Source organism: Mustela erminea, chromosome X (assembly GCF_009829155.1).
Source record: "Mustela erminea isolate mMusErm1 chromosome X, mMusErm1.Pri, whole genome shotgun sequence".
Lineage (NCBI taxonomy): Eukaryota > Metazoa > Chordata > Mammalia > Carnivora > Mustelidae > Mustela > Mustela erminea.
In genome coordinates this window covers 64,608,852-64,851,031 of record NC_045635.1, presented here as the reverse complement: position 1 = coordinate 64,851,031, position 242,180 = coordinate 64,608,852, and the positions used below count along the sequence as shown (strand labels likewise).

Sequence of the window (242,180 nt, the reverse complement as noted above, 5' to 3'; positions counted from 1 at the left end):
AACAGACTTTAAAACAAACACTGTAACAAGAGACCAAAAGGGCCATATATAATCAAATAGGGAACAATTCAACAAGAACATATAACAACTGTAAATATTTATGCACACAACATGGGAGCACCAAAACAAGTAAAGCAGCTAATAACAGGGGCGCCTGGGTGGCTCAGTGGTTTAGGCCTCTGCCTTCAGCTCAGGTCATGATCTCAGGGTCCTGGGATAGAACCCCACGTCGGGCTCTCTGCTTGGCGGGGAGCCTGCTTCTCCCTCTCTCTCTGCCTGCCTTCTGCCTACTTGTGATCCCTCTCTGTCTATCAAATAAATAAATAAATAAAAATCTTTTTTTAAAAAGCAGCTAATAACAAACATGAAGAAATTAATCAATAGTAATACATTAATAGTAGGGGAATTTAACACCCGACTTACCTCAGTGGATAGACCATCCAAATGGAAAAAACAACAATTAACAGTGGCTTTGAAGAACACATTGGACCAGATGGATCTAACATTTCATCCTATACAGAACAGTTCATCCTAAAACAGCAGAATACCTATTAATTTCAAGTGCACATAAGACGTTCTCCAAAATAGATCACATGTTAGGTCACAAAATGAGCCTCAACAAATTCAGAAAGATTGAAATCATTACCATACATCTTTTCCAAACTTGACAGTATGAAACTAGAAATCAACCACACAAAAAAATCTGGAAAGAACACAAATACATGGAGAGTAAATAATATGTTACTAAACGGTTAATGCAACAATCAAGAAATCAAAGAGAAAATTGAAAACTACATGTAAACAAATGAAAAGGAAAATTGATTGGTACAAAGTATTTGCGATGCAGCAAAATCAGTTCTAAGTGGGAAGTTTATAGCATTACAGGCCTACCCAAAGAAGCAAGAAAAATCTTAAATAATCAATCTAAACTTACACCTAAGAGAACCAGGAAAAGAAGAAAAAACAAAACTCTAAGTCAGTGGAAGGAAGGAAATAATAATGTTAGGGCAGAAATAAATGAAATAGAAACTAAAAAAAATAATAATAAAACAGGTCAATGAAACCAGGAGCTGCTTCCCTGAAAAGATCAAAAATATTGATAAACCTATAGCCAGACTCATCAAAAAAGATAGAGAGACAAAATCAGAAACAAAAGAGGGGAATTAACAAGCAAGACCACAAAAATACAAAGGATTATAAGAAAACATTATGAAAAATTGTATCCTAATAAAATGGACATCAAAAAGAAAGGGATAAATTCCTAGAAACATAAAACCTCCCAAAATTGAATCAGGAAGAAATAGGAAATTAGAACAGATTCATTCCCAGTAATGAAATTGAACTAATACTCAAAGAAATCCCAACAAATAAAAGTCCAGGACCAGACATCTTCATGGATAAATTATATCAAACATTTGAAGAAGCATTAGTATCTATTTTTCTCAAACTATTCAAAAATAAAAATAAAAAAGGAAGAAAAGCTTCCAAACTTATATGAGGTCAGCATTTACCTGATGCTCAAAACCACTATAAGACACTATAAAAAAAAAGAGTTTTACTGGCCAGTATTTTTAATGAACATAGATGTACAAATCCTCAATGAAGTATTAGCAAGCCAAATTCAAAAACACATTTAAAAAGTCATTCACGGGATACCTGGGTGGCTCATTCAGTTAAGTATCTATATTCCACTCAGGTCACGATCTGGGGTCCTGGGATTGAGTCTCACATCAGGCTCTTTGCTCAGCGGGGCGCCTGCTTCTCCCTCTGCCTGTAGCTACCCCTGTTTGTGCGTGCGCTCTCTCTGTCAAAAAAAAAGTGAATAAAATCTAAATAAATAAACAAATAAATAAATAAAATCATGCATTACAACCAAGAGTGCAAGGGTGCTTCAATATTTGCAAATCAAACATGATATAGCACATCAAAAAGAGAAGGGATAAAAACCATATGATTATTTCAATAGATGCAGAAAATGCATCTGACAGGGTGCCTGGGTGGCTCAGTCATTAAGCATCTGCCTTCAGCTCAAGTCATGATCCCAGGGTCCTGGGATCGAGCCCTGCATCAGGCTCCTTGCTCAGCAGGGAGCCTGTTTCTCCCTCTCTCTCTGCCTGCCTCTCTGCCTGCTTGTGATCTCTGTCTGTCAAATAAAAAAAATAAAATCTTTAAAAAAAATATATATATATATATATTCTAAACAGATGGAAAATGTAGATGTGTGACCTAAAACCATGAAAACCTAGAAGGGAGTAATTCTCTAACATCTTCCGTAGCAACATTTTTCTAGATATTTCTCCTGAAGCAAGGAAAGTAAAAGCAAAAATAAATGATTGGGACTATATCCAAATAAAAAACCTCTGCACTGCAAAGAAAACAATCAACAATACCAAAAGATAACCTACTGAATAGGAGATTGATATATCTGATAAAGGGTTAGTATCCAAAATATATAAAGAACTTATACAACTCAACAACAACAAAAACCATAATCCAATTAAAAAATGAACAGAAGACAGGAACAGACATTTCTCCAAAAAAGACATACAGGTGGCCAAGAGACACATGTAAAGATGCTCAACATTACCCAATTATCAGGGTAAGGCAAATCAAAACTACAATGAGGTATCACTTCATACCTGTCAGAATGGTTAAATTCAAAAACACAAAAAACAGTGAGTATTGGAGAGGATATGGAGAAAAAAGACCCGTCATCCCCTTTTGGTGGGAAGGCAAGCCACTATGGAAAAGACTATGGAGATTCCTCAAAAATTAAAACTAGGGCTACCATATGATCCAGTAAATGCACTACTGAGTATTTACCCAAAGAATATAGAAACACTGATTCAAAAAGATATATGGGGGCACCTGGGTGGCTCAGTGGGTTAAAGCCTCTGCCTTCGGCTCGGGTCATGATCTCAGGGTCCTGGGATCAGGCCCCACATCGGGCTTTCTGCTCAGCAGGGAGCCTGCTTCCTCTTCTGTCTCTCTGCCTGCCTCTCTGCCTACTTGTGATCTCTGTCTGTCAAATAAATAAATAAATAATCTTAAAAAAAAAAAAAGATACATGTACCCCTGTGTTTACTGAAGCATGATTTACTATAGCCAGAACATGGAAGGAGCCCAAGTGTCCCCTGACAGATGAATGGATGAGAAGATTCAGTACATATGTGAACAATGGAATGTTACTCAACCATAAAAAGAATGAAATCCTGCCATTTACAACAAATGGATGGGTTATGAGAACACAATGCTAACTGAAGTCAGTTAGAGAAAGACAAATGCCATACTATTTTGCCCTATCTGGAAATTAAGGATGGAGGATCTAAGATGGCAGAGTTTTAGGAGCACAACCCTAGGCTTGCGTTGTCCCTCGAACACAGGTAGATAAATATCAAATCACTCTGAATACCCAATAAACCAGTCTGGGGACTGACAGAAAAAACTGCACGACTAGAGGGACGGAAGAGGCCTTATCATGGAAGGTAGGAGGTGTGAAGATGTAGTGTTGGGGAGAAATGGATTCTGGGTGCTCCAGAGATGAGGGAGTCCTGGTCATGGAGAGAGGCAGGAAAGAATGACACAGAGGAGCACACAGGGTATCACACAAAGAAACACTTCCCCAAAGCCACTGAATGGGAAAACGAGAGGGGCTGATTCTCATGACTTTTTACGACCAACTGGACTCAAAGGTTGGAGTTTTAGAGGTCCACAGCATGACTGGTGTGGAGCCCTGAGGACACTGCAGAGTTCCTGTAGATAACCCTGCAGATAACAGATAGCCCTGGGGCAGACAGGCCAATCTGAGGATTCCCTGGAACACACTGGGAGATACAATTTCCCCTTCTTGGAATACATCTAGGAGAGGTGGCGTTGCTTCCCTGGGACAAAAAAGACTGGGGGCACCATTATTCTCCCCTACCCCACAGCATAGACACAGAGACACTTGCTGAGGGCAACTAACCTGGACACTGACTCTTTGCTGTACTTTACTCTAAACTCCACACCTCTGTGCTTTGGTGCAACTGCCCTTCTGAGACAAACCTGTATCAGTCCCACCACAGAAAGACCCTACCCCAGAAGACCAGCTCGGGTCCCCACCACACCAAGTCCCTAAAGTCTGGAGTTTAAAAACTCAGCCAACCTGCCTGAGATAGACCCCAAGGTGCACTGCTCTGTCCAGTGGGCAGGCAGGCTGGACACAGGGTGAAGGCAGTGATCTGAGGGACACCTAGGACACACAAAGGGAGATTGTTCACTCTTCTGAGAGGGCTTCTGGATAGCAGCAGTCAAGAACTCCCCTCTCTGGGGACTACGGAGCTGGCTGGCCCCATTTCCGTCCCCACCCCTCAGCATAAAACCCAAGTCAGTAAACAGCACTGCACCAAAACTGGCGGACAGGACCGCATTCACCAAGCCCTACCCTGCTGCACTCTGACAGTACTGCAGGTCCCACAGGTGGGACTTAATCCTGAGCTTCAGGATTCAGGAGATATTGCTCGCTCAATATTTGCAAATCACTCAATGTGATACATCACATCAATAGGAGAAAGAATAAAGACCGTGTGATCATTTCAATACATGCAGAAACAACATTTGAGAAAGACAATATCCATTCATGATTAAAAAAAAAAAAAAACCCTGCAATGAAGTAGATTTAGACAGAACATACCTCAACAACATAAGGGCCAAATATAAAAACTCCACAGCTAACAGCATGCTTAATGGGGAAATACTGAAAGACTTTCCCCTGTAGTCAGCAATAAGACAAGGATGCCCACTCTTACTACTGTTATTTAACAGTGCTGGAAGTCCTAGCCTCAGCAGTCAATTAAAAAAAAAATAAAAGGCATCCACATCAGCAAGGAAGAAATTCAACTTTCACTATTTGCAGAGGACATGATATTCTATGTAGAAAACCTGAAAGTCTCCACAAAAAAATTGCTAAAACTGATGCATGAATTCAGCAAAGTCACAGGATTCAAAATCAATGTACAGACATCTGTTGCTTTTCTATACATCAATAATGAAGCAGCAGAGGAAAAAATCAAGGACTCAATCTTATTTACAACTGCACCAAAAACTGTAAGATACCTAGGGATAAACCTAACCAAAGAAGTAAAAGATCTGTACTCAAAAACTATAGAGCACTTATGAAAGAAATTGAAGATGACAGAAAGAAACAGAAAAGCATTCCACGCTCATGGATTGGAAGAAAATTTTTGATAAAATGTCTCTACTACCCAAAGCAACCTATACATTTAGTTCAGTCCCTATCAAAATGCCGCCAGCATTCAGGGCACCTGAGTGGTTCAGTCAGCTAAGCGTCGGACTCTTCATTTTGACTCAGGTCATGAGATGGAGCCCCACATCAGATTCCATACTCAGTGCAGAGTCTGGGATTCTCTCTCTCCCTCTTCTCCTGCCCCTCTCCCCCATTTGCTCGCTCATTCTCTCTCTTTCTCTCTCTCTCTCCCTCTCCCCTTCTCTTTCTCTCTCTCAAAGAAAGAAAGAAAGAAAGAAATCTTTTTTAAAAATACTACCAGCATTTTTCACAGAGGTACAACAAACAATCCTAAAATTTGTATGGAACCAGAAAAGGCCCCGAATACCCAAAGTAACCTTGAAAAAGAAAAGCAAAGCTGGAGGTATCACACTTCCAGACTTTCAAACTACATTACAAAACTGTAGTCATCAATGTGATATGGTACTGGCACAAAAACAGACACAAAGATCAACAGAGTAGAAAAGTCAGAAATGGACCACAACTATATGGTTAACTAATCTTTGACACCCAGTAGAAAAAAAAAATCAGTCTCTTCAACAATAAGTGTTGGGAAAATTCCACAGCCACATGCAGGAGAATAAAACTGGCCCACTTTCTTATACCATACACACACCAAAAAATTCAAAATGGATGAAAGACCTCAATGTGAGATAGGAATCCATCAAAATCCTAGAGGAGAACACAGGCAACAACCTCTTTGACCTCAGCCACAAAAAAGTCTTACTAGGCACATCTCCAGAGGCAAGGGAAACAAAAGCAAAAATGAACTATTTAGATTTCGTCAAGATAAAAATCTTCTGTAGAGTGAAGGAAATAATCAATAAAACTAAAAGCAACCTTTGGAATGGGAGAAGATATTTGCAAATGACATATCTGATGAAGTGTTAGTATCCAAAATCTATAAAGAAGGTATCAAACTCAATGCTCAAAAACAACAACAACAAAAACAACAACAAATAATTCAGTTAAGAAATGGGCAGAAGGCATAAAAAATATGTTTCCAAAGAGGTCATCAAGATGGCTAACAGACACATGAAAAGATGTTCCACATCACTCACAATCAGGGAAATACAAATCAAAACTACAATGAGGTATCACGTCACACCAGTCAGAATGTCTAAAATAAACAAGTCAGGAAAAAACAGATATTGGCGAGGATACAGAGAAACAGAACCCTCTTACATAGTTGGTGGGAATGCAATTTGGTGCAGCCACTCTGGAAAATAGTATGGAGGTTCCTTGAAAAGTTAAAAATGGAACTACCCTATGATCCAGCAATTGCACTACTAGGTATTTACCCAAAGAATACAAAAATGCTGATTTGAAGGGATACATGTGCCTGATGTTTATAATAGCATTATAAACAATAACCAAATTATGGAAACAGCCCTAATGTCCCTTGACTGATGAATGTACAAAGAAGTTGTGGTTTGTGTGTGTGTGTGTACACATATATATGTGTGTATATAATGGAATATTACTCAGCCATAAAAAGTGAAATCTTGCCAGTGGCATCTGCATGGATGGAGCTAGAGTATATTATGGTAAGTGAAATACATCAGTCAGGGAAAAACAAATACCATATGATTTCACTCATGTGGGTAATTAAGAAACAAAAGAGATAAACATAGGAGAAGGGTGGGGGGAAGAGAAGAAGACAAACCATAAAAATCTCTTAACTAGAGAGAAGAAACTGAGAGTTGCTGACGGGAAGGTACATGGGGGAATGGGCTAAATGTGTGATGGGTATTAAGGAGGGCAGTTGCTATGATAAGTACTGGGTGTTATACGCAAGTGACAATTCGTTAAATACTACTCCTGGAACTAATATTATTCTATATTTTAACTAGAATTTAAATAAAAACTTGAAGAAAATAAAGTTGTAGCTCTATTACTTTTTAAAAAATAAATAAAATTGTAGTTATAGTACTTTAAAAAATAAAGAAAATCTAAAAAAGAAAAATTAAGATAGGATATAAAAAAGTAAGTCACTGAAAGAAAAGCTCAAATGGCTACCAAATATATGAAAAGATTCTCAACATCACAAATATTCAGAACCATGTCAATAAAAGGCAATGAAAGTTCACTTTAATACCACTGCACTTGCAAAAATTATGAAAGTGGATAATAGCAAGGTTACTAATGTTGTAAGCAGATGGGTCCTCTTGTGTACCATTCTTGAGAGTCTTACTATTACAGACTTCTATAAGGCCTACTTATAAAAGGTTTTCAAAGTCCTATTTTGTGATTCTATTCATTTTAATACTTTTGTGATTGTAGAAGTACCAATTTATAAAAACTTCCCATTCCATTATACCATATATGTGTGTGTGTGTATGTGTGTATACACACATATATAAATAAATATATAAATATATATATAAATAAATATGTGTGTGTGTGTGTGTGTGTGTGTGTGTGTATAAACTGGATATATGTATACCCAGGTTTTATAATGGATTCTTGTTTTGTCATTCTTAAAATTAAAATGGATTTTTGTTTTGTCATTCTTAAAATTACAAATAGTGCTAAAAATATATCTTTTTGTGTCCATAACTCACTAATTCAACTGTACTGTTTCTCTCCTGTGGCTACAAGTGCTCATGAGACAAAAACTAGAAAACTCCTACAAAGATGGTATGTTAACAGTGACCTAGTGTTAAGACCAAAAAAAAAAAAAAAAGTGGTGGGGAATATCCTTTTATTGAGCTCCACGGTATTTTAGCCACCAGGCTGGACACTTCAAGGTGTCTTATTGAGTGCATACAATGTTATGAGGAAGTAAGTGTTATAATCCTATTGTATGAATACAAAACAGGTTCAGAAAGGTTAAGTAATTTATCAAAGGACACAGGATTGAAGCCTAGGAATGTCTGGGCTGATGCTTTTTCACTATGTTACCATGAGTGATAGTGGGAACAGGTTGAAACAGGGAAGCAAAACTGAAGAAACTTCGGGCAGCACACCTCAGGAAGTAGACTGACAGATCTGAGGGTTTTTTTTTTTTCTGTGTATCAGGAATGCCATATACTGGTAATGGATCTAAATGTCTGAGAGCTGTAAAGGCAAATTGTGGTAAAATGGGTGGCTTTAAAGCAACGACTCTGTATTCATTTTTGTTAAGGTAGAGATGACCTGTAAACCTTGTTTTTTGCCCCTTCTATGTATCTTTTAACTGGACTAAGATCAATAGAAGGCCCCCCAAATGCATTTCCAGTGATGGAATTTCAGGTATCATCCCAAACAGTGAGGGAGGTATTTTATGAGCAAGGATGAGAAGAGGGTTGGGGAGCCTGTTAATGCTTTAAATTAAATCAAAAACGCATTTGCTGCCTCTGCCTCCCCATGTCAACTTTGATTATAGGAGAAAAATCCTGTTATTTGCTAATACACGTAGAGATAGCTTTGGAAATGGCTTTGTTTTGGAAGTTAACTTTTGGACACACTTTTTTTGTTTTCTTGAGGCAGCTATGAAATATTTATTAAGAGAGAGAAATTTAAACTAAACACCTTTCTTTTTTTTCTTTGCAGCAAAGTCAAACTGGGAGGACCACTCCTTCAAAAATGCGAATCACACATGTAAAGGAATTCTTTTCCTCATAGTAACTCTGAGACCTGGGGCTAGCAACATCTGACTAGGCTTAGAAAACCTCCTGCCTTCCCAACAGCTCTGGTTCATTTTAATTGGGTGTTCTCTACTGTCCTTGGCAGAGACATACATGTTCAGTAAATGCACACTGTATGAATTGGACATTCACCATGAGTTCTGCATTTGGAAGAAGATCACCACCTGGACAGGTGCCATTCATGATACCCCTGAATACACTACTCGTCTCAGCCTGACAGAACCAAATTCAGGTTCTTCCTCCTGATTGTTTCACTAATTTGTCTGCTCTGGTGGACTTGTAGCAGAATGGAATTCCGTTTGGAAGATTGATGAGAGGGCCTTTTGGGGACTTATAAAATTAACCCTTTTGAGTTTAGAAGAAAATAAGATTTCAAGGTGTGAACAACTCGGCCTGTCCAACTTGGAAACTTTGCTCCTGAGCCGCAGTCAGATTCCATGGGGATTCACAAGAATGCCTTGTCCCTCTTGCCAAATTAAAAGATTTAAGCTTGTCTCAAAACTTTATTACCAATTTTTCCAATATTCTTAAAGCAGTCCAGTATCTTCCAGTATCTTCCACACCTGGACTACTTTGATCTTATTAACACCAGCATCATCTCCTTGGACCTTGGCCCCAGGTCATTAGTCTCCCTGACCCAGCTAAGCCTGCAGGAGGACAAGCTAAGGGTCTGCTCTGTCACTACTTCATCTGGCTGCTCTGGATGTCTCTCAGAATAGCAATATCATCCAGAATATGAATCTGGAAACTCTACTCCAACTGAGGAGCTCGAACCTGAGTGGAATATTGGTAACACTGGTGATGCTTCCAGCCAAACACCTACAGAATCTAAGGAAGATAAACCTTAATAAACAGAAGTTTAGGGGTGGTCACTTAAACACAGTGTGTCAACTTCTCAGAATCGTACCCATATTAGAGAACTGGGTTTTTTCAGAAAAATATCAGTGATTCAGGGGACATAAAGTACCTTGCCAACTACACCAGACTTTTGTAATGATCTGGTTTACCTCAATGACAGTGAGTATGATGCTATGCCCAGCCTTCAAAGCTGAATCTAAACAAGTACCAATTTTCCTTTGTCAGCAGCAGGACCTAGACTACCTTCCAGAACTTGAAATTGCTAGACATGAGCCAAAAGATTTCCAGATTTTGCATTTTCACCCTTGAGGTACCTATGTACAATGTCTTTTTCTCTAGAAAGCCCATCAGTAAGGTGGCCTTCTATGGGCTATATTCACTGAAGGAACCCAAGTCAGGTGCTGAATAGTGAAAACTGACAGACACTCCCTTGCTCAGTTTCCAAACTTAGAGAGTATTGATCTTGGAGGCAACAATATTCAGACTCTGGAGCACAGAAACTTTCAGTTTCTAAGCATTTTATTTGACAGAGAGAGAGAGAGAGAGAGAGAGAGGGAGACAGCAAGAGCAGGAACTCAAGCAGTTGGAGTGGGAGAGGGAGAAGAAAACTCCCCGCTGAGCAAGGAGCCCAATGTGGTGCTCAATCCCAGAACCCTGGATTCAGGAACCAAGCCAAATGCAGACATTTAACGACTGAGCCACCCTGGGGCCCCTGAACCTTTCTGTTCCTAAATAAACTCCAAGTTTTGATTCTCTCCCCAAACTACCTGAAAGCTATAGAGAAGAATGTATTATCTGGCCTCTCTTACCTCTATAAATTTGGTCTGGCATACGATGTCTTGTCAAGTTTTCAGGCAGCCTTTTTCTCTGGCCTGGAAAATCTAGAAGTTTTGAATATAAGCTTTAATAAAATTACATATGAAACCACAAGGACTTTGCCATTTCCTCCATTTATGAAATTCAAGTCTTTAAAACAACTCAACCTATAAGGACAAGTGCATGGGATTTGGTTGTTCCAAACAACTTTTTTCGAAGACTGGATGGCTTGCAGGAGCTACTTCGAGGAAAAAATTCTGTGGTATTTCTGGACCATCTCCAATTTATTCCCTGATTAAACTCACACAGTTGAATATCTCAGGAACAAAAGCTAGAGATCAAAATCTCTGTTTAAATAACTTTTTATTCCTAAAACTAATAAGACTATAAATGCTGTGCCTGAAAAACAACTTGGAGTCACTGATTCCTGGCATGTTCTCTGGCTTGGAAGGCTTTCAGGTCTTCTTTTTAAGATTTAACAACTTTAATATCATTAATCAATGTCATCTGGAGAATCTGAAGTTTAAGATGTAGTTTGATCTCTATAGAGAACAAATATAACCACGTGTGGTTAAAGAACCAGTCAATAATGACAGCTAATGTCCATATTCCCTACCTCTGAAGTTATTTCTATCAGCAACCAAACACCCAGAGTTTGTTGATGTATTTTGATAATGCTGTCTAATTTTGACCTGGGAAGTGTTTACTTTTCTGTTCCTTCAGTTTGGCCTCACAGCCATGGTCTTCTCTTGGTTTGGTGCCAATATAACTTCATCCCTATGGTATGGGCTCTACATGCCTCAAGCCTGGCACCCGGCCAAGTGGTATAGGCCAGAGGAGTTCTCTTTCACAGATAGTGCTGAGCACAGTAGGCATATGAAGAGCTTGTTCCAGCCCTAGGAGAAGGTGCCAGTCCAACTTTCAGCTCAGTCTTCACCACTGGGAATTTGTACTGGATAAAGATATCTTTGAGAACATCCAGAAGGCCATCAACACCAGTTGGAAAACTTTGTGTGGGGTCAATAACCACTACCTTCTCAGTGAACATGCCAAAATGAAATATAGCTGGCAAGCATCAAGATGTTTCATGAGCATGAGGATGTTATCATCTTGAGATTCCTGGAAGAGATCCCAGACTATAAATTACCCAGCTACCGCTGACTCAGGAAACTTGTGAAGAGGCAGATATTTATTACCTGGCCAGACAGTGCTCATGAAAGGCCACTCTTCTGAGCTCATATTAGAAATGCAATGGGCAACAAATCTGTGGAGAAATACAATGTACAGCTAATTGCGGCTGAGTGACAAGAAGTCTTTGTGAACACAAATCCAATGTTGCCCAAGGTGTGTCTATGCTAAGAGAGTGGCTGAAGGGAAAAAGGCATGGGGGACTCATGACCATGAGACTCAGGATCATTTGGCCAATGTCCATCAGGCAACCAGAAGAGTGAATGCAGCTGCTTGTGGAAGCTTCAGGACCAGTGTCCTCCCAAATAGGGGATTAAATATTTTAAAAGTGTATCTGTTTTATTAAGAGGAAGGTTGGAAGACAAGTAACCTGAAAGTCTGGGGACAAGGAGGGCCCTCACATGTGCCTGAGAACACTGCTCAGCTAGTTTATCCAAATCAGTTCCTGTCAAGGTAGATTGACCTGTACTTCTAATAACCTGTTTAAAAACAGAACAAAACAAAACAAAACAAAACAAAAACAGGAAAAAACACACACCAGGCTGAAGAAAAGCAAAAGAAAGGGGCACCTGGGTGGCTCAGTGGGTTAAAGCCTCTGCCATGGGCTCAGGTCATGATCCCAGGGTCCTGGGATCGAGCCCCGCATTGGGCTCTCTGCTCAGCAGGGGGTCTGCTTCCTCCTCTCTCTCTCTGCCTGCCTCTCTGCCTACTTGTGATCTCTGCCTGTCAAATAAATAAATAAAATCTTAAAAAAAAAAGAAATAAAAGTAGAGCAAGAGAAAAATGTCAAAAATCCTGTATTCTTCTTTAGGGCATAAGATTCAAAAACTCAACTTTTTCTTCTAAGTCCAAGCCCAAGAGTTAGAGAGTCCTAGTTTAGATGCATTGATTTATTTAATGGGAAGCAGCCTTTATGAACTAGCGACACAGTGGTGACTGCAAAAACTATCATCTAGCTGTGATAAAACAGACTTCACAGAGCAGTTTCCATCAGCCATCTTAAAACAGAGGTGTAGAACTCCAGGGGTTTCACACTTCAGGCACCAGACACAGCAGTGTCCTGTGGCAGGCAATGCCTATTGGAAGCAATACCCAGCATGGGGGCCATGGTTCTGGTATTAGGGAAAAGTGCTACAGAGTCCTTGAACAGAAGGAACCATGGTGACCTAGTGGAGATCAGCTTATAATGGAAGTAGTCGGGAACCAACAATGTCCTTTTTTTGATTGCCTCTCCATGAGGGTTTGGTCCTTTGTTGCTGGTTTTCTTCTCCAGTCTCCCCTTTATCCCTTATCCCTAAAACTCTAGGAAGAGTTTGCTGAGGAAAAAGTCTTGAAAGGAAGAATTTTTAACAGCTGGGGTAACCAAATATGTACTTCACCAGGCCTTAGCCAGGCATCTCTGCAACATAACTGCCCCCCGCCCCGTGTGAAGAGAGGTTGGAATGTCTTGGACAGAACTTTTGTTAAACAGCAAAAATATCCAAGGGCTTTTGTGTGGGAAGGTGTGAGTCAGCATCTAGATATTTGTGTGTTAAATATTACACTGTTGGAGGAAATAATTTGCAAGTGACACATGGAACATGCAAGAAATATCACATTACTTAATTTTCTTAATTTTTTTAGATTTTGGAGGAGGGACAAGATGGTGGAGAAGTAGGAGACCCTGTTTCAACTGGTCCTCTAAAGTGAGCTAATTATTGACCAGAACACTCTGAACACCCATGAAATCAGCCTGAGATGTAGGATTATATAGTTCTGGATCTCTACGGGGGCGGAAGACACCAGTGGAGAGGTAAAGCTGAGTGGGAATGATCGGACTGATATCGGAGGATAAACAGAAAGGGAAGCACTCAAAAAGAGCAAAAGATCGTAAGGAGTAACTGGTGGAATCAGGTGGTCATGGGCACAGGCCTACGCCCACAGTCCCAGGATGGCCGCTGCTGGCGAGCACCCGTACTAAAGAGAGTGTGGCGGAGCCCCGTCCCTGGTTGCATGGCTTGCATCACAGCTTGGCTCTGCTGGGCACACCCCTGCCCCAACATGAGGGAGTCTGGTAACAGCACCAGCCTGTGCTCCCTAGAACTTTAGCACACTGCATGACCAGGGTCTGACCCACTCCCCACCCACGCCTGAGAATGCCCCGTCCAGGTGCTAACCAGTGGTCTCTAGGAATCGCTGAGGGTCTGGACTCCCCCAGCCAAGGCCTAAAGTAACACAGTGTGATCTCCTGCGGTGGCAACCTGAGGTCTGGACCCCAGATAGCTGTCCTGGCAAAGGCAGCCACTGGAAGCGGGCTCCCTGGACCAATATCGCTCACAGTTTTAGGGGCACGGAAGGGGGGGGGTGCAGAGACAAGCGGGAGCTTCAGGCGACCCCAGAGACAGTGGCTGGGGATGTGTACTGCCTGTGGGAGGTCACACGGATTGGCTCAGAGGAGGAGTCTGTGCGCCCTGGACCACCCATAGGGAGCAGACTGAGGCTTCTCTCTGAGATGGAGGTCTGGGTGCAGTTTGCTTTCCACTAAACCTCCAAAAAGCCACAAAAAGCCACCAAAGGAAAAAAACCTCCAGAGAACAAAAGCCTGAAAAACTGGTTTCCACACAGCCCTGAGCCTTGATAGGGGGCAGGAGGACTCAACCCAAAAAAGACTGCCTGAAAAACAACACAGCAGGCCCCTCCCCTCAGAAAGCCAGTCAAAAGAATGAGAGAACCACCACCACAGGGTCCCCATAAAACTGTAAAACCCCGGGGTGCCTAGGTGGCTCAGTGGGTTGAGCCGCTGCCTTTGGCTCAGGTCATGATCTCAGGGTCCTGGGATCGAGTCCCACATCGGGCTCTCTGCTCAGCAGGGGGCCTGCTTCCCTTCCTCTCTCTGTGATCTCTTCCCTTCCTCTCTCCTACTGTGATCTCTCTCTGTCAAATAAAGAAAATAAAATCTTTTAAAAAAAAACTGTAAAACCCCAATATCAGGGGAAAACACTATAATCAACTCCCATTATTGCCCTAAAACCTGTATATTTCATAGATACAACTTTTATTTTTAATTTTTTTAAGATTTTTTTTTTATTTTTGAGAAAGAGAGAGAGAGAAAGATTGCATGAGCAGGGGGGAGGGGCAGAGGGAGAAGCAGGCTTCCCTCTGAGCAGGGAGCCCAATACAGGGCTCCATCCCTGAAAATCCTGACCTGAGCAGAAGGCAAACTCTTAACTGACTGAGCCACCCAGGTGCCCCTTAATTTTCTTTAAATCAAATGATATCTGATTTTTAGGCCCTGTTAGCTAGACTAATGGAAACCAATCTCAGTCACTAGGGGCTCCTCACCCTCACCCACTAACTCTTCTTATTCTTGCATAAAGAAAAGAAAGTTGGTGGAGGACTTTTCTAGAAAAGAAATGTTCAGGAGTGAAAAATAAAAACTGACTCTTAAAAACAAACAAACAAAAAAACCTGACTTCTTTTCTGCATCCTGAATAAAAAAGTTGGGGCAGTTTCTCCAGTCTTTGGTCTACATGGATTAGCACTTTTATGCCCATTGTTAAAGCTGGATCCCTGGTGACTGAGGGCTCTGTTGCCTCCCGGCTATGCTTGGTTTTTGCGGAAATTGGACACTGCCATTCTCTTCTGAAATCCTGTCACCTCCCTGGAGATGAAATGGGTCTTGCATCCCACCACTCAAGGAAATAGCACCCCATTGTTCTTTTTCTGGTCTTGGGTAATCTTCACCTCTCTGGCTGCTTCAGCCACCACTCCATTCCCTGTTGCCTCCCCCAGCCCTCACATACTTGGTATGACCGAAATGAACTAAAACATGAAGAGAGCTTGTATTCAAACTTCAGCAAGCATAGGAACATGTTCCCTCTGAATGGGGGAACCTATAGTTCACTTAGCATTCTTCCTGATTCTTTCACAGCAGGGAAAACAAAACAAAAACATCTCTATTAATTATCCTGCCATGAAATTAATAAGTGAAAATGACTAGGAGTGTAAGAACATTGGGCAGCAGGCCTATCTGTGGCAGTATGAAACTATAATGTGTAATGTGAGGGTCATAACACCACGAAGAGGGTAACAGCTGTAGCCTAGTAGGAATGCACACATAGGTGCACCTGTGTGTAGTCTTTCTTGGCACAAAAAGTGGTCATTATTTGATCTGGGTTTGTTTTTGAAATGATGAGGCAATCATGCTGGAACAGAGACTAAATTTTATGCACCTGTCTAGGACACCAGAGGAACAACAGGCCTCTTCTGTGTACTTGGGACCAGCAACATAAATTGCTGGACCCAATATAAAATGAAAGCGTGGGGGCACTTGTCCAAAAATTCTTCAGAGTTCTAAGCAGGGTTGGTAGAGTATTAAACCAAGCACTGTGGCCTTCTGAGTGTGGGGCCCTATGTGAATGCACTGGTCACACACCTATGAAGCTGGCCCTGTCTGTGATTGCCAGCCAAGTGAATAGGCTTTGCCCTTCACAACCCAAATCTCCAAATAGGAAAACAGTGGGTATTTTCCCATAGAACATATTAGTTCAGTAAGGGGATGATTGGTTCTTTGAACAAAATTCTCTCTGCAGCTTCTGGGGTAATCTAAGAAAAGAAATTTGGCTAAGATCAAGTGTAAAACAAATACTACCACCATCACAGATAAAACGGGTCTTCTGTCATTCTTGTCGTTTTAGTCTTTGAAGGGATCAGTGAAGTAATCCAAAGCATACTAATTAAATAAAGGTTTGCGTTGTGTCTTTACATAATACTTACTTAGCTGGGATTTAGGGAAATTCACTTCCTAGACCAAATTATGAGAACTATAGGCATTTTTAAATGAAGCCATTGGGTCTGTAATGTTTTTAAAAGATACGTAGAAATGATTATGTAGTTAATTTCTCTGTCAACAAATCTGAAGTAATAAGAGGTTTAAATTGGAACATAAAAAAACTTTAGATGAGGAAAAGAGATATTTTGCTTTGCCAGTAAAGGTAGAAATAGATTAAGCTTAATTTATTAAAAAAATCTGAATTTTTCTTCCTTACAGATGCTGAAAAAAAAGTGGGGGGATAGAAACTTCTCTGTTGGAATTATTTGTATGGGCTCACCTAGATTATTTTCTTTCTCTCTTTTTTAAAGATTTTATTTATTTGTCAGAGAGAGAGAGATTGCACAAACAGAGGGAGCAGCAGGCAGAAAGAGAAGCAGGCTCCCCTCTGAGCAAGGAGCCTGATGTGGAATGTGGGACTTGATCCCAGGACTCTGGGATCACAACCTGAGCCTAAGGCAGACACTTAACTAATTGAGCCACCCAGGTGCCCCTATCTGGATGATTTTCAAGCTCATCTTCCAAACCAGAGTTTCCGTGCCAGCTCTTAATTTGTGGGGAAGGGACAATGTCTCCACCTACTGAATACCGCTTCCTTGTAACCACACATTTGCTCGTAATAATAAGACTGATGCAGAGAAAGGCAACTATCATATGATCTCCCTGATATGAGGAAGTGGAGACGCAATGTGGGGCGTTTGAGGGGTAGGAAAAGAATAAATGAAACAAGATGGGATTGAGAGGGAGACAAACCATAAGAGACTCTTAATGTCACAAAACAAACTGAGGGTGGCCAGGGGGAGGGGAGTAGGGAGAGGCTAGTGGGGTTATGGACATTGAGGAGGTTATGTGCTATGGTGAGTTCTGTGAAGTGTATAAACCCAGCAAATTCACAGACCTCTTCTCCTGGGGCTAATGCTCCTACATAGCACTGCCACCTGGTGGTGATTTAATGAATCATACTTTCTTTTTCTTTTTCTTTTTTTTCTTTTTTTCATTTTTTTTTTTTTAAGATTATTTATTTATTTATTTGACAGAGAGAAATCACAAGTAGATGGAGAGGCAGGCAGAGAGAGAGAGAGGGAATCAGGCTCCCTGCTGAGCAAAGAGCCCGATGCGGGACTCAATCCCAGGACCCTGAGATCATGACCTGAGCCGAAGGCAGCGGCTTAACCCACTGAGCCACCCAGGCGCCCCTTCTTTTTCTTTTTTAAAATATTTTATTTATTTATTTGACAGAGAGAGATCGCAAGTAGACAGAGAGGCAGGCAGAGAGAGACGGGGAAGCAGGCTCCCTGCTGAGCAGAGAGCCCGATGCGGGGCTCAATCCCAGGACCCTGAGATCATGACCTGAGCCGAAGGCAGAGGCTTAATCGGCTGAGCCATCCAGGCACCCCTAATGAATCATACTTTCACCACCACCACCTCCCCACCCTCGCCCCCATCAAAGGTCTTGTCTTAATGGCGCAGCCTAGTGCTGAGAGAACATAGTGACACATTGTATTCATTTCCTGTGGCTGCTGTAGCAAATTATTACAAAAATGGTGGCTTAAAACAGAAATGTATTCTCCCACAGTGCAGGAGGCCAGAAGTCCAAAATCAAGGTGTGGGGGAGGACATGATCCCAAAACCATGGGGGAGAATCTATTCTTGCCTTCTCCAGATTCTGGTGGCTGATGGCCACCGTCCCTAAGCTTGTGGCCACATTGCCCCAATCTGTGCCTCCCTCTTTACATGGCCTTCTCCTCTTCTGTGTGTCTGATCTTCTTCTCTCTCTCTCTTATAGGGATACTTGTAATGGCATTTAGGGCCTGCCTGGAAAAAAATCTAAGATTTCTCTTCATTTTAAGATGCTTCACTCAGTTGGCATCTGAGAAGATTCTTTTCCAAATAGGGTTACATTCATTGATTCCAGGGATTTTGATGTGGATATCTCTTGAGGACAGTTTTTTGGCCTAGCACTCACATCTGTTTTTTATTCTCTTAAAATTCATTGTTGGTAATTAATATGTAAGACCTACTTGCTGCCTGGTGGTCAGGATATCATAGATAGGACCTTGGGCATGTAGGTATAGAAGAGAGAATATATAACAAAGGCTAAGAAAGGGCTGGTGAGCCAATACTTAATTTTTATTGTTTTTAATACACAGAATGTGAGTGGTTCTCAGCCTCCAAATCTTCTATAAGGAAATGGATACTCTTGAACATTGCTGGTGAGACTGATAGAGCTAGTAAAATCTTTTTAGGGACAACAATTATATATATAATATTTATATTATATATATAATTGTTGTCCCTAAAAAGATTTCTAGAGGTAAAATTACTGGATAGAAGTATATGAGATAGATAGATAGATTGAAAATAGATTTCTAGAGGTAAAATTACTGGATAGAAGTATATGAGATAGATAGATAGATAGAAGCTATCTAGAAGTATATGATAGATAATCTATCTATCTATCTCATATACTTCTATCCAGTAATTTTACCTCTAGAAATCTATTTTAAGGAAATAATCTGAGGGGCACCTGGGTGGTTCTGTGGGTTAAGCCTCTGCCTTTGGCTCAGGTCATGATCTCAGGATTCTGGGATTGAGCCCAGCATCGGGCTCTCTGCTCAGCAGGGAGCCTGCTTCCCCCTCTCACTCTGCCTGCCTCTCTGCCTACTTGTGATCTCTCTCTGTCAAATAAATAAATAAAATCTTTTTTAAAAAAGGAAATAATTAGAATACAGGAAGTTTTATACACAGCATTTTTTATGGTACTTTTGAGTGTTGAAAACAACTCGAATGTTTACCTTTAGAGAGTCATAGTTGAACGAATCATGGTTCATCTATGATGGAATATTTTACAGTCATGAAAAAGTATGTTTATGAAGAGTAGGAATTATTTATATATATGCACACTGTACAAATATTAATTCTAGATTGATTGAAGATTTGAAAAAATACATATATATAACATCTTTATACCCATTCATACATACTGAACTCTCAGAAATTGTGCATAAATATTTATATGGCATAACAACTTTATTAAGCATGAACATCATATCATTTCTTTTATCTTTGTACTTCCCTAGCTCAGTAAAATTTTGTCTCTTGAAGCTAAATATTTTCCCTCTATGTTTAGGTCAACTTTTGTTCCCAAGAAGTTATTCTTAAAGATTTGTAGATATACAATGAATCTGTGACACATGCTGAATTACTATAGAAACTACAGCTGTAAATGGAGTGAACGTGGGTGGATGCCCTTGTCCCTAAAAACTATAAGGGACTTGGACAGAACCCAGTAGATTGGCAGCACTGCCACTGGTCCTGGAACTCATGGTACTTGGATTTTAGATTTTAGTCATGATACAGATGAGACTTCTTCTTCTTCTTCTTCTTTTTTTTTTGAGACATCTTTTTTAAAATTTATTATTTTTTTAATTTTACTTATTTTTGTTTAAGTAATCTCTGGGTGCCTGGGTGGCTCAGTTGGATAAGCAACTGCCTTTGACTCAGGTCATATTCCCAGGGTCCTGGGATAGAGTCTCACATTGCGCTCCCTGTCCTCTGCAGGAAGCCTGCTTCTTCCTCTGACTGCCACTCCCCCTGCTTGTGCGTTCTCTCTCTCTCTCTCTCTGTCAAATAAATAAATAAAACCTTTTTAAAAAACTAATCTCTATGCCCAAAATGGGGCTCAGACTCGTGACTCTGAGATCAAGAGCCACATGCTCTACCAACTGAGCCAGCCAGGTGACCCCTGATGAGACTTTTTTTTTTAAGTTTTTTTTTTTAAGATTTTATTTATTTATCTGACAGAAATCACAAGTAGGCAGAAAGGCAGGCAGAGAGAGATGGGGAAGCAGACTCCCTGCTGAGCAGAGAGCCCCATGCCGGGCCAATCCCAGGACCCTGAGATCATGACCTGAGCTAGAGGTAGAAGCTTTAACCCACTGAACCACCCTGGCACTCCCTGATGAGACTTCTTAACAGAACATTTTGTCCATTAATCTAAAGTGCTTAAAGTGAATTCACGGCAGAAACCTCAATTAAGGTCAATATAGAAAGATGCTCTTATGTTAATATTTTATTTTATTTTATTTTATTTTTAAGATTTTTATATATTTATTTGACATAGAGAGACACAGTGAGGGGGAAAAACAAGCAGGGGAAGGGAGAGAGAGAAGCAGGCTTCCCGCAGAGTGGGGCTTGATCCCAGGACCCTGGGATCATGACCTGAGCTGAAGGCAGATGCTTAACAACTGAGCCACCCAGGTGGCCCTTATGTTGATATTTTGAAATATATGTGGGAGATACACTGAAGATGGTGGAAGAGTAGGGGACCCTAAGTTTTTCTAGTCCCTCAAAAACATATAGATAGTTATCATATCATTCTGAATACCTGTGAACCCAATCAGAGATCTGAGAAAAGAAATGCTACAATTCTACAGATAGAACTGTGACCACTTTTTGGAAGGTAGGATGAGCAGAGACTTGAATCTGAGGTATTCTATTGGAGGATATAGCAGAGGGGAGGGAGCCTGCTTAAGGAGGCTACTGCAAAGTATTAGAAGCAGTGGAGTTCAAAATCAGAACTTTTAGAAGTCTGCTAGAGAGGGGGACGTCCCTGGCTTAAAGATGCTCAGGTGGTGAAGTAGGGTGAAATCCCAGGTGGGGCAGTATTGTCTCAGGATCCCCATGGTCACAAGAAGAACAAGGGTGCCTGATTGTGGCAGAGTTCCCAGGCATAGGAGTCAGGAAGCGGACTCAAACAGTGAGTCCAGGTGCTGGCTTTCTGTTCTGTGCTGCCATAAACTGTGTACTGCTGCATGGTTGAGGGACCACTTTACCCCAGGGGCCCAGCAAAAGACAGAACCATGGTGAGATCCCCCTCCCTTACCGGGGAGGAACAGCATGGGTTCACACCACAGGAGTCTGTAGAATTTGGAGATCTGAAACTTAGTTGCCTGCCTGAGATCAAAAGGCCCGGGCAGTCAAAGGCTGGCTGAATACAGAGTTCAGATGGAAACTGTGAAGACTAGAGTGATTGACTACTTTTCTGGGAGGGATCGCTAAAGAGTGGGGGGCATGAACTTTCAGCTCTGGGGCTAGAGTGTGGGATGCTGCCATTTTCATCCTGTCCATTGGTGCTGAAGGCCTTCAGGGAGCAAAAGAGTGCCACATCGTAGAATCCAGAGCCACTTACACTGAGCGCAACCCCTTGGCAAGAGAAGCACATTTCCAGCAGGGCAAGGGCACAGGAGAATCAGCACAACAGGCCCCTCCCCTGGAAGGCCAACAGGAACAACTGGTCCACACCAAGTTTACCGACCAGAGCTGTAAAGCATCAGCTCTTGGGCAAAACAGTATAATAGCATCTGTGGGTTTTATTATTATTATTAAGTCTTTCAGTTTTATTTTTTCAATTATTTTGTTTTTTTTCAATTCTATTTGTACTTTTAAAAATTTTTTATTTTATATATATACATTCTATATATTATCTTTTGTTTCCTGTCTCTATATTTTAATTTAGTGTGTGTGTGTGTGTGTGTGTGTGTTTCTTTCTTTCTTATTTTGGATCTAGTTTCTTTTAACAAGCAGACCAAAACACACCCAGAATCTAGTATTTTGTTTTGTTTCTGGTTTGTTTTTTTCTAATTGTTTTGGGTTTTTTTTTTCTGGTTTGTTTTGTGTTTTTTTCTGTTGTCATTGTTGTTATTGTTGTCTTTTTCTTTCTTCTTTTCTGAACAAAATCATGAAATGGAAAAATTCATCCCAAGGGAAAGAATAGGAGGTAGTACTCCCAAGGATTTAATCAATATAGATATAAGTAAGATGTATGAACTAGAATTATAAAACAATGATTATAAAGATACTAGCTGAACTTTAAAAAGGCATAGGAGACACTAGAGAATTCCTTACTGTAGAAATAAAAGCACTAAAATCTAGTCAGGCCTAAATTAAAAATGCTATTACCAAGATGTGATCCCAAATGGAGACTCTAAAAAGGAGGATAAATGAGGCAGAAGAGAGTAAGCGATATAAAAGATAAAATGGTGGAAAGTAAGGAAGCTGAAAAGAAGAGAGGAAGAAAACTACTGGATCATGAAGAGAGACTTAGAGAACTCAGTGATTCCGTAAAGCAAAATAATGTCCAGATAATAGGGGTCCCAGAAGAGGAAGAGAGGGAAAGAGGAACAGAAGGCTTATTTGAACAAATCATAGCTGAGAAATTCCATAATTTGGGGAAGTAAATAGACATTCAAGTCCAGGAGGCACAGAGAACGCCCTCAAAATCAACAAAAATAGGTCAACATCTTGACAGGTAATAGTGAAGCTTGAAAATTTCAGAGATAAACAGAAAATCCTGAAAGCAGCTTGAGACAAGAATTCTTTAACCTACAAGGGTAGACACATAAGGCTGGCAACAAAACTGTCCAAAGAGACCTGGCAGACCAGAAAGGACTGGCATGATATATTTAGTGTGACAAATGGGAAAAATACGCAGCCAAGAATACTTGATCCAACAAGGCTGTCATTCAGAATAGGAGAGATAGTTTCCAGGACAAACAAAAAGTAAAGGAATTTGTGATCACTGAACCAGACCTGAAAGAAATATTAAAGGGGATCCTTTGAGCAAAGAGAGCCCAAAAGCAATAACGACCAGAAAGGATCACAGACAATGTACAGGAACAGCAACTTTACAGGTAATTAAATGGCACTAAATTCATATTTTTCAGTAATTACTCTGAATGCAAATGAATTAAATGCGCCAATCAAAAGACATAGGGTATCAGAATGGATAAATGAACAAGATCCATCAATATGCTGTTTACAAGAGATTCATTTTAGACCCAAAAATACCTCCAGATTAAAAGTGAGGAGGTAGAGAAATATTTATCATGCAAAAGAAAGCTGCAGTAGGCATCCTTATATCAGACAAACTGTATTTTAAACCAGACTGAAGAAGGACCCTGTATCATAATAACATTGTTTATCTTACAAGAAGATCTAACAATTATAAGTATTTATGCCCCTAACTTGGAAGCACCCGAATATATAAATCAATTAATAACAAATTTAAAGAGACTCATTGACAATAATACAATAATAGTAGAGAACTTTAACATCCCACTCACAGCAGTGGACAGATCATCAGATCAGATCAACAAGAAAACAAGGGCTTTGAATGACACCCTGGACCAGATGGACTTCATAGATACATTCAGAGCATTACATCATAAAGCAGCAGAATATACATTCTTCTCAAGTACACATAGAACATTCTCCAGAGGAGATGACATACAGGGTCACAAATCAGGTCTCAACCAGTACAAAAAGACTGAGGTTATTCTGTGCATATTTTCAGACCACAATGCTTTAAAACTTGAACTCAATCACTATAGAAAATGTGGAAGGAACACAAATACATGGAGGTTAAAGAGCATTCTACTAAAGAATGAATAGGTCAACCAGGAAATTAAAGAAGAATTTAAAAAAATAAATGGAAACAAATGAAAATGAAAACACAACAGTTCAGAACCTCTGAGATGCAGGAAGAATGGTCCTAGGAGGGAACTATATAGCAATACAAGCCTTTCTCAAGAAACAAGGAAAGTCTGAACTACACAACCTAACCTTATACGTAAAGGGGCTGGAAAAAGAACAGAAAAAAAAGCCTAACCCCCTCAGGAGAACAGAAATAATAAGCATTAGATCAGAAATTTAAAAAACAGTAAAACAGATCAACAAAACGAGGAGCTGGTTCTTTGAAAGAATTAATAAGATTGAGGGGTACCTGGGTGACTCAGTTAAGCATTTGCCTTTGGCTCAGGTCATGAACCTGGGGTACTAGGGTCAAGCCCCACATTGGGATCCCTCCTCAGCAGGGAGACTTCTCCCTCTCCCCCTGTTCTTGCTCTCTTTCTCTCAAATAAATAAATAAAATCTTAAAAAAAAGAATTAATAAGATTGATAAATCCCTAGCCAGACTTATGAAAGAGAAAAGAGAAAGGACCCAAATAAATAAAATCATGAATGAAAGGGGAGAGATCACAACCAACACTGAAGAAATACAATTATAAGAGAATTATAATACAATTATATTATGAGACATAATATGCCAACAAATTAGGCAATCTAGAAGAAATTGATGTATTCCTAGAAACATATAAACTTTCAAGACAGGAAGAAATAGAAAACCCGAACAGACCTCATGACCTGCAAAGAAATTGAATCAGGCATCAAAAATCTCCCAACAAACAAGAGTCCAGGGCCAGATGGCCTCCCAGGAAAATTGGACAGTCACATGCAGAAATATGAAATTGGACCACTTTCTTACACCATACACAAAAATAAACTTAAAATAGATGAAAGAATTAAATGTGAGAGAGGAATCCAACAAAATCCTGGAGGAGAACACAGGCCACAACTCCTTTGATCTCAGCCACAACAAATTCTTGCTTGACCCATCTTGAAAGACAAGAGAAACAACCACAAAAATGAACTATTGGGACTTCATTAAGATGAAAAGCTCTTGCCCAGCAAAGGAAACAGTCAACAAAGCTGAAAGGTAACCTACGGAATTGGAGAAGATATTTGCAAATGTCTTATCAGATAAGTGTCTAAAATGCAAAATCTATAAAGAATTTATCAAACTCAGGGCACCTGGGTGGCTCAGTGGGTTAAAGCCTCTGCCTTTGGCTCAGGTCATGATCCCAGGGTCCTGGGATCAAGCCCCACATCAGGCTCTCTGCTCAGCAGGAGCTTGCTTCTCCTCTCTCTCTGCCTACCTCTCTGCCTACTTGTGATCTCTGTCTGTCAAATAAATAAAATATTTTTTAAAAAAAGAATTTATCAAACTCAATACCCAAAAAGCAAAAAATCCAGTCAGGAAATGGGCAGAAGACACAGATATTTCTCCAAAGAAGACCTACACATGGCCAACAAACACAGGAAAAAATGCTCCACATCAGTCAGCATCAGGGAAATACAAATCAAAGCCACAATGAGATTTGACCTCAGACCACTCAAAAGGGCTAAAATTAACTATTCAGGAAACAACAGATGTTGGCAAAGATGCAGAGAAATGGGAATCCTCTAACACTGATGGTGGGAATGAAATCTGGTGCAGCCACTCTGGACAACAGTATGGAAGTTCCTCAAAAACTTAAAAGTAGAGCTACCTTATGACCCAGTAATTGCACTACTATATATTTACTCAAAGAATACAAAAATACTAATTTAAGGGACACGTGCACCCTGATATTTATAGCACTGGTATAAAAAATAGCCAAATTATGGAAAGAGCCAAAATACTCATCACCTGATGAATGGATAAAGAAGTTGTTATATATATTTTTATATATACATACACATATAAAACAGAATATTACTCAGCCATCAAAAAGAATTAAATTTTGCCATTTGTAATGGCATCAGTGGAGCGAGAGTATATTATGCTAAGTGAAACAAGTCATTCAGAGACAAATACCATAGGATTTCACTCATATGTGATATTTAAGAAATAAATCAGATGAACAAAGGGGAAGGGAGAATAAAAAGAGTGGAAAGAAAGCCACAAGAACCTCTTAACTATAGAGAACAAACTGAGGCTTGCTGGAAGGAAGGTTGGGTGGGGGATGGGCTAAGTGGGTCATGGGTATTAAGGAAGACACTTGTTGTGATGAGCACTGGGTATTATATGTAAGTGATGAATCACTAAATTCTACTCCTGAAACCAATATTACACTATATGTTACCTAACCAAAAAAGAAAAAAAGTAACTAGGAAAAAAAGCAAACGATGAAAATTAGGAAGTGCTTTAGCTATTATGTTTTAAATCTTTTTTTATTTTTTTAAAGATTTTATTTATTTATGTGAGAGAGAGAGAGAGAGAGAGCCAGTGAGAGCAGGAACACAAGCAGGTGGAGTAAGAGAGGGAAAGCAGGCTTCCTGCCAAGCAGGAAGCCCAGTGTGTGGCTCAATCCCAGGACCCTGGGATCATGGCCGGAGCTGAAGGCAGACTCTTAATGACTTTCATAGTGCTTTATTTCAATATCTGAGAGGAACATAATCTTAACATAATCTTTACTCCAAAACAAGAAGGAAAGGAAAGGAAAGGAAAAGAAACAACACAACAGGTTTGGTGAGGATACAGAGAAAGGGGAAACTTCTTGCCCTGTTAGTTGGAATGCAAACTGGTATTCAAATTATGGCTCTGCCTGAGACTGTGCTTCTGTTGGGAAGTCAGATCATGTCAGCTATCTCATCTGTAAAAGGCAATAATAATTTCACAAGGTTATTGTAAGGATTAAAAATAGAGATGAGAGTAAAATGTTCCTCACATAGACCCTCAGTTAATATAACCACATTTACCTGTATTCAACATACATTCCCCCAAATGTGTATGAACATTACCCTGTTTCTATATAACCCTATTATAACAGAAAGCCAAGAGAAAATGCTGTGAAATAATAGATTGACCTAACTGCAAACAGAAGTTCACATTATTTCACTACTACTCCAGTATTCAATGTTTACATGAATGAGATAGTTTTTGCTCATGAAAACCACTTTTTCAAAACAAGTATTTTTTTAAAGGTGAATTTCCATTACACCTTTCACTGTGTAACGGAAAAAATTTATTGTCTTACGCATTTTATACATTGACAAATGTAGGTAGTGTCCCTCCGTTGGTCCTTCCCTCAGCCCTGCCTGCCTTCGTACTTTGGATGACTACAGACATTAGTCCCACTTCTTTTTTTTTTTTTTTCTTTTTTTATTTTTATTATTTTTTTTAAAGATTTTATTTATTCATTTGACACAGAGAGATCACAAGTAGGCAGAGAGGCAGGCAGAGAGAGAGAGAGGAGGAAGCAGGCTCCCCGCGGAGCAGAGAACCCAATGCGGGACTCGATCCCAGGACCCTGAGATCATGACCTGAGCCGAAGGCAGCGGCTTAACCCACTGAGCCACCCAGGCGCCCTAGTCCCACTTCTAAAATGGAGAAATGAAAGGTTATAAAATATGGGTCTAGTGGAGCTGGGAATAATTGGGAGAAGATAAAAGAACTGAAGGAACTAGAGATGTCTAGTTTGAAATAGAAAGATCCAGGGTCTAGAGTCCCTGCATTTTAACAAGCACTGTCCCTATTCACTCTTTATCCAGAGCCTCTATTTCCAGACCTTTATCCAGGAAGCAGTTAATTACTTCTTCTAGACCTTTAAAGGATAAGTGAGAGGGAACTAATAGGCAGAGACACTCTAGCTTACTTAACAAAAAACACAAGCATCACTTTCTGCCTAGACCTCAGTTCCATCAGAGATAGGCCCTGAGCCTGGAACTGCCATCTAATCCCAAAAATATAATCTGTAATCCAGACAAGAGGATAGAAGGCCCATGACAAAAACTCAGCATATTCCTGAGTAACTTGTCCATAAGGAGAGAATGCATTTGTGGTTCTCAATCCTTCTTAAGCAACAGAATCGCCTGTGGATTAAAGAGATTTCCTGGAACCCTCTAAAGATTCTGTTTTATGCCTATCAGAATGGCTAAAATTAACACAGGAAAAAAACAGATATTGGTGAGGAAGTGGAGAAAGGGGAACAATTTTACACTGTTGGCGAGAATGCAAGCTGGTGCAGCCACTCTGGAAAACAGTGTGGAGATTTCTCAAAAAGCTAAAAATAGAACTAACCCATGAACCAGCAATCACTTTACTGGGTATTTACCCAAAGGATACAAAAGTACTGATTTGAATGGGCACATGCACCTCAATGTTTATAGCAGCATTATCAACAATAGCCAAACTATGGAAATAATAGAATATTACTCAGCCATCAGAAAGAATGAAATCTTTTCATTTGCAATGATGTGGATGGGGCTAGAGAGTATTATGTTAAGAGAAATAGCCAGAGAAAGACAAACACCATACAATTCCACTTGTATGCGGAATTTAGGAAACAAAACAGATGAATGCATGGGAAGGGGAAAAAAAAGGAGAGAGGGAGAGGTAAACCATAAGAGACTCTTAAAAACAAACTGAGGGGTAATGGGGGGAGGTGTTAAATGTGCAATGGGTATTAAGGAGGGCACACATTGTGATGAGCACTGGGTGTTATATGTAAGTGATGAATCCCAAAATTCTACTCCCGAAACCAATATGACACTATATGCCAACTAACTAGAATTTTTTTTTCATTGGCAATATATATATATATATATTTTAATTTTTTATTTTTTATAAACATATGTTTTTATCCCCAGGGGTACAGGTCTGTGAATCACCAGGTTTACACACTTCACAGCACTCACCAAAGCACATACCCTCCCCAGTGTCCATAATCTGGAAAACAGCATGGAGGTTCCTCAAAATGTTGAAAATAGAACTGCCCTATGACCCAGCAATTACTAGAATTTAAATAAAAACTTGGAAGAAAAAAATTAAAATTCTTTGTTTTAAACAAATGCCTTAGGTGTGTAGTCAAGGATGAGTTATTAATGCAGTAGTTTTCAAGTGTAAGCATGAATCAGACTCACCTGGGAAGCTTTTAAAAACAGATTGCTGGGCCCCAGCCCGAGTTTTCAATTCATTCTGTCTGGAGAAGGGCCCAAGAATTTGAATTTCCTCCAATTTCCCAGGTAATGTCGATGTTACTGGTCCAAGGACCACACTTGGAACAACTGGCAAAGCCTGTGTGAGTTTGGCCTTGATATCAAACAATTCCCACAGCCTCTTCCTCATTCTGCCCCTCCACCAAATAAGTGTAGAGGGAATTAGAACTAAGTAAACTCTCAGTTAGCAAGACAATCTTTACCCTGTGTACCACTACAGAAAACAATCAGTCACAACCCTCTCAAGGTTGTCAAATATGACAGACATAAACACACCTCAGGCCACCTGCTGCATAATATCAAATTTCTCAACAACTGCTGTCCCCTGAAGGGCACAGCTGGCCCAACAGGGAACAGCTGACCGTGACCTCACTGTTTTGCTGGGGCCTACCTAATTCAGAGTGCAACCAGGGGACCTCAGTCTCCAGGCAGATGTGTCTGCAACCAAATAAAACAATTTTCCAGCAGGACATAACTCTGAGAACAGAAGCCTAATCCTACCACAATTACGAGGTTTATCACTGCCTCAAGAGAACTTTCAAGCTTCTTTTCCAAGGCTGATGACCCTTTGCTTTTACTCCCACTCCTCCACTCCCAACTGTACCCCCCTTATCCTTCAAAGGCATTCCCGAGCTTGTACAAAAGTGCAGAGACTAAAGGACTTTACCCCTAAGATGTGGGGAAAAGTCCTGGGGAGGATTTTTAGAAAACAGGGTTTCATGAATCACATGAAACCAAAGAGTGTGACACCCCTTCAAATAACACTCCATGGGGCACCTGGGTGGCTCAGTCAGTTAAGCATCTGCCCGGCAGGAAGTCTGCTTCTCCCTCTGCCGCTCCCCCTACTCATGCTCTTTTGCTCTCTGTCACTTTTTCAAATAAATGAGTAAAATCTTTTTTTTTAAATCCCAAATAACAAATAACACCCCACATCCCAAAAAGGCACTCTAATGAATAAACTCAGTTGAAAGTTTGCTGCAAATCAAACTGTACAGACCTTGTTGTTGCTGTTGTTTTTCTGAGCTTTCTTTGAAAATTGGGAAGAATGTTTGTTTCCACTTCTACTTTTGGAAGTTTCTTTACAGTGCTAGTATTTGAAAATTCAGCTGGGGATGGGGAAGATGAATGAGAAGGTGATACACAGTGTGTGCTCTAGTCTGAGGGGGGTCAACAGGACTTGAGGCCCAGAGGAGATGTCTCAAAATTGCTTAGCACATTATCATAAAAATCCTATACCATAACTTGCAGTGAAGTTTTGCAGAATAGGAAACTTTTACAGGAAAGGAAAGTTTTACAGAAGAGAAGTAGCCTGACTTAGCACTCAGCTGGTAAGTGGTATATATAACTGAGATTCAAACTCAAGCCTCTTTATCTCAAATCTAGTGCTTTTGGCCCTTCAACACAGGTGGTGCAAACATGGAACTTGATGCCTGTTCCCCAAAGGCTACTGCGTGGCCTATGGGTGAGGGGAGCCAAAATGCTATCTATAGTTCTACCTCCTTCCAACTACTTACTCCAGGCACTTATGAGGTGTGGTGAAACGTAATCAAGAACAATTATGTCAGTCAAAATGAAAATTCACTCTAAACTCGCATATGTTATTTTAGAGAGATTACTAGGCTGAGAGTGGAAGTACGTTTTTAAGGCACTGTGACGAGGGGCACAGTGTAGTACAACTCACCTAGCTTAGGATACACATGGGAAGCCCATATTCTTATTTTCCCAGTTTTATTAACATATAATCAACAGGGGCACCTGGGTGAATCAGTCGTTAAGCGTCTGCCTTCGGCTCATGTCATGATCCCTGGTCCTGGGATCGAGCCCCACATCAGGGTCCCTGCTCAACGGGAGTCTGCTTCTCCCTCTCCCTCTGCCTGTCCTCCTCACTTGTTCTCTCTCTCTCCCTTTCAAACAAATAAATGGAACCTTAAAAAAATATATGATTGACGTATAATGTTATGTAAGTTTAAGGTGTACAACATGATAATTTGTTAATGTATATATTGTGAAATGATTACCACAATAAGTTTAGTTAACATCTATCACTTCACATACTTACAAAGTTTTTTCTCCTTGTCATGAGATCTTTTAAGGTCTACTCTCTTAGAACACAAACAATAGCATGGAGGACCATGGGGGAAGGGAGGGAAATCCAAAGGAGGAGAAATCAGAGAAGAAGACGAACCATGAAAGACCATTGACCGTGAGAAACAATCTGGGGGCTCAGAGGGGAAGAGGAGGGGGTAACAAGGTGATAAGTATTGAGGAGGGCACGTGCTATGATGAGCACTAGGTGTTATACTTAACTAAGGAACTGTTGAGCACTACATCAAGGACTAACTATGTATTACACAGCAGTTAACTAAATATAAGTACATAAATAAATAAATAAAAGATGTACTCTCTTAGCAACTTACTGATATACAAAGAATTGTTAGCTACAGTCATCATGTAGTATCTTGCACCCCCAGAACTTATTTATCTTACAACTGGAGGTTTGGTCCTTTTGACCCCCTTCACCCAGTTCCCCCACTGCAACCGATCTGTGGCAACAACAAATCTAATCTGTTACTGTGAGTTTGATCTTTTTAGATTCCACATATAAGTGAGATCATGCATACAGTATTTGTCTCTTGGTCTGACTTACTTCACTTAGAATAATGCCCTCGAAGTCCATCTGTGTTGTTGCAAATGGCAGACAGGATTTCTTTATTTTTTATGGCTGAGTAATAATACATTATATACATATATATCTATACACACACACACCACATGTGTGTATATATATGTGTGTGTGTGTATATATGTATATATACATATATAAATGTGATATATATTTTATATATATATTTTTTATTTTATATATATATATATATATATATATATATATATATATTTTATCTGTTCATCCATGGATGGATATTTAGGATGTTTCCATGTCTTAGCTATTGTACTAATTCTGAAAGGAACATAAGGATATGTAATATTTCTGATCCCAAATTCTTAACAGCTGCTTAAGTCATTGGATATGTAGGTGGAAAGGTGTAAGCAGTAGGGAACAAGGCTCGTTGGATGATATGAAGATGAATGCTTTGCTTCCTCCATGTAATACCACTGTCTGTGGTAGAATTTCTGCATAAGTTTCTTTGAAGAAAAAATTATTAATGCCTCAGTCTCTAGTAAAGCCTAGTAAAGCCATCCGTGTCTTGGTATTATTCTGAGACATTATTCCTTTCCATAATTCCTTGTCTATTGCTGGGATGCAATCAAGGGTCAAAGAAAACAACACAACTGAGAAGCCCTTGGTACATGTTCCTATTGCTCACTTTCTGCATTCAGATTTTCCTTAAAATAATCAACTTCTCTTTCAGGAAGCTTCAAAATCTCAAGATGATTGTTCTGAGCTCTTAGGACGTGACCAAAAGCTAAAAGCATTTTCTTCCTCTTCAGACCTCATCCTTTTGTATGTGTGTCAGGGAACAGATCGAGTTTCCTCAGAAGTGCCAAAATCCTGCCTGGTGTCTGTTGGGAAGCAAGCAGGTTTTTAGTTAGATTTCACCTTCTGTCCATCATAAGTTCCTCCAGATTGCTTGCTTCCTGGGAGCTCCTGGGGTCATTCAGCTGGTTCAAGCCCTATGTTGGGAACAATTCCAGCCAGTATGCCTGGAATGACACATGTGGCTTGGTAAGGTGAAGCTTCTCTTCTTTTTCCCTCCTGGAACTGCCATGTTTAATCTTCCTCTAGGTCCCAATTGTGTTTGAACCTTGTGGTTGGGCTGTCTGATCCTGCTTCCTCCCCCTCTGACTCTTTTCTACCACAAACTTGGTTGCCCACTTGAAGGGCTCTCCATGTTGTCCTGCAGTTTCTTCTTTTGAGGTGCAGAATTGGTTTCTTTCCCCTAATGATGGCCAAGAGAAGTTTGTGAAGAGTTTGAATCCTGAAGCTGCCACGCTATTAAGTACTGATTCAAAATGATTACAAGAGAGTGGGAAGAAGAAACACCACAAAAACCCATTCACCAGGCCAGCCCTTGGCCGAACTGAGGGATTTCTAGCCAGGTTTTGGTAGTTTAACCCTAGTGCTCTCTTCTTCACACATCTCTAGAGTATCAGGGGCCAAGATTGCCTTCTATTCTATGTGTCACACTCCAGAAACTTGGGGGTCCACCCTCCTTTGATAGTCCAATGCTCTTCCCTTTTATGTACTAAAGGTTACAGTAGAGCTGTAGCTCAGAAAAAGAGATAAAAGCAGAATAATATATTTTGCAATAACACCATAGTGAGGAGGGGTTGGGATACCCCTGGACAAAGTCTTTCTGTGTATGTGTGTGTGAGGACACATCCCCTAGCATGATTCCTGAGGTTTGTGGCAATGCCTTCTTGGCGGGGGTGAGGGGGTTAGGGTCGGGGGGCTGGGTAATACTCTCTTTAGACTTTTTCAATACTCTTATTCATATCATGTGCCCTAGCTTGTTTTATAATAATAACAATAGCTAATGACAAAAATTATAGCAATTACATGCCAGGCATTGTATTAAATACTGTAGATGTATTTATGCAGCTAACAACTCTATGAAGGAAATATTATTACTGCCCCAGGTTTTAGATGAGGATACTGAGACACCAAATAATTAAGTAGCCCAAGGTCACCCATCCAGTAAGGAACAGAGCTGAGATTGTATCTCTGTTCACCAGGCACCTGTGTGGCTTCCCTTGATCCAAAGTACTTTCTGCTGGTGGGTTGGGCTAGTGTCTCCTCCTCATTGAGATCTTGGATCTTTCTTACTCAAGCCACTGTCAGCGATTCTGAACACTGCATATGTTCTGAGCCTTTACCTTCATGAAAGATTATTTATTTTGACTGAGACAATTTAGAAAACAACAAAAAAAGTTTAAATGATAAGTCACACTAAGTGACACCACTCCTAAAACAGCAAGACATCCTCCCCTTCCTTGCCACTCAGAGATGGCTTCTTTACATTTTCTTTCCAGAAACCATTTGTGATTAGTTCTTCCAACTGAGCAGCAAGAAGGACAAGGTCAAAGCCATACTCTGACTCATCACATAAGCAATTTATGGGAGAAATTCATGATGCTAGTGAGTGCTGTGTTTGTGGACAAATATACTGATCTGGACACTCTGATTTACACAAGCTCCTCTAACCAAACACAGCCTACAAACCAATGAAGTGTGATTCTACAAAGAAGGAACGTTTATTTTTATGTACTTTAATAACTCCTTAAAAGTTTTTTAAAAAGAACTATATTTTTGTCAGATGCTTTTCTTAAATCAGTTCACAACTCTCTCCCACTTCTCTTGGATCTGACATGAGGCCACCCAATTTCCCAGTCAGAGATACTGGAGAAACACTGAGAGGAAGGTTGAAGGGAGGAAGGAGAAGCAGATTTAGGAGTGAGTGATTTGCTTATGTTAACTGCCATAACCCCTCCAAGGAACAGCATGGGCATGGGAGATGGCTGAGTCTCAACTCCTTGCCCACAAAATTCACACAAATTAAAGGTGTCACTGCATGTTCTTTCAAGAACAGGGTCAAGGTGTGGGGGGTTTTTTGTTTTGTTTTGTTTTTTGAGAGTTCTTTCTTGTTATGATGAACCAGAAATACAAGATCCCACTGTAAAACTTGAACAGTGACAGAATACGGATGAACTTATTTCCCTCAAGGGAAATAGAAAGAGGGTCAAACAAAGCCAATGAAAGGAGAAGCCCAAGATTGGTTGGAGATAAACATAAGGATAATAGCATTTCAGCACAGATAGTTTCTGATCCCTCCCAGCAGGTATCTGCCATCGTTCAATCCCTCTCGCTTCTGAAGCATTTGCCAAACCAAATGGCTATTTCCTCTCTATTGCAGGTATATGCCAACCCAACAGTATCTCTTCAGACATGATACAAAGCCAAGAGGAAAGTTTATACATCCCATTCCAGGGTAGAAAGTGCACATAACCAACTTAGCACATTCGTTATACGATGTCAATGTAAATGAAAGAAACTTTAATCAAATCAGAGGTACTACCTCGTGTAACCTGTCCTATGGCTCTGTTCTGTGGCTATACCAGTGATAATTTCATTCCCCCTGATGTGTGACTGATTTAGGAAACAGAAGGAGATGCAATTTTAATCGATGAGACATGGAGTGGATTCTGCCTGGGGCTTCTAGAAATGTTTCCCCACTCTCAAAAAGTGACACAAGTGAAATATCACTCCATCCCTATTCAAACCATCCCAATCCACTAGCAAAGATGTGGAGCAACTGGAACTCTACTATATTGCTGGTAGGAATGTAAACTGGCACAACCATTCTGGACAAGAGTTTGGCCATTTCTTATTAACATACATTTACCGTTTGACTCAGAAATCATATTCTTGGGCATTTACTCTAGACCAGGGTTTCTCAGCCTCAGCACTATTGACATCTCAGGCCTACTAACTCTGGGCTGTGGGGAGCTAGTCTATGCATTGTAGGATGTTTAGCAGCATCCTTGGTAGATGCCTCTCCATAGATACCAGTAGCACTCCCCCACCCCCGAGGTTGAGACAATGAAAATGCCTCCAGATATTGCCAAGCATCTCTGGGGGGGGGGTCAAAATTTCCCCTGGTTGAGAACCATGTCCCTGGAGAAATGAAACATGTTTGTCTAAAAACCTGTACCCAAATGTTTATGGAGGTTTTATTCATAATTGCCAAAAAACTAGAAACAACTCAAATGTCTTTCTTTTTGTTTTTTTAAAGATTTTATTTATTTGAAAGAGAGATAGTGAGAGAAAGAGAGAGAGAGAGGAACATGGGGAGAGAGAGAGCTCAGCAGGGATGTTGAGCAGGGAGCCAGATCTGGGGCTCGATCCCAGGACCCTGGAACCAGGGTCTTAGCCAAAGGCAAAAGCTTAACTGACTGAGACATCCCAGCACCTCTCAAATGCCTTTCAGTAGGTAAATGAACATTAAGCACTGCCAAAGATATGCAGTGGAATATTAATCTGCAGTAAAAGGGAGGGGGTCATTAATATACCCAGTAAATTCAACGGATCTCAAGGGTATTATGCTGAGTGAAAGAAGTCAGTCTCACAACATTACACACTGTATGATTCTATTTATATGGCATTCTTGAAAAGACAAAATTGTAAGTACAGAAAGCAGATCAGTGGTTACCAGAAGTTAGGAATGAAGGAAAGGTGTGACAAAGGGATAACATGAGGGAATTTGGGGTGGGGGTGGTAGAACTCGTCTGTATACTGATTATGGTGATTTTCACATGTATCAAAGTTTATAGAACTGTACATCAAAAGAACCAATTTTAGTACATGTTCATTTAAGAAGTAAATTTTTTTAAAATAAGAAGGTTAAAAAAATATGACACAAAGTTTCTGGATGCTATTAAATGAAGATGTGATTCCAGAAGCTGCTATCAACATGCTGGCCTTGCTAATGTCAGTGACAGTCAACACTGGAACTGCCCCTCTCGGGACTTCTTGTTGCGTGAGATAATGTTTCCCTTATCCTGAAAGCCACTTCCGCTTTAATTTCCTGTTACTTGTAGCTAAAAGTGTTCCTCACAAATAGATGTTAAATGTTGTTATTCGTTGACACCTTAATGTTTCATTTTTTAAAAAGATTTTATTTATCCATTTGAGAGATACAGAGTGAGAGAGAGCATGAGAGGGGAGAAGGTCAGAGGGAGAAGCAGACTCCCCGTGGAGCTGTGAGCCTGATGTGGGACTCCATCCTGGGACTCCGGGATCATGACCTGAGTTGAAAGCAGTCGCTTAACCAACTGAGCCACCCAGGAGCCTTTCATTTGGTTTTTAAAAAGTAAACATTGAACCTCTAATAAGTTATATTGAAATAATTAAATGCAATATTAATGGAGAAAAATCTAGAAGGTTTTTTTAATAAAAAAAGATGATGAATGATAGAACCTTAATAACTCCTCACATCAACCCAGCTTTTTACATCTCAAAAGCATCTTTACATCCACCACTTCACTTTCTCCTACTGATATCCTATGAGGGAGGCAGGCATCATTTATCCCATTTTAGAGGTGAACACATACTCTGTAAATGAGTGATAGGTAACATGTTTATGGTCAATACCTTAACATAAAAGAGTAACTAATGGTGCAAATTTATTGTAGGATTGTGCTAGAGTAAGTATTTTTGGATAGAGGAGGCCACTGTGAGTAGTTTTTCTGGTGTGTGTGTGTGTGTATGTGTGTGTTTCTGAGTGAGACAGAAAACCATTAGAGGCTTCTGAGCAGGGGAATGGCATGAACTGATTCCAAGGATCACTCTGGCTATTGGACTGAGAATAGACTACAGCAGACACGCAGGGAAGCAGCAATGAGTACAGACCTGAAGGAAGTATCTCCTTCTTAGAGGGTAAGGTGAAAGAGTATAAGGAAAGGGAGCGGGCGGGGAAAGGTAGAAGGAGCTGAGAGTGCAAAGACCCTGAGGCAGCACTATCTTTGGTATGTTCAAAAAAAACGGCAAGGGAGCCAGTGTGGCTGGAGTGGAAGGAGCAAGAGGGAAATTATAGGAAGTAAGATAGGAAGGTGGACGGGGCACAGGTTAAACTTGAGGCCTACTTGTGGAAGCAGGGAGACCCATTGGGGACTATTGCTGCAGGACAGGTGAAAAATGATGTTGGACTGATTGGACCCAAGTGGGAACAGTGGCAGTGGTGAGGCATAAGTGTCTGAATGTACATCAGGGAGCAGACCTGACAGGACTTGCTCTGGATGGGTACAGGATGTAACATGTAACAGGAGGACAGTAAAACTTTTTTGGACATTACAACTTTTGAGTCACCAAATCAGATCTATACATGTCTGCCTTTGTATTTTTAAAAAGGTTGACTGTACCTCTTATTGCAGCAATGAATGTTCTAGTACCTGCTGATAACTTTGAGACATGCTCTCCTTCCAAGAGGAGATGGTGAAAGAGCCCTCAAAAAATTAAAAAAAAAGGCAAAGAAACATGAAATAGGTAGTAAAAGATCCTGAAAACCTTAGAAGGAAATTAAATATAACAGGGACACAGATTATGCTCTCATACCCTTCCAGACTCTGAAAGAGAGAAGAAGATCTGTGAAGTAATAGCTGGTTACATAGATGGTATTAAACACCAGGATTTGACCTCAACATCACCAATCACTAGAGAAATATGACTCAAAATTATAATGAGATACCACCTAACACCCATTAATAGAGCTATTATAAAAAATACAAAACAGGGGCACCTGAGTGGCTCAGTGAATTAAAGCCTCTGCCTTCAGCTCAGGTCATAATCCCGGGGTGCTGGGATCAAGCCCCACATTGGGCTCTCTGCTCAGTGGGGAGCCTGCTTCCTCCTCTCTCTCTGCCTGCCTCCCTGCCTACTTGTGATCTCTGTCAAAAAAAAAAATAAAAAATCTTTAAAAAATACAAAAGATAACAACTGTTGAAGAAGATGTGGGGAAATTAGAAACCTTGTGCACTGCTGGAATGTAAAATGGTGTAGCCACTATGGGAAACAGTCTGGCAGTTCCTCAAAAAATTAAACATAGAATTAACATATGATTCAACAACTCCACTTCTTGTTATATACCCAAAAGAATTGAAAACAAGGACTTAAACATATATTTGCCCACCCAGGTCCAGAGCAGCATTATTCACCATAGCTAAAAGGTGGAAGCATGGCACCTGGGTGACTCAGTTAGTTAAGCGTCTGCCTTTGGCTCAGGTCATGATCCTGGGGTCCTGAAATTGAAACTTGCGTCCAGCTCCCTGCTCAGTGGGGAGCCTGCCTCTCCCTCTCCCTCTCCCTCTGCCTACTGCTCCCCCTGCTTGTGCTGTCTTTCTCTCAGATGAAATTAAAAAATTTTTTAAAAATAAAAATAAAAGGTAGAAGCAAGCCAAGTGTCTACTGAAGAGTGAATGGATACATGAAATGTGGTATGTGCATACAATAGATTATTTATTCAGCCTTAAAAAGGAAGGAAATTCTGACACATACTCAAATATGGATGAACCTTGAGGATAGTATGAAATGAGCCAATCGCAAAAAGACAAATACTGTAGGATTCCGTCTACATCGGTATATAATGTAGTCAAATTCATAGGGACAGAAAGTAAAATGGTGGTTTCTAGGGGCTAGGAGTGGGAAAGAACGGGGACTTATTGTTTAATGAGTACATACTTCAGTTTCACAAGATGTTCTGGATATGGTAAGTGGTAATGGTTGCACAATATGAATGCACTTAATGCTATTGAATCATACACTTAAAATGGTTAAAATAGCAATTTTTTTTGGCAAAGCAGGAAAGAATGTCCAATGGAAAAAAGACAGTCTCCTCAACAAATGGTGTTGGGAAAATTGGACAGCCACATGCAGAAAAATGAAACTGGACCACTTCCTTACACCACACACAAAAATAGACTCAAAATGGATGAAGGACCTCAATGTGAGAAAGGAATCCATCCAAATCCTTGAGGAGAACACAGGCAGCAACCTCTTCGACCTCAGCCACAGCAACTTCTTCCTAGGAACATTGCCAAAGGCAAGGGAAGCAAGGGCAAAAATGAACTATAGGAGCTTCATCAAGATCAAAAGCTTTTGCACAGCAAAGGAAACAGTCAACAAAACCAAAAGACAACTGACAGAATGGGAGAAGATATTTGCAAACAACATATCACATAAAGGGTTAGTATCCAAAATCTATAAAGAACTTACCAAACTCAACACCCAAAGAACATATAATCCAATCAAGAAATGGGCAGAGGACATGAACAGACATTTCTGCAAAGAAGACATCCAGATGGCCAACAGACACATGAAAAATGCTCCACATCACTCAGCATCAAGGAAATACAAATCAAAACCACAATGAGATACCACCTCACACCAGTCAGAATGGCTAAAATTAACAAGTCAGGGAATGACAGATGCTGGCAAGGATGCAGAGAAAGGGGAACCCTCCTACACTGTTGGTGGGAATGCAAGCTGGTGCAGCCACTCTGGAAAACAGCATGAAGGTTCCTCAAAAAGTTGAAAATAGAGCTACTCTATGACCCAGCAATTGCACTATTGGGTATTTACCCTAAAGATACAAATGTAGTGATCCAAAGGAGCATGTGCACCCAAATGTTTATAGCAGCAATGTCCACAATAGCCAAACTATGAAAAGAACCTAGATGTTAATCAACAGATGAATGGATAAAGAAGATTTGATATATATAGTCTCTATATATATATCACAAATGGCAAGATTTCATTTCTTTTGATAGCTGCATAGTATTCCATTATAGCTATATATAATGGAATATATATATATATAAAACATATATATAATGGAATACTATATATATATCAATGGCAAGATTTCATGAGTATAGTATATAGTGTGTATATATATATATATATAAATATATATATAGTATTCCATTATATGTAATGGAATACTATGCAGCCATCAAAAGAAGTGAAATCTTGCCATTTGTGATGATGTGGATGGAACTAGAGGGTATTATGCTTAGCGAAATAAGTCAATCAGAGAAAGACAATTATCATATGATCTCCCTGATATGAGGAAGTTGAGAGGCAACGTGGGGGGTTTGGCAGGTAAGAAAGGAATAAATGAAACAAGATGGGATCAGAAGGGAGACAAACCCATAAGAGAACCTTAATCTCATAAAATGGAAAATTTTATGTATTTATACTTTATCACAAGTTTTTTAAAAAGAAAAAAACATAGGATTTGATTTTCTGGATTATGACTAATAACTCAAGAATGATAAGCCCTGGGAATCTCACAAAGAACATCTTTGAGAGTAAATGTTTGTCTAAATGTTAATCTATTCTTCAAATAGATTTCTAGAAATGGAATCCTTGGATCTAAATGTTTGAACACTGGTGAATTCTCCTTTTGAGGTATATTGCCAAATTTCACCACGGTAAATATACAACAACTTAAACTATGGCAGAAAACAACAACAAAAAAAAACAGAGAAAATATTAGTAACAACCATTAAAATATGATATGGTTAATTGTCTTAATAGGAAAATAAATTGATCTTGAAAACAAATTTATCAACAAATTGTTAAGCAAAATACACTAAGACTAAAATAGGTATATTGGTAATGAAAATGAACAGACATCCTATAAACACACACACAAAATGAATTTTAAATTTATGAAGTAGTCCTACCTCACTGGCATCAAAGAAATAAAAATGAAAGGGTGCCTGGGTGGCTCAGTTCTTTAATTGTCTGCCTTCAGCTCAGGTCATGATCTCAGGGTCCTGGGATTGAGCCCTGCATTGAGGTTCCTGTTCAGCAAGGAATCTGCTTCTCCCTCTCTCTCTCTCTCTCCCTCCCTCCCTCCTTTGTTGAGGGTTCTTATCAAGAATGGATGCTGTATTTTGTCACACGCTTTTTCTGCATCTATGAGAGGATCTTAACCCTTCTTTTATTAATGTGGTGTATCACACTGATATATCTGCAGATATTGAACTACCCCTGAAGCCCATGAATAGAACCCATTTGGTCATGGTGAGTAATTTTTCTAATGTACTGTGGATTTGATTTGCCAGTATCTTGTTGAGAATTTTTGCATCCATTTTCATCAGGGATATCTGTAATTCTTCTTTATAGTGGAATCTTTGTCTGGTTTGGAAATCAAGGTAATGCTGGCCTCAGAGAAGGAATTTGAAAGTTTTCCTTCCATTTCTATTTTTTGGAACAGTGCCAGTATTAACTCTTCTGTAAATGTCTGGTAGAATTCCTCCAGGAAGCCATCTGGCCCTGGTTTTTGGTTTTTGTTTTTGTTTTCTGGGAGATTTTTGATGACTGAATCCATTTCTTTGCCGGTTATGCGTCTGCTCAAATTTTCTATTTCCTCCTGTTCCAGTTTTGGCAGTTTGTATGTTTCTAGGAATGTATCCATTTCTTCCAGATTTCTCAGTTTGTTGGCATATAATTTTTCATAATATTCTCTTATAATTGCTTTTATTTCTGTGGTGTTTTTGTAATCTCTCCTCTTTCATTCGAGATTTTATTTGGTTCCTTTCTCTTTTCTTTTCCATAAATCTGTATACGGGTTTTTCAGTTTTGGTAAGCCTCAAAGAATCAGCTCTTAGGTTCATTGATCTGTTCTACTGGTTTTTATGTGTGTTTCCATATCATTTATTTCTGTTCTACTTTTTATTGTTTCTCTTCTCCTGCTGGCTTTAGGCTTTATTTGCTTTTCCATGTCTAGTTCCTTTAAGTGTAAGGTTGGGTTGTGCATTTGAGACTTTTCTTGTTTCTTGATCCTTGCCTATGGTGCAATATACTTCCCTCCTAGGATAGATTTTGCCACATCTCAAAGGTTTTTGGAATTTTGTGTTTTCATCCTTATTTGCTTCCATATATATATATATATATATATATGTATTACTTCTTCTTTAATTCCTTGGTTAACCCACTCATTCTTTATTATGATGTTCTTTAATCTCCGTGTATTTGTGGTCTTTCCTTTTTCTTGTGGTTGACTTCAAGTTTCACATCATTATGGTCTGAATATATGTATAGTATGATCTCAATCTTTTTGTACTTAAGGGCTGATTCATGACCAAGTCTGTAATCTATTCTGGAGACTATTCCATGTGCACTGGAAAAGAATCTGTGTTCTGCTGCTTTAGGATGAAATGTTCTGAATATATCAGTTAAGTCCATCTGTCAATGGGGGGGGCAAATGAGTGGCTCAGTTAGTTAAGGTCCAGCTCTTGATTTTAGCTGTCAAGATCTCAGGGTTGTGAGACTGAGCCCCTCCTAGGGCTCAGCTGGGGGCATGGAACCTGCTTAAGATTCTTTCCCTCTCCCTCTGTCCCTCCCCACACTTGTCTCCCTCTCTAAAACAAAACAAAACAAAACAAAACAAAAAAAGGAAACTGGATCCTATTTTCCCCAGAGCCGAAGCTTTGGAGCACTCTATGATCAGCAGACTTGGTGTGTGGGAAGAGTTCATATTGGTGATCACAATATGATCACCACAGACTGCCGGGTGTGGGAGAAGTTCATTTTTGTCGCCTGGGGGGTGGGACTTGGTGGGTGCTAGTTCTCAGTCTGACTTGCCCTAGTGGAAATGCACTTGCAGGGCTTAGGGGGTCAGGGTTTGGTGTAAGCACCTTTGGCCTCCACTTAAGTTGGCCGGTGCTGATGGGCAGCTTGGGGGATGAGGGGCGGGAATGATGTTGCTTTGCCGCCTGGGTCCTGGAGGGGGATGTTTGTATCTACCCGTCTTCAGGAAGCCCTCACGGAAGAGTAATCACCCGCCTTCCGTCCTCTGCTGCCACCAGATCTCTGCCTTCACCCAGCCTGCGTCTGAGTGTCTGCCAGGCAGCACGGTATTCCTGTGTTTTATCTCCAGCATGTGGCTGGCTTTCAAAACCCCAAATTTGAGAGTCTGGCATGGCACAGGCCCGCGTTGATCCTCTGGGGGAGGGTGTCGCTTCCCGTTGCCAGGTGCCAGCATATCCCCAAAACTGGCCCGCGTAGCGGCATCTCCTCTCAGAGTTCAGGGCAAAGCACAGCAAAGAGCCAGCATCAAGGTACCCCGTCAGCCGGCATCCCCGGTCCTGTTAGTGCACGGAGCAGCTCGAAGGAGCCTGGAAGGAGCCTTTCGGGTCTTTTGTCCCCAGCAAGGCCCTGCTGCCTCCCCAAACACACTCCAATAAGGGTTGCAGTTTCTTCCGGGCGACCCAGGGGATCCTCAGACCAGGCTGTCCACACCAGGGGGCCGCCCTCCTTCCCCTCCAGAGATCCCCTAAGCCTGCCAGTCAAGGCCCTGACAATGGCGCCGACTTCTAAAACTTGAGACTTTGACTCCATGGCTTCTAAAATCTTGCAGTATTCGGGCCCCCTTCCTCTTCCTAGTCATGGTTTTGGGGAAGAGTTTTTCTTGTGCAGTCACCTGCGCGTGTTTGCACTCTCTCTCTTGCTCCTCTCTCCGTGATCAGGGCTCCCTCCCCTCTGCAGTGCCCAAGGCTCTTTTCTCCCCGCAATTAACTCTCTGCAGCTCCAACCTCTTCCCCAACGTGGGAGGGATTGTTTTTCTGTTTTTGTTTGGTTTCTGTTTGTTTTTGTTGTTGTTTTAAATCTCCCCTTGTGCAGTTTGTTCTCTCAGACCTTGGATGGATTTTTGGGTGTTTAGAAATATTTGCTGTTTATCTAGCTGTGTTGGGGGGTGGCAAGGCAAGCTTGTGGTCCACCTACTCCTTAGCCATCTCATCCTCATCCTAATTTTTAATTTTTTAAACATTCCTTAACAGCAAAACGAACAATTATGAAGGTTGTCTTAAAATGATTACAGTTTGGAAGACTCTTATGTGAGTCTTTGACAGATTTGTAGGCATTTCCAACTTATTCCAAAGCAGTTCAGTTTTCAAGGTGGTGCTTTTTATATTATAACACACATAAAAACAGATCCTGTTAACATGCAGGTTCTGGTTTATCTGGTCTGGAGCGGGAAAGCTGAGAGCTTTCCCACAAGCAGAACCAGTGGTTCAACCTAACAAGGAACAGAGTAAATTTTTTGTATTTAAATTCAATTAATTAACGTATAGGGTATTATTTGCTTCAGGGGTAAAGGTCTGTGGTTCGTCAGTCTTATATAATACCCAGTGCTCATTACATCACATACAGAGTAATTTATTTTGAACAGAGACAGCTGGTTCATTGTGACTATGTGAAAGAACTGTCTGACAGCCATGGTCCTAAATTTAAGACGCTTAGCTACTCAGCGTAGGAGTGTTATTCTAGTTGAACTGGCAAGAAGATGAAGAGTAACAATTGTGGAGGAAAAGGAAAGGCTAACATTGCCAAGTTTAAGGTCTGGAAAGAATGGGATTGGTATCGTCAACATTTGGGTCACGCAGGCTGCTATATTGATGCTCCTTCAGTAACCTCAGATGAGGCCTTCCTACAGGCAAAAGAAGCTCTCTTCAAAACGGGGCATTAGCATCTCAGGCAGCTCCAGACCAAAGACTGATCTACAGACCCAAGTGGTTGTGGCAAGTTTGTCTTTCTATCCCCACTTTCAGGCTGAGGAAACGGCAGCATTTTCCACAGTGGTTTTGGTGTTTTGGAAATATTCCCTCCATCACTAGCGAGTCTCGTAATTATGCAAGGTAGGTATTCTTATCCTCACGTTGCCCTCGTAGGAACTGAGGTTCAGTTAGATTAAGCAACTTGTCCTTGCTCACTGTGGTAGGCAGAATAATGTTACTTTACCTGGCAAGAAGAGACCTGACAGATACAATTAAGGGTGTTGCCATGAAGAAATTATTCTGGATAATCAGACTGGACCCAGTACAATGACACAGGTCTTTATAAGAGGGAGGCAGAAGGGTCAGAGGTAATATGAGAAAATGGGATGAAGGAAGCAAGAGGTTAGGAGTGATAGGAAGAAGGGGCTCTGAGCCAACAAATGGAGGTAGCCTCCAGAAACTGAAAAAGGCAAGGAACCGGACTTCTCCTAAAGCTTATAGAAGTAATACAGACTTGCTGACACTTTGCTTTTTGTTTTGAGACCCATTTCAGACTTTGACTTCCAGAACTCCAGATAATAAATTTGTATTAAGACACAAACCTTGGGGCACCTGGGTGGCTCAGTGGGTTAAAGCCTCTGCCTTTGGCTCAGGTCATGATCTCAGGGTCCTGGGATCAAGCCGCGCATCAGGCTCTCTGCTCAGCAAGGAGCCTGCTTCACTTCCTCTCTCTCTCTGCCTGCCTCTCTGCCTACTTGTGATCTCTGTCTGTCAAATAAATAAATAAAATCTTTAAAAAAGAGACACAAAGCTTGCTGTAATTTGTTACAGCATCAAGAGGAAACTAATAGTCACCCAGGTGGTAAGCGGCAGAACTGTGAGTTTACAAATAGGTCCCGTAGGCTACAAAATCAGTGCTCTTCCCATCACTATAGGAGATGTGATGCTTTTTAAAGAAATGGTGGATAGAAAAGTGGAAGGGTAGGGGTGCCTGGGTGGCTCAATTGGTTAAGCAGCTACCTTCCACTCAGGTGATGATGGTGGGGTCCTTGGATGGCACCCCAGGCTGGGCTCCCTGCTCAGTAGGGAATCTGCCTCCCCCTGCCCACCCTCCATGCTCACTCACTCTCTTTCTCAAATAAATAAATAAAATCTTTTAAAAAAAGTAAAGTGGAAGGTTAAAAAAAAAAAGCTGCAAGAAGAAAAGCTGAAGAGAGTTGATCTTGGGGTCTACTTTCCCCCAAACTACTTCTACATGGCCAGATGTTTTTCATTTCAATAAAGTTATATGGATTAAGAATAATCTTTCCAAGTACTTGCAAATACTTCTGGCCAGATTTAAAGGCCCCTGGCATTTTAGGACAGGTGAAATTTATCTCCGTTTTTGTCTTATTACTGGGTGATAAAACTGCAGTGAGGAAATGGAAGTTTTGCTTGGGTGAGGTGAAGCAAGAAATGTTAAAGTAATGGCAGCATTTCAGCTTATCGACAGGCCTGGGGGCATGGAGCTGGATGCTGACAGTGAAAAGCTGGGGGCCACTCCAGGGCCATGCGTACATTATGCAAAAGGCTACACAGCCTATTTCAAACTTTTCCAGAGAGAAGACTGCATGGAAGTCCTCAGATTTCTTAAATCGCATGAGATCCTATTTATAATAGCATCTTCACTTAAACCTTGTCCTGGAGTCTTGCCTTTCACCCCTCACTTCTAACTCATCTCCATAACCAGTGGTCATGTCTATGAAGAGGAAGCTATTACGCAAGTAGTATTGGTGGGTTCTGGTCAGCTTTGGGGAAAGATAACAGCTCTCCCTCTCTCATCTGTCTGAATTTTAGCAGGGACTTCAATGCCTTGACCTAGCAAGCATTCCCTAATAGGAAGGTTTTTCTGTTTTTTTGTTTTGTTTTGTTTGTTGTCTGGAAGGTTTTGAAACCTCTCCTGGGATGTTGCTATCCTGAACACCCTTCTTGGAGGTTAGTCAAGACCCCAATAGAAGAGGGGGAGCTGAGCAGCTAAGTGGATGGTTCAGGAATTTTACTCTTCTGTTTCCATTTCCAATCCTATCTCATCAACCTGAATATTCTCAAGACTGGGGGAGAGAAATGAAAACAAGGTTTTCCTTACAATAAGTTTAAAACCCTTTCTTTAGTCCACAAAAGTGCTTGGTGTGGGAATATATTTTGGGTGGGATCCTCAAACACTGTATAGGGACCCCCAAATGCAAGAAAACCTCTTGTCTCCATTAAACTCATTTGGGGTAGACAATCTCAAGAATGTATTAGAGAGCACAAAACCCCTTTTGAGGACAACTATATTCCTTCCTTTGTTTTTCACCCTCACTGAAACAATACAGCAGGTGGGATGGAATTGAAGGAAATCAGAGTTTTCTTTTCTCCCACTCTTAGTTAATGTGTAATGCTGCCTCCAATCCTGCCCCATCACTGATGAACAGTCAAAAAAAAAAAAAAAAAACTAAACCAGGGTAGTTTGCAACTGTCAGAAGAAGAGTTGGATGGTTTAACAAAAGAGACACTGACAAAGAAACATTTCTCTACAATACTATAATTATAAAATTGAAGGCACATCCCTGGCAGAAATATGATCAATTACATGCTTATGGAAAAACAAACTACTGAATATTTTAACTGTAGTAGATGATTATTGCACATTGTCCTATTTTGGGTACCAATCAATGTTTAACAATGATTAGTTAAGCACTTAACTAAAAAACACATGGTTGAGACGCCTGGTTTTGGCTACAAAAGGTATCTATTATCAATGCCATGATAGAAGCTCTTTTTTTTTTTTTTTTTTTTTTTTTTTTTTTTAAAGATTTTATTTATTTATTTGAGAGAGAGAGACAGTGAGAGAGAGCATGAGCGAGGAGAAGGTCAGAGGGAGAAGCAGACTCCCCATGGAGCTGGGAGCCCGATGCGGGACTCGATCCCGGGACTCCGGGATCACGACCTGAGCCGAAGGCAGTCGTCCAACCAACTGAGCCACCCAGGCGTCCCGATAGAAGCTCTTTTAATTGAAGAACAAGATTTCATGTTTTTGTGCTTTACCTGGTTATTTACACCAGATAAACTTCCAGAGGGACTACAGAAACTTAGTGTCAAAAATAGCTAATAATTCAGCATGAATCCATATTTTCTATATTTGGTAAAATAATATTTTTAAATATAGAAAAGTAAGAAATAAGCAAGCAAAAAATCCAAAGGGAGTTATTTTAGAAAATGTTTTTATTCTTGTTAAAGCAACCAATAACCAGATGCCTCACCCAAAGAAAGTAACAAAATAGAGTAAAACAAATATTAAGAAAAATAATTTTAAAGCAAGATTCACAAGAAATGGGAAAAAATTTCTCAAAGAACATACATTCTTGATTTTAAGCTGTGTACATAAAAGAGATGCACACTTAAATTTTTGGAAACATCTTGTCTACAGTGCTATTTTAAGCATTCTGAAGAAGATATCTGAAAAAAGAAAAAAATAAACTTTTAAAAAGTTAAAGCACAATATAAATTTTTTTGTTCACAAAGCATCAAATTTAACACTCTAAAATGCTGATACTAAACTAAGAACATCTCTATTTTCACAACTGACTACCATATTTCTTTAGACTAGGACACTAAATACTCTAGTTGTGTTTTAACCTTTGAAATTCAAAAGGCATCTTTGGATATTCAAGGTAAAAGGTGCCCAATAGTTGAGTCAGAACCAGCACTGGATATCAAAACATCCTTATTATCTTCAGACTGACAGCATGGTTACTGAGTGAATATAGAAGAGTGATAAAGGAAGGACAAATAAAGATCTTCAGATAGTCAAGTATCAAATTCAAATATAAATCCATTTTACTTCTATATGGTAAATATGTGTGTGTACATATGTATGAATAGACATACACGTAGACACATATACGTTTATAACATTTGTTCTCACTAGTCACTAGTTACTTAAAGCTACTTACTAACTGAAACCAATGTTTAATCCTGATTATCATCTCTCTCTCTCTCTCTCTCTCTCCTCTCTCTCTCTCTCCTGTGAATACAGCTGCTCTATGAAGCTAACTGGGAGTTCAAGATCACAAAAGAGACTTGTGGTAGAGAATTCAAAGATAGTTATAGATACTTAAAACAGGATTCTTTCTAAACATGTTTTCTGTTCTAATAGTAAGGGTTGAAATTAGATCCTTCATTATTCCCAGACTATAGGCTGCTCTTCCTACTGTCCTAGGACATGTGGGTCCCTTGGCAAGTGGGAGCCAAAAGGACAATTCACAAACACACATGGAAATCAAAGTAGTAACTGACTATGTTCAAGTGTTTCAAAGACATAGAAAGAGTAGGGGAGAAAGAAAGAGAGGTGCTTCTTTTTTCAAAAGTCTATTATACATTTGTCTTATTAGCTGTTTCTTCTAGAGGAAACAAGTTGTGGTATGATGAATCACTAGAATTAAAAATTAAAAAAATATATTAAAATTCAAAGCAGAAGCATGGAAGATGGCACAGGCATTTAAAGAGCCTAGACATACAAACACAATCATATTTCACTAGGATGGTTTTGCCTTTTTAGAGTAATAGCACCTTCATCAGTAGTTTCAGTTCTCTCTTTAAGATAGTGGAGATAAAAATAAGTTTTTTTCCAAATCTTTAAAGACAAAATGGAATAATGTGGTAAACTTTTTGTGTGTGTATGAAAGGACAAGAGAGAAAGGAAATAGGAGAGGAAGAAACCCATCCCCCACTCTCACCTGATTATACTCTCCCCTAAAAAAATTGATTATTAATATTCATTACAGACCTCAAGGGGAAAAAAGTACTAAGTATAAATCCTATGTGCTAGGCATTGTGCTAACAGCTTTACATATGATGATAGGAACAAAATGTTAGGAATTTATTTATTTTCACTTCCATGTTCTACATATGAAATCCATCTTGCAATTAACAAGGAATTTAGACAGTGATGCAAGTGCCAGATCTCTGACCAGTGTGTTAACTCTTAGGCACTCAGAAGGGGATTTCTAAATGTATATGGCACTGAGAATAGCCCCTGAATTTACAACCCATGCTAACTAGCAAGAGCAAATGTTTTATACTAGAGAAAAGTAGAAACTTGACTAAAAGGTATCACAACCTAGGGAAATTCTCATTTCTGTATTACAACTTACTGTGTTTTTTGGTAAGTGCCGCTTTGTATAATAGTATTATTTAAAAGTCATTTTGAGAAGTCATCTAAAATACTAAAATATCATTAAAATATATTAAATTATATATACCAGCTAAAGTCCTTGTATTCTCTCCAAAAAAAGGACAAATTTAGTGAGTCCAGGTAATTTCATATGACCCGTATATGTTAAAGATGGTAAGATATTAATCTTTGAAAAAGTCAATTGTGGAAGAGGCTCAAAATCTTAATTAAGTTTTGATCAGGAGGGAGACAAACCATAAGAGACCCTTAATCTCACAAAACAAACTGAGGGTTGCTGGGGGGTGGGGGTAGAGATGGGGTGGCTGAGTGATGGACATTGGGGAGGGTATGGGCTATGGTGAGTGCTATGAAATGTGTACACCTGATGATTCACAGACCTGTACCCCTGGGGCAAATAATATATGTTAATAAAAAAATCTTAATTTTCTGGACTGAGGCTGATATATTAAGAACAATTTATAGTGAAAGTCAGTAGGAGTAAATTGAAGGTTTGTACAGAGCTAGGGAGTCAATGAAAGAAGAATCCAATCCATTTTTTTACAATGGAAAGATAGGAAACAAGAAACCCTCTGGACCCTTACGGTCTTTTGGGCTACAAGAAAAAGAAAGGAAGATGATATTGGAAAAGTTATCAGTTATTTTTAGCAATCAAAAATCACCTACACTTAACTCACTGGGAAGAACAACAACAACAGTAAAGAATCATACTAAGGCATCTAAGAAAACAACTGCAAAAACAAAGATGCAGGGACAATCAGGGGAGAAGAAAGCCTATAATAAATAAGGCACGTCTATTTTTAAACCGTTTCTACTGTTTTCCATCTAAAACCAGATGCTTTATACAGTGTTTTAAAAGCCCTTGTTCCCCAACCTGACAGGGCTGAGAGCTCAAGAATGTCCTCAAGATCATGGTCTCAGACCTTCAAATTTTTTTTAAGTATCCTTTTTCTTGAGCCTTTTCTTTTTGGTCAAAGAAAAAGTCATCTGTCACTTTAGCAGCAATTCTGCAATCTTCAATTGTGGGGCTTGTTGTAAACCTCACTGGCCTACCTTATCTGTTCCTAGTGAAAACAAAAAGTATTGGCAATTCACCTTAAATAAAGCTAGGTTGAGAGCTAATGCTCTGAAAAAAAGGTATTTTTGCCACTAGACAAATGCAATTCAAAGATATTCCCTAACATAAGGGCATGAGACCAACAGAAAGTCCTTCCGCAATATTTCGAGAAGTTAAGGAGGTATCGTTAATGCTGTATCAGCACGTAACAACATCAGCTAGTAGTACTCTGTGTGGCCTGTTACAATGCGGTGTCATCATCTTCCCTACTGTCTCCCACCAGAAGTGAATGCTTATCAGGTTCACTGGTACCAATGCTGTTGAGGGAGCGTTTATCAGACAGCAGTGAATTTATGGAGGCTCTGCTGTAATTAACAAGCCGGTCCAGCAAACCCAGTTTAGGGGAGTTTCTCAAGGTGTCATCTATTCCAACATGAACGCTGATCTCTGAAGGCCTCTTCTGTCCCATCTGGCTTCGGGCATGCAGTTCGTAATTCTCATAAGTTGGTTTTCTGTAACTGAACACATGCAAAATACACTAGTGTGAAATAAGTAAATGTGAGCTAGACACTTGTTACAGTCAAAACTGGAGATCTATTTGCCTGGTATGAAATCTACAAAGGTGGTTCCTGCTAGGAAATTGACCCCCCTAAAATTATATAGAGTCACATGGTGAGAAATTGTACTTCTCAGAGCCAGTGTACTACATTTTACCCAACTCAGTGCTGTAGTGGCTAGGTAGAGACTACATAAGATGATAATCACATAGCTAACATTTATTATTAAGAAGAGTTGGGGCCTATCCTATAAGAATGAGACCTACCAAGACTGACTGTGGATGATAAAGGGAATAAAAAATACAAACATGAGTGAGCCATCATACTTACAGTTTAAGGAAGAGGGAGGAGAGTACTACTGAAACAGATGAAGCAGCCATTGCAGCAGATCCCATCCAGGGCTGCAAAACCAAACCAATGGGCATAAAAACTCCTAGGAAACAAGTGTGGATTAGTGAGAGTAAAGAGCATTAAACAGATTATTAATGTGTTTATAATACATACATACACATAATTTCCTTGTTTGATATTCATTCAGTACTTTCCATGTGGAAAAACTGGCAGCAACATAAGTCTCCACCAATAGGAGGATAGAGTGCTGTTGTGAACATTCTTGTACATGTCTCCCTGTGTGCATGTTTGAGAACTTCTCTAGGGTCATACCTAGAGATGAAACTGGATTATAACATGGGCACATCTTCAACTTTAGGTGGATATTCCTCAGTTCTCCAGAGTGTCTTGCACCATATCATAATCCCACCAAGAGTGAATGAATAGTATATGAATTTGACAGACATTTGAACATTTGGCTTATATGACAGAGATAAGATAGACTTATTGTACTTATAACGTTTTATGTGCTCATCTAGTTTTCTTTTTTTCTACAGTGATCATATACTACTTGCATAATTTTTTTCCACTCTGCCCCTACTTACATAATTATTTAAATTTCTTTTCAGTGTAACAGTATTCATTGTTTTTGCACCACACCCAGTGCTCCATGCAATCCGTGCCCTCCCCAATACCCACCACCTGGTTCCCCCAACCTCCCACCCCTGCCCCTTCAAAACCTTCAGGTTGTTTTTCAGAGCCCATAGTCTCTCATGGTTCACCTCCCCTTCCAATTTCCCTCAGCTCCCTTCTCCTCTCCATCTCCCCATGTCCTCCATGCTATTTGTTATGCTCCAGAAATAAGTGAAACCATATGATAATTGACTCTCTCTGCTTGACTTATTTCACTCAGCATAATCTCTTCCAGTCCCGTCCATGTTGCTACAAAAGTTGGGTATTCGTCCTTTCTGATGGAGGCATAATACTCCATAGTGTATATGGAACACATCCTCCTTATCCATTCGTCCGTTGAAGGGCATCTTGGTTCTTTCCACCGTTTGGCAACCGTGGCCATTGCTGCTAGAAACATTGGGGTACAGATGGCCCTTCTTTTCACGACATCTGTATCTTTGGCGTAAATACCCAGTAGTGCAATGGCAGGGTCATAGGGAAGCTCTATTTTTAATTTCTTAAGGAATCTCCACACTGTTCTCCAAAGTGGCTGCACCAACTTGTATTCCCATCAACAGTGTAAGAGGGTTCCCCTTTCTCCACATCCTCTCCAACACAAGTTGTTTCCTGTCTTGTTAATTTTGGCCATTCTAACTGGTGTAAGGTGGTATCTCAATGTGGTTTTAATTTGAATCTCCCTGATAGCTAGTGATGATGAAAGCCCAAATTAATAAAATTATGAATGAAAAGGGAGAGATCACAACAAACACCAAGGAAGTAGAAACAATCATCAGAAGTTATTACCAACAGTTATATGCCAATAAGCTAAGCAACCTAGATGAAATGGATGCATTCCTGGAAAACTATAAACTCCCAAAATTGAACCAGGAAGAAATTGACAACCTGAATAGACCGATATCTAATAACAAGATTGAAGCAGTGATCAAAAACCTCCCAAAAAACAAGAGCCCAGGACCTGACAGATTCCCTGGGGAATTCTAACAAACTTTCAAAGAAGAAATAACATCTATTCTCCTGAAGCTGTTTCAAAAAATTGAAGCAGAAGGAAAACTTCCAGACTCTTTCTATGAAGCCAGCATTACCCTGATCCCCAAACCAGGCGAAGACCCTACCAAAAAGGAGAATTTCAGACCAATATCACTGATGAATATGAATGCAAAAATTCTCAACAAGATCCTAGCAAACAGGATCCAACAGCACATTAAAAAGATTATCCACCAAGACCAAGTGGGATTCATCCCTGGGTTACAAGGATGGTTCAACATTCACAAATCAATCAATGTGATAGAACAAATCAATAAGAGAAGAGAGAAGAACCACATGGTCCTCTCAATTGATGCAGAAAAAGCATTTGACAAAATCCAGCATCCGTTCCTGATTAAAATGCTTCCAAGTATAGGGATAGAGGGAACATTCCTGAACTTCATCAAATCTATCTATGAAAGACCCACAGCAAATAACATCCTCAATGTGAAACAGCTTGCAGCCTTCCCATTGAGATCAGGAACATGACAAGGATGCCCACTCTCACCACTCTTGTTCAACATAGTATTAGAAGTCCTAACAACAGCAATCAGACAACAAAGAGAAATAAAAGGTATCCAAATTGGCAATGAAGAAGTCAAATTCTCTCTCTTCGCAGATGACACGATTCTTTATATGGAAAACCCAAAAGACTCCATCCCCAAACTACTTACATAATTTTTTTAAAAATCACTTGCTCTATGAATTAGATCTTTCTAGATTTTGATTGTTCTTTTATTTTTTGTTTCCTCAGCATTTTGTGTTCTTATTTATAAACAGGTTTGTAATTATTCTTACATCATTTCATGTTCTTCTTTTGCTCTCCAGAAATAACAAGAAAAAAGTGATAACTCTCTTCTTACTAATTCCTGGGGTGCCTGGGTAGCTCAGTTTGTTAAGCATCCAACTCTTGCTTTCGGCTCAGGTCATGATCTCAGGGTCGATCTCAGGGTTGTAAGCTCAAGTCCAGCACTGGACTCTGAGCAGGGTGTGGAGCCTGCTTAAGATTCTCTCTCTCCCTCTCCCTCTGCCCCTCCCCCTGCACTCTCTTTCTCTAAAAAAAAAATACAATTTATTACTAACTCCCACAAAGTCTCTAAGTACAAGCCATTATCAAATGTTTGTTTAAAAATTCTAAATTGCTTTTGCTTGGTCATATTCCTTTACTCAATCCATCGATCTCCCTCCTTTTCCCCTGCTTTTTTCCTCTTGCTCTCTCCCTTCCCCCACCCTTTCCCTCTTTCTCTGTCTCTCCCTGTCTCTTTTTCTCTCCTGGTACCCAAACTTAAAAAATAAACCCTGTTGGCTATTAGAATTTTAAGTGAAGAGCCAAACATTCTCTGCATGCTATAATTATAACTATGTAACAAGACAGAAAAACTGATGCAAAGTAAAAAAAGACTGGAAGTAAATACACTAAAATGTTAATAGTACTTGTGTTTGGGTAGTGAGATTAAAAGTAAATTTGTTCTTGGGGCACCTGGGTAGCTCAGTCTGCTAAACATCTGACTCTTGATTCTGGCTCAGGTCATGATCTCACTGAGATTGAGCCCTGCATTGGGCTCCCTGCTCAGCAGGAAGTCAGGTGTAGATTTTCTCTCCCTGTGCCCCTCCCCTTGCTAATGCTCACTTTCTCTCTCAAATAAATAAATAAATAAATTTTTAAAAGTAAATTTGTTCTCTCAGCAAAAAAATAAATAAAAAAAAACATAAATATAAATGTGAGAGCATATGGAAAAAGAGATAAAACAATGTGGGGAAGTACTACTCATTGGTTAACTTAAATGACAATTATACAGGTTTTCATTGTATCTTTGACCCTAGTTATGTATAGCTTTGAAATTTTTCAAAATATAAAGTTGGAGGGGAAAATAAATTAAAATAAACCTGCATATACATTTTATGCATATACATTTTATGTATATAAATTTTATGCTATAATGAACATTGCTCAAAATTACAATTATTGATTTTAATATTACCTTTCACCACACCAGTGGGCTTCATATAAAAACTGAGCTCAAAGCTAATAAGACTAAACCTTTCAATATGATACGTCTCTAATGACTTCAGAGGAGAAAGTAACACGAGCTAATAGTCACATACCAGCAGCTATGGGAATTCCAACTAGATTATAAATCAGAGCGAAAATAAAATTTATCCGAATCCTCTTGACTGTCTTCCTTGATAAGTCAATACTTGCCACTACATCCAGAAGATCATTCTGAGAACAGAAATATTTGTAATATTAGTGAGAGACTCTAAATTAATGAATACTTTATATTTGACACTGTGATTTTGAAGATCTTGTGTACCTTAGGGTGGGTAATACGAATTGACTATAAATTTCAAATATTGCTAAAAATTTCAGTCAGCTTTGGAAGATGCTTTTCCAGGAATTTTTCTCAGGGGTCTAGAAAACACTTTTGGAGTTATATGCTGCTATGTAGGTTAACACACATAAAACAATCTCAGCAAGGGTTTGTTGAAGATAGTTTTATTATAAGTATACCCCCCAATCATATTCTTTCCTTTAGAAGCTTGTCATTCTCATCTGCTTCACTTGATTGAGAAAATCTGCAAGTAATTAGTGTTCCTTCTCATACTCCCATCCTGAATTCTCCTAGTCTCAAAGGCTGGGAGGACAGGAATTAGAAGGAAAAGAATGTCCTACTTGAAATACTTTACAACACTATTCCTGACCATGTGGACCAATATCACAGACCTCAAGGTTCAGGTCACAGGACTTACCCTTATCAAAACCACATCAGCTGCTTCAATGGCTACATCTGTACCTGTGCCAATGGCAATCCCAACATTAGCCATTGCCAGAGCTGGAGAGTCATTGATTCCATCTCCTACCATTGCAACCCGTTTCCCCTCCTCCTGAAGTTGCTTCACCTTAGCAACCTTATGAGAAGGGAGAACTTCAGCGAACACCTTTGTAATGCCAACCTACAGGGAGAAAAATAAACTCAATTCATTTCAAGAAACATTACTGGTCCCTTAAATATAACACAGCAATGATGACCATCATTTTCCACTGACCAGAGGTCCAAAATTTCAAAAATTGATAATATCCAGTGATAGGAAGGATATGGAGAAATGAGCTCTCTTATATATTCTTGGTGGTTGTGTAAACTGTTATTGTCCTTTTGGAAAACATTCTGTAGGATCTATCAAAGTGCACACATCATTTGATTGCACAGTTCCACTTCCAGCCATATTCTGGACATATTTATACAAATATAAAGAGACATATGTTTGACTTCCAGGGAAGATGGCAAAGTGGGGGGATCCTGGGCTCACCTTGTCCCACAGACACAACTGGATGCACCCACATCAGTATGAATGGCTCAGAGAATGGTCTAAGGACTGGCGGAACAGACTCTCCACAGTTAGGTATAGAGAAGAGGCCATGTTGAGGAAGGTGTGGAGGGGGAGATAAGATCTGGAGCCGGGTGCACTCATGGGACAGTCTGTGAGAAGGAAGAGTGTAGTGGGCCTGGGAGGGGAGAGGAATAGACCCCTACAGTGGGTGCCCCAGGCACAGGGGCCTGCAGAGGGAAGGCAAGTCCCCGCAGAGGTTGGCTTTGAGAACCAGAGGGGCCTGGCTTTGCAAGTTCTTATAATCAGTGGGGCTTAACACCTGGAACTTCAAAAATCAGCTAGTTCAGCTCTGGGAGAGCCAGATGGCAATAAGAAACTGAGCACCCCCGCCCCCCACAGCCTCCCCATGCAGACAGCACAACAAACAGCTTCAACCGCATAGAAACAGCAGTTTGAAAAATGCCTGGGGTATACAGGACAGAGATTTGTTTACTAATCTCAGAGTGTGTGCAGTAGGGGCAGGGATCTTTGAGAGACTGCTTCAAGAACAAAAGACCTGGTAGGCACCATTTCCCTCCCCTGCCCCCAGCCAAGATACCCCAACACCTGTGGTAACTAGCCCAGAGCCAACTCTCTCTACATAGATTACCAACAGTGTGCCCTGCTGCCAGACAATCCTGCAGACCCACCCCCTCCAACAGCAGTTTTCCCCAGTGGCTGCAGGTGCCTTCCCACAGCAGGCTAGCGCAGACCCTGCTGGAACCCCATACCCTGCCCACATTCTCTCCCATAGACCTGCCCCCTCTAGCATGCCCTTGGCCGGAGCCCTTCCAGAGCAGTGCCACAGCCTGGCAGTGCAAAAGCAGCCCTGAAAGGGCTCAGAACCTTAACAACGTAGCTCTGGCCCCAGGCAGAGGGGAAGACAATCACACACCCAAGACTAACTAGGGGCCCAGCAGTGTGCTGGAGGTAAATATGGGGTCTGGTGGCAGGCTCTACCTACCAAAGCAAGCTTCTCAGGGGAGAACACCTTATAGGTTGGTGCTAGCACATCTCTGGCAAAAAACTGGTCTGACTCAACTCACGTCAAGGCAGCCCCACACTGGCCCACTAATGCCATGGGGACTAAATCTTGCTGCCAAAAAGCAAAAAGAGACATTGTAGACAACTGGACAAAAGGCAAAAGTGGCTCAGCCAAAATAGTCTGGTGCACGCAATATGGATAGGAGACACTCATGAAGTGCCAGAATCTAGTGAACAGGGGGAGGAGGGGGATACCAAACTGCAGGGTACTAAATGACCTTTTCTTCATAAGGACATCAGTTTCAAGTGCAGGAGATGTAGGTGACTTTTCTAACACATAGACTCAAACAAGAAAGTTGGAATGAGGAGACAGAGGACTATTGCCCAAATGGAAGAACAGGGCAAAATCACAGCAAGAGAGCTAGAAGAAATGAAAATAAGTAATATACCTGATACATAACCCAAAGTGATGCTCATAAGGATACTCACTGGACTTAAGAAAACAGTGGAGACTTCAGGGTGACCATCAACAAAGAGATAGAAAACACAAAAAAGAAGCAAATGGAGCTGAAGAACTCAACAGCTGAAATTAAAAATATGCTAGAGAGAATAAAGAGGAGACTAGAGGACCCACAGCAAACATCATCCTCAATGGTGAAAAATGGCGATCTTTTCCCCTAAGGTCAGGGAACAGAACAAGGATGTCCAACTCACCACTTTTAGTTAACATAGTACTGAATATCAGAGCCACAGTGATCAGATAACAGGAAGAAATAAAAGGCATCTGGGGCACATGGGTGGCTCAGTCGGTTAAGCATCTACCCTCAGCTCAGGCCATGATCCCAGGGTCCTGGGATAGAGCCCTGCACTGTGCTCCTTGCTTAGCGGGGAGTCTGCTTCTCCCTCTCCCTCTGCCTCTGCCCCTTACTTACACCCAATAAATTAAAAAATCCTTAAAAAAAGAAAGAAAAGGCATCCAAATTGGTGAGGAATAAATAAAACTTTGATTACCTGTAGATGACACACTATACATACAAAGGCCTAAGGACTTCGAGAAACTACTAGAACTGATAAGGGAATTCAGTAAAGTCATAGGATACAAAATCAATATACGGAAATTCACTGCATTTCTAAATACTAATTATGAAGTAGCAGAAAGAGAAATTAAGAAAACAATAGCATTTACAATTATACCAGAAATAATAAAATATGTAGGAATAAGTTTAACCACAGAGGTGAAAGATTAGTACTCTGAAAACTATAAAATACCAATTAAAGCCACCGAAGATTACACAAACAAATGGGAAGATACTCCATGCTCATGGATTGGAAGAACAGGTGTTAAAATGTTCATACAACCCAAAGCAATATACAGATTTAATGCAGTTACTGTCAACATACCAACAGCATTTTTCACAGAACTGGAACAAATAATCTGAACATTTGTATGGAACCACAAAACACACTGAATAGCCAAAGCAATGTTGAAAAAGAAGAAAAAAACTGGAGGTATCACAATCCCAGATTTCAAGCTACACTACCAAGCTGTGGTAATCAAAAGTATGGTACTGGCACAAAAACAGAAACACAGATCAATGGAACAGAATGGACTCCAAAAAAACCCCCAGGATTATATGGCCAATTAGTCTTTGAAAAAAAGAGGTGAGACTATGCCATAGAAAAAGTCTCTTCAACAAATGGTGTTAGAAAAACTGAACAGTTATGTATAAAAGAATGAAACTGGACCACTTTCTTACACCAAAATAAAATAAACTCAAAATGGATTAAAGAACTAAATGTGAGACAGGAAACCATAAAACTCCCAGCAGAGAACACAGGCAAGTAATTTTTCTAACTTTGGGCGTAGCAACATCTCTCTAGATAGGTCTGCTGAGGCAAGGGAAACAAAAGCAAAAATAAACTATTGGGATAATGTTAAAATACAAAAGCTTCTGCACAGCAAAGGAAACAATCAACAAAACTAAAAAACAACTTACAGAATGGGAGAAGGTATTTTCCTATAACACAGCTGATAAAGGGTTGGTATCCAAAACATATAAAGAACTTATCAAATTTAACACCCAGAAAACAAATAATCCAATTAAAAAATGGGCAGAAGACATGAAGAGACATTTCTCCAAAGAAGATATACAGATTGGCCACCAGACACGTGAAAAGATGTTCAACATTACTCATCATGAGGGAAATGCAAATCAAAACCATAATGACATATCACCTCATACCTGTCAGAATGGCTAAAATCAAAAATTCAAGAAACAGGTGCTAGCAAGGACGTGGAAAAAGGGGAACACTATTACACTGTCTGTGGGAATGCAAACTGGTGCAGCCACTCTGAAAAACAGTATGGAGGTTCTTCAAAAAGTTAGGAATAGAGTTACCATATGATCCAGTAATTCCATTACTAGGTATTCACACACACAGTATGAAAACACTAATTCAAAAAAATATATGCACTGCTGTGTTTACTGTAATGTTATTTACAATAGCCAAGATATGGAAGCAGTACAAGTGTCCATGGGTAGATGAATGGATAATGTGTGTGTGTGTGTGTGTGTGTGTGTGTGTGTGTATAATGTAGTATATATATATAATGGAATATTACTCAGCCATAAGAAGAATGAAATCTTGCCATTTAAAACAACACGGATGGATACAGAGGGTATAATGCTAAGGGAAATAAGTCAGAGTAAGACAAATACCATATGATTTCATTCATATGTGGAATTTAAGAAACAAAACAAACAAACAAAAGAAGACAGAGAGACAAGCCAAAAACCAGACTCTTGAACTATAGCTAAGAAACTGATGGTTACTAGTGGAGAGTTAGGTGGGAGGATGAATAAAATATGTGAAGGGGATTAAGAGTACACTTATCATGATGAGTGCTGAGTAATGTATAAAACTGTTGAATCACTATGTTGTAGACCTGAGTCTGATATAACACTGTATGTTAACTATACTGGAACTAAAATAAAATTTAAAAAATAAATAAATAAAAAATAAAAAATGAAAGGTCTTTGAAAACCAGCCCCCCCCAAAAAAAGATTTGTATGTCCAAAGATTTACATCACTGCCTGTTTGTAACAAAACCTTCAAAACCACCTAAATACCCATCTTTAGAAGAATGTTTAAGTAAATTATGATACATCCATACCATAGAATTCCATGTAGTAATGTTCAAAGGCTAACATAATTTTGTATGTTCAGATATGGACAAAGGCATATATGTTATTATATATAAAGAGCAAATTGCTGGGGCTCCTAGGTGGCTCAGTCAGTTAAGCATCTGCCTTTGGCACAGGTCATGATCCTAGGGGTCCTGGGATTGAGTCCTGTATTGGGGCCCCTGCTTAGCAGGGAGTCTGCTGCTCCCTCTGCCTGTGCCCTCCCCCTTGCTTGTGCTCTCTCTCTCAAATAAATAAAATCTTTATAAAACAAAATACAATAAATAAAAAATAAAAAGCAAACTACGGAATGAGCAATCTTTAGAAAAGTGATGTAATTTATGTTGAAAAATACCAGAACTCTACATTTGTATATGAACACACATGCCTATGAAAAATTGGGGATAGGACTAGACAGGGAGCTTGGGGAAAAGGTGTCTTCAACTTTTTACTTTATATCCTTCTGCATTTTTATATAAGAATTTACTCATATATCACTCATGTTATTTAACAGAAGAGGGAGGAGGCATTCTGAAGTAGAAAAGACCAATATGAGAAAAGCTTTGTAGGTAAGGCAATCATGGGGGTCGGGAGCAGAAAAATGTGTCAAAGTGGTGCATTAGGTGATAGTTCCACCAGTGATGTTCAGGATGGACTAGGGAGGGAAGTGCCTGGAGCTCTTGCTGTAATTTAGGCAGGAGAGACTGGGTGCCTGTGTGCCCGACTTAGGCTTGGCAGCACTGGTAAAGAATCAACATTTCAAAGGAAGTATCAACAAAGACTGGTATATAGTGTCACAGAAGCATTTCATGAAGTAAGTAAATGGTTTTTTGGTTGTAACAGTAACACAAAGCCCAAACGCCTTCTAACAGCATGCCAACTGTTCTTGAAAGAACCAGGTATCTATATTCAGTGATAAGGAACATAATAGGTAATATGAATCTTTAGCACTTTAAAGCAAGAAACAAAATGTATATGAGGAATTAGAAGTCTCTCTCATTCTTTCTCCCTCTCTCAAATAAATAAATAAAATCTTAAAAGAAAAAAAAATTTAAAAATGGGCACCTGGGTGGCTCAGTTGGTTAAATGAGTGCCTTCGGCTTGGTAGGATCCGGAGTCCCGGGATCAAGTCCTACATTGGGCTCCCTGCTCAGCAGGGAGTCCGCTTCTCCTGCTGACCCCTCTCCTCTCAAGCTCTCTTGCTCTCTCATTCTCTCTCTCTCTCTCAAATAAATAAATAAAATCTTTTAAAAGAAATCAGAAGTTACCACAGACCCTCCCCCCACCCCAAAAACTAAGTAAACCAATTACCTGAGAAGCAATAGATCGAGCTGTTTTACTGTTGTCTCCAGTCATCAGAACTACTTCTAAGCCCATATACTGCAAAATACGGACAGCCAATTCTGCTTCCGGCTTCACTGTATCAGCAATAGCTATCAAGCCGCACAGTTCATCTATTATAGGAGCACCAGAAAAGGAGAGAGTTTGGAATATGGTGAAAGCAGGAATAATATTCTAACTTAAAACTTGAGAAAGAAATTAATCTTGTTAATCAAAGTTTTCGGGGCTTAAGCTTAACTCAAAATGTCTCCAGGGCCACACAGGCTGTACTCTACAAAATCTGCAACAAACCTCCATATTTCGTTATGAAAATTTCAGAGTGAGGTAGGGGTTACTAATAAAAGCAGTAATTGGAAAATGAAAAGAGAGCTCTTTATTGCAGACTTAAAGACTCTTTTTTTCCTTTGAGAAGTACTGGTTAATCCTCCCAAACACTTTAGTTCATTTAAAGGCAAATGAAACTGAAAACTAATACTTTTTTTTTCTTTTTAAGGTGAACAGGGTGGATTGAGACAAAACCAGCATTTTATACTGGGAGGAAAAAATCACTGCAAGTAGTTATTTTATTTTAAAAAACAAAAGTAAATGGTATTTTTTGCTTCTTCCTGGGCCTAAAAACATCATAGTTAAGATACTGCCTTCATACTTAGCAAGGATTATAAATGTTGACTAATTAATCTCACAGCTAGAAATTTACCCAAGAAAAAATTTAACAAAAGAAAGCACCTAAAACCTCATAGATATTTATCATAGCATTATTTATAATGATGAAATATTAGGAATAGCTTAAATTTCCAATGAGGGAATTATTAAGTTAGTTAAAGTATATAATAAATCAAACAGAAGTAAAATAAAATTAGAAAATACTATGAATATAGCAAATAATGAATAAAGCAAAATATATTAGGTATACAGGGATTTTAAATTTTTACTCAAACTATTGAGGTAAAACTTATATGCAAAATACAACCACTTAAAAACAATATTATACTAATACTATAATCCTGTACATATATTGTATATAACATTTACACATATATAAATATGTTTGTATATATTTTATATAAAATTAAATATATATTTAATATATTATATATAAATATTTAATAATTTAATATATTATGTTATAAATATTTAATATATAAATATATTATATATTTAATTTTATATTAAATATATATTTATATATATAACTATACTTACACACACAAAAACAGAAATGGAATACATGCAATTAAAACTGACACTGAGTTAGGATGATGAGATTATAGATATTATTTTGCCTATTCCTTTAATGTTCTGTTATTTTTAGGTTTTAAAAAAATCCTTGATTTGCTTTTTTTATTTTGGGGGGGTGTAATCACTAAAAACAAAACCTTTATTTATTTTTATTCATTTTTTACTGTTATCTTCAATTAGCCAGCATACAGCACATCATTAGTTTTTGATGTAGTGTTCAACGATTCATTAGCTGCTTATAACACTGGGTGATAGGTATTCAGGACAGCTCATGTGGTGACTGAGCACTGGGTGTTACATACAACTACTGATTAGCTTTTTAAAAAAAAAAAACACCTTACACCAGTTAGAAATGGCCAAAATTAGCAAGACAGGGAACAACATGTGTTGGAGGGGATGTGGAGAAAGGGGAACCCTCTTCCACTGTTGGTGGGAATGCAAGTTGGTGCAGCCACTTTGGAGAACAGTGTGGAGATTCCTTAAGAAATTAAAAATAGAGCTTCCCTATGACCCCGCCATTGCACTACTGGGTATTTACCCCAAAGATACAGATATTGTGAAAAGAAGGGCCATCTGTACCCCAATGTTTATAGCAGCAATGGCCACGGTCACCAAACTGTGGAAAGAACCAAGATGCCCTTCAACGGACAAATGGATAAGGAAGATGTGGTCCATATACACTATGGAGTATTATGCCTCCATCAGAAAGGATGAATACCCAACTTTTAGTGGACAGGACTGGAAGAGATTATGCTGAGTGAAATAAGTCAAGCAGAGAGAGTCAATTATCATATGGTTTCACTTATTTGTGGAGCATAACAAATAGCATGGAGGACAAGGGGAGTTAGAGAGGAGAAGGGAGCTGAGGGAAATTGGAAGGGGGGGTGAACCATGAGAGACTATGGACTCTGAAAAACAATCTGAGGGGTTTGAAGCGGCGTGGGGTGGGAGGTTGGGGGAACCAGGTGGTGAGTATTAGAGAAGGTACGGATTACATGAAGCACTAGGTGTGGTGCAAAAACAGTGAATACTGTTACGCTGAAAATAAATTTTAAAAAACATAGGCTATGGAGGAAAATAACAAAGCCAGGCAAATGCAATAGAATTCTAAATTAATCAGTAACAATTATGTATTACTAACATTTTCTTTTTGCATTCAGGCTTCTTTTCAAAAGCCCTCAAGTTCAGAAGTCTTTCAAAAATATACATAAAATAGGGGCACCTGGGTGTCTCGGTAGTTAAGTGTCTGCCTTCAGCTCAGATCATGATCTCAGGATCCTGGAATGGAGCCCAACATCAGGCTTCCTGCTCAGTGGGAAGCCTGCTTTTCCCTCTCCCACTCCCCCTGCTTGTATTCCCTCTCTCACTGTCTCTCTCTCTGTATCAAATAAATAAATAAAATCTTAAAAATATATACATAAAATAATAACTGAGATCGCAACATTGAGTCATAGGGAATTAGGGAAAATCTTACCATCAACTGCCACCAATACGGCAGTCCGACCTTTTCTTTCATGCTCAGTCATGTAATCATCTACATCATTATTAATAACAAGACCATTTCTAATCATCCACTCCCGGTTACCAATGAGGACTTTGTACTGCTGGGCATTAAGAACACCTGAAATAAAGTACAGAAAGAACATTTAGTGAGATTGTTTAATATTTATAACAACGCTGTGAGGTACGTTCTTCCTGTCTAACCTTACACAGTCACTATGTTGTATTTTTGGTAGACCACAGCCTACAACAGTGGTTTCCAAATTTTCAAGGAAAATACTCTGCTCTTCTATGCCTTTGGGCCTTTGCACATGTTGCTGTCTCCACCTGGAATGTCCTTACCCCTACTCGCCAATTATCAAACTCCATCATATTTTTCAAGAATCAACTCAAATGATACTTTCTGGGTGAAGCTTTCTCTTTGATCTTCCACACAACTGAATTAAATTTGAAATATTTATCGTGCATCAGCAGCTTAATATGGTTGGATGAAAACATACAACTGTAGAGATGTCTCATTTTAAACATGTGACCACTAACTTTATGCAGGTCCTTGGTGTTTTCTGGCAATTCTATACTTCCCTAGTCCATTTGTTTTCCATTCCTTCTAGAGGGATATTTTATACCTTCTCTTCTCCCATCCTCACCTATGGCCAGATGATGAATCTGCTTCCTACTTCAGAAAGAATTAAAAGCAATCAGAAGAGAACTTCTGCAAGCTCTCACTGCCACATCTAACCAACTACCTGTGCCTATGTACCCACCAATCTAGCTTCTCGCCTGTTATTATAAATTGCCCCTGCTCCTATTTAAGGCCAACCTCTCCACTTAAGCAGTAAACCCTCTTCCTTTGCTTATTCTAGAACATCTCTCCTACAATTGTCTCCTCTGGGATGCCTGGGTGGCTCAGTTGGTTAAGCGGCTGCCTTCAGCTCAGGTCATAATCCCAGCATCCTGGGATAGAGCCCCACATCAGGCTCCTTGCTCAGTGGGAGCCTGCTTCTCCGTCTGCCTCTGCCTGCCACTCTGTCTGTCTGTGCTCATTCCGACAACTTAATAAATAAAATCTCTTTTAAAAAATCTCTCCTCTTCCTCCTGCATAACCACATTTTCTATCTCTGTTGCACATAGTCTTATCTTTAAAAACAAAGCAAAACATAACAAAACAAAACACCCCTCTTGAGTTCACTTACCTCTTTACTACTGCCCCAAATTTCTGCTTCTGTACACAGTAAACTTCTTGGAAGTGTTGTCTCACTTGATTATTTCCAAGTCATATCTTCCCATTCTCTTGTGAACCCACTCCAATAAAGCTTTTGTGTCTACTACTCCAAAGAATTGTTCATGAAGTATACCAGTGACCCTTATTTTCATAAACCTAAAGGCTAATTCTTTTTTTTAAGATTTTATTTATTTATTTGAGAGAGAGAGACAGTGAGAGAGAGCATGAGCAAGGAGAAAGTCAGAGGGAGAAGCAGACTCCCCGTGGAGCTGGGAGCCCGATGCGGGACTCAATTCCGGAACTCTGGGATCATGACCCGAGCTGAAGGCAGTCGTCCAACCAACTGAGCCACCCGGGCTCCCCTAATGGCTAATTCTTGTTCCTTATCTTACTTGCCCTATCAGCAGCATTTAACACAGTTGATCACTCCCTCCTTCCTGAAATAATTTCCGTCCTTGGCTTCTAGGACATTCTTGAGTTACCTCCTCACTCATCACTTCTCACTCTTCTTTGCTGATCTCCCTTATCTTTTAACCTACTGTATTGCTGGCCTCAATCCTTAAAGCCTTTCTGCCCACCTCCCCCAATCTAGTCTCACTCCTTGGTGATCTTATCCAGTCTCACAGCTTTAAAAACAATCTATACCAGCTTTGTCCAACAGAATTTGGAAATGTTCTGTATCTGTTGTTTAATACAGTAGCCATTAACAATATGTGGCTATTGAGCAGTGAAAGGTGGCTAATATGGCTGAAGGGCTGAATTTTAAATTAAATTTATTTTTTAAAGTTGATTTATGTTTTATTTTAAGTAATCTGTACATCCACCATGGGGCTCAAACTCATGACCCCAAGATCAAGAGTCGCATGCTTGGGGTGCCTGGGCGGCTCAGTGGGTTAAAGCCTCTGCCTTTGGCTCAGGTCATGATCCCAGGGTCCTGGGATGGAACCCTGCATCAGGCTCTCTGCTCAGCAGGGAGCCTGCTTCCTCATCTCTCTCTGCCTGCCTCTCTGCCTACTTGTGATCTCTGTCTGTCAAATAAATAAATAAAATGTTAAAAAAAAAAAAAAAAGAGTCGCATGCTTTTCTGACTGAGCTAGCCAGGCAGTCCTGAATTTTAAATTAAATTTAAGTAATTTAAGTTTCAATAGTCACATGTACTGAATGGCTATCATATTGGAAGGCACAGATCTATAGGTGGTTGACTCCCAAATCTACGTCTCCAACCTACTCTGCTTCCTTGAACTCCAGACTTGGCAGCTAACTGCCTACTTGTAATGTCCATTTACATGGCAACTCTACTTGAATATCTAGTAGGCACTCAAAATTTACATGTAAAAAACTGATCTCCTGGGGAGTTCTCTTCAATATTGCTCTTCCAATGGTCTTCCCCATTCTATTTAAATGGTAACTTCAGCCTTCTAAAATAAACATTTAGGCCACAAACCTTGGCATAATTCTTGACTCCTGTTTCTCTCATACCCCATACCCAATCTGTGAGAAAATTTGTCAGCCAGCTCTCCCTTCAAAACACATTCAGATTTTGACCACTTCTTATGACCTCCACTGTTACCACATTGGTCCAAACCACTCTTATCTTTCACCTGGATTATGGCAACAACCTACTAATTCATCTTCCTGCTTCTGTCCTGTCCTCCCCATTCCTTCAACAGTGCATTTTTATCAGAGCAGCCAGGGTAATACTTATAGGTTGGATTCTGTCACTACTATACACAAAACTCTTCGATGGCTTCCCATCTCAAGGGTAAAAGCCAAAATTCTTTAATGACCTTAATCTAGTCCTGTACTACTCTCTAACCTTGTCTCTTACCCCCTTGCCACTCATTTACTCTGTCTAGGCACACTGTTCTCCTTGCTGTCTCTCAAACTAGGCTTGGGCACTTAACATCCCTCCTACCTGGAATGCTCTTGTCACAGATATTCACATAGCTTTATCCCTCCCCCTTCTCAGGTTTTTGCTCCAGCACCAACTTCTCAATGAGGCCTATCCTGATTACCCTATATAAAATAGGGTAATCCCTATACCCCTCTACCCTACAGCACTATCTCCATCGGACATCTTATATTTTCTTATCTATTTGCTCACTGTTTTGTGTTCTCCCACCACAAATAGAAGCTCCAATACATAGTGACTTTATCTTTTCTGCTTACTGCTGATTCTTTAGTGTCTTGAAAGAGCTTAATAAAAGGTGTCAAATGAACAAAATTACTATGTGTCAGTATGCCTGATACTAGAAGTTTGCAAATAATAAATTGTAGTTTGGTAGAATCAGACAGGTAAATAAAATATTATCATGTACTGTACCTAGCACAAAAAACAAAGATGAAGTACAGTTATGATTTTTAAAAAAGAGCAAATATATCTGCCTATACATGTCAGTCAGCAAAGGCTTTGCTGAAGAGAGATGTGAGCTGAGTTTTGAAGATGAAAATAAGTCCATGAGGTAGATGCCACTGAAACAACAACATTACCCAGAGAAAACAGTAAATGAAATGATCTAATAAGCATGAAATGACACAATGTAAAAAGGAACTGTAGGTAGTTCTGTATGAATGAAACACAGAGTACATGGAGGTCAGTGGAAAAATATAAAATGGGTGGTATAGGCAGGCAGAATACATATCATGGGGAACGGACGTGGAACAAAGTCCAGAGAGACTGGTCTTCATCCCACAAGAGACAGTGAGCAAAGCCAGGATCCCTAACAGAATCACACCAATAGGGTTTAGGGTACAAGCAAACCTCCAAAACAAAAATTTTCTGAGGGGTAGGCATAACTTTTATCACATTCCTCCAAAGGTTCATGATTCAAAAATAAGTTATAAACCACTATAATAAAAGGTACTAGTCAGACAGTTATATACAATCATTTTTAGGTTAGCAAAATTACTCTCAAGCGCAAATAGGTAGGGAGGTGCTAGAACACTTAGGTGGGTATATTATGTTTTGGGGCAGATGGACAGACCAACCGGAAACTCAGAAAACAGGCTTTGGTTAGAGATGTGGATTTTAGAGTGGTAGTAGAAGCCTACGGAAGGCAGAACAGGCAATAGATATGAATGAGGTTGTACAGAGAGTATACAAAAGAGGAAAAAGACAAAAAACAAAACCCTGGGGATACCCAATATCTGAGAGCAGGAGAAAAGAGGAATCAGAGAAGGACCGAAAGCAACAGCCAGGTAGGTGAGAGGATAATCTAGAGAATGAATGGTCATGAAGTTAAGAGAAGAAAGAGCTTTAGGAAAGACAAAATGGTCAATATTCTCAAATCTCAAATGCCAGAGGCAGACTGAGAAGAAACCACTGGAATGAGTACTGAATAAGGTCATCAATGTGCTTAGAAAAAATAGTTTCAGTAGTATGGACGGGGCAGAAGCAAGGCTGCACAGTGAATAAGTGAATTCAGCAAACCGAGACTACTCTTTCTAGAAGGTTAGATATAAAGGAAAAAAAGAGACAGGATACAATCTAGAAGGGATTACAGTGATATTGATGGAAGAAATGTTTATATGTTTAGGAGATGGAGCCAGTATACACAGCTGGAAAATAAAGAAGTGAGGGGATGTAACAGAGTAAGGTCCCTGAAGAATCAAGAGAGGGTGGGATCTAGAACAAAGATGAGAGGATTCATTATGCAAGATGTGGGACATCTTTTCCCCTGAAAAAGGAATCATTCTGGGCAAAAAGCAGAAAGAACAAATGTCTGAGAACCTTAATTTTCTATGTGAAAAATAAACCTGATAATTTGCTTAGGGAACTAGGGAGAAGGCCACAGTAGCCTGTAAAAGATATAAAAGGTTTAGAGTAGCTGTGGTAAGAAATAAAAGAAAGATAGATGAACTAATATGGAAGATCAGCTAAGACTAGAATTCATCACCCTATGGTAGAATCACAGGAGCACAATTGGGAAATGTTTTTGAGTAACTCAAGTGAAGTGACCAGAAGGCCTATGGTAAAATTATTTGACAGAATGAAACCATGATGTCAATTTTTACTTCTGATCTAACAGTTCAGGATTATAAAGTTAGACATCTGTTAATATTTGTCCCGTAATTGGTACCATGAAGAAAATTAGCTTACTTGAGAGCTGGGCATCAATAATCATGGAAGATGAAGTTGATGACTGTTCATTACTTGCACCAATTTGAACCAGGGATGCATTTTTAATATTATTTTCCTCTATCTTCCAGTTATTCTTATGTAGCAAGCCTTCAATATTGATGACTTTACAGCTAATACCACAGCCTGGCACAACCTGGAAATCTACGCAGGTACCCAAGGTCTCAGTGTCCAGCTCCTAACAAACAGAAACAGAAGGGTTTCTTCTGCTGTTCTAATAATCCAAGGTTATCAATAGCACGATCAGAGCATACTGCTGGTTAATTCTAAATGTTTAGACACATGTTACATGCCCAGTTATTTCTAAATGTTTAGAACAAAACATCAGAATTGTTTACTTTAATCCCACTTTCTAAAATTCATACCAAGTTTAGAGAAAGAAAACACGGAAAGTTTACAAATATTCTCTGCCCTTTCCAGTAGAGAATTACAAGTTAAATATTTAATTCTATTGTCAAGTCAGATTTTCTATTCAGTACAGTGCAAAGGGTAAGGGCCTTTAGTTACCAGAGTGCCTCTCTAGTATGATTCTGTGTCCTTAGTAAGCCAAAGAATTTTGGTGGCCATCATTGTTTTCCTGACTCTTTATATCTTCATCCTCTCTGTTGTTTGGTTTGGGTGTAAAGAAGCCAGGTCAGTAATAGTAAATTGGTAAAAAGGAAAGAACACCAATGATAGGAATTACCACATCAAAACTGTAAAATTAGATAATTTACAAAGAACTTACACAAATCAATGAAATAAAGGTAAACAATCCCATTAAAAAAAAAACAGGCAAAGGATACAAGCAGAAAAGTTACACAATAAGCAATTCAAACAGCCAATGAAAAGATGTTCAACCTGATTTATAATTATGGAAATGTAAAGCAAACCATCAATGAGTAAATATTTTTTATTTATTAAACTGGAAAAAATAAAGTAAGAATGTGGGGAAATAAGCACAAATAACGTTTGGTGAAAGTATAAACTGGTACAACACTTTATGTGGATATTGGTAATATCTGCTTTGTGGGCATTGGTAAAATTCATCAAAATTTAACTGCATATATCCTTTGATCTAGCAATTGCACTGATAGGCATTTAACATAAGGGTAAACTTGCAAAAGCTGACAAGAACATTAACTGTACACTGTAAGAAACAAAAAAATCATACAGAACATAATATAGCCATTAACATAATGCAGCAGATCTATATGTCCTAATATGGGGAAAATCACTCAATTAAAAAAAAAACAAGGTATCAAAGATTGGTCACTCTGTGATCTTTCTACATAAAGTCTAAAAAGAAATAAATGCATATATGTTCAGATATGCATTTAAAATGGTTAACAAATGCAAACTTTGGGGACTATACTAAAAATTATTGAATTGTACAATCTATAATGAACTTTGGAGTATGCAAATTATATCTCACTAAAGCTGCTACAGTAGTCCTCCCTCCCCCATCCACAATTTCACATTTCCTTGGTTTTGGTTACTCGTGGTCAACTCTGGTCTGAAAGTAGCCAATACTCTTTCTGACATAGCGTCAGAAGGTCAATTGTAGCCTAGTGCCAAGTCACAATGCCTAAATCATTCACCTCATTTCATCTCATCACACAGGCATTTTACCATCTCACATCATCACAAGAAGCGTGAGTACAGAACAGCAAGTAATTTTGAGAGAGAGAGAGAGAGACCACATTCACATAACTTTTATTACAGTATGTTGTTATAATTATTCTATTTTATTATAAGTTATTGTTAATCTCTTACTGTGACTAATTTATAAATTAAACTTTATCATAGGTATGTATGTATAGAAGAAAACATGTATATATAGGATTCAGTGCTCTGCAGTTTCAAGCGTCCACTCGGGTCTTGGACCATATACCCTGCAGATAAGGGAAGACCATTATATTTTAAAAGACTGTTAACAGATTAACATTTGTTAAACTCTGGAGAGAGGAATTATGAAAGGGGGCAGGGAATGAGGTTTTCTTTTTCATTATGTAACTCTCTGAACTATCTGAATTTTCCTATGATAAATATGAACTACATTTTAATTTTTTAGTCAACAGGGGTTATCTGTGTGATAAAATTATAGTTAATTTCTGTTTTCATCTTTATACTCTTCTATATGAAGAAACTAACACATATTATAAAATAAAATGAGAAAATACAAGACTCTTTAGCCTCCTACCAATTATATATGTAAATCATAGTCAAACACCAGTTTGGATTTGGTCTGAGTAATTCCTGTAGAAGACAACTCCATTAATAAATAAAGGAAAAACAATACCTGCTTGCAGTATTTGGTTATGGCTGTTCCAAGAGGATGTTCACTGTTACTTTCAGCAGTTCCCACGATGGCCAGGATCTTACTGCGTGATATTTTGTTACTTTCCACTAAAACCTTTACTTGATTTACTACTGGGGTTCCATGGGTAATCGTTCCAGTCTTATCAAACACCACTACCTTCACCTGTAAGAAAATTAAAATACACTGCACCTATATGACTTCATAATCCTTAATACTACCTTTCTAAAAATAAGAAAAAGGTTTACTTCAACAGATGAATATTTTGTTTCTTGATAAATTAAACTGTCTTTGAGAGAACAAAAGTAAAGGAGAATAAGGGAAAAATACTCTAGTGACATCTAATAGCCCTCCCTTGCAAATGTTCAACCATACTGTAAATATATGTTAAACAATTAGAACTAATTGTTAATAGTTGACTGTTAGTAAGTACTTAAGAGATGACTCAGTGCCTCAGGGAAAGAGAAAGGCTTTCAATACTAATGAATTCCAGAACTGTAGTGGAAATCTAGGTAGTAGGCATATTATTATAAGAGAAGGGTAAGTAATTAAGTTGAAGTGAGCACCAGAAAAGACCTGCTGGTTTGCTTGGACTTTATTGGGTCTAAATGAGAAGCATGGTCTGAGAAGAGACAGCTCTGTGAACCCATAAGGGAAATTGAGCCCAGACAGGAAACAGGAAGAACCTGGAATTAGAGAACACAGTCACCCCACAGTAAACTTGGAATACAAACCTTGAAAAATGAATAGCTTGAGGAACCAAGATGAAAAGAGATATAGCAACTAAATACAAAGCATAATTTTGAACAAGAGAAAAAATAGCTATAAAGAGTATTATGGAAACAACTGAGGAAACTAGAATATAGACTAAATGTTAGGTAAGAGTATTAGAGCAATGTCAGTTTCTTGATTTTGATCTCTGTACTATGATTATGAAAAAGAATGTCCTTGTTGTTAGGAAAGGAGCCCGACATCTGCAGTAAAGGATATGCATGAGTTCTTTATGCTGTTCTTTCAATTCTTAAGTTTTAAATTTATCAAAGTAAATAAAAAATTACTATAAACACTAACAACTTGTATTCACTGGTTAAATGAGGTTCCAAATCCATTTTAAGCTATGTTCTGTGTTTACTACATACATCTGTATATAGTTTATATCCTCAATAATGAGAATATATCAGAAGGAACATGGTTTTAGGTGACGTCAAATAGCCTTGATTGAAATTGTTTTGGAAATCCTAATATGAGAGAGATGAGGGATGATTATATTTTTGGAGTCATAGCTGCAAACTGTCAGCTAGTGGCAAAGGCAAAGGAACTGCAATGTTACTATAAGCACTGTCTCACAATGAAGAACACAAACATGGAGTCACATTTTTCCTGGGCAAATACCCCTTCTGTCTTCCTGACCCGACAACATTTCTAATCTAAGCTGGAATAAGACTCCAAGTTTTCCACATCAGGGTCTGCTCTAAGAAAGTAGGCCCGGAGTAGTTTAGAGATCTTAGGTAACTTAAGACCAATCCAGAACAGAACCAAAAGAACACCTTTCCTATCTCAACCCTCACGAAGTCCCAGAAGAAGCTCAGTTTATGGACCATGTAGAAATAATTTTGGATTCTGTCTCTCAATACAGGTGCTATTGCCAGGTTAGATGGGACAATTCTTTGTTCCAGGGACTATCTTACCTTATGAGCCATCTCCAGTGGCTCGCCACCTTTGATTAGTATGCCATTTTGAGCTCCTACTCCTGTACCCACCATCACGGCAGTTGGAGTGGCTAGTCCCAGTGAACAGGGGCATGCAATGCACAGAACTGTGATAGAGGCTTGGAAAGCAAAGCGTATTATCGTTTCTGTTCGGGAGATACTTCTGTTATATCCCTTTAGAAGAAAGGCATGAATTTTGGTTATTGATCTACAGCTGTATAAAACAAAAGGAACAAAGCTTAACTCTATTTAAATAAAGCCAACTTTTTCAAGTCACACTGAATCCTATTTAGCTGCCGACATACACATTTTGGTTACTAGGAAGAAAACTTTTTTTCTTCTTGTATCAATATAAGAAATTGTAACATTACTGCTAAATAAACCATAGTCCTAAAATCAGGAATTCAATTTTGCAGATTCAAGAGTTACAAACTATGTTAATTGATCTAAAGAACATGAAAGTCAGCTTTTTACCTCTACATTGGAGAATAAGTGTTTTTCCTAAGGACTTTCAAAAAATAGCTGCGCACATGGGACCTAATTGTCAGCAAATCTGATCCTGAAGAAAATGAATTTTGAATCTCTGTATACCAAGACCATAAATCTGCCTTTCACGCTATATTTTAAAGACAAGGGAAAAATCACGCAGCATACAAAGGAAGCTTAATCTTATTTCAGGAAAATTCTTTTGAACATAACAGTTGAACTGAGTCTATAAGGTAGTGCACAGCTCTTAGTGACACTGAATATTTGCTTGTGTGAGTAAATACAATTGACAGTATTAGGGGAAATCTCCTAAGCACCCCCTGAATTCATGAGAAAAATCCCTAAGGGATACACATTCCAAAATACTTCTCAGCAATCTTCTGGTTCAATGTGTAATTAACCAAGGTGAATCGTTTTTCTAAAATTTTATATTATACTAATGACCATATATAATGAAATAGATACGTAGTTTTTATGATTCTACCTGTTCTGTTTTTTTTTTTTACACTCAGAACTTTTTATCTCAAAAACAAAGACCCACAGTTACATTATAACAGAAAAATACACTTGGAAGTATTCACAATCTGGTCACTGAGAAATGGCAAGATGTCCACACTGCATTATTTGCAACCCGCTATTTTAAGGAACCAGAAGCACAGATACAATTAGAAGAAGTCACCTGTTCCAACAAAGTCCCTCCCCAATTTCCCCAATTTCATAGCTCTGTCAGTATTTATCTCAAGGCTCAACAACCAGAGAGAACAGTGATAGCTGGTAACTAAAATACTGTTATAGGCAAGGGTCTGGCTAAAGGGCATTAAGTGTGTGAGCACAAAGGACAGAAAGGGAGATCAAGCAACATGTGAAAAGGGGAAAAAGGCGGTAAATGTCATGGGGCCCAATTTCCATTCATAAAAAGTACCAGGAAACTAGATGATTTATGGAGGTGTCTGTGACCTGTGGCAAGTGTAAATCCCTCCATCTCATCTAACTCTCACAAATGTTCCAGAGTTAGGAGTCTTCAATTTGTTTTGTTGTTGTTGTTTCTTTTTTTTTCCATTTTATTTTATTTCTTTTCAGTGTTCCAAAATTCATTGTTTATGTGCCACATCCAGTGCTCTATTTGTTTCTATCCCCTTAAAAGAAAGTCTCCCTTTCCCCCACAATTCCCCATCTATGCCCCCAAGAAGCCACATGTCCTGATTTCACATTCTTCTTAACTATTTCCATTGTCTGGGTATAGAATGAGAAAGAGTCCTCCACCCTCAGTCTCAGGGTTTAAGGAGTTCTCCCCCAAATCTCCAACAAGGAAAAGAAGCAAGAGACGGAACACTAATGTTTGGGAAAAAGTCATAGACACAAATTCTGCAAAGCAAAGGCAGTGGTATTTATACACACTGAGATGTTTAACAGATTCTATCCAAAAGGAGGCTGTAGGAACATAGAGGAAACAAGCTACAAATAAACTACTTCCAACTAGAGCAAAGTGACAGTACATATACATTCATACTCTCTGCAGGGGGCTACACTGCACATTTACTCACATTATCTCAAATGTATGACTCCTAAGAGCACTTGACCTAATACAGTGGAAACATGGTAACAAGGGTAACCTGACATAGTAACAGATGAACAATAATATGATAATGCCAAAGCAACAACATACATCAACAAGATAATAATCATTCAGGAAAAGTCCTCTCCCAGAGCTGAGGTTACCAATTCAAAGAATGTTATGAACATTCTCTGAAATGTTTAAAAGCTATGGCTTACAACAAAATAAAAATCCACGTCAATAAGAGAGAGGATAAGAATCATACCATCATTTCAATAGATGCAGAAAAAACATTTGACAAAATGCAACGTCCATTCATGATAAAAAACACTCAACAAAGTAGGTTTAGAGAGAATACACCTCAACATAATGAAAGCCATTTATGAAAAACCCCAGCTAACATCATTCTTTTTTTTTTTTATTTGACAGACAGAGATCACAAGTAGGCAGAGAGGCAGGCAGAGAGAGAGAGAGCGGAGGAAGCAGGCTCTCTGCGGAGCAGAGAGCCCGATGTGGGGCTCGATCCCAGGACCCTGGGATCATGACCTGAGCCGAAGGCAGAGGCTTTAACCCACTGAGCCACCCAGGTGCCCCTAACATCATTCTTAATAGAGAAAAATGGAGCGCTCTTCCCTAAGGTCAGGAACAGGACAAGAATGTCCACCGGAACCATGTTTATTCAACATACTACTAGAAGGCCTAGCCACAGCAATCAGAAAACAAAAAGAAATAAAAGGCATCCAAATTAATAAGGAAGAAGTAAAACTTTCACTATCTGCACTTGACAGGATACTATATATAGAAAACCTTTTGAGAGACCTCACCAAAATCTGCTAGAATGATAAACAAATTCAGTAAAGTATAATCAGTCTACAGAAATCTGTTGCATTTCTATATACCAATAATGAAGCAGCAGAAAGAGAAATTAAGAAAATAATCCCACTTATAATTTCACTAAAACAATAAAATACCTAGGAATAAACCTAACCAAAGAGATAAAAGATCTGTACTCTGAAAAATTAAAACACCAATGAAAGAAATTGAAGATAACACAAAGAAAGGGAAAAATAGTCCATACTTATGATTAGAAGAACAAATATTATTAAAATGTCTATACTACCCAGGACACCTGTATGGCTTGGCTGGGTAGCTGACTCTTGATTTCAGCTCAGGTTGTGATCTCAGGGTCCTGGGATCAAGCCCCATGTTGGGCTCTGTACTCAGCAAGGAGTCGGCTTGAGGATTCTCTCCCTCTTCCTCTGCCCCTCCCCTTGCTTGTGCTTGCTCTCTCCCTCTAAAATAAATAAATTTTTTTAAAAGTCTATACTACTCAAAGCAATCTACAAATTTAATGTACTACCTATCAAAATACCAACAACATTTTTCACAGAACTAGAACAAACAATCCTAAAATTTATATGGAACCACAGAAGACCCCGAATAGTCAAAGGAACATTGAAAAAGCAAAGCAAAGTTGCAGGCATCACAATTACAGGCTTTAAGTTACATTACAAAGCTGAAGGAATGAAAACAGTATAGTAGTGGCTCAAAAATAGATACACAGACCAATAGAACAGAACAGATAACCCAGAAATAAACCCACAATTATATGGTCAATCAATCTTGAACAAAGCAGGAAAGAATATCCAGTGGGAAAACAGACAGTCTCTTCAACAAATGGTGTTGGGAAAACTGGACAGCAATATGCTAAATGAGGAAACTGGACCACTTTCTTACACCATACAAAAATAAATCCAAAATGGATGAAAGATCTAAATGTGAGACAGAAAACCATCAAAATCCTAGAGGACAACACAAGCAGCAACCTCTTTGACCTCGACTACAGTAACTTCTTACTAGACATGTCTCCAGAGATAAGGGCAAAAATGAACAAAAATGAACTTCACCAAGATGAAAAGCTTCTGCACAGTGAAGGAAACAATCAACAAAACTAAAAGGCAACCTATGGAATGGTAGAAGATATCTGCAAACTACATATCTGGTAAAGGGTTTGTTTCCAAAATCTATAAAGAGCTTACCAAACTCAACAACCTCCCCCCCAAAAAAACCCAAAAAATCCAGTCAAGAAATGGGCAGAAAACATGAATAGACATTTCCCCAAAGAAGACATCCAGATGGCCAACACATGAGAAGATGCTCAACAGCACTCATCATCAAGGAAATGCAAACCAAAACCACAATGAGATATCACCTCATACCTGACCAAATGGCTAAAATCAACAACATAAGAAATACCAGGTGTTGGTGAGTATGTGGAGAAAAACAAACCCTCTTACATTGTTGGTAGGAACTGGTACAGTCACTCTGGAAAGCAGTATGGAGGTTCCTCAAAAAAGTAAAAACAGAACTACCCTATGATCCAGCAGTCACACTACTGGGTATTTACCCAAAGAATACAAAACCACTAATTCAAATGGATACATGCACCCCTGTGTTTATGGCAACATTATTTATAACAGCCAAGATATGGGAACAGCTCAACTGTCCATCAATTGATGAATGATTAAGAAGATGTGGCATATATTTATAATGGAATATTATTCAGTCACCAAAAAGAATAAATTCTTGCCATTTACAACCACATGGATGGAGCTAGACAGTATAATTCTAAGCAAAATAAGTCAGAGAAAGACAAATACCATATTATTTTACTCATATGTAGAATTTAAGTTACAAAACAAATGAACAAAGTGGGGGGAAAGCTAGAGAGAGAGAGAGAGGCAAGCCAATAAACAGGTTCTTAAGTATAGAAAATAGTTACCAGAGGGTAGGTAGATGGAGGGATGAGTTAAACAGGTGGTGGAGATTAAGGAGTGGACTTGTGATGAGCACTGGGTGATGTATGGAATTACTGAACCATTATATTGTATACCTGAAACTAATATAACACTGTATATTAACTAGCTGGAATTAAAATTAAAACTTTCAAAAAAATAAAAATCAGCAACTAAAATCCAAAAAACAAAACTGGGTTGCCCATTTGGAGGGCTCCCCCACCAGATGGGTAGTTAGGAGTAGTTTAAAAAAAAAAAGAGTCGGGGCGCCTGGGTAGTTCAGTGGGTTAAGCCTCTGCCTGTGCCCCAGGTCATGATGTCAGGGTCCTGGGATGGAGCCCCGCATCGGGCTCCCTGCTCGGCGGGGAGCCTGCTTACCTCTCTCTCTCTGCCTGCTTCTCTGCCTACTTGTAATCCCTGTCTGTCAAATAAATAAAATCTTTAAAAAAAAAAAAAGAGTCCACTACATGGGGAAGAACTTTTTTGGTCCAGTGAGGGGAGAAAGGATTTCTAGAATTAAACTTCCCTTCTCTGGACTCCATCCAAAATTAGAATCCATCAACCACCATTAACTACAATGCCTATTTTCATAATCATCCTAGACTTCAAGTAATACTACATATAATCTTCAAAAAAGAAAAAAGTTCCAAATGAAACCAGTAGCTTCTTAGTATAGGCACATGACTTTTCTAAGAAGTTAAACTTGAGAGTTTCCACATGAAGGACAGAAATTGTTAAGAGGCAACATGCAAATCTCACACATCACCTCATGCACACTTCAATGACATACTACATTTCTCTCTAAATGTAGAGACTCGTCTCTACAAAATGTATATGACTCTTATTGTACCTTGACTTTTCCAGTATCAAATCTTCCACCCTATAATCTCTCTTTAAGCACCTCCCTCTAATCTCAATTTCCTTATGTTCTCATTATTTGGTGAAACTGCTATACACTTAAAGAACTAAATATTTGTGTTAATAAAACCAGAAGATAAATAAAACTCGAGTTAATTTTCTCTGCAGAGCTGTACAGAAGTGAGGAAGGTGCTCTTATTTAACCCCTCTTTGCCCTCCACACTCATGTAGATCTACTTCCTGTTAAGTCTGGGGTAGAGGAAACTGTATCTTACTCTTACACTCCTGTATGTCCTTGTGAGGCAATACTCAACTCACAACCCAATGGAAAAAAAGCTGGCAAAGTTGTCATATGCCAAGTAGCCAATTCCTTTTGAAACAAAGGAAGTTTCTCTTAGTCTCTCCTAAACAGAAGAGAATGTCCAAGTAATAAAATGTTTAAGAAGCCATTGAAGATACAACTAACTCCAGCATTGGGTTCCTCTGAGTGCTCATGAAGTATGTGGGAAGAGAAAGGAATCAAGTAGCAGCATTCAGAAACAGTCCTGGGTTACCACCTGATGAAGTCTTTCTCTCTCTCTCTCTCTCTCTGTGTCATTCAGGGAGAGTTTGCTTTTTCATGTTGGTAAGGATGCACAGCTTAGACCTTGGTGGTAGGAAGGATGCTGTTTATCTCCAGAGTGGGCCCTTTGTCAGTTCTACTGGCCTCTTCCACCTGCCCTTCAAAGACTCGTGTAATTTCCGCAGAAGTTCTGCCGTGGGTTTCAGGGACTAAAGACCAAGAAGATAATAAGGAAGCCAGTGAAGACAATACAAACACAGGCAGACTCCTAAATAGAATGCAGCTGAGGGGGAAGAGCTGCCCAGCCAACAAGCTGGAAGTCCAGCTGGAACAAAGCCCTCTGCCATTGCAGCTGGGTGGGGTCCCCAGCCGAAGAGTTTGGCCACAAAAAAACAGTTTCAAAAAAGGGCATGAAGGGGCGCCTGGGTGGCTCAGTGGGTTAAAGCCTCTGCCTTCAGCTCGGGTCATGATCCCAGGGTCCTGGGATTGAGCCCCGCATCGGGCTCTCTGCTCTGCAGGGAGCCTGCTTCCTCCTCTCTCTCTCTCTCTCTGCCTGCCTCTCTGCCTACTTGTGATCTCTGTCTGTCAAATAAGTAAATAAAATCTTTAAAAAAAAAGCGGGGGGGGGGGCGTCTGGGTGGCTCAGTGGTTTGGGCTGCTGCCTTCGGCTCGGGTCATGATCTCAGGGTCCTGGGATCGAGCCCCGCATCGGGCTCTCTGCTCTGCAGGAAGCCTGCTTCCCTCTCTCTCTCTCTCTCTCTCTCTCTCTCTCTCTCTGCCTGCCTCTCTGCCTACTTGTGATCTCTGTCTGTCAAATAAATAAATAAAATCTTTAAAAAAAATAGAAAGGGGAATGAAGACCAAGACAGCTGCAATACAGACAAAGCCCATCCAGTTATACTCATCCTTTAATAGCAATGAAATGGTCATAAGGATGGAAAAAAAGCCATCCTTCCAAGACCAATCAGATGTAGAGTCTTCCTCCCTGCCCTCTCCATCAAAAGCAGAGAAACTACCATGAAGACAGTATTAGTCACACCCACACCAACAGCTCCCCAGCAGCTGCATCTTTGAAGATTCCTATTCAGTAAGAGAACACAGCACTGATTCCAGAGAGCTGCTGGAAGAGCTGGAGCATGATGGAAATGACGATACGCTGTCAGTAGCTGGGCATGCTGAAGAGCTCTAGCACAATGACTTGCTTTTCTTGGGCCATCCTAGCACTCTCATCTTTCATCTCCCTGATGTTCTGTCTGGGTCAGATTCTGGATGCCCTGCAATCACTAGAAGATCTTCTTGGCACTCTCTTCTTCCTTTCTGTTAATGACCAAAAATCTAGGACTTTCAGGGCAAAATAGAAGGGCCATACTTTGTAGCACAGCTAGAATGATGGTGAAGCCCAAGAGCAGGGGCCAAAGGTCTTCAGTCTCCAACATGACTTTCAGAACAAAAATGCGAGCCATCAGAATCCTGACAACAATGCTTAACTGATTGGGAATGCCAAAGCCCCCTCACCTGACACTATAGGGCATGTAGGAGATATTTCTCCAACGCACATGGGCACAAAACCTGTGTAGTATCTGCAGGGGAGGTAGGGTAGGGATAGGGTGGTTGGATTATGAACAGTGGGGAGGATATGTGCTATGGTGAGTGCTGTGAAATGTGTAAGCCTGATGATTCACAGACCTGTACCCCTGGGGCAAATAATACATTACATGTTAATAAAAATAATTTTAAAAAACAAGAATTTTTTTTTAAAAAGTTTATATCTCTAATAAGAGGCACAATCCAGGTCTACTTTACCACTTTACGACACCATAGTTTGGAGACTATCATAGAACTACAGAGGAAGTGGCACTAATATTTTCGTATATTTATAAAGCACTTAATAAGTTACAAAGTATTTCCAATATATTATCTTATTTAACTTTCACAACAACTGCAAGTTATGCAGGATGGGCATTATTAGAATCTCACTTTATCAATAAGAAAACTGAAGCTCAGAGAGACATTAAGTTGACCTAAGATCACCCTGATGGTATATGGCAGAGCTGGGATCCCAAGGTTTTCCTCAATATTATCTGTAGTCCTTTGAGAAAGCAGTCATATTGGGAATGAGACTAGGTATAAGATATAAAAGTTCAGTACTCACTTTGGGACAATCATAATGAAAATAATTTAAAAAGTAATGAAAATAATAAAAAAATCTTCCAGAGGGAAATTTTTAAATTTATGAAATGCATATATTATTATCACCTTCCCATTCCAGGCCCATAAAGATACTAGTAATTACTAAAGCTATTTTCCAAATAATAGTTTATGGGAAATATTCACAAACTGTTTTATGTAAAGAGTTGTTACAAGTCACTTACAGGAAAGTAGGTTTCCACAATTTCAAAATTCAGAAATCCAATTATAATCCAAACCAAGAGAGTAGCAATGGAAACAATAACAATAAAAGGAACAAAGTAGCCACTGAGTTTGTCTGCAAACTGTTGGATAGGAGCCTAGAACAACAATAATAACAATAATACATGTATCAGTCTCCTTTTTTTGATAATGAATACAGGGTATATTTGGTATTACACACAAATATTTTAATAATTTCCACATTAATGTAACTGGAGTTAAAAGAAAATATAAACACTAGATCAGGATTTATTCTTAGCAGTCTTTTTAAAAAAATACTTTGTTTTTCCCAGGAAATCAAGTTACCTTTGATGTTTGCGCCTCTTCCACAAGTTTGACAATTTGAGAAAGTGTTGTGTCAGCTCCAACATGGGTTGCACGGATAAGCAGTGACCCATTCTGGTTAATGGAACCAGCGATTACTGTGCTGCCAGATTTCTTAGCCACAGGCATTGCCTCCCCTGTAGAAGGAGCGAAGTCAGATTTAGGGAGCATAAATACATACTATCTTAAAACATGCTATTATGTATTAATTATCAAAAATATGTAGAAAGGAGATTTTTACTTCATGAAACAGAATCTGGATAAATCCCTAGGTGAAACTTGCCCTCCCTTTTCTCTTATGTCAGTTCTGGGCCAATCCCAAGGACACATACCTTAAACTAGAAAAATCTGTCAAGTCAGCTCTTATATACAGACACTTTTAAAGTTGCACCCTAGTCTTGGATCACTGGTCCTCAATATGTTCCCAAGGAGCATTTAGAAATGTTCTAGGGAGTTCTAGAGAACTCCCTATGGAGTTCTTGTTTATAATAACTATTGCTGGAGCATGGGGTTCTGCTACTCTTAATTTAGTGGGCTGGGGTCGGGGGATACTAAATGTATTATAATGCTCAAGCAGTTCCCTCAGAAGAATTGTCCCATGTGAACTGGCAATAGCACCCTGTTGAGAAACACAAGAGTCCAAAATTGTTTCCATATAGTCCATAAGCTGAGCCTCTTCTGGGACTATTTTGATGGTTCAGGCATGAAAGGTATTCTTTCAGTTCTGCTCCAGACTGCCCTTAGTTATCTAAGATCTCTAAAACTACTCCAAGGCCTAATTTCTTAGAGCAGGCTCTGATGTGGAAAATTTGGAGTCATATTCCAGCATAAACCAGCCCAGTCTTTAGGTCAGGAAAATAAACAGGTATTTGCTCAGGAAAACCTGCCAAAGTCTCTTGGGTTTTGGTTACACATTCTAGTCATTAACAATACTCAGTGAAAAAAAAAAAGCTTTCAGTAGCATAATGAAAAACACAAAGTAAATCTACAGAAATTGATTTAATACCATTTTTTCCAGTTTCTTTTAATTAATTTATTTATTTTCAGCATAACAGTATTCATTATTTTTTCACCACACCCAGTGCTCCATGCAATCCATGCCCTCTATAATACCCACCACCTGGTACCCCAATCTCCCACCCTCCCCGCCACTTCAAACGCCTCAGATTGTTTTTCAGAGTCCATAGTCTCTCATGATTTAATACCATTTTTAAAAGAATTCCTATTCTCTTCACTCATCATTTACTCATTCCATAATTTCTAAAAAAGCTCTCCACTTTTTATTCTTCTTTTTAATTAAGACTTTGGGTGCACTTTACTTTCATGTCATGATTCTCTGAAAGAACATACCTGTGATAAGGGACTCATCTACCATAGAATGGCCTTCAATAACACGACCATCCACTGGAAATTTGCCTCCTGGAACAACTTTAATGATGTCTCCACGTTGTACGAGTTCCACATCCACTTGTTCTTCACTGGATTGGAATTAAAATAAAAAGCACTCGGAAAATATGCTTCTCACCCTGATCTTTCCATGCAAGTTTATTGGTTCATGTCAAGCCTGTCGCTCCATAATTGTTACCAATGGCAACTAGAACTAACATTTAAGCTGGGAGCTACAGTATCAGTCTGGTTTACTGCTGGGGAATAGCTCAGTACCTGGCACAAAGGATATATTTGTTGAATAGTGACTGAATGAATAAATGAAAGCTTTAGAAAATAATATAAGGGGTTTTATTTAACTAAAAAATTTATAGGAAGCCTGGGTGGCTCAGTCAGTTAAGTGTCTGCCTTTGGCTCAGGTCATGATCCCGGGGTCCTGGAATTGAGTCCCACATTGGGGCTCTCTGCTCGGTGGGGAGCCACCTTCTCCCTCTGCCTGCCACTCCCCCTGCTTCTGCTCATTCTCTTTCCCTGACAAATAAATAAATAAAATCTTAAAAAACAATTTATTTGTTGTGTAAATTTGCCTACATAATTTTACGACTATATAAATAAAAAATACAAAAGAATGAAAATTTTTAAAAAAGAATGAAATCTTATCAAGTCTTTAGCTCTAACTTCCAGTTTACAGGTAACAGGAGCTATAGAACAAGTTAGATGATGCCACAAAGAAGCAAAGAGTTAAATTCAGACTGTGTGATATTCTACCGGACAATTGATGGATGGTTCTCTAACAAGTCACCAGTAAGTGGTGAGGCATGGTGGGGAGGGAGGGCAAACAGAAGGGAAGAGCTGCTCTAGATTAAAAGAAACATGTCAGTCAAATGCTTTGACACATAGACCTTGTTTGATTTCCATTCCAAACAAAGAAACAAAACTTTTGGAGACGGGGTGCCTGGATGGCTCAGACGGTTAAGCAACTAACTCTTGGTTTTTGCTCAGGTCATGATCTCAGGGTGAGATCAAAGCCCTGGAACAGGCTCTAGGCTCTGTGCTCACCATAAGATCAGCTTGAGATTCTTCTCCCCCTCCCCCGCCCCGCCCCCCAGCTGCTCTTCCCCATTTGCTCCTCCCCCAACTCATGCAGAAGCACTCTCTCTCGCTCTCTCACACACACACTCTCTCTCTCTCTCTCCACCCTCTCTCTACAATAAATAAATAACTTTTTAGGGACAACAGGAGAAATGAGAATACAGACTACATACATATTAGATGATATTAAGGTACTGTTAATTTTGTTAAGTGCAAAATGGTATTATAGTTACATAGGAATATGTCCTATTTTTAGAGATACTACAGGAACATTTAGCAATAAACCAATATGACTAGAATTTAAATACTACTGTAACAATATAAAGACAGAATGCATAGATAAGTTGGGCAAAATGTGAATAATTGTTAAATCTGGGAGACAGATGATGTAAGTTCATTATACTCTTCTCTCTACTTCTGGGTATATTTGATATTTTTTGTAAGAAGTTAAAAAGATAAGGGGAAAGAATGAAAATAAATACCTTAAGAGAATATTATCAGAGTCAAGAGTTACAATAGTTGCTTCCGTAGCTTGTAGTGAAATTAGCTTGGCAAGAGCCTCTGATGTTTTGCCCTACAAATTAAAACAAACATGTTAACAATGCTAAGGAAGTAAAAAGCTCAGGTTCTACCTAAAATAAATATAAAACTTAACATTTGCCAAAAAGATAGCTTTAGGAATACTAATTAGTTCAAATTAGAAAATGTTACACTTCAAAAATGTGAAGTCTACAAAATATAAAATGTATTATTAGGTATAATTTATAAATAAGTGATGTAAATTAAGGAAAAACATCAGGAACCCAGGCACATAAGTCCTTTGCTTATGGACGTTATTAGGCAATTCATTTAAGAAGTAAAATACCTGGGTGCCTGGGTGGCTCAGTGGGTTAAAGCCTCTGCCTTTGGCTCAGGTCATGGTCCCAGGGTCCTGGGATCGAGCCCCACATTGGGCTCTCTGCTCAGTGGGGTACCTGCTTCCTCCTTTCTCTCTCTCTGCCTGCCTCTCTGCCTACTTGTGATCTCTATCTGTCTAATAAATAAAAAAATCTTTTAAAAAATAAGTAAAATACCTGATGTGGAGAAAAATGTTTATTCCTGCTATTAATGGAAGAAATAAAAACAAAAGCACCTCTATGATACCATTTAATGCCTACCAGCTTAGCAAGAATTTATACAGGAGTTAATGCTGGTGAAGATGTAGTAAAACTACTTCACTAACATATTCTTACTGCCAAAAGAATGTTATTTGTTGCATGAGCCATGAAAAGATTTATGCCCTTTACTCACATACTTTGTAATTTATCCTAAGATATTAATTCAACAGAAATTACTATTAAACATGAGTATGTTTAATGCAGGATTATCTAAAATTTAAAACTGAAAGCAGTCTAATTGAGAACAAAACTGAAATGGTTTAGGTGGGTTATAGCACAATGTTTTGACAACATGTTATTTAGAAAATACCAAATAATTATATCTGGACTGGAAAAATGGGGGGAAAACTTTCTAGTGTTAAGGATAAACTAGTATGTATACAATGTTTGCCACGCTGTAAAAATATAAAGGTATGTAGAACAGGATTGGAAAGTAATTTCCATTATAGTGTGGGACTATAGGTGAATATTTTTTCCACCATTATTTTAAATCCTGTGGTCACCTCAATTTTTCCATTAAAAATGTGATGTAAGTAAGTACTTAGCAAATGTTTCTCTCTTGAAATAAGCATGCATATAGTATACTATCTACAGTTTTAATTCCATAAATTTTATAAAACTTCTACAGGAATATTTAACTTAAAATTTATAACGAAATAGAAGCACTTCTTTTGTTAACTATATAAATCCATGTATATTTCCAACAACTACTGGTCTAAAAAATATGATCCCTTATCCATCCAAGATTTTAACAAATGTCACCCTTTCTTACTGTACCTTTGCTATATGTTCCAGCCACCGGCCCAGGGCAATAAATACAAATAGCATAGGAGGCGTATCAAAGAAAGTTATAGGGTTTACTTTGGCTCTTTCATACATTGCAACCAGAAGAATAACCAGAGAGTAGGCAAATGCGATTGTGGTCGCCAGCACAATCAGTACATCCATATTTGCAGTTTTATGCCTCAGTGCTTTGTAGGCCTGAATGTAGAAGTACCAGCCTCCAAAAAACTGTAATAGAGGAACAATAATTATTGCTTTTTTATAAAATGCAGAAATTCACATATATAGCTCAGGAACAAAGATACAGTCTCATTATTAATTTCCTTTGGCTTTTATCTAAACCAGAAACACTAAGGAAGTATTTTAAGCTGAAATAACAATGTCTGTATTTTAGCAGGTCTGTGTGTGTTGAGGCAAACTGCAGCAGAAGTCCTTGGCAGCAGTCCTCTAAGATCCAAGGATATTCTGTAGTATAAAGAAAGTCAGATGATTCTCTGATTTTTCTTTTAGATGTTAGCAAAACAAGAACTAAGAAAACAATTACATTTTTTTTTTACTTTTTTTATATATATTCATAAAACTCAGCTCCCCTCCCTAAAATTCAACCTAAGTGGAATATTACAAGCTACTGGAACTGCTGACTGGCTGTTTTCATTGGTAAACTACTGAAAAGCTTATTTCTCATTATTATGAAGAAACATACTAAGATGTTCTTAAAATCATCATTGCCTTTTACAAGGATCAGAGAACAGAATAGATTTATGGGATGGAATTGTTCCATAGTAAAAGTTTATTTGAAAAGAAGAGTTGAGGGGCACCTGGGTGGCTAAGTGGGTTAAGCCTCTGCCTTCAGCTCAGGTAATGATCTCAGGGTCCTGGAATGGAGCCCTGCATCAGGCTCTCTGCTCAGCAGGGAGCCTGCTTCCCCCTCCCCCTCTGCCTGCCTCTCTGCCTACTTGTGATCTCTCCCTCTGTCAAATAAATAAATAAAATCCTTAAAAAAGAAAAAGAGTTGAAAACATACAGAAAGTAATGGACATCAGTACCAAGGAGAAATAATTAGAATAATAACATAATATTATAATTATCATTTGTAATTATAATATCATAATTATAATTATATAATCATATTAATTATATTAATATATTTTATATTATATTATAATATTAATTATATATTATAATTATATCAAGTATATTTATATATTATTTATATATTTATTTTTATATATTATATATAATTATAATTATGATATTATAATCATTTTATTTTATATAATAAATATTAATTAAAATATTTATAAATATACTTAATATAACAGTAGGATAATTAATTTTAATATATTTAATATAGAATATAAATACAAATATAAATAAAATATTTTTAATAACTTTAAACAAAGTTATATACAGCAGCAGATATGAATGCTAAATTCATATCTAAATATGAATTGAACTTTTTCTCTCTGCTTTGTTGTTAAACAATATCTTTAGAAGTTAAGTAGAATTTATTATCTACTTTAACCGCTCAGTTTAAGATTATTTTTATAAAGCATCTAGCATAAAATGATCAAACTTCTGGCTAATAATCTGTTTTGCCATTGAAAATAGCCTTGCCTTTCACATTTTGCTATTTTTCGTTATTAACATATACACTTGCTGACATTTCACTTGCCTGTACAGGTACACACAATAGAAAGGATAGCAAATTCATAATGGACAGTCCTGGCAAGATCTGGCGCTCCAGGAACATAGAAGAATGAATTTTGATCATTTCTTCTTGGCTCATGTTCTTATTATGGTGAAGAGTTGCAAGATGGTGATCCATAGCCATCATATATATCATCAGCCCCATTACAGGAATACAGAAAAAGAGGCTCACAAGGAAGGAGCGTCTCCACCTTACATAAAAAAGAAACATCATTTTGGTAAGTAGCTGGTGGTTAAAGATTCTATGCACTATAGGGAAATACAAATTGTGACCACTCCACCCAATATAAGGATGACATTATAAAAACTGACAAGTCAACAGGATGTTAAATTTGTAATAAAGGGGGCACCTGGGTGGCTCAGTCAGTTAAACGTCCAGTTCTTGATTTTGACTCAGGTCATGATCTCAGGGTCATGAGATCGAGCCCTGCATCAGGCTCTGTGCTGAGTGTGGAGCCTGCTTAAGATTCTCTCTCCCTCTTCCTCTGCCTCTTCCTCATTCTTTCTCTCTCTTAGAAGAAATTTGTAACAAAGAGTCAAAATCTGTTTTTCATTGACGCACCAAAAGCACTTACTGTCTTATTTCTCGTTTATGGTCCAGGTGGCTTGCTGATCGATCCTTCTTGACCAAAGAAGCTTCAAAACCTAAGCTCTAAGGAAATTCATTAGAAAACAATTATTTCACTGAATATAAAACTACTACATAGAGAAATTCTAAGACATGGTACGGTCATTAAGAACAATTCAACTCAATTACTGAGAGCAAGTCACTCTGATAATTGCAAAGGTGAAGATATACTCCCTTCCCTTAATTACTTTTGTTTATAATCTTTCAACAAAGAAATGAATAGATCCTTTACTCTAGTTAATGTCTAGCCTACTGTTCTCAAACTAGTAATTTAACTCAAGTGTAGCTATCCTCACTAAGATTCTTTTAAAATATTGTATTTATTTATTTGACAGACATAGATCACAAGTAGGCAGGGAGGCAGGCAGAGAGAGAGGGGAAAGCAGGCTCCCCGCTGAGCAGAGAGCCCGATGCGGGGCTCGATCCCAGGATCCCGAGATCATGACCTGAGCTGAAGGCAGAGGCTTAAACCACTGAGCCACCCAGGCACCCCAGATTCTTAATATATCAAAAAGTAAGCTAAAGGGACGCCTGGGTGGCTCAGTTGGTTAAGCAGCTGCCTTCGGCTCAGGTCATGATCCCAGCGTCCCGGGATCGAGTCCCACATCGGGCTCCTTGCTCAGCAGGGAGCCTGCTTCTCCCTCTGCCTCTGCCTGCCATTCTGTCGGCCTGTGCTCGCTCTCTCCCCCCCCCTCTCTGATAAATAAACAAAATCTTTAAAAAAAAAAAAAAAGAAAAAAGTAAGCTAAAGCATCTAATAAGTAATTTTAGAAAAAAAAAGAAAAGAAAAAAGCAGAATCTGTTGGTTGGTCAGGCTGATGGTGTTGAAGACTTAATAAAGACAGAATTCAATAATAAAATCATAAATCTTACATTTAGACAAGCATCATCCACTAGTATGGACATACATTAAATTTTAGCTTTGACATCTATCTATCTATCCCCTGAACAAGTTTAGAAAACTGAATAATAGGCCAAAAAAGCACCATACTAAATATGTTATTGAAGTCTTTGCAGATGCAGTCTCTACTCTTCTTCTGTCAGAAAAAGAACATTAACACAAATTTTCCCCAACAAAACAAAGTACTAAAGAAAACTACACATACATAAGACTCATATGCACATGGAAAATGCTGCCATCTTTTATTTGTTGGTAGTGTAGCACAGCACAGTGGAAAAAGCAAGCATGCATTTTACAGTCAGAAAGAATAAGCTCGGGGTGCCTGGGGGGCTCAGTCAGTTAAACATCTGCCTTCAGGTCAGGTCATGATCCTAGAATCCCAGGATTGAGCCCTGTGTCAGACTGCCAGGGAGTCTGCTTCTCCCTCTCCTGCCTCCTGCTTGCTTGCTCTCTCTCTCTCTTTCTCTCTCTCTCAAACAAATAAATAAAACTTATTTTTTTTTAAAAGAAAGAATAGGCTCAAATCCCAGCTATGACACTTACTAGTTATGTGATTTGGGGTAAGTACCTTAATTTCTCTGAACCTAAGTTTCGTCATCTCTAAAATGAAGATATAGCACTCTTGTGAGATTAAATTAAGAGTTGAAGCTTTGCAATCTTGGTAACTGGCTCATACTAAATACTCAATAATGCTAGCTTCACAAAGATGTTAATGGCATTATTATATGTATTAATAGGATCTTATCTGAATATTAATATGCTCCAAGCATTATAACACCAAGGGTATACCATATTAAAACTTGTAAAGCATTGTCACATGTACTACCACTTGATTTACTGAAGAACACGAGATAAGTCTGTGACAAATAAAAGGGTTTGGTCTTTTAAATTTCATACTTAAAAATACATCATTTGTCAGCAGAATCAGATCTATAAATACAGAAAACAATCTGATGATTGCCAGAGGGGAGGTAGATGGGAGATGGGTAAAACGGGTGAAGGGGAGTGGGAAATACAGGCTGCTGTTTATGGAATGACTAATTCATGGGAAAACAAGGTACAGCATGGTAAATATAGACAATGGTACTGTAATAGCATTGTACGGTGAAAGATGGGAGCTACACTTATGGTGAGCATAGCATAACTACTGAGTTGTTGAATCACTATGTTATATTCCTGAAACTAATATAACATCGTTGTGTGAACCATACACAAATTTTTTAAAATTACAGTTTGCTTTGATCTAGGTACAATAAAGCATCTAGCATGATGCTTGCTTTTTTAATAATTGTACTTTACTGCCATTTTCTAAATATTTTTAAAGGATTTGTGATTCTACCTTCAATCAACTCCTGATTAATAGTGCCAATATGCCTTTGCCTAACTCTTCCTGACAAAGACTAAGAAAAAAAAAGTTTGTAAACATATTCATATTAAATTTGGGACATGTTAATTGAAAATAATCAAAGGAACCATATTTTTTCATTGTCTTTGATACAAACTAGAAGTGATTCAACAGAGTGCTGACTGAATAGGTAAGAACACAGAAATCCAAAATCTTACCACTTACTTCAACTCTATGGATAATATCCCGGGGACCAATAATTTCCGGGTCATATTTAATATGTGCTTTGTTGGTTGCCAGGGCCACAGAGCAATAGAAGATCCCTCTGTGTTTTGTGAGGGTAGACTCTATTTTATGTACACAGGAGGCACATGTCATTCCTCTCACCTGTTAAAGACAAAGGTTTTGTTATTCAGAAATCTATTTTTCCTCCATTAAACATGAATTATAACATGGGATGAACACAAAAGGTCTTATTTGCACTATTAATATCCTTCAGATGTGTTCACTAGAATGCTGTTTTTGTATAAAATTACATTGAACAAAGATATGGTCCAGCTGCAACAGGTTAAATAGAAGAGGATCTCATTAAGTCAGTCTCTCTCTTCCTGTCACTACACTATCACTACTCACTGATAAAGGATCAATCACTTCTTGTACTCAATGTCTTTTTTCTCCCTAGATTTCTTATTCTTCAGTATTACTTTTATCAAAGGTTAATGGATGACAAAAGTATTATACCTTTGTCTAAAAATGCATTTTGCCTTATGTCTTGGGTGAGGTTATAGTTCAGCTTAGTATTAAACTCTAAAATGGAGGGGTGCCTGGGTGGCATTTGGCTCAGGTCGTGATCCCAGGGTCCAGATATCAAGCCCCGCTTTGGGTTTTCTGCTCAGCAGGGAGCCTGCTTCCCTTCCTCTCTCTCTGCCTGCCTCTCTGCCTACTTCTGATCTCTGTCTCTCAAATAAATAAATAAATAAAAATATTTTTAAAAATTCTAAAATGGAATAGCAGCACTTCTGGAATGACTGTGTGTACAGCTCAGCAAATCCCTCCCCCCAAAAGCAATGATAAATTGAACAAAAGTTCAAAAAACAGCCCTTTAAAGACTCTGGGAAGTGATTAAAGGATATATAACAAATTACAATTTTTATTCAAGAATATCTACTGAAAGAATATAAGTAATGGTGTACTAAAGGCCTTTGAAAATTATCTCCTCCATAAAAACAATGAAAAAACTGGCAAAAACTGACAAAACAAACTTTTTTGGAAATTTGGAAATTAAATAAAAGATTCTGGCAATCCAGGAAGCATGTATTCAAGAAAATCAGATGGTGGCTCAGTTAAGTGACTGACTTGATTTTGGCTCAGGCCATGAACTCAGGTTCCTGGGATCGAGTGCCATGTCAGGCTCTACACTCACCAGGCAGTCCGTGTGAGGATTCTCTCTCTCCCCCTCCCTCGGTTTTTCCCCCAACTTGCACTCTCTAAAATAAATAAATCGTTTAAGAAAAAAAAGAATTAAAGGGAGGAAAGGAAGCAAGATGGAGGAGTAGGAGACTGAAATAGCATGAGGTCCCAGGAGTTCAGCTAGATAGTTATCAAACCATTCCTAACACCTACAAACTCAACAGGAGATAGAAGAGAAGAGCAGCAATTCTAGGAACAGAAAATCAAACACTTTCTGGAAGGTAGGATGTGTGGAGAAGTGAATCCAAAGTGAGGGAAGATAGACTGTGGGGGAGGGGCTGGCTCCTTGCAAGTGGTGGAGCAGCAGAGCACAAAATCAGAACTTTTAGAAGTCTGCTCCTCTGAGGGATGTCGCTCCAGAGGCTAAGTGGGGGTGAAGCCCTCGCAGGGGCAGTGTGGTCTCAGGAACCGCGGGGCCACAGAAAGACCGGGGGTGTCTGAGTGTGGCAGGGCTGCCAGGTACCAGAGCAGAGAAGTTGGCAACAGAGATGGAGCCAGAGCCAAGGAGTGAGCTCTCAGCTCAGGGTTACCTTAAACAGTGACCCAAGGCATAGTTGGGCCATTGCTCCTCAAGCAGGGACACCACAAATGGCAGATCCAGAGAGACCCCCTCTTTCCTCCTCCAGGAAGAGCAGCATGAGAGCATGCTACAGGAATCTGCTGGATCTGGAAACTCCAAACAGGGCCATGCACCGGAGACAGAAATGCTCAAAGGCCAGGTAAGCAAAGACTGGCCGGAGACCAGGGAGACTGAAGGGATTGACTGCGTCTCATGGAAGGCACATTGAGAGTGGGGGCCCGAGCTCTGGGCTCCTCTGGGGCCAGGGATTGGGAGCCTGCCATCATCATTCCCATCCTCCAAAGCTTTATGAAAAGTGATCAGGTAACAAAAGCTCCAAGAGCTAACCCGAGCAGATTACTTAGCCTGGCCCCTGCCAAGGGTGGTGCAATTCCGCTTCAGGCAAAGACATTTGAGAATAACTGAAACAGGCCCCTCCCCAAAAAGATCGAAAAGAACATCCAGCCAAGACCGAATTCAATGATAACTGTGGAACTACAGAGCTAGGGGAAAGCAACACAGAGAATTCATGGCTTTTCCCCCCATGATCTTTTAGTCTTGCAAAGTTAAATTTATTTTATTTTATTTTTCCTGATTCTACTTTTTATAACTTTTCCTCTTCTAATATTTTTAAACTATTTTATCTTATCAATATCTTCTTAAAAAATCTTTTTAAATTTTCAGTTATACTCATATTTTATCCCTTCACTGTATTTAAAATTATTTTTTGAATACATATAGCTCTTTTTTCTTTAAAATTTTGGGATACAATTTCTTCTAATAGATCAAAATATACCCTAAATCTAGCATCCAGCCTGATCACATTCTCTCCTCTTTTTTTCATTTCCAACCAACTTCTCTTATCAATTCCTTTTTTAGAATCTTTATAAATTTTCATCTTTATATTCATATTCCATCCCTTCATCATGTTTACCCTTATGTTTGTATATACATAGGTATTTCTTTCCTTAATATTTGGGAGGCAGTTTTTATTAAGAGACCAGAATACACCCAAAATCAAGTGGGTGGCCCTGTTCTATTCAACAGTCTAATATATATATATATTTATTTATTTATTTATTTATAAAAAATAAGAAAATAAAAATACATATATGTATTTTACATAAAATAAAATATTTTACATAAAATTAAAATTTTAAATAAAAATAATATTTTACATAAAATAAAATATTTTACATAAAATAAAAATACATATATGTATTTTTATTTTCTATTTTTAAATTTTTCTCCCCTTTCTTCTCCCCCCAGTTTCAGGTCTCTTCTGATTTGGGTATCATATATTTTTCTTGGGGTTTTGCCACCCTTTTAGTATTTTACTCTCTCCTTCATATATTTTTATCTGGATAAAACGAGAAGGTGGAAAAACTCACCATGGAAAAAAGAACAAGAGGCAATACCATACTCTAGGGACCTAATTAACATGGACATTGGTAATATGTCAGAACTAGAGTTCAGAATGATGATTCTCAAGGTACTAGCTCAGCTCAAAAGAGCCATGGAAGATATTAGAGAATCCCTTTCTGGAGAAATAAAGAACTAAAATCTAACCAAGTAGAAATCAAAAAAGCTATTAATGAGGTGCAATAAAAAAATGGAGGCACCTACTGCTAGGATAAATGAGGCAGAAGAGAGAATTAGTGATATAGAAGACTGAATGATGGAGAATAAAGAAGACAAGCAAAAGAGAGACAAACAACTACTGAACAATGAAAGGAAAATTTGAGAAGTAAGTGATACCATATGAAGAAACAATATTAGAATAATTGGGATCCCAGAGGAAAAAGAGAGAGGGGGGCAGAAGGTATATTGGTGCAAATTATAATAGAGAATGTCCCTAATATGGCAAAAGGAACAAGCATCAAAATCCAGGAGGCACAGAGAATCCCCCTCAAAATCAATAAAAATAGGTCCACACCACGTCATCTAATAGTAAAATGTACAAGTCTCAGAGACAAAGAGAAAATCCTGAAAGCAGCTTGGGACAAGAGGTCTCTAACATACAATGGTAAAAATATTAGATTGGCAGCAGACTTATCCACAGAGACCTGGAAGGCCAGAAAGGCATGGCATGATATATACAGAGCACTAAATGAGAAAAATATGCAGCCGAGAATACTATATACAGCTAGGCTGTCATTGAAAATAGGAGAGATAAAAAGCTTCCAAACAAAATTTAAAAGAATTTGCAAACACCAAGCCAGCCCTATGAGAACTATTGAAAGGCATCCTCTAAGCAAAGAGAGAGCCTAAAAGTAACAGACCAGAAAGGAACAGAGACAATATACAGTAACAGTCACCTTACAGGCAATACAATGGCACTAAATTCCTATCTTTCAATAGTTATCCTAAATGTAGATGGGCTATATGCCCCAATCAAAAGACACAGAATATCAGAAAGGATAAAAAAACAAGATCCACTGATATGTTGTCTACAGGAAATTCATTTAAGACCCAAAGACACCACCAGATTTAAAGTGAAGGGGTGGAAAACAATCTACCATGCTAACGGACATCAAAAGAAAGCTGGGGTGGCAATCCTTATATTAAATAAATTAGATTTTAAGACAAAGACTATAATAAGAGATAAAGAAGGATACTATATCATACTTAAAGGGTCTGTCCAAAAAGAAGATCTAACAATTTTAAATATCTATGCCCCTAATATGGGAGCAGCCAACTACATAAACCAATTAATAACAAAATCAAAGACGGGACTGGAAGAGATTATGCTGAGTGAAATAAGTCAAGCAGAGAGAGTCAATTATCATATGGTTTCACTTATTTGTGGAGCATAACAAATAGCATGGAGGACAAGGGGTGTTAGAGAGGAGAAGGGAGCTGGGGTAAATTGGAAGGGGAGATGAATCATGAGAGACTATGGACTCTGAAAAACAATCTGAGGGGTTTGAAGTGGCGGGAGGGTGGGAGGTTGGGGTATCAGGTGGTGGGTATAATAGAGGGCACGGATGGCATGGAGCACTGGGTGTGGTGAAAAAATAATGAATACTGTTATGCTGAAAATAAATTAATAAAAAAATAACAAAATCAAAGAAACACATCGACAATAGTACAATAAGAGTAGGGGACTTTAACACTACCCTCACTGAAATGAACAGATCAAAGCAAAAGATTAATAAGCAAATAAAGGTTTTAAATGACACAGTGCACCAGATGGACATCACATATATATTCAGAACATTCCATCCAAAAGCAACAGAAAACACATTCTTCTCTAGTGCACATGGAACATTCTCCAGAATAGATCACATCCTGGGTCGTAAATCAGGTTTCAACCGGTCCCGAAAGACTGGGATCATTCCCTGCACATTTCCAGACCACAATGCTCTGAAGCCAGAACTCAATCACAAGAGGAAAGTTGGAAAGAACTCAAATACATGAAGGCTAAAGAGCATCCTACTAAAGAATGAACGTGTCAACCAGAAAATTTTAAAAGAATTGAAAAAATTCATGAAGAAAAATGAAAATGAAAACAAAACCGTTCAAAATCTTTGGGACACAGCAAAGGCGGTCCTGAGAGGAAAGTATATAGCGATACAAGCCTTTCTCAGGAAACAAGAAAGGTCTCAAGTACACAACCTAACCCTACATCTAAATGAGCTGGAGAAAGAACAGCAAATCAAGCCTAAACCCAGCAGGAGAAGAGAAATAATAAATATCAGAGCAGAAATCAATGAAATAGAAATCAAAAGAACAGTAGAACAAATCAAAGAAATGAGGAGCTGGTTCTTTGAAAGAATTAATAAGATAGATAAACCCCTGACCAGAATTATCAAAAAGAAGAAAGAAAGGACCCAAATTACTAAAGTCATGAATGAAAGAGGAGAGATCACAACCAACACAAAAGAAATACAAACAAATTATAAGAACATATTATGAGCAACTATATGCCAGCAAGTTTGACAATATGGAAGAAATGGATGTATCCCTAGAGATATATAAACTACCAAAACTAAATCAGGAAGAAATAGAACACATGAACCACCCATAACCAGAAAGGAGATTGAAGTAGTCATACAAAATCTCCCAAGAAATGAGAGCCCAGGGCCAGACAGCTTCCCCAGGGAACTCTACCAAACATTTAAAGAAGAATTAATACCTATACTCCTGAAACTTCTCCAAAAATTAGAAATGGAAGGAAAACTTCCAAACTAATTTTATAAGGCCAGCATTACCTTGACCCCCAAACCAGACAAAGACCCCATCAAAAAGGAGAATTACAAACCAATATCCTTCATGAACACAGATGCAAAAATTCTCACCAAAATACTAGCCAATTGGATCCAACCGTACATTAAAAGGATTATTCACCATGACCAAGTGGGATTTATTCCTAGGCTGCAATGTTGGTTCTACATCTACAAATCAATCAATGTGATATAAAATTAATGAAAGAAAGAACAAGAACTATATGATACACACAACAGATGCTGAAAAAGCATTTGACAGAGTACAGCATCGATTCTTGATCAAAACTCTTCAAAGTGTAGGGATAGAGGGTACATACCTCAATATTATCAAAGCCATCTATGAAAAACCCACAGTGAATATCATCCTCAATGGGGAAAAACTGAGGGCTTTTCCACTAAGGTCAGGAACACAGAAGGAATGTCCATGATCACCACTATTATTCAGCATAGTACTAGAAGTCCTAGCCTCAGCAATCAGACAGCAAAAAGAAATACAAGGCATCTGAATCAGCAAAGAAGAACTCAAATTCTCACTCTTTGCAGATGATATGAGACTTTATGTGGAAAACCCAAACGACTCCACTCCAAAACTGCTAGAAGTCATACAGGAATTCTGTAAAGTGTGAGGATATAAGATCAAGGCATAGAAATCAGTTGAATTTCTATACACCAACAACAAGACAGAAGAAGAGAAATTAAGGAGTCAATCCCATTTGCAATTGCACCCCAAACCATAAGGTACTAGGAATAAACCTAACCAAAGAGGAAAAGAATCTGTACTCATAAAACTATAAAGTACTCATGAAAGAAATTGAGGGAGACACAAAAAATGGAAAAATGTTCCATTCTCATGAATTGGTAGAACAAATATTGTGAAAATGTCTACGCTACCTAAAGCAATCTACATATTTAATGCAATACCTATCCAAATACCATCAATTTTTTTTTCAAAGAAATGGAACAAATAGTTCTAAAATTTATATGGAACCAGAAAAGATCCCAAATAGCCAGAGGAATGTTGAAAAAGAAAGCTAAAGTTGGTGGCATCACAGTTCCAGACTTCAAGTGCTATTACAAAGCTGTAATCATACAGTATGGTACTGGCACAAAAAGAGACATATAGATCAATGGAACAGAATAGAGAGCCCTGAATAGACTCTCAACTCTATGGTCAACTAATCTTCGACAAAGCAGGAAAGAATGTCCAATGGAAAAAAGACAGTCTCCTCAACAAATGGTGTTGGGAAAATTGGACAGCCACATGCAGAAAAATGAAACTGGACCACTTCCTTACACCACACACAAAAACAGACTCAAAATGGATGAAAGACCTCAATGCAAGACAGGAACCCATCAAAATCCTTGAGGAGAACACAGGCAGCAACCTCTTCGACATCAGCCACAGCAACATCTTCCTAGGAACATCACCAAAGGCAAGGGAAGCAAGGGCAAAAATGAACTATTGGGACTTCATCAAGCCCAAAAGCTTTTGCACAGCAAAGGAAACAGTTAACAAAACCAAAAGACAACTGACAGAATGGGAGAAGATATTTGCAAACTAAGTATCAGATAAAGGGCTAGTATCCAAAATCTATAAAGAACTTATCAATCTCAACACCCAAAAACCAAATAATCCAATCAAGAAAGGGTCAGAAGCCATGAACAGACATTTCTGCAAAGAAGACATCCAGATGGCCAACAGACACATGAAAAAGTGCTCCACATCACTCGGCATCACGGAAATACAAAACAAAACCACAATGAGATACCACCTGACACCAGTCAGAATGGCTAAAATTAACAAAACAGGAAACAACATGTCGGAGAGGAGGCAGAGAAAGGGAAACCCTCCTACACTGTTGGTGGGAAAGCAAGCTGGTGCGACCACTCTGGAAAACAGCATGGAGGTTCCTCAAAATTTGAAAATAAAGCGATCCTACAACCCAGAAATCGCACTACTGGGTATTTACCCGAAAGATACAAATATAGTGATCCAAAGGGCTACATGCACCAGAATGTTTATAGCAGCAATGTCCACAATAGCCAAACTATTGAAAGAACCTAGATGTCCATCAACAGATGAATGGATAAAGAAGATGTGGTATGTGTGTATGTGTATACACACACACACACACACATATATATATGTACACACACACACAATGGAATACTATGCAGTCATCAAACAAAATGCAATTTGGGACACCTGGATGGCTCAGTCAGTTCAGCGGCTGCCTTTGGCTCAGGTCATGATCCCAGGGTCTTAGAATCAAGTCCCGCATCAGTGTCCTTGCTCAGTGGGAAGCCTGCTTCTCTCTCTGCCTGCTGCTACCCTTGCTTCTTCTCTCTCTGACAAATAAAAATAAATAAAATCTTGAAAAAAAAGAAATGAAATCTTGCCATCTGCAATGACATGGATAGAGCTAGAGGGCATTATGCTGAGCAAAATAATTCAATCAGAGAAGGACAATTATCATATGGTCTCTCTGATATGAGGAATTTGAGAGGCAGGGCAGGAGGTTGTGGGGGGGTGGGTAGGGAAGGGAAAAATAAACAAGATGGGATCAGGAGGGAGACAAACCATAAAAGACTCTTAATCTCAGGAAATAAACTGAGGGTTGCTGTGGGAAGAGGGAGTAGGGGCAGGGTGGTTGGGTTATGGACATTGGGGAGGGTATGTGCTATGGTGAGTGCTGTGAAATGTGTAAACTGATGATTCACAGATCTGTACCCCTACGGCAAATAATACATTATATGTTAATAAAATAATTTTTAAAAAAGAAATAAAGGAAAATATGAGAACACTATCTCACCAAATAAATGATATCAATAGAGAGATTATTAAAAAGGCCCAATGGACAGTCTGGAATTGAAAAGTACAATAACTGAAATGAAAGCAGTACTTAGAGGGAAATGTGTAGCTGTAAAGTTCAATATTAACAAATAAGAACGATCTCAAATAAATAATGTAACTTTCCTGATAAGATACTAGAAAAGAAAAAAATATATACTAGAAAAGAAGAGCAAGCTAAATGTAAAGCAGGTAAACGAAAGAAATTGAAGATTAGAGTGGAAATTAACAAAAGAATAGAGAATATCAAAACCAAAAACTGTTTTTCTGAAAAAACTGACAGAATTGACAAACTTTGGGCTAGACTGACCAAGGGAATAAAGAAGACTCAAGTGCTTACTATCAAGAATGAGGAGTGACTGCTAACAGGAAAGATTTCTTTTTTTGGGTTAATGAAAATCTCTGAAAATTAGATATGGTGATAGTTGCACAAATCTGAGGATATACAAAAACCACTGAATTGTACACCTTAAAAGGGCAAGTTTTATGGTATGTGATTTATATTTCAATAATGCTATTAAGTTTTATTTATTTTATAAAGATTTTATTTATTTGATGGAGAGAGCACAAGTACAGGAGAGGTATAGCAGAGGGAAAGGGAGAAGTAGACTCCGTGCTAAGCAGGGAGCCTGACATGGGCCTCAATCCCAGGTCCCTAGAATCATGATCTGAGTGAAAGGCAGATGCTTAACCAACTGAGCCACCCAGATTACCCCTAAGTTCCAGAAATCTATAAAACATAAGGGCACCTGTGGCAGTCAACTGAGCATCCCACTCTTGGCTTTGGCTCAGGTTATGATCTCCAGGCCATGATCTCCAGGTAGTGAGATCGAGGCCCATGTCAGGTCCTATATTCAGCATGAGGTCTCCTTGAGACTCTCTCTCCCTCGCCCTCTGCCCTTCCCCCCATCTCTCTGTCTAAAATAAATAAATAAATCTTTTTTTAAAAGTCTTTAAAAAGTAAAAATCAATGGAGATGCCCACCTGGATCAGCTGGTGGAACACATGACTCTTGATCTTGGGGTTGTGGGTTTGAGCTCCATGTTGGGTGTAGAAATTAATTAAAAATAAAATTGTTTTGGGGCACCCGGGTGGCTCAGTCATTAAGTGTCTGCTTTCCGCTCAGGTCGTGATCCTAGAGTCCTGGTATTGAGTCCCACATTGGGCTCCCTGCTCCTCAGGAGGCGTGCTTCTCCCTCTCCCACTCCCCCTGCTGGTGTTCCCTCTCTAGCTGTGTCTCTCTCTGTCAAATAAAAAAATAAAATCTCTTTTAAAAAATTATATAAATTAAAAAATAAAAATTGTTTTAGGTTGCAACTCAAGATGGCAGAGGCATGGGGAACCCCGTTTCAACCAGTCCTCTGAATTTAGCTGGATATCTACAAGCCAGTCTGAAACCCACAAAATCAGCCTGAGATGTAAGATCTCTGTGGAGGCAGAGGTTCTTCAGTCAAGAGGTCCAAAGAACAGAGTTGGTATTGTGCAGATAGATATTGGAGGATAAACAGAATGGGGAGGGAGCCACGAGAAGCAAGCCACTGGAAAATAACACAATAACCCAGGGCAAAAGCGTTCTGCTCCTGAGGAAGAGCAATAGCTTGCAGAGTGGTGGCTGCAGGAAGGGAGGGTCCTGATACCAGCACTCAAAGAGAATCCAGGGGCTTAAGGGGAAAATGTCAGGACCAGTGGCTGCTTGCTCAGACCTGTGCCTGTGGAGGGGGACGCCATCACTGCTGCCACCAGCCACACCCACCCAGACCAGAATTGCTCAGCATTTTGGAGGGACAGGGGGCAGAGACATGCGGGCATCTGGGTCAAACAGAGAGGATCGCTGGGGGTGAGCACCACCTGTGGGAGGCTTCAGTTTTCAGTGGCGCTTACAGAGGGGGAGACTGTGTGGTCTAGAGGGTTCAGAGAAGAGCAGAAAGTGACTTCTCTTCTCCAGCAGAGGTCCAGCAATGGACATTTTCCTTTGCTCCAACCCTTGGAAAAGGCACAAAAAGCCCCTGGAGAACAAAAGCCCAAAAAACTAGTTTCCATGGAGCCCAGCCCCTTGATAGGGGGCAGAGTAACTCCACCCAAGCAGGGTTACCTGAAAAGCAATGCAGCAGGGCCCTCCCCCAGAACACAAACTGGAAGAACAAGAGGAGGACAACCCAAGGGTCCCCATAAAATTGTAAAACCCCAACACCAGGGGGAAATAGTATCCTGAACTTTGGGTGTTGTCTCATGGCCCTGTGCATTTCTTAGATACAACTTTTTTATTCTTTCTCATGTTTCTTCTCTGTTTTTTCTTTTTACCCACTTAGCATTTCAACTAGATGCTTAATACAACATATTCCATAGTAACTTTCTAACTTCTACTGTTTCACATACGCTTTTTTCTCTTTTCCATATATATATATATATATATATATATATATATACACACACACACACACACATACACACACACATATATATACTTCAATGTAGTCCTTTTTTCCTTATTCAATACTACCTGTATATATATATAAGCATATATGTATATATATATGTACATATATATATATACACACATACAGTTTTAATTTCCCTGTAACACTGGGAAGTAGTACTCTCTAACAAAGAGAACAAAATACACCCAGGAAGAACTGAAACACCCTACCTCACCCACATTAAGAGATTATAGCCCCCACATTCCCTCACCCCCCCTTTTTTTACTTTTGTCCTTAACATTATAAATCTTATTCTTGGGTTTCATTTTGGCTGGGTTTTCTTGGTGGTGGCTTCCAATCGGTATGAACTTTCCCAAGGTGCACCTTGCCTGGATTATGGTTGATATTTTTGACTCTATACATTCCCTCAACCATCCCTCAACAGAATGACTAGAATGAAGAACTCCCAACAAAGAAAACCAGAGACAATCTCCCTTAGACCTAAAGGATATAGATATAAACAAGAAGTCAGAAATAGACTTCAGGGTAACAGTTATGAAGACAATAGCTAGGCTGCAGAAAACCATTAACAGCAACATAGATTCTCTAAGGGAAGAAATGAGAGCTAATCAGGCCGAACTTAAAAATGCTATGAATGAGATGGAATCTAAGCTAGATACTCTATGGCTAGGGTAAACGAGGCAGAAGAAAAATTAGTGATCTACAAGACAAACTGCTAGAAAGGAAGGAACAGAAGGAGGCCTGGAACACCTTAAAATCCATGAAAACAGAATTAGGAAAATAAATGAGGCCATGAAACGTTCCAATGTCAGAATTACTGGGATCCCTGAGGGGGTGGAGAAAGAGAGAAAACTAGAAGATATATTTGAGCAAATCGTAGCTGAGAACTTCCCTAATCTGGGAAAGGACACAAGCATTACTATGCAAGGGGCAGAGAGGACCCTTCCCAAGATTAATGAGAATAGACTGACACCACAACATATAATAGTACAATTTGCAAATCTTAGCTATAAGGAAACAATATTGAAAGTGTTGATGGGGAAGGGATTTCTTAACTACAGAGGGAGGAACATCAGAGTAATGATAGGCCTGTCCACAGAGACCTGGCAAAATAGAAAGGGCTGGCAAGACATATTCAGGGTACTAAAGGAGAAGAACATGCAGCCAAGAATACTTTATCCAGCAAGACTGTCATTCAGAATGGATAGAGATAACATCCAGGACCAGCAGAAAATGAAAGAATATGTGACCACTATGCCAGCCCTGCAAGAGCTATTAAGGGGGGGGTCTATAAAAGGAGAAAGAACCCAAGAGTGATATAGAACAGAAATTTAGAGACAGTCTATAGAAACAAGGACTTCATAGGCAACATGATGACAACAAAATCTTATCTGTCAATAATCACATGCTCCCATGAAACGGCAGAGGGTTGCAGACTGGATAAAAAGACAGGACCCATCAATATGCTGTCTACAAGAGACTGATTTTGAACCTAAAGATACAACAAGACTGGAAGTGTAGGGATAGAGAACCATCTTTCATGCTCACAGACTTCAAAAAAAAGCTAAGGTAGCAATTCTCATACTAAACAAATTAGATTTTAAGCTAAAGACTGTAGTTAGACATACAGAAGGACACAATATCATTGTTTAAGGGTCTATCTAACAAGAGGCTGTAACAACTGTAAATATCTATGGCCCCAAAATGGAAGCAGCCAACTACCTAAACCAGCTATTAGCCAAAATAAAAAACATATTGATAATAATATATTAATAGTAGGAGACCTCGACACTCCAACTCAGTAACAGACAAGTCATCTAAGCAAAAAATCAACAAAGAAACAAGAGCTTTGAATTACACACTGGATCAGATGGACCCCATAGCTATATATAGAACACTCCACCCTAAAACAACAGAAGACTCATTCTTCTTGAGCGCACATGGAATAGACTGTATAATGGGTCACAAAAACGTCTCAAACAATACCAAAAAATTGAGATTATTCCCTGTATATTATTATTATTTATATATATAAATACATATTAATATAATATTTTATATTATATATAATTATATATAATATATTAATATATCATTTTATTAAGATTTTAATTATATTAATCATTATGTGTTATATGTATATATTATTATATTAATCATTAATATGTATTAATGTGAATTATTAATATTTATTATATATTAATGTTTAGTGTATTAATATATTGTATTTATATAATTTGTATATGATATGTTTATAATAATTAATAAATTGTAATTTGCTATACTGATATATATTACTATATTAATAACATAATATGATATATAAATTATATTCCCTGTATATTATTATTATTATATTATTCCCTGTATATTCAAAGACCACCGCTTTGAAACTGGAACTCCATCACAAGAAAAAATTTGGAAGAAATTCAAACACTTGGAAGCTAAAGACCATCCTGCTGAAGAATGTTTTGGTCAATCAGGAAATCAAAGAACTTAAACAATTCATGGAAACCAATGAGAATGAAAACACATCAGTCCAAAACCCATGGGATACTGCAAAGGTGGTCCTAAGGGGTAAATACATAACCATCCAAGCCTCACTCAAAACAAAACAAAACAAAACAAAACAAAAAAACAGAAAAATCCCCAATTCACCAACTAACTTTACACCTTAAAGAACTGGAGACAAAAAAAAAAAAAATGAAGCCTAAGCCATGCACAAGAAGAGAAATTATTAAGAGTAGAGCAAAGGTTAATGAAATAGATACCAGAAATACTGTAGAACAGATCAATGAAACTAGAAGCTGGTTCTTTGAAAGAATTAATAACATTGATAAACCACTGGCCAGACTTATCCAAAAGAAAAAAGAAAGAACCAAAATTAATAAAATTATGAATGAAAGGGGAGAGATCATGACTAACACCAAGGAAATAGAAAGAATTATCATAAATTATCAATAACTCTATATCAATAAATTAAGCAACCTGGAGGAAATGGATGTCTTCCTGAAAACCTTCAAACTACCAAGACTGAAACAGGAAAAAATTCACAACCTGAGTAGACCAATGACCAATAAAGAGATTGCAGCAGCATTCAAAAACTCCAAAAAACCAAGAGTCCAGGGCCTGATGGATTCCCTGGGGAATTCTACCATTCAAAGAAGAAATAGTATTTATTCTCCTGAAGCTGTTTCAAAAAACAGAAACAGAAGGAAAACTTCCAGACTCATTCTATGAGGCCAGTAGTACCTTGATTCCCAAAACCAGGCAAACACCGCATCAAAAAGGAGAATTACAGACCAATATCCCCAATGAATATGGAAACAAGATCCTAGCTAATAGGACCCAACAGTACATTAACAGAATTATCCATCACGACCAGATGGGATTTATCACTGGGATGCAAGGGTGGTTCAAAATTTTCAAATTAATCAGTGATAGAACACATTAATAAGAGGAGAGAGAAGAACCATATTGTCCTCTCAATGGATACAGAAAAAGCATTTGACAAAATACAACATCCGTTCCTGATTAAAACTCTTCAGAGTGGAGGGATAGAGGGAACATTCCTCTTTCATAAAAAAAAAATATATATATGAAAAGCCCACAGTGATCATCATTCTCGACGGGGAAAAGCTGAGAGCCTTTCTCTTAAGGTGAAGAACAAGCCAAGGATGTCCACACTTGCCACTATTATTCAATATAGTACTAGAAGTCCTAGCAAAAGCAATCAGACAACAACAACAACAAAAATAAAAGGTATTCAAATTGTCAAAGAAGAAGTCAAACTCTCTCTTTGCAGATGAAATGATACTTTATGTGGAAAACCAAAAGACTCCACCCTTAAATTTCTAGAACTCATACAGCAATTCAGTAATGTGGCAGGATACAAAATCAAGGCACAGAAATCAGTTGCTCTCCTATACACTGACAATGTAACTCTAGAAAGAGAAATTAGGGAATCGATTCCATTTACAATAGCACCAAAAACCATAAGATACCTTGGAATAAACCTAGCCAAACAGGTGTAGGATCTATACTCTAGAAACTACAGAACACTTAAGAAAGGAATTGAAGAAGACACAAAAAGATGGAAAAACATTCCATGCTCATGGATCAAAAGAATAACCTTGTTAAAATATCTATACTGCCCAGAGCAAACTATACTTTCAATCTATACTTTCAACATCAACGGCATTTTTCAACGTGCTGGAACAAACAATCCTAAAGTTTGTATGGAACCAGAAAAGACCCTGAATCACCAAGGAAACATTGAAAAAGAAAAAACAAAGCTGGGGGCATCACATTGCCTGATTTCAAGCTATATTACAAAGCTGTGATCACCAAGACAGCATGGTATTGGCACAAAAACAGACACATAGACTAATGGGACAGAATAGAGAGCCCAGATATAGACCCTCAATTCTATGGTCAACTAATTTCTGACAAAGCAGGAAAAAATATCCAATGGATAAAAAGAGAGTCTCTTCAATAAATGGTGCTGGGAAAAATGGACTGCTATGTACAGAAGAATGACACTCGACCATGTGCTTACTCCATATACAAAGATAAACTCTAAATGGATGAAAAACCTCAGTGTGAGACAGGAATCCATCAAAGTCCTACAGAAGAACATAGGCAGTAACCTCTTTGACATTGGCCACAGCAACTTCTTTCAAGACAGGTTTCCAAAGGCAAGGGAAACAAAAGCAAAAATGAACTTTTGGGACTTCATCAAGATCAAAAGCTTCTGCATAGCAAAGGAAACAGTCAACAAAACAAAGAGGCAACCCACAGAATGCAAAAAGATATTTGCAAATGACACTACAGATAACGGGCTGATATGCAAGATCTATAAAGAACTTCTCAAACTCAACACCCCAAAAAACAGATAACCATGTCAAAAAATGGGCAGAAGACATGAACAGACACTTTTCCAAAGAAGACATACAAGTGGCTAATGGACACATGAAAAAACGTTCATCATCATTAGGCTTTAGGGAAATTAAAATCAAAACCACACTGAAATATCACCTTACACCAGATAGAATGACAAAAATAGATGAGTCAAGAAACAACAAATATTGGAGAGGTTGTGGAGAAAGGGGAACCCTCTTACACTGTTGGTGGGAATGCAAGTTGGTGCAGCCACTTTGGAAAACAGTGTGGAGATTCCTCAAAAAGTTTAGAGCTATCTGAGGGGTTTGAAGTGGCGGGGAGGTGGGAGGTTGGGATACCAGGTGGTGGGTATTATAGAGGGCACAGATTGCATGGAGCACTGGGTGTGGTGAAAAAATAATGAATACTGTTTTTCTGAAAATAAATAAATTAATTTTAAAAAAAGTTTAGAGCTACCCATGACCCAGTAATTGCCCTACTGGCTATTTACCCCAAAGATAGAGATGTAGTTAAAAGAAGGGCCATATGCACCCCAATATTCATAGCAGCAATTTCCACAATAGCCAAAATGTGGAAAGAGCCAAAATGCCCTTCAACAGATGAATGGATAAAGCGGATGTGGTCCATATACACAATGGATTTTACTCAGCCATCAGAAAGGATGAATACCCACTGTTTACATCAACATGATGGTACTGGAGGGGATTACGCTGAGTGAAATAAGTCAAGCACAGAAAGACAATTATTATATGGTTTCACTTCTTTGTGGAACATAAGGAATAATAGCATGGAGGACGTTAGAGGGAAGGAAAAATGACGAGGGTGGAATGAGAGGGGGAGACAAACCATAAGAGACTGTGGACTCTAGGAAACAAACTGAGGGTTTTAGAGGGGATGTGGTGGGGGGATGGGTTAGCCTGGTGGTGGGTATTAAGTAGGGTATGTATTGCATGAAGTACTGGGTGTTATACACAAACAATGAATCATGTAACACTACATCAAAAACTAATGATGTACTGTATGGTGAATAACATACCATAATTTAAAAAATAAAAACAACTTTTAAAATTTTAATATAGAAATAAATAAATAATAATAAAACCCCACCCATTCTTTTAATAGCTGTTTAGTATCATACTACATGAACATATTGTAATTTATGTATCTAGCCCCCAGTATTAACATTTAGTTTTTTTCTTATTTTTTGCTATAATAAAAAATAGTATAATGAACACAGTATGTGATTTCATACATATGCATCTATGTCTGTTGGATAACTTCTTTGAGTGGAACTTTTAAAGCAAAGGGTATGTGCAATTTTACTTTTGTTAGACATTGCCAAATTCCCCTGTTGAGAACCTGTATCAATTGGTGTTAACAAAATTGTGTATTATCTTTACCAATCTAATAGGTGAAAAGTGGCATTTCAATGCAGTTTTAATTTGCTTTATTCTTATTACAAATGAGGGTGAACATCTTTTCATATGCTTAAAGTGGTAACATTCTGGATTTTCTGTGAATTGTCAGTTCATATCCTCTTTTTTTTTTTTTATTTCCAGCATAACAGTATTCATTATTTTTGCACCACACCCGTGCTCCATGCAATCCGTGCCCTCTATAATACCCACCACCTGGTACCCCAACCTCCCACCCCCCGTCCCTTCAAAACCCTCAGAGTTCATATCCTCTTTTATCTCTCTTTTGGGTTACTGGTACTTTTTTATTGATTTAAAATACTTCTTCATATATTAAGAAAATTAACCTTCATCTATGATAAGAAATAAATTCAATTTTTGTCTTTTGACTTTGTTTATGGTATTTTCCTTCCAAAAAGAAATTTTCATATATATGAATTTATCAATCTTTTCTTTATAGGTTTTATATGATAGTTAGAAAGGCCATTGTCACTCTAATACTACTTTTTAAGTGATAGGTTAGATGTTATTATTGGGAAAAGCTGGGTAGAAGCTTCATATAAATTCTCTACTCGTTTTGCCACTTTGTGAGTCTAAAATTATTTACAACAATGGATTAACAGACTTATGTATAGTAAAAGAGATATGCTAAAATGTTAATGGAGAATCTAGGTGGTGGGTATAAGGGTTTCCACTGTACGATTCTTTTGACTTTCCTGATGTCTCAAGTTTTTATAATAAAGTACTGGGGGAAAGAGCTCTAAATATTTCTCCTAGTGATTTCATGTTTTTTGACATTTAAATTTTTGATTGAGCTGGAACTAATTTTGGTGCAGTATTAAATTTTTTGTTTTAATTGTTTAAGTTATATAAATAAAACTCAATTTGCTAGATTGGCAAAAATGACCATTTTAAAACCAACACGCCTTCACCTGGTTTTATAGCTTCATCTATAAAATTTAAGTCTTTAATGCATCTGAAATTTATTTTCTAGCTACTAGGTAGGAATCATACTGTATTTTAAAAGTTGATTTTCATTTATTTATTCAAACCTAAATCTTCTTTTTTGGTTCTTAATAGATGATTATCTTACATTCCATGCTTAAGTCATATCTTATCCTTCTATTTTCCAGTTTCCTTATTTTTCATTTTATGTCTTATTTTCCCAAACCTTAAATATCTTTGGAACTGTTTTCTGAATCCTATGTTTTTTTCTGTAAATTTTATTAATCACGCAGAAATGATTACTTACAACAAGTTCCAAAACACCATCTCCTTCATCAGCATTTTCTATCATAGTGGCTCCAAATCCAAGCTCTCGGATGAACTCAGCTATCATTGGTGGTTGTATAACAGCAGGATTATACCTTACTTCTGCCTTGCCAGCCATCAGAGCCACAAGTACAGAATATATTCCTAAAAGCATTGATAAGAAAAGCAATTGAGATAATACCTTTATAAAAAGAGTAATGTTATTAGTATTTTTTCATGTATAAAGGGATTAAAGTGAACCTAGAGAAATTTGCTAGTTATTTATTAGTTATTAGTTAGCTTTTATACAGTCCTGAACCCAAACCAAATAAAACTATTTGAAATGGGGCCTTAGTTTCTTAAACTTTTTATTATGGAAATTTTTGATTTATATATGCTCAAAAGAGAGAACAACATAATAAACTTGATACAACCATTGCCCAGTTTCAACAATTATCAATAATACTGGGGCTGGGGGTGCCTGGGGAGCTCAGTAGGTTAGATGATCAACTCTTGATTTGGCTCAGGTCATGATCTTGGGGGTCCTGGGATCAAGCCCCACATAGAGCTCTGTGCTAAGCGAGGAGTCTGCTTAAGGATTCTCTCTCACCCTCTCCCTCTCCCTTTGCCCCTCCCCCTGTTCTCTCTCTCTAAAATAAATAAATAAATCTTTTTGAAAAATGAATACTGGGGCTGTTCTTGTTTCATCTATATTCCTATCCTCTTACTTCCTGTACTCTACCCTGATTATTTTGAAGCAAAACCCAGATAACATTTCATATGTAAATATTTTAATACGTATCACTTAAAGATAGACTCTTCTCTTTAAAAAGTATATATAATACCTTATCATACCTAAAATAATTCATTATCACCAAATATCCAGGCAGAATTCACATTTCCATACTTGTCTTATAATTGTTTACTAGTTTGCCTAACACAGTTTCTTTTTTTTTAATTGGGATCCAAGTAAGGCCTATGAATTACAATAGGCTGAGACCTTATATATAAATATAAAGCATTGTAGAAACCAATAAGACAGAGACCTAGAGAGAAAGGAACTTAAGTACTTAAGGAAATCCTGCAGTTACAGCAAAGAATCCAAGATGTACCAACATGTACATTATAACATAATCAAATAATAGTGATTTCTTAAAATTATCAAATTTTACTGCCTGGTACACACTAATATAAAGTGGTCTTATTCATGGGGGGGGTGCCATACAACTTGTTAATTAAACAAAGGAGTTCATTTTATCACAGTCACCCTGTTCTCTAGCACAAGCCTTTTATTAATAACCATCCTACTTCTCTAGGCCAGCTACTGCTGACATTGCCAGGAAGAAAATTAATTCTGCATAGCAGAAGTATCAGCTCTTTCTGGTTATCTATGGCACTTGGCGGCTACCTGACAGGCAATGGGGATCAACAGGTCAACTCTACGGTTGGATAAAAAGAAAAGAAAATAGTATTAACTTAATAATAGTTTTTAACAAGAAAATAAAGTACCTATATAATCTAAGTTTTCTGTATAAAATGATTACATTCTGGGCTTTGTGGATACCAAATAATTCAGAGGACCAGTTCATAGGAAAGCATCAGTAATAAGAGTAGGGTACAGAGAAATTAGAAAAAAATCTTTTTGCTTCATTTGGATGTAATCTATAGCCAAACAGAAATAGAAGGGAAAATTGGACTCTCAAAAATAGGTTTCATACTTACATAAATTATGGCTAACTTTTTAAACTCTTACTTCAAAAACTCTATTCATTTTTATAAATATAATGCAAACTAAACTAAGACACAGCGAGTGTTACATAATTTTTTTAAAAAGTGAATATAGTAACCCCAGCTAGGCCAATGGTATTCTTTTTTTTTTTTTTTTTTTACTTCCTTTCTTTTTTTTTTTTTTTAATTTATTTCCAGCATAACAGTATTCATTATTTTTGCACCACACCCCGTGCTCCATGCAATCCGTGCCCTCTATAATACCCACCACCTGGTACCCCAACCTCCCACCCCCCGTCCCTTCAAAACCCTCAGATTGTTTTTCAGAGTCCATAGTCTCTCATGGTTCACCTCCCCTTCCAATTTCCCCCAACTCCCTTCTCCACTCTAAGTCCCCATGTCCTCCATGCTATTTGTTATGCTCCACAAATAAGTGAAACCATATGATAATTGACTCTCTCTGCTTGACTTATTTCACTCAGCATAATCTCTTCCAGTCCCGTCCATGTTGTTACAAAAGTTGGGTATTCATCCTTTCTGATGGAGGCATAATACTCTATCCCCAGGGGTACAGGTCTGTGAATCACCAGGTTTACACACTTCACAGCACTCACCAAAAGCACATACCCTCCCCAATGTCCATAATCCCACCCCCTTCTCCCAAACCCCCTCCCCCCAGCAACCCTCAGTTTGTTTTGTGAGATTAAAAGTCACTTATGGTTTGTCTCCCTCCCAATCCCATCTTGTTTCCTTTATTCTTCTCCTACCCACTTAAGCCCCCATGTTGCATCACCACTTCCTCATATCAAGGAGATCATATGATAGTTGTCTTTCTCTGCTTGACTTATTTCGCTAAGCATGATACGCTCTAGTTCCATCCATGTTGTCGCAAATGGCAAGATTTCATTTCTTTTGATGGCTGCATAGTATTCCATTGTGCATATATACCACATCTTCTTGATCCATTCATCTGTTGATGGACATCTAGGTTCTTTCCATAGTTTGGCTATTGTGGACATTGCTGCTATAAACATTCGGGTGCATGTGCCCCTTTGGATCACTACGTTTGTATCCTTAGGGTAAATACCCAATAGTGCAATTGCTGGGTCATAGGGCAGTTCTATTTTCAACATTTTGAGGAACCTCCATGCTATTTTCCAGAGTGGCTGCACCAGCTTGCATTCCCACCAACAGTGTAGGAGGGTTCCCCTTTCTCCGCATCCTCGCCAGCATCTGTCATTTCCTGACTTGTTTATTTTAGCCATTCTGACTGGTGTGAGGTGATATCTCATTGTGGTTTTGATTTGTATTTCCCTGATGCCGAGTGATATGGAGCACTTTTTCATGTGTCTGTTGGCCATCTGGATGTCTTCTTTGCAGAAATGTCTGTTCATGTCCTCTGCCCATTTCTTGATTGGATTATTTGTTCTTTGGGTGTTGAGTTTGCTAAGTTCTTTATAGATTCTGGACACTAGTCCTTTATCTGATATGTCATTTGCAAATATCTTCTCCCATTCTGTCAGTTGTCTTTTGATTTTGTTAACTGTTTCCTTTGCTGTGCAAAAGCTTTTGATCTTGATGAAATCCCAATAGTTCATTTTTGCCCTTGCTTCCCTTGCCTTTTGCGTTGTTCCTAGGAAGATGTTGCTGCGGTTGAGGTCAAAGAGGTTGCTGCCTGTGTTCTCCTCAAGGATTTTGATGGATTCCTTTCGCACATTGAGGTCCTTCATCCATCTTGAGTCTATTTTTGTGTGTGGTGTAAGGAAATGGTCCAATTTCATTTTTCTGCATGTGGCTGTCCAATTTTCCCAGCACCATTTATTGAAGAGGCTGTCTTTTTTCCATTGGACATTCTTTCCTGCTTTGTCGAAGATTAGTTGACCATATTGGAAGAATAAATATTGTGAAAATGTCTATGCTACCTAAAGCAATCTACACATTTAATGCAATTCCTATCAAAGTACCATCCATCTTTTTCAAAGAAATGGAACAAATAATGCTAAAATTTATATGGAACCAGAAAAGACCTCGAATAGCCAAAGGGATATTGAAAAAGAAAGCCAACGTTGGTGGCATCACAATTCCGGACTTCAAGCTCTATTACAAAGCTGTCGTCATCAAGACAGCATGGTACTGGCACAAAAACAGACACATAGATCAATGGAACAGAATAGAGAGCCCAGAAATAGGCCAATGGTATTCTTAATTGGGTAAAGAGGTAGTAAAGGGGATAGTAGGAAGCAACAGGAAGGATCAATCAGCAGAATGGATTTTTTTTTAAAAAAAAAGATTCAAGATTGACATAGGCATTGCTTATCTTACGAAAAAGGCTATTTCTGAATTGCCAAAAAATTATTGGTTCTAAAATTAAACAAGAACTTTACAAACTTCTTTTGTTTTCATTTGTTTGTAACCTCCCTCCTTTTAATCATTCAAAGTGTAATATAAGCTTCAGCCTCAACTGCATTCTAATTAGATATAATGGAGATTGAAATGACATGCAAAAATGACACAATGCAGATAAGGGAATAAATGAAGATGGCTCTGTATAACATACACTTCATTATAATTTTCTGGCCTGTATATATAAGGTAAGGCGTGTGTGTATGTGTGTGTTATAAGGCCTTTATATATAAGGCCTATGGACCCCAGCCCTATATTATTATTATATACTTTGAGTTATTGCCCCACAATAGAGGGGATAAGCTGATACTAATCTTACCTATTTGGCCCTTGTGACCAAGAGCATGTATTATTTAAGACATTGGGGCTAGTACCAAACCTAAGATTTCAGTCTCATTAAACATAACTGCATAACTACATGGTTAACAAATCTATTATACCACAGTGTGAAGTCTATTAACATGAACGCAAACTTATAAAGTAAAACATTTGAGTATAACTAAATAAAAAAAGTATGCAGTAAATTTTCTAGGATTTTGTAACCTAGAGTTAAAATTTATAGACAATACTGAGTAACTTTTTAACATTTTTGCTATAAGCAAATATCAGTGATAAAACTGTTGGAAGAGAACACTATAATTTTAAACAAACTTTGTTTTGGTCTGGTTCTTGGTCCAGGTACAGTAATACTGAAACTTACAGACTGTGGTTATTAGTTTTAAGCATAGCTTTATCAGAAAATTTGTATGTTTCTTAACATTGATTGCAACCAAGGTCTATAGAGAATAGTAACCTTATACATTTCCTTCTGTTATTTTCCTATAAATTTCATTGATATTAAATTTATTGATCATGAGGTAAACAAGATTGGAACTTGGGAACAAAACACAAAAACTGGCTGTCAGAAAGTCAAGGTTGTCCTGCACATCACTCATATGCAGGACTTCATAAGGCCCTAGCAAGAACCACAAAAATGGTTATAAAACAACTAAGAGGTCAAAAAGGAGAGAGTCCTCAAATCAATACACAAAATAACAGGCTCTAAGACTGTCTTACCTTCTTCTCGTCTTAAATTCCGTTCAATGTTTGCTACACAGGAAGCACAAGTCATACCAGTGACCTGTATGTAACACTTAGATGTAGTCTTTGCTTCCCCGTCATTAATTGGTGTCATCATTTTAGTATAAAATTCATTTGTTGAGGTCAAAAGCGGCATTTCCGATGAGGTCTGAGCTATTATTACAAATGGCTCATTTGTATCTGGTGGAGAGGGAAAGATTCGTTTCATTTGAGGTATTCTTCAGCTGCATCCTGGTCATTTATCACAATCCATACCTCTAGGCACTGTCAAACCATTCCTTTAAAACAAGCATGTACCTAGAATTCTCAACACTGCTTTTTACACTTTCCAGAAAGTGACTTCAAATTTCAATACTACCCGTCCCAGTTCTCTGGAAAATCTGAACTAACTGAATAAACAAAACTTTGATTATACCAAGTTCTTCTAGCTGTTTTCTCTATTGCAAACCCCAGATAGAGAGTAGGTTGTTGATGGAAAGCTCTTATTTTTATAATGAATAGTTATCATCATGTTAATGACTTACATACTGGCATTAAACTAATTCATGATATAGTAAGGAGAGCAAAAATGAATTTGTAAAACAGCATTGCAGTATGATGTCATCTGAAAATTTTTTGTGTAGTGGCACCTGGGAGGCTCAGCCGGTTAAGTACCTGCCTTCCACTCAGGTGATGATCCCGGGGTCCTGGGATTGAGTCCCATGTGACCTCACTGCTCAGTGGGGAGTCGTTTCTTCCTCTCCCTCTGCCCCTCCTCCCTATATGTGCTCTCTGTCTCTCTCTCTCTTTTTTTTGCATGCATGCTCTCTCTCAAATAAAATCTAAATATATACATATATGTATATATATACATATATATATATATATACTAATTTTTAAAATTGTGTATATGTATATATGAGACCATGTACAGGGAAGTCAAAATATTAATGGTGGCTATTTCTGACAAATGGGGTTAAGGCAAGAATAGAATGACAGATGAACACATTTTCTCTACAGACATTTCTATATTCTCTAAATTTTAAAACAGTATTTTTTTACATTAAAATGTTTTTGAGGACAATTGAAGAAAAGGCAAGGAGTAAGTCAGCAGTAATCTTTGTTATGTGCAAAGGAATATTTGGGGGGGTGCCTAGTGGCTCAGTCGGTTAAGGATCCAACTCTTGATTTTGGCTCAGGTCATGATCTCAGGGTTGTAAGACTGAGCCCCATGTTAGCTTCATGCTCGGTGTAGAGCCTGCTTAAGACTCTCTTTCCAGGGGCACCTGGGTAGCTCAGTGGGTTAAGCTGCTGCCTTCGGCTCAGGTCATGATCTCGGGGTCCTGGGATCGAGCCCCACATTGGGCTCTCTGCTCAGCGAGGAGCCTGCTTCCTCCTCTCTCTCTGCCTGCCTCTCTGCCTACTTGTGATCTCTCTCTGTCAAATAAATAAATAAAATCTTTTAAAAAAAAAAAGATTCTCTTTCCAACTCTTTCTCTGCCTCTCCCCACTGCTGCAGGCACATGGGCACATGCTCCAAAAACCTAAATAAAATGTTAAAAATAGAGCTACCCTATGACCCAGCAATTGCACTACTAGGTATTTACCCCCAAAATATAGATGTGGTGAAAAGAAGGGACATGTGCACTCCAATGTTTATAGCAGCAATGTCCACAATAGCCAAACTGTGGAAGGAGCTGAGATGTCATTCAACAGATGAATGGATAAAGAAGATAGGGTTCATATATACCACGGAATACTACTCAGCCATCAGAAAGGATGAATACCTACCATTTTCATCAACATGGATGGAATTGGAGGGGATTATGCTAAGTGAAGTAAGTCAAGCAGAGAAAGACAATTATCATATGGTTTCACTCATATGTGGAACATAAGCAATAGCACGGAGGACCGTAGGGTAAGGGAGGGAAATTTGAAGGGGGAGAAATCAGAGAGGGAGACAAATCATAAGAGACTCTGGACTCCGGGAAACAAACTGAGGGTTTCAGAAGGGAGGCGGTTGGGGGAGGGAGTAACAGAGTGATGGAGGGCATGTGGTATGATGAGCACCTGGTATTATTATTATACATAACTAATGAATCACTGAACACTACATCAAAAACTAATGATGTACTACACAATGGCTAACTGAACATAATAAAAATAAGTAAATAAAGTCATCTAGATTGTTTCCAGTTTTTGGCAATTATGAATAAAGTTGCTAGAAGCATTTGTGTATACACAAAAAGATTAAAATAAAATAAAAGGAATATTGAGAAAATCTCTCCAGAGAATGTTTATGGACTGTGGAACAATGGGAAATTCCTATTAACCAGAAGTTCCCCTGCAGTCTCAGAAAATCTGCTGTTTGTTTTAGTTTATCCACTGCAGAATGAATCATCTCCAAAAAGGGAGAAGTTATCTTCTCTAGCACATCCATGCACTTGCAAAGCTGATGATTTTATACTCTCCTGCAGAGATAAGGAGGAAAAGAGGTGATGTGGCAATTTTCAGGCACCTAACTCGTTCTTTCTTCCCCTTGGGCAAAAAAAAAAACTGGTTCAGGTCTACTTGGCTAACCCACAGAGGAACCCCTGCATCAGAGCTGGTTTTTAGGATGCTAAAGAGGGCATCTTTTGCAGAAACTTTAATAAAAGCCTGACAATTTAACTCATAAATAATGATCTAGACTTCACAAATCAGTATAATAACTCTTACTGTTACTTACTCTTAATGCACATACGACAACCTGGGGGATTTAACAATCTGAGGGTTTTGAAGGGGCGGGGGAGGGAGGTTGGGGTACCAGGTGGTGGGTATAATAGAGGGCACGGATTGCATGGAGCACTGGGTGTGGTGCAAAAGTAATGAATACTGTTATGCTGAAAATAAATAAAAAATAAATTTTAAAAAAATGCAGATTATAGTTCAGGACATTTAGAATGGGGCCTGAGATTCTGCATTTTCAGCATTCTTCCAGGCCATGGCACTACAGCCAATCTGAGTTCCAGAAAAAGACACTTTGATCACAATTGACTAGATACTCCTAATTACAAAATTAGTTGGTCTCTGATCATAAGAAAATCAATTTAGAAAACTATATTTATTCATTCAGATTGTGGGAGCATTATTTAGAAACAGATGGTAAAATTTACCAAATACTACTGTGATCTTAAAGAATTCAAAAAGGAAGCTCATTTGCCCAAAGGAAATAGCTGTGGCTTTGAAAAAATATATAAATCCATCCAGGAGCTTACTTCATTCTCTCGCAATTACTATCAAGACTTCATTCTGAAATCAGACACTGAAAAAAAAGTTTATACTGCTAATTACTTTAGGCTCAGTATTCCGTTATTTCAGGTACCAGAGCTAACCTATAATACAATCTGTAATTTTCACGCTCTGGAAGTAGAGTACACTAAATTAAAATAAGTCATAGAAATAGTCCCTTTTAGCTACCTTGGCATGACCTCTCAACAAAGATCCATAAAATTGTGCCCTTTACCCCAGTGAGGGGGGTAACCAGAAGAGTAAAAGCTTCCATCTTCCACAGACACAAGGCAGGTGTTAAAAAGCCACACTGGATTAAATGACTACTTTTCTTCAATTAGCTTTTCTATAGGCTGCAGTAATACTACCTATGCTTAAGTGAATTCAAAAGGAAGGCAGGCTGACTTTCCTGCACTTGAGACAACAAGCAGAAAAGATTCCAAAAATTTCAAGAAACGGGCGCCTGGGTGGCTCAGTGGGTTAAGCCGCTGCCTTCGGCTCAGGTCATGATCTCAGGGTCCTGGGATCGAGTCCCGCATCGGGCTCTCTGCTCAGCAGGGAGCCTGCTTCCCTCTCTCTCTCTCTCTGCCTGCCTCTCTGCCTACTTGTGATCTCTGTCTGTCAAATAAATAAATAAAATCTTTAAAAAAAAATTTCAAGAAAGGGTTTCTAATATCATCCTCAAAATTGGAGGGTTCAGTGTCTGAAGTAATATGAAGAAGAAATACCTAACCAGAAAATGGATTTAAAAAGAATGAAAAATATCATTCCTGAAATGTACTCTCAAATTCTCAAATGATTCAGAAAAAGGTAGTATGTATGTGTGCATCTGTGTGTGTGTGTGTGTGTGTGTGTGTGTGTGTCTGTGTATGTGTCTGTCAACAGAGAGAATGATAAAACAGATGTGGTAAAATATTAAAAATGAGGGAATCTGAGAGAAATTGGTAAACAGGAATTCTTTATATTACTCTTGCAGCTTCTCTATAAGTTTGAAATTAAAACTAAAATAGTTACAAAAAGGAGAAGAATTTGAGTATTTTTTTCTTTAATTGGTTACTGACGACTTAACCTCATATATTATATATCTTTTTAAGAGAATGATGAGATTGATGGTCACAATAAAATTGGATTATGCAAGGGTGGTTCAGTATTTGTGCAATCAATGTGAAACATCACATCAACAAAAAAAGGAAAAAAAATATGATTATTTCAATAGGTTCAGAAAAAGCATGACAAATTACAACATCCATTCATTGTAAAAACCCTCCAAAAAAGTTGGCCTAGTGGGAACATACCTCAACATAATAAATGCTTTATATGAAAAACCCACAGCCAACATCATAGTCTATGGTGAAAAACAGAGTTTTTACCCTAAGATCAGGAACAAGACAAGGATATCTGTTCTCACCACTTTTATTCAACACTGTACTGGAAGTCCTAGCCACAGCAATCAGACAACAACAACAACAAAATAACAGGCATCCAAATTGCAAAGAAAAAATAAAACTTTCACTGTTTGCAGATGACAGGATACAATATAGAAAACCCAAGTCCACCAAAAAACGACTAGAACTGATGGATGAATTCAGTAAAGTCACAGGATACAAAATCAATGTACAGAAATCTGTTGCATTTCTACATACCAATAATAAAGCAGCATAAAAAGAAAAAGCAATTCCATTTATAATTGCATCAAAAATAATAAAATAGCTAGGAATAAACTTAACCAAATAAGTAAAAGACCTTTGCTCTGAAAACTATAAAATGCTGATGAAAGAAACTGAAGACAACACAAAGAAATGGAAAGACATTGCATGCTCATGGATTGGAAGAACAAATATTAAAATGTCTATACTATACATTTAATCTAAGCAATCTATACATTTAATGCAATCCCTACCAAAATGCCAATAGCATTTTTCACGGAACTAGAACAAACAATCTTAAAATTTGTGTAGAACCACAAAAAATCCTAAATATCAAAACAATCCTGAAAAAGAAAAACTGGAGGTATCACAATACCAGACATCAAGTTATATTACAAAGCTGTAGTAATCAAAATAGCATGGTTCTAGAACAAAAACAGACACATAGATCAATAGAACAAAATAGAAAGCCCAGAAATAAACCCACAATTATATGGTCAATTAATCGTTGGCAGAGGCAGCAAGAATATACAATGGAAAAAATCATCTCTTCAACACATGTTGTTGGGAAAAGTGGACAACAACATGCAAAAGAATGAACCCAGACCACTTTCTTACACCATACACAAAAATAAATTCAAAATGAATTAAACACCTAAATGTGAGACAAGAACCACAATAGTCCTAGAAAAGAACACAGGCAGTAATTTCTCTGACACTGGTCACAGCAACTTTTCTCTAGATATTCCTCCTGAGGCAAGGGAAACAAAAGAACAATAAACTATTGGGAATACATCAAAATAAAAAGCTTCTGCACAGCAAAGGAAACAACAAAACTAAAAGGTGACCTACTGAATAGGAGGAGATAACTGCATATGACATAGCCAATAAAGGGTTAGGATCCAAAATATATAAAGAACTTACCAAATTAGACAACCAAAAAACAAATAATCCAATTTAAAAATGGGCAGAAGACCTGAACAAACATTTCTCCAAAGACTTACAGATGGCCAACAGACACATGAAAAGATGCTCAACATCAGTGATCATCAGGAAAATACAAACAAAAACTATAATGACATATCAACTTACATCTGTCAGGATGGCTAAACTAAAATAAAAACTCAAACACTAAGTTTTGGCAAGAAGGTGAAGCAAAAAGAACCCTCTTGAACTGCTGGTAGGAATGCTAACTGGTGCAGCCACTATGGAAAATATTACAGAGGTTCTTCAAAAAGTTAAAAATAGAACTGCCCTCTGATCCAGCAATCACACTACTGGGTATTTACCCAAAAAATACAAAAACACTAATTCAAAGGGATAAATACACACCAATGTTTACAGAAGCATTACTTACAATAGCCAAATTATGAAAGCAGTTCAATTGTCCATCAATTGATAAATGGATATACACAATGGAATATTCAGCCATAAAAATTGAAATCTTGCCATTTGCAATGATAAGAATGGAGCTAGAATGTATTATTCTAAGTGAAATAAGTCATTCAGAGAAAGAGAAATACTCAGTTCACTCATATGTGGAATTTAAGAAACAAAAGGACAAAGGGACTGGAAAGAGAGAAATTAACAAAGAGATTCTTAATTATAGAGGATAAACAGATGGTTACCAGAGGAACTATTTGGAGGATGGGTTGAACAGGTGATGGAGATTAAGAAGTGCACATGTGGGGACACCTGGGTGGCTCAGTCAGTTAAGCAGCTGCCTTTAACTCAGGTCATTATCCTAGGGTCCTAGGATCCAGTCAGTCCCTCATTGGGCTCCTCACTCTGCAGGGAGCTTGTTTATCCCTCTGCCTGCTCTGCCTGCTGTTCCTGCTGCTTGTGCTCTCTCTCTCTCTCTCTCTCTCAAATAAATAAATAAAATCTTTAACAAAAAAAAAGAAGAAGTGCACTTGTAATGAGCACTGGGTGAAGTATGGAAGTGATGAATCACTATATTGTACACCTGAAACTAATGTACCACTGTAAGTTAACTACACCTGCATTAAAATGTTAAAAAATAAAATTTAAAAAAGATTCACCAATGAAGAAAAAAAGCACCTGATATTTCTCTATCTCCTTTAAATTTTACAGCCCACCCAGAATTAGTATGTCATAAAGACAAATCATGCCAGCCCCTCTCTTTCTGGGAAGGGGTTATAGTGATGGGCTGTGAGGCCAGAATTGGCATTGACATGGATATTCAGAAAATGGGTAGCCACCATTCTGATAGCATCTTAAACTCTGAATGATCTCTTCCAGAAATACAAAATGCAATCATTTGATATCAACCTTTTATCCAAATAATATGGGCCACTGTAGTCACAACTCTATCAATTCTTTTATGGTGATGTTCACTGTGCCAAGGTTTTTTACCTATTCATCATGGTCATTAATGTGTTTGTTTTAACCGCTAACAGATGTAGGATACACAACAGGCTCCTGGTAATTATTTGTCGAACAGTCAATTCCTGGGGCCCTTGACAACAGTTGGTTAAGGTAAAATCCATTGTTAAAAGTTACTGAACATGTTGCAATCATGGATCCTGAAAACGATGTAGATGATAGACATGGAGAGAGACTATCAAGTGCTCTTACTCGTCTGACCAGAATTTCTCCTACTGGAACCCTCCTACACTGCTGGTGGGAATGCAAGCTGGTGCAACCACTCTGGAAAACAGTGTGGAGGTTCCTCAAAAAACTGAAAATAGAGCTACCCTATGACCCAGCAATTGCACTACTGGGTATATATCCTAAAGATACAAACATGGTGCTCCAAAGGGGCACGTGCACCCGAATGTTTATAGCAGCAATGTCTACAATAGCCAAACTATGGAAAGAACCTAGATGTCCATCAACAGATGAATGGATAAAGATGTGGAATATACACACAATGGAATACTATGCAGCCATCAAAAGAAATGAAATCTTGCCATTTGCGACGACATGGGATGGAACTAGAGGGTATTACATGCTTAGCGAAATAAGTCAATCGGAGAAAGACATCATATGATCTCCATGATATGAGTAAATGGAGATGCAATGTGGGGGGGGCTGGGGGGTAGGAAAAAAAAATGAAAGATGGTGGGATTGGGAGGGAGACAAACCATAAAAGACTCAATCTCAAAAAGCACACTGAGGGTTGCTGGGGGGAGGGAGGACAGGAAAGGGTGGTGGGGATATGGACATTGGGGAGGGTATGTGCTATGATGAGTGCTGTGAAATGTGTAAACCTGGCGATTCACAGACCTGTACCCCTGGGGATAAAAATACATTATATGTTTATTTTAAAAAATAAATAAATTTTTAAAAAATTTTAAAAAAAGAATTTCACCTACTGCTCAAGTCCATCTTTGAAACCATGTGAGATAGTTGGAAAGGTACTTTTACTCTGCTCACATCTGTATATAAAAACTCTTAAATGCCATTTTAAATTATATTATTTAATACTATATTATCATTGTAGCAAATAAACAATGTTAATACAGATTTAATTGAGAGACTTTATTTATAGAGGTCACCATGGCAAATTATTTATACCAGGGCTTCTCAAACTATAATGTGCATATGAATTACCTGGAGAGCTTATTAAAATTAAAATGTAGATTTTTATTTAATGGATATGCAGTGGGTCAGAGAGTCTAGTTCTAACAAGCTCCCAGTGATGGTGCTTCTACTGATGATCTGTGAACCATACTTGAAGCTGCAAAAATACAGACCCAAATGAATAGGATAAATTCCAATGTAGAGGTACAATCTGAAAGTTTGTAAGGTTCTTGCTTACAATAATGTCAGATACCAGATCTGATTTTTTAAAAATATTTCACTTTCATACAATATGTGATATAAACTGATATGATTTGAGTTCCTATATTTAAGTTCCTATATTTAAGAAGCATAGGAATATCACAGTGTAAGTAACTTGTCTGGCTGATAATAATGTAAACTAAACTTACGTGGTGTTCATAATGCATTATGTATGCCAAAGTATTTTAATTTAATAGAAACTCTGAAGATTAATTCAACGTTATACAAGCAAAAATGTGAATCAGTTTCAAATATTGTCTTTTTTTTTTAAAAAAGTTATTTATTTATTTATTTGACAGAGAGAGACACAGTGAGAGGAAACACAAGCAGGGGGAGTGGGAGAGGGAGAAGCATAGGGAGGCTGATGCAGGGCTCAATCCCAGGACCCTAGGATCATGACCTAAGCCGAAGGCAGACCCTTAACAACTGAGCCACACAGGCACTCCTCAAATACTGTCATTTTGAAAATTTTAACAAATTATAAGCAATGGGGGCACCTGGGTGGCTGAGTTGTTTAAGTGTCTGACTCTTGATTTTGGCTCAGGGTTGTGAGATTGAGCTCCACATCAGGCTCCATGCTGGGCATGGAACCTGCTTAAGATTCTCTCCTGCTCCCTCTGCCCCTCCCCACTGCTTGTGCTCTCTAAATAAATAAAGTATTAAAAATTTTAAGGAATGATAGATACAACTAAATTTTGCTGAAACCAGTTTTATTCATTTTTATGGCTACCTGAAACAGTTTCACTTCAATATTTCAATTAAAATTTTTCTTGTTTCTTTTTTTAAAGATTTTATTTATTTATTTGACAGACAGAGATCACAAGTAGGCAGAGAGGCAGGCAGAGAGAGAGGAGGAAGCAGGCTCCCTGCTGAGAAGAGAGCCTAATGTGGGTCTTGATCCCAGGACCCTGAGACCAGGACCTGAGCCGAAGGCAGAGGCTTAACCCACTGAGCCACCCAGGCGCCCCTCTTCTTGTTTCATAATCATTTCCTTTTGTAATTATGGATCTCCCATACTTTGTTCAGACATTTAGTACTAGAGGCCCTTTAATATTTTGGTATCCTATGTGAATTTTCTAATAAGGAATTATATGTCTCTTTTCTTGAGTACAAGAATTTTGGTCTTTTGAGACTGTCTTTATTAAAGTGAGAATTCTAGGTGGCAATGTAAAGTGGTTCAGCCACTTTGGAAACATATGGTAGTTCCTGAAAAAGTTAAACGTATTCACCCTATGACCCAGAAATTACACTCCTAGGTATATACCCAGAAGAAACAAAAACATTATTCATGTAAAAACTCATACATAAATGTTCATAGCAGCATTATTCATAAAAGCCAAGAAGTGGAAACAACCTAAATTTCCATGAACTGACAGGTGGAGAAACAAAATGAGGTGTATATGTATATACACAATGGAATCCTATTTAGCAACAAAAAGAATGAAATACAGATATATGTTACAAACATAGATGAAAATTTATGTACCTTGAAAACAATATACTAAATGAAAGAAGTTAGACACAAAAGGACAAATATTCTATGATTCCACTTATATGGTACCTAGAGTTGTCAAATTCATAAAGACAAAAAACAGAACAGTAAATAACAGGAGCTGAGGGAAAGGGAAGGGAAATGAGGAGTGACTACTAATGGACACGGGGTTTCTTTTGGGCGTGATAAAAATCTTGTAAAATTAGATAGTGGTAACAGCTCCAAAACTCTGAATATACTAAGAACCACTGGACTGTATACTTTAAAAGGGTGAATTTTCAAAGCGGCAATATCCATGATAGCCAAAATGTGGAAGGAGATGAGATGTCCTTTAACAGGTGAATGGATAAAGAAGATATGGTTCATAGATACAATGGAATATTACTCAGCCATCAGAAAGGATGAATATCTACCATTTGCAGTGACATGGATGGAACTGGAGGGGATTATGCCGAGTGAAATAAGTCAAGCAGAGAAAAACAATTATCATACAGTTTCACTTACATATGGAACATAAGGAATAGTGTGGTGGACCACAGGGGAAGGGAGGGAAAACTGAATGGGAAGAAATCAGACACAAAGATAAACCATGAGAGATTCTGGATTACAGGAAACAAACTGAGGCTTGCAAAAGGAGACGGTTGGAGGGATGGGGTAGCCAGGTAATGGGTATTAACTGTATTAACATGCAGTGCCTATTATTAAGGAGAGAGTACATGTTGTGATAAACACTGGGTGTTTTATGCAACTAATGAATTGTTGATCACTACAGAAAAAACTAATGATACTAATGATGTACTATATGTAGGCTAGCTAAACATTTAAAAAAAAAAAAACAGAGCTACAATTGATGTGGGAGATGGCCCCACAGATGTCTTACATTTGCCATCCTTGGGATAGCATATAATAAAATAAAATTAGATTAAATAAATAAATAAATAAAACCCTTAAAAATAAAAAAATAAAAACTCCAAAAATTAAAAACTTTAATTAAAAAATAAATAAAAGGGTGAATTTTATGGTATACAAACTACATCTTTACATTAAAAAGTGAAAATTCTATAATTTCTGGGGCACCTGGGTGGCTCAGTGGGTTAAGCCTCTACCTTCGGCTCAGGTCATGATCTCAGGGTCCTGGGATTGAGCCCCGCATCGGGCTCTGTGCTCTGCAGGGAGCCTACTTCCTCCTCCCTCTCCACCTGCCCCTCTGCCTACTTGTGATCTCTCTCTCTCTCTGCCAAATAAATAAATAGAATCTTTAAAAAAAGAAAATGCTATAATATCTGCCATTTGTCATGAGTGTAAAAATTAAGAATATTTAGTATGTCTCTGGGTCCTCTTCCACTGACATTTGTCTACCAACAATAACCTGAGCATGTGTTTAATTTTTTATGCTTCTCAGTTTTAGTGTGCTTGAGAAAAGAATATAGCTATTTGATATCCTTCATTGTGATCAGAATAGCAAAAGTTAACACTGTCTGGAAATTAGTTATATAATTTTTCTATTTAATTTACATCAAGAAATTTCATTACGGCATTTCCAGTTTAATTCAATGCTAGGTTCAACTCTAGTTCAAAATAACAAGTTGCCATAGGTGAATTCATTGAACATTCATTTTTGTTTCAGTTCACAAGTAAGAGCTTTCAGGAAATAGACTCTGGGGCAGTTCTAGAGTCAGTTTCATTTGAATGTCCAAATTTAAAGCTACAGTTAAAATTCTATTATTTATTCCTACCTTCTTTTTCTTTTCAAAAGAGCATTTGCTTCTCCCATTATACATGCACACATACATCCTTGTCACAAAAAACAAAGTACATAGGAAAGCACAATGAAAATAAATATCACCTTTATACTACCACTCATATAATAACCACTGTTAAAATTTTAGTTTATGTCCTGCCAGGAACTTTATTCACTTATATACATAAACAACATTTACATGGTATAAATACTTACAAATGTGTTTATAAAATTTTGATCATACTGAATATACAAGTTTTTAGCTTTTATTTTTTCATTTAACAAGATATCTCAGACACTTTCCTGTGGCATTAAGTATCTTTAGTACTATAATTTATTATGCCTCTATAGCATTTCATCATATGGATGTATCATGATTTAATGTTTCTAGTTTTTGATTATTACAGATAATTATGCAAATATCCTTATGCATCTTTATATACATCACTGACTACTTCTATAGGACTTACTTCCAAAAACTGGAATTGCAGTGCTTATTATTAATTTATTATTGATGAAAGCCAAAGAATCCAAAATAGGACATAAAAAACATTAGCAGAATCTGAGAAAAGAATGATAATTACCTGACAAGGCAGCATCAAATCCCATGTCTTCTATTGCTTCTCTCAAGGTTTCTGGAGTGGTTAGTAGAGGATCATACTCAACAGTCCCATTGCCATTTGCAAGAGATACTTGTATGGATTTTACACCTGCCTTTTTTAATATGACACTCTCAATAGACTGAACACAAGAATTACAAGTCATGCCATCAATGTTTATCACAGTTTGCTGAGTCAGCGGATGGCTAGCTATGTTCAAAGGGATCTTTTGAAGAGATGAGCTAGAGGGAGAGTTTGAGATACTCTCAACTTCACTTGTAATACTAACTCTATATTGCCCTGGTAACACGGCTTCTATTGCTTTTCTGAGGGTTTCTGGAGTGACTGAGCTTGCATTGTACTTTACGATGGCAGATCTCTTCTCTAAAGAAACTATGACGCTGCTTACATACTGGAGTGTAGATAAAGTACTTTCAATATTTAATACACATGATTTACAATGCATGCCATCTATAAGGAAAGTGACTGTTGAATCACTGGTATATGATGGACTCCTTTGCTGTGATCCTTCTGAGGATTTGACTGGTGTGTTCTTTAGGCGTTCTATATCAATAGCCCCCAATTTGAGGTACTTGGGCTGTTTTTTGATGAATGCTGGAAAGCCCACAGCTTCAATCTGCTTTTTTATTTCCTCTACTGTGATAAGATGAGGCTGATAAACAATAGAAGCTTCTTGGTTGTCCAGGGAAACTAGTTAATAAAAAGAGAAATATTTTATCAGTTATTCCTAGGCCACTTTGGAAAACATTCTATAGACCAAATTAATACCACACATAATTGTTTCTCTGTCTTTGTTGTCAGTATCCTCTCTTAAGCTAATTCAGTTCTTTTCAGAAAATGTTACTGACACAGACTGGAAAAAACTAAAAAAATATGACCACTATATCTATGGTCTCCAAGTTTCCACATGCCTGAATAAAAATATATTAGAGGTAGAGAGGACTCCAGGTATGTTGCATTAAACCCTAAACTCCAGGGGCGCCTGGGTGGCTCAGTAGGTTAAGCCTCTGCCTTCGGCTCAGGTCATGATCTCAGGGTCCTGGGATCAAGCCCCGCATCTGGCTCTCTGCTCAGCAGGGAGCCTGCTTCCTCCTCTCTCTCTCTGCCTGCCTCTCTGCCTACTTGTGCGCTCTGTCAAAAAAAAAAAAAAAAACCCTAAACTCCATGAACTGTCACTCCTGCTACCTTTTCTGCTTGTTTAAGATTCATGTAATTTTTAATTATAATCATTACTTTTACCTACATTAACCCTGAGTATACCACACTGATCCCCAGACTTCAACGACACAATAAGCATTCTAGTCCAGTGTTTTCAAAACCCATGCTTAAGAAGAAAGCAAACACCTCAAAGACCAAAACAGAAAACTAAGCTCACAAACGATCATGCAAATAACACAAAATACATTACCTTTAATTCGCTGAACACCTTGCAGCTTCCCAATTTTCCCTTCAATGGTGCTGGTGCATGAATGGCAAGTCATCCCTTCTACTTTCATCTTCAGCATGACTTCACCTGCTTGAGCCAGACTGTAATCTTCACAAGTTCCTGACTTTTTCTCCAGAGTTCCAGTATCTAAACTTAGATCTGGAAGCAGCTCTATTATCTGATTGGCATTCACTATAGAAGGGATTACCGTCACCACTACAGTTCTTTGCTGAGGGTAAATTTTAATGTCTGTCACACCCTTGGTCTTGAGCAATGTGTTTTGGATATGGTCCCATGGCACAGCCAGTGAAGCAGCAACAGTCAGAAACACAGTCTCAGTTAAAACAGGGAGAGGATTAGGATTGTGGAGAATAGCATCAAAGCCCATGTCATCAATAGCTTCCAGTAGGGTCTTTGGAGTGTGTAGTTTAGGGTCATATATAATAGTTGCATTTTTTTCTTCCAGTGAAACCTTTTGGAAGAAAATTTCAAAAGTCAGTTCAATTAAATTTTATGACTTAGACCTTAAAAGTTAGCGATCATCATACCACATTCAAGAAGAATGGAACAAATAATCCAATCAAATGAAGTTTCTCTATTAGTTCTCATCTCATTCTCTTAGGAAAGAAACAGAAAATATCTTCTGTACTTACAGGAATGATAAAGTTATATGTAGGTGTATGTGACTCAAGTACTGATTAGGCATTTGAAACATACACATGGACAAACACACCCTAGAATTTCACAACCAAGTACAAACAACTCTTCTTCACTATCTCCTTTCACGAATTATTCCAATACATCACACTCTACCAATTCAAAAGATAATAAAGGAAACAGGATCAGCTGCAGAAAATAAGATGATATGAAGTTTAAATTTTAAGATGGTAAGATAACTTTGTTTGGAAGAAAGGATATAAGCATGCTAGTTCATGATTAAAGGTAGTAAATGGGGCACCTGGGTGGCTCAGTGGTTTAAAGACTCTGCCTTCGGCTCAGGTCATGGTCCCAGGGTCCTGGGATCAAGCCCCACTTTGGGCTCTCTGCTCCACAGGGAGCATGCTTCCTCCGCACTCTCTGCCTGCCTCTCTGCCTACTTGTGATCTCTGTCTGTCAAATAATTAAATAAAATCTTTCAAAAAATCTTTAAAGGTAGTATTGTAGGATTTTGTAGCATATATTCCCATAACCTTCTAAGTTACTACAGCCTAGTATTACTTTTATTCAAAATAAGAACATCTTTATTGTTTCGCCTGATTCAATGATAAAAACAATGATTGGATTCCTAAAGCTCAGCTACTGTATATGATTTAACTACTACCATGATTACATGCATATCTTCGGCTGGCACCTTACAAAAATTAATGATGTAGTCATACACACAAACACATATGCACAAACCAACAATTACCGGGCTGGGAGTCAGAAGATTTGCATTCCATTGAAAATTCTCCACTTATTAAGCAATCACACTCATTAATTCTACCATCTACAATGCCCTATAATCTTCTAGGGTTATTATAAGGATCATATGTGTAAATAGATGAGAAAGTAGTTATTTACAGCAGTGAGTTAAAGGTAAATGCAGAACAACTAATACTTATTGAGCACCTACTATATGGGCCAGGAACCAGGATTCTCAAGACACAAAGCTGAGCATGATACAGTCACAGGGAGCAATACTAGAACAGAAAACAGACATGTATTCATCCCTGGGAATATGAGTTGGAAAAGGCTTCTTAGAGGAGATAATACCATAACATAAAAAGACAAACAGAAATCAGCAAGGACACATGAGGCAAGAATTCCAGACAAATGGATAAAGTAGATAAAAGATCATAAGCAAGAGAATTAGGCAACTGATGTATTATGGGGCCCTTCTATGCCAATAATGCAATTTATCCTATTGGTAATAGGAGGCTATGGAAAAGTTAAGCAGGGGAATGGTTGTATTAGCATTTTAGAGAAGAATGATTGCATTAGCATTTTAGAGAAGAATCATTCTGGAGACATTGGGGTGGAATGGAGTGACACAGGATGGAAGATCAGTTAGGAGACTACTGCAATTGCAATAGTGGTACACAGAAGATCTTAATTAAGGCATGAACACTGGGGATAAAGAAAAAGGGGCAGTTTTAACATATATTTGGGAGGGCAAGAACTAGTAAGGAGATTATAGAGAAAAAAGGAGATGATTACAATGACATATGTTTATGGTTTGGACCAATGTATAGATGGTGTTGCTATTAACCATTATCAGAGATAGAGGAGGAAAACTAGAGGAAGTTAAGAGGTTGGAGTGGAAGGAAAAGAAAGATGATAAATTTAGTTTTACACCCACTGATTTTGAGAGGCGGTAGGGTATTAATGTTTAAAGACCATTAAAATATGGGCACTATTGAGACGCCTGGGTGGCTCAGTCAAGTGTCTGCTTTCAGCTCAGGTCATGATCCTAAGGTCCTGGAGTCAAGTCCCACATCCCGCTCCTTGCTCGGCAGGGGAGCCTGCTTCTTCCTGTCCCTCTGCTGCTCCCTCTACTTGTGTTTTCTCTCTCTCTCTCTCTCTCTCTCTTATTCTCTCTCTCTCTTCCTCTCTTTAAATAAAATCTTCTTAAAAATATGGGTATTATTGGGGCACCTGGGTGGCTCAGTGGGTTAAGCTTCTGCCTTCAGCTCAGGTCGTGATCTCAGGGTCCTGGAATCGAGCCCCGCATGGGGCTCTCTGCTCTGCAGGGAGCCTGCTTCCCCCTTTCTCTCTCTGCCTGCCTCTCTGCCTACGTGTGATCTCTCTCTGTGTCAAATAAATAAATAAAATATTTTTTAAAATATGGGTATTATTATTATTATTAGCTATAGAGGTAGTAGCAGCAGCAGTAGTAGTAGTATGGATTCCTGGTGAAAATATTTGTTCCATAAATAAAAGCAACCTCAAAATATAATTAAAAGTAATTAAGAATCAGAGCACCTGGGTGGCTCAGTCAGTTAGGTGTCTGACACTTGATCTCGGCTCAGGTCTTGATCTCAGGGTCGTGAGTTGAGGCCCTGCATTAGGCTCCATACTGGACGTGGAGTCTACTTAAAAAAAGTAATTAAGAGGGGCACCTGGGTGGCTCACTGGGTTAAAGCCTCTGCCTTGGGCGCCTGGGTGGCTCAGTGGGTTAAGCCGCTGCCTTCGGCTCAGGTCATGGTCTCAGGGTCCTGGGATCGAGTCCCGCATCGGGCTCTCTGCTCAGCAGGAAGCCTGCTTCCCTCTCCCTCTCTCTCTCTGCCTGCCTCTCTCTCCATCTACTTGTGATCTCTCTCTGTCAAATAAATAAATAAAATCTTTATTAAAAATAAATAAATAAATAAATAAATAAATAAAGCCTCTGCCTTCAGTTCAGGCCATGATTCCAGGGTCCTGGGATCAAGCCCCACATCGGCCCCTCTGCTCAGCAGGAGCCTGCTTCCCCCTCTCTCTCTCTGCCTGCCTCTCTGCCTCCTTGTGATCTCTGTCTGTCAAATAAATAAATAAAATCTTTTTAAAAAGTAATTAAGAGTAGGAAATCTCACTCTAAAGTGTCTGTTATAGTTATATAGTAAAATCTTTCACTTATTTTAATGAACTTAATATTTTTAGTTCTTCCTTTAGCTTGGTTATCAATAGCCAGGTATTTGGTGGAATCTTAAAATCCACCCATGGGAAAAAAAAGAGATTCTAAGACTGATAATTCTAGCTTGTCAGCTTGTTCTTAGTTATGGAAGAGATCACTAGCATACGTGACCCAAAACAAAAGTGGGAATATAATTTAAATTTTGTCTTGGAATACACCACGTAACATTTCTCATGAATAAGCTGCAGTATACCCAAACCACATGTAGTTCAGACATGTACTTTTCAAAGAGATGCAATATAAATATAGTCACTATAAAATGAAGGCATTCTGTTTTTGTATCTCTAAAGAGATTTTCTTTTAAACTCTAATCTGAGTCCAATGAAGTCAATGATTTTCTGATTAAGAAAATTACTTTAAAAAGTTTAAATATTCAGGGGCACATGGTTGGCTCAGTCAGTTAAGTGTCTGCTTCAGCTCAGGTCATGATCTCGGGGTCCTAGGATTGAGCCCAGAGCTGGGCTCCCTGCTCAGCGGGGAGTCTGCTTCTTTCTATCCCTCTACCTTTCCCCCCAACTTATGTCTGTCAAATAAATAAAATCTCTCTCTCTCTCTCAAATAAATAAATCTTTTAAAAAATTTAAACAGGGGCACCTAGGTGGCTCAGTTGGTTAAGCATCTGCCTTTGGCTCAGGTCATGATCCCAGGATCCTCAGATCAAGCCTTGCATCAGGCTCCCTGCTCAGTGAGGAGTCTTTCTCCCTCTCCTTCTGGCCCTTCTCCCTCTTATACACTCTCTTTTTCTCAAATAAATAAATAAATATCTTTAAAAAAATTAAAAAAAATTTGAAATTCAAACCAAAGAAGAAGCTGGAGAACAGACGAGGTATGGAAAAGGAGTGACTATGAAGGGACAGCATAGGAGATTTTGGCATGACAAGACTATAGTACCCTGGCTGCGGTGCGGGTGTTATGAATCTATACATGTGTTAAACTTCACCAAACTAAAAAAAGAATCATATGCCAAAAAGAAGTCAATTTTACTGTATAATAATCATTTTAAACAAAAAATTAAGATAAAAGAATTCAGTTAGTTGTATTGGCTACATTTCAAGTGTTCAACAGCCACTGTGGCTAAGTGGCTGCTATATGGTTCTGGGTATATAAAGCACATTTCCATCATTGCAGTACATTGCAGGACAGTACTGCTCCAGGTACTATTACACTTTTTTATAATAAAGTACCAAGCTTTTTTGAAAGGGTGGACATTTCCTTTCTCTTTACGTTTAAATACACTGTATATGGTATCTTTTTTAAAAGATTTGGTTTTGAGCTAATTTCCACCTCCCCCCAAAAAATTAATTAACCAATATACCCAATGAGAAACTGTTCTTAAAACTGACTTTATAAGCAAAAATCATTTTCTCACTAGATGGTTTGCTGTAATTTCTACTGCACTAGCCTATCTTCTAATTATAAAAGACATAGGGGCGCCTGGGTGGCTCAGTGGGTTAAGGCCTCTGCCTTCGGCTCGGGTCATGGTCCCAGGGTTCTGGGATTGAGCCCCGCATCGGGCTCTCTGTTCGGCGGGGAGCCTGCTTCCTCCTCTCTCTCTCTCTCTGCCTGCCTCTCTGCCTGCTTGTGATCTCTGTCAAATAAATAAATAAAATATTAAAAAAATAATAAAAGACATAAGGAAATAAGAAAACTATGTATATAAAATACTACACAGAAAAGTTATATTATCCTATGCTGTTTTCATGCTGAAGATTAAAAACACTTCCTCATTTAGTAACTTCTTTTTGTGTGCTTTAAAGCTTACCAACCACACTTAGCACAAATAAAATGTTCCCCTTTGGGGTAACATCGTTCAACTTTTCCTCTGAATGTTAGATATCTAAGGATATCCAAGAGTTAGATATCAAAGAGACTTCTCAAGCCTAAAGTCTCAAAGGAAACAAAAACAAGCAGTACCTTTGTTTCTTTTAAGAGTAAATTCACACAGTGATTATCACAATACCATTCTGGATATCAAATCCTTCAGCAGGAAGCTAAAATAATGTTTATTTATTCATCAAATATTTACCGAGTGTCTCTTGTGTGCCTGGCACTGTGCTAGCTGTTAGGAGGGAGAGAATGGTAAGCAAAAACAAGCACTGACTCTGGAAACCCGGAATTTGCTGATAGCAGCATGACTCTGGGTCGACTTAACTCTTTCACATTATCCCCACCAATTAAAACCAGCTCCACCTATTCACCACACTGTTCCAAAGTTTCAACAGCTTATCTTTTTTTCTCAATCTTTCATTAAGAACCAATGCTATTAATTTCACTACTAGGTATTTATCCCAAAGATACAAATGTAGTGATCTGAAGGGGCACCTGCACCCAGTGTTTATAGCAGCAATGTCTACAACAGCCAAACTGCAGAAAGAGCTGAGATGTCCACCAATGGATGAATGGATAAAGAAGATGTGATACACACACACACACACACACACACACACACACACACACACACACACAATGGAATATTACTCAGCCATCAGAAAGGATGAAATCTTACCATTTACATTGGCATGGATGGAACTGGAGGCTATTATGCTGAGTAAAAGAAGTTAGAGAAAGAGAGTTATATGGTTTCACTCATATGAAGACCATAAGAAACATGGGCATCTAGGTGGCTCAGTTGGTTAGGCGTCTGCCTTCAGCTCAGGTCATGATCTCAGGGTCCTGGGATCAAGCCCTGTGTCGGGTTCCCTACCCAGCGGGAAGTCTACTCCTCCCTCTCCCCTCCACTTGACTCATGCTCACTCTCCTCCCCTCAAATAAATAAAATCCCAAATAAAAGAATATAAGAAACAATGCAGAGGATCGTAGTGGAAGGGAGGGAAAAAAGGAATGGGAAGAAATCAGAGAGGGAAAAACTATATGAGACTCTTAACTATGGAAAAGAAACCATGGGAAAGTAACTGAGGGTTGCTAGAGGGGAGGCAGGTGGGGGGATGGGGTAACTGGGTGATGGTCATTAAGGAGGACACCTGATAATAACGATAACTGGTTATTACATGTAACTGATGAATTACTGAACTCTACATCTAAAACTAATGATGTTCTCTATGTTAGCTAACTGAATTTAAATAAATAACATTTAAAAAAGAACCAATGTTGTTACTTCTATTTTCCATAAGAACTATTCTTCCATTAAATCAATAGTACCTCTAAAAATAAACATATACCAGTCTACAAATTATGAATGTGACGCATAGGAAGGACTTAAGGTGGAAGACTATTCACTGTATTTAGATAAAGGCAGGAGTGGAAGAAAAGAAAAAGAAAATAAGTCAAAATACTCTGTGGTCTCAATAGCATTAATGGAGTAGAGCGTGCTAAATGTCCATAGGAATTATAAAGATCCACTATTTTAATGGGTATGGTATTCTTGATCTACTGAAATGTCTAAAACATGAAATTCAAGCACAGTACTTTATCTGCATATGATTTCTATATAATTTGCTCTTAAGTAGGATGAAAGCTAGAACCCTGGACAAATACCCTAACTCAAAGAGTTTCATTTTCCTAAGAGACTGGTTTAAAGCTTATTTCCTTACATTTTCATAACAACTCAAAATAAAGGTAATCAGAGGTTTTTCAGAGCTTGAAAGGATTCTATCATTTTATATAGACTTTAGTCAGAAAAGTGAAATGATGCATCAGTTATCTTGAATTTCTAACATGTTTCATTCACCAACCACAAATAGTTTTAACTCAACTAAAAACTATTTAAAATACATATGAGGAACCCAATATAGATTACATATTTTACAATACAAATTGTATTACTCTTTGTTAAAAAAATAACATGTATATAATAATCAAGTAACACTCTACTCTGATGCTTCAATATAGGATATCGAAAATTAAAAGCCATTAATATAAACTGTATGGTACTGGCACAAAAACAGACACATAGATCAATGGAACAGGAATAGCATGTATTGTGATGAGCACTGGGTATTATACACAACTAATGAATTACTGAACACTACATCAAAAACTATTGATGTACTATACAGTGGTTAACTGTAATTTATAAAGTAATTTATAAATTACAGTAAATTTATTATTAGTTTAACTATAATTTTAAAAGAAAAAGAAAATCCAGAAATAAACTTATGCGTATATGGTCAAATCTATGGCAAAGGAGGCAAGAATATACAATGAGAAACAGACAGTGTCTTCAATAAATGATGCTAGGAAAACTGGACAACATGTAAAAGAATGAAACTGGACCACTTTATAACACCATACACAAAAATAAACTCAAAATGGATTAAAGACATAAACATGTGACCTGAAACCATAAAAATCCTAGAAAAGAACATAGGCAGTCCTTTCTCTGACATCAGCCATCGCAACATTTTTCTAGATATGTCTCCTAAGGCAAGGGAAACAAAAACAAAAATAAACTATTGGGACTACACCAGAATGAAAATTTTTACACAGCAAAGGAAAAAAAACATCAATAAAACAGAAGGACAAACTAATGGATGGGAGAAGATATTTGCAAATAACATATCTGATAAAGCATTAAGATCCAAAATATATAAAGAACTTACCAAACTCAACACACACACACACACACACAACACAAAAAATGGGCAGAAGACATGAATAAACATTTTTCCAAAGAAGACATACAGATGGTCAACAGACACATGAAAAGATGATCAACATCATTTATCATCAGGGAAATGCAAATCAAAACTACAATAAGGTATCACCTTATTGTATTACCTGTCAGAATAGCTAAAATCAACAACACTAGAAATAATGGTTGTTGGCGAGGATGTGGAGAGAGGGGAAACCTCTGGCATTATTGGTGGGAATGCAAACTGGTGCCGCCACTCTGGAAAACAGTATGGAGGTTCCTCAAAAAGTTAAAAATAGAACTACCCTATGACCCAGCAATTGTACTACTAAGGATTTACCCCAACAATACAAAAATACTAATTCAAAGAGATACATATACCCCGATGCTTACAGTAGCAGCATTATCTGCACTAGCTAAATTATGGAAACAGCCCAAGTGTTCACTGACTGATGAATGGATAAACATGTGAAACAATGGAATATCACTCAGCCATAAAACAAGAATGAAATCTTGCCATTTACAATATGGATGGAGCTAGAGAACATTATGCTAAGCGAAATAAATCAGTCAGAAAAAGACAAATACCATATGATTTCACTCGTATGTGGAATATAAGAAACAAAACAAATGAGCAAAGGGGGAAAAAGAGAGAGAGAGAGGCAAACCAAGAAAGAGACTCTTAACTATGGAGAACAAAGAGATGGTTACCAGAGGTAGGTGGGTAGGGGGATGGGTTAAAAAGTTGATGGATTAAGGAATGCACTTGTTTGGATTAGCACTAAGTGTTGTATGGAAGTGCTGAATCACCTGAAACTAATAATACACTGTTAACTAACCAGAATTTCTTTTTTAAATATTTTATGTATTTATTTATTTATCTGTCAGAGAGATAGAGAGAGAGCACAAGTAGGCAGAGCAACAGGCAGAGGGAGAGGCAAAATCAGGCTCTCTGCTGAGCAGGGAGCTTGATGTGGGGCTCAATCCCAAGACCCTGGGATTATGACCTGAGCTGAAGGCAGCTGCTTAACCAACTGAGCCACCCAGATGCCCCAACTAACCAGAATTTGAAGGAACACTGGGAAAAAAAAGAATACCAAACAGATAGTACAGATTTCCCTTAAAACTCTTACTTTATAGTATTCCCTATTATTGCTTAATGTATCGCATTCAGTGTGATACATACGTTAAAATGGATAAAAGTTTCTATTTTACAAAAAAAATTCAAAAACTAAATATCTTAAAATGAAAAAGATGCAGAGATTTTATTGTTGTTGCAGTATTGTTTTTCATACACTAAACTATCTGTAAACTTGAGTGCATTAGCAGAATTTTCACTATTATCACTCATTTGTTCAAAAATTATTCAACTAAAGCATGGTTATTAATTATGAAATATTTAAATACAAGGTTATACAAAGGAAATAATGAAACTCCCTGTCCATACCATTCCTCTACTGCTAGATTTTTATATTGAGTTTGATCTTATTTTTTTTTTAAGATTTTCTTTATTTGACAGACAGAGATCTCAAGTAGGCAGAGAGGCAGGCAGAGAGAGGGGGAAGCCGGCTCCCTGCTGAGCAGAGAGCCCAATGTGGGGCTCGATCCCAGGACCCTGAGATCATGACCCGAGCCGAAGGCAGAGGCTTTAACCCACTGAGCCATCCAGGCGCCCCAAGTTTGATCTTATTTTGAAATTTGGAGTAAAGTTCAACTAAATCAGAAACCAAACTCTTCTTGAATAACTGACTCTACATCTTCATGGATGGATAACTATTACCCAGGAATTAGGCAAAATGCCTGTTTTACTCTAATACAACGTTTGAAAAACAGAATGTTTAATGCTCTATCATTTGCCATAGGAAAAGTTATGAAGAAAGTTCCAAATAGAAATTTAAAAAATCATCTCTATTGTTGATATGGCACAATCTCTAAGATATATTTGCTAAGTGAGAAAATCAAGGTATAGATAATATATATATAGTGTATGTGAAAGGTGAAAGAAAATGGAGTCACTTATGTCAAGGGGTTTTAAAATGGAGCCAGAAGGCCATTAAGGAGGTGGGCCTTATACATGTCCTCACCTGGTGGAACCATAAATTTCTGAACTGGGCCAAACCACAAATATTCCAAGGACTCTGCACAAACATCTGCAACCTACTATATTAATAGACTTTTGCTTAATAATAGCCTTAATAATAAATAATATTTAGCCAAAATTAGTTTTCTGCCACCAATACCAATCAAAATTCTTTGCAAACAGTATATACACGCATTCCTCTTGGTCATTAAAAACCACTGACTTGGAGTTTTGTTTTGTTTTTTGTTTTTTTACTGTGCTATGTTAGTCACCATAAAATACATCATTAGTTTCTGATGCAGTGTTCCAAGATTCATTGTTTATGTACGACAACCAGTGCTCCATGCAATACATGCCCTCCTTAATACCCACCACCAGGCTCACCCATCTCCCAAAACCCCTCCCTTCTTAAATCTTCAGTTTGTTTCTCAGAGCCCACAGTCTCTCATGGTTTGTCTTTCCCTCCAATTTGCCCCTATTCACTTTTCCATTTTTTCTCCTAATGTCCTCCACATTATTTCTTATGTTCCACAAGTAAGTGAACCACATGATAATTGACTTTCTCTGCTTGACTTATTTCACTCAGCATAATCTCCTCCAGTCCCATCCATATCAATGCAAAAGTTGGATATTCATCCTTTCTGATGGCTGAGTAATATTCCATTGTATATATGGACCACGTCTTCTTTATCCATTCGTCTGTTGAAGGGCATCTTGGCTCATTCAACCACTGAATTTTGTTCCCAAGGGGAGCACAATTTGTGTTGCTACTTAAATCTGTGCTTCCCGAATTGTATTCTGAGACCCCAAATAAATGCTTTTGTTTTGTTTCAGCTCTTCTTCTTTCTCAGTGGACATACGCTTCCATTGATAGACAGATAGATGTCTAGATAGATACACATATATACATGTAAACCATTTTACATTCACAGTCTATTTCTGGAAGGATACATACATTAGCAAACTGATAACTGGTTTCTGTTGGGAGGGGGATTTTACTCTGTGTTACTTTTTCAATAATAAAAAAAGATTATGTATATCAACTATACTTCAACTTAAAAAAATAGTTAAGGGGAGCAAGCAATGTATTGGTCCACAGGATGAATTTGGTAACTGCTAGCATCTAGGTGGCCAATTTTTTAAAAAAGCATAGTCTAAATTAGTCATAAGGACTGCAGCCTTTTTCTGAGTAAAGGGAAAAAGCACTCAAAATGTTAGCAGAATATCGGAGGGGGAGATAAACCATGAGAGACTGTGTACTCAGAGACAAACAGGGTTTTGGAGGGGAAGGAGGTGGAAGGTTGGGTGAGCTTGGTGGTGGGTATTGTGGAGGGCATGTATTGCATGGAGCACTGGGTGTGGTACATAAACAATGAATTTTGGAACACTGAAAAAAAAATTGAACTAAATTAAATTTTTTAAAATGTTAGCAGTGGGCACCTGGGTGGCTCAGTGGGTTATTTCCCACTGGTTATTTCCTTCAGCTCAGGTCATGATCTTAGGGTCCTGGGATTGAATCCCGCATCAGGCTCTCTGCTCAGCAAAGAGCCTGCTTCCTCCCCACCCCCGCCTGTCTCTCTGCCTACTTGGGATCTCTCTCTGCGTGTCAAATAAATAAATAAAATCATTTTTAAAAATAAAATAAAATAAATAAAAAATGTCAGCAGTATAAATTTCAAGGACAAAAGCAATTTAGTAATAAGGCATTAATCTCTGGAGTCATTTAGTACTCTTATCTAATTAAATTTGTTTTTACATTTCCCTTCTCAAAAAGGCCAAATAATTCCAGAGAAAGACCTTCATATTATCTGCCCATTTTACTTTTCCCCTGAACAGACCACTGAGTGATTAAATTAAACCTTGGGTTAATCTCTTTAAAGTCTACAGTCTTCACAAGGACAAGACAAACAAGAGTATTATACTAATTTACAAACTTTATGAGGTAAGACACAATTCCCAAAATGTATTTAAATGCTGATGATGCAAAGAGAAATAATCACATTAATTCTACTTATTACAAAATCAGAGACATCTTAACTATTCAACTCTCCTTGAATTCTGTTAATTAAAGCTCAAACCTGTTCTACTGCAGCATTTTTTCAATAAAACAACCCTACTTGACATCACAATTACATTACTTGATTTCAGTTTTACTTCAAACACAAGAGCTCCTTGACTTAGTTGAAAAAATGTCCTCTCCAAATCTGTTTTCTTCCTTTTTTTTTAAATTTTATTTTTTTAATTTAATTTTATTTTTTCAGTGTTCCAAGATTCATTGTTTAAGTAACACAACCAGTGCTCCATGCAATACATTCCTTCTTTAATACCCACCACCAGGCTTACCCATTCCTCCAAACCCCTCCCCTCTAAAACCCTCAGTTTGTTTCTCAGAGCCCACAGTCTCTTACGGTTTGTCTTCCCCTCCGGTTTGCCCCAATTCACTTTTCCATTCCTTCTCCTAATGTCCTCCATCGTATTCCTTATGTTCCACAAGTAAGTGAAACCACATGATAATTGACTTTCTCTGCTTGATTTATTTCACTTAGCATAACATCCTCCAGTCCCATCCATGTTGATACAGAAATTGGGTATTCATCCTTTCTGATGGAGGCACAATACTCCATTGTATATATGGATCATATCTTCTTTATCCACTCATCTGTTGAAGGGCATCTTGGTTCTTTCCACCATTTAGCATCTATGGCCATTGCTGCAATGAGTATTGGGGTACAAATGGCCCTTCTTTTCACTACATCTGTATCTTTGGGTAAATACCCAGTAGTGCAATTGCAGGGTCATAGGGTAGCTCTGTTTTTAATTTTTTGAGGCATGTCCACACTGTTTTCCCAAGTGGCTGCACCAACTTGCATTCCCACCAACAATGTAAGAGGGTTCCCCTTTCTCCACATCCTCTTCAACACTTGTTGTTTCCTGTCTTGTTGATTTTAGCCATTCTAACTGGTGTAATGTGGTATCTCAATGTGGTTTTGATTTGAATTGGCTAATGATTATGAACATTTTTTCATGTGTCTGCTAGCCATTTGTATGTCTTCTTTGGAAAAGTGTCTATTCATGTCTTCTGTTCATTGTTTTACATAATTATCTGTTTTTGGGGTGTTGAGTTTGAGGAGTTCTTTATAGAGCTTGGATATCAGCCCTTTGTCTGTAGTGTCATTTGCAAATATCTTCTCCCATTCTGTGGGTTGCCTCTTTGTTTTGTTGACTGTTTCCTTTGCTGTGCAGAAGCTTTTGATCTTGATGAAGTCCCAAAAGTTCATTTTCGCTTTTGTTTCCTTTGCATTTGGAGATGTGTCTTGAAGAAGTTGCTGTGACCGATGTCAAAGAGGTTACTGCCTATGTTCTTCTCTAGGATTTTGATGGATTCCTGTATCACATTGTGTCAGCTATGTATAGAAGAATGAAACTCGACCATTCTCTTACACAAAGATATTTATTTGTTTTAGACAGAGAGAGAGCACAAGTGCCAACAAGCCAGGGAAGGAGCCGAGAGGGAGGAGGGGAAAGAATCTCAAGCTGACTCCCTAGGGCTCTATCTCATGACCCTGAGATCACCACCTGAGCCAAAACCAAGAGTTGGACACTTAACCAACTGAGCCACCCAGTTGCCCCTCCAAATCTGTTTTCTAAATTGACTGCATATTAGTCTTAACTGTAATCTCAACTGTAACTATGATCCAGAAATTTGAAACCGTAACAGTAAAGTGACCAATTAAAAAAAGCGACCCATGTTTATGTATTATTAACATATTAAGTTGCGTTCTGACTATAAATTATGTTTTCACAGGACAATTTTCTATGTGATGCCTAGAAAGAAGTGAATCTACCTTTTGTGGCCTCTGAAATACAAACATATGAAGGGCTTTCTTAAGAAAAATAATATAAAACAAGGGGAGCCTGGGTGGCTCAGTCGGTTAAGTGTCTTCCTTTGGCTCAGGTCATGATCTCAGAGTCCTGGGATTAAGTCCTGCACTGGGATCCCTGCTCAGCATGGAATCTGCTTCTCCTTCTGCCCTGCTCTCATGCTCTCTGCTCTCTCACGCTCAAATAAGTAAAATATTTAAAAAAACAAAAATAATAATATAAAACTATATATAACAAAATTCTATACAAAAGTAAATATTCTGAATGAGTAACAAAACAATAAAATCATGATGCACCTCTATATTTTCTTTTCCTATATTTTCACTGTATACTCTCCTGCTTCATTTGATAATAATTTTGTAAAGGCTTTTTCTACATAGAGAAAATGAAGATAATTTAAGTATTCCTGTATGTCAAAATATGTTTTTATTAGTGATAGCTTAGGAAAGTTCCTTTTAATGTCACAACTAGATATTAATAAATTTTTAGAGCTGTTGTCAAATTTGGGGAAACTATTTTCTTTCATATATGTACTATAAAATTTCAGAGAATTTCAGAGAAGTTTACTTGTATAGTAATTAGTATTAAATACTGTTTAGGTTTTTTTTTAATAAAGATTTTAATTTATTTATTTGAGAGAGATGGAGAGCACAAGCAGGGGGAGCAGCAGGCAGAGAGATAGGAAGAAGCAGGCTCTCCGCCAAGTGGGGAGCCCAATGCAGGGCTTGATCCCAGAACTCTGGGATCATGACTGGAGCAGAAGGCAGATGCTTAAATGACTAAGCCACCATGGTGCCCCAACTCTTTTAACTGATAGCAATCATTTACCATTTTATACACTGAGCCCTACACCTTTGTGTCATAACACTGATTGAGTTGGCAATATGGTTGGTAGGGTTATTACAGGAAGACATTCCTAAACCAGAATTCCTAGCAAAAACTTCACTATACACAGAAGTAACTAAGAACCATATTTGGCCAAATACCCTACTAAACCCAAATCAAACATTCCCAACTCAACTTTCCCTTAAGTCGGATCCCCCAAAATGCTCACGGCAAATCCAGTAACACTCAACACAAAGAGAAAGTCTACCAGAGGGCTAAGTATAAATAAACAATTGACTTAATAAATGCTTGTGGATAAGATATTTTACTTTTGCAAAAACACATAACCATGTGAACAAACTTTTAAGACTCCTTCCAGAGTCTCAGAAGGGGTCAACGCAAACGAGAGGCTATGAAACATAAGCTTCACAATAAATCTGTCTCTGGGTCTAGAAGACTAAACACTTAGTAAAATATTTTTTAAAGGAAAGAAAAAAGAAGAAAGGTTACTAATATACACTAATATCATAAGGGCCTTTGACTGAAGGAGGAGAGGCAGAGCTGGGAAAGGCAGAAAGGGTAAGTGTCTTTTTATTTTTAGCAATCAAATTATGAATGTGCCCTGGAAAGTAGAGCCTTAAGTATCTGTCACTGGGATCCATATAAACCACTGTTGATAATACAAAGTGCTTTCCAATTATATCACTGCTACTTTTCCTTTATAAGTTAATCCAAATCAATTGCATTTTTCTGACCTTAAACAGTCCTTATGAAGCATAGGGGAATTCTAGGAAGACACAGTAGAAATAGAAGCCTTACATATGAATGGGGTGAAATAGACCTTTTGGAAATCTATAGAGGAATGTACTTGCAAATGTTAAAGCAGAATCCTTTCCTTTAGTTATATATGAATATGTTGGCAAAACAAATATTAATCTAAAATAATTTGCTATACAAGGAGTTGGGGGTTCTGGAAAATCCACTAGTTGTCAGTGGACAGTAAGTACCTAAGTCATTTAGAGAAAAAGTGTACAAACTTTTTTTTTATGGATGGTTAAAATAGCTTTACTGAAGATAGCACAATTAGTAAGATTCAGCTTCTATTCTGGCCCCCCAGCATCATCAGCCATCTTAGATCAAGTGGAGGAGGTTTAACTGCTTTCATTTGAAGATAAATCAAATGCAGGTGTCATACTTATTACTCAATGAAATTAAACAACTAAGTTTTAAAGATGTGGGACTGAAGGGTGCAGAAATACTTTTGCCATCCTTTTTTTCTAATCAACAAACTGGAAAATATCCATCTAATGTTGGATAGTTATGATTAGTGAAAAAAATACAAAATGTAATTGGGTAAAATCAATGTGAATAGGTAAAAATTAATGTTTAGATTAATTAAAAGGTAGAGCTCTATCTGATCTAGAGATATGCCAGATATTCTAGTCCAAATTTAATGGTTCATGCACATAAAAATATAATGCACTACTGATTATTAGAAAGAAACCATTGATCCCTGAGTTTAAATGCTGTGCTAAATCTGATGTCCAGCTGGACAAAACTCCCTTTACAATTGTAGTATATGTGCTGCCGAAGCGAGCACCAAAACTCCCTTTACAATATTAACATCTACTCTGGATAGTGTGCCCAAAAATGTACCTTTTGCATGTGGATCTGAACTACTCATAGGAAAACCATTTTAAGATTGATGCAGCTGATCAAATTACAAAGTTGTATTAACTTCCACCATCATTGTATCAAATATTGTATAAAAGCAAAATTATAGAAAACCTTCAATAAATAGAACTACCACCAATACAAAGTTGTTTTAATGATGCCAAAAACTTAAATAATACATTAAAATAATCAGTAAAGGTCAAAATCAGGCAATATGAATGCCCCAGTTTTGTTTTTCTTTTTCAACATTTCCTTAACAATTTGGGGTCTCTTCTGATTCCATATAAATTTTAGGATTGTTTGCTCCAGCTCTTTGAAAAATGAAGACATATAAATGGCTAACAGACACATGAAAAAATGTTCATTATCATTAGCCATCAGGGAGATTCAAATCAAAGCCACATTGAGATACCACCTTACACCCGTTAGAATGGCCAAATTAACAAGACAGGAAACAACAGGTGTTGGAGAGGATGTGGAGAAAGGGGAACCCTCCTACACTATTGGTGGGAATGCAAGTTGGTGCAGCCACTTTGGAAAACAATGTAGAGATTCCTTAAGAAATTAAAAATAGAGCTTCCCTATGACCCTGCAATTGCACTACTGGGTATTTACCCCAAAGATACAGATGTAGTGAAAAGAAGGGCCATCTGTACCCCAGTGTTTATAGCAGCAATGGCCATGGTCGCCAAACTGTGGAGAGAACCAAGATGCCCTTCAACGGACAAATGGATAAGGAAAATGTGGTCCATATACACTATGGAGTATTATGCCTCCATCAGAAAGGATGAATACCCAATTTTTGTATCAACATGGATGGGTCTGGAAGAGATTATGCTGAGTGAAATAAGTCAAGCAGAGAGAATCAGTTATAGTATGGTTTCGCTTATTTGTGGAACATAAGGAATAACACAGAGGACATAGGGAGATGGAGAGAAGGGAGCTGGGGGAAATTGGATGGGGAGATGAACCATGAGAGACTGTGGACTCTGAGGAACTAACTGAGGGTTTTGGAGGGGCAGGGGTGGGAGGTTGGGTGAGCCTGGTGATGGGTATTGTGGAGGGCACGTATTGCATGAAGCACCGGGTATGATGCATACACAATGAACTCTGGAACACTGAAAAGAAATTTAAAAAATAAGTAAAAATTAAAATAATCAGTACATTACACAAATGAGGAAATGACTCAGTTAAAAATGACACATCTGGGGATTGATGAAAATACTGAAAATAAACATGCTCAAGAGTCAGCAATTCATAGTATAATATTTAAGAAAAAGCATCCATATATTACTTTCATTATAGTAGGAATTCCTAAACTTTTGGCAAGAAGGCAATATTGTTAATTCCTTTGGACCCTTAGATACAAACTGGAAAGAAATAGGGGGGAACAGGAGGAAAGCCAAACTGAATGAAGCATGAGAGTGTGGACATTAGCTACACTCCAAACAATGTTGACAATCCTGAAGAATAACAAGGAAAAAAGGATGGGCAGCAGAAAGGCTTGGAAATGGTATTGAGATATACTAGGAAAATCCATGAGCTAGTCAGGGACTTCTACTTTAACAAAGTACAATAGGCAAAAAGGCCTAGATCAACTCTTAAAAGCATCAGCAAAATACATTATCAAATTCAAATGATGAGAATCTCATGAAAATAAACAGCAAGGATTCTCCTGGGTGATAGGTACAGGGAGATTCCCTGTATTAGGCACCAGGCTCTCTACTTTTCTCTATGTTTGAAATTTCTCACTACAAGGACTCAGAAAAAAAAAAAAAAGTACTCAGGGTGCTTGTGTGCTTCAGTTGGTTGGGCATCTGACTTTTTTTTAAGGTTTATTTATTTATTTCACACAGAGAGTACAAATAGGCACAGCAGCCAGCTGAGAGAAAGGGAGAAGCAGGCTCTTTGCTGAGCAGGGAGCCCAGTGTGGGGCTTGATCCCAAGATCCTGGAATCATGATCTGAGCCGTAGGCAGAAGCTTAACTGACTGAGCCCTCCAGGCATCCCCTCTTGATTAGGGCTCAGATCATGATCTCAGGATAATGCAATCAAGCCCCATATCAGGCCACCCACTTGGTGCCAAGTCTGCCTCTCTCTTTCTCTTTCTTTCACTCTCTCTCTCTCTCTCTCTCCCTCTGCTCCTCCCCCCCAACTTGAGTACAAAGGCTCTCTCTAAAATAAATAAATAGGGGCACCTTGGTGGCTCAGTCATTAAGTATCTGCCTTCTGCTTGGGTCATGATCCCAGGGTCCTGGGAGCGACCCCCGTGTTGGGCTCCCTGCTCGGCAAGAAGCCTGCTTCTCCCTCTCCCATTCCCCCTGCTTGTGTTCCCTCCCTCACTGTGTCTCTCTCTGTTAAATTAGTAAATAAAATCTTTTTAAAATAATAAATAAATAAATAAATAAAACTTAAGTGCTCAGTCAACGGACACTTGGGTTGTTTCCATAATTCAGCTATTATAGATAATGCTGCTATGAACACTGGGCTGCAGGTATTCCTCTGAATTACTATTTTTGTACTCTTTGAGAAAAGACCTAGTAGTGCAATCAACTAATGAATGGATAAAGAATATTTGGTATATACATATGTTTATGTGTATGCATATGTATATGTATATACATATACGCACATATGATGGAATATTACTGAGCCATCAAAAAGAATGAAATCTTGCCATTTGCAATGATATGGATGAATCTAAAAAGTATTATACTAAGTGAAATAAGTCAGAGAAAGACAAATATCATATGATTTCACTCATATGTGGAATTTAAGAAACAAAACAAATGAGCAAAAGGTCAAGAAAAAAAGAGCAATAAAGGCAAACCAAGAAACAAACTCTTAACAACAGAGAACAAACAGTTACCAGAAGGGAGGTGGATGGGGGATGAGTTAAATACCTGATGGGGATTAAGGAATGCACTTGCTATGATGAGCACTGGGTGTTGTATGGAAGGGCTCAATCACTATATTGTACACCTGAAACTAATATTACACTGTATGTTGACTAACTGGAATTTAAATAAAAACTTTAATAAATGTATGTACTTGAGACAAAATGGCAGGGAAGTAAGAGGAGGCGCCCTTTCACCCTGTACACTAAAGTGAGCTGATTACCTTCCAAAAAACTCTGATCACCCACGAAATCAGCCTGAGATCAGAATTATACACGTCTGGATCTCTACAGGAGCAGAAGACGCCAGTGGGCAGGTAAAGTGGAGTGGGAACGGTGGACTGATTTTGAAAGATAAACAAAAGGGGGAGGGAGCCTCCAGAGGAGACCAGTAGGAAAGTAATACCCCTAATACGAGAGCGCCCTGCATCTGGGGACCAGCATTAACTTGGAGACTGGTTGAAAGCACTCAAAAAGAGCAAAGGATCGCGGGGGGGAAATTGTGGGAATCGGGGTGGCTAGGGACAGGGGCTTAAGTCCCCGGTCCCAGGACAGCCTCCCCTGGCACTGAGCCAGAGAGAGTGTGGTAGAGAAACTAGGTCCTGGTCCCTGAGCCCCAGCGCAACTGAGATTATGTGAGGTCTGGCTCCTGTGAGGGGATGGGAACCACACCAGTCAGCAGAGCCCTGCTACAGAGCCTGAGACACACGTGCGACCCAAAGGTTCCCCTGTGAGAGGTGCATGCAAGCCAGGCACTCTTAAACCCAGAAAGACAAGGCACTCCCAGCCCGAGCCAGCAGGAAAATCTCAGTGTGCAATCGCTGCTTGGAACCTCTCTGGCGGTCTGGAGCTGCCCAGACAGCCGCCGCTGCCATGGTTTTGGGGACAAGCAGAAGATCCTGCATCCCCAGGGACCGCGACTTGAAACCTCCTCTGCCAGCGGCCTGGGGAAATTTATATGGGCTCCGCAACACCCACAGAAGAACAGACTGAGGCTTCTCTCTGAGAGGGAGGTCAGGGTGCAGTTTGATTTCCTCTAAACCTACAAAAACCATCAAAAGCGGTCAAGGCGAGAGGAAAAAAAAGGGGGGGAACAAACATAAAAAAACCTCCAGCGAAAAAAAGCCTGAAAAAATCAATTTCCTCATAGCCCACCCCCTTGAGGGGGACTGGAGGACTTAACTCAGGGAACATCACTGCCTAAAAACCCACGTGGCAGGCCCCTCCCCCAGAAAACCAACCAGGAAAGTAAAAAAAAAAAAAAAAGACTACAAGAGAACCACCACCACTACTTCATAGGACAACTTTTATTTTTAATTTGTTCCCACTATTCTGGCTCATTTTTTTATATAGATAATTTTTTAACCTATTTACCATCACAGTGAGCTGTCCAGTATATCAAATTCCACAATAACCTTCTAACCTGAACTTTTTGATACATACACCTCTGTTTTTCTTTTGCATTTCTATTTTTTAAATTTCTTTTTTTAAATTTTAGTTTAGTTTAGTCTAGTTTATTCCGTTTTATTTTTATCCTCTAATATTCATATAGAGTTAAACTTACATACTTTTATCAGTCTTTTTGTTTGTCTGTTTTTGTTTGTATACTTCATAAATCTTACCTTAGGGCCCATTTGGGCTGAACCTTCTCTTTCATCTTCCCTTTCTTTCCTGTCTCTCTCTCTCTCTCTCTCCTTTTTTTTTCTTTTTCTTTTCTTTATTCTCTCATTTGGGTGGGGAATCCTGATTGCTCAGAAGTGTTCCGGGGTGCACCTTGACTGCGCCACGGTCGATATATACAGCTACATCTGTTCAGTCATCTCTCACCAAAATGACTAGGAGGAGGAATGCCCAACAGAAGAAAAATACACAGGATAGACCTTCTGCAACAGAGCTAATGGCTATCAACATAGACAATATGTTGGAAAGAGAATTCAGGCTAACAATTATCCAGGCAATAGCTAGGTTGGAGAAAGCCATGGATGACCAAACGGAATTGATTAGGGCCGAGCTGAAAGCGACCAGACAGGATGTTCACAATGTTAGGGCAGAGCTAAAAGCGGCCAGGGCTGAGGTTCACAATGCTCTCAATGAGTTCCAAACTATCTAAATTCTCTCAAAGCTAGGGTGACTGAGACAGAGGTAGAATTAGTGATCTGGAGGACAAACAGAGAGAAAGGATCAGGAGGAAGCCTGGAACAAACAGCTTAGAAACAATGAAAACAGAATCAGGGAAATAAATGATGCCATGAAACGTTCCAACATCAGAATTATTGGAATTCCCTGAAGGGGAGGAGAAAGAAAGAAGTCTAGAAGATATAGTGGAACAAGTTCTTCATGAAAATTTTCCCAATCTCGCGAATGGAACCAGCGTTCATGTACTAGAGGCTGAACAGTATCCACCCAAGATTATACATTCAAAAAAAAAACATCAAGGCACCTGATAGTCAAATTGAGGAATGATAACTGTAGGTATAATCTCTTGAAAGCTGCTAGGACAAAGAGGCTCCTTACTTACAGAGGAAAGCCCATCAGAATAACGTCAGATCTGTCCACAGAGACCTGGCAAGCGAGAAAGGGCTGGCAAGAAACATTCAGGGCACTAAATGAGAAGAACATGCAACCAAGAATACTTTATCCAGCGAGACTGACATTCAAAATGGAGAGATAAAGAGTTTCCAAGACCGGCAAGGCTTAAAAGACTATGCAACCACCAAGCCAACACTGTAGGATATATTAAAGGGGGGTTCTATAAAAGAGGAAAAATCCTAAGAATAGCATTGAACAGAAATATAGAGACAATCTATAGAAAGAAAGACTTCAAAGGTAACACGATGTCAATAAAAATGTATCTATCAATAATCACTCTCAAGGTAAATGGCCTAAATGCGCTCATAAAATGGCACAGGGTTGCAGATTGGATAAAACAACAGGACCCATCCATATGTTGTCTACAAGAGACCCATTTTGAACCTAAAGATACACCCAGACTGAAAGTGAAGGGATGGAGAAGCATCTTTCATGCCAGTAAGCCTCAAATGAAGGCCAGGGTAGCGATTCTCATATCAGAAAGATTAGATTTTAAACTAAAGACTGTAGTCAGAGATACAGAAGGACACTACATCATTCTTAAAGGGACTACGCACCAATATGATCTAACAATTGTAAATATCTATGCCCCCAATATGGGAGCAGCCAATTACATAAGAAAACTGTTAATCAAGATAAAGAGTCATATTGATATGAATACATTAATGGTAGGAGATCCTAACACGCCTCTTTCAGAAATAGACAGATCATCGAAGCAGAAAATCAATAAAGAAACAAGAGCATTGAATGACACATTGGACCAGATGGACCTCATAGATATATACAGAACATTCCACCCTAAAATATAATACTCTTTCTTCTCAAGTGCACATAGAACCTTCTCAAGAAGAGACCACATACTGGGTCACAAATCAGGATTCAACTGACACCAAAAGACTGAGATTATTCCCTGCATATTCTCAGATCACAATGCTTTGAAACTGGAGCTCAATCACAAGGAAAAGTTCAGAAGGAACTCAAACACGTGGACGCTAAAGACCACCTTGCTTAAGAATGCTTGGATCAACCAGGAGATCAAGAAGAACTGAAACAATTCATGGAAACCAATGAGAATGAAGACACTTCGGTCTAAAACCTATGGGATACAGCAAAGGCGGTCCAAAGGGGGAAATATAGAGCCATCCAAGCCTCCCTCAAAAAAACTGAAAAATCCAGAACACACCAGCTGTCTCTACACCTTAAAGAACTGGAGAATCAACAACAAATCAAACCAACTCCACATATCAGAAGGGAAATCATCAAGATTAGAGCAGAGACCAAAGAGTTAGAAACCAGAGATACAGTAGAACATAGCAATGAAATAAGAAGCTGGTTTTTTTTTTTAATAATTTTCTTTTTTTTTTAACGATTTTATTTATTTATTTGACAGAGAGAGAGAGAAAGATCACAAGTAGGCAGAGAGGCAGGCAGAGAAAGGGGGAAGCAGGCTCACCGCTGAGCAGAGAGCCAGACGTGGGGCTCGATCCCAGGACCCTGAGACCACGACCCGAGCCGAAGGCAGAGGCCCAACCCACTGAGCCACCCAGGCGCCCCTAGAAGCTGGTTTTTTGAAAGAATCAATAAGATCAATAAACCATTGGCCACACTAATTCAAAAGAAAAGAGAGAAAGCCCAAATTCATAAAATTATTAATGAAAAGGGAGAGATCACAATGAACACCAAGGAAGTAGAAACAATCATCAGAAGTTATTACCAACAGTTATATGCCAATAAGCTAAGCAACCTAGATGAAATGGATGCATTCCTGGAAAACTATAAACTCCCAAAACTGAACCAGGAAGAAATTGGCAACCTGAATAGACTGATATCTACTAACGAGATTGAAGCAGTGATCAAAAACGTCCCAAAAAACAAGAGCCCAGGACCTGACGGATTCCCTTGGGAATTCTACCAATCTTTCAAAGAAGAAATAACACCTATTCTCCCGAAGCTGTTTCAAAAAATTGAAGCAGAAGGAAAACTTCCAGAATCTTTCTATGAAGCCAGCATTACCCTGATCCCCAAACCAGGCAAAGACCCTACAAAAGAGGAGAATTTCAGACCAATATCACTGATGAATATGGATGCTAAGATTCTCAACAAGATCCTAGCAAACAGGATCCAACAGACATTAAAAAGATTATCCACCATGACCAGGTGGGATTCATCCCTGGGCTACAAGGATGGTTCAACATTCACAAACCAATCAATGTGATAGAACAAATCAATAAGGGAAGGGAGAAGAACCACATGGTCCTCTCAATTGATGCAGAAAAAGCATTTGACAAAATCCAACATCCGTTCCTGATTAAAACGCTTCAAAGTATAGGGATAGAGGGAACATTCCTGAACTTCATCAAATCTATCTCTGAAAGGCCCACAGCAAATATCATCCTCAATGGGAAAAAGCTTGCAGCCTGCCCGTTGAGATCAGGAACATGACAAGGATGCCCACTCTCACCACTCTTATTCAACATAGTATTAGATGTCTTAGCAACAGCCATCAGACAACAAAGAGAAATAAAACGTATCCAAATTGACAATGAAGAAGTCAAACTCTCTCTCTTTGCGTATGACATGATTCTTTATATGGAAAACTCAAAAGACTCCACCCCCAAACTAACAGAACTCACACAGCAATTCAGTAACATGGAAGGATACAAAGTCAATGTACAGAAATCAGTGGCTTTCTTATACACTAACAATGAAAACACAGAAAGGGAAACTAGAGAATTGATTCCATTTACTATTGCACCAAGAACCATAAGATACCTGGGAATAAACCTAACCAAAGAGGTAAAGGACATGTACTTGAGGAACTACAGAACACTCATGAAAGAAATTGAAGAAGACACAAAAAGATGGAAGACAATTCCATGCTCTTGGATTGGAAGAATAAACATTGTTAAAATGTGTATACTGCCTAGAGCAATCTATACTTTTAATGCCATTCCGATCAAAACTCCACCGGTATTTTTCAAAGAGCTGGAGCAAATAATCCTAAAATCTGTATGGAATCAGAAGAGACCCCGAATCGCTAAGGAAATATTGAAAAACAAAAATAAAACTGGGGGCATCACGTTACCTGATTTCAAGCTTTACTACATAGCTGTGATCACCAAGACAGCATGGTACTGGCATAAAAACAGACACATAGACCAGTAGAACAGAGTAGAGAGCCCAGATATAGACCCTCAACTCTATGGTCAATTAGTCTTCGACAAAACAGGAAAAAATATACAGTGGAAAAAAGACAGTCTCTTCAATAAATAGTGCTGGGAAAACTGGACAGCTATATGTAGAAGAATGAAACTCGACCATTCTCTTACACTGTACACAAAGATAAACTCAAAATGGATAAAAGACCTTAACGTGAGACAGGAATCCATCAGAATCCTAGAGGAGAAAACAGACAGTAATCTCTTCAATATCAGCCACAGCAACTTCTTTCAAGATATGTCTCCAAAGGCAAAGGAAACAAAAGCGAAAATAAACTTTTGGGACTTCATCAAAATCAAAAGCTTCTGCACAGCAAAGGAAACAGTCAACAAAACAAAGAGGCAACCCACGGAATGGGAGAAGATATTTGCAAATGACAGTACAGACAAAAGGTTGATATCCAGGATCTATAAAGAACTCCTCAAGCTCAACACACACAAAACAGACAATCATATCAAAAAATGGGCAGAAGATATGAACAGACACTTCTCCAATGAAGACATACAAATGGCTATCAGACACATGAAAAAATGTTCATCATCACTAGCCATCAGGGAGATTCAAATGAAAACCACATTGAGATACCACCTTACACAAGGTAGAATGGCCAAAATTAGCAAGACAGGAGGGGATGTGGAGATAGGGGAACCCTCTTACACTGTTGGTGGGAATGCAAGTTGGTGCAGCCTCTTTGGAGAACAGTGTAGAGATTCCTCAAGAAATTAAAAATAGAGCTTCCCTATGACCCTGCCATTGCACTACTGGGCATTTACCCCAAAGATACAGATGTAGTGAAAAGAAGGGCCATCTGTACCCCAATGTTTATAGCAGCAATGGCCATAGTCACCAAACTCGGGAAAGAACCAAGATGCCCTTCAACGGACAAATGGATAAAGAAGATGTGGTCCATATACACTATGGAGTATTATGCTTCCATCAGAAAGGATGAATACCCAACTTTTGTATCAACATGGACGGGACTGGAAGAGACTATGCTGAGTGAAATAAGTCAAGCAGAGAGAGTCAATTATCATATGGTTTCACTTATTTCTGGAGCATAACAAATAGCATGGAGGACAAGGGGAGTTAGAGAGGAGAAGGGAGTTGAGGGAAATTAGAAAGGGAGGTGAACCATGAGAGACTATGGACTCTGAAAAACAATCTGAGGGTTTTGAAGGGGTGGGGGGTGGGAGGTTGGGGGAACCAGGTGATGGGTCTTAGAGATGGGTCTTAGGTTGGGGGAACCTCTGATGGGTCTCCACAGATTGCATGGAGCACTGGGTGTGGTGCAAAAATAATGAATACTGTTATGCTGAAAATAAACTTTAAAAAAATGTATGTACTCTTTGACCAAGTAGGCTTTATCCTATGACTACATGGCTGGTACAGCATTTGAAAATGAATCAATATAACTCACCATATTAACAGCCTAAAGAAGAAAAATAATATGATCATCCCTATATGCAAAAAAAGCAGTTGAAAAACTTCAACATCTATTCATAATTAAAAAACAAAAAAATCTCAGAAAACTAGGAATGGAAAGAAACTTCCTTAATTTGATACAGGCCATCTTCAAAAACCCAACACAATACTTAATGATGAATCACTGAACATTTCCCACCCCCACGATCAGAAAAAAGACAAAGATGTCCATTTTTACCACTTGTATCAAAATTGTAATGGAGGTTCTACCCAGTTCAATAAAGCAAGAAAAAGAAATTAAAAAGTCATACATACTAAAGAGAAATAAAATTATCTTTATGCCCTGATGACATAATTGCTTATGCAGAAAATCCCAAGGAATCTACCAAAAAAACCAATAGATTTAATAAGATAATTTAGTGAACTTCAGGATACAAAGTCAACAAACAAAAATGAGCTGCATTTTGTAAGTTTAAAATGAACAAATGAAAATAAAATTTAAGAAACAGTATCATTTAAATATTATTTGAAAATATGAATTACTTAAATATAAATCTAAAAAAAATATATTCAAGATCTGCATGCTGAAAACTATAGATCCCTGATAGAAGAAACAAAGGAATACCTAAATACATGAAAATATATATCATATGCAGATTAGAAAACTCAATATTGTTAAGATGTTAATCCTGGGGCACTTAGGTGGCTCAGCTGGTTAAGCACCTGCCTTTAGCTCTGGTCATGATCTTAGGGTCCTGAGATCAAGCCTTGCATCAGGCTCCCTGTTCAACAAGGGGTCTGTTTCTCCTTCTTCCACTTCCCCTCTCCCCTGTTCATGTGCTGTTCTCTCTCTCACACAAATAAATACATAAAATCTTTTTTAAAAAAATTCTTAGGGGCACCTGGGTGGCTCAGTGGGTTAAAGCCTCTGGCTTTGGCTCAGATCATGATCCCAGGTCCTGGGATCAAGCCCCACACCAGGCTTTCTGCTCAGTCGGGAGCCTGCTTCCTCCTCTCTCTCTGCCTGCATCTCTGTCTACTTGTGATCTCTGTCTGTCAAATAAATAAATAAATAATCTTTAAAAAAATAAAGATCTTTATCCTATCCAAAGCGATCTACAGAATCAACACAATCCAAATCAAAATCCCAGCAGAGGGGCGCCTGGGTGGCTCAGTGGGTTAAGCCGCTGCCTTCGGCTCAGGTCATGATCTCAGGGTCCTGGGATCGAGCCCCACATCGGGCTCTCTGCTCAGCAGGGAGTCTGCTTCCCTCTCTCTCTCTCTCTCTCTGCCTGCCTCTCCATCTACTTGTGATTTCTCTCTGTAAAATAAATAAATAAAATCTTTAAAAAAAAAAAATCCCAGCAGAAATTTTGATAGAAATTTATATGGAAATAGAAAGGAACTAGAATAGTCAAAACAATCTTCAAAAAAAAAAAAAAACCAAAGTGAGGAAATGGACTGATTTTAAGATTTTTCTATAATGCTACAATAACCAAAACTGTATGGTATTTATTGGCAAATGCATAGAAACACAGATCAATGGAACAGAGCATACAAAAATATACCCATAAATATGTGGTCAACTGACATTCAACAAAGGTACAAAGGCAATTCAATGTGTAAAGAATAGACTTCCAAGAAGCACAAACAGTATTTCTTGGAAAAACTAGATACTCATATAAAAAAGTAATTTCAATCCACATCTTAAATGTGTACACATTCATTTAAAATGAGGGGCGCCTGGGTGGCTCACTCGCTTAAGCATATGACTCTTGATTTCAGCACGGGTCATGATCTCAGTGTCGGGAGATCAAGCTCCATGTCGGACTCCACAGTGGGCAAGGAACCTGTTTAAGAGTCTTTCTCCCTTTCCCTCTGAATCCCCTTCTGCATTTGTGATCTCTTTCTCTCCTCCCTCTCTCTCTCAAACAAAAATGAATCATAGACTAAATATAAAACATAAAATGATAAAATTTAGATGACATAGAAGAAAAATCTTTGTGACTTTGGGTAAGATTTCTTAAATATGACACCAAATACAAGACCTATAAAGAAAAGGAGTAGATAAACTGGAATTCATCAAAAGTAAAAACATCTGCTCTGGGAAAGACACTTTTAAAAGAATGAAAAGACAGGGGGAGCTAAGATGGTGGTGTAGTAGGAGGACTCTAGGCTCATCTAGTTCCTCAAACACAACTAGATAGTCATCAAATCATTCTGAATACCCAAGAAATCAACCTGAGGACTGAAAGAACAAATTCCACAAATAGAGAGAGAAGAGGCTACATGAAGGAATGTAGGAAGTGTGGAGATGTGGTTTGGGGGAGAAATGGATTGCAAGTGCTGCAGAGATGAGGGAGCCCTCATCATGGAGAAAGGCAAAAGAGAAGAACACACAGGGGAATGCACAAGAACACTTCCTCAGGGGCACCTGGGTGGCTCAGTGGGTTAAAGCCTCTGCCTTCAGCTCAGGTCAGATTCCAGGGTCCTGGGATCGAGCCCCGCATCGGGCTTTCTGCTCGGTGGGGAGCCTGCTTCTTCCTCTCTCTCTGCCTGCCTCTCTGCCTGCCTCTCTGCCTACTTGTGATCTCTCTCTGTCAAATAAATAAATAAAATCTTTAAAAAAAAAAAAAAAAGAACACTTCCTCAAAGCTGTTGGCTGGGAAAATGAGAGTGGCTGATCTTCATGAGTTTCTGCAACCAGCAAGGCTTAAAAGACTGGAATTTTAAAGGTCACTGGCTTGGCTGGGATAGAGCTCTGAGGGCACTGCCCTACTCCTGGAGAGAAGGCAAGCAAACAACCCAGGAGCAGACACCACAATCTGAGGAACACCTGGGGCACACATGGGAAAGTTATTCATTCTCCTTGGAGCACATCTGTGAGAGGGAGCCTTCACAGAGATACCTCTCCAGAGACAAAAGAGCTGATGGATGCCTCTTTTCTCCTCTGCCCCTCAGCATAAACACAGAGCCACCCAACCAGGGATGCTTGGTCCCAACACTGGCTGCCTACCATGCTTGATCCAAGCCCCATGCCCCTGTGCTCTGGCACAACTGCCCCTCTCAGTCAAACCTCCTTCATTCCCAGCATGGTGAAACCCTCCCCCAGAAGAACACTGCAGGCCCCTGCCCACAACATGTCCCTAAAGCTTGAAGTTTTAAAAGTCGGCAAGCATGGCTAGCATAGAGCCCAGAGGCCACTGCATTGCTCCTGGAAAGAAGGCAGGCAAACACACCAGAAGCAGTGTGAAAACATTGACTGAAAATGCCTAGGCAACACAAGAGGGAGATTATTTGTTCTTCTGGGAATGATTCCCTCAAACAATAAGCACAGAGACCCCTCTTGAGGGGAAAAAGGACCTGTCTGGCACCATTTCCCTCCTCAGCAGCATAAACACACAGCCACAGACAGCAAACAACACAGCACTGACACTGCTTGTCTTACCTGCTTGCTCTAGGTCTCATACTTCTGTGCTCTGCCCTTACTGCCCTTCCCAGTCAAGTTTGCCTCAGTCCCTGCACAGGAAGCCCCTTCCCTAGAAGACCAGTGGAAGCTCCTGCCCACCACAGGTCTCCTGACCAGAGAGTTCTATAAGGCTTCTGGGCCAGCATAAGTAGTTATCAGGTCTCATGTCATAAGCAGACCAGAGCACACCAAGTTAAAACTCTCCACACTCTGGCCAAGGACCAAATGCTGCCCAATGCAGGCAAGGAGAACCTCTGCAGACAACTGGCCGGAAGGATAGAGCAGCCAAAACAGAGCAGCAGAGTGCACACAGCACACACCAGAGACACTCCCTGAAGTGCCAGGCCCTGACAGTAAATGACCTCATCGTCATAAAGCCATTATGTCCAGAGCACGAAATATAAAAAGATTTTTAAGTTTTTATGTTTTAACACACAGAAGACAGAGACCCAGACAAAATGCCAAGATAGAGGAATTGATCCTAAATGAAACAATAAGATAAGGTGATAGCCAGAAATCTAAGCAAAAAAGATATAAGTAATATGCCTGGTGGATAATTTAAAGCAATAATCATAAGGAGATTCACTGGGCCTGAGAAAAAAAATTGAAGAATTCAGCAAGCCCCTCACAGCCAGATAAAAGAGTTAAAAAAGAATAACTAAGAAATGAAAAATGTAGGCTGCCTGGGTTGCGCAGTCAGTTCAACATCTGACTCTTGGTTTCGGCTCAGGTCATGATCTCAAGCCCCATATCAGGCTCCACATTCAGTGTGGAGTCTGCTTCAGTTTCTATCTCCCCCTCCCTCCCCCCCCCACCTCCTTCTCTCTAAAGTAAATAAATAAATCTTTTTAAACAAGAAATGAAAAATGCAGTAACTGCTATTTGAAAGAGACTACATCAAATGAATGGGCAGAGTAAAGAAGCAGAGGAATGAGTAAGTGATGTAGAAGAGAAAACAATGGAATATAATGAAGTTCAACCAAAGAGAGAAAGAAAAATTATAGATATGAGAACAGACTTAGGAAACTCAGTAACTCCATCAAACATAATAACATTCACATTATAGGAGTACCAGAAAAAGAAGAGAGAGTAAAGGAGGCAAAAAATTTATCTAAGGAAATAACAGCTGAAAACTTCCTTAAAACAAAAGAGAAAGGACCCAAATAAATAAAACCACAAATGAGAGACAAGAGATCACAACTAACACCAGAGAAATACTAACTGTAAGAGAATATTATGAAAAATTATATGCCAACAAATTGGGCAATCTGAAAGAAATGGATAAATTCCTACAAGTACATAAACTACCAAAACTGAAACAGGAAAAAACAAAATTTGAACCAACCAATAACCAAAAAAGAAACTGAATCAGTAATCGAAATCTCCCAACAAACAGGGCAAAACCAGACAAAGACTCCACTAAAAAAGAGAATTACATGTAGGACAATATCTATGATGAACATGGATGTAAAAATTCTCAACAAACTTCTATCAAATCTAATCCAACAGTATATTAAAAGACTCACTGTACACGATTGAGTAGAATTAATTCTTGGTCTGCAGGAGTGGTTCAATATTCATAAATCAATCAACATGATATACCACATTCATAAAAAGAAGGGTAAGAACCATCTGATCCTCTCAATAGATGCAGAAAAAGCACTTAACAAAGTACGACAACCATTCATGATTTAAAAAAAAAAACCTCAACAAAGTAGGGTTATATGGAACATACCTCAACATAATAAAGTTCATTTATGAAAAGCCCATAGCTAATACAATTCTCAATGGGGAAAAAACTGAGAGCTTTTCCTCATGGTCAGGAATAAGACAGGGATGTCCACTCTCACCACTGTTATTTAACATAGTACTGGAAGTCGCAGCATCAGCAATCAGACAGTGAAAAGAAATAAAAGGTATCCAAATTGACAAGGAAGAAGTAAAACCTTCACTATTTGCAGATGACATGATGCACTATATAGAAAACCTGAAAGATACACCAAAAAAAAAAAACCCACCAGAATTGATACATGAATTCAGTGAAGCTGCAGCAGGATACAAAATCAACATACAGAAATATGTTGCACTTCTATTCACCAATAATAAAGCAGCAGAAAGAGAAATCAAGAAATCAATCCCATCTTCAATTGCACCAAAAACCATAAGATACCTAGGAATAAGCCTAACCAATGGGGTAAAGGGTCTGTACTCTGAAAACTATAGAATACTTATGAAAAAAATTGAAGAGGACACAAAGAAATGGAAAAATATTTCAAGCTCATGGATTGGAAGAACCAGTACTATTAAAATGTCTATACTACTCAAAACAATCTACACATTTAATACAATTCCTATTAAAATACCACATGCATTTTTCACAAAGCTAGAACAAACAATCCTAAAATGTGTATGGTACCACAAAAGACCCCAAATAGCCAAAACAATTTTGAAAAAGAAAAGCTAAGCCAGACTTAAAGTTATATTACAACCCATTCTGAACACCTGTGAATTCAACAGGTGATCTAAGAAAAGAATAGCTATAACTCTACGAAGAGAAAAACAATCACTTTCTGCAAGGTGGGAGAATGACAAGACAGAAAAACTCACCTCAAAAAAGAGTAACAAGAGGCAGTACTTCCAGGGACCCAATCAGTATGGACATAAGTAAGATGTCAGCACTAGAGTTCAGAATGATAATTATAAAGATACTAGCAGGGCTTAACAAAAGCATAGAAGACAGTAGATAATCCCTTTCTGGAGAAATAAAAGAACAAAAATCTAATCAATTTTAAATAAAAAAGGCTATTAATGAGACGCAAACAAAAATGGAGGCTCCAACTGCTAGGATAAATAAGGCAGAAAGGAGAATTAGTGATACAGAAGATAAAATGATAGAAGAATAAAGAAACTGAGAAAAAGAGAGATAAACAACTACATCACGAGGGGAGAATTTGAGAGATAAGTGATACTATAAAGCGAAGCAATATTAGAATACTTGGGATCTGAGAGGAAGAGGATAGGGAGTAGGGCAGAAAGTATATTTGAGCAAATTATAGAAGAGAACTTCCCTGCTATGGGGAAGGTAACAGGCATCCAAGTCCAGGAAGCACAGAGAACCCCCCTCAAAATCAATAAAAATAGGACAACACTCCAACATATATTAGTGAAACTTGCAAATCTCAGAGACAAAAAGAAAATCCTGAAAGCATCCTGGGGATAAGAGTTCCATAACCTACTTGGGCAGAAACATTAGACTGGCAGCAGAAGTATGCACAGAGGCCTGGCAAGTCAGAAAGGACTGGCATGATATATTTAGGGTGCTAAATGAGAAAAATATGCAGTCAAGAATACTTTTTCCAGCTAGAATATTAAAAATAGAAAGAGAGATAAAAAGCCTCCAGGACAAATATAAACTAAAAGAATCTGTGATCATTAAACCATCCCTGCAAGGAATACTAAAAGAGATCCTTTAAGCAAAGACAGAGCCCCAAAGGAACAAAGATCAGAAAAGAATAGAGACAATATACAGAAACAGTGACTTTACAGGTAATACAATGGTACCAAATTCATATCTTTCAATAATTACTCTGAATGTAAATGGATGAAATACCCAATTCAAAAGACACAGGGTATCAGATTAGATAAAAAATCAAAATCCATCAATATGCAGTCTGCAAGAGATTCACTTTAGACCCAAAGACACCACCAGATTGGAAGTGAGGGAGTGGAAACCCATTTATCATGCTAAGGGACATCAAAAGAAAGCTGGGATGGCAACCTTTATATCAGACAAATTATATTTTAAACTGAAGATTGTAATAAGACATGAGGAAGGACACTATGTCATACTTACAACATATATCCAACAAGAAAATTGAACAATTGTAAATATTTATGCCCCTAACATGGGGGCAGCCAATTATTTAAACCAATTACCAAAAAATTAAAGAAACACATCCAAATCAACAAAGAAGAAGTCAAACTTTCACTCTTCACACATGACATGATATTCTATATTAAAAACCCAAAGACTCCACCCCAAAATTGCAAGAACTCATACAGGTTTTCAGCAAAGAAGCAGGATATAAAACAAAGGCACAGCAATCAGTTGCATTTCCATGCGCTAACAATGAAAACAAAAGAAAGAGAAATTAAGGAGTTGATCCCATTTACAATTACACCAAAACCCATAATATACCTACAAATAAATCCAACCCAAGAGGCAAAGGATCTATACTCAGAAAACTATAGAACACCCACGAAAGAAATTGAGGAAGACACAAAGAAATGGAAAAACATTCCATGCTCATGGACTGGAAGAACAAATACTGTGAAAATGTCTATGCTACCTAGAGCAATCTACACATTCAATACAATCCCTATCAAAATACCATTAACTTGGGGCACCTGGGTGGCTCAGGTCATGATCTCACGGTCCTGGGATCAAGCCCTACATTGGGCTCCTTGCTCAGTGGGGAGTCTGCTTCTCCCTCTCCCTCTGCAACCACCCACCCCCAACTCTTGCATTCTCTCTCTCATTCTAAAAAAAAAAAATACCATTAACGTTTTTCACAGAGCCGGAACAAAACAATCCTAATATTTGTATGGAACTAGAAAAGGCCCCAAATTGTCAGGAGATTGTTGAAAAAGAAAATCAAAGCTGGGAGCATCACAATTCCAGACTTCAAGCTCTATTATAAAGCTGTAATCATCAAGATAGTATGATACTGGCACAAAAACAAACACACAGATCAATGGAACAGAATAGAGAACCCAGAAATGACCCTCAACTCTTTGGTCAACTAATTTGACAAAGCAGGAAAGAATATCCAATGGAAAAAAGACAGTCTCTTCAACAAATGGTATTAGGAAGATTAGACAGCCAAATGCAGAAGACTGAAACTGGACCTTTCCTTACACCACACACAAAAATAGACTCAAAATGTATGAAAGACCTAAATGTGAGACAGGAATCCATTAAAGTCCTAGAGGAGAATACAGGCAGAAACCTCTGTGACCTTGGCTGTACCAACTTCTTGCTAGATACATCTCAAAGGCAAAGGAAACAAAGGCAAAAATGAACTATTGGGACTTCATCAAGATAAAAGGCTTTTGCACTGCAAAGGAAAATAGTCAACAAAATGAAAAGACAAATGGCAGAAAGGGAGATGGTATCTGCAAATGTCTTATCAGATAAAGGGTTAGTATGCAAAATCGATAAAGAATTTATCAAACTTAACCCCCAAAGAACAAATAATCCAATCAAGAAATGGGCAGAAGACATGAACAGACATTTCTGCAAAGAAGACATCCAAATGGCCAAAAGACACATGATAAATTGCTCAACATCACTCAGTATCAGGGAAATACAAATTAAAACCACAATAAGATACCACCTCCAACCAGTCAGAATGGCTAAAATTAACAAATCAGGAAATGATAGATGTTGGCGAGGACATGGAGAAAGGAGAACCCTCTTATACTTTTGGTGGGAATGCAAGCTGGTGTAGCCACTCTGGAAAATAGTAGGAAGGTTCCTCAAAATTTGAAAACAGAGCTACCCCATGACCCAGCAATTGCATTACTGGGTATTTATCCCAAACATACAAATGTAGTGATCCAAAGGGGCCCCTCACCACAATGTTTATAGCAGCAATGTCCACAATAGCCAAACTATGGAAAGACCCCAGACATCCATCAACAGATGAATGGACAAAGGATATGTGGTGTATATATATACAATGGTATACTACTCAGCCATCCAAAAAATGAAATCTTGCCATTTGCAATGACACAGATGGAACAGAGGGTATCAATGTTAAGCAAAGTCAGTCAGTCAGAGAAAGACAATTATCATGGTTTCACTCATGTGGAATTTAAGAAACAAAGCAGAGGATCACAGGGGAAGAGAGGAAAACAAATAAAACAAGACAAAATCAGAGAGTGAGAGACAAACCGTAAGAGACTCTTAACTATAGGAAACAAACTGAGGGTTGTTGGAGGTGAGGGGAGTGGGGTGATGGGGTAACTGAGTGTTGGACATTAAGGAGGGCATGTAATATAATGAGCACTGGGTATTATATAAGACTGATGTATCACTGGCATCTTACCTCTGAAATTAATAATACATTGTATTTTAGTTAATTGAATTTAAATAAATTTTTTTAAATAATTAAAAAAAGCAAAGCTGTAGTGATCAAGACAATATGGTAGTGGCATGAAAGCAGATACATAGATGAACGGAACAGAATATAAAACCCAAAAATGAACGCACAACTATATGGTCATTTAATCTTAGACAAAGCAGGAAGGAATATCCAATGGGAAAAAGAGTCTCTTCAACAAATCATGTTGGGAAAACTGGACAGCAACACGCAAAAGAATGAAACTGGAGCACTTTCCTACAGCATACATAAAAATAAATTCAAAATGGATTAAAGACCAAAATGTGAGAAAGGAAATCATTAAAATCCCAGAGAACACAGGTATAATTTCTTTGACACCAGCTGTAGTTACTTCTTACTAGGTATGTCTCCTTAGGCAAGGGAAACAAAAGCAAAAAATGAACTAATGGGACGTCATCACGATAAAAAGCTTCTGCACAGCAAACTAACATCAAACTAACAAGGCAAACAACAACAAAACAAAAAGGCAACCTATGGAATGGGAGAAAATATTTGCAAGTGATATAGCTGCCAAAGGATTAGTATCCAAAATACATAAAGAAGTTAAAACTCAACAAAGAAAAAACAATAATCCAGTTAAGAAATGGGCAAAAGACCTGAATAGACATTTTTCCAAAGACTTACAGATGGCTAACAGATACAAGAAAACGTGCTCAATATCACTCATCATCAGGGAAATACAAATCAAAACTACAATTAGCTATGACCACATATCTGCCAGAATGGCTAGAATTAACAACACAGGAAAGAACATGTGCTAGTGAGGATGCAGGGGAAGAGGAACCCTCTTACACTGTTGATGGAAATGGAACCTTGGTGCAGCCACTCTGGAAAACAGTGTGAAGGTTCCTCAAAAATGTAAAAATAGAACTACCCTGGGGCGCCTGAGTGGCTTAGGTCATGATCCCAGGATCCAGGGATTGAACCTGCTTCCCCCTCTCCCTCTGCCCCTGACCCTGCTTGTGTGCTTTCTCTCTCCTTAAATAAATAAAATCTTTTTTTAAAAAACAGAACTACCCTATGATCCAGCAATTGCACTATTAGGTATTTACCCAAAAAATACAAAAATACTAATTCCAAGGGATACATGCTCCCTGGTGTTTACAGAAGCATTATCAATAATAGCCAAATTTTGTTAAGAGACCAAACATCCATCCACTGATGAATGGATAAGGAAGATGTTGTGTGTGTGTGTGTGTGTGTGTTTGTATTTGTGTATATACATTTATGTATATGGAATGTACAAAAGGAAAGTTAATCAGCCAAAGAAGAATGAAATCTTCCATTTGCAATGAAGTGGATGGAGCTAGAGAGTATCATGCTAAACGAAGTAAGTCAGAGAAAGACAAACACTGTATGATTTCATTCATATGGAGAATTTAAGAAACGAAAGAAACGTGGGGAAAACTAAGAAACAGACTCTTAACCATACAGAACAAACTGATGGTTACCAGAGGCAGATGGGTTAAATGCGTGACAGGGATTAATGAGGACACTTGTGATGAGCACTGGGTGTTGCATGTAAATGCTGAATCATTACATTGTGCACATGAAATAATATTATAAAGTAGGTTAACTAACTGGAATTTATTTATTTATTTATTTTTAAAGATTTTATCTATTTATTTGACAGAGAGACAAGACAGCCAGAGAGAGAACACAAGCAAGGGAAGTGGAAGAAGGAGAAGCAGGCTTCCCACCAAGCAGGGAGCCCGATGCGGGGCTCGATCCCAGCCTGGGATCATGACCTGAGCCAAAGGCAGACACTTAACAACTGAGCCACCCAGGTACCCCACTAACTGGAATTTAAATAAAAACTTGGGCACCTGGGTGGCTCAGTTGGTTAAGCAACTGCCTTAGGCTCAGGTCATGGTCCCAGAGTCCTGGGATCAAGTCCCACATCGGGCTCCCAGCTCCATGGGGAGTCTGCTTCTCCCTCTGACCTCCCCTCTCATGCTCTCTCTCACTGTCTCGCTCTCTCTCTCAAAATAAATAAATAAAAATCTTTAATAAATAAATAAATAAATAAAAACTTAATTTTAAAAAACAGAATGAGAGGTGCCTGGGTGGCTCAGTCTATTAAGCATCTGACTCTTGGTTTTCGGATTGGGTCATGGTGTCATGTGCCGTGGGATCAATCCCTGTGTTGGGCTCCACACTCAGTGGGGAGTGTACTTGATGAGGCTTTCCCTCTGCCCCTACCACCCACTCATGCACGCTCTCTCGCTCCCCAAAATGAATAAATAAGGGGCTCCTGGTTGGCTCAGTCAGTTAAACATCTTCTTTAGCTTGGGTCATGATCCCAGGGTTCTGGGATCAAGTCCGTAGTCAGGCTCCCTGATCAGCGGGGAGTCTGCTGCTCCTTTTATCCAGACCCAGCTTGCGATCTCTCTCTTTCCCAAAAAAATAAAATTTTAAATAAATTAATTAATTAAATATTTTTTAAAAATGAATGAAAATGACAAGCCACAGACTTAATAAAATATTTTCAAGACACATATCTAAAAGAGATTTATATTTGGAATACATAAAGGATAATCAAAATTGAATAAGGAAACAAAAAAAGATAATGGCTAAAAAATTGAGAAAAGTTTTTACAGCCATTTGACCAAAGAAGTTATACAAATGCCTAACAACCACATGAAAGGCTTAATATCATTAGCCATTAAGGAAATGACAATTAGTGTAAACCACTACATACCCACTAAAACATCTATAGCTAAAAAGACTGATATACCAAGTCTTAGAGAGAATCTAAAAAAACCAGACCCCACAAACATTGCTGATGAAGAAAATATAGTACAGTCACTATGATAGATCACTTGCGAACACCTCAACAAATGATACATACACTTAGTATATGATAGAACAAATTCAATCCTAGGAATCTTCCCAAGAGAAAACCTATGTCTAAACAAAGACTCCCATGTGAACAATCAGAGCATTGTTTTTTTGTTTTTGTTTTTGTTTTTGTTTTTTAACTATTTTATTTTTTTTAATTTTTTATTTTTTCAGAGTAACAGTATTCATTATTTTTGCACCACACCCAGTGCTCCATGCAATCCGTGCCCTCTCCAATACCCACCACCTGGTTCCCCTAACCTCCCACCCCCCACCCCTTCAAAACCCTCAGATTGTTTTAAGAGTCCATAGTCTCTCATGGTTCACTTCCCCTTCCAATTTACCCCAACCCCCTTCTCTCTAACTCCCCATGTCCTCCATGCTTTTTGTTATGCTCCACAAATAAGTGAAACCATATGATAATTGACTCTCTTTGCTTGACTTATTTCACTCAGCATAATCTCTTCCAGTCCCATCCATGTTGCTACAAAAGTTGGGTATTCGTCCTTTCTGATGGAGGCATAATACTCCATAGTGTATATGGACCACATCTTCCTTATCCATTCGTCCGTTGAAGGGCATCGTGGTTCTTTCCACAGTTTGGCGACCGTGGCCATTGCTGCTATAAACATTAGAGTACAGATGGCCCTTCTTTTCACTACACCTGTACTTGAGGAACTATAGAACACTCATGAAAGAAACTGAAGAAGACACAAAAAGATGGAAGACAATTCCATGCTCTTGGATCAGAAAAATAAACATTGTTAAAATGTCTATACTGCCTAGAGCAATCTATACTTTTAATGCCATTCCGATCAAAATTCCACTGGTATTCTTCAAAGAGCTGAAGCAAATAATCCCAAAATCTGTATGGAATCACAAGAGACCCCGAATCACTAAGGAAATGTTGAAAAACAAAAATAAAGCTGTGGGCATCACATTACCTGATTTCAAGTTTTATTACAAAGCTGTGATCACAAAGACAGCATGGTACTGGCATAAAAACAGACACATAGACCAGTGGAACAGAGTAGAGAGCCCAGATATGGACCCTCAACTCCATGGTCAATTAATCTTCGACAAAACAGGAAAAAATATACAGTGGAAAAAAGATAGTCTCTTCAATAAATGGTGCTGGGAAAACTGGACAGCTATACGTAGAAGAATGAAACTCGACCATTCTCTTACACCATACACAAAGATAAACTCAAAATGGATAAAAGACCTCAACGTGAGACAGAACTCCATCAGAATCCTAGAGGAGAACATAGGCAGTAATCTCTTCGATATCAGCCACAGCAACTTCTTTCAAGATATGTCTCCAAAGGCAAAGGAAACAAAAGCGAAAATAAACTTTTGGGACTTCATCAAAATCAAAAGCTTCTGCACAGCAAAGGAAACAGTCAACAAAACAAAGAGGCAACCTACGGAATGGGAGAAGATATTTGCAAATGACAGTACAGACAAAAGGTTGATATCCAGGATCTATAAAGAACTCCTCAAGCTCAACACACACAAAACAAACAATCATATCAAAAAATGGGCAGAAGATATGAACAGACACTTCTCCAATGAAGACATACAAATGGCTATCAGACACATGAAAAAATGTTCATCATCACTAGCCATCAGGGAGATTCAAATGAAAACCACATTGAGATACCACCTTACACAGTTAGAATGGCCAAAATTAGCAAGACAGGAAACAACATGTGTTGGAGGGGATGTGGAGAAAGGGGAACCCTCTTACACTGTTGGTGGGAATGCAAATTGGTGCAGCCTCTTTGGAGAACAGTGTAGAAATTCCTCAAGAAATTAAAAATAGAGCTTCCCTATGACCCTGCCATTGCACTACTGGGTATTTACCCCAAAGATTCAGAGCACTGTTTTACATAATTACAAAAAAGTGGCAACAATCCCAATGTTTCCCAATGAGTGAATGGGCAAACAAATTGTTGGACATCCACACAACGGAATACCCCTCAGCAATAAAAAGGAAAGAACTAGTGATACAAAAAAACAACATAAATAGATCTCAAATGCATAATGCTAAGTGAAGGAAGCTAGACTCAAAAGGCTGAGTTGAGAAAGCTGGATTACAGAGTAAAGATTAACCAAAACAATTTTTTACTCCAAAGGCTTTAAAATCAAAAACATTTTTAAAATCAAAGACATTTTTTAAAGATTTTATTTACTTATTTGATGATCACAAGTAGGCAGAGAGACAGGCGGGGGTGGGGGCGGGGAGGCAGGATCCCTGCTGAGCAGAGAGCCCAATATGGGCCTCGATCCCAGGACCCTGAGACCATGAACTGAGCCAAAGGCAGAGGCTTAACCCACTGAGCCACCCAGGCACCCCAATCAAAGACATTTTTAACAACATGAAAATAAAAAGTTTTAAAAAGTAATGACCAAACATAATTCAAGGTTTTTCATACTGAAAATACTAGAATTACTCTGAAGAATTTATATAAACTAGGTGCACAAAGCTAATCCATCAATTTGGTGGTAAAAGGCACCTTTATGATGATTAATTTTTCAGAATTTATGTGAGAGAATAATTCGGAGGCGACAAGTTTGAGAACCATATGCAAATTAAATTGTATCTGTAGACACTATATGACCAGAAAATATACTGGCCCAGGAATCATGCAACTTCAGTTCTAGTTTTGCTTTGGTGATAGGTAGCTATGTCACAAGTCACTTCATTAATCTAAGCTTCCATTTCGTAATCTGTAAAATGAGGAGGTTAGACTATTGAAGTCATATGTAAGACCCTTTGTAGCTTTAACACATGTCTATGTCAAAAAATGAACACGGGAAACATTCAAAAATTTTTTATAAGACAGTAGGCGAGGTGGCATCACTATATTCCCTGTAGGGTAGTCTTGTATTGACTTTGGGACTTTTGGTTCTAATGATTAGAAGGTGTGAAACAAAGCCATTTAATTTATTTATAATAGTTATATTTATTATTTATTTATTATATATTTATTTATTTTTAATAGTTATATTAATAATTCAGGTTCATTACAGACAAATTAGAATATATTTATAAACCACTCTTCTCATCAACATTCTGAGATGAATTATAGCAGGAATGTGTTAAGGTGGTCTGAAAAAATCAATTTTATTTTTGCAATTGATAATCGAAATGAAGGCGTACCTGGGTGGTACAGTAGGTTAAGCATCCAACTCTTGGTTTCGGCTCAGGTCATGACCTCATGATCATGAAATTGAGCCCTGCATGGGGCTCTGTGTTCAGTGTGGAGTGTGCCTATGTAGGCTCTATTTTTAATTTCTTGAGGACTCTCTACACTGTTCTCCAAAGAGGCTGCACCAACTTGCATTCCCACCAACAGTGTAAGAGGGTTCCCCTTTCTCTACATCCCCTCCAACACATGTTGTTTCCTGTCTTGCTAATTTTGGCCATTCTAACTGGTGTAAGGTGGTATCTCTCTGACTCCCCGCCCCACCCCCTCACCACCCCCACTCTCTCTCTAAAGTAAATATTTGTGAGCACATTTTGAAACCACCACAGGAAAGCAGGTAAAAAATTTTAAAAAATTGAAGTGAAAGGGGTGCTTGACTGGCTCAGTTGGTAGAGCATGTGACTCTTGATCTCAGGGTTGTGAGTTCAAGTCCCATACTGAATGTACACACTACTTAAATATATATATTATATATATTTAACTAGAAACACTTAAACAGTTGAAGTGAAAAAGCTTAGAAAATTACTGTTACACCTTTTATGCGTATGCTTAAGGAAGATTACATTATTATTTCACATAATAACTGTCATGCTATATAAGAGAAGAAAGCCCAGCACCCTTTCTCTGAAAACATATATTTTAGTTTAGTAAGAAATTAAGAGTAATATATATTTATTTATACTTATAAAACATAAATCTATAAATATAAAACCATGGTAATGTCAAGCCATCTTCAAATGTCTTTAAGTTAAAACTAAAATTTCTTATTTTTTATAAAAAGAAAAGTTAAAGGGCAAAGAAAATATATTAATCTTCTTAGTCTTTATTGCCAAATGTGTCAGTGTATCTGCTTTTATCTCAGTGTTTAAAGTAATTTTCTAGAATTCCAATCAACATTTGACTTTACTTATTTCCAAAGACTAACTTACTTTAATATGATGTACACCCTTCAGTTTTCCAATCTGCTGCTCAATGGTCCAAACACAGGAACTACATGTCATTCCCTCAACAGAGATGGTGACTGAATCCACACGCATACTTCGATCCATCTTGATTTCTTCTTTACATTCCTATTAGAAACAATGAACTCACTAATTTCAGTCATGGAAATAATCCTTCCTCAACTTTCCCCCCAATTTCTCAACTGAAATTATTCTACAAATAAAATATAGTCAGCATTCTTTTCTCTCATCTCATTTCACTCTCATCTCAGGACCACTGCTTTAGCTATTCCCTTGGAATAGACTTTCTTCTTCCAGATACCTGCTTAGCTAACTTTGTCTCTTTGAAGCCTTTACTCAAATCGAATCCCCATAATGAGTTTTACACTGACCACGCTGCTTAAAATTGCAATCCACATCCGTTCCATACATATCCACTCTGATTCCCCTTACATCTGCTCTATTTTGTCTTTTTTTTTTCATAGAACTTATCTTCTAATATACTCCATAATTTACTTACTGTGTTCATTGCTCATTACCTGCTTTCCTGTGGTGGTTTCAAAATGTGCTCACAAATTCTTTGTTACTCCTTTCAAAAGGTGGAATTTGGGGCGCCTGGGTGACTCAGTCGGTTAAGCATCTGCCTTTGGCTCAGGTCCTGGGATCGAGCCCTAGATCAGGCTCTCTGCTCAGCAGGGAGTCTGCTTCTCCCTCTCCCTCTGCTTGTGTTCTCCCTCTCTCCCTCTCTCTCACTTGTTCACTTTCTCTCTAGCAAATAAATAAAATCTTCAAAAAAAGAAAAATGAGGTGGAATTTAACTACTTTCCCTTGAGTGTGACCTGTACTCAATGACTTGGTTTCCAAAAAAATATGGTGGAATAGACAAGGTGTAACTTCCAAGACTGGATCATAAAAGGCAGGCACTATGGGAGAGGGGTAAAAGTCACTGTGGATTCCTCCTTGTCTTTTCTCCTGAATGGCCCAAGCTGGGGGAAGCCATCTGCCATATCATAAGGACTCTCAAGCAGCCTTAGGGAGTGGTTCACGTGGCAAGAAATTGAGGCCTCCTGTCAATAGCCCTGTGAGTGAACCATCTTAGAAGCTGGTATTTCAGACTTAATTAAGCCTTTAGATGCCTGAGGCTCCAGTAAACATACTGACTACAATCTTGTGAAATACCCTGAACCAGAACCACCCAGCAAAACCACTCCCATATTTATGACTCACAAAAATTCCAAGACCATAAATGCTTATTGTTTCAAGCCACTGAATTTTTTTTAACATTTTATTTATTTGACAGAGAGAGATCACAAGTAGACAGAGAGGCAGGCAGAGAGAGAGAGAGGGAGGGAAGCAGGCTCCCTGCTGAGCAGAGAGCCTGATGCGGGACTCAATCCCAGGACTCTGAGATCATGACCTGAGCTGAAGGCAGAGGCTTAACCCACTGAGCCACCCAGGTACCCCTAGCCACTGAATTTTTAGGTAATTTCTTACACTGCAATAATTAACTAATACATGTACCACAGGAATGAAAATTGTATGAAGGCAAGAATCTTTTGGGCGCCTGAGTGGCTCAGTGGGTTAAGCCGCTGCCTTCGGCTCAGGTCATGATCTCAGGGTCCTGGGATCGAGGCCCGCATCGGGCTCTCTGCTCAGCAGGGAGCCTGCTTCCTCCTCTCTCTCTCCGCCTGCCTCTCTGCCTACTTGTAATCTCTGTCTGTCAAATAAAAATAAATAATAAAAATCTTTTAAAAAAAAGAAAAGAATCTTTTGTCCCCACTAATAACTAATTTGAATCACGTGAAATTGCCATTTTTGCATATCAAAATAGTCAAATACTGCCATTTTCATATAAATCAACCTAATATATCCCATGGAAACAGTGTTTCCTCTGGTGAGAGGAACTAAATGGTTAGGGGATAAGGGTGGAAAAAAGAATGTTTAGTATATAACCTTTTATACCTCTTTTTAAAGTTGAGATATAATTGACATAACATGGTATAAGTTTAAGGTGTACAATGTGTTGGTTTGATACGCGCATGTGTCTCTCTCTCTGTGTGTGTGTGTGTGTGTGTGTGTGTGTGTGTGTAGTAATAGGATTACCACCATTAGCTAACACCTCTATCATATCACTTGTCATTTTTTTTTTGTGGTGATAACAATTAAGATCTAGTCTCTTCTGTATCTTTTAAATTTTGTAACAGGATATATTATCTTTTCAAATACACACAGTAGACCTGAAATAATAGAAAACAATAATAGGGAAGGGAGTTTATAGCTGAGGCATTCTGAGAATCCTGCTCTTATTTGGAATGTTAAAAAAGAGATAAACCTTAGATTTTGAGTGAAATAAGTCAAGCAGAGAGAGTCAATTATGGTTTCACTTACTTGTGGAGCATAAGGAAAAACATGAAGGACACTGGGAGATGGAGAGGAGAAGTGAGTTGGGGGAAATCAAAGGGGGAGACAAACCATGAGAGACTGTGGACTCTGAGAAACAAACTGAAACTGAGGTTTGGGAGGGGAGAAGGGGGGGGGGTTGGGTGAGCCTGGTGGTGGGTATTAAGGAGGGCACGTATTGCATGATGGAGCACTGGGTGTGGTGCATAAACAATGAATTTTGGAACACACACACACACACACAAATTTAATTTAATTTAGAAAAAAGAATACATGTTAAAAATTTAAAGGTAACCAGTAGAAGACTAGAAATAGAATATAAAGCTTCCAAAACAGTAGAATAAGAAAGAGAATAAAGAAAATTAAACCAAACCACTAGACAGGAAGGAAGATAAATGAAAATTACAAGAAAAGAAGGAAGAACATATTTTTATAAAACTCTTTTGTTTAAAGGGTAAAGTGAAATGATTATGATAAAAGCAGCACTAGATTCAGGCTTAAGAAATTATTCAGGGGGCGCCTGGGTGGCTCAGTGGGTTAAAGCCCCTGTCTTGGGCTCAGGTCATGATCCCAGGGTCTTAGAATCGAACCCCGCATGGGTCTCTCTGCTCAGCAGGGAGCCTGCTTCCCTTCCTCTCTCTCTGCCTGCCTCTCTGCCTACTTGTGATCTCTGTCTGTCAAATAAATAAATAAAGTCTTTAAAAGAAAAAGAAATTATTCAGGAAAAAAGAGAGACTTCCCAGTGCAGATCTGAGGGCCTCTTAGAGCACTACAGATTACTCAAGTTTAGGTAAATTAGGGGGTATTAATTAGAAGATGTTTAATTATGTGGACATTTGGAAAAATTTTATTTGGAAGAATATTAGCTCAATGTAAAGAATTTGCAAATTGTATAGATTTTCAAAATAAATCTTTTTGAAAAGATCACAAATTATGTAGAAAGTACCGTTTTGTATGAGGGAGAAGAGAAATACCGAAGTAAAGTAAAACTGTTACCAAATCAATGATGAGCAGGAAGTAACCAGTTATTATGAAGATGCTATTACCTAAAATTGAAGTACAAATAAAAATACAAGTCTTCAAAACCCTCAGATTGGAGGTTGGGGTACCAGGTGGTGGGTATTATAGAGGGCACGGATTGCATGGAGCACGGGGTGTGGTGCAAAAATAATGAATACTGTTATGCTGGAAATAAAAAAAAATAAATAAATATTAAAAAAAAAAAAAAAATACAAGTCTTGGGTCCAATAAAATTAATCCAGTATTCATCAGGGGGTCTCCATGCCCTTGGATAAAGATCCTGTAGTGTGGCCATAATAAAAAATTAGAGACACCAAAGTGTTTCTCTTAGACTTATTTGTCAAAATTAACAATGGCCAACTACAGAACTCAAAAGGGGGTTTACAAATACCAAGATTTACATTGACTCTATTTTGCCCTAAAAGTCATTTCTTTGAAAAATGCTAAACTACACGAGGGAAATTTTTTTAAAAAATCAAAACACTGTGTGGGGCGCCTGGGTGGCTCAATGGGTTAAAGCCTCTGCCTTCAGCTCAGGTCATGATCCCAGGGTCCTGGGATCGAGCCCCGCATCGGGCTCTCTGCTCGGCGGGGAGCCTGCTTCCTCCTCTCTGTCTGCCTGCTTCTCTGCCTACTTGTGGTCTCTGTCTGTCAAATAAATAAATAAAATCTTAAAAAAAAAATCAAAACACTGTGTAAAAATATCTCTAGAAGGACTCACAAATAATCATAACATTAGTTACCTCTGAACTAATGCTTCTGCATTTTGAATTATGTAAATACAAAACCAATTCAAAATAAATTAAATTTACAAAAAACAATTACTAAAACATTTCTTTGCAATAAATTTATTCCATGTGGAATAAAAATAATTACATCATCTCAGCTTTGCTAAGCCCAGAGAAACAAACAGAAATTGCTGCTGAATCTCATCCTCTGCTCCTAACAAAGCAAATAAGTAGATTCTTCTTACTTTGACTGATTTCACTGGAGCTTTGAACAAGCGGACCAGCAATATAATTTCCAAATAGCTAAAACCACAGAATTTCCTTGGGGATAAATTGTTTTCAAATGTTAATTGGTTTTTAGCACATTATTTTTCATTATATATATATATTCTTCTTTGAGATATAATTCACACACTATAAAATTCACCCTAAGACAAACAATTCAGTGTTTTTTAGTAATATTCACAAGGATATGCAACCATCATGACTATGTAACTGCAGAACATTTTCATTACCCCCAAAAGAAACTCCATACCCATCATCTACAGTCATTCCTCAGTCCTCTTACATCTACTGGCAAAAATGAATCTACTTCCTATCTCTATGGATTTGTCCATCCTGGTAATTTCATAAAAGTGGATTCATTCAATATGTGTGGACTTTGTGTCTGAAATTCCTTCACTTAGCATAATATTTTTAAGGTTTAACAATCTGTACTTCGTTTTTTTTTTTTCACTTTCTTGATGGCATCCTTTGAAACAAAAAAAAAAACTTAATTTTTATGATACCAAATTTATCAATTTTTCTTTTGTTGTTTGTGCTTATGATGTCCTATATATAAGAAACCACTGCCACACTGAAAGCCATGAATATTTACTTCTATGTTCTAAGAGTTTGGTAGTCTCACTCTTACATTTAGGTCTTTAAATCCATTTGAGTTAATTCTTGTACAGGTGTGCAGCAGGGATCCAAGTTACATTCTTTTACATTGGATGTCAGCTTCTCCCAGAGCCATTTTTTAAACAGCTTTACTGAAATACAGTTCACATATAATTCACACATTTAAGGTGTAAAATTCAATAGGCGTTAGTTACATTCACAGGTATGTGCCACCATTACCACAGTCAATTTTAGAACATTTCTGTCACCTCAAAAAGAAGCCTGATAATCTTTAGCTATCACCCTCCCACCTCCTAAGGCCCCCACCCCCACTGCCAGGCAACCATTAATCTCTGTGTCTGTATAGATTTTTCTCTTCAGGACATTTCATGTGAATGAAATCACATATAATATGTGGTCTTTTGTGACTGGCTTCTTTTACTTAGCATAATGTTTTCAAGGTTCATCCATGTTGTAGAATGTGTCAGTGCTTCATTCCTTTTTATGGCTGAATTATATTCCATAGTATGGATATACTATATTTTGTTTATCTATTCATCAGTTGACATTTAGGTTGCCCCTGTCTTTTGGCTACTAAGAATAAGGCTCCTATAAATACTTATGTATAAATTTCTGTGTTTTCATTTTTCTTGGGTAATACTTGAGTGGAACTACTAGGTCTGAGAACTCTCTTTTAACTGAGGAAATGCCATAGTTTTCCAAAGCAGCTGTGCCATTTTACAGTCCTACTAGCAGCATATGAGGGTTCCAATATCCCCACCTCCTCACCAACACTTGTTATTATCTGATTTTTTTTTATTTTAACCAATCTAGTAAATGTTAAGTGGTATCTCACTGTGGTTTTGATTTGCATGTCCCTGATTACTAGTGATTTTGAACATCTTTTCTTGTGCTTACTGGCCATTTGTATATCTTTTTTGGAGAAATGGCTATGTGAGCCCTTTATCCATTTTTTAAAAGATTTTATTTATTTATTTATTTGAGAGACAGAGATAGAGAGAGAGCGCAAGCAGAGGGAGCAGCAGAGGGAGGGGGAGCAGCAAAGAGGGAGAAGTGGGCTCCCTGCTCAGCAAGGAGCCCCACATGGGGCTTGATCCCAGCCCCAGGATCATGATGAGATGAAGGCAGACACTTAACCAACTGAGCCACGCAGGCACTCCTTTTTTTTCCCTTTACCCATTTTTTAATTGGGCTTTTGAGTTTTTTGTTGAGTTACAGGATTTATTTATATATTCTGGATATTAATCTCTAATCACATATATGATTTCCAAATATTTCCCCTATTCTGTGAGTTATCTTTCTACCATCTTGAGAGAGTCCTTTGGTGCCCAAAAGTGTTTAATTTTGATGAAGTCCAATGTATTTCGTTTTTGTTGCTTCTAGTCATTTTTTAATTGAGATATAACTTATATATAGCATTATATTAGTTTTAGGTGTACAACAAAATGATTTGATACATGTATACATTGTGAAATGATTACCACCATAAGTTTAACATCAATTACCATGAAGTTAAATTTTTTTTCTTATGGTAGAAACCTTTACAATCTACTCTCTTAGCAGCTTTCAAATATACAATGCAGTACTGTTAACAATAATCACCATACTGTATATTATATCCCCAGAACTTAAAGTTTATATCTTTTGACCACCTTCACCCATTTCATCCATCTCCAACACCCACATCTGGCAACCCACCAATCTGTTCTCTTTATCTATGAGTTTGTTTGTTTGTTTGTTTGTTTGTTTTCAGAAGATTTCACATACAAGTGAGCTCATATAAAATTTGCCTTCCTCTGACTTAGCATAATGCTTTCAATCCATATTGTTGCCAGTCACAGAATTTCCTTTTTTAAAAAAAGATTTTATTTATTTATTTGACAGAGAGAGATCACAAGTAGGCAGAGAGGCAGGCAGAGAGAGAGGAGGAAGCAGGCTCCCTGCCGGGCAGAGAGCCTGATGTGGGGCTTGATCCCAGGACCCTGGGATCATGTTCTGAGCCAAAGGCAGAGGCTTTATCCCACTGAGCCACCCAGGCACCACCACAATTTCCTTTTTTAATGGCTGAATAATATTATGTATATATACACCACATTTACTTTATCCATTCACCCACTGAAGGACACTTAGGTATTTTCCATACCTTGGCTACTGTAAATAATGTAGGGGTGCAGATATCTTTGATACAGTGATTTCATGTCTTTTGGATAAATACCCAGAAGTGGAAATGCTGAATACGGTAGTTTTATTTTTAATTTTTTGAGGCACCTTCATACTATTTTCTATATATTCATTTTTAAATGTAAAAACATAGAAAAGCTGAAAGAGTGGTACCTAGGTGGCTCAACTGGCTAAGCATCTGACTCTTGTGGGGCCTGGGTGGCTCAGATGGTTAAGCATCTGCCTTTGGGTCAGGTCATGATCCCAGGGGCCTGTGATCGAGCCCCACATCAGGCTCCCTGCTCAGTATGGAGCCTGCTTATCCCTCTCCCCCTGCCATTCCCTCTGCTTGTGTTCTCTGGCTCTACCTCTCTGTCAAATAAATAAAAGAGATACAATTTTTAAAAATCATCTAACTCTTGATTTCTACTCAGGTCATGATCTCAGGGTCATGAGATAAAGCCCTGCTTCTGGGTCCATGCTCAGCGGGGAGTCTGTTTGAGATTCTCTTTCTTCCCCTCCATCTCCATCTCCCCCTCCCCTTACTTGCAAGTGCACGCTTTTTCTCTCTAAAAATAAATAAATTTTTTAAAGAAAAGCTGAAAGAAAAATTCATCACTAAGCCCACATTCTGTCTTAATTTTATTCAATTTGCATTAATTATGGAATCGTTATATATAGTGTGACTTTATGTGAAATTGATTCATAATTATTAGCCTATTTGCGTTATTTACTTTGCTTATCTTTTATATTTATTTTTACTGGAGTATAATCAACACACAATGTCACATTAGTTTCAGGTATACAACATAGTGATTTAACAGGTCTATACATTATGCTATGCTCATCACAGGTGCAGCTACAATTTGTCACCATACAACAATATTACAATACCATTGACTGTATTCCCTATACTATAACTTTTATCCACTAACACTTATTCATTCCATAACTGGAAGCCTTGTGTTGTTTACTTTTATTTTTTGTAATTTTATTTATTTTATTTTTGTAATCTCTACACCCAACGTGGGGCTCAAACCCATGAACCTGAAGTCAGGAGTCACATTCTCTACTGACTGAGCCATCCAGGCACCCCCATGTTATTTGCTTTTAAAGTTACAGCTAAAGCTATTACAAACGCGATAGTTAACAATTCATGTATGTCCATTACTACTTCTTAAACCAGTATTAAATTATTACCTATTTTTACAGAGACTTAACAATAGTTATTCAATGTACAGAAATACATTTTGTCTGATTTTTGTTTTTAATGACATGAAGCAGCCTTTATTCAAGGTCAAAAAAAAATCATGATATCTAATGAAGCATACTGCCAAAGATGTTTACATTCTGATAATCTATGATTTACAATCTACATGTAAAAATAAGTTGTCACTGCCTTATGAAACTCTATCTTCCTTCCTCTAGCCAGAGCAGCTGCTGACAATAGGACAAAATCTGAATCTTTGTATGAATGATAAGAGAAATAAGGGAAGAAGTAGGAGATCTGAATTAGTTTAGAGGAACTAGAACTAGCTACTGCAGATCAAAAAAAAAAAATCTCCATATGCCTGAATTCAGTATCGTGAATATTCAAGATTTAGAAATTATATTAATATACATTCCCTTCTTCCCTGAACTTTTATTATGAAAAATTTCAACCACACATAAAATCTGTAATAGTACAATGAACATCTATCTGTATATCCTCTGCATGAATTCAACAATGGTTGAATTTTGCTATATTTGCCTTGTTTTTTCTAAAACATTTGAATGTAGTTTTAGAAATCATAATACTCCAGCATTCACTTTCAAAGAATAAGAACTCCTACATAACCACACTATTACTATCAAAGCTAAGAGAATTAATGATTGTACATCATCTAATACAAATTCTCTATTTAAATATTCCCAAGAGGCCGGTTAGTTCAATTGGTTAGAGTGTGGTGCTAATAAATTTTCTCAAATGTCCCAAGAACATCTTTTACAGCTTTTATTTTTCCCAAATCAGGATCCAGACAAAGTTCACACACTGAATTTGGTTGTTTCTTTTAGTCTCATTTAATCTAAAACAGTCCCTCCCCTATCTGTTTTCTCCCATGAAATGAGTTTTGAAGAATCCGGGTCAGTTGCCTTAAGAGACACTATATTCTCTTTTTAAAATACAAGCTCCACTTTGCTAGTTTAAGGGACTCATAGCTAGAATTATACCTCCTAATACCTGTGAAGCCTAGATAGGACAGGAGGTGAGGTACTGAAGGGCAACATAAAGGCATCAGGGACTAGGGAGAGGGTCCCTCTTCGTAGTTGTAATGGATATAAAAAGGAAAGTAGAGTAACGTCTAAAACAAACATATCCTATCAAAATGTTGTCCACAGTCAGCCCTCGCTCTTAAAAAGGAGACGCTCTCTTTCCTCTTGTAGCGCATGCATACCTGCCTCCAGGACAGAGCACTCAGACTTAGTACTGCATAGCTCAGATATGTTATGGGTCAAACAGGGCTTTTGAAGGTTGATCAAGGCATACTACCAAAACTGAATTATTCTACTGGAAAATGTCAAGTTCAAACAACAGAACTGGTAACAAACTTTTGGACTATAATACATTCAGCAGATGAAGGCCATTTTGTGTGTTTATTTAGAAATGTAAAACCGAAATACAGTTTTATTATGAGGTATGTCCCAGACCAAAGTACTGGAGCATCTCTCAGGCTCACTGAGGAACTGAGAGAGACCAAGCAGAAAGGCACTTTTAAAGTAACTGGATAGGGATGCCTGGGTGGCTCAGTCGGTTAAGCATCTGCCTTCAGTTCAGGTCATGATCCCAGGGTCCTGGGATCAAGCCCCATATTGGGCTCCCTGCTCAGCGGGAAGCCTGCTTCTCTCTCCTGCTTCTCCCTTTGCCTGCTGCTCCCTCTGATTGTGCATGCTATCTCTCTCTGGCAAATAAATAAATAAAATCTTTTAAAAAATAATTCACCTGGAAGTATTTATTGGGGAAGAAGGAATTTCTGAGCACAAATGAAAATTACATTAATACAGCCACATTTATGGCTAAATCCTAATTTAAGCATGCTAAATCATCTACGAATAATATATTTTTCCTCCTACCTTCATAATTCACCTTAATTTTTTCTTCAAAACTCTACTTAAACTGGCCTTTACACACAAAAGCTCAGAAGAATTCCATCTTCCTCATGCTACTCCTATATATACAACTCTAACTGATTTTGTAACAAATGCAATGTCCATCTTTTGAATTTTAAATGTCTCAAGGATAGGGCGCCTGGGTGGCTCAGTGGGTTAAGCCGCTGCCTTCGGCTCAGGTCATGATCTCAGGGTCCTGGGATCGAGTCCCGCATCGGGCTCTCTGCTCAGCAGGGAGCCTGCTTCCTCCTCTCTCTGTCTGCCTCTCCGTCTACTTGTGATCTCTCTCTGTCAAATAAATAAAATCTTAAAAAAAATAAAAAATAAATAAATGTCTCAAGGATAGGTACAAAGTCAGGAATATCTTTTGTATCCTCCCATTGTATTTAGCAAAATGACTCAGAAAACAAAGTATGAGCATAAACAATTAATATGGTATAGTAAAGCGTAGGCTTCTGGGAGATCACAATATCAAAGAACAAATCTGGCATGCAGCAATTAGGAATGTAGTAACTCTGAGAACAACAGGAACCAATAACAGTGAGGAAAATAAGGGTTATTAAAGTATTTGGAGCCACTCCCTAAACACACATTGTAATCACCATTAGTAATAACATTTCCTAAGAGGAAGAACAGCATTATGACTGGATCATCATGTCTGGTTTAGAAACAGAGACTCAGTGAATTGAGTACAAACATGACACATATATATGAAGTCTGCTCAAAACCACTTCTTAAAGCTGATCACAGAAACTTAAATATTATTTTTAATCCCCCTAAAATAATTAGTCTTCATAATTTTGGAAAGATTTCTGGATTAATAAGCTGTAATTAAGATAATGCAAATTAAAGCCACAATGAATATCATTTACAGCCATCAGGTAGATAAAAATTTCAAAATCTAGCAATATCATGTGTCAGTAAGGATGTGGAGTGACAGGATCTTTCCTATTCAGCTGGTGAGAGTGTAAATTAGTACAGCTATTACGGAACCTGTTTGACATTATCTGCTAGAGCTGAAGATATGCATATACTAGAACTTAACATTTTCACTCCTAGGCATATCACCATACACAAAGTCTCACACATGTGCAGAGAAAACATGAACAAGAATGCTCATTGCAACAGTGTTCCTAATAGTTTAAAACTCTGGCAATAACCTAGATGTCTATCAATCAGAAAATAGACAAATAGGCGGTGGTGGTAGAGTGTGTGTGAGTGTGTGTGTGTGTGTGTGTGTGTGTGTGTGTATGTGTGTGTGTGAGTGATACTGAATGATACAGTAGTTAAAATTAATGAACTAAAATAACGGTTCTCACTGTGGGGAGGGGAGATTACCACCAAAAGGACACCTGGCAAAGTCTGGAGACATTTTTGGTTTTAACTGGGTGGCGAAGGGGAATTAGGGGGAGCTGCTACTGGCATCTAGAGGCCAGGAATACCACTAGACATCCTTAATAGACAAGAAATTCATTCACAGGGGCGCCTGGGTGGCTCAGTCAGGTGGGCATCCGACTTGATTTATGCTCAGGTAATGATCTCAGCATTGTGAAATAGAGCCCTGCATGGGGCTCCACACTCAGTGGGGGAGTCTCCTTGAGATTCTTTCTCCCTCCCTCTGCCCCTCCCCCTGCTCACACATGAACACTCTATCTCTCTCCCTCACTCAAAAATAAGTTAATGTTTAAAAAAAGAAACCCACTCACAACAAAGTATTATCTAGCCCCAAATGTTCATAGGACAGAAGTTGAGAAACTAGAACTATGAGCAATGGCATAGATAAATCTAATTAACATAGCTGAGGCAATAAGAAAAGTTTCACAAGAGAGTACCTAGGTGGCTCAGTCAGTTTAACACCTGCCTTTGGCTCAGGTCATCATCCCAGGGACCTGCAATCAAGTCCCATGTTGGCCTCCCCATCCAGCAGGAAGTCTTCTCCCTCTCCCTCTGCCGCTGCTCCCCACTCATGCTCTCTCTCGCTCTAACTCAAAAATATTTTTAAAAATTTGAAAAAAGATTTCACAAGAATACAAAAGTCTAGGAACTTAAAACAATACGATATATTGTTTCTGTATGCATGCATATGTAGTAATGTTAGTCAAAATATAAAATTGTGCATGGGAATGACAAATGCCAAATTTAGGAGTTTGGGGAAGGAGGAAGGGATGAAACTGAGCACGAAGGGGAATTTCAACTATACATATACTGTTCAAATTCTTAGGCTGTGTAATTGATACATACTTATGTTATAGGGTTTCCTATACACTTTGTTGGACTAAATTATTTTATTATAAGAATTTTTAAGGGATGCCTGAGTGGTGTAGTCGGTTAAGCATCTGCCCTCCGCTCAGGTCATGATCCCAGGGTCCTGGGATCAAGTCCCACGTTGGGGTCCCTGCTTAGTGGGGAGTCTGCTTCTCCCTCTCCCTCTGCCCCTCCCCACCATGTACTTGTTCTCTCTCTCTTGCTCTGCTCTCTTTCTCGAATAAACAAAATCTTTTTAAAAAAATATTTTTAAAGGAAAATAAATGAACAAACCTGGTAGACATTATGTTAAGTGAAATAAGCCAGACACAGAAAGACAAAAACTGCATGATCTCTCCTATATGTGAAAACTAAAAAAGTCTAACTCAGAAGTAGAGACTGGAAGGGTGATTCCCAGGGCCCAGGGGGGTGGGGGAAATGAAGAAATGTTGGTCAAAGGGTACAATGTTTCTCATTCATCATCAGGGAAATTGAAATAAAACTACAATGAAATATCACCTCACACAAGTCAAAATGGCTAAAATTAACTCAAGAAACAATAGGTATTGGTGAGGACATGGAGAAACTGTTGATGGGAATGCAAACTGGTGAAGCCACTCTGGAAAACAGTATGGAGATTTCTCAAAAACTTAAAAACAGAACTATTCTATGAGCCAACAATCGCACTACTGGCTATTTTTCCAAAGAATATAAAAACACTAATTCAAAGGGATACACGCACCCCAATGTTTACAGCAGCATTCTCAACAATATCCAAATTATGGAATGCGTCCAAATGCCCATCAACTGATGAATGGATAAAGAAGATATAGTGCATGCACACACACACACACATACACACACACACAGGAATATTACTCAGCCATAAAAAAGAGTGAAATCTTGCCATTTGCAACAACATGGACAGAGCTAGAGAGTACTATGCCAAGCAAAATAACTTAGAGAAAGATAAATACAAAATGATTTCACTCAGAGATGGAATTTAAGAAACAAATGATCAGAGAGTGAAAAAAAAAAAAAACCAACAGACTCAACTGTAGAAAACGAACTAATGTTTACCAGAAGGAAAGTGGGTGGGGGAATAGGTGATAGGGATTAAGGATGGCACTTTTTGTCATGAGCACCGGGTGTTATATTAAGTGTTAAATCACTATACTGTACACCTGAAACTAATATTACACTGTATGTTAACTAACTGGAATTTAAACAAAAACTTTAGGGAACACCTGGGTGGCTCAGCCAGTTAAACGTCTGCCTTGGACTTGGGTTGTGATCTCAGGGTCCTGGGATTGAGCCCTGCATTGGCTCCCTGCTCAGTAGGGAATCTGCTTCTCCCTCTCCCTCTGTTTCTCTCCCCTGCTCATGCACTCTCTCTCTCTCTCTCTCAAATAAATAAAATACTTAAAAAAAACTTTTTAAAAAAGGTAAAAGTTTCAGTTATGTAGAATGACTATCTGGAGATTTACAGCATGGTGACTATAGCTAAAAATACTGTATACTTGAAATCTACTATGAGAAATCTTAATTTTTCTCAAAAACAAAAAGTGTTAACTATGTGGGGCGATGGATATATTAATTAGCTTGACTGTGGTAATCACTTCACAATGTATATGTATATCAAAACATCATGTTATATACCTTAAATATATACAATTTTTATTTGTTAGTCATACCTCGACAAAGCTGAGGAAAAAAGACTTTTAAAAAACCAGCTCATTTTAGGGGGAAATAAAGAAAAACAATATAGGGAATGTGCAGAAATTAAGAGAAGGGTTACTAAAATTGAAATAATTCAATAAGTGAGAGCAATGATAAACTCAAACATATAAACATCCAAAATTCCCCTATTATTCCAGGGTTATAAAAACTTCCCTGTGCTGTTAAACAAATTGACAATTTCTAGCTGTGCAAACATTAAACCAGTTGCCTTCAAGGTATCTACATAATATTTCCAAATCAATTTAATGGTTTCCTGCCCATTGGCTTCCATATAAAATCACTACCACCTCTAGTGGTGCTTGGCTACTTAGTCTGTAAGAGTATGTAACTCTTGAACATGGGGCCATGAGTTCAAGCCCCACAATGAGCCTACAGCTTGTGTTGAGAAAAAAACAAACAGCAAAATAAAATCACTACCACCTCTAAATTGGAAACAAAAAGGGAAAACATTAACTTCTCTATTGTTTTATATAATGGCACCGCTTTCATTTAAGTTGTGTAAGCATTTAAAATGAAAACTGATCTCACTCTTTAACCTATTTTCAAAATACTAAATGCATAATCTCTTTCATCAGACAAATGTCATTATATAAACAGAGGATGAATATTCCAGATGAAACTGCTGGAGTAGACAAGCGTGTTTCAAAACATAATTTGACCACTCCCAAAAGATTAGAAGTCAATACTTAAGACATATTAATGAGGTCGAATAAAGAACAGCACATTCAAATTAAGAAAAGGCAATGTGTTTTGCTGGTCGTTTTTATGACTCCTGGACTAATCACTGCCTCACTACAAAAGAGCTGTCCTTATGATAATAATACCGATGTTTAAACTTCTTATAGCACTGAATAGTTGAGAAAACTATCATATACATGAATTTCACAAGAATCCTGCAATAAAAATAGATAGTAGCTTCCTTTTAAAATTGAGGGAGCGAACACTCAGACTTACTCACCCTTATACAGACAATTCAGACTGGAGTCCAGAGCTAACAATAGCCTCAAAGGGCTTACCTTAATAGGGCAATGTTTGCAAAACACATAAAATAAAACCAGCCAAAGGTCAGGGTAGAGTGGGAAAAATGCTTGAAAAATATTGGTATCCTGCAATGCACCCAGGAGGAGACAGGTTCTAAAAAAAACTGAGAAATAGTCCTCAAGGTACTAGTTGACTTTCCACCAGGGGCTGAGCATCTGCTGCCATGTCAATAATGAACTAGAGGAAAAAACATGTTTTTAGTATAGAAAAAACTTCCATTGCCTCAGACAAGGAGGCAATGTTATCCCAGAAAACTAGAGGGTAGTAGGATTTAATGATTTGACACTGAAATGTGTCAGATACTTTTCAACTATATTAAGGGATAATATGGTATTGGCGCAGCAGTCACTCAGATTCTAAGACTGTCTGGTGGTTGGAATGCCTTTTTCCCCTGTCAAAATAATCATCTGATTCAAGCTTGTGAGAGTCTGTAGGTAAATAACAGACTGCTTGCAATGACGTCACTTTCTTCATAAGGAAAAATCCACTTTACGATTTTAGTTCTAAGACAAAATAGTGCCACAAACCATGATGAAAAACATAAATATATATGAAAACTAAAATCAATTGTTGGTATTTAACCATTATGAAAAAGCACTTATTTTATATTTGCTACAACTGATTAAGAACAAGAAAGCTATAAATACAAGTTTGGTAAGGCTGAAAATGACAACTCAGTTTGACCAAATTTTTCAAGTAGGTCTTTAATTTTATAAAAACCATCACTAAAAGGATAAAGATGCTAGTTACCCTACCAGCTGTTAAAATGTCTTTCAAAGTTTTAGTTATTAAAAAACTTGTAGACACAGAGAAAAAGGCTATGTGAGGACACAGCAAGAAGATATCCATTTACAAGCCAAAAAGAGGGATCTTAACAGAAACCAACCATGTTGGCACCTTGATCTTGAACTTCTAGGCTTCCCAACTGTGAGAAAACCTTTTCTTGTTGTTTAAGCCACCCAATCTGTCTATCATATTATGGTAGTCTAACAAACCACTACAACCCTTGAATTAATCTAGCTAAATGTCCACTGCCTGAAGAAGCTCCTTCTGTCAATAATTAAGGAAAATGCTGCCTCTGGAAGAACTGCCGAGGCAAAGTAGATAGAGCAGCTACTATTAACACAGTAGTATTTTACTGGTGGTAACTTTTTTTTTTAAAGATTTTATTTATTTATCTGACAGACAGAGATCACAAAGTAGGCAGAGAGGCAGGCAGAGAGAGAGGAGGAAGCAGGCTCTCCGCGGAGCAGAGAGCCAGATGTGGGGCTCGATCCCCAGACCCTGGGATCATGACCTGAGCTGATGGCAGAGGCTTTAACCCACTGAGCCACCCAGGTTCCCCCTGGTGGTAACTTTTAATAGATGTTCCTTCACGTCACCACAGAGAGGGGACTCTAGAAGTAAAATAGGGATAAAAATGTGACACATAAGAAATCAGTGGGAACCAATGTTTATGCATCTATTTGACCAAAAAAGATAAAGTACTCAAACATGTTTTCCAATGCAGTACTCTGAAATGTAGACAAGACGAATGGAGCTTCAGAAGCCATATAGTAAATGAGACCACTGAAGATAAAAATCATAATGATGAAAAGTAAAGATAGAAGTGGAGTGGGCCCTAATAATATGATGCTTCCTCACCAGGACTGGATTGTCTTAGCAACCCTCTTCTTATAAGAGAAATAAATCTTATTTTAGTCACAGTTATTGGGGTTTTCAATTACAGGCTGGAATACAGTTTGGGGATACATTTAAATTAGCCATTAGATTTCTAGACCATGTATTTGTGTCCACTCTTTCTTCTTCCTTTTTTTTTTTAAGATTTTTAAACTTTATTTTAGAGAGAGAGAGTAAGCAAGCATGAGTGTAGAGAGGGGTGGAGGAAGAGAGAGGGAAACTCTTAAGCAGACTCCCTACTGAGGGAGCCCAGTGGGTGACTCTGGATGCCAACACTCAGATCAGGACCTGAGCCAAAATCAAGAGTCTGCAGCTTAACCAACTGAGCTACTCAGGTGCCCTTCCACTCTTTTTATTTATTTATTTATTTTTTAAAATCATAGTCAGTCAGGTATTCTGGTATCTAAGTACTCTATAGTGTCTTTCTTTTATTTTTTTAAAGATTTTATTTATTTGTCAGAGAAATAGAGAGAGTATAGGCAGGCAGAGTGGCAGGCAGAGGCAGAGGGAGAAGCAGGCTCCCCACAGAGCAAGGAGCCCGTCACGGGACCCGATCGATCCTAGGATGCTGGGACCATGACCCAAGCTAAAGGGCAGCCGCTTAACCGACTGAGCCACCCAGGTATCCCGTATCTTTCTTTTTCATTAAACATTATATCATAGACATCTTTCTATGTCATTACATATTATTCCACATCACTGTTTACAGTTTCACATATTCATTGTAGTATATTAAACAAGTCATCCATGTAGAATATTTTCCCTTTTTTGTGACTGTTGTTAACAACAGTACCTGAATATACCACATTTTCAAATTCCAGTCAGCACTGTGTACTATGAAAATATAACAGTAACTAATTGATTTAAAGCAATTAAATCAAATGAAGGTGAATGCTGGGTAGCTTTTTCTACACAGAAATGCAATATTGTGAGTGGGTGCTCTAAAACCTGGCCAAACATAACTGGGACAGTAAGAGTAGTAAGCACGAATAACTGATGACCATGATTGTGTGATATGAAGGCTCAGTCATGATCTTGATGGTACAAAAGCTCATTTTGCACTTGTAGGATTCCACCAAATATTAGGGGAAAAAAAAGAAATGTATATTTAGGTGAGACTGTTCAGACACAAATTTATTATCTCCTGTGTTATTGCTTACCATATTATGTATGTTTTGAAGCTAAAATACCCTTACTTTGCACAGTATATATTAAATCTTTTTTTTATTTTGACAGTTTAAATATAATAAATAAATCACTTGACCAATCGTTAAAAAATTTAAAAATTAAAAAAAAAAAAAACACCTTGTACTGGGGCACCTGGAGGCTCAGTCAGTAGAGAATACAACTCTTGATCCTGGGGTCGTGAATTCAAGCCCCATACTGGGTTTAGATATTGTTTTAAAAAAAAATGAAAACGGAGGCCCCTGGATGGCTCAATGGGTTCGGCCTCTGCCTTCAGCCCAGGTCATGATAATAGAGTAAAAATCCCAGGGTCTTGTAGAGAATCTTAGCATCCATATTCATCAGTGATATTGGTCTGAAATTCTCCTCTTTGGTAGGGTCTTTGCCTGGTTTGGGGATCAGAGTAATGCTGGCTTCATAGAAAGAGTCTGGAAGTTTTCCTTCTGCTTCAATTTTTTGAAACAGCTTCAGGAGAATAGGTATTATTTCTTCTTTGAAGGTTTGGTAGAATTCCCAAGGGAATCCGTCAGGTCCTGGGCTCTTGTTTTTTGGGAGGTTTTTGATCACTGCTTCAATCTCGTTATTAGATATCAGTCTATTCAGGTTGTCGATTTCTTCCTGGTTCAATTTTGGTAGTTTATATTTTTCCAGGAATGCATCCATTTCATCTAGGTTGCTAAGCTTATTGGCATATAACTGTTGATAATAACTTCTGATGATTGTTTCTCCTTCCTTGGTGTTACTTGTGATCTCTCCCTTTTCATTCATAATTTTATGAATTTGGGCTTTCTCTCTTTTCTTATGGATTAGTGTGGCAAATGGTTTATCGATCTTACTGATTCTTTCAAAAAACTAGCTTCTAGTTTCATTGATACGTTCTACTGTATCTCTGGTTTCTACCTCATTGATCTCAGCTCTAATCTTGATGATTTCCCTTCTTATGTGTGGAGTTGGTTTGATTTGTTGTTGATTCTCCAGTTCTTTAAGGTGTAGAGACAGCTGGTGTATTCTGGATTTTTCAATTTTTCTGAGGGAGGCTTGGATGGCTATGTATTTCCCCCTTAGGACAGCATTTGCTGTATCCCATAGGTTTTAGACCGAAGTGTCTTCATTCTCATTGGTTTCCATGAATTGTTTCAGTTCTTCTTTGATCTCCTGGTTGATCCAAGCATTCTTAAGCAAGGTGGTCTTTAGCTTCCAGGTGTTTGAGTTCCTTCTGAACTTTTCCTTGTGATTGAGCTCCAGTTTCAAAGGATTGTGATCTGAGAATATGCAGGGAATAATCTCAGTCTTTTGGTATCAGTTGAGTCCTGTTTTGTGACCCAGTATGTGGTCTATACTGGAGAAGGTTCCGTGTACACTTGAGAAGAATGAGTATTCTGTTGTTTTAGGGTAGAATGTTCTGTATATATCTATGAAGTCCATCTGGTCCAATGTGTCATTCAATGCTCTTGTTTCTTTATTGATTTTCTGCTTCGATGATCTGTCTATTTCTGAGAGAGGCGTGTTAAGATCTCCTACGATTAGTGTATTCATATCAATATGACTCTTTATCTTGATTAACAGTTTTCTTAATTGGCTGCTCCCATATTGGGAGCATAGATATTTATAATTGTTAGATATCTTGGTGGATAGTCCCTTTAAGGATTATGTAGTGTCCTTCTGCATCTCTGACTACAGTCTTTAGTTTGAAGTCTAATTTATCTGATATGAAAATCGCTACCCCAGCCTTCTTTTGAGGCCCATTAGCATGAAAGATGCTTCTCCATCCCTTCACTTTCAGTCTGGGTGTATCTTTAGGTTCAAAATGGGTCTCTTGTAGACAACATATGGATGGATACTGTCATTTTATCCAATCTGCAACCCTGTGCCGTTTTATGGGTGCATTTAGGGCATTCACATTGAGAGTGATTATTGACCTTAGCCAACAGAATCCAACAGCACATTAAAAAGATTATCCACCATGATCAGGTGGGATTCATCCCTGGGCTACAAGGATGGTTCAACATTCGCAAATCAATCAATGTGATAGAACAAATTAATATGACAAGAGAGAAGAACCATATGGTCCTCTCAATTGATGAAGAAAAAACATTTGACAAAATCCAGCATCCGTTCCTGATTAAAACACTTCAAAGTATAGGGATAGAGGGAACATTCCTGAACCTCATCTAATCTATCTATGAAAGACCCACGGCAAATATCATACTCAATGGGAAAAAGCTTGCAGCCTTCCCGTTGAGATCAGGAACAAGACAAGGATGCCCACTCTCACCACTCTTGTTCAACATAGTATTAGAAGTCCTAGCAACAGCAATCAGACAACAAAGAGAAATAAAAGGTATCCAAATTGGTAATGAAGAAGTCAAACTCTCTCTCTTCACAGATGACATGATTCTTTATATGGAAAACCCAAAAGACTCCACCCCCAAACTAACAGAACTCATACAGCAATTCAGCAACGTGGCAGGATACAAAGTCAATGTACAGAAATCAGTGGCTTTCTAATATACTAACAATGAAAATACAGAAAGGGAAATTAGAGAATCAATTCCATTTACTATAGCACCAAGAACCATAAGATACCTGGGAATAAACCTAACCAAAGAGGTAAAGGATCTGTACTCGAGGAACTACAGAACACTCATGAAAGAAATTGAAGAAGACACAAAAAGATGGAAGACCATTCCATGCTCTTGGATCGGAAGAATAAACATTGTTAAAATGTCTATACTGCCTAGAGCAATCTATACTTTTAATGCCATTCCGATCAAAATTCCACCAGTATTCTTCAAAGAGCTGGAGCAAATAATCCTAAAATTTGTATGGAATCAGAAGAGACCCCGAATTGCTAAGGAAATATTGAAAAACAAAAATAAAGCTGGGGGCATCACGTTACCTGATTTCAAGCTTTACTACATAGCTGTGATCACCAAGACAGCACGGTACTGGCATAAAAACAGACACATAGACCAGTAGAACAGAGTAGAGAGCCCAGATATGGACCCTCAACTCCACGGTCAATTAATCTTCGACAAAACAGGAAAAAATATACAGTGGAAAAAAGACAGTCTCTTCAATAAATAGTGCTGGGAAAACTGGACAGCTATATGTAGAAGAATGAAACTCGATCATTCTCTTACACCATATACAAAGACCAACTCAAAATGGATAAAAGACCTCAACGTGAGACAGGAATCCATCATAGTCCTAGAGGAGAACATAGGCAGTAATTTCTTCGATAACAGCCACAGCAACTTCTTTCAAGATATGTCTCCAAAGGCAAAGGAAACAAAAGCGAAAATAAACTTTTGGGACTTCATCAAAATCAAGAGCTTCTGCACAGCAAAGGAAACAGTCAACAAAACAAAGAGGCAACCTACGGAATGGGAGAAGATATTTGCAAATGACAGTACAGACAAAAGGTTGATATCCAGGATCTATAATGAACTCCTCAAACTCAACACACACGAAACAGGCAAACGTATCAAAAAATGGGAAGAAGATATGAACAGACACTTCTCCCATCAAGACATACAAATGGCTATCAGACACATGAAAAAATGTTCATCATCATTAGCCCTCAGGGAGATTCAAATTAAAACCACATTGAGATATCACCTTACACCAGTTAGAATGGCCAAAATTAACAAAACAGGAAACAACATGTGTTGGAGAGGATGTGGAGAAAGGGGAACCCTCTTACACTGTTGGTGGGAATGCAAGTTGGTGCAGCCTCTTTGGAGAACAGTGTGGAGATTCCTCAAGAAATTAAAAACAGAACTTCCCTATGACCCTGCAATTTCACTCCTGGGTATTTACCCCAAAGATACAGATGTCGTGAAAAGAAGGGCCATCTGTACCCCAATGTTCATAGCAGCAATGGCCACGGTCGCCAAACTATGGAAAGAACCAAGATGCCCTTCAACAGACAAATGGATAAGGAAGATGTGGTCCATATACACTATGGAGTATTATGCCTCCATCAGAAAGGATGAATACCCAACTTTTGTAGCAACATGGATGGGACTGGAAGAGATTATGCTGAGTGAAATAAGTCAAGCAGAGAGAGTCAATTATCATATGGTTTCACTTATTTGTGGAGCATAACAAATATCATGGAGGACAAGGGGTGTTAGAGAGGAGAAGGGAGTTGGGGTAAATTGGAAGGGGAGGTGAATCATGAGAGACTATGGACTCTGAAAAACAATCTGAGGGGTTTGAAGTGGCAGGGGGGTGGGAGGTTGGGGTACCAGGTGGTGGGTATTATAGAGGGCATGGACTGCATGGAGCACTGGGTGTGGTGAAAAAATAATGAATACTGTTTTTCTGAAAATAAATAAATTGAAAAAAATTTAAAAAAAGATCCCAGGGTCCTGGGATCGAGCCCCACGTCAGGCTCTCTGCTTGGAGGGAGCCTGCTTCCTCCTCTCTCTGCCTGCCTCCTCTCTCTGCCTACTTGTGATCTCTGTCAAATAAATAAATAAAATCATTTAAAAAAATGAAAACAGAAAATGCTACAAAGATATAAAAATGAATTCTAATTAACAACAGCAACTATAAACCCTGGAGTAGGGAAGGCCTTTTAAAGAATAAGGCAAAATCAGAAATCATATAGGAAAAGATTTTTAAATTTAATTATATGAAATTTTAAAATTGTGGTGGTAAAAGAACACCATGTAAACAAACTACAGAAATATATATGCATGGAGCTTCTGGTGGGTGATGAAATGTTCTGAAAGTAGCAGTAATGGCTGCACAAATCTGTGAATATACTAAAAACCATTAAATTATACACTTCAGGGGCGCCTGGGTGGCTCAGTGGGTTAAGCCGCTGCCTTCGGCTCAGGTCATGATCTCAGGGTCCTGGGATCGAGTCCCGCATCGGGCTCTCTGCTCAGCAGGGAGCCTGCTTCCCTCTCTCTCTCTCTCTGCCTGCCTCTCCATCTACTTGTGATTTCTCTCTGTCAAATAAATAAATAAAATCTTTAAAAAATAAATAAATAAATAAAAAATAAATTATACACTTCAATAAGGTGAATTTCATCATATACAAGTATATATATCAAATATATATATATATATATATATATACATATCAGACAATTGACAAAATAAGAAATCCATTGTACCAATAAACAGGAAATATACATTTAAAAATTATAAATTAAGGGTGCCTGGGTGGCTCAGTCAGTTAAGCGTCCACCTTCTGCTCAGGTCAATATCCCAGACTCCTGGTATGAGTCCCACGTCAAGCTCCCTGCTCAGTGGGAAGTTTGCTTCTCCCTCTCCCTCTGCCCTTCCTCCTGCTCCTTCTCTCCCTCTCTCTCAAATAAATAAATAAAAGTTTAAAAAGATAAAAAATAAAAATTATAAATTGAGGAGAGGCGCTAAACTGGCAGAATGGTAGGAGGACCAGGCTTGGCTTGCTGCATCCCTGAAACACAGCTAGATAAATGTCAAATCATTCTGATAACTGAAGAAATCAATGAGGACTGATAGAACAAAATGTACAACTGGAGGGAGAGAAGAGGCCACACTGTGGAATAGGAGGTGTGGAGATGTGATTTCAGGGAGTAAAGGGCTGCCAGTGGAAGGAACAGAAGGAAGGAAATGCCAGTGGAAGGAAGCAAAGTGGAAGGAACCCTGGTCAGGGAGAGAGAGAGATAGAGGGGGGTGGGGGAGCACATTGGAGATCGTACAAGGAAAACACTTCCCCAAAGCCATTCACTGGGAAAATGAGAGGGGCTGATTTTTGTGAATTTTTACAACCAGCAGGGCTCAAAGACTAGAGTTTTAGAGTCCATGGCAAGTGGATATGCAGCCCTGAGGGTGCTGCAGTATTCCCATGGAGAAAGAGGGTAAAAGCGGAGAAGCAGACAAGGTAATTAGAGAACCCCTGGGACTCACCGGGAGAGACGGTTCCTCATTCTTAGAGAACATCTGGGAGAGATAGCATTCTCTCTCTGGGGACAAATAAACCTGTGGGCACCATCCCCTACCCCTCAGCAACAGTGCAGAGACACCTACTGAGGGTGCCTAAGCTACATGCTGGCTCATTGCTGTGCTTTACCTAAACTCTGAATACCTGTGCCTTGGTGCAACTGCCCTTCTGGGACAAATTTCCATCAGCCCCAGTGTAGTGACACCCTCCCTAGGAAACAAGTGCAGGTTGGAGCCAGGCCAGGTCTCTAAAGTTTGGGGTTTTAAAACTCAGCTGGTCCGCCTGGGATAGAACACAGGTGCACTGCACTGCCCAGTAGGCAGATGGCCCAGACACAGACAGGGTGAAGGCAGGGATCTGAGGGATGCCTGGGACACACAAGGGGTTATTACTCACTCTGCTGGGAGGGCTTCCCGGAGAGCAGAGGGGAACTCTCCTCTCCTGGACAAGGCGGAGGACTGGCAACATTTCTCTACCTTGCCCCTTAACATATACTAACTTTGGTAAGCAGCATAGCCTCAAAAGTGGTGGACAAAATCATTTACAACAAGCCCCATACCCCTGCACTTTGGAAGTGCTGCTTTTCCAGGAAAATATGCCTAAGAAGTAGAGCAACAGGGCCCTCCCTGCAAAGACCAGCACAAACCTCCCAACATACCCCATGTCTACTGACCTTAGAGAGCTGCAAAGCTTCAGTTCAAGTTGAAATAGCATCAGGTCTCTTTGAACAAGCAGACCAGAGCACATCTAGATAAAACCAGCTACACACTAGCTAAGGTCCAAACACTCCCCACTGCAGGCTAGGAGAAACTGTAGAGGACTAACCTGAGGGAAAGAGAAGCCAAAACAAAACAGCAGAATGTACACAGCCTATACCAGAAACGCTTCCTGAAGCATCAGGATCTGGACAGTATGTGACTTCTTAATACAGCCACTACACTCAGAAGCAAGACACGTAACAGGATTTCCTAACACACTGGAAGAAGACAAATACCTAGACAAAATGCCAAGATGGAGGAATTCACTCCAAAAGAATGAACAAAAAAAAGGTCATGGCCAAGGATCTAACCAAAACAGATATAAGTAATATGTCTGCTCCAGAATTCAAAGCAACAATCATATGGATACTAGCTGGGCTTGAGAAAAGTATAAAAGACACCAGGCGGTCCTTTACTGCAGAGATAAAAGACCTAAAAACTAGTCAGGATGAAATTTAAAAATGCAATAACCAATATGCAAAACCAACTGGATATAATGACCTCAAAGATAGAAAAAGCAAGAAATTAGTAAGTGATACAGATGATTAAAGTACAGAAAATAGTGAAGCTGAAGAGAGGAAGAAAAATACTGGATCAAGAATGCAGACTTAGGGCCTACCTCAGTGACTCCATAAAGCATAATAATATTCATATCATAGCAGTCCCAGAAGAAGAGAGGGGGAAAAAGAGTGAGAAAATTTATTTGAGGAAATCATAGCTGAAAACCTCCTGAATCTGGGGAAGGAAACAAGACATCCAAATCCAGGATGCACAGAGGAGAACTCACAAAAAAAAAAAAAAAAAAAAAAAAAAAGCAGGCCAACACTGAGACACACTGTAGTTAAATTTCTAAAATATACAGATAAAGAAAAAAAAATCCTAAAAGTAACAAGCCAAAAGAAGTCCCGACTTATAAGGGAAGACAAATAAGATTAGCAACAGGTCTCCCCACAAATTGTATTTTTTAAAAATGGGGTGCCCTGGTGGCTCAGGGAGTTAAAGTCTCTTCCTTTGGCTCAGGTCATGATCCCAGGGTCCTGGGATCGAGCCCCACATCAGGCTCTCTGTTCAGCAGGGTTCCTGCTTCCCCTCCTCTCTCTCTGCCTGCCTCTCTTCCTACTTGTGATCTGTATCTGTCAAATAAATAAAAATTTTTTTATAAAAGATCATTACATCTGTATCTTTGGGGTAAATACCCAGTAGTCCAATTGCTGGGTCACAAGGAAGCTCTATTTTTAATTTCTTAAGGAATTTCCACACTGTTTTCCAAAGTGGTTGCACCAACTTACATTCCCACCAATAGTGGAAGAGGGTTCCCCTTTCTCCACATCCTCTCCAACACTTGTTCTTTCCTATCTTGTTGATTTTGGCCATTCTAACTGGTGTAAGGTGGTATCTCAATGTGGTTTTGATTTGAATCTCCCTGATGGCTAATGTAGTGAAAAGAAGGGCCATCTGTACCCCAGTGTTCATAGCAGCAATGGTCACATTCGCCAAACTGTGGAAAGAGCCATGATGTCCTTCAACAGACGAATGGATAAAGAAGATATAGTCCATATATACAATGGAGTATTATGACTCCATCAGAAAGGAAGAATACCCAACTTTTGTATCAACATGGACAGGATTGGAGGAGATTATGCTGAGTGAAATAAGTCAAGCAGAGAAAGTCAATTATCATAGGGTTTCACTTACTTGTAGAACATAAGGAATAACATGGAGGACATTAGGAGAAGGAAAGGATAAGTGAATTGGGGAAATCAGAGGGGGAGACAAATCATGAGAGATTGTGGACTCTGAGAAGCAAACTGAGGGTTTTGGAGGGGAGGAGGTGGGGGGTTAAGTGAGCCTGGTGGTGAGTATTAAGGAGGGCATGTAGTGCACGGAGCACTAGGTGTGGTGCATAAACAATGAATCTTGGAACACTGAAAAAATAAAATTAAATTAAAAACAAAACAAAAAAGATCACTTCAAAGAAATGTGGCAAGCCAGAAGGGAATGGCATGATACGCTCAACATACTAAATGGGAAAAATATGCAGCCAAGAATACTCTATCCAGAAAGACCATCATTCAAAACAGAAGGAGATATAGTTTCCCAGACAAAAACTAAAGGAGTTCATGACCATTAAACCAGCCCTTCAAGAAATATTAAAGGGGACTCACTGAGTGGGAAAGAAAGACTAAAATAAAAGTGATAAAGATGAGAAATGAACAGAAAAAATCTCCAGAAACATCAACTTTACAGGTAATACAATGACAATAAATTCATACCTATCAATAGTCACTCTGAATGTAAATGGACTAGATGTTCTATCAGTAGACACAGGGCATCAGAATGGATAGAAATATAAGACCCATTTATATGCTCCCTATAAGAGACTCATTTTAGACCTAGACACCTGAAGATTAAAAGAGAGGGGATGAATGGCAACCCGTTTATCATGCTAATGGTATCAAAAGAAAAAGCCGAAGTAGCCATACTTCTATCACACAAACTAGAATTTAAACCAAAGATACTGAAAAGAGATGAAAAAGGGCACTATATCATAATACAGGAGATTACCCAACAAGAAGATCTAACAATTATAAATATTTATGTCCCCAACTTGGGAGCACCCAAATACATAAAATAATAACAAACATAAAGAAATTAATTGATAATAATACAATAATAATAGGGGACTTTTTTTTTTTATTTCCAGCATAACAGTATTCATTATTTTTGCACCACACCCCGTGCTCCATGCAATCCGTGCCCTCTATAATACCCACCACCTGGTACCCCAACCTCCCACCCCCCGTCCCTTCAAAACCCTCAGATTGTTTTTCAGAGTCCATAGTCTCTCATGGTTCACCTCCCCTTCCAATTTCCCCCAACTCCCTTCTCCACTCTAAGTCCCCATGTCTTCCATGCTATTTGTTATGCTCCACAAATAAGTGAAACCATATGATAATTGACTCTCTCTGCTTGACTTATTTCACTCAGCATAATCTCTTCCAGTCCCGTCCATGTTGCTACAAAAGTTGGGTATTCATCCTTTCTGATGGAGGCATAATACTCTATCCCCAGGGGTACAGGTCTGTGAATCACCAGGTTTACACACTTCACAGCACTCACCAAAGCACATACCCTCCCCAATGTCCATAATCCCACCCCCTTCTCCCAAACCCCCTCCCCCCAGCAACCCTCAGTTTGTTTTGTGAGATTAAAAGTCACTTATGGTTTGTCTCCCTCCCAATCCCATCTTGTTTCATTGATTCTTCTCCTACCCACTTAAGCCCCCATGTTGCATCACCACTTCCTCATATCAGGGAGATCATATGATAGTTGTCTTTCTCTGCTTGACTTATTTCGCTAAGCATGATACGCTCTAGTTCCATCCATGTTGTCGCAAATGGCAAGATTTCATTTCTTTTGATGGCTGCATAGTATTCCATTATACCCCACCAACAACAGTGGAGAGATCTTCTAAGCAGAAAATTAACAAAAAAACAATGGCTTTGAATAACACATTGGACCAGATGGACAAAACAGATATATATTCTGAAGAACATTTCACCCTACCACAGCAGAATACATATTCTCTTCAAGTGCACATGAAACATTCTTCAGAATAGATCATACACTAGGTCACAAATCAGGCCTCCACAAAAACAAAAATATGGAGATCATATCACACAGATTTTCAGACTACAAGGCTATGAAACTTGGAGTCAACCACAAGAAGAAATTTGGAAAGACCACAAACATATGGGGGTTAAATAACATCCTATTAAAAAAACAATGGGTCAACCTGGAAATAAAAGAAGAGATTAAAGAAAATACATGGAAGCAAATGAGTATGAAAACATGACGATCCAAAACCCTTGAGATGCAGCATAAGTGGTCATGGCAAAGGGGTAGGGGGGAACACAGGTGGCTCAGTTGGTTAAGCATGTGCCTTCTATACCCAGGTCATGATCCAAGGATCCTGGGATCAAGCCCCAAGTCAGGCTCCCTGCTCAGCAAGGAGTCTGCTTATTCCTCTCCCTCTACCCCTCTCCCCTACTTGTGCACTCTCTCTCTCTCTTAAATAAATAAAATCTTAATTTAAAAAAACAGTCGGGGTGCCTGGGTGGCTCAGTAGGTTAAGCCTCTGCCTTTGGCTCAGGTCATGATCTCAGGGTCCTGGGATCAAGCCCCACATCAGGCTCTCTGCTCAGCGGGGAGCCTGCTTCCCCCCTCTCTCTCTGCCTGCCTCTCTGCCCACTTGTGATCTCTGTCAAATAAATAAATAAACAGTCATAAGACGTAAGTACATAACACTAGAGTCCTACCTCAAGAAGCAAGAAAAGCCTCAAATACACATCTAACTTTACACCTAAAGGAACTAGAAAAGGAACAGCAAATCCTAAAGCCAGCAGAAAAAGGGAAATAATAAAGATAAGAGGAGAAATAAATGATACAGAAACAAGAAAAACAAGAATGGATCAATGAAACTAGGAGTTGATTCTTTGAAAATATTAATAAAATTAAGAACCTCCTAGTCAGAATTACCAAAAAGAAAGGAGAAAGGACCCAAATAAATAAAATTGCAAATGAGAGAGGAGAGATCACAACACCACAGAAATACTAACTGCAAGAGAATATTATGAAAAATTATATGCCAACAAATTGGGCAAGCTGAAAGAAATGGATAAATTCCTAGAAATATATAAACTACCAAAACTGAAACAAGAAGAAACAAAATTTGAACCAACTGATAACCAACAAAGAAATTGAATCAGTAATCAAAAATCTCCCAACAAACAGTGTGCCTCGGTGGCTTAGTCGGTTGAGCATCTGATTCCTGATTTCCGTTCAGGTAATGATCATGCATTCATGAGACTGAGCCTCCTGTCAGGCGCCCTGCGCACAGAATCCTCTTGAGATTTTATCTCCCTCTACTCCTGCTCTCTCTCTCTCTCAAATAAATAAATAAAATCTTTTTTAAAAAATCTCCCAACAAACAAAAGTTCAGGGCCAGATGCCTTCACAGGAGAACTCTACCAAAGATTTAAAGAATTACCACCTATTCTCAAAATGTTCAAAAAAAAATAAAGGAAAGAAAGAAATGGAGGGAAAACTTCTAAACTTCTATGAGGCCAGCATTACCCTGATTCTAAAACCAGGCAAAGACCCCCACTAAAAAGGAGATTTAGAGGACAATATCCCTGATGAACACGGATGCAAAAATTCTCAACAAACTACTACAGAGGTTCCTCAAAATGTTAAAAAGCCACCTGTGCCTGGGTGGCTCAGTTGGTTAAGTGTGTGCCTTGGTCTCAGGTTATGATCCCAGACTCCCAGACTCAAGGCCTGCATTGGTCTCCCTGCTCAGCAGGGAGGCTGCTACTGACTCTCCCTCTGCCTGCAGCTCCTCTTGCTTCTGCACTCGCTCATGCTGTCAAATCAATAATAAAAAATCTTTTTAAAAAAGTTAAAAACAGAGCTATCGTGCAATCCAGCAACTGTACTACTAGGTACAATGAATATCTTATATACTGTTTCTTCAAAATGCTAAAATAGAACTACTCTATGACCCAGAAATTGTATTACTCTGTATTTACCCAAAGAATATGAAAATACTAATTCAAAGGGGACATGTGCACCCAGATGTTTAGAGCAGCATTATCAACAATAGCCAAATTTTAGAAATAGCCCAAATGTCAATCACCTGATAACAGATATAGAAGAGGTAGGAGATGTGTCTCACACACACACACACACACACACACACACACACACACGAATATTATTCAGCTATAAAAAAGGAAGGAACTCTTGCCATCTGCAACAACATAGAGGTACCTTGGAGGCATCCCTGACTGACATGCTAACTAAAGTAAGTCAGACAGAGAAAGACAAAAACCTTATGAGGAATCTTGACCAAAAAAGATGAGAGTCATGGTTAGCAGTGGCAAGAGATGGGGAATTGGATAAAAATGGTCAAAATTTACAAACCTCTAATTATAAGATAAATAAATGTTGGTTACACACATTATGACTATAGTTAACACTGCTGCACAGTATATTTGAAAGTTACTAAGAGAGTAAATAAATTCTAAAAGTTCTTATCACAAGGAAAAAAATTTTTCTTTTTTTGTATCTATGCACGGTGATAGAGGTTAACTAAAATTATTGTGGTAGTCATTTCACAATGTATATAAGTCAAGTCATTATTCTGTACACCTTAATTTTACACAGTGCTATATGTCAATTATATCTCAATAAAACTGAAAGAAAAAAAGACTGTAACTCCAGTCCATCTCAGTATATTTGTAAATTTATTTTTAATCACACCTTTGATAGATAAGAAAAGTCAGAATTAAGTCTATATCTGTACTTCTGAAAAATATAATTTGTAACCCTTAGAAATATAGAATATTATATGTCTTAATAAAGTTAGGAAATAAGATCTCTCATTTGAAGGCAGTATTGTAATATAATCACTGGAGAGAAAAGAATCTCCTCAGTTTTTGAAGTTTCATTGACGATAACATATCTTAGTCACTCACAACTTATCATTTCAGTACTAACCTACTGAGATAGCTTGGCAAATTAGATCTCTGCTACCATTTAGCTCTGTGATTTTATTGTGTAATTCTGGACAATTTAATGCATATGCCTACAGGGACTCTGACCTATAAAGTAGAATAAGTGAAGAGTTCTCATGACAGGTTGATGTTAAATAGTAGTAAGCTAAATGAGACATCTAAAAATACAGATTTAAAATGATTTATGAAGTAAAAACTAAGTAGCCAACCATCAGGAATGACTTAATTGCCCACAAAGCTAAATCATTCTCACTGGCAAATTTGAGCAATGGCCTGTTCAAGCAGGTAACAGGTAAGAACAGCCTAGGAAAGAGATACTTAGTTCATCAGCCCAACGCATGCTAAAGTCTACCAGGTGGGACTTCCTTTATATGCACCTGAAAAAATAATCAATTTGTACATTATGCTATTTTATTTCAAGCATATGTATGAAAAGAGGGGAAAAAAGATTACCCACTTTCTTTAAATGTGTGATTTTTTCCTTTCTGATGGAGGCATAAAGGATGAATACCCAACTTTTGTAGCAACATGGACGGGACTGGAAGAGATTATGCTGAGTGAAATAAGTCAAGCAGAGAGAGTCAACTATCATATGGTTTCACTTATTTGTGGAGCATAACAAATAGCATGGAGGACATGGGGACTTAGAGTGGAGAAGGGAGTTGGGGGAAATTGGAAGGGGAGGTGAACCATGAGAGACTATGGACTCTGAAAAACAATCTGAGGGTTTTGAAGGGACGGGGGGTGGGAGGTTGGGGTACCAGGTGGTGGGTATTATAGAGGGCACGGATTGCATGGAGCACGGGGTGTGGTGCAAAAATAATGAATACTGTTATGCTGGAAATAAAAATAAATTAAAAAAAAAAAAAAAAAATGTGTGATTTTTTTTCTTCCTGAAGACTTGTGCAAGCTTACAAACCTTTTTATTAACAACTAATTTAGTTGAGTGAAAAGATGCTTAAACTACATAAAAATACCAATTTGAGAACTACAGATTAGATGTAAACTAAAACAATGATATGATTTTTGCTGATCATGTTAACAAAAATTTAAAAGACCAATGTATCTAATCAATATGGTCAAGGGTACAGAAAAATATTCTACCATACTGTCCATGAAACGTAAATCATTACAGCGTTTTTTGGAGGGCAATTTTGCAATACCTATCAAGATATGACAGGTACATAATCCTTGACACAGCAATTTTACTTAAAAGAATCTAACCTACAAAAATATACAGATGTAGAAAGCTATAGGGTAAGCATACTTAGAATAATCAGAACTTGGAGACTCTCTAAATGTATGTCAATATAGAAATAGATAAATTGTGATGCATTCATGTAGAAGACTATACAGCAGTTAGAGGATGAGCTAAATCTGTATACAGACATAAAAGCATATACATGAATAGAAAAGGGTCAAAGGGTCTAGAAAGATACATACTATTAAAAACAATTGCCCTTTGAGGAGGTGACTTTTTACTTTATATACTTCTGTATTATAATTTCATGAAAATAAGCATGTATTACTTTAGTATTCAGAAAAAAATAATAAAGAAAAAAAATGAAATCGGCCAAGCATATCTTTCTTGCTGAAATGGATGCATAATTTTTTTTCCCAGAGCTTTAGACATTTGCAGACAGATCTTTTGGCAAACACAAAAAAGGAAGGAGGTCCAGATGGCCAACAGACACATGAAAAAGTGTTCCATATCACTTGGCATCAGGGAAATACAAATCAAAACCACAATGAGATATCACCTCACACCAGTCAGAATGGCTAAAATCAACAAGTCAGGAAATGACAGATGCTGGCGAGGATGCGGAGAAAGGGGAACCCTCCTACACTGTTGGCGGGAATGCAAGCTGGTGCAACCACTCTGGAAAACAGCATGGAGGTTCCTCAAAATGTTGAAAATAGAACTGCCCTCTGACCCAGCAACTGTACTACTGGGTATTTACCCTAAAGATACAAACGTAGTGATCCAAAGGGGCACGTGCACCCGAATGTTTATAGCAGCAATGTCCACAATAGCCAAACTATGGAAAGAACCTAGATGTCCATCAACAGATGAATGGATCAAGAAGAGGTGGTATATATACACAATGGAATACTATGCAGCCATCAAAAGAAATGAAATCTTGCCATTTGCGACAACATGGATGGAACTAGAGCGTATCATGCTTAGCGAAATAAGTCAAGCGGAGAAAGACAACTATCATATGATCTCCCTGATATGAGGAAGTGGTGATGCAACATGGGGGCTTAAGTGGGTAGGAGAAGAATCAATGAAACAAGATGGGATTGGGAGGGAGACAAACCATAAGTGACTCTTAATCTCACAAAACAAACTGAGGGTTGCTGGGGGGAGGGGGGTTGGGAGAAGGGGGATGGGGTTATGGACATTGGGGAGGGTATGTGCTTTGGTGAGTGCTGTGAAGTGTGTAAACCTGGCGATTCACAGACTTGTACTCCTGGGGATAAAAATATATGTTTATAAAAAATAAAAAATTTTTAAAAAAAAGAGGAAGGAGGTCACACAGTTCCTGTTTTTAAAAATAACCAAAGGTTAAGGATAACCAAAAAAAGAGAGAGAGATTGTAAAAAATAAAGGAAGTGAAGAAAAGAGGAGTAAGAGAAGGCTGACAGAAAACCTATGAGAAAAAGGAATTATTTTAGTGCTGGGCATGAAAAACAATGAGCAGAATATGATTCTGTAATCTTAAACTGCAAAGAGAAGCAGAAAGAAAAACTGGGATACAGTTTCCTTAATCACAGAATGACAGTTTAAAATAAACAGCAGCGGGGCGCCTGGGTGGCTCAGTGGGTTAAGCCTCTGCCTTCGGCTCGGGTCATGATCCCACTGGGATCGAGTCCCGCATGGGGCTCTCTGCTCAGCTGGGAACCTGCTTCTCCTCATCTCTCTCTCTGTCTGTCTCTCTGCCTATTTGTGATCTCTCTCTCTGTCAAATAAATAAATAAAATCTTTAAAAAAAATAAAAAATAAAATAAAATAAACAGCAGCAATAAAAAAAATCATCTCACTACAGTTAGTTTTAAAAGCCTAGGAAAATCCAGCTGTAATCAGAATATTATGCAAAGCCTCAAGGGAAAAATGAACAAACCAGTTTCCAAAGTGTCCGGTTGAGAATCTTTGGGATATCCAGGAAAACACACAGCATTAAATAATCTGACTTTAGGGATGAATTTGGAACAAAGGAATTTCTAAAATTTCCATAACCAAAATTAATTAAACCTTCTCTAAAACTAGTAATATAGAAAGCCTATAAAATTAGGAATAAGACCCACAAATTACATTAAAACCCTACAAATAAGCAATTACAGAGTGTTGCACATAAAATGAAGATTTTGACATTAGGAGATAATATGGTGGTTTGGACTTGAGAGAATCTTTTTTTCAGACTCAACAACAACAAATAAGACCAATAAATAAATCTGCCTTGGGCAAAATAACTTTAAAGTCATACTGTCTTGATAATCAAGATATTATACTCATTTCAACCTACCTAAAAATGGTAAAACTGATAAATCACTTTTCTGACCATTCTTTCTACTCAAAAGGCTGAAAAGACCCAGCTTCCTACCTTTTCACATCACTTCCGCCCTGACGCTTATAAACTGACATTGTTCCCAGAGAAACAAATTCTCTTAATACAGTATACTTAATTAATAAACAGAGGAATATAGTAATTTATGCTCATAAGCTTTAAGGTGTCTAATATAAAGACATTTTATATTTGATTTATATAGCATGTGATATTAGTTCTCATACCTACTCAACAGAACTTTTAAGGCAATCAGAAAAAAAAGTGAAAAGAATTAATTCCTGAATTATATTCTAAGGATATAAATGAAAGTTTTGTTATTATTTTAGGAATCATACAGAGAGAGACAGAGACAGACATGTAGTGAGCACTCGACCTGGAGTCAGGAAACCTGGGATCAAGAATAAATTACCTATGTGAATTTTGGGTAAGTCACTTAATTGTTCCCAGAGCATCAATTTTCACTCCAATGGTTCCCAAACTTCAATGTACTTAAGAATTACTTAGGGGGGCGCCTGGGTGGCTCAGAGGGTTAAAGCCTCTGCTTTCGGCTCAGGTCATGATCCCGGGGTCCTGGGATCAAATCCCACATCAGGCTCTCTGCTCAGCAGGGAGCCTGCTTCCTCCTCTCTCCCTGCCTGCCTCTCTGCCTACTTGTGATTTCTGTCAAATAAATTTTTAAAAAAATTTTTTTAAAAAGAATTACTTAGGGGGGATTCTTAAAACTCCAGGTCCCCAAGCTCTATACCCAAAGATCTTAACTCATTAGCAGAGATGTCCAGGAATCTGCATTTTTAACAAGCACCTTTGAGGATTCTTGTGCAGGAAAGAAAGAGACTATACTGTGACATAGTTCTTAATATTATAGGAATATGGATAGCTAATTTAGCTAGGGTTCTTATATGAATCTAATGAAAAAAGCAAGTAAACAGATAAATCTATATTAATTTATGTTTTATAGAAAATTTTTTGTATTAGATAATATGCTTGTTTTCCTGAACTATTCACTCTAATTACAGAGTTTATTAAGGTTAAGTTAATACAGAGAGGTATTAGAAAACTGAATGAGGTGGCAGTTAAATATATCAAAATCAACTGTTCATTCACTGACAATAATCACTTAGAAAACATAATGGTAAAATATCCCATTCATAAAACACCTCAACGTCTCCCTGAAAAAAATTTTAATATTTAGTAATAAACTTAATAAGAAATGTGTATGAAGATATTGTGAAAACAAATTAATTCTGCCCAAATTAATCTATACATTTAAGAGAGTCAGTGGGATTTTGAGGTAAAACCCAAAACAATGATCCTAAGGACCGTATGAAAGAATAAACATCTAAGAATGCACAAACTGTGAAAGAATGATAAGGGAAAGTGTATATATGTATATATTTATACACTAAAATATGACTTACTATATATTACTATATATAAAAACAGAGACAGCATTTCTTTTTTTTTATTAGGATTTTACTTTTAAGTAATCTCTACACCCAATATGGGGCTCAAACTCACAACCCCGAGATCAAAAGTCACATGCTCCATGGACTGAGCCAGCCGGGCACCCCAAGACAGCATCTCAAGTAGGTTGAAGAAACAGTGGCTCACTTAACAAATTGTATTGGGACAACTGGCTAATCGTTTTGGAAAAAAGTAAAGTTAGTTACCAATGTTATATATCTAAACTAAAATAAATTCTAGATGCATTGCAAATTTAAACATAAAATACAAAAGGTACTGAAAGAAATTATAAGCAAAAATTAGTATAATGTGAGGGTAAAGAAGGCCTTTTTCTAAGCATGATATGAAAGGCAAGATACAAAAAAATTAAAGCTCTTGTTTAGGGAAAAAAACACAGATAAAAGATAAACAACAAAATGTGAAAATGGACTAGCAATATATATGACAGGCAGGTGATTAATACCTTTAACACACAACTATCTCTTACATATCCATAACAAAAGACGAACACCCAAAAGAAAAAATGTACAATGGAAATAAACAGGCAACTCAGAAATGAAAAAAATACAAATGGTCACAAAGTCTCACTAGTCATGGAAGATAAAAATAAACAGATAATCATTTTCACATAACAGACTGACAAAGTTTAGAAAGAATTTTAATAACATCTGGTGTTAAGTGTTAAATAGACACTCTCCTACACTGCTAGTGGGAGCGTGAAATGATAGCTTTCTGGATGAAAATCTGGAAGTATGTTATCAAAAATCTTATAAAGTGGGCGCCTGGGTGGCTCAGTGGGTTAAGCCGCTGCCTTCGGCTCGGGTCATGATCTCGGAGTCCTGGGATCGAGTCTCATATCGGGCTCTCTGCTCAGCAGGGAGCCTGCTTCCCTCTATCTCCCTCTCTGCCTGCCTCTCCGTCTGCTTGTGATCTCTCTCTGTCAAATAAATAAATAAAATCTTTAAAAAAAAAAACTTATAAAGTATTAACCATGTTGGGGCGCCTGGGTGGCTCAGTGGGTTAAAGCCTCTGCCTTCGGCTCAGGCCATGATCCCAGGGTCCTGGGATCGAGCCCTGCATCGGGCTCTATGCTCAGCGAGGAGCCTGCTTCCCCCTCTCTCTCTGCCTGCCTCTCTGCCTACTTGTGATCTCTGTCTGTCAAAATAAATAAATAAAATCTTTTTAAAAAATCTTTAAAAAAAAAAGAATACTCTTCACAAAAAAACATGAATACAAGTTAAATGACTAAAAAAATGAGGACTGGTAAAATAAATGATGGCCCATGTATTCAATGGAATACCATATAGTTATTAAAGTTAAATTTTCTTATATACAAAAATAGGCAATAATATATTGAATAATAAATTTTTATTTTTAAAAAGAAACAGACACAAGTGTGCATGTTTGCACAGCAAGAAGTTTGGAAGACCAAGTAAACAGTTATCTTGAAGAGCAGTAGTTCTGCTAGTAGTTTGGATTTTTTGCTGTACTTTATGAAGTTTACTGCATGAACATACTGTTTATTGAAACAGAGTGACTGACAATCCATGTGGGGTTACACACATAAATAAATCCTAGGAAACAGATGATTCAACCTGCTGCCCACGTATATTCCTTAAATAACTTCAAATCCCACTTTGGTTAACCCAATCCTATAAGAATTCTGGGATATGTCTAGTGCTAGCAGGCTGTTTCACAAGAGTTGTAGGATACCTGATGTTCATGAGAAAATTTAAATTTACTTTTTAAAATGTATTAAAACTGGGGCACCCGGCTGGCTCAGGCAGAAGAGCATGCAACTTTTGTTCTCAGGGTTGTAGGTTCAAACCCCATGTTGGATGTAGAGATTAAAATTTTTTAAAATCTTTTTTTTAAAGGCACTAAAAATGAATGAGCCTTTTGAAAATTTCAATGATATGGATGGAGCTAGAGAGTATTATGCTAAGCAAAACAAGTCAGAGAAAGACAAATACCATAGAATTTCACTAATATGTGGAATTTAAGAAATAAAACAGATGAACATGGCAGGGGGGTGGGGAAGAGAGGCAAACCAGAAGACAGACTCTTAACTATAGAGAACAAACTGAGGGTTACTGGAGGGGAGGTGAGCGGGTGCATGGGTTAAATGGGTGATGGGTATTAAGGAGGGAGGGCACTTGTGATGAGCACTGGTTGTTGTATATAAAAGATGAATCACTAAATCCTGCACCTGAAACTAATATTATACTGTATATTAACTGGAATTTAAATAAAATCATGAAAAAAAGCATTCTCTGAAAAAAAAATCTTGTTCCCTACAACTTTTATGTGTTCCCTTATACTTTAATAATTATAAAAGGAAAATAAATAGAATCTTAAAAGAAAAAAAGGGAAAGCATTTGCCTTGTTTCAGCAACTTCCATCCTGGGCTGCCTGTTCTGCAAAATAAAAGCTTTATCCTAACAGTCTGAAGAGCTCAAGTAGGTAGTTTGCTCACAAAATCTACCATTAACTTACCCAAACATTCTACATCAAGCAATGCCTCTTACTTTGGTGAGAGTGGTCAACAGAGGCTGGGAGTTGGGAGGACACAAGAACCACTTCCAAAATTCCCTCATGCTGCCCCTTAATAACCAATTTACTTAATAACTTTCTTACATCTCTAAATCCTGGCACCCACTGCCCTGTTTTCTTCCTTATACTTTTGCTTTTTCAGATTGTCATATAAATGGAATCACATTATATAGTCTTTTGAATCTGGCTTTTCACTTAATTACATGCATTTTAAGATTTACCTATATTATTGCATGAATCAACAGGCAGTACCTCTTTTGTCATGGAGTAGTATTTCACGGTATGGGTAGAGGACAATCTGTTTATCTATCAGTTAAAATAATTGGATAGCTTCCAGTTTTTGGTGATAATACTGAATAATGCTGGCCTAAATACTCACATACAGGTTTTTGTGTAAACATAGGTTTCACTTCTCTTGGCTAGATACCTAGAATTGCTGAACCATATGGTAAATATATGTTTAATTTCATAAAAAACTAGCAAACTGTCTCCAAAAGTGGCTGTTTTCTAATAGGTGTATAGTGGTATCTCACATCATTTTTTTAAAATATTTTTTATTTTTAAAGTACTGGTAGGGTCACAACAAAATTGAATGGAAAGTATAAGATATCCCACATACTCTTTCCCTCCCATGTACAACAACCTTGCCCACTATCAACATTTGTTAAATCATCACTGTGGTTTTAATTTGCATTTCTTTAATGGTTTTCATTTGCATCTGCCTAATTTGTATTTACTTTATTTACTATTTGTATATTTTCTAGATGAACTATCTATTCAGAGCTTTTGCCCATTTTGTTACTGGGTTATTTTCTCATTTTGAATTTTGAAATTTGAGGGTTTTTAAATTTTATTCTGATACAACTTTTTGTCAGAAATGTTATTTATAAATACTTTCTCTCCATCTGTGACTTGTCATTTCATTTTTTTTCATAGGACAAAAGTTGTTAATTTTTTTAAGATTTTATTTATTTATTTGACAGAGATCACAAGTAGGCAAAGAGGCAGGCAGAGAGAGAGGGAGAAGCCGGCTCCCCACTAAGCAGAGAGCCCTATGTGGGGGGGGGCTCAAGCCCAGGACCCTGAGATAATGACCTGAGCCGAAGGCAGAGGCTTTAACCCACTGAGCCACCCAGGTGCCCCCAAAAGTTCTTAATTTTAATAAATAAAGTCCAAATAACCATTTTTTTTCATGTATGGGTTGTGCTTTTGGGATAATACAGATTTCTAATCACATTTCTTTGTTTATGTCTTTCTTTGTATAGAGTACTATTTCTCCTAATTAGCAGCCTCGGTCACAAAGTCTGAGAACAAATAAACAAAAACTGCCATGAATATTGTTTAATGGGTACAGTGTTTCAGGCTGGGAAGATGAGAAAAGCTCAAGAGAGAGATGGTGATGATGGTTGTTTAACAACATGAATATAGTTAATGCCACTAAACTGTACACTTAGAAATGGTTAAAATGGTAAAATTTTGTTGTCATAATAATATAATTTTACCATAATTAAAAGAAAAAACTACCACCAGGCAACACCATGTCAGGGATGTCTATGTTCCAAAGCTCGCATACATTTGTTAGAATACTTCAAGCAGTACTGAAACCAAAGCAGGGGAGCCAAAGCTTCACTTTGGATCCATGGAAGATGAATGAGGATCCATTTCCAAGATGAAAGGTAGCCAGACAAAAATGGACCATGCCCAGAACTTTGTAGAACGGTTGTCTCTTTCAGTCCTCATACTTATCTTATAAAGCAGATAGTATACTACGCTTCTTTCACAATAAAAAGAACTGAGACTTGGAGGGCAAAATTGCCTGTTCAAGGTCATGCTTGAGTCAGTAAACCAAGGAGTGAAGATGAGCACAAACTACCAGATAATCTGACCCCAGAACTCTCACTCCAGACCATTCCCCTGTACTACCTCCAAATCTCTTTACCTTTTTATCCATATTATGATAAATAGAAAATATATGTAAAAGGAGAGACAACAAGAGCTCCTAAAGTTTATCTGACCTACAGATAGGCTTGTACTCAGAAAATCTTAGTCATACATGGGTTGTAAGTTCAAAGTGGAATCACTAGGTAGTTTTCACTAAGTTCCCAATATGAGTGCAGTTGAGTATCAAACCCAAGATAAATGCTAATTCAAGGAAAGAAACAGTTGGCATAAACTACTTTTCACATGCCCTCACCCTTTCACCCTAGTCCCTAGCATTTAATACTGAAATATGGTATTTTTTAGCTTCAAAGATAATATTTGTGTGTTTGTACACATGCTTTTCTGTCTTTTCTTATCCCTTATGGCAAAGCAGAATCATTCAGAATTTTCAGAATGAGAAAATTGTATTTTTTCTGATATATTTCTCCCCTTACAGAGCTGTAAATGAAATAGTAAAATACTAAATGAAAACAAAATTTTAAAATAAAAATTTTTGGGGCGCCTGGGTGGCTCAATGGGTTAAAGCCTCTGCCTTTGGCTCAGGTCATGATCCCAGGGTCCTGGGATCGAGCCCTGCATCGGGCTCTCTGCTCAGCAGGGAGCCTGCTTCCCCTTCTCTCTCTGCCTACCTCTCTGCCTACTTGTGACCTCTATCTCTCAAATAAATAAATAAAATCTTTAAAAAAAAAAAAAAGAAAAAGAAAAATTTTCAAGTTTTAAGAAACTACAAATAATTTTTAATTTAATTTTTGTGTGTGTTCCAAAATTCATTGTTTATGCACCTCACTCAGTGCTCCATGCAATATGTGCCCTCCTTAATACTCAACACCAGGCTCACTCAATCCCCCACACCCCTTTCCTCTGAAACCCTCAGTTTGTTTCTCAAAGTCGACAGTCTCTCATGGTTTGTCTCCCCCTCCGATTTCCCCCAATTCACTTTCAGAATATCCTGAAAGTCCAAAGGAATAATTTCTAAGGCAGTCTCCATTGATAAGTGAAAATGTGTATGTTGTGTTTGAAATTACAAACACATCTAGATATTACAGATCCTCCTACCAGGAGAGAAAAAAAAGTATGGCCACTGATGATGGCTATCTTACTGACTGATAGCTTCCCTGGGCTAGTTTCCCTCTTAACTAACAAACTGCATTCATAAAACTGTGAAGCAGAGTTAGAGGTATAGCTAATGACACCAGAAGACAAGTACACTCACAGAGATGAGATCTGTAACTTTGGCTTCATTCATACTATTAAATCAGCCAAACCAAAAAGGTATCAGGTAGATTTATACCACCAATCCTATGCACACTAACATTTGACTTGTATTGGAAGAAGTTGTAATATTATATGTGGAATAGCCTGGTAACTCCTCTTGCTGATTATGCAGAAGTATCTTCTTTATCAGGTAAGAATATAATCAATCTTCCCAGGACTTTAAAAAAAAAGCAGTTAAGGGCATCTGGATGGCTCCGTGGTTTAAATCTCTGCCTTCCGCTCTGGTCATGCTCTCAGGGTCCTGGGATAGAGCCCTACATCAGGCTCTCTGCTCAGTGGGGAGCCTGCTTCCCCCCTCTCTCTGCCTGCCTCTCTGCCTACTTGTGATCTCTCTCTGTGTCAAATACATAAATAAAATCTTTTTGAAAAAGCAGTTAAAATATTGGTAGAAAAACTATTTTGTCTTAATTCTTAGAGATGAAATATTTGTACGCTATGACCAAAACCTAAAAATAATGTATGTATTTATTTTTCAGAATACTTTGACTAATTCTACTATCTATAGTTTTCATAAATTTTCTTTTTATCAAAGGTCCAAAGAACAATTTTTAGCATGAAATAAGCAGACACTCTGTAAATACAGTCCAGATCTATAGCCCCACCCACACCCAACCCCTCAATTCCTTTAATGTCCTGTTTTATACACTTCGGTTAAAGAAGGTGAAAATCTGATAACATCCTCTCCTGTTCAAAGTTCAATCACCATCAGAACAGATAAGGATTGGGACACCTGGGTGGCTTAGTAAGTTAAGTGCCTGCATTCAGCTTGGGTCATGATCCCAGGGTCAGGCTCCCCGCTTAGAAGGGGGCCTCCTTTTCCCCCTTCCTTTGCCTGCCGCTCCCCCTGCTTGTGCTCTCTCTCTGTCAAATAAATAAATAAAATCTTTTTTAAAAATTACAAGAAAAGAACAGATAAGGATGAAAAATTATGTTCTAGGAATATATGGGGAATTCAGTTTTTAAAAAGTTTTTAAAAAGGGAATAGCGAGTCCAAATTGTCAACACCAACTGTTTTAGCCAGGTATCTTTTAGACAGATGATTGAGAATGAATTCAGAGAAGGCCTACATCATTCCATATCCTTACAGTTTTTAACTGGGAAGTTTCACGTGCTTTGTTTTTTGGGTTTTCTTTTTTGTTTAGTTGGTTGGTTTTTTTAGTTTTTTTAAAAAAATATGTTCACTTTAATTACATTCATGGTTTTTTTTTTTGTTTTTTAAGTAGTCTCCACAACGCCCAACAAGGGGCTTTTACTCAAAACAAACAAACAAACAAACAAAAACAACAACAACAAAAAAACACAAAAAGCAAAATACAAAAAAGAAAAAAAGGGGGGGGGCAGTTTGAACTCCCAAACCTGAGCCAGCCAAGTGCTTTGTTATCTATCACAAGCAAGCAGAAGCCCTAATACTGATGGCTAATCAAATCCACAGAGTTGCTGGGGGAGAAGATTAATTTGAATTCAATGCACATTTGTTGAACAGAAATCAAGACAAATAGCCAATAACATTTACTATTTGGGGAATTTAAAATACAAATCCATTATGATTTGCAGGAAGTTTCCCCCACCGCCAGAATTAATTCCTCTGTTCTGGGGTTCTGTGCTCTCTTAGAAAGCACTAGGATGAACTTCATCATCTTAAAAAACTAATACTCAAAAATAGGCTGAAATCCTTAGAAAGCTGGTTTTGGTAGAGTAAAAAACATGCTTTACCCACAGGGAGCTTCCCCCTCCCCAATTTCAGATGTGAAATTTTCACAAAGTGGATGCAGTTAGTTTGCTTTAAAGTGGATTCAATTTTTTAATCCTGAAAAAAGCTGTATTAAGTCAAGCTACAACTAAATTCTAAATTTCGGTTTAGTATATTCTCTTCGTTCTTAGAAATAAATTATCAAAGTGCTTCTCTTGCCTCACCTGCCTTTTTTTCTACTTTTAATGAAGGGTTCATGTACGTACACACACACGCACACACACGCACACACACACACACGCACACACACACACACACACACACACACCCCAGAAATAAGTCAGATACTACTAACACCTTTCAGCTAAAAACACCACCTCCTTTTGAAAAAGGCATGGCTATGAATGCAGGAAATTAAAGTTGGACATAGAACAGAGAAAGGTAAACAGATAAAATTAAGAAGAGTTTAAGCACCTATGTTCAAAGATGAATCTGCCATACTTTTGCATAAAACAAATTATATTTGGCCAGGGGCGCCTGGGTGGCTCAATGGGTTAGAGCCTCTGCCTTCGGCTCAGGTCATGATCCCAGAGTCCTGGGATCGAGTCCTACATTGGGCTCTCTTTTCAGCAGGGATCCTGCTTCCACCTCTCTCTCTGCCTACCTCTCTGTCTACTTGTGATCTCTGTCTGTCAAATAAATAAATAAAATATTTTTTTTAAATTATACCCGGCTAGATACTTGCAAAATCAGTCTCCTCAACATGCATGCACAATAATGAGTTTGATGGAAATGGATGGATTAACCTGAAAAGCTTCATATCATAATTATAAGCCAAGTTAATCAAAAGTAGGTAGAGCATGAGCAATATAAAAAGACAAAATATAAAAAGACAATATGGGTAGAGAGAGGAAAAATTGTGTGGGAGCAGGAAAACAGTTTTGCCCAGTCAGAACTGAGGGTGCAGGTGGGAATAGAATATCACAAAAGAAACAACAATAACGTATCCTTACATTCACACAACACATTTCTATTTATAGAGGAGTGCTTCATAAGTTTCATTAGAGACAGCAAGTACATTCATTAAGCAGTTCATTAATTTGATATACATTAAAGAGAACATCCTTGGCACCAGACAGACTTGGATTTGAATCTAAATTCTGCCCCTTAGTAGCTGTGTGACTTTCAGCAAACTGTTTAATCTCTCTGATGTGCAGTTTACTCATTTAAAAAATACAGATGGCTTGGGCGCCTGGGTGGCTCAGTGGGTTAAGCCGCTGCCTTCGGCTCAGGTCATGATCTCAGGGTCCTGGGATTGAGGCCCGCATCGAGCTCTCTGCTCAGCAGGGAGCCTGCTTCCTCCTCTCTCTCTGCCTGCCTCTCTGCCTGCTTGTGATCTCTTTCTGTCAAATAAATAGATGAAATCTTTAAAAAAAAATACAGATGGCTTTTACTCATGGGACTGTTGAGAGGAATATTATGAGGTAAGACATGTAAAGTGCTTGGCACGTAATTCCATCTCTTCTTCACCTTACTAATATTGCCAAGTTCCTATTGTCTTCTAGGTTCTGTGCTAGGCCCAACTGGGGATACAAAGGTAAATAAATACGACATGGGCTCTGCCTTCAAGGAGTTCAGCAATACATGTTATACTGGTGATCTAAAGGATGAAGGAAGGGAGTTCAGTGAAGACTTCACAGAAGAGATGTTTTATGCCTTTCTTTTCTTTAAAATATAAGGAATAGGGCGCCTGGGTGGCTCAGTGGGTTAAAGCCTCTGCCTTCGGCTCAGGTCATGATCACAGGGTCCCGGGATGGGGTCCGCATCGGGCTCTCTGCTCAGCTGAGAGCCTGCTTCCTCCTCTCTCTCTGCCTGCTTCTCTGCCTACTTGTGATCTCTGTCTGTCAAATAAATAAATAAAATCTTTAAAATAAAATATAAGGAATAAACACCATCTGAGAAAAATAGAAAACACAGATAAGCACATAAAATAATAAGCAACAAATCAAGGACACCTGGGTGGCTCAGTCGGTGAAGCATCTGCCTTCTGCTCAGGTCATGATCCCGGAGTCCCGGCACTGAGCCACATGTCACGTCAGGCTCCCTGCTCAGTAGGGAGTGTGCTTCTCTCTCTGTTACTCCCCTGCTCATGCGAGCACGCACGCACACGCGCTCTCTCACTCTCTGACTCTGTCCAATAAATAAATAAAATCTTTTTAAAAATTTAAAAAAGGGCAACAAATCATTCCACTACCAAGAGATAACTAAATGAACATTTTGAGGTAGGGGAGTGTGTGTGTGTAAGTTTAGGAGATTATTTTATGTGCGTATATGTATAAATACACACATTTTTAATAAAAATCACGTACTATGTTTTATTACATGCTTCCTTTCATTCAACACTTACAATGAAAATTTTTGTCAGTAAATAATAATATATAATAATACCTAATATTTTTTACTATTTTAATCTTCACAACTTAATGGGATAGGTACTAATTTTATATCCATTTTACAGATGATGAAATTGAGAGAGAGGGTAAGGAACTTTCCCAAGGTCATACAGCTTGTATGTGACATAACTGAAATTTGAACCCAGTAAGTCTGATCCAGTCTGTGCTTTTGTTTTTGAGAGAGAGAGAGCGAGCTTGGCGGTTGTGGGGGGAGGAGATTAGCAGAGGGAGAGAGACAAGCCAACTTCCCACTGAGCAAAGGGCCCAAAGCAGGGCTGGATCTCACAATCCCTGAGAACACAACCTGAGCTGAAACCAAGAGCCTGATGCTTAACCCACTGTGCCACCCATGGTGCCCTTACCATAATTCCTTAAAAGGGTATAGCCCAGAAGGGAAATGATTAAGGATTAAATGGAGATAGCGAGGAGGGAGAAATATCAAGAACCAGACAACAGGGGTACCTGGCTGGCTCAGTTGATACAGCATGTGACTCTTGACCTAAGGGTTGTAAATTCAATCCTATGTTGAGTATAGAGCTTACTTTTAAAAAAAGGAAGAAGAAAAGAAAAAAAAAAAGAAGAACTAGACAACAGACTTGGTGACTGATTGACTGTGGGATAAGAAAAAAATAACTCTTGGGTTTCTAGCTGGAGAGGAGTGGCATTATTAGTTTCCTTTTATAGATAAAGAAGCAAAGGCCCAGAAACACAAAATAATTTGTCCAAAGTACAAATAGCATAATTTGGAACTTAAATAGCATAATTTGGAACATAAGTAAAAATTTGGAACTTAATAGCATAATTTGGAACTTAAATTCTAGACTCCTGTCTCGAAGTCAGTACTCTTTCCACTATAAGACAACACATCAAGGAAGAATATTATCCTATATTTGTATAGCACTCTATAATTTATAAAGAACTTTTGCATACATTATTTCACTTGATACTCTCAACAACCTATTAGTTAGGGCAGGTATTATCATCATTTTACTGATGAGGACACTTAAATAGAGTAAGAAAATAGATGGACCTTCTTAAAATCCTCAAAGATCTAAATTTCATCTGTTGGATTACAGAAGAGCCTTAAGGTGGGAAGTGAAATTCAAGTGATGAATTTGGGACTACCATGGCTCCTGAATGTTGTAGGTACTGAGAAGAGAAAGGGGCTAGAAACAGAAGTGGTTTGGGTAGGTTTCATGCTAGCCAGCCATATTGTATAACTCCACATCAAAACATTTACAGACTTATATATATTTAAAATATTTATATACTAACAATGTGGCTGCTGCCCCTGGAGTTGTGTAAGACAACAGCACTAGATGAAATAAAGTAGAAGTCTCCAACCTGCAGTTCAGGATCTACAGGTAGGTCTAGAAACCTTGCTTCATGGAACTCCAAGGTGGTTTCCAAAAATGTTTTCTCCACTCTGCTATATCCTCTTTCTGCTATACATTCCGGCTATCCCAGCTAACATTCGCAGAGTGAAAGCAAGAACAGTACAGCCAGCAACTACTTCTCAGGAACTACAGTGACTGTATCCACCCTGATCTCAAGCTCAGATTAAAATAAGATCCTCCAGGGGCACCTGGCTGGCTCAGTCAGTATAGCACATGACTCTTGATCTCAAGGTTAGGAGTTCAAGCCCCATGCTGGGCGTGGAGCCTACTTTAAAAAAAAAGAAAGAAAAAGAAGGTCCTCCATAAAATAAGGTTGGAGATCACCCTAATAAAGGATTTGGATGAGACAAAAATGGTCTTCTGTGATCATTTCTACTTATCTGATGGAAAAAAAAGTCTAGAAAATATCATAATAATATAGTTAAACCTTCTTAGAACATGATTATACTTACATTAAACCCAAAGGTAACAAGAGACAAAAGGCAGGTCATAACAGGCATTCATTTGGCAATCCACTCGTACCTTGAGAGAATCCTAACACAGATTATAAACAAAACTTACTACATAAGCTTTTGACCAAGTTGTGATGAGGTAAAATACAAAACTAGGACACAATGGTCTAGTCAGATGCTTCAACTGTAGAACAAAACCTAAAATGACCACTGGTAGTCTTCAAGTGGCCGAGTCAAATAACTTCTAAGTTTCTTTTCCTGATACTTGGACAAAGAAAACACACTATTCATAAAGAAACATGACTGAAAACAAAGGCTAGGCAAATGTATTCTATTTTGCTTGAAGATATTTCTGATGACGTTCTATCAACCATCACAGAATGTATCTCTTCCTTATTCCTTGCCTAACCTCTTTCTACTTCTGACTTCTTGGACTTCCCACTGGCACTTCATTTACACATTGCTCTCTAGTGCTACTTGGTGCTACTAGCAGTTACTGATCCCAGATGCTCTGTGTAAATATCATTTTGTTGCTTACATAGTTGTGCCACTAAGAAAACATAATACAGGGGTGCCTGGGTGGCTCAGTGGGTTGGACCTCTGCCTTCGGCTTGGGTCATGGTCTCAGGGTCCTGGGATCGAGCCCCGCATGAGGCTCTCTGCTCAGTGGGGAGCCTGCTTCCCCCTTCTCTCTCTCTGCCTGCCTCTCTGCCTAACTGTGACCTCTGTCTGTCAAATAAATAAATAAATAAATAAAATCTTTTTTAAAAAGGAAAAGAAAACATAATACAAAGTTCTATACTCAGAGGACACCTGAGGGACTCAGTTGGTTAAGCATCAAGACTCTTGATTTTGGCTCAGGTCATGATCTCAGGGTCATGAGATTAAGCTGAGCATGGAGCCTGCTTAAGATTCTTTCTCTCTCCCTCTCCCTCTGCCCCATCCCTCACATGTGTACTCTCTCAAAAAAAAAAAAAATTCTAAATTCAGAGAACAAATTAGAATGAAAATGTGATCAAATTGAGGCCTATGACTCCAAAATCCATGCATGCTAACTCTCTCCAAAATACCATATCCAAGGAATTTACCACAGATTAAATACCTGCTCAAAGCATTAAAAAGCTGGCTGTATTAGAAAAACCCAGAGACGTCTAGGTGGCTCAGTTGGTTAAGCAGCTGCCTTCGGCTCAGGTCATGATCCCAGTGTCCTGGGATCAAGTCCCACATCCCGCTCCTTGCTCAGCAGGGAGCCTACTTCTCCCTCTGCCTGCCACTCTGCCTGCCTGTGTGCTCGCTCTCTCTCTCTCTGACAAATAAATAATTTTAAAAAAGAAAAAAAAAGAAAAACCCAGTCTTTCTTCTCATGTTTCTCCTTAACTCTCATACTACTATCACACTCACAACACTTCTGGCACCAGATTTGTGACAGTTTTCCCCTACCAAGCAATTCTCTGTGACAGCAGCTAAGTGTCCTACAATTTAACTCAATTCTGACACTATCTCCCTGGAGATAGGGTCAGATCCCATAGGTCAAAGGTTTAATCCCAAAAGACTGTTCCCACCTTACCTTCCCCAGACTTAAATAGCTAATCAAAGCATTCAAATGATGGCCCTCATCTATCCCTTTCAATACTCTTCCCCAACATAAAATCTCTACTACAATCAGACAAGTACCCTCACTGCCATATAGCCCATGATTGCCATTTCTTTCTATGATTTTGTTTAGATTGGTCCCCTCACCTGGAATGCTCTCTTCCACATATTTAAATCCTATCACCTCACTCATCTGTAAACTCCAGAAAAGCATGATCACATCTGTTGTATACAAAGTCATATCCCCAGTACCTTGCAAATGGCAGCAACTCAAATAACTGCTGACTTAGTAAATGAACCCACCTCCTCCATGAAAAACATGTCAAATACTCATATCCACTTTCTTTTTGAGTTCTGAATACCCTTGGAATCAGCATCATACCTAATTTCTCTGTAATTGTTTGGTACTGGGCTTCTTTCTCTGGTTAAACATTGGAGCATATTCCTTATACTTCTTTGCATATCTTACAGAACCCACATAAACACTAGACATACAACGAGGACACAATAAACATGTATTCCTTGGTGTGCTGATGTAATTTATAAAAACTCAACTTACATACAACTTTGTAAGAATGCAGCTATTTTGCAGAGTAGGTCAGACCTACACAAAGCCTTTCCCTCTGCCTATATTTTGTATTTCAGAAATCATTCAAAAGTATGTTTCAGCATTTGGCAATTAGAGAAATAATCCAGAGAAGCTCAATGGCCCCACAGTTTGTAGCTCACTAATTATACAAGCCGACGGTTATGAGTTTTGTCAGTGGTAAAGCAGAAAGACTACATCAGGGTGATCTGAATTGCTAGCTGTCAGAATGAGTTTAGAAATGTAGGTGTAATGTAGGCTACTGTGCCCTCTTAATCTGAGTTTTCCATTTTCTGTGGTGTTATTTGGAAACTAAATATTACTTCCAGGTACTGATTGTATATTAGTATATTCCTCCTACAGTGCACCCAATTTATAGTACCACAAAACTATAATTTATAATTTTATTACATAGGTTGCTAACATTACTTTTACTGTAAATAATTTTTAAAAGAATGATGTTAACTAAACTTTATTGTGTGTTTACTACCTGCGAGGCACTGCTATTAGGGCTTCACATATATTAACTCACTGACAATCCTCTGAGGTAGGTACTGTTAAATCATTTTGTATTTACCTAATGTCTGAAATATATATTTTGAGTAAACATTTTTTTTCTTTTTTTCTTTCTTTTACAAAAAAAGAAACACACACACAGACCATTTCTTTTCTCTTCCTGGGAGACCTAGAAAATACAAACAAAATAAGACCAACACCATTTTAAACATTATGTCCTTTAGCATATCTTTAAATAATGTAATTACCTTAAAACAAAACTATGAGTCCTTACTTATGAATTTAGTTTGAATGTACCAAAGAAATTTTGAGTTGCCAATACTGTAATTTATTTTATCATCAAATCTATTTGCTCATACTTTCAAAGAAGATAAATATTTTTCCCTTTAGGACAAATAAGGAACTTAATTCCAATAGAGCTAATTTTGCTCAAATGTCTATGTACTTAAAAAAATACAGTTCCTTTAAGGTAAGGTGAGAACAAGGTTCTAAAACCAGACTGACTGGCTTTAAATCTCAGCTTAGCCACTTGCTAGGTCTAGAAATAAAATTTGGTCTATGAAAGAATATTTCAACTCCTACCAAAGTGCAAACTACAAAGTCCTAGATTTTTTTTCTCATACCAGAGGAAGGATCGGTCTCCTTCATTTACATGCACACACACACAAAAAAAAAAAAGAAAGAAAAAAGATTCAAGATCCCATGACTTAACAGTTCCCCTAAAGTTAAGAAACAGGCACTTGTGGGTTATTTTTGTAATAAACATAGTAGACACACTCTTATGCAATCCTAATCATACCCTAAATTCAAGGTCAAATAATACACTGCACTAAATATATTATTCTTTTTTCCATCATCATACAGTGAATTTAAGGCTACTAAAACTCATCCTATTATCACCTAGCTAGAAGAAGAGAAGCCAGATAAAACACTTTGCTTTAGATGGACAATACTTGAAGACGCAGGACACCAATCTGATTGCTAATACATAAAAACCCACTTACAGGTATGATTAGAAAATAATACCAAGGGTGTCTGGGTGGCTCAGTCAGTTAAGCATCTGCCTTCTGTTCAGGTCATGATCCCAGGGTCCTGGAATCGAGTCCAGAGTCAGGCTCCCTGCTCCAAAGGGAGTCCACTTCTCCCTCTGACCATCCTCCCACTCGCTCCCTCAATCTCTCTAATAAGTAAATAATATCTTTTAAAAAGAGAAATTAATATCAACCTATTGTGGCTGTAAGTCTGAACTAAAAACTGATATTCAGAGCTAACAGTGAAATGTCATAGTAAAAGAAGAGAAAGAATTTACTGGCCAAGAGGAAACTGGTTGTATACAAATACTTTAATATTAATAGTAGCGTTTTACTAATATATTAATAGTCAATACAATATCCTTTATATTAATAGCATTATTGTATTTTCTATTTTTCCATTTTTCTGTTAGGTTGTCAATCTTTTTTTTTTTTTTAAGTAGGCTCCATGGAGCCCAACACAAGGCTTAAACTTAACGACCCTGAGATCAAGACCTGAGCTGAGATCAGGAGTCAAACACTTAACTGAGTAAGCCATCCAGGTATGTCTTAAGAGCATTATTAATTGATTTAATAATTCAATTAGAATTCTCAGAGCAGGGGCACCTCTGTGGCTCAGTCGTTAAACATCTGCCTTCGGCTCCGGTCATGATCCCAGAGTCCTGGGACCAAGCCCCACATCGGGCTCCCTGCTTGACGGAGAGCCTGCTTCTCCCTCTCCCCCGCCCCCTGCTTTTGTTCCCTCTCTCACTGCCAAATACATAAATAAAATCTTTTAAAAAAAGAATTCTTAGAGCAAATAATCTTATTTTCACCAAAAAAATAGATAGCCCCTTTTTTGCTTACCATTGTTAAGTACAAGAATCAACAAAGTACAAGGATTAACACTTGGAACTCCTTCATAACCAAGCTCTTTGTAACCTTTTGTTAGCTCAAGGATCAACTCTTAAGTATCCTCATGACCCCAAGAGTCAGCTACAAATTTTTCCTAAACAGTCCTGAGAATTTTCTTTAAAGGGCTCTTCACTATGGAGTTCTTTCTCCTGTTCTTATATGTCTGATGACAGTTTCTCAGGTCTCAACAGAAGCCCTCTTAATGCTTTCTCCTGAATGGCAGGTAGCACACTTCAGGTGAACACTCAAGAGAGTAAAAACCATCTTCTTCATAATTCCAAGTTTATACAATGCCCTGCAAACTCACAGGTCAGAGTAGAGCAGGGAAGTAATTCCAGTATTATTCTCTCCCAGTCTTTGGCTGGCACATCAAATGCACAAGCAGGATCAGCAACAATTACAACAGCATAAAACAAAACACTTTTTTATTTTATTTTATTTTATTTTTAAGATTTTATTTGTTTATTTGACAGACAGAGATCACAAGTAGACAGAGAGGCAGGCAGAGAGAGAGAGAGAGAAAGAGAGAGAGAAGCAGGCTCCCTGCTGAGCAGAGAGCCCGACGCAGGACTCGATCCCAGGACCCCGAGATCATGACCTGAGCCGAAGGCAGCGGCTTAACCCACTGAGCCACCCAGGCGCCCAACAAAACACTTTTTTAAACCAAAACAAAATCAACTAAGGTTAAATAACCAAGTTAAAACAATTTCCCTAAGATGTGAAATAACCCATTAATTTCAATTAGTAAATTATGTAAATGTACTCCTGAGTATAGGTCTGGAAAATTGAACTTCTGCACTAGAGAATTATGTAGTAAAAATAGGTTTTAAAAAACATAGCTGTATAATTCTAAATGTGGACAGAAAGCATGAAACAAAATTAAAATGGCTCAAAATGGGGACATTTTATCCTCATTCCCTTCAAGGAAAGAAATATCTGTGAAAACTAGTGTAATCTACCAATACCCCACACATTTAATCCCACAGAGATATGAAAATCACTTCAATTTTCTAACAGTGCTGGAGAAACTAGCAACATATTTATGAAACCAGAGAGATCCTGCCCTTTCACTTTAAAGAAACACATTCTAAAAGTATTGTGATAATTTTCTTGCCATACTACTTTACCAAGTAAGTAAGCAAGTTATACCACATTCAATCAATCTGAAGACTGAGATTTATAAGTAAAAATCTGATTGCTGAGATAGTAAATTGAACCAAAATAGGCCTGTGGCCTGTCTTTCCTGCCCACTCCCCCATCCATATTTTGATTTATGTCCTAAGAAAGATCACAATTTAAAAGCAAAACTCTGTAAAACCTTTAACAAAGATGAGTAGAGGGAATTTTAAGACGAAACTCCCATATATTATTCCCACCTGTTCCAGTACCTGTATCACCTCAAACAAATCTGTCCTCACAATTTAATTTCCCAACTGTCAAATGAACATTATTTTCACTCATTGGGATGTGTAAAAAGTCTTGATTAAAGTTTTTCAAGTATTTTTAAATATATAGATAAAAGAAACTATAATGAGGCATTTACAAAAGGAATGTGTTGCCTTAAAGCGCTCACAGAAGTAAAGATTGTAATGTGTTAGTTGGTTATTTTTGCTCATCATGCTCTCTCATTTTCAAATAAATTCTACTACTTCATGCATTTTTCAAAGAAAAACAACCTTCTGCATTAGAGATCAGGATGTTAACCTACGCTTTGGAGGGATTTGTGTTTAATCTAGCCCTACCTAGAGGCCAAGAATCAAGATCTTTTCAAGACTAAGAATGGAAAAGAATAGTTTCTATCAGGTTAAGAAGACTAGTAGAGAAATCAATTCGGAGGAGAAAAGGAAATGCATAAATTCCTTGAGAAAATGCTGGAACAGCTTCTGGCGTCAGATAATGTTATTCATTCCCAGCAATTTAAAAATTGATTCCAAATTACATTTAAGTCATAACAGTCAATAAGAATTAAAATATAGCAAGATTTAAAAAGAAAAAGGGAGAGACAAATCTTGGGTTTGTCTAAGGTTAAGACAAACCTTAAAAGGAAAAAAGGAAGAGATAAATCTTAATTATAGAGAACTGATGGTTACCAGAAGGGAGGAGGTGAGGGAATGGGGTAAACAGAGAATGGGGATTAAGGAGTGCACTTGTCTTGATGATGTATGGAAGTGCTTCATCACTGTATTATACACCTGAAACTAATATACTACTTTATGTTAACTAACTGGAATTAAAATAAAAGCCTAAATAAAAAATATATAGAAAGCTTTATTTTTTTTAAATTTGAGTTTACATCAGAATTAAATCTCATACATTAACACTGTTTTGTCATTTCATGTATTTTTTCTATATATAAGCTTTTTTTATTGGCTGGAGGGTAGCAGTATATGGTTCTAAGCTTACCAGTTTTAGATTCTGTATTTTTTTCCCTTTAATAGTACTATCTTAGAGGCTGTGGCTATGTTAGAAATAGGGGTGTTTATGTACAGTATGTTGTTGCATGTCCAGTATCTTTCCAGGCCCCCAAGCCTTTGCTCATATTTTTTCTTCTACTTGGGCTGCCCTCCCCTACGTCCATTCCTACAAAGTTAAATCCTATCCATTTTCAAGGCCCACCTCAAATGCTACCTTCCCTGAACTCTCATAACACTTTCTCTAACAAACAATGTTAGTGAGACCGGGAGGGTGTATCTGTCTTTCCTACTGCACTGTGAGACCCTCCAGTCAAAAAGCACTCTCTCATATCACGAACATAGACACAAGAAAGTTTTAAAAATAAAATCTCTGTTCAAAATATCCTTTAAAAAGGATGAGAGAGGCACCTGGGTGAATCACTTGGTTAAGCAATGGACTCTTGATTTTTGGCTCAGGTCAGGATCTCAGGGTCACAAATGCAGCCCCACCTCAGGCTGGACCCTGAATTCAGCACAGAATCTGCTTGTCCCTCTCCCTCTACTCCTCTCCCTGCTTGCATGTTTGCTCAATCAATCTCTCTCTCTCTCTCTCAAATAAATAAATCTTTTGAAAAGTTAATAAATAAAAAGGATGAAATAAGCAGTCTATTCAATTAGTGGGGCTGCTAGAACCCACTGTCTTCATAACTGAACTCAATTAACTTGACTGCAAACTCATTTGAGATCAGAGACTCTGTGCTGTTTCTTGTGCATACCCTCTACCACCCCACATCTCAATATCACCAAATTCAATGTCCTGCACACATTAAGACTCAATACAAAACCCTATTACTGTAGATGAACACACTCTAAAACAAAAATCAGATGCTAAAAATAGGAACTTGTGAAACAATAAAAGAGCTGTTGGTGCTTAGGATAAACCCAACGTCTACAACAAAGTGTCAAAGATAAAGGTGCCACAGGGATGGAGAATAACTTTACAGGGAAGGAGGCAGAATGAACAAAATGAAATGGAAACGAGAGTGTTCTCTCAGTTTAGCTTATGCTCCAAGAGAAAGCAAAAAGCAAAATATATTTCTTTACAACATTTCATTAATGGTCTTCAGTCCATATGACTTCCAATACCGGTACGGACCTTCTTGTACCTTCAACTAATTGGGTAACATAGGCCACTGGATGATCAGGGCACTTTCCCAGAAGAGTACAAGAAAAGTGACACGGGTCAGGACTCAATCTCCCCTCCATTATCCCCTGCTGGGAAGGTAAAACTAAGTGTGGTAAATACCAGAGTTGTGAAGAAGTGAGAGTTTGGAGACTGTCCTGTTTAAAATAACCCCGCTACACTCGGTAGTAGAGACTGACGGTACAAAACACCTCTTCAGTAGAAGGGGACGACAGGGAGCCCATATAGGACGTACCTGGTTTTCCTTTCCTATGCTGAAACCTCGCGAGCTACGCAGCCCCGTGGCAACGGCAGATCCACGCGCAGGTTCCAATCTCACACACAAGGAGAAGAAACAGTAGTGGTGCCGTGGGAAGGGGGGCGGCGGCGTCGGGGACAGCGGCCGCGGTGGCGTCGGCAGCGGCGGTGGCGTCGGCACTCCCACGGCTTCTCTTCCTCCACCCACCGCCGCCCGAGCCTGCGGCCTTTACCCGTCCTTTCCTCACTCCCCCTACTTCCGGGTGACGCCCAGGCCGGAAGCAGGGCCTGAGATGCAAGAAAGGGACGCGTCACGTGAAGAGGGACAAGAGCCCCGGAGTTGAGCTTCTCCCGCCCCCTGCTGCCCCTAAGTTGACACGCACCCTCGCGTGGAGATCTTTGGCGCGGCAGAGACGCCTCCTTCCTCCCATCACCAAAAACAAAACAAAACAAAACAAAATCCCACCAAAACCTGTGTCATCCGTAGTTTCCCAACCTCGAGCCATTAAGTACCATAGACGTCTTTGTAAATCATCTTCTGCATAGTTCAGCCTTTCTCAGCATGAAATTAACGGGGTGATGTTACTCTATAGCCTAACTCCAAATGCAAATGCCAGAACTATGAACTTGCACTCGTCCCTCCATTCAGAAATTATCTCAAAAAAATTGGACTTCTTATTCATAATCTTTATGTATATATTGGGGTTGGGACAGGTATCTCACCTCACATTACCTTCATATCGCCAATCTAAAGCTTTGAACCACTTGTCCATTTATCCATTCGCTTGTCCATCATCTTGAAAACCTAGAGGATTCCAAGGATGCAAAGAATTATTAGAGTATCTACTGCCATGAGTTTAGAAAGAAATGAGATGCATAAAATGTATATGATGCAATAAATGATACAGAAAGCATTTGAGAAAAATGTATTTTTAATCCTGTCTTCCCATTTTCACATTTTAAAAAATAGCAAAATCCTAAGATTTTTTTAAACAATTAATATTAATAGTAAGAGGAACAGGCTCCATCTCACTAAATTCAAAGTGAGATGCGGTCTTTTCGTATTGCCTTAAATTGAATATCTGTCATGAGATGTATGGGGAACTTAATTATATTTTCAGCTGGAACTGTTTGAACACAGTTGCCATAAGTATCAAGTCTTTTTTACATAGACTTTGTTTGTGAGAGAGAAAGACAGAGAGAGCAAGCACCGGCATGCTCTGAAAGAGACATAGGGAGGAGAAGCAGATGCGGACATCTCGAGGAGCAGGACAGGATCCCAGGACCCTGTGGTCCCGAACTGAGCCTAAGGCAGATGCCCCAGGCACCCCCAAGTCTAATAATGTTGCCAAACTCAAAATGGTACATAAAGGATAAATAGTAAAATACTATCTGTAAAAGGCTTAGGAAAGTGGCACACACTAACCATATTTAACTGTTAAGTAAACCAATTATACCCCACCTATTGTCAAATTCCTACTAAGCCTTGACAGGCAATATTTAAAATTGCCCAGAGATCTAAATTTTAGGCCTACAATTAAGTATTTCACAAAGAATTATTCCTTTCCCCTCTGTACCCATCCACATACATATCTTCAGGACTACTAAATTTCCCAGCCATTAAGTTGTAATTGTCAATAAACGTGCACAACCTTAAGTCACAATTTCAACCCCAAATTTAAAATCTTAAAAATTACATCACATGGGACACCTGGATAGCTCTGTCAGTTAAATGTTTGCATTCAGGCAAAAATGAACTATTGGGATTTCATCAAGATCAAAACCTTTTGCACAGCAAAGGAAACAGTCAACTGAACCAATAGACAACTGACAGAATGGGAGAAGATATTTGCAAACGACATATCAGATAAAGGGCTAGTGTACAAAATCTATAAAGAACTTAGCAAACTCAACACCCAAAGAACAAATAATCCAACCAAGAAATGGGCAGAAGACATGAACAGACATTTCTGCAAAGACATTCAGATGGCCAACAGACACATGAAAAAGTGCTCCACATCACTCGGCATCAGGGAAATACAAATCAAAACCACAATATCACCTCACACCAGCCAGAATGGCTAAAATTAACAAGTCAGGAAATGACAGATGCTGGCGAGGATGCAGAGAAAGGGGAACCCTCCTACACCGTTGGTGGGAATGCAAGCTTATGCAACCACTCTGGAAAACAGCATGGTGGTTCCTCAAAAAGTTGAAAATAGAACTACCCTATGACCCAGCAATTGTACTACTGGGTTTTTACCCTAAAGATACAAACGTAGTGATCCGAAGGGGCATGTGCACCTGAATGTTTATAGCACCAATGTCTACAATAGCCAAACTAAGGAAAGAACCCAGATGTCCATCAACAGATGAATGGATAAAGAAGATGTGGTATATATATACAATGGAATACTATGCAAAAGAAATACTATCAAAAGAAATGAAATCTTGCCATTTGCGACGACGTGGATGGAACTAAAGGGTATCATGCTTAGTGAAATAAGTCAATCGGAGAAAGACAACTATCATGTGCTCTCCCTGATATGAGGAAGTGGAGATGGTACATGGGGGGTAAAGGGGGTAGGAAAAGAATAAATGAAACAAGATGGGATTGGGAGGGAGACAAACCATAAGTGACTCTTAATCTCACAAAACAAACAGAGGGTTGCGGGGGGAGTGGGGTTATGGACATTGGGGAGGTTATGTGCTATCCCCTATACCCCTGGGGATAAAAATACATTATATGTTTATAAAAAAATAAAAAACAAATTAAATTTTTTTTAAAAAAATCTCCAATGAAGTTATCAGTCACAAGGGTGAAGGCACATTATCTGTACCTCTATAATTATTATAGTACCTAGTGCTAAATAAGTTTAATGAATTTAAGATTTGAGAGAGTGAACACCCAAGTGAGCCTGAGGAGGGGAATGAGAAAGAATCCTCAAGCAGACTTCAAACCGAGCAGAGCCCAATCTGGGACTTGATCTCACAACCCTGAGTCAGCCACCCAACCAACTGACCCACCAAAGAGCCTAGTTTAATGAATTTAAAAGAACAGTAAACAGGGGCGCCTGGGTGGCTCAGTGGGTCAAGCCTCTGCCTTTGGCTCAGGTCATGATCCCAGGGTGCTGGGATCGAGCCCCACATCAGGCTCTCGGCTCAGCCTGCTTCCTCCTCTCTCTGAATGCCTCTCTGCCTACTTGTGATCTCTGTCAAATAAATAAAATCTTAAAAAAAAAAACAGAAAACACATAGTAATTTAACTTAGTTAAGAATAGGATTTATGATCTTCACCCTTATTTTTAAAAAAATATATGTGATAGCCCTCCAACAAGTAACATTTAAAGGATTGGCAATGCTTCTAAAGTCACTTACCTAAATTCTTCAAATGTACAGATTTTTGATAGGAAGACTAATTTGACAACCTTCCCACCCTAAATATTAAAACTCTCAGCAATGTGTTTGGGGATAAATTGAGTGTATTTGTGAAAGGATATTGACTCTCTGTACACTAGGAAAGCTGCAAGGTCAGAACATTGTGATGACACTAATTTAGACTTATAGTACTGCTTCATTTCTGGCCATGCCTGAGGTAGTTTTAGAATTACTGATCAGGACAAGATTAACTACAAATTAAGCTTTAAAAGCCTGTTCAAAAAACCAACTACCACCACCAAGTTTTATCACACAAAGCAACATATATATTGGCAAATGGACAAATAGACTATTTTTTTTAAGATTTTATTTATTTATTTGACAGACAGAGAACACAAGTAGACAGAGGCAGGCAGATAGAGAGGAAGGGAAGCAGGCCCCCTGCTGAGCAGAGCGCCCAATGTGGGACTCGATCCCAGGACCCTGAGATCATGACCTGAGCCGAAGGCAGCGGCTTAACCCACTGAGCCACCCAGGCGCCCCTAAATAGACTATTTTAAAGGTCATACATACTTTTTTGCCTGTAATAGCTGACGATTATCACTTACCTGAGAGAAGTGGTACAAATCATATTGAACATCACTTGTAGTCGTCAGTAATGCCAGTTCAGGAATAAAAAGGTAAATAATCTAATGACCATTGAAACTTCCTTAAAGACAAGTGTTTATTTTTGATTAATCACATCTCAGGGTTACATGCATTTGAACACTTCAGTCCTATTTTAACATACTTCCTAAATATGATATAAAGTGTTCAAATTTTATCAAATATCAGCACTGTCGTTTAGTTACTAATCTTGCAATGCACTTATTTCGCAAGGACATTCAACTTTTCCTACTCAGTGAAATTACTTACTGGCTTTGATGCATTTAATGAGAAAAATATTGCCATGAAAGCATTTTTCTAGTATTTCATGTAATAAGTACAAATCTTTCAAATGTTTGGTTATGCATAAATCCTTTCTATAACAGGTTAATTTGGAGAGTCCTAAAAGCCATTTACCTCATAACTTGTTATATATGTAAGTGAACTCAGAAATCTCTAATTCAGCTAACATAGATTACTCCACTGAAATTTCATTTTCTGCGTATTTGAGCTACTATCAACAAACATGAGGCTTTTTACACCTTCAGCCAAAGAAGTACTGAAGTACATGGTGTAGATGTTTTCTTCACTTAGCATCTTACATACAAAATCCAAAGTCATACTGAATTCAGGATAATACATGCATCAAAAAGTTGGTGTAATTAACAGCAGAGGTTAACACCAATAAACTGTATTTGAAAGATCCTTTCTTTAATAGCATCATAAGCATCCTAAATAAATATAATGGAAGACCCAAAGCTCGAAGATAAATGTGCCAATGGAGCCAAAGGGCTAGCTAATCTTCAGACATTCTAAGAGTTCATTTGACAGGACCAGTCTTCCTTGGGTCTGGTGACACCCCAAGTTCTCCTGGCAGGAGTAAAAAGGCCCTAGTAACAACTACAAATATAAACATAGATTAGAGATGAAAGTAGTAGGCATAATCAGTATCTGGACACTCAAAGATGACCTAAATTAATTCTGTGATCAGTTATTCAAGAACTGTAATTTCAGCCTACTATAAAGTTGACTTCCAAGTGACAGCCAGATTTTACTTTCATATTATCTCAGAAAGAAAAATTATTTAAGAAATTGTAAAGAATCTGACTTAAATAGTAACACTTAAGGTTAAATAAATGAAAGTGATCAGGCTTAGTTTCATTACAAAAGAAATAAACAAACTGACAACAGTGGTTTCAAATGTACTTTATTTCTTCAATCATGCCATATTTTAATGGGGTGCAGAGTGTTTTTTACTTGGTATCAGTTATGAGTTGGTTTTGAAACAATTCAGTATTACACCAACTGGGATGATTACTGATCTCTCCATTCCTTTGGGGTGACTCTGCCAACAGGGGACAGGTTCCATTCTATTCCAATTTGTGTAGCTGTCTGTAAGAATTAAAATGCTATTAGTTATAAATGTTTAAACTAGAGTCTACTCTCCCCTGGAGACTATTTCTTAAAAGTGACAAAAATATTCTACTCTACAGGTTAAAAACACACAGAAATTCAGCTGGGATATAGTGCCTCCTCCATGTAGGCCAAAGCTAATTCCTGTCCTAATTCTCTAGACCAGTACTGTTTAATAGAACTTCCTGAGATGCAAGAAATGTCTAGATCTTCATTGTCTAACACAAGAGCCAAATATTGCTACTGAGCAACTGAAATGCAGCCAGTATGACTGAACAATTGAATTTTTAATTTCATTAATTCCAATTTTTACTTCACATTTCTCTACTACCTCCTCAAACACTGCTTCACTACACCACAACTATCTAAATACTGTAAAAGAACAATTTTATAGTATCTTTTTATCAAGGAACACAACCTCCAAAGTGCCCCTGACCACACATTTGTTCAACATCTAATCACTCTTCTAAATACATACACCTATTTTACCTGTGTATTTAAGGAAGGTTAAAACAAGAAAAAGCCCCATGAATAAATATTTTTGTGTATTAAGGCAAGATTAATAGATATCTCTAAGAGCAACTTATGTATTTATCCTACTTTTAACCAGTAAGTACATCAACTGGTAAGAAAACTTAAATGTTAAGATGTAAAAAACTAAAAAAATGAAAGCAAGTCATTGTACACCTCATCCATCAGAAATTTACTCAGTTCTGCGGGCAGAATTTTAGAAAAGACACCAATTAAGTGAAAGAAGGTGACCCAAGATGGTGAAAACCCTGGAAATTATGTAACAAAAAGTGATTAACAGAACTAAGGATGTTTAATTTGAAAGAGAAGATCCAGGAAAGTAGTATCTAATTTTCTAGTATCTTTGGTTTCTAGTATCTAATGGATGATACATGGAAATGGAATCAGAATTTCTTGTTGAAAGAAAATGATGGTTAGTGCATCTGGCTGGCTCAAATGGCGGAGCTTATAACTCCTGATTTCAGATTGTGAGTTCAAACTCCATGCTGGGTGTACAGATTACTTTAAAAAAAAAGAAAAAAAGAAAATGATGGGTAGAATATGAATGCTTAACGCTATGGAAGAAATTCCTGCACTGGATAGGTAATCACATCAGAAAATCTCTGAAGTCCCTCCCAACTAGAAATGTATACTACTCTGTGAAAGCATTTTGAATACATAAAATAAACAGGAATGAAAAATATCTAATATAGAAAATTATCAATCAACAGTACTTACATATGCCCACACAGCAATACAGAAAGTGGTTCCACTAGCTAATATGGCATTACCATATTTGTCATGGAAATCAGGTGTCCTTTTCTGGTGGCTCTGCCTTGCCACTGTTTGTGGGATGCTTTGAACTTAAAAAAAAAAGGAAATACAGAAGCATATCTTTCAATTATAAGGAAAAGAACATGTAATTGATATTGCTAATCAGGGAAGCAACAGGATGTTAAATTTCTAGTCCTTTGAGGTTCAACACAATGTTAAAACATACTGTAGCTAAAAGCATAGTAGTATACTTTAAATGCATCAAAAATAATGTAATTTGACACATGTATAGATGTGTGAGAAACAAATGTATCAAAATACTTGTATCTATGCAGTGCAGTGTGTGTATCCTACAATTCTTCCAAATTTTCTCTATGTCTGAAAATTTTTGTAATAAAATCTTGGTGGATAAACTGTAAAGGTGATGTCAGTAACATTCACTATAAACCTCTGTAACTTGGCTCTTACTCATTAATTTGAATATTTAGGACTTAAATTTTCACTAGTTTACTCTGCAGTGCTCAGCAACTTACAACATAAAAGGGTAAACTCAAAAGAATTTCAAATTAAAGCATACTAAATATTTATCACCATAAAATTGCAAAAAAAAAAAAAAACTCCAAAAACTAGAGTAATGCTGATTTAAAAAAAAAATTACTAATGAGGGTGCCTGGGTGGCTCAGGCGGTTAAGTGTCTGCCTTCAACTCAGATTAGGGTTCTATGATCCTGGGATCCAGTCCCAAGTCAGGCTCCCTGCTCAGCAGGGATTCTGCTGCTCCCTTGCCCCTCCCCCTTTAGTGATATCTCTCTCTCTTTCTTTCTCTCATGCTCTCCCAAATAAATAAAATCTTCAAAAAATAATTACTGATGAATACAACACTATGCTAAAAGAAATAGGGTACATGAAAATGTGTAAGACACAGACCCTGTCTTCAAGTAACCTCCAATCTAGAGGAGGGTATGAGACATCTATACACAAATCACTGTAATACAAAAAAGTAGAATATTAGCTAAGTACTCTGAACACCAAGTAGGATTTGGTTATGTAGATGTAGGAAGGGGAAATCTGAAAAAAAAAAAAAAAATTGGAGAAAAAAGCCCAGTGTACTAGAAAACCAATTATGTTCGGTTGAAGGACGAGGTATATAGACAAGTAATAGGGATAAAACCAGAAAGGATAATGAAGAGCCACTTTTTCGGTTGAGGGAAAAGTTTTTGAGCAGAATGACATTAAAACTTTGCTTTACTATTATTTTAATAGAGTAAGTTTTCAAACTGCCTCTTTGGCTCTCAGGAAAGCTTGGCAAAGAGCCAAGACTGCAAAAATGCGTATTTCAAGATTCTTTTTTCCTTCCTAAGTAACAGATTCTTATCATATTTTTTTAAGACTTTATTTGAGAGAGAGAGAAGGCGCGGTGGCCAGGGGTGGCGGGGGAGACAAAGAGAGTAGCAGACTCCCCACGGAGTAAGGAACAGGACTGGAGGCTCCATCCAAGGGCGCTGAGATCATGACCTCCGAGGAAGGCAAACACTTAACTCACTGAGCCACCTAGGCGACCGGATCCTAACTGTTTTAGAGACTCAAATGGTACTTACGTAATGGAAAACATGTATCTTTTTCTTTTTAAGATTTATTTATTTGAGAGAAAGAGCGCTGGGGAGGAGGTGCAGAGGGAGAGAAACAGACTCCAGGCTGAGCCCAAAGGAGCCTAACTTCAGAGGATCCCAGGATCCTAACTTCAGAGGATCCCAGGAACCTTGAGACCACAGCCCTAGCTGAAACCTCGGACTGGAAGCTTAACGGACTGAGCTACCCAGGCGCCCCTGTAATAGAAAGCATAGTTTTTAAAAAACAGCAAAAGGAAGAAAGACAGACAGACAGAAAGAGCAATGTTGCCCATTCACTAGCATTTAAGAATATAATGGCTTCTATGTGATACAGTGGGTTATTTCAGAATAGTTATTTGGCCATTAATAATTTCTTCTCCTAACTGCCTTATAGGCTTTCTTTTCACCTTTAGACACACTTGGGATGAGCAAATTTACTAACATTTCACAATATATTCTGCTCTAGAGCAGTTAAAAAGTGAGCGTGTGAATTCCACATTGGTTAAAAAAAAATTCCCTTTCCTAAGGTACAAGGCCCTACCTGCTCAAAGGGCAAATAAATTAAAATTACCAAACAATTCTGCAACATCTCATGACCTCAAAATTCAGTTCACCAAAATTCAATCACCAAAGTGGATTTCTTTAGACTTCTCTTCTGTAACAAGAAATGGTTTGGTTACAACCAACTGGTATCCCCAAGAATTGTATGAGGTAGTAAATATTTACTAACCCTCTGTTTTACAAAGCAGGAAAATGAGGTTCAGAAAAAATTATTTGCCCAAAGGGAAAGAGATAACAGATGTGACTTTTGGAATATTGAAAACCCAGTTGGGCAACTATTTTTTTGGTGACTGTCAAAGCTACTTGAGTGTTTAAAACACAATCTAGTAATACCACTAATGTCTCTGTAGAAGTAAAAACAGGTTTAAGGACGCTAAATGGTAATTGCTTAAGGTCACTTTCAATGTAAAACTGCTCAAGTTACTCAAGGTCACCTTCACTGCAAATCCAGTACGGAAATGAATTTTCTCTTTCCAATCTAGTGCATTCTCAATACATAAGGCTGGTCTCAAAATTCCCTTTTACCTGCCAAACTCTTAGATAAGAAAAAAAATTACAACTGTTTTCGAATAAGCTAATACTCATTTAATAACCAACAAACAACATAAAAGCTGCAGGGCCACCACTAAGGGTTGTCTCCTTGCAATGAAAGAGCTAGATTTCCAGTTTCCTTCCGTTAGTTACAGTTATTGGAGAGGAAGTTCACTGGGGGTAAATATACTCCCAAAGCTAAAAATTTATGAAATTACTGAAGGAATGAATAGTGTCCACGAAGAACCTCCTTCCCTGAAATCGTAGGTAAGTGAACGTAAAATGCAAAAACAAAAAAACAAAAAACAAGGCTATGCTATGACTCTGGTGACAGAAAGTGAGCTAGGAACCAAAACAGAAACACGGGGTGATTAAGTTAATGCTAAGGACAGCTTCTCAACTACTCGGGGCGAGGCGGAAGACAGCACATTTAGAATTAGAAAGTCACGATGCAGGAGGAGGGAAAGGGCACGAGAAACCACTAAGACAAACGTGTAAAAGGCGGTTGGAAATTATTTGCTCACAATTTTTGCTTACCTCGGAGACGACTTAGAGCGGTTCTGGCCATGGGAAACATCCTGAAGCTGAAAACAGAACCGAGCAACTACAGCTTCCGCTTTGCTACAACTTGGTACCAAGTCTCCTTGCAAAAAGCCCTGAAAAACAAAATGGCTTTCGGCTGGGCTCTTTAATGAAATTTAATGAAATATCGCGAGACCTCTTTAAAAAAAAAAAACTCCAGCCTATAGAAATTGTAATCCTCTTTACAGACAGGAAGGATAAAGGCTTTTGGGAAATGTAGTTTCACGCTTTGTAAGTGAGGTTTGTCGGTATTTACTGAAGAACCTTGCAGCCAGGTTTAGGGTTGTACAGGAGACAGCCGATACACTGATCTTAGACGGAATCATCAAAGGCAGTAGCTTCAAGTTGGTGTTTCAGAGGTCTGAACTTGTGTCTCGCTCCACACTACCAGTTCTTTTGAGTCCCCCGAAGTTCCTTCGCTTCTCTAATTTTTTGTCTACTACTGTATACTAATTTGTTTAACTTTTAATTTTGAGATTTAGAGAAAAGTTGCGAGAGTAGTAAAATAAAATCGTAATTATGTGGTTAAATACGTGATAAAGCAAATGCAATGAATCGATTTTAG

General features: G+C 38.3%; 2 protein-coding genes across 3 annotated transcripts; both read right to left on the bottom strand.

Annotated features, from left to right (window-relative positions):
* Positions 1 to 50,772: 50,772 nt before the first annotated feature.
* Positions 50,773 to 232,402, bottom strand: ATP7A (ATPase copper transporting alpha). 2 transcript variants are annotated; one of them, XM_032329949.1, is made up of 23 exons: positions 232,336 to 232,402; positions 174,828 to 174,968; positions 131,344 to 131,833; positions 129,900 to 130,625; positions 117,357 to 117,560; positions 112,171 to 112,334; positions 93,280 to 93,441; positions 90,756 to 90,832; positions 90,146 to 90,371; positions 88,465 to 88,698; positions 87,013 to 87,104; positions 85,403 to 85,530; positions 84,035 to 84,189; positions 83,692 to 83,826; positions 75,043 to 75,237; positions 73,337 to 73,519; positions 71,017 to 71,233; positions 65,670 to 65,816; positions 62,927 to 63,069; positions 56,829 to 57,032; positions 56,184 to 56,301; positions 52,362 to 52,464; positions 50,773 to 51,992 (listed from the first exon to the last, which is right to left on the bottom strand). In XM_032329949.1, exons 2-23 carry the CDS (start codon positions 174,945 to 174,947, stop codon positions 51,716 to 51,718), a joined length of 4,500 nt encoding a protein of 1,499 aa, XP_032185840.1. In that variant the 5' UTR covers positions 174,948 to 174,968; positions 232,336 to 232,402; the 3' UTR covers positions 50,773 to 51,715. The 2 variants fall into 2 exon arrangements, with proteins under 2 accessions (XP_032185840.1, XP_032185841.1); XM_032329950.1 differs by lacking the exon at positions 232,336 to 232,402 and adding an exon at positions 231,611 to 231,840.
* Positions 232,403 to 236,824: 4,422 nt separating this feature from the next.
* Positions 236,825 to 241,637, bottom strand: LOC116583186 (cytochrome c oxidase subunit 7B, mitochondrial). The gene is made up of 3 exons (XM_032331209.1): positions 241,571 to 241,637; positions 238,297 to 238,421; positions 236,825 to 237,027 (listed from the first exon to the last, which is right to left on the bottom strand). Exons 1-3 carry the CDS (start codon positions 241,608 to 241,610, stop codon positions 236,950 to 236,952), a joined length of 243 nt encoding a protein of 80 aa, XP_032187100.1. The 5' UTR covers positions 241,611 to 241,637; the 3' UTR covers positions 236,825 to 236,949.
* Between the last annotated feature and the right edge of the window lie 543 nt (positions 241,638 to 242,180).

Excerpts from the sequence above, each read along its gene's own strand:
- ATP7A (XM_032329949.1), bottom strand. The coding sequence starts at position 174,947 with ATGGATCGAAGTATGCGTGTGGATTCAGTCACCATCTCTGTTGAGGGA. Across the intron at positions 83,827-84,034 it reads AAGAGGCGCAAACATCAAAG|GCTCCTATCCAACAGTTTGC; the intron begins GTAACTTGATTT and ends TTGTTGTTCTAG. Across the intron at positions 52,465-56,183 it reads TGGAATTCCCATAGCTGCTG|GAGTTTTTATGCCCATTGGT; the intron begins GTATGTGACTAT and ends CTTGTTTCCTAG.
- LOC116583186 (XM_032331209.1), bottom strand. The coding sequence starts at position 241,610 with ATGTTTCCCATGGCCAGAACCGCTCTAAGTCGTCTCCGAG. Across the intron at positions 238,422-241,570 it reads CGCTCTAAGTCGTCTCCGAG|TTCAAAGCATCCCACAAACA; the intron begins GTAAGCAAAAAT and ends TTTTTTTTTAAG. Across the intron at positions 237,028-238,296 it reads GTATTGCTGTGTGGGCATAT|ACAGCTACACAAATTGGAAT; the intron begins GTAAGTACTGTT and ends TAATTCTTACAG.